The sequence below is a fragment of the Xenopus tropicalis genome, chromosome 6 (assembly GCF_000004195.4).
Source record: "Xenopus tropicalis strain Nigerian chromosome 6, UCB_Xtro_10.0, whole genome shotgun sequence".
NCBI lineage: Eukaryota > Metazoa > Chordata > Amphibia > Anura > Pipidae > Xenopus > Xenopus tropicalis.
Genome location: NC_030682.2, coordinates 44278948 through 44567305, shown reverse-complemented (window position 1 = coordinate 44567305; position 288358 = coordinate 44278948). Strand labels below are relative to the sequence as shown.

Sequence of the window (288358 nt, the reverse complement as noted above, 5' to 3'; positions counted from 1 at the left end):
CTATGGGACCAGTTATCTGGAAACCCATTATCTAGAAAGCTACGAATTACAGGCAGGCTATCTCCCATAAGCAAATAATTCACATTTTTGAAAACTACTTTTTCTCTGTAGTAATAAAACAGAACCTTGTATTTAATCCTTATTAGTAATCATTATTGGTGGTAAATAGTCCTATTGTGTTTATTTAATGTTCAAATTAGTTTTAGTAGACAAAGTATGAAGATTAAATTATGGAAAGATTGTGATTTAACAATTTTTATTTTTCAATCAAAAAATCCTTTAAAACTTAAATGAAAAGATTTGGCATCTAAAATCTAACAAGCATCTGTAGAAGTCAAATGGAGGTGTGTTTTCAGTATTCAAGCTGTTTTATCATTCCATTTTTTTGTTGAAATAAGTCTGGGTTTTTCCCAGACTGCAGAAAAAACTTGACTGAACGAGTTTAGGTGAAAAAAACATAAAATTAGCAAACTGGTCTCTAATTAGTACAGGTATTGGACCCCTTATCTGGAAACCCATTATCCAGAAAGTTCAGAATTACGGAAAGGCTATCTCCCATAGACTCCATTTTAGTCAAATAATTGACATTTTCATAAATGATTTTCTTTCCTTTGTAATAATAAAACAGTACCTTGTACTTGATCCCAGCTAAGATATAACTAATCCTTATTGGAGGCAAAACAATCCTATTGGGTTTAATTACTGTTTAAATACTTTTTTTTAGAAGACCTAAGGTAGGAGATCTGAACTATGGAAAGACCCATTATCCAGAAAACCCCAGGTCCAAAGCATTCTGGATAACGGGTCCCATACCTGTACTCACAAATCGCTGCCTTTCTCATTGCGCCACCATATGAGTTCCCATTAAATGATTTAATGCATTTTTAGGCTTCCCGATGGATGAGTGCCACTATCTTTCTTTATATTTCTACATAAATTAGTTATAGTAATGGAACTCGCAGGAATATTCCGATGGCTTTTACTTACCATCAATAGCTGGCACAGAAATATGTTTGGCCATTTTATTATAAAGGAGACAATCGTTTTTACATATATATATCATGCTAATTATCTGTTAATGTGCTCTTTTATTCACACACACACAGGTATTAGATATGTTTATAATGATAAAGGTATTCAGCATTTGCTTATTGTAACTTGCCAGATTTGTAATGCAGCTAACCAAATCCCCCTTTATTGCAGAAAAACCCAAGGCCAGTGAATTACCAGTTTCATCAAAACCTTGACTACTACAAAGCACGCGGGTTGGACTTGCTGAACAAATCACGGTACGTTTTTTCATTCCTTTCTTTTGTTTGACTTGGGCCCCGAACTGGCAATCTATGGGTTATAGTATATTCCAGGGGGGGCTGGTGTAAAATGCCACAGACAGTCACTATTTATTGGGCTGGTGGGGGGATGATTGGGCCTCTGTGTACTTAGAATGCCAGGGCCTTTTTTGATTCCCAGTCCAGACCTGGTTTGACGCTTATATTTGCAAGTGTAGTTGGTGGTAATGGTGCAGCTGCTTTTTTGCTTGACTGTATTTTATCCTTTCTGTCTGTCTCTGTTTATTAGAATGCTGCATTTTACATTGCATGCTTTCATTTCATCCCTTTATGCTTTCAAAAGCTCTTTTTTGTTAGCCATTATTTTAGCAAAGCTCAAATTCATCCTTTTTTAATCACCTACCACATAATTTATGTATAACATTGTCTCTGGAGATGTAATTTGTTTGCCTCTGGGAATTTTATTGATTATTAAATACAGAAAACTAATAGAGAGTGTCCTGCCAGACTCCATAAATAAGGTTAACCATTTTGCCATTCTGGGTCTATTGCATGTGGCCCGCGACCCCCTTCTGTGTGGCTGCTTTGATGGCTTACCTTTGTGTAAGATTTAAATGGTATCAGTACTGAGATTAACTGCCCCCCTGCATGGTTCACACCTTAGATTCAGGTTGTAATCCCCCTGTATTGTATAAACATGTAATCCCCTGTGCTGTTTACACCTTTTAATCTCTGCATTGTTCACACCTCAGGAGGTAAACACCCATGTTGTTCACCTCTTCGCACCTTATACTGGTGTATGAACAGTTACAGCATTGTGTCACTGTATGTACTGCCTGTGTGTATGATACACACAGGCAGCATAGGGCAGGCAGAGTATGGTACACACAGGCAGCATAGGACAGGCAGAGTATGGTACACACAGGCAGCATAGGACAGGCAGAGTATGGTACACACAGGCAGCATAGGACAGGCAGAGTATGGCACACACAGGCAGCTGAGGGCAGGCAGAGTATGGCACACACAGGCAGCTGAGGGCAGGCAGAGTATGGCACACACAGGCAGCATAGGGCAGGCAGAGTATGGTACACGCAGGCAGCATAGGGCAGGCAGAGTATGGTACACGCAGGCAGCATAGGGCAGGCAGAGTATGGTACACGCAGGCAGCATAGGGCAGACTGAGTACTGCCTAAGTGTGCCATACTTTGCCTGGCCTATGCTGCCTGTGTGTGGCAGGGGTTTGTTCTGGGAGTTTGTTAGCAGTTGGAAATAGCCATTAAATGGTCCCTAAGGTGTGTAATTTTGTGCTGGGCTTGGTGTGCTATCCAGGGGAGGAGGAGGCGTAGTGATTTAAGGGTGTGTCTTAATATGACATAATATAATTCTTTCACATATGAATGAAGGTTAATATCCCCGTAGTGAGCACCAACCATTTGGATTTTTGCTGCACTACCACCATTAAGTTGGGCATGGTCTTAAAAGCTTTTGTGATAACGTGTGTGGTTTGAAGTGGGTGGGGTTTAAAAAAGGGAGTGGTCAAAAATGGCTTCCATTAGTGGCCCTCCACTATGTATGCTAGATAGATTTCAGACCTCGGCACCACAGAAGTTGGACAGCACTGGTGTATACCACTTGCCTTAGCCACTGGCTGGGCTAGTACGATATACCTATGGCTATTAATTTTTGTGGCACAAGCAGGCACTTATACTTTGTTTCTATAAGAAACCACAGGGTTCATTTATAATTGAGCACAATGCTTGGAATTAAGCATTGTTATTCTATGGTAAGGTTATTCTATAGTAAGGTTCCCAATATTCCTTATTTCCCAGGGACAGGGAGTATTTCAGGACTTTGGTGCCTGGGGAAAACTGTACCCCTTTCCCCATGACTTTGTTATACAAATTGCCAAATGCAGTGTGTTCTGCTGGTGGTAAGGGGCTGTACCATTTCTCGAGTCAATTTTTGAAACATTTTCTGCCCAGGTACAGCATGAGGATTATATATTATCATATGAGGACCAGAAAATACATTGAAAGCAATTCACCCTCTCTAGGAAAATATGTCCAAAGCAATTTTGATTCTTAAGATAAAAAAATATCTCTCAATGACCTTAAGTGGGTGAGTTTAAGTGGGGAGGTTTTGTGTCCCACATGATGTGCTACACACCCACTCCTCTCCTTGTGTGCCTGGATTTCAGTTTGAAATGATCAGCAACCTTGTTCCATTGGAATAGCATGTTTTAGGATAAAAACATTAAACAAGGCCAGATTGACAAGACTCTAAATGTCAAAATATCTGTTTGTAACCAGGTTGGCTGCCTCTGGACTCCCACCATGTGTTCTACACTGAATTCTGTGGCACAATAAAGTTCCATATTCCTAAAATAGCTAAAATCACATAAGCATTCCTCTGTTTACATTTCATTTTGGAAACCCAATAGATAATGTTTATTTTCCAGCTTTTATGTTTATGTTTTTATATTTATTTTGTAATGAAATGTAACATTCTTATTGTGCTGTCTTGTCTTCCTTTGTCATTAATTTGGCTTGAATAAAAGTTATATATTTCCTTACAACAGTTGTTGCTTTTTCAGCATCAGCAGTTCTCTGCTCTGAAGTTCTGTTTGTTACATGTAGTAGTTATGGTTACCCACCTACTCCCTAGTGAGCAAGCCAGGTAACTTACCACAGGAAAAAGACTGATACATATCCATATTAAATATTCTCTGCAATAGACCACTTTTTCCTTCTAACGTATAAAATACACAGAAAGGGTATTTTATGTATCTTTTTATTTCCAAGCTACTGTAAGCAATAAAGGGACGCACATAATGCAAACATATATAACCAGCAGTCCCTTAAAATAGAAGAAAGTGGTGGCATGCTGTGCCACACCATAGTCAAACGTGACAAATCACTATAAAACCATAGTCACTGGGGCTCATTATTTATAAACACTGGGCAAATTTGCACATGGGTAGTAACCCATAGCAACCAATCAGTGTCTGACTTTTTTCAGCCAGCTGTCAGTTGAGCAGTGAGAACAAACATTTTATTGGTTACCATAGGTTACTGGCCAGTAGCAAATTTGCCCAGAGGTTATAATTGAGTCCCAGCATCTCTAGCTGTTTCCTTGTGTGATTTATTGGCACAGGGTTCCTTTATTATATCTTTATAAGGTTAATAAATGTCAATCCTTCATGCTAACCCACTCACTGCTATTTCACTAACACATCTGAGAAATATACCTTTTATTTTTTACTGTGACTCGAGTTTCCTCTGCAAAGATTTAGAATCCAGGTTTCAGAATCTCAAATTATCCAGATTGTTTAAGCGTAAGAAAGCTGATGAAAAGTTTTCAGTGTCTGAAAACGAGTTCACGTAGAAGTCAGTGGGAGCTGTAGTTTAAATATTCAGGCTATTTTTTAATTTGAGCTTTTGAAATGAATTTTAAATTAGTTTTTGATTTTTGAGATTTTTTATACTTTTAAGATTTTCAAGTTTTTTCACATCCATGAAATATTACCCAAACTGTATATTTTTTGTATCCATTTCCTTTACTTGTATTTTCTGAAGAAAAAAGCAAAAATCTGTGGGTAAAATACACAATATAAGGCAGTTTCACACATCCGTTGGATTATGGTCTGTGTTGATGATGAAAGACACTTCTTTACAAAGTGTGTGCCATAGGCACATATAAACATATATCTATGTCTATTGATACATTCAAAAATGAAAGTTTAATAAAATAAGGAAATTAAAAATTATACCACTTCACTCATATATTTGGGCATACACAAAGGACACTGATAATGCTCACAACAGAAGGATAAATAAGAGGAGTTAAATGAAACAGCCAGGGCACTGAAAAGATAGTTCTACCAGTAGAGTCTTCTAGAGTCCACTAATCCTCTGGTTGGAAAAGCGTTTCTCATTTTGCAATAGATGTATTATAAGGGCCCCAAATGGCAACAACTCATCATCTTCTGTAATTCCCTAAGAGGTTTTGTCAGGCTTGAAACATTTGCTCCATCAACGGAAGCCGGAAACTGACTTGTTGCATAGCTCTTACCGTTCTACTTAATTTGAATTAAGAATTACGACTTTAAAAGAATGTCAAATCCTGATAAAAGGGTGAGAAAGTTCTTGCAGCATTTATATATATATATATATATATATATAGACAAGCAGAGTACCGCACACACAGGGACTTTATGAAAACAAAAAAGGTTTATTGAAAAAATCCGACGTTTCGAGCACCAAACTGTGCTCTTCCTCCTCCCTGAGGAAGAGCACAGTTTGGTGCTCGAAACGTCGGATTTTTTCAATAAACCTTTTTTGTTTTCATAAAGTCCCTGTGTGTGCGGTACTCTGCTTGTCTATTGAATTGTTTGACCAGCACCGAGGGCAGTTGTTTTTTGCTCGAAGGGTGTGCTCCTTTCTGTTTTTGTATATATATATATATATATATATATAATACAAGAAACAAACAGAGCACACCCTATAAAGGATGAAATGGCTCTTAAAGTGATGTATGTTTTAACTAGCTTTACTCTAGCCTGGTTGTTGTTGTTAATCATGTAGATAAATCAATAATTTTGCTACTGCTAAAGGCTTTCTAGTTTTTTAGATACGTAAATAAATATAATAAGAAAGAACTCTCATTTGTGCTGGTAATCTTACTTATCAGAAATATTTAACAAAAATATAACATTGCCCTTGACTGGTGTTTTATTTGAATAATCAATCCATCTTATTTGCTTTTTCTCTGTAATGGGAAGACTGCCAGCTAGTACATAAAACTTTGTCCAGAATTAAAAATTGTTATTGTTGGAAAGTTTTTAAAAGTCTTAAGACATGGTGCTTCACATTGCAGAATGGCCCTTGTCTGGCAACCTCCATGCCCCAAGTATTCCCATGCTAGTAAATATCTGCAACCATACAATACTGGCTTATAATTCTTTAACTGCAACATAAATAGCTTTCCTGGATATCTAGATATTTAGTTAACTTCAATCTCTGGTTCATTTTTTTTTTTTTTGCTAATATTACAGTAATTGACTTCACAAAACATACAGGTACATTTTTATTAATATGTTTGATTGTTATCTTTAGTGTCAACTCCAAGCCTGGTTCATCAGCCATGGTCAAAGTGTCTAGCAGTTTGATGAATTTTGGTCGGAAACTGATTGGCCCAACGGTCCCTACTGGAGGTGCAATGAGTCCCATGATGTCTCCCCAGAACAACAATGGAAGCGGCTTCAGCAGCAGCAACAACAGCAGGAGTATCAGCTCAGGTCTCACAAAACCTCTGCCAAACCAGTTTGTGGATGAGTCTAATCCACACCCCTTCCCATCCATGCAGCAAATGCAACAAACGCAGCGCATGATGAAATCAGAGAGTATGCCAGTGCAACTCAGTAAAGGTGAGTGGGGAAAAACAAGTTGTGGCCAAAAAAAGTTCAATTATCAACTGAAGCTGCCAACGGAAGTAAAAACACCATTGCATTCTTGCAAGAGAAGGGATAGAGTTTTACGTTTCTATCTTCTAACCTCTCCAACCACCTATCGGATGGAGGATCAGTGCAGATGGACTACCCTTACCTTTGCATAATAGAGCCCATCCTAGCCATAAAGTCACACCTCATCCTTTGGAGAAAATGTTATATGATCCACTGCACCATGGAGGAAATGCAAGTACTAGTTCAAGGTAGACTGGCAGTATCAGTATAGCAAAAAAGAAGCACCACAAACATGTAGATATTTTCCAAAGAGCTATACCATAGCGCATCAGGGCTAACCCTTGTGTATCCTTTGTTCAGCTAGTGGACCACATTTGCCTATATTTTATTGCATAGAATGTTCCACTCCTCACACAACCAGCACAGCATTCAGACCTTATGTATTTCACCTCAATGAAATGCCTCTCTGCCTTTTTATAAGGCCATGCTGGAATGCTGTCCTCAATGCTTTGCCTTCCCTCTTAAATGCAGTGTTTATAGTTCCTCACTTTGACTTTACCTCTATATAAATCACATCTGCTTTTACCTATAAATTACAGCAGCCAGAATTATAAGTCAAGCTCATCTGCCCTTATTTAATGTGGTTTACCCCATTTATCTGAGTACGGTAAGAATAATGCATGATTTTGGACTAGGCTATAGCCTTCTATGATCCTGTATCTGGCATAGTGTGATTCTTTTGACCCTTGGACCTACGCTGAAAGCTCAGTGTTTGCTAAGGTATCTGCTATGCTTCAAATTTCCACAATAGTAGTTCTAAAAGCATTTTAATTAAGTATTCATATTTGAATACCAGGAAATCAATTAAAAACAAAACAAAAATAGCTGTATCTAACTATGCTATACGGCATTATCTTATTACCAAACCCCATGCATTACCGCTTTTTGCTGTGCCTTCAGTTTATAAATATGTGACCCAAAATATTGTTTGTATATACATTGTAGTACCTTCATAATATCTGAATAAGTGCCTGCATTGCCTGCAGAACGTAAGTACATTATGACTTGTGATTAGTCCTGCCAGAGGGAATACAGTTTGCTTTAGTAGACTCACTATCTTAGATTCCCTACTCAATAGCGACACCTGCTGTTAGTTATGTGTATATGCTTTATATCCAGATAGACATTCAATATAGAATTTGTGTATTTATTAGTAATACGCGTCTAGCCCGAGCTGAGACCTCTAACTTTTTTATGTTTTAGCTTTTGGCTTTTATCGAAAACTATCCTAAAATGTAACACATTTTTTAAACAAATGTTGCAATACCCTTTTCTGGTGACCCAAATACCTGCCTTACAGTATTTTTTGATGTTTGTAGACATTGAATTCCATTTTTGATATATTTCATATTTTGACATTGACAAATTGCAATTGGTTTTCTTTTATTTATTTATTTCATGGGGTTTTTTTTTTAGTTATGCAGCTTTTTGTTCCACATATCCCAAGTTTCAGCAACTAACTGGTTGCTAGGGCCTTGTTTACCTTAGCGACCAAACAGTGGTTTGAATATGAATAGGAGAGGGACTAAATAGAAAGATAAGTAATAAAAAGTAACAATAATAATAAATTGTAAGCGCACAAAGCAATAGTTTTTGCCTGTGGGGGGGATTAGTGACCCCCATTTAAAAGCAAAGTTGCTAACATTCTATAACATACTAGAACTTAATGTAAAGCTAAACCATCCCTTTAAGAAGGTATATTTTTTGCTTCATTGGACCCGCCAGACAGCAGTTTTAGCCCCAATTGTTTCTTCTGTCCAACCAAAGCCTTCCCAAAACACTCCAGCAGTGACATGCTCTACAGCAGGGAGGGTGGGGGAATTAACGGGCACCCACACAGAGAAGGGAATGAAATTATATTTCAGATTTGTTTTTTTTATAGACATACTGTAGTTGCAGTAGTATAACCCCTCACACACTTTTGTTTATTTCTAAATATAACTGATTGTAGGATAGCAGCCTGTGTGTAGAGTATTCAGTCAGAGTCATTCTTTATTGACTGCCATAAATATTGGCTGCAGCTGAATTTGCTGTCTTAACTGAGGCAAGCAATGTGGCAGCTCTCTCTAACTTGAATATATTTATTCACATGTTTATATATAGTGGCCACTCTAAACTGTGTCCTCATAATTTAATGAGTAAGGGAAAATTAGGTTAGAGTAGGCTTACATACAGGGTTTATTTTGTCGTTAGGTGTAGCCAATAAAAGAGTACAGCAGCATCTAGCAATTTGTATTCTATTTGTAACTGGTTATGTATCTCTATGTACGTATTAAAAATATATGATTGCATTGTCTCAGTAATGGCAGCCTCTCCTTAATAAGGGCTTTCAGTTAGGCAGCATGTTCATTTGCTAAAGGCTCCGTTTGCATACCTTTCTTAAAGTTCATTGTAATTATATACGCTCGCTCTTGGGAAGCAGCTGGTAGAAATAAGTTTAATACGGCGGTAGTCGTTTCATTCCAGGCAATATTTTTAAGCACCGGCATTTAAAGTCGATCATCCCACGGCGCAGGCTGCCCAAGGAAGCACTTTTATATCAAACAGGAACAACATTATGGTTTCTTGCTTTGCTGTCCAAAATGATATTGAAATTTAATTTGATAGGCCAATAAACAACCCGATTCTGTTAAAGAACCGTACAGGAACTGGAATGCGTGCTCATAATCAGCACATCTTAGCCTGGAGACACTTTTATGGAAATGAATATGTGACGGGTTTGTTTATCCTCTCCAGACACAATTTTTTTTTTATTGACAAATGAAGAGAAGAAAGGAAAAAGCTTACACTGTGCAAATGAAATCTGGTGAATTGTTTAATATGCAGATTTAAGCAAATGATTAAGACTCGCTTCCTGTACATGTGGCTAACGGAGCCCTTCTAGGCAGGAACTCACACCGATTATATAGTCTTTGGGGAATAGTGCTTGGCTAACCAGGCGCAGCCACTCTTCTGTGCTGTGAGGGCACGCTTATTAGCTGTCTCCCAGATCTGCCTCATTGTCGTCTCTTCATCATGCGCCATTATAGTCTGGCTGCACCCTCCCTTCCTTTAACTTTTCCACTCAGGAAAAAGTCATTTTTTTATATTTTTACTTTTTTTTACTTTTGTCTCTGAACAAATGCCAGATTCAGTAATAGCAACACCATTTCTTAATTTTATGTCCAAATCTGTTTAAATATATGCAGCATTTTTTGGGTTTATGTATGGTAGTTGTACTGCATAATTATTTTTCCTATTTGTATCAACCAAAAATAAGCCCTAACTGAACATGTGCAAGCGATAGAATTCCTTCTTTCTCCTTTTAAATGCAGAATCCCCCCCCCCCTATTTTTTTTAATCAGAATTCAGTTTTTCTTTCATGTTGTGTTGCTCATTGTGGCTCCTGTTAGGAGTCAGACTGGATGTTCCTAGGGCCCCCCATAGAAACAGACAACATGGACCCAACTCTGTTAGATATAGATACAGATATGGGACCCGTTATACAGAATGCTCGGGACCTGGAGTTTTCCAGATAAGGGAATTATTTGATTAAAATGGAGTCTATGGGAGATGACCTTTCCATAATTTGGAACTTTCTGGATAATGGGTTTCCAGATAAGGGGTCCAATACCTGTAATGACAAATGGTATGGGCATTGATATAGGACCATGGTGGACAAAAAGGATGGGAATCGTTCTTGGCTGGGACCCACTAGGGCCATTCTTTGGTACTCGGGTAGGCAGGGCCGGAACTAGGGGTAGGCAGAAGAGGCAGCTGCCTAGGGCGCAACGATTGGGGGGCACCAGGCAGGAGCCTCTCCTGCCTACCACGAGTGCTACTTTGTCATTGCCTCTGCCGCTTGTCATTAGCATTGGAGGCAATGACCTATCTAATCGCACCGCCCCCCCCCCTGCACTTCCTCCTGTGCTTTGGCGCGCATGTGCTGTTCGGGGAGGTGGGCAGAGTTGGCCGACCAGGTTGCCTAGGGCGCCCAGACGGCTTGGCCTGCCCCTGCGGGTAGGCCAGTCCACCCTTGCTTGGACGGAAGATACAGTAAATGGGTTTGTGATGGAAAAGGCTGCTGCTAATATTAAGTAAACCTACATGCAGTCTGTCATATTTGTGGCCATTATGCCTTGCTAGCCCATAGCCAGTAATGCAGCCTGATCAGTCTGCATTCCCCAGCAGCAAGCTAGTGCCACTGTGGCAGTCCCTCTGCCAGACTTAAGGGAATACCCACTGGGGTTTTTTAACAGATTTTCTTACAGGTAAAAACATTTAGACATTCAGTCATTTGGATTTGTTTTTAGACCCTTTCATATCCATGATTGAACCCCGCTTGTATTGGATATATCAAGGTATGTGTGTGTAGCAGTAAGCACACCACTGAGTTTGTGCATTTTAGTGCAGGTATGAGGATCTGTGAGTGGCACCAAAGTATGTGTACATATATACATATAATAAATTCAATTCCAATATTTTTAGCACACGAATGCCCTTAATCACCTCTACTTAACAACAACCCAACATCACCTCAACAACAATCTGATTGTAATGATCTCAATCATTTGACTAATTCTCCCCTTACTGAGCCGACGGTAGTATGTGGTAAGCAGCTTAGAGCAAGGGTGCAGCATTCAATGAGAAACAAATAAGATGACAGAACGTAAAGCTGAGGGAAGACATGAAAGGCCATTGGCGAAATGCAGAATTTCACTGCGAATCCATGCCTGGCATAAGAATTCGCTCATGATTAAGTATGACATATCACTATGAAAAGTAATCAATATGAAAGTAAAAACTATTTCATAAATCAAATTCTCTTTGCTAAAACATCTATGTCTTTGTCCAAATGGTTGTATTTAGCATTGGGCACACCACAGTGTTTTAGTATGTTGATCTTTAAGTGGCACATATGAATGCTATGCTGATAGATAGATAGATAGATAGATAGATAGATATAGTCTCACATCTGTTTATGGTTTGCTGTATAGATAAGCATGTTTTGGATCAATTATCCAGAAACCCGCTATGCAGAAAGCTCCAAATTACTCATTTCCATGGATTCCATTTTAATTAAATATTTAACATTTTTTAAATTTTTTACTTTTCCCTGTAATAATAAAATAGTACCTTGTACTTGTTTTACCATCAGTAAGGATTCATTTTATCTTAGTTGGGAAACTAAGATAAAATGAATCCTTACTGATGGTAAAACAATCTTGTTGGGTTTAATGTTTAAATGATGTTTTAGTAGACTTAAGGTATAAAGATCCAAATTACAGAAAGATCCCTTATCCGAAAAAACCCCAAGTCCTGATTATTCTTGATGATAATTCCCATACCTGTAGATATGTTGCACACTGACACTGGAAATGCTCTTTCTACTCTTTGCAGTGATATTTTCCAAAACAAAATAAAAATGCAGGCCCAATAACTAGCTTTCCATTGCATTTATAATAATTACATTTTTATAATTTTTAATTATAATTTATCATTTTTTAACCATAGCTGCATGTGGTTTTTCATTTTTATACTGTACCTTGACATTTAGTAAATTCCCATGCCAGATTATATGCATAATATCAGACGTGTACTGTTGTGGTATTTTGAAAAACTGGCATTTGTTCACTAGAATATCAGGAGATATGGTAAACAATTCTGTAGTGATAACTGTAAAAGGCAAGGTAATTACAAGAGGTAATTAATTACTGTTTAATGCAGTGTGATTAAACAGAATTATTGATCACTTGTAATTGTTCTAAGAGCCCATTGTACTTGACATTATCTGCTGGGTTTTGAGTTTGTGCCATGTAGCTGTATTATTATACTATGCACATGAGTGTATCCCAGGTATGAAGTCTATCATCTGGAAACCTATTACCCAGAAAGCTTTGAATTACAGGAAGGCCATCTCCCATAGAGTCCATTTTAAGCAAATAATGCTAATTTAAAAAAAAGTATTTCCTGATGATATTAGAAATCATTAAGGAGTTCCACAACCATATAAGGGTTAAGACACACGAATGTAGACTACTAGTTCCTTCTTTGTCCTGTTGCTGGGCAGACACCCATGTATCTAGTGTTCCATTAGCATATGTTCCTTATTGGTTTATAGGTAGACCGCTCCCTTTGCACTCTAATATAGTGTTGGGAAAAGGGGTGGGTCTTTCTCTTTGGCTGCCTCTGTTGACCCAGGGAGGGAAGTCCACTGAGCCTGGGATCAATAGGGCCCCAGTAAAGCCTTCTACCCTAGAGGCTACGTCTAGCTCTAGTGAAGTTGGGGAACAGAGACCCCGTGAATGAGGAGTAGTAAGTATCAGGATAATATATATAAGAGCACTTTATTGGAAAGTGAGATTAGTTAGAAAGAGCAGTTTCTGGCTCCAACCAGGAGAGATTAGCTAGAAGTACTCTTCCCTTCAGGTACTGTTGCCTTAGAGCAGGACATGATTAAGACACAGGTATCAGGTCAGTTTCTATCCATGATCCATAGTTGGCTGTGAGGGATCCTTGGCTGCTAAGGGACACCCTGAGGATTGCTGGTTGGTGGTCCTTACCTTTTCCACCCTTGGCTGAAGTGGGCTAGACCAGTGGACACCATATTTTTCTACTTGTTGTGCAATTGCCTGATTTCTCCTCTGAGTAAGTATTACTATAACCCTGTGGATCATTGTCTTGGACAATAAACAAGTTACGTTTTGGTTTACCACAAAAGAACGTTCTGGTGCCCATTCTTTCATTTGCTTGCACACAGCCACTTAGCGAAAGCTCATCTGGTGTGTAGAGTCCTATGTACCCCATGTTCTAAAGCCAATCTAGCTGGTGTTGCCTGTTTTCACAGCCAAATAGGGGTTACACTGAGCTACTAGTAACAGCTACTTGTCGAGGCAATTCTCAGTATTGTCTATGGCAGGGTATTATCTGGTGTTTAGTAGCCCTGACAAGTAGCTGCTACTAAGCAGCTCCATGTGTCTTCACCCTAAAAGGGAGAAGGAAGAATGTTTTTATTAAGGTCATCATATATAATTATATATACATATACACTCAATAAATCTTTTTAGTTAACCCAGTGATCCCCAACCAGTGGCTCAGGGGCAACATGTTGCTCACCAACCCCTTGGATGTTGCTCTCAGTGCCCCCATACCAGGTAGTTATTTTTGAATTCCTGACTTGGGGGCAAGTTTTGGTTGAGTAAAAAGAAGTTTCACTACCAAATAAACCCTCCTGTAAGCTGATAGTGTGCATAGAGGCTGCCTAATAGCCAATCTTAGCCCTTATTTGGCACCTTCATTAACTTTTATGATGCTTGGCTCATGAGTAAGAAAGGTTGGGGACCCCTGAGTTAACCTATAGGGTTTCCACCACACATCTAGTAGGTGTGCATCTGACAGGAGGCTGGCAATGATGTAGCGATTGGCTGATCACTGTGTCATTCAGTGCAGAGTCCTGTCTAGATTTGCTAAAGACCAGGAAGGGCAGTTTTGACCCAAACTGTGCAGTTTAATCAGAACCAGACAGGAGGCAACGCTATTATGTTAGCAAGTGTACTGAACCATTCAGGGGACCACAAACAAAATAAAAAACTAACAATGGGGCAGATGGAATTACTGTACAGATCCAGCCCTTTTTGCAAAAACAGGCCCACCATGGTAGCTGTATTGTTTCCCTTGTGTGTAAATGTAAATAGAGATACAGTCTGCTTTGCTGCATGACACTTGATCTATAATATGTAGTAATAACATTTATTATATGTGTTATATTTATTTATATCTACTGAGTGCCTGCAAGCTTTACCTTAATATATGTGATAATTACATTCACTCACTGTTAGCTTCTATTCATACTGACCCATTATCAGTTTTGTAAACAACGTCTTCATTATGCCATTGTACTTACTGCAACTTTAGTGCATTGGATCCAATATTATATTGGAATCTTTTGCCTGAATAACACTGCACTAAAGATTCAAGGGCTTGTGTATGTCTGCAAATGCAGTTGCATTCCCTGCGATAATTGCAGTAGATGCAGCACAATTTTGTCAAGAGCATTACCCTCTTGTGACTATGATGACACTGGAATCCTGGGGAAAAAACAAAGAAATTGGACTTTGCTCACTGCATTTGCAGATGAACACGTGCCCTATAGAATAAGACCTTTATTTACATTAAAAGAAAGACACAGCAACATGGTCTATTTTCTAATTCTGTAGTCCAGAAGAACACATTTCCTTAATACCTCTGGGCAGTGACAATGAAATAAAGTCAACAAATGAATTAAATGGTGTTTGGTTCTGGGTATCTAATGTGCCTAGTTTATATTAAAAGCACAGAGCCTGAGAATAGATTGAGATGTATGTAATTAAGTCATGGATGTCACATTTAGAAATATTTCCCATGGTTGGTTTGTAAGAAGCTAGGTAGCTTTTCATTTATCACGATTAAGTCAATTCTTTGTTTAGATCCTGGAAATAGAAATAGTTACTTTTATCTTAGTAATACTTGCACTGGATAATATTGATATGGAATATAGAAGATATAACATTGTACACTCTAATCCAGTATGTAGAAACTGCAGGGCAGTCCAGCTAATATGGTACATAAAGCCTATTTGTGCACAGTCCTGTTAGGTCTTGGCCTTTGGAACGTATATGGCAATTCTCTCCGAAGTTATATATTCCCACTGCATTCCTCCTTTCTTTAGAGAGATATGGGAACATTTACAGATAGAAAGGTATCAACGCCATCTTTTTAAAGGGCCACACAGTGAATCAAACTTATTAGAGAGGCATTCACATGCATACACACATGCCCTGGGTAAGTGTACATTCAAGAAAATATCAACATTATATACGGTATATATACTTTATTATCTTATCTCAAAAGATCCTTGCACTTATTATCATTTCTACGGCCAGAGTTCTACAGAATAGTGATGCTTATCAGTTAACTCTACCACATCCATCATTTGAGTCACATTTGCATGCAATGAATAGAAAGCATGAGGGGGAAAGAGCAAGTTGTAGGCTTACAGGACCCTTTGGAACAGCGGTGCCTTATGAGGCAACTTGGGGCTTCTACATGATGTATATGTTCTCTTTTGTTAATCCTTATGCAGGTATAGGATCCATTATCCAGAGACCTGTTATTTAGAAAGCAACGAGTAACAGAAAGATTACCTCCCATAGAGTACATTTTAATCAAATAATTCACATTTTTAAAAATTGTTTTATTTATTCCTGTATTAATAAAACAGTACCTGTACTTGATCCCAGCTAAGATATAATGCACTTATTGGAGGCAAACAGTCCTATTGGGATTATTTAATATTTAAATACATTTTTAGCAGTCTTAATCAATAGTGATCCAAATTACAGAAAGATCACTTATGCAGAAAAACCCCATGTCCCCAAAATTCAAGATAATAGAACCTGGCATGGTGTAGTTTTAATAATGTCATCCAATCATACAATAATTATATCATCTTGTTTGTATGTATGTATATCAGTATTTATAAAGTGCAACTTATGTACGCAGCGCTGTACAGCAGAATTAATACAACAGGGGATTTTTAAAATAATAGATAAATACAAAGTATAACAATAAATACAAGGTACAGTTGCAATAAGTTAAAGGAGAAGGAAAGTCATTGTTGGCATTTTACTGCCAATAGATTTACCACATTAGTGCCACCTAGAATGCTATATTTATTCTGCAGAAAGCTTTACTATACCTGAGTAAAGAGCCCTAAGCTCTCTCCATTTGTTTAAGATAGCAGCTGCCATTTTAGCTCTGTCACCCAGCTTCCCCTTGCCGCTCTTTTCTTTTCCTTTTTTCGGTTGTTTTAATTCTGTGCTTTTCAAAAAGTTCTCAGAATATACTGTAGGTGGCATGGACTCACGGTCCAGGCCCAGACTGGCAATGTGTGGATTCTGGCTAATGCCAGAGGGGCTGCTGTAAGATGCCATAGACAGTCACTATTTATTGGACTGGTGGGGGGCTGTTTGGGCCTGTGTACTTGAAATGCCAGGGCCTGTTTTGAATCCCAGTAAAAACCTGCTCAGGGTAAACAATGAACACAAGTGCAAAGTGGAAGCTGCAAAACAAAAAAATAAATCAAATCTTACCCACAATGCAGCATGACCTCCTCCATATTAGCATCACCCACCCAAATAATAATGTAGTGCATTATGTGTGCTGTGTGGTATCATGGCTGATAAATATAATCAATTGGTGCAAAGGAGCTGTGTGTGTAAGGAGATCCTTGGATCATTGTGTCCTGCACTTTGCTTCTTGTGAGCAATTCAGCAAAGCAGGCTAAACCATGTACACAATTGCAAGGAGCATGTATATATGCATGTACCTTTGTAAACTCTGTATATATCCCTACAGTTTTCCATGTAATTTTGCATTTGCATATTTAAATGAGCCCTGCTAATTATGTGTATATTGCTTTTTCTGATACTTGCTTTTATCATACTAGGATACTTATAGAACATTTGACATTTTATACCCCATCTATACAGTTCAGACTCTAACCAGGCAGTAACCCTAAAGAAAAAGTAAACCTTTTTCTTTCTCTAAAATTTGTTTTTTTTTTTTGCACAAGCAACTCCCTTAGTTACTTCCTAGTCTAACATGAAGCTCCACCCCCTTTTCTTTACTGAGCTCTTCTTTCTCTCTGACTGTGGAGATGGCCGAAGAGGTGTCTACTGTGCATGCCTGACTGATTTTCATTGAAGTAACGGCACCTCTTCAACCACAGAAAAGGGGGAGGAGCTTCATGCTAGACTAGGAAGTGACTGAGAGAGCTAAAGCTGAGCTGCTTGTGGTGCAGGAAGAAACCTGATGCCACATGAAAAACCACAGGCCAAGATTAAGCCCCTACATTGGCATATCAGCCTCCTTCTGTGCATGTGATTATTATTGAACTTGTGCATGTGATTATTCTTATAACTTTTCATTGAAAGCTATTATAGGTTTTTAAGTTTGCTAAACATAAATGAAAAATACATTATATAAAAATGTAATTTTTTATTTTTTTTTTAAAGAACCTGATGAATGACTTTACTGTGACACAAACCTGTAATTCATCACTTTAGTACAGTAAGACTTAAAATACATGACATATTCTATAGATTGCCATTAAACAGTATGACACTGGTATTATGGTGTATTTTTTATATGTGGGCACCGGATTGTGAGAATGTCCTTATTCTGATCCTCAGACTAAATCACTAGTTAGGCACAGTACTGTGATACCTGGGGAAGCATTATGTGCTTATTCTGTACATACAGCGCAATGCTGAGGGGATCACTGTTTTCTATAAAACTCTATACATTTGAGTAAACAATACATTTGAACTATGATATGGACATGGGATGGTTTGCATGTTTTGTATTCTCAGTATAGTGTTAACACCACCCAAAGGAAACAAACTTTTGTTCTGCTTTGAGAAAAACCACCTGTTAATTTCCTGCCATTTGTGGTGTCACTGCTTCACATAAAACTTCATATGAATACATTGTTTTCCACCAGATTGCTGAAAAGGTATAATATCCTGAATCTGCATTCATGCTTGGTGCAGTGGCTGCTGGGGGTTGCTGAAAGATGCAGTTGTGCAGCAGCAGCTACCATCGAGCGTACAAGTCTAATCTAGAACAATACCCTGTGCCCTATAAAAATTATTTCTCTTGCTATACATTGTAAGCTGACTTGCATTACAATTTTTTGAGTCACTTTGGGAAGTAGCCACAAGGGGGCAATATTGCTTAGTAAATAATCAAATATCTATTTTTTTTTTTTCCTTTGGATTAGTGGAAGCTGTAGCAGAATTTGATTTTTAAATTACATTTTGTGTCATATGACACAAAAGAAAAGCTATAGAAAATATAACTGACTGGAACCTTAACTGCTTATCTTATTTATTTTGAAAGAAATGTTTGATTTTAGCCTATTTTTCATCCCCTTGTTGATTGGTCTTAGTTCAGTTTTGTTTTTAATATATATAGCATATTTATGTAGCCATGCCACACATAATGCCATTAATGGCTTCTTGACAATTGTCTGACCATTCAGCCCTAATAAGAGAAATAAGCATCTGAAACTATTCATTGTTTCCTAGGTTTCTGTTTACTAAGTGAAATATGGCTTCTCTGGCATTCCTCAGCTTGAATGTTAATGAAGAGAAGCACCAACACTAGAATGTCTTACAATAATCTGACCACTAGGGGCACAGCGTCTTTCCTGTCTATGGATTATATTTATTTTACCAAAGAAAGCAACATGTCAGCTCTTCATATTTTTTAACTCACCCTGGAAATAAGTGATTTCTTAGTCTTTTTACAACTAAGTTGTTGCTTTATTTTCTTCCTAAATGATTTATATTGTTTTGATATTCTGGTAGCATTACCCATAAATAAAAATGTCTTTCTAAATGAAGTGATTCAATTTCTGTTCAAGTGCAGAATGAAGCTGTTAGTATCCTTAATCCCTGTTTGCAGGTTGCAGAGAGGATTTACAATTCTGAGGGTTGTTAGGGAAATATTTCTGATAGTCAGGAAAGTATTGATTAATAAGAGAAAGTATTGAGTCCTTAATGATTCCGCATTTTGATATTTGGTTAGTGTGCCCTTGCAATACTGACCAGGCCTTCAGTGAAATTTCTACCCCCGAAGGAGTGCTATTCCCACACCCAATCTCCCAACAATGGCACTTAGTTTTTTCAAAATCTTTGTATTTGATACAGGCCTGACTACACATGGAGCACCTTAGGCAGTTTGGTCACTGCTTAAAGAACATGTCAACCCCACAGATAAGTTTTTGCTTAATAAAAGAAAACATAATTCTAAGCAACTTTCCAATGTGAATTTATTAAAAATTGTTAATGCTGTAAACGTTGTTTGTAAATGTACTGTATATAGTTGAGTATAAGCCAAGTTTTTCAGCACTAAAAATGTGCTGAAAAAGTAACCCTCGGCTTATACTCGAGTATATGGATGTGCTGACTCTGGCTCGATGTGCAGATGTAACGTGTTCCTGTGGTGGGACTTGTACACTGGGGTCCACTGAGGACACCCCCTCACGTGAACTGATACTGGTACTTGATAATTAGTATGGCAGCTTCCTTAGCCTTCCCAAACTTGCTTTTGTCTGCTGCTGTAGCATTTTTCTTTCCCTAAAGTTATCTATTATTTATTTATCTGTTATTTATTTGATTATTGAAACTTAGCAGAAACGGCTGGATTTCCCACCCTAGGCTTATACTCGAGTCAATGAGTTTTTTCCAGTTTTCTTAGGTAAAATTAGGTACCTCGGCTTATATTCGGATCGGCTTATACTCGAGTATATATGACTATAGAAAGCAGCATTTGCTGTACTCCTGGTTGTTACTTTTTAAACAATGTTGCAAAGGTCAGTCTCCTCCAGCATGTCAGGTCTGTCAGTCTGCTGCCTTGTGTTACATTGTTTCTAATGCAGAGCCACCAGGGCAGGGAATAGAAAAGGACAGGTAGACACTGCTTTTAATAGCAATTAAATATACAAATAAGTCAAAAACCATTGCAAATTTGTAATCAGTGCATATTGCAAAGTTGCTTACAATTCTGTATTCTTTTATTAAGCAAAAAATTATATTTTGGGTTAACTTTTCCTTTAATCCTATAAAACTGCCAATTATGACCATTTGGGTATGTAGCTTCCAAAATTCAATGCCACCCCTAGGATATTGTGTTGAGAGGATAGCACATCTGCCGCGAGTAATGCTCCATACTGCTTTGTCTGTACAGTTATAGGATCTGCTTCTTTAGAATGCTCAGGAAGAAATACATAATACATTGAATACATTTATAACAGGTTTTGATGTTTTTTTTATAAAAAAAAGCCTTTGAGTAGTGCTGGGCGGTATGACCAAAAATTTATATCACGGTATTTTTCAAAATTATATCGGTATCACGGTATTTGACGGTATTTTTTTTTCCCCATGCATGATTAGGTGACCACCCCAAACACCCGCCACCCGCACCCCCCCGCCACCCCAAACACCCCCCCATCCGCACGCAGCCCCCCCACCCCCCCATCCGCACGCACCCCCCCACCCCAAACACCCCACCCCAAACACCCCCCCATCCGCACGCACCCCCCCCACCCCCCCATCCGCACGCACCCCACCCCAAACACCCCCCCATCCGCACACCCCCACCCCAAACACCCCCCCATCCGCACGCACCCCCCCACCCCACCCCACCCCAAACACCCCCCCATCCGCACGCACCCCCCCCCACCCCCCCATCCGCACGCACCCCCCCCACCCCAAACACCCCCCCATCCGCACACACCCCCCCACCCCACCCCAAACACCCCCCCATCCGCACACACCCCACCCCACCCCAAACACCCCCCCATCCGCACACACCCCAATAATACATTGAATACATTTATAACAGGTTTTGATGTTTTTTTTATAAAAAAAAGCCTTTGAGTAGTGCTGGGCGGTATGACCAAAAATTTATATCACGGTATTTTTCAAAATTATATCGGTATCACGGTATTTGACGGTATTTTTTTTTCCCCATGCATGATTAGGTGACCACCCCAAACACCCGCCACCCGCACCCCCCGCCACCCCAAACACCCCCCCATCCGCACGCAGCCCCCCCACCCCCCCATCCGCACGCACCCCCCCACCCCACCCCAAACACCCCCCCATCCGCACGCACCCCCCCCACCCCCCCATCCGCACGCACCCCACCCCAAACACCCCCCCATCCGCACACACCCCCCCCACCCCACCCCAAACACCCCCCCATCCGCACGCACCCCCCCACCCCACCCCACCCCAAACACCCCCCATCCGCACGCACCCCCCCCCACCCCCCCATCCGCACGCACCCCCCCACCCCAAACACCCCCCCATCCGCACACACCCCCCCCCACCCCACCCCAAACACCCCCCCATCCGCACACACCCCCCCCACCCCACCCCAAATACCCCCCCATCCTTTTCACATAAATATAAAGGACTTTATTATACTGCTTTTTATGTTTGGGTGACAGGTCCCCTTTAAGGTAAAGGGCCAAATGTCCGGGAACAAGAAACAAGAGCAATGTGTGAATTTTGGCTAGTTCTTGGATATCTGTACCATTTGGTAACTCATTTATAGCTCAGCTCCTGTAGTTAAAAACATTAAGGTGAGGGCTGCAATATCTGTATCATTTTCAGCCTCAGTAGATTTCACTCCTTGCTAATATTTTCCTTTTAATTTAGCAAGAGGATTCCAGTTTATTATTTGAAATGGTTAGGAGGCATAACTATAGAGGAAAGAGCTAGTTATGTTACTGTCATGGAGGCACCCAAATGTAACAAGCACATATAACACACGCAAACAAAGAGCAGGGGCTATCCAGCAGGCATTAAATACAGGGGCTGCCGTGTGCCTTGTTAATATGCGTTAGGGTTAGGGTTTTCAACTTCCGTGTTTATGTGACAAAAAGTCACATGATTTTAAGAATTTGGATTCGGTTCGGCCAGGACAATCGATTAAGCTGAGTCTGAATCCTGCTGAAAAAGGCAGAATCTTGGCTGAATCCTGAACCAAATCCTGAATTCAGTGCATCCTTAGATTAAATGGATTTTGACAAATGCTTGGAGGATTTTATATCCCCTGTGCAATGTTCTTTTCCACTGTGGGTGCAATTTAAAAAAAATATTCCAGAGTAACCAATTAAATCCGATCTGCTTAATGCAGTAAAACATTTGAAAACAATATTCTGATTGGTTGATGTGGCCATAAAATGTACATGTTTTCTGAACTCCTGTGTGTCTTTAATGTATCTCATTTTCTCATGGTAGAGAAAATATGGCTGTGTATATTTTTCTTACCCTGCCTAAAGAGGGAACTTTTCAGAATTTTTCACTTTTATTCATTTATTTATTTTTAATTAAAGAAACGTTTTCTGTTACTAAATATATCTGGTTTTATAAAAGTTGTAGACTTTTTTTTTTAATCTTAGAGCAAAAGACCAAAACCTTTTGCTAAGTGACAATGTGGACAGGGTCACCCTGACTGATGACACTTCCTTATGCTAACATAAAAGTAACCACTACCATGGCACACTGGTTTGAGCAACAAATACAGATCCATTAAATCAAGTAGAATTTATTTTATTTTGTTATTGGGGATTTCTGAAAGGGTGCTTGGTTTCACTACTCTGCCTGGCATGGCAGCACCCCACAATGATTTTATTAAACCCTCGTGCATTATATAGATGGCATTTTATTTATGGCACAGCCTGGAATATGGGAAATTTAAATGGGTCATTTTGTCACACAATATAAAATGCATTCCTCATTTGGTGCTATTTTCCCATTCAGTCCATTCTAGGGCTTTGCATTATAAAAGTCAGTGAGACCTGATTTAAGAGACACTTGGAGCCGTTTATATTGGCATTAGAAATAATGCAGCTGCATCAGGCAGACTGAGGAAATATTATATGGATGAAACAATGGGGGTGGTTTGAATTCAGCAATTTCCAGTGAGCTCATAAAGATTTTGATTCATGTTGCCTGAATATATGTTAGTGAACCAGCGCAAGGTAACACATGGCCTCATTTAGTACAATACAAATAAAGGGCATCAGACCTCCCTCATCCAAAGATATTTAATATTTTTTGAAAAAGTTTTTCATAACAAATATCAAAGTTGCTTTTTAAATATAGAAGTTGGCATGCAATGTTAACGGAATAATGATTACACTTTAGCGTTTGTGATTACACAGCGTTTGTGAGTATCCAACATTTTTACCTGATTATGCACATAAAGTTCCCTCGTCCAAAGATATATTACTTAATGTAGTATCTTTTTAGTTCAGTTTGACATCTTTGTAGCCCCAGTAATGCCAGTGCTGAAACTGCACATATTACATGCAGGTACGGAACCCATTATTCAGAAAGCTTTGATTTATGGGAAAGCTGTCAGCCATAGACTCCATTTTAATAAAATAATTGACATATTTTAAAAATGATTTCCTTGTTATCTGTAATAATTAAACAGTATCTTGTACTTTAATAATTAAGGCGCATATCGGAGGCAAAACAATCCTATTGGGTTTTGTTTATAGTTTAAATTATTTTTTAGTAGGGTTTAGTTATGGAGATCCAAGCTAAGGAAAGACCCCTATTCCAGGGTTCTTTTTGTGGTCCTGCTCATCAATACTGCCAAATGACACTTTCTTGATTTTTAGTTTCAGATTATGAAGCAGAAAAGTGTATTTTTAACCATTTGATCATATTTAGGAATGATCTAAAAATAAAGGAAGCACAAAAGGGCTTTAAAAGAAAAAAGCAAAAATCCCTTTCCCCCAAAGATGATACAGTAGTCCAGGTGCCCTTAGTTGGGAAAAGGGGAATGGGCTGCACCTCATAGCCACGTACCCAACATATTTCTGCACATAAAATAAATGTGTCTGGCTAGATCAGGTTTAGCTGTGCCAGTTCCACTTACCTTTAATATTGGCAGTAAGCCCTGCTGCCAGCTGCAATACAATGGCAATTGTGTTCCATATACACTGGCAGTTTTCTGTGCTTGAAATGTATGGGGTTGAGAGGTAAATAAATTGCTTTATACCCCAGCCATCCAGCTTAGTTCGTGTAGCAGGCTGATTACGTAATATATCACAAGATATCAAGCAGGAATATATTAAAATACATTCGTACTAAGAAGTTTATGGTGGCCTTGGGCAGACTGGGTTCTGTATGCTGATAAAGATGTAATGCTATTATTCAGTCGTTTTATTAATTCAGAATATTATGCCATGGCTGTGAATTACATTGTAATCATTTAATTGCCTTGCTGAAAATTATATATTTGCCCATAGCAACACAGAAGCAGAAACTTATGTCTTGTTTTAAATACATATTTTTGAAGATTATTTTATTTTTTATTTTAGGCCAAAGCTCAAAAAACATCAGTTCGTCTCCCAGCATTGAGAGTTTGCCCGGGGGCCGTGACCACACAGATTCTCCTCCTCCATCAGCTGGGAAGAAGGAGTCCTTTTTCAGCAACATCTCCCGCTCTCGTTCCCACAGCAAATCCCAAGGCAAAAAAGAAAATGTGAGTTTGTCTCTAATAAATGATTCTTTCCTTTTACATTACAGTGAAACAAGGCAAATAGATGCAACTTATCTTCTCCCTCACATATACATAAATAATGCAGAATGCTGTGTAATGCTCCATGCCTTTAGATTGAGGCAGCTTATTACAAAAAAAATAAAAAAAGGCTATGCAAAAGAAATTCTAAATATTTAAGTTTAAAGGAAACTATCCTCAAAATACTCATCACAATCATAGAGAACAACGTGCTGATTTATAAAGAAGTAAATGATGATGCTAATTATAATAACACTAAATCTACAAGATGTTGCCTATTCTGACATATGCAGTCAACTCAGAACATGGCACAATGCAGCACAGGAGGCCAAAACAGGTATGAGATCTGCTATCTGGAAATCTGTTATTCAGAAAGCTCTGAATTATGGAAAGCCCGTCTTCCATAGACTCCATTTTAATCAAATAATTAAAATTTTTAAAAATGATTTCCTTTTTCTTTGTAATAATAAAACATTACATTATAATTGATCCCAACTAAGATATAATTAATTTTTATTTGAGGCAAATTAATACTATTGAGTTTAATTATATAATTTTTTTAGCAGATTTATCAAAATATGAGTTTAAAGCTTAATAAACATAAAGTCACCTGCGTTCTATTCAGTCCTATGGGATTTTTAGAAGTGTGTTTATCAAATGGTGAGTTCTAACCTTTACCCATTGATAAAAACGCTCCTTAAAATCCAATAAGAATGAATAGAACACAATGAGTTTTTATTTATTAAGCTCTAAACTCTCATTTTGATAAATCTGCCCCTAAAGGTATAAAGATTTCATTTACAAAAAGACCCATTATCTGGAAGACCCCACGTCTCAATTCTGGATAACAGGTTCCATATTTGTATATTGAGCCCATATTGCCCATTGCCACACGACTCAAAAAGCTTTCACCCTTTTTGCACCTGGGATATAAAAGAACATTCCCTAAATAATGCAGTGATATTTACTCCCTGCTTGTGACACATTGGTGTCCGGACAGAAAGGTAGCTTCTTGACTTTAATTGGATTGTTATTGTATTATCACCTACTCTGTCTATAGATGAAAATATAAAAATAGCCCCTAACTAATCACAGTGAGCCTAAGAGAAAATTCCGGAAAGCTTTACATGCACATCATAATCATTTAGGAATCTCAGGAGAGCTTTGCATCTGTTAGTGTTTAGAAAGCTGCAAAAAAGACATTTTGCTTCCTTCAACATAATCCAGAATTCCCCTAACAGTGCTGATGGGAATGTAACCCCCCAGTTCCCAATGTAAAATCTAATTAATCAAACTACCTAAAAACTGCAGGTTTCTGCATATTAATAAACACTGCCATTAAGCAGCAACCTCTGCAACCCGGTTATGTAAGCCCCACAAACCCAAATCAAGAGATGAACATTTTTAAAGCAATATTGTCTAGGAGATATCTTCTCTGTGGCTTAGGGCCACCGCGAGGTGCATTATGGAATAAATAAATATCACGCCTTGTGCTCATGGCTCATTTCTTGCTATTTTTTTTAAGTTGCTGCTATAAAAATGTTTATGCATACATGGCACGCCTTTGATGGCAGCTTTATGTTTACTCTTTAGATTTACCACCAGTAAAAACATGTCAATGTCTTACTCGTTGTGCAGGGTACAATCATCGTTTTGGCCTACATCTCTCTTTTGTACTTGAAATGAGTGTGTCCAGGTATTTCTAATAAATATATATAGTGAATAAAGTCACTGTGCAGTTCCATGACCGTATATAATGGTGATGGAACTCCGAGGTAACGGCTAATATTCTCATATTTTACAATATGGGATACATTATTTGTTATAATACACAAGTTTCCGTGAGCCATGTGACGTAAATAACATTGCTAAGCACCACTTGTACCGTATATACTCGAGTATAAGCCGAGGTACTTAATTTTACCTAAGAAAACTGGAAAAACTTATTGACTCGAGTATAAGCCTAGGCATCCATTTCTTTTAACACACCTGCACACTAGCTTGTGTCTGAGTAGTAAGGGCAAAGTAGTGCTGTGCTATATTTTGCCAATCACTTAGATTATTAGTATATTAATTGCATTATGCTGGCTTTATTAAAAATTATTTTAAAAAATCATTTAGTGGTACCTGTTGTATTATCCGTTGTGCACAACCACCCCCCCCCCCCCGTGCAAAGGCAGCCCGTATTACCTCTCTACAGCCATGGGGCGCGTACCGGGCATTCGTCCCACACGCACTTCCGTCATGTCCCGCGTGGGGGGGGGGCAGCAGCGTGACACGCGTGCATGCGCGACGAATGCCTGGTACGCGCCCGATGGCTGTAGAGAGGTAATATGGGCTGCCTTTCCTACTTGCCTCGAGTATAAGCCGAGGGTTCCTTTTTAAGCACATTTTGTGTGCTGGAAAACCCGGCTTATACTCGCGTATATACGTTAACTGATGAAGTATACAATTATGGGGTCCATTATCTGGAAAAACATTATCCAGAAAACTCTGAATTACGGAAAGGCCATATCCCATAGACTCCATTTTAAGTAAATAATTAAAAAATTTTTAAATTATTCCCCTTTTCTCTGTAATATAAAAACAGTTTCTTGTACAGGTATAGGACCTGTTATCCAGAATGCTTGGGACCTGGGGCTTTCCAGATAAAGGATCTTTCTGTAATTTGGATCTCCATACCATAAGTCTACTAAAAAATCATTGAAACATCATTTAAACTCAACAGGATTGTTTTGCATCCATCTTAGTTGGGATCAAGTACAAGGTATAGTTTTTGTATTACAGAGAAAAGGGAAACCTTACAGAAAACAACTGCATAGATTACAGCGGTAAAGAATTGTATTTTTAGTATGAGGTTAATTCATCATCTTTGAAACTGCAGTGAGCAAATAGACTGTAGTTACATTTGTGTTAAACAATTACATTCAGCATGGGTGCCCTGCACCCTATTGTGCATTTCTGAAAGAGTGAAACATCCAGGTGTATAAATACAAGTCATAAATATCCATATTGTGAGACATCTATCCCTATTGCTTCTCTGCTCTAACCTTATAGATCCCATATGGTCCAATGATAAAATGCAATGCTGCAAGTCCCAAATACATTATTCACTTTTGTTTCGGAGAAAAAGTTGCACTGCTTAATTTCCTATTCAGTACCTCATCTATTCATGTTCCTGAATTCATTAAAACCACTGCCTGACTGCTAGGGTAAATAAGACCCTAGCAACCAGTTAGCTGCTGGAAAGCTGCTTAAAGGAAAGCTAAATAACCTAAATAAACTGTCTCAGAATATTAGAACAGGTCTACATCATGCTAAAAGTTTATTTAAAGGTGAACAACTCCTTTAAACCCCCCAAAACCTGCATATAAGTGCCAGCAACAGTGTGGTCCCAGCAAAAAAGGTGTATGCAGTTAAAGCAAAAATAGGTTGTAGCAGAAAGTGGGAGATTCAAAGAAAATGTTGTGTCAGAGAAGGAAAGAACAGATGAAAATAGAGCTGATGAAAAGAGAAGTGTATAGGGTAATGCATAGGAAATGGGAATAAAAACTGAAGGAGAAAGAAAGACAGGGAAATAGAGCAGCTGGCAACGAAACAGAACAATCTAAAAGAACAAAAAAGTTATCTATGCATGTGAGGCAGCATTGTGGGCTGGGGGCCTGATTAAATGCTGAGCTTCACGGGGAACTTAACAAATGAATGTTCAGAAACCTCTGTCTTGGGTTTAGTAAAATACACAGGATCATTTAACCTCCTTCCCTTTATAAATGATTGGAATTTTCTGACTGGACAACAGAGCTGTTTGTAATTCAATAAAGAATGTTTGTTCATTAAGTAAGTGTCAGTTGATTGCAAGCAATGATAGAAAGTCTGAGTCTGTATAATAGGATTGCCCTATCATTCATTAGTCATGTACAAACTGCTAGAGAATTCATCAAGTAGCATGCATCCGTTTGAACCTAAATGTCTTTATTGACCACTTCCTGCCAAAAAGTGCATCTGGGTAATATATTTTCATTGTGCTAAATAGACACATGGGACACAGCTGACTGTGTTTGTATATACAGGTATAATCAACTTTTGGTACTAGGTAGTCCCGAATCATTACAAATAAGAAAGAAAGTTCCTGTTAATAACTGAGGAAGGTTGCAGATCTGGGGGCTGGCATACAAACGTAGAGGAATTCCTGTATCAGCACCTTCTTTTATTGGCAGTGTATCTTGTAGCGCTGGTTTCTGTGCATAAGTCAGTCATCACAATGAATGCAGTGTAACAATAAACATATGTAGGACTTTATGCCTTAAACAACTCTATTGTGAAAAATCTGGGAAGCTGCAACCATCTATTAGTCTCCAAACTGCACATTTAGAAGTTGCCATTATCACTGTAAGCATCCTCACTGATATCCTGGGGCTCTCCTAGTGGTACTTTCTATAATCATAGATCAAGAATTAGAAATGGGAAAAGTTCCTCTTGAGATCCTTAATTGCATTAACTGTCCCATGTACTATGTTAAAGGGATACTGTTATGATTTTTATGGTATACTTATTAGTTCTACATTACACTGTTTACATAGCAAATAATTCACTCAGCATTTTTTAGTTGTAATATTGGTGTGTAGGCGCCATCTCGGTGCATTGTGCCTGAGTCTGATCTTTCAGAACTGCTTTCAGGTAACCTATTGTTTCGCCTACTCCCATGTAACTGGAGGAGTCCTAAGCTGGACTTGGATTTCTTACTATTGAGTGCTATTCTGATATCTACTGGGAGCTGCTATCTTGCTCCCTTCCCATTGTTCTGCTGATCGGCTGCTGGGAGGGGGGTAATATCACTTTAACTTGCAGCTCAGCAGTAAAGTGTGACTGAAGTTTATCATGGCACAGGTCACATGGCTGTACCACCCTGGGAAATGAAGAATATGGCTAGCCCAATGTGAAATTTAAATTTTTTTTCTTTTAACTCATATTGTTTATTCGGTATTTGGACAAAATTGCATCATACAACGGAAAGAAAAGTTATTACATAAGTAACAGAAAAGAATGGAGAGCATATATTTATACATATATACTAATATATATAATATTTGGGGGAAAAATTAATTGTTACTCTAGATATTCTTATAATATGACTGAATGGCTAACACAGTGGTATTTACATATTTTTTTTTATAAGCTAAAGGGGGCCCGGCCAAAAGTTGGGTCTCAGAGGCAGGGTTTGACCCTAAAAAGGCTGGAAACCATGGGCCTTATATCTTGACGGATGGAAGGTGTGTTTGTACTAGTGTGCCGGCTCCGTTGGTTTCTATTTGCTTGCATAGAGCAGGTCTAAATTGCTTATAATAATTAGACAATGCCTTGTATTTGATTGTAGCCAGACAAGCATAAGTCCATGGTAATATATATTATAATCCTATACCAACTTTATGGAAAGACCCTTTATTACCCCAGGTCCCAGGGCTACTAGACAACAGACCCTAGTAGTATAGATACTGTTCAACTGCAAGCTTCTTGCATCTGCCTTCCATTTATTCTTTATTCTGAATGATTTCTCTACTACTGTAGGTGTTAGTATTTATTCATGACTTAGGCACAATAGTGATTTTGAAAGAGTGATTTGGCATTTCCAGAAATGCAGAATAATGTGCATTATTATTAACATGTGTTGAATTGTACCACACTTTCCAATAGCAAAGGTCAGCAATGAATCAGTCTTTTAGGTAGAACATGAAATCAACAACTAGATTGCTTTCTGTATAACTGTACAGCTTTGCTCCTTTGATAGTAACTCAGCCCCTCTGTATACAATTATGGAAACCAGTTATCCAGAAAGCTCTGAATTACTATCTCCCTTGGAGTTTCATTTTTAAGAAACTGATTCTAATATTCATTTAGATGGTAACTAAGCTGCATAAACCAAAACAATCCTACTGGGTTTAATGTATATTTAAATATTTTTGTGCAGACTTAAATTTACTTTTAGTATGATGTAGACATTGATATTCTGAGACAATTTGGAATTGGCCTTCATTTTTCATTTTTGATGTGTTTTCAGTTATTTAGCTTTTTGTTCAGCAACTCTCCATTTGGTATTTTATCAGCTATCTGGTTGCTAGGGTCTTATGTACCCCAGCAACCAGGCAGTGGTTTAAACAAGACATGGGAATATGAACAGTAGAGGGCCTGCATAGTAATAAATAATAAAAAGTAACAATACAATTGTAGCCTCACAGAGCAATAGTTTTGGCTGCCAGTGACTCTTATTTGAGAGTTGGAAAGAGGCAGAAGAGAAAGGCAAAAATAAATAATGAAAACCAATTGCAAAGTTGCTATGAATAGGGCATTCTATAACATGCAAAGTTAAATAAAAGGTGGAACTACCCCTTTAAGGTATAGTGACCCAAGTCCCTTACCCTAAAATCCCTAGGTCCAAGCACTTTGGGATCCTATACCTGTGCAGTGATGGGTTTTCCTTTGTAGTTCCTTTAATACAGAGAGAAAGGCTCCTCTTGATATCTACTAATGCAGAGCCTGCTTTCCACGTATCCAAAATCCATCTGTTTTATTGGTTTGGCATGTTAACCCAATAATGGCCATATATGGTAGAAAGCTTGGATCTGAAGCAGTGTAGTGTTCAATGTGAGCAGCCAAAAGGCTTTTTGTACTTAAATTGTCTTTGTTAACTTATTCCAGAATGTCCCATATTACCCTCTTACTATGCACTCTATAACCGTCTCTTTGTTCTGTATTCCTTATTGTAAGTGCATTATATCATAACTTGCCAAAACTATCGGAAATGCCCCAAGGGCTTTATTCTCCCTTTCAATTTTATAGCACATAAATCTTTTTGCATAAGGATGAAAACAAAACATTTTTTGATTCCAATGGTAATTTGCATTTTTGGCATCTAGATCACAAAAGCTTGATTTAACACAATCATGATTTGGAAGATGCAAACTTTGCTATGGGCTTTTGCTATTTTCAGGGTTTGAAAGAACAAGTATTGGAAGGCTACTTTGCAAATGCATGCCTGCCGGTTATTTACCAGGAGGAATTCTGGGAAGGAAGCCCAGGATTGCTCCTAAAATTTACATGAAGCACCCTTGAGACTAAGGAGCAGGTTTATCAACATTTTGATTTTAGTGGTTTTAGAGTTTTTTGAAACCACAAATAAACCATTTAAACCACAGAAAACAAGAATGTTTAGTCATTTATTTAAAGCTCTGAATTGAAAAAGCACAAACAAATTAAAATCTGGAAATGACATTTTTCTGCATATCTATGTGGACTTACAAACAAAAAACACCCTGAAAACCACAAATTAAATAAAAGATTGTTACAGTTTGCCTAGGACAGCTCCCATTGACAAAAAGGCGAAGATTCGCACAACACATTGAAGTCAGTAGGTTACGTTTTACTTGCAGCAACTTTTTCCAAGCAAAATACATTGGGGTCTGGGGCGTTTCCTCATGACGGCTTTTTCCTTTTTGCTCATTACTATATGTGACCACTCTCACCCTCCTCAATGTCCACAAATCAGGACTGAGCTACCTACATTGGGGCAATCAGGAAGCAGTACATGGTTAGTGGCAATAAGGACATGGGATTTGCACAAGCTTACTGCACACAGGCATACACGTACTGTATATATATGATATGAACACTGATCCTCTATTGAATGATTGGAGCATTACCCATATTCTGCTCATTAGAAAGAGTGGATTAGCGTGCCTTTGAAGGTGTTTAAGTGCTCACTATGACAACTAGCCATGTGCTAAATACACATCCGTAATATATTTGGTATTTTTTTTAATAAATGCAATATGGTGATTTTCTTTTTTTAAAAAAATTATATTGGACGTTCACACAATGTTTTCTGGCATTTCTCTATGTACTTAGCATTCTTCCCAGGAATATTGTTACGTTTATGATGTGTGATAACATTATACAAAGAGCAATTCATTTTTATGTTATCATTGTTTGTAAGGAGACACCATAAAAGTCAGGTTTGTATCAGTAACACATTGAATTGTTAGGCAATATTAGGGAATGCAAGCCATTGCTTATTGCTTGCAATAACAGACGTTCACCCCTGGACACCAGCATTATCATTTCCAGTCACAGCTTTGTGACTTTTATATTAGGCCAAATTTTTGGCACTGTAATTGTTACATTAAATTGAATTTTCTGCATTATTCCCTATTGGTTAACTACAAGCCAGACACGGTGTTGTAAAAGGATTAAAAATACAATCTGATCAGCTTGCCTTATTTATATTGTAGGGCAACTTCTCATTAGATTCATAAAAAGTCAGGGGCTATGTGAAAGCATGGGGGGGAACATTTACTGTAGGCGAAACTGCTCATCTTGGATAAACTCTCTGAAGACAATCTTACTGGGTTTAATTAATGTTTAGATTATATTTTAGAATATGGTAATACAAATTATTTAAAGACCCCCTTATCCGTAAAACCCCAGCATTTATGATAACAGGTCCCATAATGGTGCCACATATTCCATATATTAATTTGTAAAATTCTCTTTCTGTTAGTTATGGTTTTGTTTGGCCCTAAAGTAGATCTGTTCAGTTTGCCCCTACCCTCCCTTGCATGCTATCCGCGATTATCACACCCAGTCAATAATACGCAGCATTGTTCTTCTTTTTCTTTGTTTACTTTTTACTTTTCTTTATTTAAAGCAGTGCCTAACATTCCTTTGGCAGTAAGAAGCAATTGCTATTCCATATAGGTGAACCCTCTTGGGTTTGTGCCTATGTGTGGTCATGGAGCCCCAATATTTTACCCTATTAACCAGCAGAATCTAATGACATCAGTGCTGTACTAATATTTCATACAATACAATATCCAAGCCCATTTCTTTTCTCTTCTTGCTACAAAGTGATGCAGATGGTATAAGGAGCATAATATATGTGCACTGATTTTTGTAAATAAAGCAACATGGTATTATGGCTCACCCATCCTTCCCTGACAGCTGCCTTGTTCCTTATTGAATCCTGCTATATTAATGCAGGGCTGGCCACGGTAGCACAGCAGATGCCCAATAAGCACAAAATCATAATGGACCGGCAGGCACCGTTCAGTAATTTGCACAAACATATGTACCCTATAACAATAATTTACAGCTACATTTCTTTTTGGCTGTCAGTGCAATAGATATTCAGTGCTGGCAGGAAGGAATGATTTTTATCACAGTTCATATAAATTCCAACTGCTAAACAAAAAATTCCACCTGCAGCCTTGTACAGAACCCCATACAACACCACACATGTGCTCTCACCCCACAAAGGATTCTATAGGCTAGTGGTTTTTATACTTTTTGTTCACCTTTGTAATGTAGCATATTCTGTGGTCCCCTATTACCTTGTGATAACATTTCTGAACATTATCAGTCACCTTATCGATGTCATTTTTATAATATACTTTTTGCACTTTAACAGTGTGTGCTGTCCATTTCTGCAAAACTTCTATATTTGATAATGGGAGTCGGAACCCATTGAGGACGTGCACCACACACTAAGTTGTTGGCAGGGTGCTGTACTTACAAAAGACTTTTGTATATATACTGTATATATCACTCTAGCTTGTCTTCATGCCAGTGGCTTAATTAGAAGCCAATCAGCACCAATACAGAATAAATAACAGTCCTAGAGCCCACAAAACTATAAGGATGCCTTACTTTGCAAACGGGCCCTTCTATGTTCCTGTGCCCCACCAGAAGCCATAGGGTCTGCTTCCTCTATTCTGTAAAGCAATGCTTTGAGCTCCAGTAAAGAACCTTCCTCCATAGTTTGGAAACCTCTGCTTTAGTGCATCTATGGGATTCCTAGGCTTGGAATGTCTGTTCACTGAATTCTCTTACTGAATATGTAAACACCCAGCTACGCCTGACTGCATTGGTGCTTTAGGTATTTCTGCCTATTATATCATTGTTTCTTGGATTTTGGGTATTTGTGGTATATTTGCATCAGGCAAAGGGAAGTCAGTATACCTTCATCCAACAGCAACCCATTAAGTAGGTAGAAGAAATGCTACCCTGTGCTATACAGTAGATACTTGCTTCTAGGCAGTTTATTCCCATTCTACTTTTTCTTTTTATTCTACCCTTTGTATATTTTACATTAGGCTTTGTAAGCTGTACTTATTTTGGTGTCTATCATTAAATGACAATATACACCAATATGTTAACATCTAACCAATTAACTGAGAATATACAGAAACCCATGTTTGTATGGCAAGGCCTTTCACGAGAGTTGTTTTTGGTATGAATAGCATGTGTGCTTGTTCAACTTCTTTACTTTTTTATATATTTCATTTTTCTTTTTGCCATTTAGGAAGAAGATATGGAAGCTCAGATTTCATTCCTGCAAGGGCAGTTAAATGATCTGGATGCAATGTGCAAATATTGTGCAAAAATAATGAATACACATCTTGGTAAGAAGAAATTTTTTCCTTACTGGGGAAAATATTTATGTAGTTGTGGTTCCTTTATGATTAGAACTACAAATGTATTCTATTCCCAGAACATTTGGCGCTAGCTCCAGGCTTGGTCAGGTGTTTACATCTGGCATTCCTTAGCTACTTAGCCCAGTTTTAGCTGTCCCATTCAAAATGTCCTTCTGCCCAAAAATCATGGGCCCACCAATAGAAAGTCTGTTTAAATGGGTCAGTATAACTGACTAGATAAAAGAAGCAATCTTGAGATTGGCTGCTCATATAAACTACTTGCTATTCTGTGTTGGTTTTTTTTGATCCCTTTGGCAGTCACTACTTTCTTGATTTCAGCTGCCATCTGGTTAAACAGAAAACTAGTCACCCGTGGCCAAAACAGACTGAAATACCAGGGCCTGGAACTAGGGGTAGGCAGAAGAGGCACCTGCCTAGGGTGCAATGGTGGAGGGGGGTGCTAGCCTCTACTGCCTTCCCCCTACTCCGTGCTCCCTTGCCCCCCACCAATGCATGGCAGTGCAGGGGTGAGGTGGCCGACCGGGTTGCCTAGGGCGCCTGCCCTTGTGAAATACCGTAACAATTACATCACAAATGTTCTTTTAATGGGCACATGTTGATAACTTAAAGTTGGCACTGCTGAAATAGATTTTTCACATAAGCTATTTTACAAGTTGAGATTTGTACAGCTGAAGGCAGCTCAGGCTATGTTTTATATGCTTGGGGAAGTCATTTAAAGGTAGAATTTCAGGCTAATTGCCAAAAGTTAATGCTAACACAAAAAAGGAGTAGTTTGTTCTGTGTATTATGTAGGGGTTAGATTCTATATGTATTAAACTAATACCATTTTGTAAGTAATTAAAAGAAGGACTTTCTCATAGGTTGCCTTGTTTGTTTTATAGTTAAGCTACAAAAAAATAGAAGAAAAAAGAAAAAAAAATCATTTAGCAATGTAGCCATGTGTGCCACTCGCCTGCCTTACTTGTTCTCATTTTCATTTCTGTTTGGAAAAATCCTAATTGTCACCATGGGAGTAAGTTGTATAAAATACTGTAACTAAGCTGCAAATAAATACAACAAGTGGGAACTGCCTGAGTAAACATCCCCTGAGAATAATGTATTTAAGCAATGCCACCTTACTAATGAGGGAGAGATGGTTCTGGTATATGTGTAAATGGACACAGCTTTTCAACATCCAAAGGGGTAACAACTGCTTTTTTATGTGTATTTTAGGGGTAGATATATTCATTTGGTGGGGACCAAAATAGTATGGGGTGTACATTGCAGTTGCTTCATGTGTGAAGGGGAGACCTGAGCAGCCCCACAGTTTTAGCATCCAGTAAGTTAGCCAATAAAAATGTATCCTTTAATCTTTATTTTACTGCTTTGCATATTGTTGGCAATAATTTCCCCACCAGGCCCAGACTGGCAATCTGTCGGTTTTGGCAAATACCAAAGGGGCTGCTGTAAGATGCCATCAATAGTCACTGTCATTGGGCTGGTGGGAATGTTTACCTGAAATAACAAGGACCTGTTTTAAATATCACCCCAGACCTGTTCCCTACATGTGCTCAAAACAATATTTATTAATTGGTAGTTAATTCTGGACAAAAAAAAGAAATCTAATTTAAAAAACCTTTTATAATAATCATATAAAAATTGCTTCTCCCTTTATTTTTAACCCAAATGCTTGAGTTAGCCCGTCAGCTCTCACTTGATGATGGACATGAAACAAATAGGCAATGCACTGCTGGGAATACCTAGGGGTCCATCTAACAACATATTGTGTCACATATGCTGAACAATATCCAGGGGGAGTGTAAAATGCATTAAATTAAATATAAGGTTTAAGCAACAGTCAAACACTCATTACAGCTGAAAGCTAATGGCTCTATCAAGGACTCAGCGCTTGCTCCAAGGTAGGGAGGCAGCTCCGCTTGGCTGATCAAGGTCGTTCAACGAACATATTTATTTCCCTTTGTGAGTGCATGTGTTTATGCCTCTCTGAAGGTCACTAAATAAGAAATATTACTCAATGGGAAGATTCTTATTATTTTATAGATCCTTTGAGAAAGAGTGCTTCTAACCTTTCTATTAGGGCATCACTCATTTTTTTTGTATTAATCAGTGTTCGCAAAATATGTACATCTATATATTCACATACCAATGCACTGGCACCGGATACACACAAACATGGGCACTAGATACACACAAGCACTGCCACCAGATACACACAAACATGGGCACTAGATACACACAGGCACAGGCACCAGATACACACAAACATGGGCACTAGATACACACAGGCACAGGCACCAGATACACACAAACATGGGCACTAGATACACACAAGCACTGCCACCAGATACACACAAACATGGGCACTAGATACACACAGGCACAGGAACCGGATACGCACGGGCACCAGATACATGCAAGTATGGGCACCGGATACACACAAGCACTGGCACCAGATACACACAAACATGGGCACTAGATACACACAAGCACTGGCACTAGATACACACAAGCACTGGCACCAGATACACACAAACATGGGCACTAGATACACACAAGCACTGGCACCAGATACACACAAACATGGGCACTAGATACACACAGGCACGGGCACCAGATACACACAAACACGGGCACCAGATACACACAAACAGGGCACCAGATACACACAGGCACGGGCACTGTATACACACAACCACGGGCACCGGATACAAACAGGAATGGGTACTGGATACACACAAGCACCGGCACCAGATACACACAAACCCGGGCAATAGTAGTGGAGAATAGAAAGTGTCTACAAAAGTATTGGGCTCCTTGAAATTCAGTATAACAAATGATGTTGCCAATTCATACACTTGCTGGGACACTGCTACACAAGGCTTCACAGTGTAGGTAATGCACACACAAAGAATATGGAGTTTGTGGTACAAGACCAAGGAGGAATGACTCAAGAAAATACTGCTCTTGACTTATCTTGATGATCTGTACTTCAACCCATATTTGAAATGTTCATTCATTAGTGTCTAGCTTAGTTTTCTACAGGGTGTAACAGCAGGAAAGATCTTTCCTTGTACTGTTCAGCTTTGTAGAGACTGATTTTTCCAGGACAGCCCGATCTTGTATTGTATTCTTCAAGATGGGCCAGCCAGGGAAGGATTCTTCTGGTAGAGGGATTGTAGATTCCAGTTGGTAGGGAAATTATTTGTGTGGATGTTGATATGAATACAGCATTTACTAGCACTGAGCAAAATTGAAAGGAATTATCTACAGTACATGACTGAAAAGACCCCAGTCTGCAGAATGTTTCATAGGAGCAAACATTACCATCAAGTGCTTTAGCTAAGAATGAATTAATATAATCTATGTACTAGCACCATAGTGGCCCTGAGATATACAGGCCTGCTGGTTGTGGGGATCTGTGCTTTCATAGAAGTCACCATTTAGGTGTTACACGGTTTGTAGGAGCCCAAAGGTATATTATTGTCTAATTTTGATCCATTTTCTAACACACATTTGGGGTCATGTACTGAGTCCCAGGGCAGAAGTTCAGTAGCTCCAAAAGGGTCAAGAATGTGCCCTTAATGCCCATGCTAAGAGCACTTCTGCCCTGGGTCTAGCTGTGATCTCCACTTTTAAAAACCAACTTTGTCTTTCGCATGGGGGAGACCTCTGAAACGAAGCTCAGAGACCTACAACAATTTATTTATCCAGGAAACAGCATTTCATTTATTCAAAAAGCAGGGTGTAAAGTATTGGATTGCACCAATGGTTTGCACTTTGCACACAGCTTTCCAAGTGGTAAATGGCCCCTATTGTAATTTGGTTGTAATCTTAGGTTTAGGCTGTTCCTTAGAGTTCTGACCCTAACAATGCAGAAACCAAATAGGATTTACTAATCTTGTACCAGGTGACAAAAAATTGGTGCCATGTTCCTTATGCATCCAGCATCATTGGGAAGACCTCAAAATTTGCACCCACTGCTACATAATACCCACTGCACACCTGATATGCCCTGGCTCAATAAGAATCACTGATTTTGTATAAGTTGCTGATTTCATTTGTGTCAATATCAGAGTTCTTGGGCTTCTCCCCATCACAACACTGCACAATCAAATGGTGCAACACAAAAAGATTACTTTTTGCCAGTTCAAGGCACACGTGCTACATGTTGCCCCTATATGTTTCAAAGCTAGTACAATGGGCAAATAGATACAAAGCCCAAGTACTAAGAAGCACAGACAGGCACAAACAGGATTTGAATCACCCCTGAGCAGTAGGACAGGGAGATAACTAAACTACTTTAGGAAGCCAATCTGTAGCAAAATGGTTACTCAGTAAAAGGCAGCAGTTCAGGAGCTGAAATGGCAACAAATGCCTTACTCAGCAGTTTGCCAACCACTGCACAGAGGTTCAGCCTGCAAGAAGGTATTATAACTGGAAAACCAGAAGCCCAAATAACTCACAGAGTGTGCAACAAAGCATATTAGCGTAAAACAGTTTTACACATTAGCTTTGAGTAGCTGTCAAAAGAAGCTATCAAGTAATGAAATATAACCAGGAGAGGGGAGATCAATGAGCTTGGGTTCAGCCTGTCCCTGTTATTCATGAAGTAAAGGTTGTTGGTATCTAGTATTTGTAGTTTTATTTGGTGCATACAAATTCCCACTTAAGCAACATGGAGTCATAGTATAGGTCTTGTGTTGTCCCAAACATCCATAGAATATTTGATTATGGCAGTATTAAAGCAGGTCTGTATTTATGGTACATCCACAGTATATTGGGGCCTGAGTTGCATAGGGTTCTAGCATGTGTGGGTGTACCTTGATATAGGCTTGGACAGACTTGCAGAATTTGTTACAGAATTTTTGAAGTTTAAGATGTATTTATTTTGCATTAAGTTGAAATTAAAAGGGATCATAAAGCATAATGCTAAGACCGTAAGGAATGGCTGCGGATAACCCACTGTTCAATTTCAGTACCTCCATCACACCGGCCAGTAATATGACCAATGGCAAACCTCATGCAATTACTAACGCCTATCCACTTACTGCATGTATATCATAAGGAAAGAGACTATAAGATTGCCTCCCAGGGGGTCTAAGGGGCCACCAATTTTCCTGCACTTTCTAGCATTTCAATTTCATGCATGCATGCCCATACAAAGCATTACAGTTTTCTTTGCTGCACCTGCTTACACTGAGCGGAATCACAGAGTATGGGGCCATAATGGGTTGGCAGGGCACCCGCTGTGACGGAAATTCTGCAAAACCCTTTGTGTTTTTAATTAAAGCACATGATTTGCTTATACAGGTTCTTGAATATGTGTTTGGGGTCTTTGGGTGCCCAGAAGCTGCACTGCAAATGAACCTCATTGTGTAGACTGAAGTCATCTGGAAAGCTTTGCAATTCATGTTCTTTTTTTAATTTTTGTTATATACCTTTTTATCTTTCTTTCCTTGTACCTGAAATTTGAAATGGTAGTTGGTTGCCTTAAAATTGATTAACTAGCAGGATCTGTGTATTGTGTACATTTCTATAACATTCTGCCAATAGCCGGAATCCTGCTTAGAGAAACACTCTTTAAACAATCCCCAAGCAAATGAAACCTTCATATAGTTCAAGTCCATGGTGAGTTGGGGAACAGCTGACTGTGATGAGGACTTTTAGTAAATATTTATTCATATTGTGAAGTAACTGCAAACGGTTGAGTAAATGACGCCAGCCTTTGATCTTCTCTATTACACCTTCGTTTTAATCAATTTGCTTTTGTAGCGCAAACAAATAAACCCTGCTTTGGCCGCCTGAGATCTAGAGATCAGCTTGTATTTATTTGCCTCTTTATTTCGTTTCCTTATGCTTCCCTTTGTAAATCAACTCCAAATATTACTCATTTGTTCTGTTCGGTTTCTATTTCATTTGCACGCAGGACACATTCAAGATGTTATATTAGAAGAAAAGCTGGAAAAAGAAGATAAAATCCAAGTGTCCCTTGCAGTACTGAAACAGGTATAAGTACAGTATTCAAACGAATGCTAACTTCAAATTTATCCAACATTTACTATGTGCCAAAATGAAACAGTCATTATATTGAATGGCAGGTTCTATTGCGCAAATGAGAGAATGGAGACTCTATATTAAAGATGACTACCATGTAGATTTCAATTTGCATCATTTACTAAAACATTTTATTCTCATTGAATAGATTGTTGGAATAAATACAATATTTATACCCTAACAACAGATAAAAGACATTTTAAAAGGAACACTGCGATTCAACCAGAGTCTCCTTGAAGCTGAAGAGAATGAGGAGATCTCCATCACTGATGATCATTACTGCTCCACCATGCTCAGAAAGAGTGAGGAGATGAGAGGGGCACAGGAGGAGCCTAGGCACCAACAGGTACAGGGGCATCATGGCTACGAAGAGAATAGGAAAACATAAATGCATGTGTGCCTTTGTGTAGCCTGCCAATGCCATTATGACACCCAAGGAATTTAGAATATTTTTACAAGCCCATTCTAAAGTAAATATTTAAGAAAAATTCTTGTACATATTAAATCAACAATGTAGTACGTAATTATATAAAGCTAAAGCTCCTTGGAAAGTTATGTGTTTCTAGGCTCAACCTATATTATTGATAGCTCTGTTTATCTGGGTTGGTGCTGGAATTGGATATATTTAAAAAGCACAAATGGCAGGGCGAGGGTGGGAACCTGGTACACAAACAGATCCAGGCACCAAGTCAGAGAGACAGCTTGCTTCTCTAGTTAGTTTTATTACATGACAATCCTTAACAAATATATGTGAATGCATTCAGTTTTTTGGTGGCCTCCATTTTTATTAATGTGATTTTTTTATATTGTGGGAAAGCCATGTCCTGTCAGAATGTCATATCATCACCAGAGCTTGGTGGTACCATCACTTGCCTGCACACTGTAGTCACATGGATGTAACTTGCCACTATTACTGTCCTTATTGGTTATTATATCAGTTAACTGAACAGCTGGCATCAATGTAGCTATTACCCTGTACTCATAGAAACAGAGCTAACATGGCTAGAGCAATATTTAGAAAAACATAATATATAACCCCATTTTAGGCAATACTGACTGCTGATACTGTATACAGTATATGTGAAGACATTAAGCAAAGCCTTGTACAACAGACAGACAGTGAATAGTATGCACCTGCAACACCGACTTATTAAACAATTTTCATTTCAACATTTAAGTTTGGTATTTAATTTATTTAAAAGCTTGAATATAAAAAATTTGATCAATTAAACCATGAACAAAAACTCATATGCATCAATTTCCTATTCTTCATCATTTTTGCTGGGTCCACAAGCTCTTGAAAACCTTGAGAAAAAAAGGCATAAATGTTGCTCAGGCAACTCCCATCAACTACATGAACTCGCAAAGTTTTAGATGCTGAAATTTTACATTCGAGTATTTCAATTTTTTTTTGCACTTAATAAATGATGAAAATTCAAGTTTTGGATACCATTATTAGAAAGGATAAAATTTGAATTTGAACATTATATGGGAACCTAGCCTGATGGATATACCAATAGATGATTGAGCTGTTGGAATTATTTAGATTTATAATTAGAATGTATGCAGTCACTGTAGTTTAAATGCTCAGTTCTGTGTCCAGCACAGTAATTTGCATTTGTAAATGAGCACTTTAGCATTAGATGGGATTTCTTGGTGCCGTGGATGCTAGATAAGCCGCAAACCATATGAACACAAACTTTATTGAGTTTGAATTTCTTTGGCTTTTACATATTCAAGTCAGTAAGCCAATGGATAAGCATGCTCTGCATCCAATGGTGTTACATGCATTCAATGCTGATATTCTCTCTCTTAGGCTATAGCTGAAAGCTCTGAGAATGCCGCTAGCAGCAAGTCTGATGATTACATCCTGATCCCTCGAGAAGACAATGGGAATGCTGTGGCCGCTGGCTTAGAACTAAAACAGGATGATGCCTTAAAAGAAGACAAAGTTCCAGCAGTGACCAATCAGATTCCATCTCGTTCTTCATTGGCCTTCTCCGATCCTCTTATGGCTGGAACATCATCTTGCAGTTCTAGTCCTGATGATGACAGCAGCAACAATAGCAAAGATTCCGACTTTACCATTGTCAGTCCACTAGACATTTAACTGTAGCGCTTAACTGTAGGATCTTTAGTTCCCCTTGTTTCTTTTTGTATGATGTTTTATAACATCATCCCTTAACCTGACAATGTAATAATAATATATATATACAGAATAACTGTTTTCTTTGACTGACAGAAGGGGTTAATAATTTGTGTATTTCAGAGCACAAATGTCAGTACATGAAAAATAGCCATTATTGTAATTTGCCTTACATGTATATTACTGATAGCATGTGTCTTCTGAGGTCTTTATGCAACTGGGGGAATAGACAGAGGAAGAACATTGCCCGAATGAATGTGTACATTACACAAGAACAGAGGCTCCTTGTGCCCACATTGTAAGTTTATTTGCCAAGTTCTCCATACAGGAATCCCATTTAGAACTTGATCAGATACCAGTAGGTTGGTTATACACACATCCCTCATGTATTTTTGAAGCATCAAAAAATAATATTTTTACTTTTTTTTTTTTGTTTCCTAGTTCTGAAAAATCAGGATGGAAAAAAAACGATGTTGCCAAGTGTTGGGGTTTTGTAACAGGGACTACTGTATAGCTAAAGGTAAATACAGATATTAGCTTTTGTACAATATGGATTCCATTAAATACTTAGCTTTGGTGTTGGTTTTTCTTCAGCAGCCTCTATAGGAACATAGAGAATTAGCCTTGCAGTCTAACACCTTGGTTCCGTACAATGCTGGGAATTGTTCTTTAGTTTTTATTGGAAAAGTTCTGATTTATTTTCTTATCTGTTCCCAGAAACTGTAGGATGTTGGTAGTTATGCAGAGTTTAAATTACAGTCAAGTGAATAATCGTGTAATCCTATAAACTGCTAACTCCACTGGCACTATAAGTTCCTGTAGCAGCCAGTGTATATTCCCTATGTCTGTACTATCGGGGGCAGATATATTGGCAGTGTAAAACACTTTTTTGTTACAGCGACTTCCGCCAGAAATAACGGCCCCCAAGCTTGGCATTTGGATAGCATAAAATAAAACACACCTTGATAGATTCACCATTTATTTTACACAGCTTTTTACACCATTTTTTTTTTCAGCAAATTTTATTTTACACAGCATAATAAATATGCCCCTTGGTTGATAGGACATAAAGTACAATTCTTTTCCAACACAACTGAGCAGCATTCTAGCCACACATATATTAATAGTTATCTTATTACTGTGCAGTTATCTGTCATTGAAAATAAAATATGAACTTGTGTGTTAAACCTCTTAATGCTAGAAATATGCATTGGTGTGTAAAGGAGGCAGGATATGTAGGGGAATTGTCTGTCCTAATAGTAATGAAATGGGCATCTACATAGATTAGTGTTGCAGGATACCCTACAGGAGAACTGCTGAGTGGCTACAATAAGCACAAGACACTCAATGTAGGAAGAGACAACTAAACAAGGTGCTGCTTTCCAAGTACATTCGTCCCCACCTAACCATATAGAGCCCTTCCCTTAAAAATCTGCTGAGGTTTAGTTGTTAATTAATAAAATTGGCACTGCCGGGTTTCCTCCTACTGATGGTTTCTCCAAGGATTGTGTTTCATATATTTATATCATGGCATGAGAAGTAGAAAAGCACATATTGACATTCTGGTATTTTTCATGGGGCCTGATATAAACTTATGTTTCCAATTGTATTATGAGATATAATTCTACTTTTGCACTAGTAATAAAATAGCGTAACGGGCAGTGAAATATAGGAAAGGAAGATTCTTGGATATAAGTGTAAAACACTTGGATAAAGATGTGCTCTTGCATATTTAGTAGGTGCTGTCATTTCACCCATACAGGGATTAGGCAGGTATATATGGCCAAATACTGAGTGGCCTCTCTGAAGAACTGCTGCAGAGTTTAGGGTAGGTAAACATTCTGATCACCAAATGATAGGATGGTGTGCCCACCCGAAACACAGAGACAAAATAACCTCTAGTCAATAATCTTCTCTGGCTTTCCATGGTCTCCTTTCATGGGTTTGTTGTTTATTCAATAACCACTAGTTATCTTTTACCTCAGGTGAGGGACCCAGGGTTGGTGAGTTGCCTGGAGCCCCTTCTCCATCTTACACTCAGCCTACACTTCCCTTCTAGATATGCCTTCTCTTCTTCATGGTGCTGTCCCTTTTACTATGTGCCATGCTTGTAAATGGAAGCCACAGATGGCCCTAGAGGGAAGCACAGCCTTGTATAAGTCAGTATTTGCCTGACTCTCAAATTCGTCTTCAAATATTTGGTCAGGTTTCCCTTAGCTCATAACAAGGCTACATTAGAAGGCTGTATTAGATACTGAGCTATAGTTTTGTAAACATCCAAACTAGTGCGTTCCCCAAGTCTTACTCTAATTGTCCTTTAGGCTGAGCTCCCTAAATATATAGAAGAGCAAATGGGTTTTCTTCTGAAATCACTCCCCAGCTGGCCATCCTGCTGGGCTCCCAAACCAGTGCTTACAGCTGTTTTGTGAAGTTAACCAAATAAATTGGGAACCCCTTCCTTAAGTGTTTATTGTGTGTTATATCCAAAAAAAAAAGTACAAACACGTTGACTATATCATACCATAAACACCTACATGTGTGCATTGCCTCCTCTCTCATTCTGCTCCTCATTGTCATTGTCCAAACACCCTTTGCACACTGTAAAGCCTATTATAGATTAAGATACAACGAGGGACAAATCAATATACCTCATTTAAACTCTGAGAAGCCATGCAAGCTCCTTGAAAATGTGCATAATGTTTTCCCAGACTAGATGACTGTGTAATCGTACGACATGTAATGTAAACTTTAGCATAATTATGCATGAGCAAGAGTGATCAAAGGACACAAGTAGGGGAGTCCATCCCTAGTAGCTGCAGAGAGTAGCAGCAAGGAACCCACCAGGCTCTCAGAGGAGATGGCTGCCAATGCTGAAATCCCAAACTTTGCTTCTCACTTAAGCTCATTGTGTATCCTAATGTGAAGCATAGTATGCCAAAGCACAAGTCCCACTTCATTGCCATTCCCAAAGGCAGCAACCTAACTTCAGTTGCTCCATAAAAACTGTATTTTCAGCCCCCCACATTATCTAGGGATGGCACATGTATGTCAGTATGAATTCCAAATGGGGCAGGTTAGTATTGCTTTCATCAATGACCTAAAAGTGACAATCAACCATCATGGGATTGCTTTAGGTTACTGCTCCATTGTTGGTAAGTGAGGGCTATTAAAGGGAACCTCTGGGTCAATCCATAGCAAACTTGCCAGAAATTTAAGTGGCCCCCGTGAACTCAACTTGTCTCCAACAAGAAACACAATAGCAATTGGAGTTGTTCCACCATTACAGTGTCTCTCAGATTAGTGCTCCTATAACAGCTCTTGTACGCTGCACCCCATGCTGTACCCCACACTGATTATATATACACACCATAAAGTAAAATTGCACTGCCCCATCCATTTTTTATATATAACTGTTATACAATGACTGCCTATACATTTACAAGGTTCCACAATGTCTGCTGGAAAGCTTCAAAAATAATTTGGCTTGGGGAATTGTTATGTGCCAAGGAGCTGTACATATAATGGCGCTTGTCTCTTTCCTGTGACTGCCGACTGTAGCCTTAAGCTGATGTACAATAAGATATGAATGAACATGGCATTCTCTCTCCAGCACATGTATGTGTGTACGTATGGCTGTGCCACTCATTCCGCTGCCTCTGTTCATACAGTGTCTGTATTCTGCTGCATGTCACAATGGATATGTCTGCTGCTGCTTCTGAAAGAAAGACTTTCATATATTATTCTATCCTAAAATGTGCCTGCTGAAGAAATCATCTTCTAGGCAACTCAATAAATACTGTACATTTCAATTAACCCACTGGCTTGTGTTTCTTTACATCGAGTTATACTGTATATTGCGCAGCAGCTCTGTTGGCTTGTTCTGTGGAATAAAATGTATTTCTTCTTTTCATCGATAGGCTGTTCATAAAAACAATATGTTTACAGAAGTGATAATAGGTAAAAATTAAAAGGGTAAGTCGAATAACACCAGTATTGTGGCTCATATATTAGCAGCTTCTATCTAGGCACGGACGTTGCATTAAACATTGTACATTGTAATAGTGCAGGCAACAGAGTAAAAAGGCAATTTGTATGAACTTTAATGCTTTTCTGTAAATACTACATTACTGTGTGAGTGGGAGCTCATCTGAGGCAGGGGTACAAACCACAGCACCAAGATATTCAGGGCAGTGCTGTACTTAAAGTGGCGGTTCCTAAACTAACTTTTAGCAAAACTGAGACAATTTGTAATTGGTCTTTATTTTTTGTGTGTGTGTTTTTTTTAAGTATTTAGCATTTTTGTAACAAAAAAATTGCAGCTCTGTAAAAATTAAATAATGAAAACCAATTGAAACATTGCTAGGAATAGGCCATTCTGTAACATAATAAAGGTGAACCACCCATTTAATGGTTGCTAATAGCAGTTGATACTTATAGAGCTCTCTGGTGCCTTGGCACACCTGACACATTCTGAATGCTGCACAAGCTAAGTCAGGGGTAGGGAACCTATGGCTCGGGAGCCAGATGTGGCTCTTTTGATGGCTGCATCTGGCTCGCTGCTAAATCTTTAATAAAAAAAATAACGGGGGCGTGGCCTGCGCTTTTCGGATAGAAGACGTGTTCTAAAGCTGGCCATACACGGGCAGATCCGCTCGCTTGGCGATGTCGCCAAGTGAGCGGATCTTCACCCGATATCCCCACCTACGGGTGGGCAATATCGGGCAGCAAGTACCTTAAAAAAATTTGCGGCCATGGGGCAGTCGGTTCGGGGACCGCATCAACGAGCCGATGTGGTCCTCGATCCGACTGGATTTTCTAACCTGGCCAATCGACATCTGGCCAATTTCAGGCCAGATATCGGTCAGCCAGGCCGCTCGGTTCTGCCCATACACGGGCCGATTAGCTGCCGATCGGTCCAAGGTCGCATCTGACATACTTGGGACCCACCCTACCTTGCCCCGCAGCATCCGCGGCCAAACATATTGTATGGCTCTCACGGAATTACATATTAAAATATGTGGTGTTTATGGCTCTCTCAGCCAAAAAGGTTCCCAACCCCTGAGCTAGGGGGTGCCATGTCTCACCCATCTTGTATGCAGCACTACTGAGTGTAACTTACAGAAATAGGTGCAGATCTCAATCCATAAAAGGACCTCAGGCCACAATGTGCAAATCCACAGTCACTTATTGCATTCATAGAAAAACCAAACCAATTTGCTCATTTGGTAAATGGGACCTATTGTGTCGCCGTTAATATACTCGTTATGCCTGGCTGGGATGAAAAGGCTGAGCAAATATATTAAATAAAGAAGTGAGAACACAGTATTTATGCAAGGAATGCACTGTGTGCTCAATAAGCTAAGCTTGTGCTCCAAACTGTATAAATTTCATATAAACCTTTCCTACAAAAATGCAATATATACATATACATAATACAAGGAATGTGCGCCAGTGATGCACAAGCAGTGGAGATGCGTGCAGGCAGCTCCCAAAGATTCTAAACCAGTAATCTGGATAAATAAATAAATATGCACCAAATACACAAAAGAGCAAACTGTACTGGCGCTCTGTACAAAGCCTTTATTCATGGCCATACAATAAAGTGGGAAGGAAATCCAAACAATACTAAATAAACTAGTAATCACACTGCCTGTGTTTGCCTCTAAAGAAACATTTATCTGACTGATGGGGAATTGTAAACATAGTTAAAGTTCTGTATTGCTTTTTTAGCTGCCAGTGGTTGTTCTGCATGTGAAATATGTTGTGCCCGGCATCCATTGCATCATAAGGCGGAGCAACCATTGTGCCACTGCCATCACTTGGCTACTGGGGAACTGGTTGGCTACTGTGTTTTACCTTGGCGCAGGAACCAGCAGGGCAATTCATTTATGTTACAAGATGGAAAGGAAACCTCTTGACCGTGGGTGCCATCTCCACCTATGGGCTTATTTAGCAATTTTCAAGTTTGTGAATTTGAGTTTGTCTTTCTAAATCAAATAACTTGCATATCGAATGCTCCATTATTTATTAATAAGGAAAACTTGTCCCAATACCTCAAATTTTTTCGAGTTTAGAAAATTCAAGTTCGAAAATATGGCTTGCCTTTGCCTGGGACAACTCCCATTGACTTCTATGGAAACTCGCAAGCTTTTAGATGGCAATTTTTTACATTTGTTTTGGGGGTTTTGCACTTTTTTGTAAACTTTTGTTTTTATTGATTTTTCACATGTTATATTGTTGCAATTGTTTCAAATTTTACACGCATATCATTTTGTATATCAAGCACTTTATCATACTCAATGATCTTGTGCTGCTTCAAGGGTAAGTATAGAACAGAAAAAGGGAAAAGAAAAAATGAGAAAAAAAATATAAAACAGTGGAAAAAGTAAAAAAACCAAAACATTATAACAGTGTGCACCCTAGGTCTCTATATTGATATATATCATTCCTTGCTAACATTTTCAGTTTCTCCCTCACTGTTTTTGCACTTTTTAGTGAAAAAAAAATCGAATTGTGTCAAAAAATAAAACTCGAATCACCCCCCTACAGTGCAACCACTGCCACAGGGCATTATTATTGGCTGCTGCACAATCTGTAGAGGGGAATGGGCCACCCGCAGCAGGTAAAGGGATTCACACATTACAGGGATCTATAATAATTTTGCCGGATAATATCAGCTGCCTATATACATAGTGTACAGTTAGCCCAAGGCATTAGATGGGACTGGGCAGCTTTGTTTTATGTTCAGTTCCCTCGCAGCTACTTTATTATTCTTGTTCTACTGTGGAAGAAAATAACTGGTTCTGTGCAGAATAGCCTATGCTGTTATATATAAGTTCATTTGCAGACACTTTACCACAGGCATTTGTATCATACAAGAATAGTCCTAAATTGGAGCATAATGTGCATGGAGTCTATGAGGGATGGCCTTTCATTAATTCTGAGCTGTCTGGATAATGGGTTTCCAGGTAAGGGATCCAATACCATTTATACCCTTCCAGGTATCTCCTGATCTTGCACCTATTCTGGATGCTAAGTTTTGTCTGGTATAATATTTAACCTACTCAGATACATGGCATCTCCCACTCACTCTAATAAAGCACAGATCAGTCCCTTGTGTGTTTAGCCTTCCCTTTCCTGCTGTGTGTAACCTAATAATTAGCTTCAGCAAATTCCCTTCAATATACCGCTACAGTTCTATCTTCTGGGGAAATAATGGCATGATGCCTGCAGATGTTAGGCAGAACCTTCTAGAGTTAAACATTTAAAGGCATACAATAGTAATTTCATTAGAAACACTGAACACAGATCTACTCAACTGCTGAAACGAAAAAAAGAAAATCTAAAATAATAAAGTAATAATGTAACAATGCGCCCCGTTCACTGTGGGCTGTTTGTGTGCCCTGCTTGGCAGTGAGAAGGAAGAGGCGGCAGTTATACTGTTTAGCTCCCAGCAGTGACTTGGGAAAAAATAGGCAACTTAGAAGCATCCATCGTGCGTCACTAGAGCTTCACCAGATCATGTTTAAGAGCAGGACTTTATCATTTTGACTTTATCATTTTTTTTAATTCTTTCTTCTTTTCTGGAGTTATTAGCACTATACTTCATATATTGCAGAAATATCACCTACCATGGTCGTGATCATGGGGAACCACTAAATTAATATCAGTATCTTTTTATTGGCATTAGTTGTTGTTTGGCCCTAAACTCCGCCGTAAACTGTATACTTGAGTTTTTTAATTCTTCAAATTTCAACCAACCTGGTTCTACTGGCTGTCCCAAAGCCCCCCCCTCCCCTTTATTCTCAGATTCATGTCATTGTAGCATGGCCCCCTTTATCACCTTTATTTTCTCTCTCTATTTGGGTATCATTGTATTGTGCAGGGGGAAACCAACTGCATATGTACATTTATGTTGTATTCTCCCACCAGTCTGTAGCCCTTTAGAGAGAACATTATACTGAAGGTGATAGTTGCTAAGGATGGCATTGCTCACACGAAAAAATTATATATCCACAGCACACAGTTTAAGGGTTGTTTAAACATGGAAATTAGTTTCAAAATAAAACACAGATGCCCATCTGGAAAAAGCAATACAGGTTCCCCACACAAGGATGGCATTGCTGGCTACAGGATTGCACAAAGGATATCAGCGATAGAAAGTGCAGGAGTGAAACATACACATTAAAACAAAAAAAAAAAAGCTCCTCAGTCAAATGAAGGTTAGTCCATCGCAGCATAAAGATGGAGGCACAGACACAGGGGGGAAAATGCACATAGAGCAAGATGTAAGAGCACAAGATTTGCCAAGGCGCAGTAACCCATAGCAACCAACATCCATCTCCCTGCAAGGTGATCACTGATGCAATTTCTATTTATTTCCTTAGAGATTGTTGGGTTATTTGATTGAAACACCTTATTTACTTTTGTGTTAGACAAGGAATGTCACTTCTCTAGTGCAGGCTGGGTCACCTACAACTGTCTGATCCCACTATTACCCTTAGGCTGATGCCACACGAAGCGTATGGTGCATATTTTCGGCAAGCCGAAAAACGCTATTTGAAAGTACGCTCCATACACTTAAAACTCCCCCTACCCGTGCCTGCACCTGAATGAATTGAATACACTCGGATGCAGGCACATACGTGTATAGGCGATATCCGCACAAAAAAGCGAGCCTTTGCATTTTCAGCGGATATCAGCTACCTGTGCCTGCACCCCAGCGTATTCAATTCATTCAGGTGCAGGCACAGGTTGGGGGAGTTTTAAGCGTTTGGAGCTTATTTTCGACAAGCGGTTTTCGGCTTGCCGAAAATATGTGCCATATGCTTTGTGTGACATCTGCCTAAGGAATAAGGGGGATATACATTTTATATTACACAGGGGAGAAGGAAATGGTTACCTTTATCTGCTCACATGCTATCACTATTAGCGATGAACCCATTAGATAATATAACAGATTTGGAGCTGCCCGTATATTGGCTTAGAGTATATAAAGATGTCTGGCTCCATATTGCTGTTGCTGAGTATAATATTGACTGGGACTTCTAGAATCTTCTCCATTAACTGTTCCCATTCCTTAGTTCCATTTAAGCCTGCAGATGTTTAAACCCCAAATGCATTTTCTCACGTTAATCTACACAGAATCTAATCTGCTACTAACAGATGGAGCAAACTTTATCTAGACATGTGGCTCAGTTGCCTCACAATTTCCCAGCATGCCACTCCACTTAAATAGAGCATTATCATGCATGTTCTCCATTGAAATAAATGCATTTTGCACTGTTTGCAGACTGTGATAGGAAAACAAAGGTCCTGCTCCATCTGTAGACACTACGGGGCTATTCTTTATCCCAATGTCGTATTGAGTCCCACTGATTTCATTTTATTCTCATTTTCTCTTCGAGCATGGTAGGCACACGGTTTATTGTCTTTCCTTCTCTTCCGAGGGATTCTAACCCAGTCGAAATCCTTTAAAGCTTCAATGAGCAGATTCATGTTCAAAATCCTTTGTTTAGCGAGATCTCTTTCAGATGGTTAAAACATGTTATGTAAATGTAAAAGTTAAACCTATTTAAACTATGACTTGCATGAACATATTTACTCTTTAATGGATGGCTTCCCATGGATACTCAGTGCCGCCATATTTGGGTGCCTATATATATAAATAACAGCTGTTATTGTGTCAGGGATGGATAAATTTGCAATATGTGCAGCGGTTTCATGGGTTCCTGAGGATACGTGTCATTCCTGGGGATTGGAAGACTTTCACTAAAGGAAAAGCTCTAAGCAGGAGAATACTATTTCTTTTTCTGCCTAAATGGATATGAGAACAATAACAAAGACAAGTGCTAATAGCTGTTGGTATTAAATGCTCCCAATGGCAAAACAACATTATCCCTTTGTCACAGAGAGCTCTCTGCTACTGGGAGCACAATCCACACTAAAAGAAATCAGAGCCTTTTAGAGAAGAGTCCCTACAATGCACTCATTGTTTGTTCCCGTGCCGCGACTCTCTATTCCGCTATGGCTGCTGTATGGTAGAGAAAAATAGATGTTAAAGGGGATGTTCGCCTTTAAAACAACGTTTAGTATGACGTAGAGAATGACATTTTTACACAATATGCAATTGTTTTTTACATTTGTAGCTTTACACGGCTGGAAAGAGTCGGAAGAAGAAGGCAAATAATTCAAAAACTATAAAAAGGAAAAACTGAAGGCCAATTGAAAAGTTGATTAGAATTAGCCATTATATTACATACTAAATGGTAATTCAAAGGTAAACTACTCCTTTAAAGGAATACCACTGTGTGTAAGCTTTTGTTATATGATTGCATAGCGCTGGGTACATTTGTTGAGTTTTTTGTTTTTGCTGTTTTTATTAATCTTTCCTTTAGCATATTGGTCCTTAATTTTATATTAAAGGACAACTAAAGCCAAAGAAAGAACATGGCTAGAAATCCTATATTTTATATAATGATCCTAGTGTATCAGGCCAGAAGTTTAGCAGCCCTATAACAGCAATGATCCAGGCCTTCAAAGTTGTCTTACATGTTGGATTTTGTTAGGCCATCTTTCTAATGTCGGTGGCACTGCACATGCTCAGTGTGCTCTGAACTGCTACTGAGAAGCTAAACGTGGGGGTTGTTAGGAAATCATCATTCTGATTCAGAATGCACTTCTTTCTTTGTCACCAAGTAATGCCAGTTAAATAAATGAATAGGCTTGTATTGTGAATGTTATGGTGTATATATACTGCATATTGTGAGTTGGCCCCTAAACTGACAGCAGCACAGAGCAGTGAATCAGCAGAAAAGAAGATGGGGGCTACTGGGAGCATTTGCCCAGGGTGGCCCAGGAGTAGGAAGCTGAGGCAGGGCTTGTGGTTACAGAGTCTTTGCTCTGCCTGAGAGCCGAGTGCTGACTGGAGAGGAAGGAGCATAAGATGAGAAACAACCTCATATCCCAATATGTACTTTAGGTTACTAATTATTCCAGATTATTTATTCTGGCTGGCTTCATAAGACTCTTCAAATATTTTCTCTGTAAAAATAGAATGTGCACATTAATTAAGTTCAACTAAATTTAGTCTCCTGCGCTGATGGAGGAATGCTCAGTTCTGATGTGCCAATTATGTGCAATTTGCTTTCTTGTCAGTCACTCTGCAAACAAAATAATTCCTTCCAGAGCTTGTGTCTCCCTCACATTGTGTTCATTTACCATGCAGAGTACCTTGTGCATTCAGCCATTCAGTTTGTGGCATTAAATCACCAGAGGAGTAAGGGACTGGCTACAAGAGCAAGTGACCCGTATTCTTCCACTTGTCATTTTGTTTCCCAGCACCCTATCAGCCCCAAGCAGCCATTCTATAGGTCACCATACACAGGCAGATTTAAGATGCCAATTGAACAGCATATCTACCCACGTGTGGGGCAGATGTTTTTTAGTCTTTTGCACTTAATCAGTACCAGACATTTGAGTTTTTGAAACAAAAAACTCAAATCATGAAAAAAGAATCAAACTTGAATGTTACTTAATCACCTCCTTAAGTCAGGCTTTCAGTTCTACCCATCTGGCCTATTTTCGGCCAGATGTCAATAAGGCAAGTTTGATTTTCTTAACAGATCAAGACCAAACAGCTTGTTGATTTGACCCTTTTTCTAACAGCTCCTATCCCTGTCGTTGTGATCCAATCAGCCCAACATCATGACCTTAGATGGGCATATTGGGGGAAAGAGCCACATGTTTGGTGGAGGTGGCCAGCTTTAGAGGGAGGTTCAACCAATCAGCATCTATCATGGAAGCCAAGCTGTGTCTATAAATGTTTCACTCATTGCCACTCAGTATTTAAAACTGTAGTTTCCTAACTGAGTATTGAACCCCCAAGAGAAAACCAGCCTGAAGCTCAGTTTCAGTAAAATTTAGAAAAAAAAGGCTATTTTTTCACCTACTTTTTTTCACCTAAGCCCAACTTAAAGGAACAGTAACACTAAAAAATAAAAATGTTTTAAAATAATTAAAATATAATGTACTGTTGCCCTGCACTGGTAAAAGTTGTGTGTTTGCTTCAGAAAGACTACTATAGTTAATAGAAATAGCTGTTGTGTAGCCATTGGGGCAGCCATTTAAATTGAAAAAAGGAGAAAAGGCACAGGTTACATAAGAAGATAACAGATAAACTGTGTAGAATACAATGGGAATCTGCTACTTATCTTTTATCTGCTTAGTAACCTGTGCCTTTTCTCCTTTTTTCAATTTAAATGGCTGCCCCCATGGCTACACAGCAGGGTATTTATATAAACTTCAGTAGTGTTTATGAAGAAAACACACACCTTTTACCAGTGCAGAGCAATAGTATATAATATATTAATTATTTTTATACACTTTCATTTTTTGGTGTTACTGTTCCTTTAAGGGGGCATTTTATCAATATTCAGGTTTTTTTTACGAATCAAGTTTTTTTGCACTAAAATTCAAATTATGGTTCAAAAACTCAAATGTCTGGTATTGATTAAGTGCAAAAAATTCACCATCGAAAAGCTTGTGAGTTAGAAGTCAATGGGAGTTGTCATAGGCTAAGCCAAGCCATATTTGAAAACTCAAGTTTTTTGAGTTTGTAAACTACAGTTCGACTATTTATTTGAATGAGTCCTTCTTATTAATAAATAAACGACCATTAAATATGTAAGTTTATTAGATTTAGAAAAGCAAACTCAAATTCACAAACTCTCTTAAAATGTCCGCCTATAAATGTCAGTTAGAATGAGAGGCGGGGGTGAGCTTTTATTTTTGTAGTGGAATTATGACCAAACGGCAGTTACAACCAGGTGTTCATATATCTGCAATGGGCACTGAAGGGGGCACTGAAAAAAGGTTGCAACTCGAGGGAGGGAGGGTGGATTGAAAAAGTCTGAAAAGCACCGGTTTATGGGGAGATAACAGGCACTGGAACATGATACATCCATTTCAGAAGACTTCTCCTGCCCTTATTGTAAGGAATTAATATCCTTAAATGGACCTTATCCTGAATCCTCCTTTCCTTGCCGATATTAAAAGGAAATTATATCAGCAGGATGAAAATAGTTATGTTATTTGTTAACTGGCACAACCAACTGTACCAAAGTGAATCATGCGAAAATGAAAATAGTATCCAGGCCAGACTGTTGGCATATGGTCTGCTGCTTCTATAAGAAACTTGGTTCCTGGAACTGACCTTTTTGTGGTTTGTTGGTTCTTAGAAGTTCTTGACTGATGTATATAAATAGAAACTGTAATATGCTGCATTTAGTTCTCCCTGTTAAACACTAAGGAAATAGGTGTAATGTAAGCCCTTGCTTCTTTCTGTTTGGGTTTAATTGCAGGCTGTCACAACTTGCCTTGCCAATGAAACAAGTCCTTCAGTCAAAGTGAGCAAGGAAATGTGAAATTAAAGGCCTATGTTTCCAGGGGTATGCTTGTGGTTACTATGTGGTTACTATGGAGCATAGCAAGGCAGAATATGACAGCCTAGTGGTTAATAATTATGATTCTTCTGTTGAAAAGCTGGGATTATAGGAAGGAAAATAAAAATGCCACAATTTTTATTCCAGTTTTGCTTTGTTCAGTTTTTGGAGCTTAATACATGTAAGAAATGCAGTGGAAGTGTAACATGGGGTGCCACGGGTGATAGAATGTTTTGTAGTAATGGCTGAATTAACCCTTTAGGCAACACGCCAGCTTTTCAGGAAAAGAGAATGTGTAGTTGATATTACCTTGCAGCCGAACACAGTAACAGTGTTATTCCCAGTCACTAGCACAGCTTCTCCCCTTCTCAGTTAGCTCTCCCATGCTGCCTTGTTTCCAGATACTCTTCATCGGATCAGGTGGCTCTAATGGCTCCCAGGTTTCTGGCAGCAGTAAGGCTTGTGTTGGGGTGGGCTTTCTGCAGAAAGAGGACTGTCCTAGCTCCCTGTACATCAAGTCAGGTACTGGCCCCTATACATCTCAGGCCAGCTACTGACCACTTTGCTCCTCCTCATTGGAGTCTCAGTTGCTTAACTATCTGGCCTACTTATTTTCCTACATCAGACAAAGAGGTTTTCTGCTTCCCCCCCACCCCCATATACTACATAGGGAAATTACCCTTCTGTCCTGAGTGACACTAAGGAGACACTCCTCAAGGGGATTCTCTGCTTCACATCTACTTACTGGAAGTCATGGAGCTGGGAGGTGAGCCTGGTGGGGGTTTGTTAGTGCTTGGAAATAGTTGTTAGGGGGTCCCTAAGGTGTTTAACCCTTTTAGTGCCATGGGACGTAGATTCTACGTCCTGGGTAGCAAAGGACCAAAGTGCCACAGGACGTAGAATCTACATCCTACAGCACTATCAGGTTTACAAGCGCTGCGCTCGCTTTTAAAGCAGCGCAGCGCTTGTAAACCCTTCACAACCCCCTAGGCAACGAGCAGAGACAGTCATACTCACCGATCCGGTCCCACGATCGCGTCGCCAGCCAATGACAGCAGTGGACACGCGATGATGACGTGTCCACTGCTGTCCCTTTAAATAGCGCCGCCTACTGTCGGCTCCTCATTCCTGCTGCGCACTTCGGACCTGATGGAGCTCCCCTGCTGCCTTCCTGCTGCCTTCCTGCCAGATTGGTCGCCCCTGATCGCCTGCCTGCCTTGGGTAAGCTGAACTACAACTCTCTACCACTGTTTATTTTGCTTATTTCGATCTCAACTGTCTAAAAATTTTTTTTTTTTTTTTTTTCAATTTTTTCTTCTATCTTTGTCATTATTACACTTTTGTACACATACACACTTATTTACAACTTTCCCAAGCACACACAGACACTCACACACACACTTACACTTACACTTTTTTTTTTTTTTTTTTTTTCTATCTTTCTTTTCTTTTCTTTCTTTCTTTGCTTTCTTTGGCAGTCTTTTTTTTTACTAAAACTTTATTTCTGATCTTGCTCTATAATTATCTGATTTATTTGGTTGCATTTTAGTGTTTTTTTGGCATTTTCATAATTGATTTCTGTTTTTTATTATTCTATTGCACTGTAACTTTTTTTATTGCTATTGGGTGCTGAATTTGCAGTGACGTTGGTGGATCCAGGGCTCTGACCACCAATTTCATTGCAATTATTGTTCTTCTGTTGGTTTAGGTGGTTTTATTGGATTTTACTGATTTTATGGTGTTTTATCTTTGCATTGTTCTTTATTGTGTGTTTAGTGCCCCCAAAAAGGTTGCTTTTGCAGTGACATTGGTGGATCCAGGGCTCTGACCACCGATTTCATTGCAATTATTGTTCTTTGATTGCTTTTAGTGGTTTTATTCCATTTTAACTTCATTTGATTTCAGTTGTTCTAGAAAGGCTAAGATTGTTCTGGTAGTTTCTATTGCCAAGGGTTAGGCTGATGCCACACATGGCGTAGGGCTGATTTTTTTCAGCAAGTGGAAAAACGCTTGCCGAAAATTCAGCCCTACGCCTGCTACTTGTGCCTGCACCCGAATGAATGGAATACGCTCGGGTGCAGGCACATGTAGCCGATATACGCATGAAAACGCGAGACTTTGCATTCTCACGCGTTTTCATGCGTATATCGGCTACATGTGCCTGCACCCGAGCGTATTCCATTCATTCGGGTGCAGGCAAAAAAAAAAGGGGTGCATAGAGTGCAGCCCCAATATTATGCATTTTCAGGTTTGGCGGCCATGTACTTATGTGCAACCAGACATAGGTATCGTTTTATTCAGGGGAACTTGCAGATTGATGTTTAGTAAGTTTTTGGTAGTTGCCATGGAAATTTTGGAGAGAAATCTAGGTTTGTATCTGGTTTTTCCTTGATTTCTGACCAAAGCGCTGACTTCTGCAAGGGACTGCGGCCACAATTTTCCATGTAGAAAGAGAAGAGTGGTGTCTCTGAATAGCTGAAGGTGTGCACTTTTCGTAAATATATAGTTTGCGGGGGTTATTTCACAGGTATGGGGGTGTTTAGACTAAATAACTGCAGGTAGAGCACATAGAGCACATACCCCCCTTATGCATTGCCCCTGTTTGGGGGCATTTGGTGGCCACGTCTTTATGTGCACCCATACATATGGGGTATCGTTTTATTCAGGGGAACTTGCAAATTGAGGTTTAGTAAGTTTTTGGTAGTTGCCATGGAGATTTTGGGGAGAAATCTAGGTTTTTATCTGGTTCTTCCTTGATTTCTGACCAAAATCTAGGTTTGTATCTGGTTTTTCCTTGATTTCTGACCAAAGCGCTGACTTCTGCGATGGACTGCAGCCACAATTTTCCATGTAGAAAGAGAAGAGTGGCGTCTCTGAATAGCAGAAGGTGTGCACTTTTCGTAAATATATTGATTGTGGGGGTTATCTCACAGGTAGGGGGGGTTAACACTGAAAAGCTGCAGGTAGTGCACATAGAGCGCAGCCCCCAAAATTTCAACTGAAATTGCCCTTATACATTGCCCCTGTTTTGGGGCATTTGGTGGCCACGTCTTTATGTGCACCCCTACATATGGGGTATTGTTTTATTCAGGGGAACTTGCAGATTGATGGTTAGTAAGTTTTTGGTAGTTGCCATGGAGATTTTGGGGAGAAATCTAGGTTTGTATCTGGTTTTTCCTTGATTTCTGACCAAAGCGCTGACTTCTGCAAGGGACTGCGGCCACAATTTGTCATGTAGAAAGAGAAGAGTGGTGTCTCTGAATAGCTGAAGGTGTGCACTTTTTGTAAATATATAGTTTGCGGGGGTTATTTCACAGGTATGGGGGTGTTTAGACTATATAACTGCAGGTAGAGCACATAGAGCACAGCCCCCCCTTATGCATTGCCCCTGTTTGGTGGCCACGTCTTTATGTGCACCCATACATATGGGGTATCGTTTTATTCAGGGGAACTTGCAGATTGATGTTTAGTAAGTTTTTGGTAGTTGCCATGGAGATTTTGGGGAGAAATCTAGGTTTGTATCTGGTTTTTCCTTGATTTCTGACCAAAGCGCTGACTTCTGCAAGGGACTGGGGCCACAATTTTTCATGTAGAAAGAGAAGAGTGGTGTCTCTGAATAGCTGAAGGTGTGCACTTTTTGGAAATATATAGTTTGCGGGGGTTATTTCACAGGTATGGGGGTGTTTAGACTATATAACTGCAGGTAGAGCACATAGAGCACAGCCCCCCCTTATGCATTGCCCCTGTTTGGGGGCATTTGGTGGCCACGTCTTTATGTGCACCCATACATATGGGGTATCGTTTTATTCAGGGGAACTTGCAAATTGAGGTTTAGTAAGTTTTTGGTAGTTGCCATGGAGATTTTGGGGAGAAATCTAGGTTTTTTATCTGGTTTTTCCTTGATTTCTGACCAAAATCTAGGTTTGTATCTGGTTTTTCCTTGATTTCTGACCAAAGCGCTGACTTCTGCAAGGGACTGCAGCCACAATTTTCCATGTAGAAAGAGAAGAGTGGTGTCTCTGAATAGCTGAAGGTGTGCACTTTTCGTAAATATATAGATTTTGGGGGTTATTTCACAGGTAGGGGGGGTTAACACTGAAAAACTGCAGGTAGTGCACATAGAGCGCAGCCCCCAAAATTTCAACTGAAATTGCCCTTATGCATTGCCCCTGTTTTGGGGCATTTGGTGGCCACGTCTTTATGTGCACCCATACATATGGGGTATCGTTTTATTCAGGGGAACTTGCAGATTGATGGTTAGTAAGATTTCGGTAGTTGCCATGGGGATTTTGGGGAGAAATCTAGGTTTGTATCTGGTTTTTCCTTGATTTCTGACCAAAGCGCTGACTTCTGCAAGGGACTGCGGCCACAATTTTCCATGTAGAAAGAGAAGAGTGGTGTCTCTGAATAGCTGAAGGTGTGCACTTTTCGTAAATATATAGATTGTGGGGGTTATCTCACAGGTAGGGGGGGTTAACACTGAAAAACTGCAGGTAGTGCACATAGAGCGCAGCCCCCAAAATTTCAACTGAAATTGCCCTTATGCATTGCCCCTGTTTGGGGGCATTTGGTGGCCACGTCTTTATGTGCACCCATACATATGGGGTATCGTTTTATTCAGGGGAACTTGCAGATTGATGTTTAGTAAGTTTTTGGTAGTTGCCATGGAGATTTTGGGGAGAAATCTAGGTTTGTATCTGTTTTTTTCCTTGATTTCTGACCAAAGCGCTGACTTCTGCAAGGGACTGCATCCACAATTTTCCATGTAGAAAGAGAAGAGTGGTGTCTCTGAATAGCTGAAGGTGTGCACTTTTCAGAAATATATAGTTTGTGGGGGTTATTTCACAGGTAGGGGGGGTTAACACTGAAAAACTGCAGGTAGTGCACATAGAGCGCAGCCCCCAAATTTTTAGCTGTAATTGCCTTTATGCATTGCCCCTGCTTTGGAGTGTTTGGTGCCCATGTCTTTATGTGCACCCATACATATGGGGCATCATTTTATTCAGGAGAAGTTTGTCTTTCAAATTTGCCTTTGTTAGAAAATTTTTATGAGATTTTTTTTTGTCAAATCCACATTTGATCATGCGTCCAAGTTTACGTTTTAGAAAAAAAAAAAAATGTCAAAAAAAGCTCCAAATTGCACAATGCACTGACAAAAAGTATTTGGCTTTTGAGAGAAAACTACATTGCACCTAGAAACCTGAAGGTCTGTAGTTTCTAAAGATACCGAACATGAGGGGATATTTTAGATTTACATATAAGTTATGCTGCATCAACTGTTACAAGCGCTTTTCCGCTTTGTTCTGGTGTGATATTGTACTAAGTATTGCTTTAGTTTGGGGGTTACTTCTGGACAGGAACTGTGGGGTACCACCACATATTTGGTATCGTTGGACTTGGGAGTATCAGGGCTTTTACAAACGACAAAAAAAAGTGTGTAAAATTAACTTTTCTATGGAAAAAAACCTCAAAATATACAGAAATTTTTCATAATTTTTTTTTTTTTTTACATATTTCACCCAAAATACACATCATATCTCCAGAAAAGTTATAAAATTTGATATGTATGTCGAAGCCCAATTAGTGACGAAAAAAACGATATATAATTTCCCTAGTTTCATGGAGGTTTTCCTACCAAAAAACATTGTTAAAGTGAATGAGTACAAAATGCTTAAAAAACGTCTGGCACTGGGGGGAACCGAAATGACGAATTCGGCTGGCACTTAAAGGGTTAATGATGTGCTGGGGGTTGCTGTCACCAACAGGGAAGGAGAAGCCATATGGATTTGAAAGTATGGCTTAATATGACTTAATAAACTATTTTCACATATGAGTGATGGGTGATATCCCTGCAGTGAGCAGCAGCCATTTGGTTTTTGGTGTGCTACCACCATTAATATAGGTACGGTCTTACAATTTCTTGTGTTAACATAGATGTGGATTAAAGTGGATGGCAATGGGCTGCATAGTTGTACAGTTTGGGAGTTGCTTTCAGGGAAGTAAATTGAGAATTGCTGGGGGGGAGGGGAAATGTTTCTTTAATCCCCCAATATAAATAATCCCTATATTTGAGTTGTATAGACTTTGGTAAGAAGAAAGAAGTAGTTAATTGTACATTCCCTAAACAGCTGTGAGCTCTGACCTGTATAAAAGGGGACCTTGGTATTATTTCTCTGTGGGCTTTCCCTTGCTCACTGTCTCGGCCATTAGAGCTTGATGCCACCCCCTATCCACTTTCCCAATCACCTGATCTTCTCTCATAAAGGCGCTGTGATCTCTTCTTGACCCGACCTCTTGTTCCTTTGCATTGCTCTCCTCTTTACTGTTGTTAGGTATCTTCCAGACAACCACAAGACATTTGCCATTACTCCAGGTGGTTGCTAGGCAACAGCTCACAGCACCTTGCCATTTATTAACACAGGAAGGGAAACCGGGACAGTTTTACATCTAATCACATTTAACTGCTTTTTTTTTCTTTTTTGTAATGAAGATACTAATAAGGTAGTGAAAAGTAAACGCCTACCTGCAGGGTTAGATGTACATTGTCTGGAAGTAATAAAAGGAAGTTAATAAAATATGTACTATGAAGTAAATGGCAATTTCCTGTTCTGTCATGGGGTTTCTAGTTAATGACGAAAGCTTATTGTAGCTTAAGCGTCACGGCTTACAGAATACAGGATACTTAATACCCTGGTCTCTCCTCAAGCAGCAGGTGCCTTAGGTTGAATATTTTCTTTACTAAGGAGCATTTTCTAATCCTACTGAACTACAGCTTCCATAGTGCATCCCACCTGCTCAGTTTGGCTTGCCAGGCTGTCTATAGATGAGGGTTTGTACCATGTCTGTTACTGAGCCTGTAACTCCTTCCTGCACATAATGACGTCCCTAATAACTAGGTTTTCCTTACTATGTATCACCTGCTCAAAATTCCATATGATGTTACATGTTTTGGTTAATGTTACATGGGGCACTTTCTAGCTCATCATATTTCAGTCAATTTACTTCCTCCAATCCCATTTACACATAGACTTGTCATGTACTTACATTACACATATCGTGTATTATCCTTCACATGGCCGGCATTTGGGGTGTTTTATCTGTAAGATCACACAGAGCACTATAAGTAAATGGGTTCCAAGACTGGCTATTACTATTCAATTATTATAACTTTTTAAATACAGGTATGGGATCCCATATCTGGAAACCCAATATCCAGAAAGCTCCGAATTACAGAAAGCCTGTCTCTCATAGACTCCATTTTAATCAAATAATTCAGAATTTTATAACTGATTTCCCTTTTCTCTGTGAAAATAAAACAGTGCTTTGTATTTGATCCCAACTAAGATATAATTAATCCTTACTGAATGTAAAATAATCCTGTTGGGTTTAATTAATGTTTTATTGATTTCTTAGTAGACTTAAGGTATGAAGATCTCAATTATGGAAAGATCCCTTATCCGGAATACCTTTGGTCCCGAGCATTCTGGATAACAGGTCCTATACCTGTACTTAAAATATAAAAATACCATGAAATTGTATTAATATGAACCTCCAAGTATGCGCTACAAGCTGGGATATTAGTAAATAAAGTGGCCACTTTGTGCACTCTTTTTCAAATAGTCAGACAGCCACTGCATTATTTTCCAAGCAAGGAATGGGTGGGATCAACTCCACTTGGAATGGGCTTTTCTCTAACTGCATTCTTATGTATGGCCCTGATCCTTTATATCAGGGATCCCTACCTATTTTACTTGTGAGCCACACAAGTATGAAAAAAATGACTTGGGATACCAAATAAGGACTGTGATTGGCTGTTTAATAGACCCCATGTGGACAGATAGCCTGAAGGAGGCTCTACTTGGGGTAAAACTGTGTCCCAGTGCTTCCAAAACTTGCCTACAAGCCAGAAATGTAAAAATAGGCACCTACTTTAATGCCACTGGGAGCAACATTAAAGGGGGAGGTGAGCAACATGTTGTTCACAAGCCACTGGTTGGGGATCACTGGTTTATACACTAGTTAAATAAACATTCCCACTGCATGTTTATTTCCTTGCTGGTCTACTCACACTGTATGTAGAACCCAAGAAGTTTGGTATTTTTGTTAGTGTAGCAGAAGAAAGTCCAGGGCCAAAAAAAGCTCATCTATAAACACGTTTCAATTCTTCCAGTTTGCTTTCCAGAATACGATAAGCCCCAGTCATACATTCAGAAAAGGTGTTGACTCCAGACTCCAGGTTATTATATATACAAATAAGGCTCTGGACTGTACTATGGCCAGTCAGACCTGTTACTGCTGGGCCCATAGGACACTATTTAGTGGGCCTGCCCAGTTCAGGTCTCTATGTAAGATTTGCCCCAGAGCAAACTTATGGCTACATATGTATATATAGGGCAGGCTAACAGAGGGTACAAAGTATATTTATACCCACATAGCAGGCATCTATTGTTTGTGGAAGTAGGATGAATGCAGGTTGGTTACAACCTACATTAATCTATGCATCCAAATGTTAGAATTCTTATAATATTTGCTGCAGCAGTTAAGTTAGCGCAAGGGCAGAAGATTCAAGTAAAGGTATATTCTGAATAGACACCGGAGTAAAGGCTGCATGTCTGCTAGTTGGCAGTAAGGAGTAATAATAGGAGTAATATAATCTATAACCTCCTTTATAAAAAGGCTTTTATGCATATATTGCAAAAGGGAATGGTTTCTTATTAAATAAATTCTAAATGATTTATATTCTTGTCTGTCATATAAAAACCAGCCTGCAAAAAGGCTACAGTGACAATGGTTAGCAGAATAACAGTGACTTCTCAGAAATGCAAGTGTTGTATAGACGCATGCACCACAATAAGAGAAACCACTAGAAAAGCTGCAGTAACATGAGTGCTCTCAACTGTTCCACTTACACTGGCGCTTTATGCTATTTCAGGCAGCTTAGTGGTTAGCCAGACTAAATACTATACATGTGATATTCTCAGTACTCAGCCTCTGTAACCAGTTTTCTTCTATTTCATACCAACCTTAGCCAGATCTATTTTTAAGACAAGTAGTGAGTTGTATATAGAATGTGGGCAGACAAGTTTGCTCACGTAGTTCAGCTCATTCCTTAGAACTAGTGCCATCTCTAACCCAAAGCAAAATGAGCACTAAAGCAAAATAGAGGAAATTCTGGGGTATATACCGGGTCGGACTGGGCCGCCGGGACACCGGGAAAAATCCCGGTGGGCCCCGGCGGCCCAGACCCGACCCTTGCTACGCTCCCTCTGCCCAACCGCTCCTCCCAGCGTGTTAAATTCGGGGGAGGACGTCGGGTGGGGGACACTGCGGGGGGGGTTAGGGGGGCGCCTGCGGGGGGGAGAGACTTAGGGGATGCACCCGGCAGGGGCACCTGCAGGGCCCCTGGGGCGGGAGCCCCGGTGGGTCCTTCACCCTCCAGTCCTAGTCATGACAAATAATGAGTCCCTGGTATATAGTATCTTAGTTCCTGCTGACACCATACAGACTGATAGGTTGAAGGTTATGGCTTTCACTACTTCCCCAATCAATCAAACCTGTGGGCCTCTCCAAACCAATCTGCAGTTGCGTCAAAAAATAAAATCAAATGGTCAAATAAGTTGCAGTCATGTAAAAAATAAAATGTTGCGTACATCAGAAAAGTCGTGCTCTCGTGTCCACTGGAAGGATCTACTGATAAATAAAGCGTTAGAGAGATTATTATATGATCCCCTTATATATTTAAACATAGAAGCATGTCAACCCCAAAAATAAGTTTTTGCCCAATAAAACATGATTCTAAGCAACTTTCCAATATGAATTTGTTCAAAATGTGTAGTGCTTTAAAAGTTATTTGTAAATGTAATTGCTATAGAAAGCAGCATTTTCTGAACTCCTGGTTGTTACTTTTTAAACAATGTTGTAAAGGTCAGTCTCCTCCAGCAAGGCAGGTCTGTCCGTCTGCTGCCCTGTGTTACATTGTTTTTGATGCAGAATCTGCAGGGCAGGGTATAGAAAAGGGAAAACTGCTTTTAATGGCAGTTATATATACAAATAACTCAAAAACCATTATAAATTTATAATGAATGTATATTGCAAAGTTGCTTAGAAGTTTGTTTTCTTTTATTAGTGTAACCCTTTCTTGGCTGTAACCAAGCTAACAGCATGGGTTACACTTGACTCAATCAATCAGGATGGGCCTTCACTATGTGTAAGTGACCAATGAAAAGCTATAGTGTAGCGCAACTACAACTCACTGTAGCTATGTGTGGTGCAAAGTAACAAATAGGCTCCAGAAGGTTCTTGCAGTTGAACAATAGAAATCTGTTGATCCCAGGCTCAGTGGAACTTCCACCTGGGTCAGCAGAGGCAGCCAAAGCGAAAGCCACACCCCCCTGCTAAGCACTATATCAGAGTGCCAAGGGAGTGGTCTCCCTGTGAGCCAATAAGACACAAATGCAAAGCTATAAACTGATACATGGGTCTTTGACCAGTAACAGCACAAACCAAAAAAGTTGCCATAGAGACATGTTAACCCTTTGGGTCCCTACATTAGCAAAAAAAAAAAATGACTTGGGTTGACTTGTCCTTTAAGCACCTCTTTACCACAACCTGGCCAGTCTTTCTTCATAGCTGAGACTTTCCATACCCTTTATCAGCAGCCAGTCTAGTAGCAGGGAATGACTTAAGGCCAACAACTCAATACCAGTAAAGCCCAGATACCTATAAAGTTTTGAAAGTAGTTTTTTTAAGGCCGCCAATTGATCGAAACAAATTCAAGATGGATTACATACCCTACTGACAAGCCTAATGACACGTTTCTACAGGAATATGAAGGTTCTAACACCTACAGCCATAAATGATAAGCAAGTCTCAACTGAGCGGCAGCAGACTTTAGTGGTAGCATTGTGGAATTAAACGGCTGTTCTGCCTTATGTTTCAGCCTTTATATTGGTCTGGGTTAATGCCTCGCACAGCGGATTCTCAGCCTGCGGATAAATGTGTGAATTTTGTGCCGAAATCCGCTTTGTGTGGCTGCGCCCCGGGCTGATGCGGCATCTCTGGCTGAGAATGAACCACATGTGGCAAAAGAGCAATGCGTTTTACTCTTTCCCCCTTGCTTCTTCTGTTACTGGATCAATGGGCAGTTTTAGCTTTGATGAAGCAGATTTCTTTACCAGCTACATTTAGCGTTATAATCTGCCAATATGAATCTGGCATGGAGAGCCCAGGGGTATTGTCTGATCTCTACAGTATGACTTCTTAGTTTGAGCAAAGAGATACCATTAAACGGCATAGGGATTGCCCAATACAACTGTTCATAACAATCTAAAGGCGTAGCTGCCCTATGTATAAAATGTATAAAATCCATTTCATTCCACACTATGTTTATCTCCTACACAATCACGTATTCAGTGAATTGACTTGCTCACATTAAGTATACAACCAAAACATCACCTCAGACTGACATTATACAGCTGTGGCCTCTGGGACATTGGAAGCAGGTTGTGTAATAAAATTACAGGTGTATATTTAAAAGTTCAAAATATCGAAAGTGCTAAGGAACTTTCTCTTTTACCAAAGCAGACAGATGTGCCAGGTTGTGGGAATGTGTTTTAATGCCTTAAGTAGTCAAACACATTTACTCCCAGTGGGTGCTATTGCTCACTGCTGCTTGGCTCCTGCACTGAGCACTAACACCAATCTGAATCCTTAATCCCTTAAGCATTGCATGCACAGAATAAGAATTATTTTCCACTCTGGAATGAAAAACAAGTTGTTGGAAAATAATTATAAATAATAAATCAAACACTCAATTATTCATACGGTTTCGACAGTAAATGCAGAGATTATGAACTATGGCAATATTTTGCATTTAAATAAATGTGCAGCAGTTTATTTGCAAATTATGGGAAATATGTTTATATTCCTGAAGTGAAGGAAAAAAACAGGCAGAATTTTAGTTACGGCCAATTTTAGAGAATGCAAGAGCCAAAATAAATGTGGAAAAGATTTATTGATAGTGATACTTGGTGTTAATTAAAAGGCAAACGGCATAGAATTTAAGGCAGATTACTGTGACTTTTATGTACTGGCAAAGATTAACAGAAATCCTATTGATCCGTAGGTGTCAGCCGCATTTATCTTGAACATGTTTTTCTGAGTGAAACTATAATTACTGCTAGGGATTTCTGTCATCAATAGAGAATTTCTGGGGAAAGATTCAAAGACACTTCTTGCCCTTTGTGGCCTAAATATACATCTCTTACAATTGTTAGCAATAAAAAACAAATTATTTATGGGTAGAGAACACTCTGTGACTGAGGAAGGCATCTTTCCATAAGATACTAAAACAATTCAACCCCCCAAAAGGATCTATACTGTTCAACTGGAAGAATTGTTTGTTTAAAAAAAGAACACTGTCGGTTCATAGCATTGTGTCCCAACTGCTTTCCAGTTTCTGCTATTCAGGTCTGTGCACTTTTTTTATCTGCAATTCAAACCATGATATTGTATGTAGATGGTACATACTGTATAATAAGCTTGTCAGGGCTGTGATGGGACTGAGAAGTGGCATGAAATGAGATGTCACCCCTTTCATTCTCCACACGTATTTTCTTATAAAGCAGAGGAGTTCTTCATTGTGTTCTAAACTGCCATCAGTGTCACATCTCAATGTGATGTCTACAAAAAATATCACACCGTGACGTCATGTCATTGTTAATTCTAGGTTCATATCATTATTATTCTCAATATTCACCGATCCTCAAATGAAGAAAGTCATTATGTGTTAGCAAAAAATCTATACAAATAACTGAAAAAATGTTTTCAGTTAGTGGAATAAGGTAAACAAGTCAAATAATGTATTGTATGGATTCATAACTTCCACAATGCAGTCATTATTTACAATAGTATGCCCATGGGCCACTAAAAGAACCTTATTTTGTATTTTTGCAGGTTTGTTATTGTGCCATTTCATTTGTGTCACATACAACATGCAGATTAAAGATTAAGGAAATGTCTTACATTCTTCACTTTACTTTAGGAGAGGAGTAATGGCAACACAATGAGAGAGATCCAGCAGATTCTCTGCATATTGTATGGGACACAAACAAAATGGCACAGTTACAAATGTGTCTCAGCCTTAGAAATATGTTTCTTTTAGGGGCCCATGGACATACTATGGTTCTTTTAGTGGCCCATGGACATACTATGGTTCTTTTAGTGGCCCATGGACATACTATGGTTCTTTTAGTGGCCAATGGACATACTATGGTTCTTTTAGTGGCCCATGGACATACTATGGTTCTTTCAGTGGCCCATGGACATACAATGGTTCTTTTAGTGGCCCATGGACATACTATGGTTCTTTCAGTGGTCCATGGACATACTATGGTTCTTTTAGAGGCCCATGGACATACTATGGTTCTTTTAGTGGCCCATGGACATACTATGGTTCTTTCAGTGGTCCATGGACATACTATGGTTCTTTTAGAGGCCCATGGACATACTATGGTTCTTTTAGGGGCCCATGGACATACTATGGTTCTTTCAGTGGCCCATGGACATACTATGGTTCTTTTAGTGGCCCATGGACATACTATGGTTCTTTTAGTGGCCCATGGACATACAATGGTTCTTTTAGTGGCCCATGGACATACTATGGTTCTTTCAGTGGCCCATGGACATACTATTGTTCTTTTAGTGGCCCATGGACATACTATGGTTCTTTCAGTGGCCCATGGACATACTATGGTTCTTTCAGTGGCCCATGGACATACTATGGTTCTTTTAGTGGCCCATGGACATACTATGGTTCTTTTAGTGGCCCATGGACATACAATGGTTCTTTTAGGGGCCCATGGACATACTATGGTTCTTTCAGTGGCCCATGGACATACTATGGTTCTTTTAGTGGCCCATGGACATACTATGGTTCTTTTAGTGGCCCATGGACATACAATGGTTCTTTTAGTGGCCCATGGACATACTATGGTTCTTTCAGTGGCCCATGGACATACTATTGTTCTTTTAGTGGCCCATGGACATACTATGGTTCTTTCAGTGGCCCATGGACATACTATGGTTCTTTCAGTGGCCCATGGACATACTATGGTTCTTTTAGTGGCCCATGGACATACTATGGTTCTTTTAGTGGCCCATGGACATACAATGGTTCTTTTAGTGGCCCATGGACATACTATGGTTCTTTCAGTGGCCCATGGACATACAATGGTTCTTTTAGTGGTCCATGGACATACAATGGTTCTTTTAGTGGACCATGGACATACTATGGTTCTTTCAGTGGCCCATGGACATACTATGGTTCTTTCAGTGGCCCATGGACATGCTATGGTTCTTTCAGTGTCCCATGGACATGCTATGGTTCTTTCAGTGGCCCATGGACATACTATGGTTCTTTCAGTGGCCCATGGACATACAATGGTTCTTTTAGTGGCCCATGGAAATACAATGGTTCTTTTAGTGGACCATGGACATACTATGGTTCTTTCAGTGGCCCATGGACATGCTATGGTTCTTTCAGTGTCCCATGGACATGCTATGGTTCTTTCAGTGGCCCATGGACATAGTATCTAGTAGAATTAAGTCTAAAACAACTGGACTTTTTCTGAGTTTTTCTTGAAAACGTTTCACCACTCATCCGAGTGGCTTCTTCAGTTCAAATGACTGGTAGGGAATTCCCCGGTATTTAAACTCTTGATGGTAGTAGAGTCACAGACATCCAATCACAATGGTTCCATTGAACTTGTTCAGTTAGGTGTTAGCTGAAACTGACAGGTGTAAGAAGGTATGATCCAATCACAATGGTACCAAGATTCTCATTGATGAAGGTGTTAATCCTTCAAAGTACATGACTGGAAGTGTGAACTGTTGTGAAACTGCCGGGGTAAGGATGTCAACGCGCCATTGTATGTTGGTGACAAGCGGTGTCTCAGGCCCCCTCCTCTGTTCAGGGATGGTTTTTCCAGGTTGGCATAAATGGCCTCTTTCACACCTCTTTCAAACCATCTGTCCTCTCGGTCCAAAATATGCACGTTACTGTCCTCAAAAGAGTGACCTTTTTCTTTGAGGTGTAGATAGACCGCTGAGTCTTGTCCTGAGGAGTTTGCCCGCCTATGTTGGGCCATTCTCTTACAGAGAGGTTGTTTTGTCTCCCCAATGTATAAGTCTGAGCACTCTTCACTACACTGGACAGCATAGACCACATTACTTTTCATGTGCTTGGGTGTTGGGTCTTTCGGGTGCACCAGCTTCTGTCTCAGGGTGTTGCTGGGTTTGAAAAACACAGGAATGCGATGTTTGTTGAAAATTCTCCTAAGTTTTTCTGATGTTCCAGCAACATATGGAATGACTATGTTGTTTCGCCTGCTGTGTTCCTCCCTTCTGTTTGTAGGTCTGGTCTTTCTGTTGGTCTTTGATTTGGTTTTGATGAAGGCCCAGTCTGGGTACCCACAAGTTTTCAGAGCTCCTTTTAGATGTTTATATTCTTTCTCCTTGGCCTCTGCATTGGATGCCACAGTTTCAGCCCGATGATGTAGAGTCCTAATTACACCCAGTTTATGTTCCAAAGGGTGGTGGGAATCAAACAGCAAGTACTGGTCTGTGTGGGTGGGTTTCCTGTATACTTCAATATCCAGGTCCCTCCCCTCTTTGATAACTATAGCACAGTCCAAAAAAGCCAGTTTGCTGTCTTTCACATCTTCCCTTGTGAACGTGATGTTTTTGTCCACCGAGTTTATGTGTTTGGTGAAGGCTGGAACCTCGCGTTCTTTAATTTTGACCCAGGTGTCATCCACATATCTGAACCAATGACTTGGTGTTGTTCCCTTGAAGGTGTCCAGGGCTTTCTTTTCCACTTCTTCCATGTAAAGGTTCGCTACAATTGGAGACACAGGCGAACCCATGGCACAGCCATCTTTTTGTCTATAGAAAACGTCCTTGTGCTTGAAGTAAGTGGTATTGAGACATAGGTCCAGTAAGGAACAAACTTGTTCTGGGGTCAGCTTTGTTCTGCTGCTGAGGGTGGTGTCTTGTTTCAGCCGTTTCCTCACTGATATCTTCCAGTCATGTACTTTGAAGGATTAACACCTTCATCAATGAGAATCTTGGTACCATTGTGATTGGATCATACCTTCTTACACCTGTCAGTTTCAGCTAACACCTAACTGAACAAGTTCAATGGAACCATTGTGATTGGATGTCTGTGACTCTACTACCATCAAGAGTTTAAATACCGGGGAATTCCCTACCAGTCATTTGAACTGAAGAAGCCACTCGGATGAGTGGTGAAACGTTTTCAAGAAAAACTCAGAAAAAGTCCAGTTGTTTTAGACTTAATTCTACTAGATACTGTATATCATGACCTGGATGAATGAGAATCTTCATAGACCCATGGACATACTATGGTTCTTTCAGTGGCCCATGGACATACAATGGTTCTTTTAGTGGCCCATGGAAATACAATGGTTCTTTTAGTGGACCATGGACATACTATGGTTCTTTCAGTGGCCCATGGACATACTATGGTTCTTTCAGTGGCCCATGGACATGCTATGGTTCTTTCAGTGTCCCATGGACATGCTATGGTTCTTTCAGTGGCCCATGGACATACTATGGTTCTTTCAGTGGCCCATGGACATACTATGGTTCTTTTAGTGGCCCATGGAAATACAATGGTTCTTTTAGTGGCCCATGGACATACTATGGTTCTTTTAGTGGCCCATGGAAATACAATGGTTCTTTTAGCGGCCCATGGACATGCTATGGTTCTTTTAGTGGCCCATGGACATACAATGGTTCTTTCAGTGGCCCATGGACATGCTATGGTTCTTTTAGTGGCCCATGGAAATACAATGGTTCTTTTAGTGGCCCATGGACATGCTATGGTTCTTTTAGTGGCCCATGGAAATACAATGGTTCTTTTAGTGGCCCATGGACATGCTATGGTTCTTTTAGTGGCCCATGGACATACAATGGTTCTTTCAGTGGCCCATGGACATACGCCCCACTTGACACTAGTCAAAAGGCAGAAATACTATATGCTGCAATGGAAATGCTGTTGAACTAAACCCCAATGATATACAATACAGACACAATGCTAGGCTGGATTATACAGAATAACATTATAGCTGAAAAGTAAGTTTAAAAAGATGCCACATTGTATTTTGTAAAATGACAAAAAAATACATAACCCTGACAAGAAAATAGCCTCATTCATAGGGAAAAGTAATTTACGCACTGCACTTCCTTTAGCCTTGCTTGTGTACATAATAATATCTATATATTCAGTACGACTGCAAGGAACACAAAGCAGCCTCAGAAGATTTCAAGGCTTCATCCATTTGTGCTAATGATTAATAGTACAGTGCAGTAAGTGCAGTACATAATAGGGTCATTTAAAAAGGAACCTGTAACTTCAAAAGAGGAATTACTCATTGGCTTTACCCAGTACTCATTTTCCAGAGATGCAGAATATTTGTAAAAGTTAGTAAAAATCCACTTTTAGACTGTGAAAAGCTTAGCTTCATTTGCCCTGTCAGACTTTCACAAATGTATAAATGCCAGTGTAAGGTAAATGTGTAATTGGGCATTATGGCTCTGTTCTGATGATGTATAATAATACAAGCTAAAATCTCCCTATGCTAGATATAAGTGAGATGTCTGGGGAGCTGTGGCAGGGATGGTTCTTAATGGGCAGTTTCCATGCAATTCTAATTAAGTTTGCAATTCCTCTTTGGATTGGTTGGGGTGCAAATGGGAATACTGTATGTTAGGGAATGTCTCCTCTTATACTGCAGGTATACAGCCAATGAAAAGAAAATCATGTTTTATTGATTCAGTTCTATTGCTCAGTAAGGGGCTATGGAAAAGGCCAGAATAATGCAAAATGAGAGAGATAATCATTTTGCTGGATTAATTATTACCTCCATCTAATTGAAACCACGAAAAACAACTCAGTACAGAGAAAAGATTATTATGGAAATGTAGTTTCTAAGGGATATTAAGAGTCACCTTTGAGTATATTAAGGCACAAATCCACTGGCTAAGTACTCTCTACAGGTCATGGATCTGCAAGGTCACTTGGGATATCTTTACACATAATGTTACAGAAAGGTAACTGCATTACACATTTATATTACAGGGAATTTACAATTTGGAGTAAGAAGGAAGGGTGCATTGTATGTGATGTGTAATCACAGAGGCACGGTTTTCAGTTTTTTTGTATAAATTATATAGAAATATATGTTTTCATTACTATGTTTGTGGTATCTGTGAATTTGCTGAAAGTGATGATTCTCTGCAATACGCACAGCTCAGATAGTGTTTGATGGGAGCTGTGCAGGGTTTTGATCTCAGGCTTCTCAGGTTTATGAATTGTGGCTGGATACACACGGTGAGCCATTTTTACTAAAACTTCACTAATTTTCTGACACACAAATATGATTTTTATTTTGCTGCATCAACACTATCAGCTGCAATAGTAATGCCTAGTGGCAAAATGATATCTTCACTGCCAGTCCTTATCTTCTCCTCTCAACTGAAATACTGACTAGTGGATGAGATATGATGATCGTAACCAGCTAGTAAAGATACATATAATTGTATTAGTACATGTATTATTATTCATAATGGCTATTAATTAGAAGTCAGTTGCTTTAGTAATATTGTGATCATTCATAATAATGTATTTATTAGCATCATCTTTTGCAACAGTTATATCTGACACAAACAATCCATGAATTCTATCGCACAAAATGAAGTTGGCAGTTTCAAACCATATATAGGGCTCTTACATATAAATGTTTTGCCCTGTGTTCTCCTGTGGTGGATTTCATCTTCCTCCAACAAACTGTGAATAGAGAGAACATTGCACATGAGAGTGCTAAAGCACTTTCACGTGGGCCACCGGCACTCACAGCATTTTCTGGCATAGTTACACCAGCAGAGACAAGTTGTTTAGCCTCAAACAAGTACTTAAGGCTAAAGAATAATGAGTTTTATACATTTATAACTCTATGGGGGAATTAAAAAAAAGTGTTGGTAAGTACACAGTTCTTAAAGTGTCGGTCGCCAAATTGTAAAAATGTTGTAAGCATGACAAATTCACAAAAGGTATCGTATAGTGGATTTGTTGTAATGCCACCAAATTTTAAAAAGTGTTATATACACGGTAATCAACTGTTGTTTTTGCTGTGTGAATGCAATTTATGCACCAAAAATGTTATACTGACTTAAGCCATTTTCCCCTGACATTTTCATTGATTGGTAGAGAATATTTGGCTTAAAATGTCTGTTAAAATGTCATGGTTACGTCTAATTATTTGAAAATTGATGGGTAATGGTCCTGTGCATAAAGCGGTGCAAATACGATACTGTTACAACATTTTCCCTAATCAGCATTTTTGTGAATTCCCCCAAGATGTATAAAATAGCTTGTATGAGCCTTATAGTCATCATAGAATAGCATCCAATAAATACGATAGAGACTACATAAATACAATAAAAACGTAATTTATTGTATTTTTATAGACCTAAACAAAGTTTTTTTACACACTGCGACAACACAAGTAACGGTTCTGCCCCATTGGCACCTTGTCTATGAGCCGTGGGACAGGCAAATTTTATAATCACATTTTATAATTACAGAGATCTTCTTTCAATCTATAGATCTTGTGATCTGTCAGCTCTGAATACACAACAGCAGCATCTGCTCCCTCTTTATACCCACAACCCAACCACCATCCCTCTATTGCCCTTCCTCTCCAACTTATTCATTATTTTGGCAAATGCCCTATAAATAACATCAGCCTCTATAACAGTAGCTGTTAATAAGGAGGTATAAAGAGGGAGCGCTGTATAAGTATTCAGGGCAGAATAAGATCACTTAAGGTGTCTATGGCATTTAACATGCGCTGATATACATACACGTAACAGAATGACCTTGGGGTACAGCAATAGAGGAACGGAGTATCTGTTGCACTCAGGCATCTGTTTGTGTTGCCACTTCTCTAGTGTCTGGCTTGCTCTTCTCAATATCCATGGAGATCTTTGCTTCTTCCAGTACTGTTGGCTTCTTCTGTGCACAAGCCTCTTCTTCTCTGATGCTTTCTCTTATTAATAAACTGAAACATCAGTGAGGCATCTTCTAAGGGGTCTAATCCTTATTTCTCACAGCTCCCCATAAAGCTCAAATATAGTAAGCCTGGAAAGATTTGGTTTATTCATTTATTGGCCCTTCTCACCTGACTGTGAACATTTCTCCTGTGACAATTGCATGTTCAGGACCACTACTAGTATTTCCAGGCCATACCCAAGGAATAAAATGGGAAGGGGACGGGGTGATTTTGGATGTTTAGAAGCTGTATTTTAGGTACTAAAAATATGAGAAATGCTTGAGAATTATTCCCTGTGCCTCAGATTTCAATTCCCAATGTTAATTAAAGCACACTTACCATATGTAAGTCATTACTGATGCAATAATCACCAAGGAGATAACAGTAGCACATATCACTGTGATTTGGGTCAACTGTTTATCTTTAAATTTATCTTGCACATCTCCAGGAGGAGGTGGAACTGTTGAGTCCAGAGATTGGGGTTTTGGTGGGCTCACAACTACACATGAGAAACAAAGATGAATATTTGTTATACTGGGTATTAGATCATGCTTCATGAATAACAATGTGAAAAAATTATATATTGTATAAAAGACTATTGTTAGTGGGAAGTGTAATAAGGACTCCTCACTATGTCTGTAATTCTAAGGAGAATATGAGATGGGACCAAAATGTTGGGTCAGTGTTTAATACCCTGAATGCTGTAATTATTCCATTTTATCTGTCCAAAGACTAATACACATGGTATCAGTGCTATTTAATAATAAATACTTACCTTTTACTGTAAAATCCACTCTGCTTATTGGAAACATTGACTCTTTGGACTTTGCCGTACAGGTGTAACGACCGAAAACTCCTCGTCAGCTTTGTTTATAAGGAAGTGTGGCTTGTTGGCAGTCTTCAAGGGTGAGACGCCCAATTCATCTTTCTAGAAAATAAAAAATGGTAAAACCATGTTAAATAATAGTGACAAATATCAGTATTCCTAAACAAATTGGCAATCTAAAAACATTTGCTCAACCAAGTCATTGAGCGGCCAATAGAAAAGAGAAAAGACTAAATTACATTGAACACTGTGTGTGGCTTCTTGTATAAAAGCTTACAGGTACCATTAAATACACTTTATTATACCCCCCTTCTCATTCTTCATCACTCTCCAAAGTAAGAAATTAATTGTTTAATCAGTATTTAGAGAATTGTGGTAATATACCTTTTCTAAAACAAATTCAAGCTTTTCACCAATGCTGTTGAGAAACTTCACATTGCAGTCAAATTTTAGATCTTCACCTTCAGCAACTTGGAGATCCTGGTCTAAAAGATCCAAATATTGAACTAAAAATGAATGAGTTCCTCTCAAGCTGTGACTGATTATAGGCCAGAACCCTACCAAGACCCAAAAGAAAACACAACTCCCCTTTACAATGCAGCACCTCACTGAGGCACTTGTGGCAGTCTGTGCAAGGATGGCATGGTTTCCTAGTTGTTCTGTCTGCAGATATAGAATTGAATACATTCAGATTTTCATTTCTGGCAGAGGCACAGCCACAATGCTTATGCTTGGTGAAAGATTATGTAATTCTAAGTAACTTTCCAATTGACATTTATATTTTGAATATTCTTTGTAAATTTAATTGCAATTGAAAGCCATTTGCCTGTCTCTTTTGGCACTGCTGGTTCTGTCTCCTGAAACCATGTAGGACTCCCTCAATACCCTACATGCTTCTTCATAGATCTGTTAATGAACTGCCTTCTGCTACATTGATTCAATAGCAGAAAATAGCAAGTGGTACTAAGACACTGCTTTCAATTGCAATTACATTTAGGAATAACTTTAAAGCCAATGGAATTTGTTATGAAAGTGTATTGGAAAGTTGCCAGAAATCTTCTTTCCTTAATAAAGGTGCATCTGGCACACACCAAGTTCTTTTCATTGGCTGAATGCTGATTTATTCCCAAAGCCTTATTGGTTAACTCAACATAAAAGCCTGCCACTTGCTCATCATGCAGGACTGAGTTAAAAAAGGTTTGGGCTCCCAACACTGGGACAACACTTAAATTCAGGAATAAAAAATGTTGTTCCCTCCTGTTGTTATGGAGTTACAACTCCTAGAGCCCCCACTGTCAGTGGGATTTTGGGAGAAGACTTCAACTTGGCATACAGTAAGTGCATGGGGCATAGATCATATTTTAGACCAATTCAGCAACTTATCTGCCCATGTATGGGGCCCCCAGATGGGTGTCCTCGATTGATATCTGGCCAGAAATCAGACAGGTGTCACTCAGGCAGGTTTGATTTCCCCATCAGATCGAAGACCATATCAGCATATCGATGCGGCCCTTAGTCCGACAGCTACTATGCCCGTCGTTCAAATTTGATCTTTTGGCCCTAGGGCCAAACAATCAAATTAGCCCAATATCACCCACCCAAGGTTGCCTTATTGGGGAAAGATTCGGTCAAGCAAATCTTAGGGGGAGATTTATCAATCCACGAACGCTCTGAGCGATTGTTCGATCGGAGCGTTCATATTTTACCTGACTTTTTCGTACCTTGCGTATTTTCACCGATTTTTTCGTTATTTTACGTGACTGTTTCGTATGAGTCATTAAGTCCTATGGGAGGCTTCCAAAATCATGCAATGAAGGATCAAAGTCAGAAAGGTTTTCCTGCATTTTACGATCGTTCGGTATGAAAATTTTGTGGCTTTTGGATCGCCAATACGATATTATCGTGACTAATGCGATTTTTTTCGTAAGCATATTTGTGATATTTGTGATCTTAAGAAATTATCATATCCAATACGAATTTTTCCCATTCGGGATTCAAACTCGTGTTTTAATGAATCGGGCCCTTAGTGTGTATGGCCAGCTTTAGTTTATACTTGTATCATTTGATTCCCTATATAAGGAAAATGTGTCTCTTGTTCTGTCCATCTCAATCCATTATCAAACACATATTTATTATGTAAATTGTATAATATTAACTCAATATGGAGCTGGCTCACTGAGATCAGATAAAATGCTGGAATTCTCCCGTTGCTTACATTGCCTCATTGTTCTGCTGGAAGCAAAGATCATGTCCCTGGAAAGCACAAAGCACCTCGTCGTTTGTGTTCTGTTCAGTTTAATGATGTTAATCACAAGGCGCTCGTTTGAGTTTATGGAGTTATATCATTCTGCTAATTAAATCTAATAACATTGCCACGAGGGCTCTCTTCTTGTTGCCCCAAATAATTAAACTGCAGGAAAGCTGTAACCAATTTCTAGATTAAAAAAAACAACCAAATAAACAAAGTTTTATGAGTGAGGAACCCTCCAGCCGTAACAGAACTACATCTCCCATAATTCCTGGTGGCACAGAAGGTAATACAGTGGTGTGAAAAACTATTTGCCCCCTTCCTGATTTCTTATTCTTTTGCATGTTTGTCACACTTAAATGTTTCTGCTCATCAAAAACCGTTAACTATTAGTCAAAGATAACATAATTGAACACAAAATGCAGTTTTTAAATGAAGGTTTACGTTATTAAGGGAGAAAAAAAACTCCAAATCTACATGGCCCTGTGTGAAAAAGTGATTGCCCCCCTTGTTAAAAAATAACTTAACTGTGGTTTATCAATTTCAATTTTCAATTTCAATATCAATTTCTGTAGTCACCCCCAGGCCTGATTACTGCCACACCTGTTTCAATCAAGAAATCACTTAAATAGGAGCTACCTGACACAGAGAAGTAGACCAAAAGCACCTCAAAAGCTAGACATCATGCCAAGATCCAAAGAAATTCAGGAACAAATGAGAACAAAAGTAATTGAGATCTATCAGTCTGGTAAAGGTTATAAAGCCATTTCTAAAGCTTTGGGACTCCAGCGAACCACAGTGAGAGCCATTATCCACAAATGGCAAAAACATGGAACAGTGGTGAACCTTCCCAGGAGTGGCCGGCCGACCAAAATTACCCCAAGAGCGCAGAGACAACTCATCCGAGAGGCCACAAAAGACCCCAGGACAACATCTAAAGAACTTCAGGCCTCACTTGCCTCAATTAAGGTCAGTGTTCACGACTCCACCATAAGAAAGAGACTGGGCAAAAATGGCCTGCATGGCAGATTTCCAAGGCGCAAACCACTTTTAAGCAAAAAGAACATTATGGCTCGTCTCAATTTTGCTAAAAAACATCTCAATGATTGCCAAGACTTTTGAGAAAATACCTTGTGGACTGACGAGACAAAAGTTGAACTTTTTGGAAGGTGCGTGTCCTGTTACATCTGGCGTAAAAGTAACACAGCATTTCAGAAAAAGAACATCATACCAACAGTAAAATATGGTGGTGGTAGTGTGATGGTCTGGGGTTGTTTTGCTGCTTCAGGACCTGGAAGGCTTGCTGTGATAGATGGAACCATGAATTCTACTGTCTACCAAAAAATCCTGAAGGAGAATGTCCGGCCATCTGTTCGTCAACTCAAGCTGAAGCGATCTTGGGTGCTGCAGCAGGACAATGACCCAAAACACACCAGCAAATCCACCTCTGAATGGCTGAAGAAAAACAAAATGAAGACTTTGGAGTGGCCTAGTCAAAGTCCTGACCTGAATCCTATTGAGATGTTGTGGCATGACCTTAAAAAGGCGGTTCATGCTAGAAAACCCTCAAATAAAGCTGAATTACAACAATTCTGCAAAGATGAGTGGGCCAAAATTCCTCCAGAGCGCTGTAAAAGACTCATTGCAAGTTATCGCAAACGCTTGATTGCAGTTATTGCTGCTAAGGGTGGCCCAACCAGTTATTAGGTTCAGGGGGCAATTACTTTTTCACACAGGGCCATGTAGGTTTGGATTTTTTTTCTCCCTAAATAATAAAAACCCTCATTTAAAAACTGCATTTTGTGTTTACTTGTGTTATCTTTGACTAATAGTTAAATGTGTTTGATGATCAGAAACATTTAAGTGTGACAAACATGCAAAAGAATAAGAAATCAGGAAGGGGGCAAATAGTTTTTCACACCACTGTATTTCATTCTGTTTTCTGGTAATTATTATAAATTATATGGGCAGAAGGCTGAACTTGATGATTGCGTGAGCTAGGAGCTACACAAACAATGGTGTTTTAAACCAGACCTGACAGGGCACACCAATACACACAGCATTAATAGTGCCATTGGCTTCCTACTGGTAATTGGGTTCCTCATTGTCCATGCATGAAATGTAATTTACAGAGGTGGCTATGTAAAACAGATAAATGACTACACAAAACCATTATCCTGTCACATACACTGGTGTGAATGGGATGAGGAAACTTGCTAAGCCTACTTTTACCCCCAGTGACCTATTTAATATGTGGCATATGTCCCGCTCAATGAGGTGTCATTAATAGAATGGATGTAATTGGATGCTTATGGCTTAGGGGCACTTGTAATTGACAAGTGGCCTCTGTATATTCAGAGAAGGATTCATTCTGGAGAGCCATTATAGTTCACTGGAGGCTGCCAGATACCCTGGTAGTTATTTCATTGCTCTCATGTTTCTTTCTGCTCCAGCAAGAGGTTTCCTGCCATCTTATTATTAAACACTCATGTGGCTATTAAGTATCATGCTAAACCTAAATAGAATGAGAATAAGGCATTTTCCTGTGGGATTGTACTTGATTTTTTACCAAAAGCAGCATATATTTAGTTGGCATTTGTACTGCTGAACCAGGATGCCCAAATATTCCAAAATTTCCTCTGACCTTTTCATTTCATCCATAGCTCTGTGCCAATTGGATAACAGTGGGGCATCTAACATTTGCCATTTTGTTTGGATTTCAATGCTCTAGCTGCTTGAATCATAACTTCTTGTGTAGCTGTATTTATAGGGGAGAGCTAGCAAGGGGGAATGAGATCCGGGTGCAATGGAGTCACTATTTCAATCTGTATTTTTTCATTCCTGTGCAGTGAGCCATGTGTGTTTGCAATGCCAACGTATAGTTTCCACCTCAGGGAAGTGCAGTTCCATCTCACTTGGTGGTTCGGGAGGCAATACAACCCTTGTGCAATGACATATATATTTTCTGCAGTGCTGCTGTACTCTCTAGCATTATATTTCGCTAGAGTGTTTTTCATTACATTTCTGTAAAACATTAAAAAGGAGTTTCAGGATTTGTGTTCCTACCTCTGTTCATATTTCCAGTACCTAGGTTATCCAACATTTGTAGGAATTGTAGCACCATATATCTCAAAGGTGACTCCTCCCACAGGCATTTTGTATGGTAACTAAGGATACCAGACCTCAGGGCTCATTTACAAAGCCAGACAAAGTGTACAAAGTGCAGAAAAGACCAAAATCAGCCATTTGTGTGCACCCAAATATCAGAGAGACCTGTGGCTCCCTTCACTTATACAGCACTGACAGCGTTAGTGGGTGGGGGAGGCACATGAGTCCACTCACCTGCCCCCCTGTACCCTGTGCATCATTCAGGCATTCAGGCACAAAGGCTCTTGCACAGGGCTGCATACATAAGTAGCGCTTTATAAATAAAGATATACATACATACTTGCAGTCCTCAGGACCATAAGATTCCCCAAATCTTACTATTATAGATAAAAGGGATCATTCATGACCCCCTAACATCTTACTATTAATGACCCCAAAGGGACACTTGAGCCCCCCCTGTATGCTGCGCTCTGTACTGAGCACTGGATGAAAAAGAAAAGGGCAGTAAGGACTGGGCCCCCATGTGGGCTGTCAATTATGATTTTTTTTTGCACTTTGCCCACTACATGAGGTCTAAAGTCTGATATTGCTCTGGATTTACCTTTTTTGTTCAGCCATTGATAGAATGCTCTTCATTCAGTGCTTGGAGGAAGAATGTGTTTCATTGCTTTCCGTCATATTGTTACTGTAGGAGTCTGTAACGCCAGGCATGGCAACATGGAACTTTATCAGTTCATATATCTGATCATAAGTTAATGAAAAGTGCTAACTATAAGGTGCTGGGTACAAATGAGAGAATCTGAATGATTAAGTGACTAATTAAAGGAGAAGGAAAGGCTAGTAAAGAGTTAATCTCAAGCTGCAGGCATACCTTCAGTTGTCTCAATAGTGCCCTTAAGTCTCCCCATATTTCTCCCATTCAGATGATCAGAAGAAGCTGAGCTCTGTAAAGAAAGTTCCCATAATGCCTCACTCCTGCACCAAGAGCAAGACCCCTGTATATGCACAGGTTGACTATGAGGAAGCTTCCTGCTGATTGGCTCAGATCCACATTCCTAAGGGGGGGAGGGAATCAGTTAACATGTGCTTACACAGTGAAAATAGCTTCTTGCAGCCCCAGGTGCACGCTGTACCCACTGCCGGGCAGATAAATTCAAAAATGAAGAAAACTTAATACTTAAGAAAATACTTAAGTGCCAAAGGCAACGTTTCGGGGCTTCACTCCAGCCCTTTATCAAGCCTCTTAAGGGGAGGGATGGAGCTCTTTGCAGGAGAGACAACAAATCTTTTGACAGAGGACTCAGTGCAGCGTTTCTGTGAGTGCTTATGGCTGTATTTACATAGACCTTTCTGATAAAGCTTTCTTAGTTTTTATCTTTCCTTCTCCTTTAAGTGCCTTCCAGTGTGTGCAACATGGATACAACATCTCTCTCTTGTATGCACTTGGCATAGGCTTATTTATACAGTATGCCTCAAATTAATGCTTTGGGTGACAGACATATCATTTTTATTCCCATTACCCCCCACTTGGCCAGATAACATTTCAATTCAAGGGATACCAAACATATGTATTTCATTTATTTTTCCTTAATGCAGCCAGTATAGGTCGGACGCACAGGATCATTGCGCCAGGACACGGGTGATGTACACACACCAAGTTTAAAGAATGTTATTTTAGTCATCTTAATATTTATTCATTTAATATAAAGTAAGGATTGTTGAAATCTGCTTGGAAACACCAAGATGTTAATTCGGCATTGGCATGAGAGGAGGCACTTATTTTTAAAATGAAGCAGCAGCCGTATTTAGCTCCCAATATATTATACATAATTGCATTGCTTTGCCTTTTTCAAGCTGTGCTTTCACTTTAGAGCAAATTACCCAGTGGGTTTATGTATTTTAAGCAGCTTCTTTCATTTCTAGAGGGACGTCGACCGCTTGGTGATGTTTTGTCAAAAAATACAGCTACTAACGGATTCTGAGACTAACTTGTTTATATCTAACTGGAATAATTACCTTTTTCCCCATTTCCCAATAATCAAATATATTTTAAAAACAGTAATATATTATAAAGTGGTTTGATATAGCCATCTATAGCTGCTGAGTAGTCACCCCACTTAGAATATAGAAGAAATCTACTGTATATAGCCACCAGCATCGCTGTCTTCTATATGTAGAAGGAGCCAATTAGGAGCAAGGATACATGGTGCTTAGGAGTGACACCCTGCATAGGCACAATGTATACCGACCCGATTGGCTCACCCTGCACAGAGAAGAGAGCATGGGAGGAGTGGGCCCAATATAAATATCTGCTTGGTGGTAATTTGGACTCAGATCCAATTTCTTTGCTGTAAAAGTGCAGCAAGTTAGAAGAAATAATGTGAAACATTTTCGCAGCTCTCCAGGGCCAGCGGCTGCATTATAATGCAACATAATCCTCCAATAAGAATTCCAGCTGATTTTTGTATATCTGCCACAACTAAACAGCAGCATTTTCTCCCCTTTGATGTTTTAGCAATATAGAAATGTTAAAAAAAAAAACCAAAACAAAACCCCAAAAAACAGTTTTTGGATGAAGAATCCCTTTAACTGTTTATATTAAGGAACAGAAAAGTTTCCAAAACTAATTAGGTGAGAATACAAATGATAGAAAAGGAGAGACGTTGTAGAATTTGGAATCCCTAAATTAGCTGTTAAGTCTTTAGGTAACTGTGGAACTGCAGACAGACAGAAGGATAATCACGTTGTGCCATCATCCAACATCACCAGAGCACAAGGAGGATTAGTGTGTAAATCTGTATCATCTAATTAGCTCCTTTGTAAGATCATTGCAATACAGACCTGTCAGTGGGCCCAAGAGAAAACTTTGGAAGCAATGAAAGCTGAAGGCTGTGGTGCCATTGAAAAAGTTGCAGAGCAGCATTTAGAATTCTCAGCCAGACTTATAATCTCTTAACAATGTGTAATATAAAGCAAAGTGGTGAAATTATAGGGGCACTTCTGTCAGCTAAGGCAGCAAACCTGACACCATCACATTTACCTCAACTGTACTTGGACTGGAGAAAGGGGGCACATTACAAAGTACTGTGCTGATGCCGGCATTGTAGCCTCGATATGCTAAATGGCAATGAGATGCCCTCCATCTAGTGGTATGCTAGTAGCAGCAAAGCTCATTGCAAATCTGCATGTACTGCATTAGAGGTGGGTAGTGGGCTGGCCCTCGCTAGATTTGCTCTGCTTTTCTCAGAACAGGTCACCCGGTCATCACATAATGTCCCTTCCATATGTCAGGAAGTCTGTCCTTTATCCCCATGTCTGATTCCAGCATAAAATAATGAAGCCAAAATGACATAATTATCTCTATATGTAAGACAACAGCAAGTTGCCTGACATAGTGCTGGGAATCAGCATTTATTGGTGGATTATCTTGCTGCTATATAAGTTTTTGGTCAGCAGAATTAATTTCCATCTGTAATTATATGTTTCGTCAGCTGCTACAGAGAAGTACGGGGTACAGTAGGACAGTTTTCTGGTTGGGTTTTGAGTTTGAATGCGCTTTGATTCTGTACCATTCTTTCCTCTGGCTTCAAGTGGGTGGGATGTGTATAAGGCTGAATTAAATCATACTCATATTAAATCATATTCTCGATGCAACTTTTCCATTTTGCCATCAAATCTGCCAGGAACTTGTAAGACTGTAGCACACTGCAGGGTTGTATTTACTCTAATTTAACCAATCAGATGTCTAAAGTTATAGGGTCCATGGTGGTAATAGTATTTTCGTTATACTCAGTCAGACCCAGAATGGCACAGCCATGGGGGGAGGGATCTGTATTGTTTTTTAAGTTCAAGGAACAGAAAAATATCCCAACAATTTATAACATATTGTAATGATTAACAGAGTTACAGTAATATAATCGCCCTTGATTGTCATTGCCACTTGTGCTATATAGTTTTATTTCATAATCAACAGACTCATTCAGCAGGTTTGGTGGGTTTGGTGTCTATGACATCTCGTAACCCTACTGTTTCACTTGAATAAGTGGTCACAAATCTTTTGTTTTTGGAATCAACACACCTTGCCTTCTTGGTGCTGAATGTTCAATGGCAGAGAGTAGACGTTTGCCAACAAGAGCAGATGCCCAGAGACCCTAGAATGAAAGCATAACCCTATAACCCTTCCAAAGGTTCAGGGAGTCCAAGGCATAGAACATGCTCAGTGTGCTCTTGGGTGCTTGGGGGTTACCACAAAACATTGAACCATTAGAAAAAAGTGACATTTCACCTGTCAAAAAGTCATACTAATACTAAATACTGTACTGTAGTGAGTAAAGGGAGAACACCTGGTTACTTACTAATCTGTTAGGGCAACAGGATCCTGCATCTCATGTATTGCAACAGACATTCCTGGGATGACTGCTAATTGGATTTGAAACATAATAATTAGTAATAAACCCTGCAAACTCTTTTTGATTATCTTTACTTATGTCATTTGTCACATGACTAAATAAAACATAGTATATTGGCCACTTTAAGAATATTATTATTATTGTAGAAAAAGTAAAGTACTAAGCTTTATACATAACACACACACACCTTGAATAATATAGATACCCTGGTATCTGTAATTGCTCATACCAGCTTCACACACCATTCTAGGCTTATTTTGAACTATTTTTCCAGACATATTTGCTCCTGGTTGTTCAGGCTAGTGTTAGTAAGGTGATACTTGAACTTAATTGTTAAATAAGGCCCCAGATTCTCAGCTGGACTGAGATCAGAGCTGCAAACAGGCTGTTGTTACTGAGCCACCCCAGTGTGACCCCAGTGTATTAGGATCATTGTCCTGATGATCAACTTTCTGCCAAGATTTAATAAACTAAAACAGGCTATTCTGCAGTACTGACCTTCATTTTATACCATGCATTCTTCCTTCGCCTTGAGACACCCAGACCCTGCTGATAAAAAGCAGCCCTACAGCATGGTCCTTCTGTCTCCGTAATTCACTGTGTGGTGGTTTTGAGGTGTGAGCACACAGATTGCTTACTTTGCCCAGCAAGCTCTGTCCTGGTCTCATCTGACCACAAACATTTTTTCTACATTACAACTTGATTGCTGTTGTGCTCTTATGATTTTTGGCAAATTGCAAATTTGGCTTGGTTCTTTTGCTTCTTATATGCCACTCAACTCTACAGTCCATTGTTATCTTAAGCTCTTCTGATGCCTACAGAGAAAAATGGTGATGGTAGCGTCCTGCTGGGCGGCTTTCCATCAACAGGATCTGGACATTATATTAAATGAAAAGGAAGGATGGATGATATAAAGCACAGGTGTTTGTCACCTGACCAACATGGAAAAAAATTATGATGTTGTGTAAATTAAATGGCAAAAATCCAAATAGATCTATTTAATGCCACATTGTAACGCTACAAAATGCGAAAAAGTCCAATACAAGGCACTGTACATATGCCCAAACTCCTCTGACCAATCCTTGCTCTGAGTGAAGCTCCTATAAACTGATTAATCCATATTTTTATCCAATAAAATGATACAAGGCCAATGGATGGTTTATCCTTCCCTGATCAAACAGTTTGGGATTCATTTTATATATACATCGACCAATCCCCACACACATCTCTAATGAAGGCAGTACATGTACCAGCAAATTTGACACCTTGGTAAATAACAACTCCAGTTCTGTGTTTCACATTTATTGTGTTATGGGATGTGAATTTATTTAAAAAAAATATAGGCATAAAAGGATGTTGTGCTGATTGTATACATACAATTCAAGAGAATCTTTCCCATTGCAAAATAGAAGTCAAGATTCAAATGACACTGAAACGGTAGAATTTGGAACAAACATTGCACGGTCGCTTTTTCCTTTTATTGCCCCTTCATTAAATTAAAACTGAAATATTTGTTTAAATGCACGGCAATAAAATATGATTTCTTATGGACACATCACAAAATAAAAATGAGTAATATATTTACAATATTTCTTCATCGGATTTGGTCACTTTGACGTTAGCTATGAACATTGCTAAGGTTTGAGTGGCAGGATAATGTATTTCGGCTGGAGTTCACATTTGACTGATTATCCTATATGGCACCAGAATCCCACACTCGCTGGCTTATTGCATCCTCTTGCGTTTATTATATACATTATGGCTCAATGAAAGCACACAGGTACTCGCCATGACAAGGGCACCATTTCTTAGTGCTGTGCATCCGTTGTTGTGTCGTCACTCACTAGCTTACAATAATCACGCACTTTAATTTATCAGAAATATGAGAATTTCTTGGTTTTATTTAAATATACTGAATAAAATCTAATTAAAAAACAACTGCTTTAAGTCTCTAAACAGCAAGTGCCTGACTATGTATTCTGCTCTAAAATGTGTTTTTCTGCACACACTCCAGTGGTTGGTTTTGGCCAGCAACCCCATTCGCCTTCTGCACATTAATTCCTTCATGTAGAAACATCCTGAACCATCACAGATTAACAGCCGACTGATAGCTTCTCCAGTTGTGCTTTAAAGAAAAGGTTCTGTAAGTGCAAAGCAAACATCTTGTGCGGCTACACTGGTCCTAGAGCTATGAACTCCATCACAAATAGCACACGGACTTGGGCTTGAGATACAATCAATCTCCGGTTTCATCTCCTGCTTTTTCCGGGATGGCCTCCAAACTGCGTCGGGGCTTGGATGCTTCTGCATTTCCAGTATTTGGCCTGTGTAGTCCGCATGATACAGCAGCGTAATGAATTTGCTTCAGGTTCTCCAAGGCCTCGGTTTTAGCGTATTTCAGAAGATCAGCTTGACCCTGGAAAAAGGCAAAGTAACAATTTCAGTAAGGCCTTACTCTTATATAATCACTAGTTATACTGCAGGCGTCTGGAGACAAAGGTTCCACTATACTAAATGGAATGCTTATCCTCATCCTGTGCCTGACGCGCTCTGTAACACTTGGAAGCATCGGGTGCAGGTACAATATCTTTTGTTAGTTTACAATAGGACTCATTTACATCCACAAGAGCAAGTGCAGTTCATATTGTCTTCCCCACTGCAGTCGCAAATGGGTGATTATCTTGACGCAATTGCAATGCACCTACTGCAATTGGTTTTGATTTGCCAAGATTACTGCAAACTGCAATTGCGATTCGCAGCAAATCAGATACAACTGAGCAGGAGTCCACCTGGCATCATTTCCGGTGTTCAACATGTGAATGATATCTGCACCCATTAACATAGGGAAAGTCTGGAGCTGCCGCCTGGTCAGGAGGTGGCAGTAGCTCTAGGGTTCCCCTGTGTCAATGGGCGTAGCAGTACCTGTATTTGGAGTGGCAGGCAGAAAGGACAAGCAGTGCCAAGCACAATGATATGGAAGTGGAAGGAGTGTATATTGATGAAATTTTCTTTAATGAAAGTAATTTTATTCTCAACTGACTGCAGAGAAATTGTGAGGACCAGACTGCCATTGTGGATGTAAATAAGCCCTAATATGTCTAAAGTCAACAAAAGTACAACTTCTGTACTCCTGTTAAACTCCTGTTTAACCATACTTTCCTGACTGTTAGGAAAGTGTTGAGAAATTGACACATCTAACACATTCAGTGTCAGTGACACTGAACGCGCTCAATGTGCTCTGGGCTGCTGAGAAGCGAAATCATAAAGCAGACAATAAGGGACCATTTGTCACTGATGCTGATTCTCACATTTTGGTATATAAGGCACTGTTGTGCCATGTAATGTAAATCTGAATTAATTGCCAAATATTCTTGTATTAACCGTTACATATATACAGTGTTTATTATGAACTGGTAACTAACTTCTGTATGTGACAGCAGCACAGAGCATGTGTAGGGAATCAGCAGAAAAGAAGATGGGGGGCTACTGGGGCATCTTTGGGGGCACAGATCTTCCCTGCTAAAGGGCTGTGGTTGCCTTGGGCTGCTACAGAAGCACAAAACAGCATTTCTAGCCTACTTCTTTAAACTTTACATTTTACTCAGAATAACTGGAGATCACTATCACTGCTACTTGAAGGGCATTTAAGTGAATTATGTGGCTTTGCCCATGCCAGTAACATTTCTGCTGCACGGTGGATTCTCAGTTCGCTCGCGCCCCTGTGAATTTCTGACCTTTTCCGTAACCCAGTTACAAGGGCATGCATTCCTACATATGAGTTCTTGTTAAACGCTATGTGTAGTTTTGATATTCCAATTTTCTTTAGGATTTGAGAACAAGGTGGAATCTAACATTTAACACAGCAATTACATATTAATCAAAAACTCAATTTCAGCTAGAACATTTGGAAACATATCAAAGTATTCTCATTTATTGAGGGAAGGAATATAAATATTAATATTCTCTTGCATCTTCCAGCAGCAAAGGAAAAGGAAGAGGATTTTAGAGAAAAACCTGATCCAGGATGGCTTTGTACTCACTGCAGATTAAGGCCACATACCGGGGAAGGATTTAACACTTGGGTATTGATTAAGCTTTGCATTGCTATGGTGCTTCGGTGGTCACAAAGCCAGACAGACAGCTGCATAATCCCACAAGCAGAAGATTTAGTCCAATACATTGCAACTGACTGTACTGTTCTTTGCACATTTGAAGAGAAATCCAACTTATACAATTTTGTTTTACAAAAACATTGTAATAAATATTTTTTGGCATAACAGGTGCTGGATTATTATGTACAGTATATAGGATTGGACTACTGAGTTACAGAAAGCTATGACTTTACTTGCTATGGACCTTGACAAACGACCTGAAGTCTCTTTTGCAAGTGCAGTAAGCAAATTGCGACAACCCCTTTAATGACATTGGGTTAGGTGCAAATCACTGTGGGGAAAAGAGCAAGTTGCTCACTGTGCTTGTAGATGCAAATGAGACCTCCTGATTCTGCCCAGACATGAGGAAGGCAAAACCCCAGTGTAACCCCAAGACACACTATTCCTTACAGTGGGAAAGGGGAAGCCAGATGCTTTAAAGGAGAAGGAAAGGTAAAGACTAAGTAAGCTTTATCAGAAAGGTCTATGTAAAGAAACACACAATTTCTTGTCTCTTTTTTTGTAAACATAATGTTCCAGTGTCTGATTTCTTCTCTCAGAAACAGCCTTAATTCCCAGGGCCAGAGTCTGCGCAGTTCCCTCCTCTCTCCTGCTCCCCATTCCCAAAAGAATGCTAAGAATTCCCTCCTCCATCCCTTAGGAATGTGTGATCTCCACTATAAAGGCTAGAAACTGCAGGAAGGAAGCTTCTTAAAATGGCAGCTGCTATCTTAAGCAAATGGAGAAAGCTTCTAAAGCTGTTCACTCAGGTATGGTAAAGCTTTCTGCAGAATAAATTTATTGTTCTAGGTGGTGCTAATGTGGCAAATCTATTGGCAGTAAAATGCCAAAATGACTTTCCTTCTCCTTTAATAAGGTTGCTTCCATTAGTACATAAATGATGTACATTAACTTTGTTAGTTAATACTGAAAAGACTTAAAACCCAATAGATTAATAATAAATGAAACTATATATTTTAAGTGCTAGTTGTGCTTGTAAAGTTGTTACCTTTGGAGCAAATGTGTTGATAGTAATTAGAAGTAATTATACTCCCTGTGACTGTGTGTGCAAACCTCTTCACCTCACAAAAAAAGCTTCACTTAACAGATTCCCCATATTTATATAAGTGAGCAGTACCTTTATAACAAAGCATCTCCCTGACACGATTGTTCCACTGTTTCAATGGGCAAGGGAAGTTAGATATTGCAATGTTCTAAGCCCATCTCTCATCATTCTCTCGCTAGATGTGCTGTAATAATACAGTTACAGCCTGGTAAGCCTACAAAGTATATTTTGGAGAGGAACATGTAAACAGAAATGGTTCTCTCATTTCAACTCCCCAAGGCATTCCTTGGCAGCAATCAGTTCACTGGCTTTGCTTCTTTGTACTTAGGCTGCCATTGAAAATTAACAGGCCCATTTAGATTTCTGATACAGAATTAAATATATCAGGTAGGCTATGTACTTAAATTGTCCAACTGTTGCTCCACGTGCCCCTGTTCTTTTGTTTAGAGGGACATGGGGCAGTCCAATCAAATTCAGTCATTCTGTACTGTCACTTGTCAGGAGTTGTTACTTCTGTGTCTTTCCCATGGGCCAACCAATCAGCTCTCTGCAATCTGATCTCCCACTTGTGTGGCCAATTACACTGAATCAGTTTTCTCTGCTCAGCTCTATGTAGCCTTTCTGCTAAAAAAACATTTATCGCCATCAACTCTTTGCCTTCCAACTCATATCTCCCAGCTCTGCTTTTTCCCTTTTTGTGTGCCAGAGAGAACAGCACTTTAAAATAGGTCTTTCCCTATCACATCCAGTTCTGACAGTTCATCACACCCTTTTATTTGGCTCCGTATCATGCAGCTGAGAAAACACACAGATAGAGAAAAATAGCCAAATCTGATATAAAAAAAGGAATAACGATTTTACAGATCACAATAGTTTTAAAAAAAAGATATGAAAAAGCAGGTAACATGTTATTCATTTTGGAATAAAGGGCTAACATGGACTAAACCCAACATGGGACTCATATAGGGATTGAACTACAAAATAAGCAGACCCTGTGACTGCAGGGGCCCCCGGGTGTGTAGAGAGCCCAGAGAGGCCCTAATTAATTATATTAATGATCAATGTCAGTATATATTGGTAGAATTGGTCACCTTACCTACTTACTTGTGTTTTGGGGCCCAGTAGCATGTAGTTATATTACTGGCCAGACAAAGATAGAAGGTAGCCTTGCACAGAATAAAATAGCAGTGCCCCTTGCCCAGTTTCAGCCAAACTGCCAGACCAGCTATATGTAAAGACACAATTGTACTGCTATACCATCACAGAGGGCGAAATCACATTGGCCCAGGATTTAGAGAGAAGAACACAGGAAAACCTGAAAGTGATTGGATCTGAATTTCATCTCACCTCTGGTCTGCTCTCAATGCCCCTTTACAGTCAAATGTGTCATGGCTTTTAGCTTGTGTATTAACTGGTTAAATAATTAAATCAGTGGGTTATTACTGTGTCACTCATAATAAGGTAAAAGAGAGATAAGTCAGTTCGGAATAACACCAAGCAATACAATGTAATTTACTTAATATGGATTTGGTTGGCATACAGTAGGCCAAGAAAGTGCTTGCACATTATAAAACACTCCACTTTTCTCCCCTCAGTAGGAAATGGTTACTGTGACATATTTATATAATTATTGCCGAGAATGAGAGTGTGTTTATATGATGAGGAATGGCAAACTAAGCTTACACTGCAGATGATTCAGGAGCATGTTATCCTTGGAATTCCGCATACTTGGTATGGTATGAGGGACAGCGCAAGAACACAGTAGGGTTTACCCTATTATACTGATATACGCACGCACAAAGTGACTGTATCTAAATACATGCCAGAGAATCTCATCAGCAGAATTAGACAGTTTTTCTTTTTTATTTCTTCCTCCTGTATGAATAGTGGATGTGAACTGAATGGTGGAAGTGAAGATCGGCTAGTACTGTGGTAGCTTTTCTGGCTGAGTAGGAATGATGAGTAGAAACAATATATATTACCAAACCCCCTTTAAAGTTTTATACGGATATTACTTATGTGGGTTCAAGTAGTGCAGATCCGATTGTTGGCCCATAAGTCCAACAATAAGATCATTCTGTAGGCCTCTGGGACCACACCAACATGCCCTGCAGGCGCAAGTCGGCAGCTTTTATAACCCAAATCTTGTACCTGATGGGCCACAGGTAGCCATATACCTTAACGCTTTATTTACTGATCAAAGAACTTATTGTTGCCAATGAATGTTGCCTTGTATGCAGGAGATACCTGTCTATGCAGTATATGGCCATTACAGCTGCTGCACATCAATAACAACAGGTCATTTGGCCTCAGCAACTTGTTTATATGTGATATTCTAAGACAATCTACAACTGATCTTCAGTTGTGTATTGACTCTTGCCCATCTAACTTATTTTTCTCTATATCTGTTTTTAATACTATTTACATGATTATACGCTCTTCTTTGGAACATTACAAACTACACTAGAGACAAAGGGCATGTATGTAACTCCAAAGAACCATAATAATATTAATAATTGTTGCTCATAAGCATTGCAGTGAAACACTTTTTGGCCCCAGACAGCAAGGGGCTAAATACAGCTGCTATATGATGTGGGGGTTTGTGTTTCAGATATGATTTTGTTTATACATTTCTTTTTACTTAAAGGAGGACTAAGGTTTAACTAAAGAAATAGGCTAGAAATGCTGTACATTATGTTTAGGCTTCTGTACCAGCCCAAGGCAACCACAGCCCTTTAGCAGGGAAGATCTGTGCCCCCAAAGATGCCCCAGTAGCCCCCATCTTCTTTTCTGCTGATTCACTGCACATGCTCTGTGCTGCTGTCACTTACTGAGCTTAGGGACCCACTCACAATATACTGTATATATAGAATAGAAATGTCACAGTATAAGGCTGAAGTAATTTATTCAGGTTCACATTATATGGCAGGTCTGAAACCAGTGCAGTTAGCATTAGAATTGAATAATCAGCCCTGTAGCATCAGTTAGCTCGCTGAGCATGTGCACTGTTCCTGGACAGTTCTAACAAGAAGCTCTTATGACAATTGTAAAGAACTATATCATTACTACTTTCAAGATGCTAAAACCTTAAACTAGTGCAGTGAGTTTAGTATATAAAATATGGCATTTCTAGCTATATTGGTCTTTAGGGTTTAGTTCTCCTTTAAGGGAGAGTATTACGATGAGTAAAATTTCTGGTCTCTTTATACACACACATAAATCCTATTCACAGACTAAATCATAAGATCAGAAAATCTTTCAGAATAAACGCTGAGGCTGGTGGAATGCACAGAACAAAGATAAGTAAAGAGCATTGCATGAGAGTTGATAGTATCAGTGCCTGGATCAGTATGCTATAAATTTTCCTTTCTGTTTTTTCTATGCATGGCATATGTTTGTTTCCAGTATTTATTATGGACAAAGGTATGATTGGTGGAGAGCAAATATTTACTGTACTAAGATTACGCTATGAGCTGCAAACAAATGGACACTTTATTAGGGGGATATACAACTCAAACGGCAAGCAAGTTTGCTGAGATACAAGCAGTTGCTGGAGTATGTCCAGTAGCAAAAGCTGCTTAGCCACAAGCCGAGAGTTCCTGATTTCAATGTTTAACCGAAGCAAATAATGAAATAAACCTCCGAAGGCAGCCGCCACATGGGCAGATTCTCGGCCTGCGGATAAACGGACGCTTAAGGCACATGCCCCTGTTACCTGCCCTGAGTTCTGGCCCTGTTGGCTTGGTTTGGTGATCCCAGCACTCTAGCAAAGGTTTGAAAGGGCATAAAATGAATACAAGAGGTCCTAAACCTTATGACCTAAAGGATAAGTAATTGAAAAAAACGCCATATATTCTCACATTATGTTTTTAGTTTGCGAGGATTCATGAACAAACAAGCAGAAAAATGTTAGCTAATGAATACATAATGATACAAAACATAAAATGTAAATAATAAAGAACATCTGTAAAGCTGATGTTATTACTGCCATCTACAAGATAATGATATTTCCCCTATAATAATACAATAATCTGTCATTCCCAATATAGTCAATTTAAATGCCAATGTAGTGAGAATACACAAGGGTACACAAATAGAAGTCACTCAAATAGTTGCAAGCTGCTTATCATATGAGAGTGAATAGCCCTTCTCTCCTACGTGTGTGAGTGACTGCTATTTGCAGAACTAGGTTTTCCCCTAGGACTGATGCCCTCCAGGGAGCCATAGCACCACACATCACTGGCTTTATAAAGGTGGCCATACAGGGCAGATTTCAGTAGCTGATTTGGGTTCTTCAGACCAATATCTGCCCGTGCATGGGCAAGCCACATCGGCTTGTTGATGCAGTCCTTAGTGCGACAGCGCCTATGCTCAATGCTGAAATTCGATTGGATTAGCCCTATATAGCTCCACAAGATCACTCCTCAGTTTTCTTACATGCAGTTGACAGATGTTTACAGAGCTCCACCATGGATGGATGGGGCAAGGCCTACTGGATGGGGCAGCCAAGCCGACTGGGTGCCGTAGGCAACCCGGTTGGCCACCGCGCCCCTATACCTTCCCTCCCCCAGTGTGTGTGTAGGGGAAATCATTGCCGCTGCCGTATAATGACCAATGGCGGGGGCAATGACAAAGGAGTGCGGATAGAGGGGTAGGCAGAAGAGGCACATGCTTAGAAAGTATAAATTGTGCTAAAGCTATGGTGCCTGTTATCCAAAATGCTTGGATCCTGGTGTTTTCCGGGTAAGGGGCCTTTAAAAGAACATTATTAGGTGACTGACTCCCCTGGGGTAAACTGGAGCAGTGGGGGGGGGGGGGGGGGGGGGGCAGCATGAAAGTCAGTTAGGAAGAGGTTTGAGGTGAATGTGCATTTACTACCCTAAATATTCTTGAAACTATGCACTGTGTAATATGTTGGTGCTATATTAATAATAATTAATATTACTGATTTACATATATCTGTACTTATTTCATGAGCTGAGAGGGGCCCTAGCCAAAGGTTAGCTCTTCATGCAGGTCCCTGGAAAAGTCTGGACCTTTAGAACAGAGATTGTGTATTCTTTGTGCTCTCTAGACCTGCATGATAATGAGACGTTTGTACATTTTTGGTGAGGCACCTCAAATAATTTGGACCCTGTGATCAGCTTCACCTTTAATTTCTCAAGTTCGATGGCAGAAATCTAGGATGTATCACCATTTGTGCCAAGCTGGTTCACTCAAATTCAATATACAGTTTTGGAGTCATGTTGATAGGAGAGAGACATATGTATCAAAGAAGTGGATAATTACTGTTACCAGTCATAAAATAAACAAATAGCTAAATAATTGTGGCTGATTGCAGCAACCCCAGGTTCAGAATAATCAGCAGGCTGCTTGTATACTGGGAACCCCAGGAGAAAAACAAAGAAGCCTAGAGGCCAGCAAGGAGCCCTATAAACTAGCTGATATTGCAGCAGCTTTTCAGTTTTACTGAAGCTTTAGGTCACATTTTTCAAACATAGTTTATCTAATTTTACCAGGCTGAGTTTTTTCATTACAGAATTCAAAAGATCACCGGCAGCCTTTGTGAGGATAACTGTTAAACAATCCTAAAGTGAGCACTGAACATGGTTCAGAAACACATATAAAAAAATGAACTTGAATCCTAGGTAAAGTATACCTTTAATATTGTAATGTTCCATGTGAAACTCTCCACAGCCTTAAGCATCTTCCTCTCCTTTAATCCTTCTTTAGCCCCAATGGAACTCAGGTTCTCATGGAATTCCATGGCTGGAAGAAAGACAGCAAACGTTAGGCAGTTCATATTTTCTGCATTTCTTAATGAGACACAGCTCCCATGATTTTTCATTTTACAGAGAATGGCTTTGACCTACTCTGAATAGTATTAGGCAATAGATAAGATTCAAAGAATTTAAGCAATGGCAATTCTAAAAGAACATTCAGGATTAAAGGGTTTTGAAAAATACTGTATATGCTAAAGTAGCCATATTACCTTTGGATCAACTCTTTTTAGAAAAAAGATTCATATATGTATTTTTTGTAAATTCCAAGTGTGAATAATGGTTAATTAAACCACTTTACTGCATGAAGTGATTTTCTAGCATTTCCTGATACAGTTATACTGTTATTTATTCATATATTCAACATTTCTGAGTGTCTTTTTTCAGCATATGAATCCTTGCCTTGGCAAACCAACACATATTATATATATATACAGTATATCGTTTGTGGTACATTCCCTATTTTCTTACTTTGGATTCTGCTAAATGCCAGTGGGGCTGCTGTAAGATGCCACAGACAGTCACTATTTATTGGGCCTGGGGGGCTGTTGGGCCTCTGTGTGCTTAGAATGCCAGGGCCAGAGTAGAGTTACTCTGTAGAGTTAATTAAATAACTAGGACATTTCTTTACTTTCTGAATCGCAGACACTGCAATCATATTCAGATAAATATTTAAACATTTTACTAGCAGTGAATATTTGTTTTTAAAGGAAAATATACCCCTAGAATGAACCTATTATAGAATCTCACCAGACTGGAATATACATATATATATATATATATATATATATATATCAGTAAATATTGCCCCTTTAAGTATTTTCCCTTGATCCACCATTTAGTGATGGGCTGTGTGTTCCCTCAGAGATCACAGGACCAGAAATAATGCAGCTTTAACTGTGACAGGAAATAGTGTGGGAGCAAAAGGCAGAACTCTGCCCATTCATTGGCTGATGGGGCCTAGCAGTATGTGTTCCTTTTCTATTTAGAAGTACCAAATAGCACATACATGTATGGGATCCCTTATCTGGAAACCTTTTAACCAGAAAGCTCCAAATTACGGAAAGCCCATCTCCCATAGATTCCATTTAAATCAAATAATTCAGAATTTTAAAACTGATTTCCTTTTTCTCTGTAGCAATAAAACAGTACGTTGCAACTGATCCCAATTAACATATAAATAATCAGTATTTGATGCAAAACAATCCTATTTGGGTTTAATTAATGTTTTACTGATTTTTAGTAGACTTAAGGTATGGAGATCCAAATTATGAAAAGATTATCCGGAATACCCTTGGTCCCGAGCATTCTGGATAACGGGTGCCATACCTGTACTACTAAAAAAGTATATTTTTATGAAAATGGTTTATTTAGATGAAGCAGGGTTTTACATATGAGCTTGCTTATGCAATATATTTTTATAGAGACCTACATTGTATAGGGGTATAGTTTTCCTTGTTCAGTCTCTCCTGTTCCATGTAATTCAGTTAAGGCACAGCTATGCTTCTGGAGATGCATTTTGCTAAATGTATTTGTGCTTATCTTGTGCATAGAATATTCCTTCTGCATATATGTTTTTATACATCTGTCAGTGGGAACTGGCACAACACCACAGATTAATAGAAGAGCACCATTTACCAATGACAGACAGAAGTAGCTGTACAGGGTTACAGAGAATGCCTCTGCCCAAACAGCAGTACCACAACCCCATGCTTTTGTATAAATGCAATTACGCAAAGAAGGAACGTCCTCTCACAGATTAAGCCATGGCCTCACACATTACAGTCTAAAGAACATGCAGGGAAGATAAACTCCAATTATCTTTTCAGTTTAATGTGTAACATACATAAACTCAGATCTGGAAAATATCACCCATAAACATCAGAAATGTAACTTTACATAAATAAATTGTCTCCATATTTTCATTGAAAATGGATGTGGATCCCCATGGAAACTTCATTTTCCAACCATTCTCTTTTTCTTCAATACTTTATTTATTTTTATTTTTTAATTTCTGTAAATTGAGGAGCAGAAAAACGAGCTTGGACAAAATCCCTGTTTCGGCTGCACGATTCAACATTTACGGCTGCAGATCAACTTTACAGCAAGCTCTGTCAAATCTTTTAAAGGAAAAATAAACAAACATACATACAAAGTCACTCTTGTAATAAGGTTAGTTTGTTTTTGTGGGTTTGGTCAATGTTTTGCAGTTATAACTCCAAAGCTATCAGAATTTAGCCTCTAGGCCCCCAAAAAGGAGTCTCAATAGTATCTTTCCCAGCAACCCTTAAAAGAGGAGCCAGACTTTCCCACAATTTTGGATATGTGCCAGATATACACAAATGGGCAGGGCGCCAACAAACTCAATGAGAAGTGAGCCCAGCATCTAAAATGTTAGCTTGAATTATGTCATATCATTTCAACTTTAAGGATTCTAATTACTGCTCTACCTATGATTAAAGCATTCAGTAGTTTAATTTGAAGCCAACATTAAACATGCTAAGAATGTTTCAGTATCATTGCTTAAAACAGATGAACACTGTAGAATGGGACTTTCTTGTATATTAAAAAGACCCACTTGCCCAAAGGATAGTGTAGTTTGCATGTAGAATGGACACCATATGGAAGTAGTAGATAGGTTAGGGTGAGGAGGACTAAAAGATGAATGGTCTGAACTTTATTTATCAAGGGCTCATAAGAGGAGGCATGCAAAATTCCCCTTACGTCCTTGTGGCCAACTATACATCTACCACTGCTGGTTTACTAGCCGATTAAGAAGGATAGATACAATACTTGTAGACATTCTGTTTATATCCTGGAAGATGTCATCATATATTGGGACATGACTTGTGAGGGGTATGGTTTGGTTTTGGAAGAACTAGAGAGGTTAGGTTGAGGAGCCAAGAAGCTGTTCCACTGAGCAATAAATACGGTAAAAGCAGGGGAGAATCAGAGGAGAAGAGGAAAGAAAGAATAAAAACTGCTGAAATCACTGAGGGAAAGAGAAGAAAAAGGAGGTAGGACCTAATTCAAGATACTGAGCTTTGCTTAGTAGGTATGCAAGGCTTAAAGGTCAATGCTGGGCAAGGCATTTACAGATCTAGCACCACTGCAGTAAAAAGGCAGTTTCTTGAAGAAATCATACATTGACTATATACTGTTTACAGGAATGTCTTGATGATGCCACAGTAGCCTTTATAGTACCATTTATCTCTGTAATTCCTGTCACCCTTCGGCAGTCAGCTATTTCTACTCCAGACATTCTCAACGCAAAAGACAATATAATATTATGGTTCCCAGAGGCAAATTTATCTCAGCTCTAATCACTTCCATCACTTGCCAGTTTACATTTAAAGAATAAACCACTACTTCCAGTTAAGTTTTAGCTACACAGGGGAACATAGTACAAACTAAATGGAACATTTCTCCAAATGCATGTTGCCTCCAACAAATAACCTGACATAGCATACATAAAGGGTTACTTTACAAAAACAAGCAAAAATCCTAAAAAGGAAGCCAAACTGGTCATGCCTGTTGGAATAATAATTCCAATACTTCCAGGGTACGCTTTAGAGGATGCACCAGTAGCTGCAATTGACTTGCACCAAGTGAATCAAACACTAATGCTGTTATTAACATACTGCGCAGGGAGTTGCACCATTTAAACAAAAAAGCATCATTCACTAAGCGTGGTGGAATTCTGGCAAAAAAAACGCTGTGTTTAGGGTAAAAACCTGACATGGCCATCATGTAGGCAAACTATCAATCTTGTTTGAGTTGTCATGAGTTAGCACTTATTCTGTATGTAAGTCAGTAACTCATAATGGCATTTTAGATGAATGGTGCCCAACATATAGATATGAACAACTCGAAAAAAGTAAGACTGACTTTCATAAACATCCTTTACACTATGTGAATTTATCCTAAAGAAGCACCTCTGAGCATAGGTAACCCAACTATATAAACTGCCATAACTACTGCCATTCATTTTGACTAATAGGAGGCTATTCATTTGCTGGGGTATTATATACCCATCTGACACAATAATGTGCCACTGGTGTAAGACAGGCAGATGTCAGGTTTGGAGAGCCTTCTTACAAATGATATATGAGACAGTTATCAGGATAATGAGTTTACTGCCAATCAATGTACATATCCATGGATTTCCCATTAGTAAGGGTGATGGTCACAGTTACACAATACAAAAACAAACAAGGCAAGTAAAATGCCTTCAGTTTCCCCATATGCAGAATGCAGATGTGATCTATTAAATGCCAATCTGTTGGCCACACAGTTTCTGGCTGCCCATTGGCACGGCAATATTCCCAGTGAGAATGTGCATGGTGTACCTCTGCTTCTGAGAGGACAGGAACCTGCCTGTTTATACATGCATAACAGCTGTTCATATTTATTTTTTGTACTTTGGAGTCTAACTCCCCAGAACTCACTGCTCTACATCCCTATTTTATATTTTGATTTGTTGTCATGTTTACAGTATTTATCCAAACTATCAGTGCCAGAGATCCCTGAAGCAGTTGTACGGAGAACTGAACATAATTATTTCAATCAAGATAAATCGCAAGACCAGAACAGAACAAAACCTTACTCACTCTGAATTACAATCTAGCGGCCTATACCGTATGCTGGAATTTAACATTCTTTCGATTAACCATGTCAGAATGACAGCATTCCAGCTATTATGATCCTAAGCTCCCACAAGCCTCAGTAATATAAAGAGGCATGCCATGCTCTCAGAGCCATGAGATATATATTTCTGATACTGATATTATAAGGACCACACATTGGGAATTCCCATAACAATACAAACCACACTGAATTACAATCGATGATTAATGAATCTGTTTAACAGTTGATAAGGGGTCATTTACAACTGCAAGTACAGCGTGCCAATGCAATTTGTGATTCTTTTTACCACAAAGTGTAGTTTGGGGCACAATTCATCATGCTTTTGACTCACAACTGTGTTTGTACTTCCTTACTGATATTTAGGGGCTGCTATACTAAGATGGCCAAACTATCGGATCACTAAAACAGTAAATGCAGGCCTTTGGGGTGAGGGTTGCAACAACAATCCAATACGGTCCTCATCCCAATGGGGTTTTTAAATCTGCCTGATCATGTGGATTTTGACCAGTTATCGGTTGGCAAGGACTACCACAGGACCCCATACACGGGGAGATAAGCTGCAGACTCAGTCTAAAGGGGCCGAATCAGCAGCTTAAATCTGCCTGAGTATGGCCGCCTTCAGTACAGCCTATTATCCAGAATTCTTGGGACCTGGGATTTTGAGGATAAGGAATCATTCTTGAATTTGGGTCTCCATACCTTACATCTGCTAAAAAATCTTTTAAACATTAAATAAACCTAATAGAATTGTTTTGAATTATTTCAGAGAAAAAGGAAATCATTTGTAAAATGTTTTAAATATTCGGTTATAAAAGAGTCTATGGGTGATGGCCTTTCCATAATTCAGAGCTTTCCAGATAATGGGTTTATGGATAACGGATCCCACACCTGTAAAACATCCCTATTGAGTTTATCAGCCTAGCATATTTGCTGCTGCAAACAGCTCACTATCGCAGCTTGAATCAGCAACTTGGAATGGGCAGTTGCCAAACAGCATAGGTATTAGGTTAATAGTACACAAACAATTTATATGTCACAAATGTAATGTGTATCTCAGTGCATGCTTGCAGCTATGACAGTACTCCTGCAGACTACTAAACATCAATCACAATGCATAATTTCACTTACCAGTCTTTTGGCACTGTACTATCTTCTCATACACGCCATCAGCATTCTCAATTAGAGTCTTGCTGTTCTGGATTATCTGTGGGATTAAGGGAAACATAAGTAAAAACAAAGCTTTCACATCGTTTGCACAGAAGGTATGAACAGAGGCTTATTTAAGACTGTGAAGAAAGTAGTTTTCAATTACATATTATCGGGTCTTTAATGTGGTGTTATATTATTTATAATATTTCAGACACCTTGCTAGCAAAATATTGAAGAAATAAAGTCATCTTCCGCTTGCTGTGTGAACTGTAGGCCATGAAAAGATATTTGTCATACTATCCCATCTCAAGATCTAGGAAATCACTATCAGGATTTGATCATAAAAAAAAAATATTCCAGGACATGTTCTGGAGCACCATTAAATCCATTATTAAACCATGGATAGAATATGGCACAGTCAAAGGAACGGCCAGAGAAAGCCACCCACCAAACATCAGTGGCCATGCCAGGTAAGTTAGCCAGAGAAGCAACCAAAGGTAACCCTGGAGTAGCAGGAACCATATATAGCTAAGATGGGGGACACCATCCATAGTACAACTATAACCCAGATACTATACAAAGTTGGGCATTATGCATTCATTCATATAGCTGTTTTTTTCTATTATCAGAGGGATTTATATGTAGTGGTTGGCATTAGAAAGTCTGCGGCTGAGACAAATGGCTGCTCCCTGTATTTGTGTTTATAACTGCAAGTATAAAAGTTTACAATATCCAGGAAAAACAGGTATGAGCTGAGAGTTCAAGTTTTGTTATAAATTGTTAAACTCAAATGTTTTATACTTGAACACTCCATTACTTACAAGATACAAACATAAGACAAAATGCTACTAAAAATGTTGTAATAAATATGTTTGACAACTTGAAAATAAAAACAAAGTTTTAAAAAAAAAAAAAAAGTTTACAATATCTTTATTTTAATTTATGTTGGGTCTGGGTTGAAAAGACCTTTGTAGCCAAAGGTTGAGAAGCTATTTTATTTCTTTTTGCAGCTTCTTTGACTGTTTTCCTTGACACTAAAGTTTCATGTTCAAGCCCTTCCATACTAAATACTATAAATTAGATTTTTCATTTTTTCACCAGGGATTTCAATTATTTAAAGTTTTATAATACTGTACTCCCAAAGCAAAGTACTTGGGAACTTAGCAAATACAAAGTGAACATGATGTGGCTAGTGAACATGATGTGACTAGTGAACATGATGTGACTAGTACTAGTGACTAAAGTCTATGTACAAAAACTTCACATGAACAGTAGCAGATTCCATGGAGATTGCTTGCTCCCAGAAAATAACTGCTATTCAGTAACACTACAGGAAAAATTAAAAAAAAATGCCATGCCCAAAGACGTCCCCCACCTATTATTATCTAGAATGCTTGTGACCTGGGTTTTATTCTGTGAACAAGTACAAGGTAATGTTTTATTATAACAGAGAAAAAAAGAAATCATTTTTAAAATTTTAATTATTTGATTAAAATGGAGTCTAGGGGTGATGGCCTTTCTGTAATTTGGAGCCTTCTCGATAACAGGCTTCCAAATAATGGATCCCATATCTGTATTACAACTATTACTTATACTTTGGGCTCACAGTAAACAAAAATCTGCATTTTTCTCTGTTGCCTTACGTTATATGGCCCCACAGCAGAACCAATTTGGGGCCACAAAAGTTTTTGGAAAATGGCCTGCTACACAAACGTTAAATAAAACTGCTCACTAACTCACTGGGCGAGGATGCTACACTTAGGCCCCCAGCACTCTATTAATGGAAGTGTACACACAGGTATAAGTGGCTGTGGCTGAAAACAGTGTGTTGCACTGGTACATGCACTGGGCATGACTGCAGGATAGTTGCTTTACTTATGGCATTATGGTTTCTTAAAGTCTGCCTGGCACACATGCTTGGCACGTTGCTTCATCTATTTGCACAGTGCCTCACCGCAGCTCAAGGGCATGCATTAATGTCTAGGGATGCACCAAATCCACTATTTTGGGAAAATTTGTATAAATACCAAACCGAATCCCAATCCTAATTTACATATGCAAATTTGGCCACAGAGCTTTGCATTCAGTGAAAAATTTTCAACTTTTATGTTTTTGTGTCAAATGGTCATGTAATTTTAAGGATTTGGATTTGGTTCAGCCAGGTTACATGGATTTGGTTCAGCCAGGTTACATGGATTTGGCCAGGGTCTGGCTGAAAAAGGCTAAATCTTGGCCAAACCACACCTTTTTTGTGTAATAAAAGATGCAAGGTTTGCAGCTTGTTCAGCAACCAGCATTGGTTGCTATGGGTTACTAGTCCTGGGCAAACTCTGCACCTGGCTCTATTTTAAACTGGGCATAGAAGTGAGCAAATGAATCCTTTGCCAGCCCTTGTTCCCTAACATCTCAGGTACATAGCTAAACCCTGTTCAATAAGCTACAATGCTGTTTCAGTCAGATCCGTGAATCTTTAATTTTCATAAATCATCCACACAACATAGTAAGACATTAGGAGTATACAGGAGAACCTTTTCTCATCACATGGTAAATGTATTGTATAACCCACTATCATTAATCTCTTCCATATGTTGCTCCTCTCTAGTACAGTACCTGCATTATGTATTGAAATCAGAGAAGGCCTGGGCTTATCTCTATAAGCAGCACTTTGACATATTTTTATTATGGAAACACATGTGGGTTATTTACAAAGATGTTGGGAATCAGAGCCAGAAGCTCATTTTTATAAAATGTCCCCAACAATGTTTTCAGTCCCAGAGGAAATATCAGCTAGTTTGTTTGGCAGCGACTAGAATATGGCAGTAATACTGTTAGTGACACAAGCTCTTATATCTACTAAGTAATAATTAGCATTTTTCAAGATGATTTTGGCAAAGGCAAACTTGTTTTATAGAGTAATTAATCAAGGCTTTTGGACGGAAACCATGCAACAAATGTAGAAAACAGCAAGCGTGGATCAGATTTAGAACATACTTTTCTTTATATTGTGTTTGTAATGGACTGTTTTGGAAGACAGCTGGTGTTGGTTAACTTGACCATATCCGTGCCTTGTTTATGCTCATCAGTTTAGTTGCTCAGTGTAAGGCATACACATAGCTGTGACATAGCTGTGCTTACTTATGTACTCATTCCACTCCTGCCTCACAGCAGATTAAAAGGCAGTCCTGCCCTTACCGCCTCCATGTGCCACTGGTGTTCCCTAAATGTTGCATCTGAATGCCAGCAATGCAGTATTCATGGGAACAGCAGGGCTCATAGTGCAAAGTGTGGGGCAGGATGCATAAAACATAACAGGTTAGCAATCATTTTCCTGTACCCTTATTTACAAAATAGCTGAAAATCATTAACAGTAACTTCTGCTTTGATACTTTCTTTAACTGTTGATTGTTACAACTTTTTTAGAGTTTGCGCTTAATTAACACTCTTCCTGGCTCACAGAGTCTTATCTGCCCAGGCACATTTCCATTGCACCTGCTGTTTCATGCTAGACAGCTAATCTATTTCCCCAGAAATATACCTCTGTGGCTGATTATAGCTGCCTAACATCAATGGAACGGCCCAGAGAAAGCACTTAGCAGCAGGAAGAAGCAATGTTTTGTACCACAGTGACATTTCAATGGAGCATTCCTGACTTTTTAATTGATAATGTTTAGGTGAGCTTGAGAATAGCAGCAAGTTTAGTCTAAATTAAAGTCCTGCGCAGAACCAGTTTTAAAAATCTGGCCCTGACCCAGACCTGCAATGCCGAACTCACAGCCTGCATTTTAACCTGCTTGTACATGGTAACCAACCCAACCTGTAGCTGCCTTATGTGCAGCCCGCTTACCACCATGCTGTTGCTGCAGACCGGAAGTGCCATCATCAGAAGTGGGCAGGGGTAGAAAAAAACATTTAAAAAAGTGTTTAAAAGAGTAAAATATAGATAATATAAGAAATACAGATTATACCTGCATCCAGAGCCACAACCTACAGACCCACCTCTATACCCACATCCAAAAATCCAAACCACTGGGTACCTGCTATTTTAGCGGGTAACTCTTGGTTACCCTGCCCATTGCAGGACTCTAGCTTGAATACCAACAATACATAGGAGTGTAGAAAATGATGTCTTTTTGCAACAACTAGCCACAAACCTCTGTGCACTATGGCATACACACTGCATCGCCTTGCTACATAAGAGTGCTACAATGGCAGTTTTTAAAGAGAGAATGCCATATGGTTAATAATCTGCCACCAACAACACACTCATCTTTTATGTACATGTACCTTCATGCCACCACATTCTTATTACTTTGGATAATTCCCAAATTACTTCTTTGATAAAGAGAGTTTTTATTAAAACACCACCTTCCCTTTTATAATCTACTTCCAACCTGACTGCATCTATTTTAGCGTCCAGCTGTAGAGCTATTACCCTTTTTTGAAAACCCATTATTTTCTTAACTCCTCCAGATGAGGAAGCTCTCAGGAGCAGTGCCCTTTCGCCGCCTTTAATGACAAATTACTGGCTGGAGCATTGGACATTTTTTAGTCTATTTTGGTCTGTGTTGTTACATTTAGAATGACATTCCATCTGCAGCCTTGGCCTTGCTAACTGTTCTCCTAGTTTCAAGACTTATATACGTTTCAAGACTTACCTAATGTTTTCATTATAATGCCCTTGTTATTTGGTAACTGACCTGCTGCTTAATTTTGCTTTCCCACAAGCACATTGGCCTGAGGTTGACACAAATTTCTTGACAGTTAAACACTTAAATAATGGTAAATTGCTATTCATGAGGCTTGTTCCGCAGTTGCTACAAAAGCCCTGTTTCTAACACAATATCTGGTTTATGACCTAGCAAAATTGTATGAAGTGTCATCAGAATACTGAACTATTAAATGTAACTGATACCTTGCATCAATATATTAGAATGGTGGCAATTATATTGCTTCATCATTAAAGGTTATGGGGTATGCTGTGAGCCACACATATCTAACCAAGTGACAGGTCTAGCAGTATTGTATGGTGCTTCATTTACAATTTAGGGGTAGTGTGGTTTATAAAAGGTTTAACTAGATCTTTCTCACAACAAGCAAATAACACCGGAAAAGTGTCTGGTTGCTATTTAAAAGAAATAGTGCTAAGAAGCCTGATATTTGCATTTGATAAAGGCAACACTCAGCACCACAGTTTTTCTTGCAAATTATGCAACATGTTTAAAGTAAAACGTAACAAAGTCAACAGTAAGTGATTATTCTGCAAAATGTAAACATGCACAAAATGTGTCTATGTTATAGTGAACAATTCCCTGGTAACTGCAGGAAATAAAAAAGCTTAAACTGGCAGGATTTTTAGTGCAGATTGGCTCAATGTGATATGATGGGGCTCCACTCCAAAAAAAATATTAAAATTAATTAAAGGGGATCTTTGTATTTCGTGGGTTTTGTCGTTTTAGAGTAATTATCTAAATAGACCATTTTGGCAATTGGAATATGGAAAAAAAAACAAATACAAAGTTAATAAATCTGGCCCATGGCGAGGTTTGTTTGGGCAAGCAGGCGACTGTTTGGATTATTCTGTTACACTTTGAAAGGAATTGTTATTAAATCTACAACACATGCAGGAGTAAGAAAAAAATAAACTGCCTACAAAATAGCTTTTTTGATTTGTATATCTATCCTTTATGCAGATCTACTGTAACCTTAACACAATTTCCCCCATTAAATACAAGCCACCAGCACTAAGCACTTGTACAAACTCAAGTTCCGCCCAACAGTTTTTGTTCAGTGGTGCCTTTTCCTAAACAGCAGAAAGGTCAATTACACTTCATTACAAATTGACTGTGTCTGTCTAGGCCAAACCTCAGTCAATATATAATGAGGTTATTATTGATCTCTGCCTTGTTAGAAGATTCTATTATCAGTGCGCCGCTAGATTTGACATTAAAAGCACCTTTTTTTTAATCAAGAGTTGAAAATGCTGCCAAACATTAGCTTTTGTAATAAATACATTTGAAATGAATAGTGTTTCGTCTGACCTCCTACTGACTGCATGACTAGAATCCAAGGAAAATAAATACATGAAAAGTATTTTATCAGCATTTCATCAGTAAGCAATGAAACCAGTGTGCCTTTTATTGGAGTTCCACGCCCGCTGGTTATAGTTTTCATCATTTAATTTATCACAGTGCACAATCAGAAGTCAGAGAAGGTGCCACAAATTCCTTTAAATAGAGCCAACAGGCTTTCCTTGCATTTGTTTTTGATTAGGCTACAGTTCCTCTGTGTTTGTTGGGAAGCAATACAAGATATCTGATTCAAGCTTGACCCTGCAGCCTACAGCTGCTTTCCTTTCTATTTTATTAGCTATGTAAGGATGTCAGCTGCCCCCAAAATGTCACACTGGATGTAGAAACAGCAGCAGCATCTGTCTTTGTAGACACCACTAGAAGCTTGCAAGCTTTCACATATTTTGAATATATAAGTTTATTTATAATGGGCTTCTCAGTGTCATACATACAAACCGTAACTAAACAGACAATATAGACAATACATTCTACTTTGAAAGGAAAGTCTGCACAGATAGATAAACTTAAACACACATAAATGTGTATTTTATACTGTGTATATACAGGTATGGGACCTGTTATCCAGAATGCTCAAGACCCAGAGTTTTCCGCATAAGAGATGTTTCTGTAATTTAGATCTCCATAACTTAAGTCTGCTAAAAATCATATAAATATTGAATAAACCTGATAGGCTTGTTTTGCCTACAATAAGGACTGCCTATATATTAGTTAGGATCAAACATAAGGTTTTGTTTTATAATTACGCAGAAAAAGGAAATCAATTTTAAAAATTAGAATGATTTGCTTATAATGGAGTCTATGGGAGATGGCCTTTCCATAATTCGAAGCTTTCTGGATAACGGGTTTACGGATAAGGGATCCCATACCTGTATGTATGTATATATATATATATATATATATATATATAGTATGCTATATGCATATTATATAGCAGAAATTGAAACGCAATTAGCCGATCGAGAGGTATATGAGACATTGACATGTGACCCTGTTGTATCTATTCAGAGAAATATTGGTAGTCTTTTAGACAGAATGGTTAGTCAGGGTGTAATTACAGAAGCACTTAAAAAGTTTTTAATAGTACAAGATCCCAGAACTCCAAACCTATATACTTCCCAAAATTCACAAACACCCGGTGTGCCTCCCGGGTCGGCCAATTGTTTTATCAGTTGGTTCTATTATTAAACCTATGGCTATCATGCTAGATAAGATCTTAGGCCCATTAATACAGGAGGTTCCCTCCTATGTTAGGGATACAGGTCATTTTCTGGAGAGATTGAGGTCTTTGGGTAAGGTGATTGAAGGGGATGTACTACTGGCTACTTCTGATGTGGCCAGTTTGTACACCTCAATACAAGGAGGGCATCCAGGCTTGTACCTGCAATAGGGCTAATTATACTGAACAGCAACTTTCTTTTTTTGTACAGATGTTGGAGATAATTTTACGATGTAATTACTTTACCTTTAGAGACCAATTCTGTCTACAGTTATGTGGAACTGTGATGGGTTTAAATGTCGCCCCGTTATATGCCAATGCCTTTATGGTAATGTTGGAAGAACTACACATTTATCGCGATGTGAACTTCACAGGCCACTGTGTGGCCTGGTGGACATATATTGACGATATCTTTGTGGTATGGCGGGGTGACGTGGATTCCTTAACGCGGTTCCGCGGTAACTTGCAAAAGATACATCCGTCGATATCTTTTACATTAACTTTTGCTCGCCAGCAGATACAGTTTCTGGATGTCCTGATCTATAGGAATCAGGGAGGTGGTATTGACACATCAATATATACCAAACCCACAGATCGCAATCAAATTTTACATTATCAGAGTAATCACCCAATACATACTAAAAGATCAATACCCATTAGTCAATTATCTAGAGTAGACAGGATTGTAAGTGATGAACAGGAGAAAGTAAAACAACGAGTGATGTGTTATAAATTCAGAGAAAGGGGTTATCCACAACATGTTTTGCAACAGGCTATAAAGAAAGTGGGTAGAACTAATAAAAGACAACAAAAAGATGTCCGTATTCCATGTGTCACGCAGTTTAGTTCCTGCAGCAAAAATTTGGGGACCATTTTGCGACGCCATTGGCACATTTTGCAAAGGGATTATCCCCAAATTATGGATTTTAAATCACCACCACTCTTATCTTATTGTAAAGGTAAAACAATAGGTAATATGGTTACATCCTTGAGGGTCCCAAAGATTGGAGAGACGCACTGATACACACCTGGGTCTGAGAACCCCAGGGATGTATCGATGTTCAGGCTGCACACAATGCCATAGTGTGATCAGAGGCAAGGAATTTATACACCCAGGCACGGGTCATAAAGTCCAATTACGGGGCCACCATACTTGTATCTCTAAATATGTAATCTATGCGTTGACTTGTCCTTGTGGACTCATCTATATTGGCGAGACCACTCAAATGGTTAAGTCGTGCATTTCTCAACATAAATCCTCCATTAATCTGGGAAACACCAAATTGCCCGTTTCCAAACATTTTTTGGATATGGGCCATAAAGCAGACCAATTGAAATTTATGGTCCTGGAAGGGATTCCGCCCCTAAAATATGGAGGGAACCGGGAACTCAAATTGAAACAGAGAGAAGTTTAGTGGATACATAAACTACAGTCTTTGGCGCCAAAAGGGTTAAACAAAGACTATGATTTATATCTTTTTTTATGAATGTATAAATTATGTTTCAATTGTTTGCACAAAGGGTTACACATGCAGGGAGTGTAGGTGGATATAATGGATTGTTCATAACCGTTGCCAAGGTATCACCTATCGTGTCACTTCCTGTATTTGACTCTTTAATTGGAGAATTGCACCTGCACTACTGTTTCTTTGTTTGAGCTTGATAAAGGGCACATGGCTTGCCCAAAACGTCGCTGAATTACTACAGAAATGCAGGCTACATGTAAGATGTTTTTATTATTATTAACTGAATATACCTTTTTGCACTTTTTGGAAAAAACTTTTGAGTGCCGCCTTTTCTTGTTGTTTTTTGTATGTGAAGGAGTAAATGGAATTCTTTTTCTGAGGCAGTGTACCAGTACACTTTATATATTATTTTTGGAGGCGAGTGCTGCCGTAACTTGTGTATATACAGTGGTGTGAAAAACTATTTGCCTCCTTCCTGATTTCTTATTCTTTTGCATGTTTGTCACACTTAAATGTTTCTGCTCATTAAAAACCGTTAACTATTAGTTAAAGATAACATAATTGAACACAAAATGCAGTTTTTAAATGAAGGTTTACGTTATTAAGGGAGAAAAAAAACTCCAAATCTACATGGCCCTGTGTGAAAAAGTGATTGCCCCCCTTGTTAAAAAATAACTTTACTGTGGTTTATCACACCTGAGTTCAATTTCTGTAGTCACCCCCAGACCTGATTACTGCCACACCTGTTTCAATCAAGAAATCACTTAAATAGGAGCTACCTGACACAGAGAAGTAGACCAAAAGCACCTCAAAAGCTAGAGATCATGCCAAGATCCAAAGAAATTCAAGAACAAATGAGAACAAAAGTAATTGAGATCTATCAGTCTGGTAAAGGTTATAAAGCCATTTCTAAAGCTTTGGGACTCCAGCGAACCACAGTGAGAGCCATTATCCACAAATGGCAAAAACATGGAACAGTGGTGAACCTTCCCAGGAGTGGCCGGCCGACCAAAATTACCCCAAGAGCGCAGAGACAACTCATCCGAGAGGCCACAAAAGACCCCAGGACAACATCTAAAGAACTGCAGGCCTCACTTGCCTCAATTAAGGTCAGTGTTCACGACTCCACCATAAGAAAGAGACTGGGCAAAAACGGCCTGCATGGCAGATTTCCAAGGCACAAACCACTTTTAAGCAAAAAGAACATTAAGGCTCGTCTCAATTTTGCTAAAAAACATCTCAATGATTGCCAAGACTTTTGGGAAAATACCTTGTGGACCGACGAGACAAAAGTTGAACTTTTTGGAAGGTGCGTGTCCCGTTATATCTGGCGTAAAAGTAACACAGCATTTCAGAAAAAGAACATCATACCAACAGTAAAATATGGTGGTGGTAGTGTGATGTTCTGGGGTTGTTTTGCTGCTTCAGGACCTGGAAGGCTTGCTGTGATAGATGGAACCATGAATTCTACTGTCTACCAAAAAATCCTGAAGGAGAATGTCCGGCCATCTGTTCGTCAACTCAAGCTGAAGCGATCTTGGGTGCTGCAGCAGGACAATGACCCAAAACACACCAGCAAATCCACCTCTGAATGGCTGAAGAAAAACAAAATGAAGACTTTGGAGTGGCCTAGTCAAAGTCCTGACCTGAATCCTATTGAGATGTTGTGGCATGATCTTAAAAAGGCGGTTCATGCTAGAAAACCCTCAAATAAAGCTGAATTACAACAATTCTGCAAAGATGAGTGGGCCACAATTCCTCCAGAGCGCTGTAAAAGACTTGTTGCAAGTTATCGCAAATGCTTGATTGCAGTTATTGCTGCTAAGGGTGGCCCAACCAGTTATTAGGTTCAGGGGGCAATTACTTATTACATATAACAATTATTTTTTTTCTCCCTAAATAATAAAAACCCTCATTTAAAAACTGCATTTTGTGTTTACTTGTGTTATCTTTGACTAATAGTTAAATGTGTTTGATGATCAGAAACATTTTGTGTGACAAACATGCAAAAGAATAAGAAATCAGGAAGGGGCAAATAGTTTTTCACACCACTGTATATATATATAGACAAAGGCTGGTGATAGAGCCAAAACGTCAGTTGTCATGCCTCTTTAAATAAAGTTCTTTGATGGATCACTAAGTCCTGCGTGAGCGGTTCCTTCCTGCAAGATATTATATATACATATATATATATACATACATACAGGTATGGGATCCCTTATCCGGAAATCCATTATCCAGAAAGCTCCAAATTACAGAAAGCCTGTCTCCCATAGACTCTATTTTAATCAAATATTTCAGAATTTTAAAACTGATTTCCTTTTTTTCTGTAATAATAAAGCAGAACCTTGTAATTGGTCCCAACTAAGATATAATTAATTTTTATTGGAGGCAAAACAATCCTATTGGGTATAATTAATGTTTTATTGGTTTTTTAGTAGACTTAAAATATGGAGATCCAAATTACGGAAAGACCCCTTATCCGGAATACCCTTGGTCCCGAGCATTCCGTATAACGGGTCCTATACCTATATATATATATATATATATATACATATACACACAAATTATATAAACCAGCTTAGGGGAAAAAGTGTACACTTGGTGCATAAAACTCAACCATAACATTATTGCCCTCAAATCCCTGCAGTCAGCCATGAATTGGTGTAAAGGGGCATCATTTCAAAAATAATGAAAAAACTTTGTATTTCATTGCATTTATTATTTCTTGACCCCTATTTGTTCTCTAATAATGTACTGCACTGCTGTACAGTGCTACATGCACTAGTAGTGCTGCACAGGTGTGTAATCTCTTATCCAAAAACCTTTTATTTAGAAAGGTCCAAATAACAGGAAGGCCAATCTCCCATAAACTCCATTTCAAGCATACAATTCAAAATGTACATGATGCATCCATACTAGCAACAAAAAAATCTTAATGGGTTCATTTAACGTACAAATGGTTTTAAGTAGATTTAAGGTATGAAGATCCAAATTACAGAAAGATCCCTTATCCAGAAAACCCCAGGTACCAAGAATCCTGGATAACAGGTCCCAAACCTGTATAAATAAAGATATACATACCTAATACTACAACTACAGGTCACTGAGCCCTTCAGTCAACCTGTTCGCGGTGGTTGAAACGAGTACTATACTCCATGTTAGCTAGCATGCCAGCCAGTGGCTCAGCTGCCTACTACTCCACATCTACACATATATTAGGGAAATTCTGGTTAACTTTTCTGGAGGTGGGTATAGGAAGTACTGTTTCTATTTTTGCTGACTACACTAAATTGTGCAAAACTATAAGTTCCATGCAGGCTAGTGCCACTTTGCAGAGTGATTTGACAAAATTGGAAAACTGGGCAGCAAACTGGAAAATGAGGTTCAATGTTGATAAGTGCAAAGTTATGCACTTTAGTAGAAATAATATAAACGTGAGCTATCTACAAAATGGTAGTGTGTTCGGGGTATCCTTAATTGAGAAGGATCTGGGGGTTTTTGTTGATAACAAGTTGTCTAATCCCAGGCAGTGTCAGTCTGTGGCTACTAAAGCAAATAAAGTGCTGTCTTGTATAAAAAAGGGCATTGACTCAAGGGATGAGAACATAATTTTGCCCCTTTATAGGTCCCTGGTAAGGCCTCACCTTGAGTATGCAGTGCAGTTTTGGGCTCCAGTCCTTAAGAAGGATATTAATGAGCTGGAGAGAGTGCAGAGACTGCAACTAAACTGGTAAAGGGGATGGAAGATTTAAACTATGAGGTTAGACTGTCGAGGTTGGGGTTGTTTTCTCTGGAAAAGAGGCGCTTGTGAGGGGACATGATTACTCTGTACAAGTACATTATAGGGGGTTATAGGCAGATAGGGGGTGTCCTTTTTTCCATTAAAACGACCAGCGCACCAGAGGCCACCCCTTTAGATTAGAGGAACGGAGCTTCCACTTGAAGCAGCGTAAGTGGTTTTTCACGGTGAGGGCAGTGAGGTTGTGGAATGCCCTTCCTAGTGATGTTGTAATGGCAGATTCTGTTGATGCCTTTAAGAGGGGGCTGGATGAGTTCTTGAACAAGCATAGTATCCAAGGCTATTGTGATACTAAAATTATTATTGATGTTGGTATATATAGTTTATGTATGTGAGTGTATAGATAGGTCAGTAATAGGTTTGTGTGTGCTGGGTTTACTTGGAAGGGTTGAACTTGATGGACTCTGGTCTTTTTTCAACCCTAAGTAACTTCCATCACCTGCCTGTCTCCTTCTGGCTGTGGATTTGGCCAACGCCCATATGATATTTTAACTGACCCAGTCGGACAAAATGTTAATGGTTTGCCTGAAAATGAATTTCTTTCAATTCATCCATAAAGGTTTCCTTACTGATTTGCCCAATGATGCTTGTGCTGAATTGCTGAAGATGTTTGTGCTGCTGTAAATAACGGCACTTGGATGATTTGCCTTAAGTGCTCTCTTCTGAAACAGCCTATGCCTGGTTGATTAGTTCATTTATTTTATATGTTAAACACTTTATTCTATGTCACTTAGGTAACGATGGTTACCACTTGCTATAAAAAATCAGCTGTTTAAGATATAACAATTTATTTTCCACTCTGGAATGATTTGTTCCATTGTAATAGTCTGCACCCTTTTCCCTGCAGCCAATTTGTTTCAGGGAATGGGGCTTTTAGATGGTGTCAGCGTTGCTGCTCAAAGCCAAGAAATGCATCTTCTTCTTTTAATAACCTTACTTTGATAACCCCAACCTCAGTGCCCTCACTGTGAAAAACAACATAAGTTGCTTTCAATGAAAGTTCTGTACCTCTATTTTAAAGGGGTGGCCTCTGGCACGCTTATCGGTTCATGGGAAAAAAGATCCCCCTCATCTGTATATATTCCCCTCTAATGTACCTGTACAGATGTCCCCTCACAAGCACCTTTTTTCCCAGAGAAAACAACCCCAACCGTGACAGTCTAACCTCATAGTTTAACTCTTCCATCCCCATTACCAGTTTAGTTGCAGTCTCGGCACTCTCTCCAGCTCATTAATATCCTTCTTAAGGACTGGAGCCCAAAACTGCACCGCATACTCAAGGTGAGGCCTTACCACCTAAACCTATACCTGTTTCTTCCCTTGAGTCAATGCCCTTTTTATAGAAGGCAGCACTATTTGCTTTAGTAGCCACTGAATGACTCTGCCTGGTATTATACAACTTATTTTCTACTAAAATTCCTATATCCCTGTCAGTTAAGGATTCTCCCAACACACAACGATTCCCTAGTTATATTTAGTAACTCTCCCCCATGTCATTTATGAAAAAAACATCCTTGTCTAGGTCCAGAGGGGTAACCCTTACTCAAAGGAGGGTCCCAGAATGTGTGTCTTACCAAAAGGCAAAGGCTTTGAAACTGTATGACTAGCCCTCCTGGAGGAATTTGGTGCAGTGGCATGGGGTTCAGCTTGAAGGCCATTTGCTCTAAACATGAAAGGGGTGAATATGTATTTGCTGCCCTAGATATTTTTGGAAACTACAGCTGAATGATTGATACACCAATATTTACTATATTTGGACCCATTTTATGAACTCACAAGGACCATGGCTTAAGGCTGGGTCTTGAAGTGAAAAAGTTTGACAACTGCTGCCCTAAGGGTACACGATAGAATTGCATGAAAGGCTGTTATTTCCTTCTGAAAAAACTAGGTTATTGCTCGGAATGGCAATAATACATGTTGTGAGGTGAACTAATTACAGGAATTTGACCTGCCTGTGAGTGTTATGTGAACTGGTGGCAGGGATTTTGTTTTTTTAATGTTGTTCTAGGAGAACCTAGTATGGTTGGGAACCTTTTTTTCCTGGCAAGGGCTTTTAGTAAATCTAAATAAAATTAGTGAAGGCCTGGTAAGAATTGTGCTTCACTACTTGGCAGCACACTTTTGTAAGTTGATTGTGTGAAAGCCAATGGGGCAGTGTGTCTGTTTAGCTGTAGGCATCTGCAACCTTTATCAGTCATTCCCACAGACAATTTTAAGCAAATGTTTTTAACTTTTAAAAATGACTCCCTTTTTCTCTGTAAAAATAAAACCTTGTACTTGATCCCAATTAATTAATATAATTTATCCTTATTTGAGGCAAAACAGTCCTATTGACTTTATTGGGATTGTGATCCTTATCAGGAAACAAGCAGTGCCAAGCATTCTGGGTAACAGGTCCCATATCATCGTTTTGATAATATTGTTTAACTTGTGCACTAAAATGGTGAAATATGTATGAACCAAAAAATGTACAAGGAAGTGGTTGGTGTGACTGTGTTTAGTGCTGCTGCCAGCTCAGTACCAATCATACTCAGTGAAAATTGTACTTGGAAATATTTATTCCCATTTTCTCTTTTTTTATCGATGCTAATATACAAATTCACTTGCTCTGTTCTCTTGTACTCACTGGAGGACATGGAACAGAGTATCTTGCAATTGTATTGAGTCCCCAGATCAACATGTATGCAGCCTTTCTCTTGGAATGACATGACATAGAAATCTGTTTCTAATGATCATGAAATGAACAAGCTGACTGCTGTCTCTACCACATTTTGCTATGGAGCTGTTATTTTATATTACATTATAGCATTTTTATCAGTATTTATACATGTGTAACTATCCTCAATTCTCTGGATAGACAAGGTAAAAGGGATGGGGACATTAACAGAGGATTCAAACTATAGTAAGCATTAAAAGTGCACTAAAATAAAATGGCAAAATAATGTTTCACAGACTTAAAAAAAGCAGATTGGAATGGGTTGTTTCCTCAAGAAATACAAAGATAAAGTAGAAGCAACAATAATCCCCCTTCTCCCATCTTTCCGGGGATGGTCTCTCTGCATAAACTGACACAGGAGTCTTGCAGAATAACAACTTATAATTACCTATTAAATTCTACCTGGTTGGAATCTTGGCTCAACCAATATATGTCACTAAATCTGATCTCATTTCTTATCTACTGACTTTCCACCCTTACCCTGCACAGCTTTTGCTGCCACCACCCACCCCCATGTACCCAGAAGAGTAAGGCTGTTTCAACAAAAATATGGGTCCTACGGTGAAAGTGAAGTTTGCTTTCACGTTGCCAACATTAAGCCCTTTGCCACAAACTTTTGTCAAAATTAGCTAGGCACTGCAGAAATAAGCATACTGTTAGAACTGGCAATGAGCACATAAACCCCAGACATGCCAGTAAGAGATGGACAATTATCATATTAACCCCAGATATGTTAGTAAGAGATTGGCATAGGCATATTAAACCCAGACGTGTCAGAAATGGACAATGAATTTATTAACCCTAGACATAGGGTTAAGAAAATGGACAATGAGCATATTAACCCCAGAAATGGACAACGAGCATATGAACCTCAGACAACATTCCTTTAAAAAATGCACAATTAGCATATTAACCCCAGACATAGTAGTTACATAGTTACATAGGGTTGGAACAAGACCAGAGTCCATCAAGTTCAACCCATCCAAGTAAACCCAGCAAACACAACCTATACTTACCTATCTTTACACTCACATACATAAACTATATAGACAACCACTAATACTAACTGTAGATATTAGTATCACAATAGCCTTGGATACTATGCTTGTTCAAGAACTCATCCAGGCCCCTCTTAAAGGCATTAACAGAATCTGCCATTACCACATCTCTAGGAAGGGCATTCCCCAACCTCACTGCCCTCACCTTGAAAAACCACCTACGCTGCTTCAAATGGAAGCTCCTCTAATCTAAAGGGGTGGCCTCTGGTGCGTTAATCGTTTTTATGGGAAAAAAGAACATCCCTTATCTGCCTATAATCCCCTATAATGTACTTGTACAGAGTAATCATGTCCCCTCGCAAGCGCCTCTTTTCCAGAGAAAACAACCCCAACCTCGACAGTCTAACCTCATAGCTTAAATCTTACATCCCCTTTACCAGTTTAGTTGTGAGTCTCTGCACTCTCTCCAGCTCATTAATATCCTTCTTAAGGACTGGAGCCCAAAACTGCACTGTGGGGGGTAAGGTGAGGCCTTACCAGGGACCTATAAAGAGGCAGAATTATGTTCTCATCCCTTGAGTCAATGTCCTTTTTTTATACAAGACAGCACTTTATTTGCTTTAGTAGCCACAGAATGTTATCTACAAAAACCCCTAGATCCTTCTCCATTAAGGATACCATTTCTTTTTTCTTCCCTTTTCTTCTTTTTTTTTCTGTATCCTTATTTTCTTTGGAAAAATGATAAATAAAGACTGTTAAAAAAAAGAAAAAAAAAAAAAAAAAGGATACCATTAATGTCAACATTGAACCTCATTTTCCAGTTTGTTGCCCAGTTTTCCAATTTTGTCAAATCGCTCTGCAAAGCAGCAGCATCCTGCATGGAACTTATAGTTTTGCACAATTTAGTGTCATCAGCAAAAATAGAAACAGTACTCTCTATGCCCACCTCCAGGTCATTAATAAACAAGTTAAAAAGCAAAGGACCAAGGACTGACCCCTGCGGTACTCCACTAACCACACTGGCCCAATTAGAAAAGGTTCCATTTACCACCACTCTTTGTAATCTATCCTTCAGCCAGTTCTCTATCCAATTACAAATATTATGTTCTAGGCCAATATTCCTCAATTTGATCATTAACCTTCTGTGAGGTACTGTATCAAACGCTTTAGCAAAGTCCAAGTAGATGACATCAACTGCCATTCCAACATAAAGGTTCCTGCTCACCTCCTCATAAAGGGCGACTAAATTAGTCTGGCAAGATCTGTTACGCATAAAACCATGCTGGCACAAACTTATAGTATTGTGAACTGCAATGTATTCAAGTACCCTATCCCTTATTACCCCTTCCAAAAGCTTTCCTACTACTGATGTCAGACTATAGTTTTCAGGCTGAGAACGGGATCCCTTTTTAAATAACGGCTCCACATTAGCAATTCGCCAGTCTCTCGGCCCCATGTAAGACCTCAATGAATCCTGAAAAATTATGTGAAGAGGCTTGGCATTCACAGTGCTCAGCTCATTTAATACCCTGGGATGAATCCCATCCGGTCCTGGACCTTTGTTTACCTTTACATGTTCAAGTCTCTTTGAATTTCCTCCCGAGTGACCCATGCGTCAGTAGCTAAATTACTAGAACTGGGCATATTAAAAGGGAAGCCTTCATTATCTGGCTCCTCAGATGTATAGACAGATGAAAAATAAGAGTTCAAAATTTCTGCTTTTTCCCCGTTCTCATCAACCAACTTACCCCCCCGTGATAATGAGGGTCCCACCCCTTCTTGCTTCATTTTTTTATCTATTCACATAATTAAAAAATAATTTTGGATTCTTTTTACTTGCCTGATAGCTCTTTTGCATGCTTTATTTGCTTCCTTGTACCCGATGAAAGTTTCTGCTGTCCCAGCTAACTTGAATGCTTTAAAAGCACGTTTTTTCTTACCAACCTCGACACTAACACTTTTATTCAGCCATAAAGGTTTTGCTTTGCGATGCCTCTCCTTGCTTACAAGGGGAATATAGTGTTGTGTATACCTGCAAAGCAATGTTTTAAAGATGTTCCATTTTCCTTCTGTGTCTAACCCTATGAAAAGCCTTTCCCAGTTGACACATTGCAGAGATGCCCTTATACTGACAAAGTCTGCACGTCTAAAATCAAGCGTTTTAGTTACTCCCTTATAGAGCTGTCTCTGTAGCATTATCTCAAAGGAGACCATGTTGTGATCACTGTTCCCCAAATGCTCACCCACACAAATGTTAGAAATGAGTTCAATATTATTAGATAATACCAGTTCCAAAATAGAGTCATTCCTAGTAGGTTCTTGAAATAAAAAGTTGTCATTTAGCATATTTACAAACCTACTAGCTTTTTCTGACTTAGCCACCCCATTACTCCAGTCAACGTCCGGATAATTAAAGTCCCCCATAATAACAACTTGACCCAGTTGCGAAGCCTCCTCCATTTGTAACAGTAGATGGGTCTCATCCCCCTCATCTATACGGGGTGGTTTATAGCATACACCAATGATCATTTTCTTTGTAACCTTCAGCCCTACTGAAATAAAGACAAACCCCTCCACCCTTTTTAATCTCTCTGTCCCTCCTAAAAAGTGTATAAACAATTAAATTCACAGCCCAGTCACATTTTTCATCCCACCCGGTCTCAGTGATACCAATAAAATCATAATTTTCAATACATACAATAGCCTGCAGCTCCTCTAATTGCCATGCCAGTAAGATTAAAAGCATTACCTCACCAACTCTTGCACAAGCAGCATTCAACCAACTTTTCTTCTCAGCCCTCCCATACTGCCTCCTGAAGTGGAATGCATTGCCATGTTTAATCTTTTTTTCATCTTCTCCAAATGACAGAAAGATTTTTGGTCCTGCAGTGTGCAGTCGGCAGGGGGGCCAGTAGGATGACAGGTGGCAGGGTCAGAATGGAGAAAGCAGGGCCGGATTGGGGGGCCTCTACTGCCTACTGCTAGTCTGCGATCCGTTTTGCGTTGCGCCGCTTCGCAGATCGCGCGATGGAGGTGCAGGGGCGAGGTGGCCGACCGGGTTGCCTAGGGCGCCTGGTTGGCTCAGCCCGCCCCTGGGAGAAAGATGTGTGTTGCTTAGTTGGTAAGGCTGAGCAGGGTGATAGGAGGGTGGGTAGCAGGCAGCTGGGCCCAGCAGATAGGGAAGCAGTTGTGGACAGTAAGCATACCGCCCAACTGTCCCGCTTTCCGCGGGAGGAGACGCTGAAGAAGAAGCTGCAGCATCAGCAGCATGTATGGAGGCACTGTGTGGGGGGGGGCTACTCTGTATGGGGGGCTACTGTGTATGGGGGGGCTAATGTGTATGGGGGACACTGTGTGGGGGGGGCTACTCTGTATGGGGGGGCACCTGTGTATGGGGGGGGCTAATGTGTGGGGGGGCACCTGTGTATGGGGGGGGCTAATGTGTGGGGGGCACCTGTGTATGGGGGGGCTACTCTGTATGGGGGGCACCTGTGTATGGGGGGGCACCTGTGTATGGGGGGGGCTAATGTGTGGGGGGGGCAAAACTGGTACATAGTTATAACTCACTTATAACTCACTGCCCTTCTCTCTATATTTGTATTTTATATGTAGGAGTTGCTATATTGTTTTCCTTAGGTAGTACAGTATGAGGGTATAACACATTTGCGTCTGATCCCGCCATTTCATCTATATAAAAGGAGTATTTTTTAAAAAAATGGGGGGTGGTAATTGGGGCGTGGTCAAAAATGACCGCGCTGCGCGCGCCAAATCTTTTTGTCCCTCTTTTTATTTTTCAAATGTTGGGAGGTATGAGTAAGGAAGCCAGTCTGACCCTGCTTTAATTTTGGCTGACTAAAATTTCCTCCTGACTAGTCGGCCATTGCCTAGCCTATAGGAGTAAAGTTACATCATTATTGATTGCAAATCAAGCCTTTTACTTTGCGAACCTCAAAAACAAATATACTCCTGTCAACTTAACATGATCTCGCTGCATGACACTGCAAGCTCATTACTTTGTGCTGCAGGCAGTGTGGAGTGAAGGCTTCTGTTATTTTAAGTTGTTTGCAGCACAGTTGTGGTGCGTTAAGTGTTCAACATCATAATAATAGTATTACATAAGAAAATTACTATTACAATTACGTTCATTTAATAATTAACACTGAATATGATGCAGATGATGTCACTCCACGATGAACAGAGTATTTTTTTATGGTACGTTTGGCTTCACATGGCTCAGCATGACATACCCACTCTTCCATCTTAATAAATAGTAATCGTGAACAGGCGGCACTGTACTATGCCATAATGAGCCACTCAAACACTGTAATCTGTATCTATGTTTTTGCTCTTCAGCTCTTTTAGTTTAGCCATTAAAAAACTATAGGCACATAGGTGTTATAGCTGGCAATGGCAACCACTCAACAATTAGTTTTGATCAGTCTACTGCAAGTTAATCATGAAACAATAGAATTGATTGGTCATTATTGTCAAGAGCATGTTCAGTAATCTGAAGCACCATTTCTTAATGTTACCAAAAAAGACATTCAAAGAACCCAGTAGCATTTTGCCACCAACATGCATTTATGTCATTCAGCCCCTATGTTTGTAAATCAGACTGCTTAGGTTATGGACTCTATAGATGATGCTGTGGCTTGGTTATTAGCACAGAAGAAAATAGTTTCAGATACAACTTAAACATCACAAGAAGTCGGAATTCTGATTGCCAGGTTGAGTGATAATGGAAATCTGTTAGCAATTTAAAGTAACGGAGAAAGGAGGAATTTAAAATCAAATAAAAAGAAATACCAATGATAAGCAGCATTATAGCTACACTTCACCATATACTGTATGTAATAGTAATTTTAATGGAAAAGAAGATACATTTGCAGAACAATGAACATCAGTGAAGTTTTGGCAACAAAACACATTCCACATTATGTAAGAACTATTACAAAATTGGTGCAGGAAATAAAAGAACCTCTATATTATAAGAAAGGCGCTTCCTCTTTCAGTGAGCAAACAGACAAAACCTTTAAATATTTGCTCTGCAAACAAATGGCAACATATTTCTTGTTTGCTAGTGGCCTGTTAACAAGAAGACATAAGTTCTATTAATTCTGATTACATTTTTTTTGAATGAATCAATTACATTTCAATGCAATCATTGGTTGATTTGATCAAATTTACTACAAGTTGTAATTTCTAGAGTATTAACATTTCTCATTCTGTGTTTGATAAATCTGCCCCATTTTCCCTTTACTGGGGTGCTGTTAAACTTCTGTTTTTTTATTTGTCCTACTGTGTGTTAGTCATTGATAATTATTCCAGTGAAATAGCCACATCACTACAGAAAACACTCCTTATCACACACACACAAAGCTACGCATACAAAAATATGGAGATTAGCAGATAAAGATTCCTAATGGTGGACTGGCTTCTGTTAGTATTCCCCAGAGACATCCATCATCGCTTGCAGTATAGTATATACCCTGTCTGCCCAGTAAACTAGAATGCAAATCATTAGCATGTTATGCAGGATGGTACCACACTCTTACATGTGCCCAGAAGGGTTACATTTTGGAAGGAGCGTCAGAAAAAAAGCTAATAAAACTTTAGAGTGATACAGTAGCTTGCTAGCAACACATGTTTAGATGGTACAGTTGATTGGTAAACACTGAAGAGGCCCTGGATAAGAAAATAATCCACATGGAACCCAGATGGATAGCAATGTCCTCCTCTGAATTGGGTGGGTCTTTATTGCTCTATCTTAACACGGTTCTTTTGTGAAAAATATATGAAATCTATCAATATATATTTTAGTGTTTTTCATACACAAGCAAAAATAACTGCGGTAGCCTTTACTTGACTAGCCATTCACCGATCACAACCCACTAAGAGACCAGCTCAGTAACAATAACTCAAGCACTACCTTAAACTAAAAAAGGACTAACACAATAGGAGTCAAGTATGTCTGCAAGCACAGTGGGCAACGTGCGCTTTTCCCTGTATTGAGTTTCACTTTCATGAAAAGTACTTGCATCAAAATGCACTCAGCACGGTCCTTTCTGCCTTCTGTTCCGAATTGGGTCACTGCTACGCCTATTGACGCAGGGGAGCCCTGTAGCTACCACCACCGCCTGACTAGGCAGTAATTCATGGTTCCCTCAGTGCCCTGCATCAATAGGGCCACTCTTTTACCTAAAGAATCGGGCACAGGCGTCATTTGCACAAAAAACACTAGAAATGGCGGTAGGCAGACTAAAGGTGGCCATACACGTGGCGATCTGACGATATTTCGTACGACCATCGGTCGCACGAAACATCGCAAGATCCGCCACACACCATTCAGGGCTGAATCGGCAGGTAAGGAGGTAGAAACAATAGGATTTCTACCTCCTTCTGCCGATTCAGATCTGAAGGGAGAATTTTGGTCAGGCGCCTTCTATGGCGCCCGATCAAAATTTTCCAACTGGTCCGATCGGCGAGTCGGCCGATATCAGCAGCTTCCTGCGATATCGGTCGACTCGCCGACATACCATACACGCACCGATTATCGTACGAAACAAGGTTTCGTACGATAATATCGGTGCGTGTATGGCCACCTTTAGATAATATTCGGCACAACTGTGCCAGAATTGTGATTAAGCAAACACACAGTTGCATCTATTTTGGCGAGTTGGATGCAACTGATGTGCAATTGCCTCAAGAGAATTGCTCATTTGTGTCCACAATGAAGCTGGAATTCGAAAAAAACCCAGTGCATTGTTGAAGAAAACATGGCAATTGCACCCTAATAGGTTTATTTGACCCAGTCTGTCAGAAAAATGCCAAAATCGATATATATATATTTTTTTAAAGATGCTATTTTTCTTTGCCAAAATGAACAATTATCTCAAAAATAAATGAAAAGCGCTTTGCACAGTGTTGTGGCTCTTGAGCGTTCTTAACGGAATTAAACACATTAGCAAGTCCCATAACAGTGCTTATTATTGCTGCACAAACAAAGCCAAAGCATAGCTTTAGCTCTTATATAATCAAAAACTAAATGGCTCAATGCATGTGTATAATGTATATAATTATAATAATTATGATGCTGAAGAACTTATTCTTTACTTTCTACTACAAGCTCATTAGTTGTTATGCCTGCGGTCCTGTGCACGATACTTACGCCAAGGAAGGGGAGGTTGGGTGTCAAATAATGTTGAAATGGTTAAAACAGATCCTGTGGCAGTGTGCTGCATATGTATAATATGCCAGCGCCAGCCCTCCCACAAGGCACGCAGCGTAAGTGTGGCACGCACAGTTCCACACAACAACTACCATTGTGTACTGGTGGGAGTTAGTCTGCAAATCAGTGTTTTATTTGGAATGAATTCAAGCTGGAAATGCAGCAGAAACTGTACCACACAAGCTCTCACATAACCAGACATTTTTGTAGCAACTTCTAGCAGTGTGAGGTACTTCCCTGGCATGCTTTCTGCTTTGTATCATTAGAATGCATGCCCTAAGCTGGATACATGCATGCTACATGAAATGGCATTCCAAGCATATGAATAAAGCAATAAAGATTAACCATCAGGAGAGATTGACCTCAACAGTATTATTTATTGGCGAGCAGCTAATCCCCCACTGCTTTACTGTGTTAGATCTAGTAAGATGAAAGGCTCCAGAAAGCATAAGCTGGAACGGTGCTTTATTTACTGCAGCCAGAAACCAACACAATTTTGTACCCCACTGCATGAAAATCCTGGCAACCTGACTATAACCTAATAATGTTTATAACATTTAATAACCTAAAAAGCCAAATGTTTAGATTACCCAGATTCACACACATAAATAATGAGGATGTCAGCAATGTTAACCTTTACACTAGTTATGGTGCCTGAAAAAAGTGCTGCAACAGCAAAAAGTAAGGAATGGAGGATTAAAAGGAATAGCGCTGTGTGCCATCTTACTGTGTCCCATTGTCTTAAAATGGTGGTTCACCTTTAAGGTAACTTTTAGCATGTTATAGAAAAGGCAGTACTTAGCAACTTTTCAGTTGGTCTTGATTTATTAATTTTTACAGTTTTTGAATTATTTTCCTTTTTCTTCTGCCTCTTTCCAACTTTGAAATGGGGGTCACTGATCGCCTGCAGCTCCACATGCATTTTAATGCAAATCAGAGGCTGTGAAAATTTCAAAAGTCAAGCAAAAGTCATTTTTCTTATTCACAGTGAGTGGCGTGTGCGCCAGGTTCTTTTGGTGCATCTGTACTGCGCCTATTAAATCTGGGTGCTCTGGGAACCCTTGAGCAACGGCTTGGTTTGGAGATGGCGGTAGCTTCACAGTTTTCCTCTGTCAATAAGCGCTCGGCACTCATTTTGGAACAGAAGACAGGAGGAAGGCAATGGTATTAAGCAAAACTACATGGTACTGGAAGAAGCAAATACTGGCACAAGTACCCTTAATGAATGGGATTTTTCAATCAACTGACTGCTGGGCCTTAAAATCCAGGGCAGTAAGTAAATGACTCCTTATGCCATTATGTATAAGTAGCTGAAGCCTGTATAATAGTTAATAAGGTTGTCATGAATGGTTATTGGTTGTCAGCAATTGTCAGGCCCAGATTTGTGGAGAGGCCACAAAGGGCCGGGCCTAGGTCGGACATCTCCCCACTGCTCTGTATGGGACTTTAAATGTATGCGCATGAGCACTCGTGGCTGCGCGTGGGGGGTTGGGTGCTCGCAAATTCACGCATGCGCGTTCAGGGGGTGTGCAATGGGGCGATTGACAGGGGCGGCCTTGGGCCGCCGGGAAGATAAATCTGGCGCTGACAATTGTCATATGGCATAAATGGCATTTTCACTTTGTACTATTTAAAAAAAAGGTCCCAAGAAAGGCTGGCAAAATTTGACATTGTTTTTTCCTTTAATTGTCAAAATTGTGACATTAAAGGAAAAAAAAAAAACAACTAAAGAAACTGGGATAGTGGTGTGCAAACCACCCTTACTGCATATTTGTATTTGTGTATAGTCTCAGTGGAACCTATTATGGAAGGTAGGACCATTATTGCCTTGGTATAGAGGGTAATTTGTTTTTATGTTTAGGAATCACAGAATTAAAACTGTGGCATTGTGTTAGCCGGTGGCAAAAATAATAAATAAAAACTAAAATACAAAAGTATTGTAGAAATGATACCTATGTTGGCTAACAAAAATACATTGCAAGCTTTTGGAGCTCTAAGGCCCCTTCATTAGGCAAATGCAAATTAAAGCTGGAATGGCACAACATATATAGTGTTAGATCCTTCATAAGCAATAAATTAGGAAGTTACAGATGGTCTTCAATACCAAAGCGTGTGATACACTAGTGGGACACCACTTCTGCAATCAAAACCACAGGCTTCAGGACAAGAAGATCTAAATTCTAAAAGGGAACTTTAAAACTGAACGACAAAGAAAGATATATGAATTCAAATGTACATGTACAGTACATGTTACATAGCAGATGACAGATAACTTCTGTAAAATACAATGGTATTTTTTTATGTGCCTGTGCCTTTTCTCCTGAATGGCTGTGTAGCCTCTATATTCCAATAATAATAATAATAATGTTGCAGAAGGACTAGTTGGCTATACCATCCAACAATTTGTCCCAGCAGGAGCACCCCTGTGCCAACCTCAAAATCCACAGGCTCTTCCCTTCTATGTATATGATATATATGGACGGCTTTATCCTGTGGTTATACAAAGATACCCTGTACCAGTTGTGTCGAACCACTATATGGCAACAACTGCTCATAGTTCAGCTTTGCATGTAGGAAACTAGTTCCGGCAAACTTCTGAGTAGGGTGAAAATTATATGCAGCTATCTAATGCAAATATTAATATGCAACAACATTGGATTGCAGAGAACTCTGCTTTACAGAACCCATTAGAACAGAGAGTGGACAACAACAGCAAGCATGTGGAAAATAAAAGTCCACCAAAGCCTGATATTTCTGCTACCTCAGTTGTTCAGCAGTCTGGCAACAGTATGATTGAGTCCTCTAAACAGAACAAGGCATTTAGTGATGAACCTTTTTATGTCCATATCTACAGAGGAGCATAATAAACTGAGCCCTAAACTGTCTGATGATTCAAAGGTTAATGCAGTAAGTGAGAAAAAAACCCAAAAAAGGCAACAAAAATAAAACATTAACTGGTCAGCAGTGTTTCTGATGAACCAAAAAAGAGAAAGCGAAAAAAACCACTGATCCTGCTGATCAAGGACTTGCCAAAAAACATTGCAGCAAACTTCAGCAAAAATTGTTTGAATCAATGAATACATTTCATGCTCTTGGTAAAAAACCTTCTTTGACAAGTCAAATCAGAGAACCTAAAGAACAGGCACAAAATCAGTGTTCAAAGCCAGCTTCACCAAAATGTGGTCAGGTTCAGACCAATAGCAGGAATCAACAAACATTAACATTGAAGAAAAGACCAGCTCCAAGCTTGAGCACAACACCAAAAAACATCCAGTCTGAGACAAAAATAAAAAAATCACCTCCTCAGCGTGAAGAAAAGTGGGAAGATCTCCTCAAACAGTAGTAGTTTTCTATTCAATTTCCACCAGAGGAAAGAGAAGCGCTAAAAAGAAAAGCCCAACGGGAGAGAGAAGAGGCCTGCCAATTTACCGCAAGGGGAAGGGTGCGGTTCTTTAAACAGCGGCAGCGCGACATGGACCTGCCATAACTAGTGCATAAATGATTACGTACTTTTATAGTATTATTGTTGAGCAATACAGCTATATTAGTAAAAACGTACTTTAATATTTGTACAGTTTACAGCTGTGTGATTCAGCTTTATATGGAAATGTTTTTTTTTAATTTATAAATCTATTTTTATACATAGCTTGCTAAAGATATTTTTACAATAAAACTGTTTTTATATATTGCTTTATAGAAATAAATACATTTTGTAAATAGTTTTCTTTCTTCCTTGTAATATGTAAATTTGCAAATAGTTTTCTTCAATAAAACTGTTTAATTCGATCTGCTTGTGTTATCTGAAACAGGGGTGGCAAAATTAGCGCTCAAATTAGTATGTTATTCCATTTATATTATGGGACCGCAACACTACACCAAAATGATTTCAAGGTCAACCAAAACTTCACAAAGATGACCTGTTTTACAAACAAATATATATCAATACTAATTGCTCATGGTTCCACTGGGCCCATGTCTGGTCCAATAATGGTGACATCCCTGGTGGCTCAACATTTGTGTGGTCAATTTCTTGCCTCTTCTTGCCAACAGATCCAACCATGTGTATCATTACAAAGAAAATGGAAATAATTTTTAAAAGATACATTATTGGATTAAAATAGTCTATGAGAGATGCTCTTCCCATAGTTATTAGCTTTCTAGATAATGGGTTTCCGGATAACGGATCCCATACCTGTATTTTGAGTGTTGTGCCAAGGGCTTTCCCTGCATTTTTATTTTAGCTTTGCATGCTGGAGCAGGGAACAGACACATCTATCAGGGATGTGAAAAGTATAGTAAAATGGATAGTAACACATTCTGGGTCTCAACAGGAACATATAATTATGTTTAGTAAAAAAAAAAGTGTTTCTGTGCCTTTCCCACCCTTTCCTGTTTGCCTATGCCATTGCAAGGAAGAAATTAACTAATGACCTTTCAATTTAAGCAACTGGTTAGAGTGAACAAGCAACCAATGAATTGGTCCAATAGGAGAAAAGTAAAGGCAAAGCCTGGACGTGATGATGTAAACTGATCAGAGAGACCGAAGAAGGACTGATTAAATAGGTATAAAAAGCATCTTTTATAGTGAAAGCGCTGTTGGGGGTTTAAAATGATTTGGGCTTTAAAGGTGAACAACCCCTTTAAGGAAAAATACACTGAATGAATGCAGATACAGATGATGTGCACTGTCAGCCTCATCATTTTGGCTGCACACAGAGTTAGTGTAGGAAACCAGGGACTAGGGATGCACCGAACCCTGACGGATTCTGTCGAATCCCAAAAATTGCTGCACGTGCAGCACGTGGGGAAAATTTTTCCCCTCAACATTTAACCCTTTCCAAATTCTAATTTGCATATGCTTATTTATGCTAATTAGGATTCAGATTCGCGTTCAGCCAGGACCATGGATTCGTCCAAAACCGAATCCTTCAAAAAAAGCCTGGATTCAGCCCGATACTAATACATCTTAGTATTATACTATTACATAATCATGTTCCCTGTAGTAAATGCCAAACATTGGCTCTGGGTACAGTATTTGTCTGTAAAGGAGACATATAGCAAAGCGAATCCTACTATAATTTAGTAGGCAATAATGAATAATACATGGTGCAGGTTTCACTCTGGGCTAAAATAATCATTAATTTTAAAAATGGCAACTTTATTGGAGCTCCCTATAGATCTAATACTGACCCTGTCAAATAAGTAGTAGGTGCATACTAACGTTCCCTGCCAAAGGCACAGTAGGAGGGGAATAGCCAATGATATTGTACAGATGTTAATAATTTTTGTTATATTGTTAATTATTTTGTTATTTTTTTTGTAGCTTACAGCTGTGTGATTCAGCCATATATGGAAATGGATTTTTTAAATGATAAATAATTCTATTTTTATACATATCTTTATAAAGATCATTTTATTAAAAAAATGCTTATTTTTATATATATATATTGCTTTGGGAAATAAATACATTTTATACAACAGTTTTCTAAAGACATTTTTATAAAGCTGTGGAATATGTTGGCGCTTTATAAATAAATGTTAATAATAATAATGTATTTTATAATTTCATATCTGTGCAATTCAGCTATATCTGTATATAGTTTTCTTTATTTCTTATAAATAGGGGTGCTGCCTGGCGCCCCCCCCCCCCTCCATGTTCATGTTATAAATTTTTTTAATTTTTTATTTAAAAACAAAACCCTAAAAACTTACTGAACTAAATTAAAAACTAAAAAAACGTAATTCTTACAAACGTGCTCAATTAAATATTTGAAAAAGTTGTAACGTAGATTCTACTCATCACATTTTAATTTTTTTTTTCTACTCATCGTAATTAAAAAAAAAATTCAAATGAAAAAAAAATCACTTAAATGTTTAGTAGGAGTGCTAACTCTAGTGTTGTAAAGATATTGCCTTAAACCGTTGCGTTCTAATTCTTTGTTAGTTGGCAAACTATATGTTTCTAGAAGCAGGTGTGTGGCTTGAAGCATTTAAGCCAGGGTTCATGTACCCTTTCTTACATATATGCCATATTGTCAGTCAAGCAAAATAACATTGTTGGTAAAAAAAACATAATTAAAGGATGATAGTGTGTGGCTCCTCCCTTGAATCCTGAAAACATTATCAGTGTTGCTCCTGAGTTTCACATTCCACTATCATTACATACACTGGTACAAGGACACAGTGGTTTAGCTAAGCTTCATAAGAAAACCCAATAGCTATAGGAAAATGTATGGTTTCTCTGAATTCTTTTTCACTTCTGCGTAGCTAGGGTTGCTACCTTTTCTGGGAAAAATTATAGGCTTTCCTATACACAAAAATAAGACATCCCAGATCTGAATGAATAAAATATTCTTATTAAATACTTCGTTCTTTACATAGTTAAATGTGCTGGCAACAAAATCACACAAAAATTATCAATGGAAATCAAATTTATCAACCCATGGAGGTCTGGATTTAGAGTTACACTCAAAATTAAAATGGAAAAAAACACTACAGGCTGATCCAACTTTGATGTAATGTCCTTAAAACAAGTCAAAATGAGGCTCACTAGTGTGTGTGTGGCCCCCACGTGCCTGTATGACTTCCCTACAACACCTAGGCATGCTCCTGATGGGTTGGCGGATGGTCTCCTGAGGGATCTCCTCCCAGACCTGGACTAAAGCATCCACCAAATCCTGGACAGTCTGTGGTGCAACGTGGCGTTGGTGGATGGAGCAAGTCATGATGTCCCAGATGTGCTCAATTGGATTTAGGTATGGGGAACGGGCAGGCCAGTCCATAGCATCAATGCCCTCGTCTTGCAGGAACTGCTGACACACTCCAGCTACATGAGGTTTATTATTGTCTTGTATTAGGTGGATCCCAGGGCCGACCGCACCAGCATATGGTCTCACAAGGGATGTGAGGATCTCATCGCGGTACCTAATGGCAGTAAGGCTACCTCTGGCGTGCACTTGGAGCACTGTGCGGCCCCCCAAAGAAATACCACCCCACACCATTACTTGACCCACTGCCAAACCAGTCATGCTGGAGGATGTTGCAGGCAGCAGAACGTTCTCCACTGCATCTCTAGACTCTGTCACATCTGTCACATGTGCTCAGTGTGAACTTGCTTTCATCTGTATATGTGCCATGGTGTAGATGGAAGCGCATAAAGTTGAAAAAACAAAGTAAAAATATAGCGCAGATCAATGGGATAAAAGGATCAAAACAAATAAGAAACGTGTATGTTAAATCAAACACCAATGCTAGGTAAAGTGACCCCAAATTAGATGTTGTAACTGCTCACCAGATCATCTTAGTAAGAAGCATATAGGTAAATCCCAGCCGGGCATTGATTGAAGAGGGACCCAGTATCACAATATATATAGGATAGAAGATGAGGCAAATATAGTGTAAAAACGTTTAATGTAATAAAATCCTGCACATTACAGGCTACTTACAATGTAGTAGTAGTATAAAACAAAATCAATAGTAGCTCAACGCGTTTCACGTGCTCTCTGCACGCTTCCTCAGGAGAAAAATAAAGTATACAAACAACGGCCTAAACATCCATATTAATAACGATCCTAATTAAGACTTAAGTGAAGGAACCGCAGGTGGAGATACGTGTATGGTGCACCAGGAGCAAAATCGCGTAACCGTGGCGACGAATAGAGACCGCTAAATGGATAGGCTGCCGCTCGCCACGGGACCCATCACCATGGAGACGCGTAAGCTCCGGAAACCAGGAACGATGGCGTGCATCAATGGATGACGTGTGCCGCACGCAGAAGCAATGCGTGCAACCATGGTGACGAGCACGGATCATAGGAGATCACAGAATGTGCTTTCATCTGTGAAGAGCACAGGGCGCCAGTGGCGAATTTGCCAATCTTGGTGTTCTCTGGTAAATGCCAAACATCTTGCACGGTGTTGGGCTGTAAGCACAATCCCCACCTGTGGATGTCGGGCCCTCATACCACCCTCATGGAGTCTGTTTCTGACCATTTGAACAGACACATGCACATTTGTGGCCCGCTGGGGGTCATTTTGCAGGGCACTGGCAGTGCTCCTCCTGATCCTCCTTGCACAAAGGCAGGGGTAGCGGTCCTGCTGCTGGGTTGTTGCCCTCCTATGGCCTCCTCCATGTCTCCTGATGTAATGGCCTGTCTCCTGGTAGCGCCTCCATGCTCTGGACACTACGCTGACAGACACAGCAAACCTTCTTGCCACAGCTTGCATTCATGTGCATCCTGGATGAGCTGCACTACCTGAGCCATTTGTGTGGGTTGTAGACTCTGTCTCATGCTACCACTAGAGTGAAAGCACCGCCAGCATTCAAAAGTGACCAAAACATCAGCCAGAAAGCATAGGAACAGAGAAGTGGTCTGTGGTCACCACCTGCAGAACCACTCCTTTATTGGGGATGTCTTGCTAATTGCCTATAATTTCCACCTGTTGTCTATTCCATTTGCACAACAGCATGTGAAATTGATTGTCAATCAGTGTTGCTACCTAAGGCTGATGCCACACCAGGCGTAGGGCTGATTTTTTCGGCAAGCGGAAAAACGCTTGCCGAAAATTCAGCCCTACGCCTGCTACTTGTGCCTGCACCCGAATGAATGGGATACGCTCGGGTGCAGGCACATGTAGCCGATATACGCACGAAAACGCGAGAGAATGCAAAGTCTCGCGTTTTCATGCATATATCGGCTACATGTGCCTGCACGCGAGCGTATCCCATTCATTCGGGTGCAGGCACAAGTAGCAGGCGTAGGGCTGAATTTTCGGCAAGCGTTTTTCCGCTTGCCGAAAAAATCAGCCCTACGCCTGGTGTGGCATCAGCCTAAGCGGACAGTTTGATTTCACAGAAGTGTGATTGACTTGGAGTTACATTGTGTTGTTTAAGTGTTCCCTTTATTTTTTTGAGCAGTGTATATCAGTAAATAATTCCCTTTTACATTTGTTCCCTTGAGCCACATTTAGGGCTCTGGCACACGGGGAGATTAGTCGCCCGCGACAAAACTCCCTGTTCGTGGGCGACTAATCTCCCCAGATTGCCATCCCACCGGCGAAAATGTAATGGGATGGCATACGCGGCGGCGCGATTTCAGCAATTTACATTTTCGCCGGTGGGATGGCAATCTGGGGAGATTAGTCGCCTGAGACACGGGAGATTTGTCGCGGGCAGGCCGTGTGCCAGTGCCCTTAGTGATGGGCTGTGTGCTCCCTCAGAGATCACCTGACAAGAAACAATGCAGCTCTAACTGTATCAGGAAAAAAATGTGTGGGAGTTAAAGACAGAACTTTTCCTATTAAAGGAAAACTATGCCACTCAACAGTGTCTCCATAATAATATTTTGCATTAAACAGCTCATATGTAAAACCCTGCTTCATCTAAATAAACCGCTTTCATAAAAATATACTTTTTTAGTAGTATGTGCTATTGGGTAATCGTAAATAGAAAATTGCCATTTTAAATATCAAGGGCCGCACCATGGGACCATATGATTTACTGTGCACGCAAACACACCAAGGGCACACATACATGTTAGGTCAGATCAGCCAAAAAATGGACAAGATTATGTCTTTTCTTCCTGTTCCAGTTAAGCAATCATTAGTTAATGGTGGTTAAGTAATCATTCTGGGGGTACATGTATGTGTGCCCTTGGTTGTTTTTACTTGCACTGTCAATGGTATGATCCCATTCTACTTAGGATTACCCCATGGCGCATAATAATAAAAAACAATATTTTTATGAAAATGGTTTATTTAGATAAAAGCAGGTCTTTACATACGAGTTTGCAATATAATTGAATAGAGACCTACATTTTTCAGGGAGTGTAGTTTTCATTTAAGCGGTGGCATAAAATTATCTGCAGATTTAAAGCACCGAGTTATGTGTTGTGTTGCAAATCTCCAGGTACAGACGCCCCAAAGAGTAATGTGGCTAGCGCACTTAGAGGGGAGGCAGAGATCGCCATATTATACATATGCCGCAGGGCATTACAAGGTGCACAAAGGGTCAGCTTTGACCATTTCTGTGTCTGCCCTGTTACTGCACATACTCATAGAATGATAAGTACTGTGCCTTTTAATGCAAACAAAGTAAAATGATATTTTGCCTAGAGACAACAGTGCCTTTATATGGTCCTAAACAAAGCAAAAGCTGAAATATCCAGTAAGCATTGTACAGTGTACAGTGCAATAATTACATCTTGTGTGGAATTAAAACCTTACAGCAAAACCCATGGTATGTCAGAGGAAATCGATTTCAAACACACTTAATGTAGCATTAAACAGTATGGTTCACTGGAAGGACTCAAATAAAATGCTAATAATCTGGAATACATAAAGGAGACACTTACAGAGTCATATGCTGCTAAAATCCTCTTCATGACCTCTGGAACTGTTCCTTGCAGCTCCATTGTTGGATACTGTTCGTTGAGGTTCATTACCACCACTGGTGTGTTGTCAGGCCCAGCCAAGCGGGTAGATAGTGCCATGATGCACTGCCTGAGATTAGCTACGGGAGACAGACCGCACAGCTCTTTGAATGACACCACTGTATTCTGTGGAATAGGAATAGAAGCAAACATTTATTTATTTAAAGCCCATTTATCCGTAATGAATTTATTCAGATTTCTGTCTGGAATGAACAGCGTCCTTGAAATGATCGATTAAGAGATGTTACAATTGTCATATATATATATAAGTGGATCTGAATTATTAACATTACTAGAAACCCTGTATTTTATATACTAAACTTTCAGTACAAGACCCAAATTTCACTAAAACAGTAATTATGTATATCTTTAAATCTGTCCACAATAGCTGCTCGTCTTGGATTCTTGTTAAGTCATCTTCTGAGTCTAAATCAGGCCATACACATTAAGAGTTTTGAAAGATCTTTTTGTTATCATAGGACCAAGCTTATCCTGAAATTGTTTAAAATGACAATATGTCCATCAATAAAAACGACCATTTCAAGCCATATTGTCTAGCTGAAGCTAGGAAATCTACTTGCTTTGTCCTCCAAACAACTGGACAATGGACAAATTTACATTTTCAAACCTGCCCAATTGATTTTCTGACCGATATTGGATGAAAGATCGGTGCACACTAACCTTATCATAATTTGATGGTTTTGTCAGATCACACTAAAATTGATCTTTAAGGAAGCAAAAATCATTATGTGTATGACCAGCTTAAGGGCAAGGGCACACACAGCATAGATACCCTTCTCCCAGCCATGTGTTTTTCAGTCAGGCTGAGAGAAGCTGATCCACTTACCTACACTGCAGCTCACAGTGCGGGCACACAGAGTGGAGCGGATAAGAGGTCAGACTGAAAAACACAAAAGCAGACATTTTTCAGGCTGCCCTTCGATCCCCTCGGCCCTGTGTGCCCGCACTTGGTGCAGCGTAGGCAAGGCACTGCTTGGAACCATTGCATGAATACACAATACGTGTTGTGATCCCTGGTAATTAATTTTTTTTTGCTTTTTTGGGTGATTACCCAGGACCACCGCATGTAATATGTTTTAAATACAGGAATTCCAAATATTGTGAATGGACAGATATTTTTGGGCACTTCGTCACCCGTAGAAGAGGGGGTTTTCCACCGGTCAATAAAGCACTCTGTGGGCGCTAAGGAAAACTGCACCAACTGATCAACAAATGCCTCAAGGATAAACTCAAAAGCAAATAAACCTACAATTATGCTCTAAAATCCATACAGTCGGACATCAAACAGCCACCCTACACTATGGGGCTGATTTATTAAGCAGTCTAAAAAACGGCAACAAAATTCGAAATACATTGCCAGGCTTTGTGTAAAAAACAGTTTAAAATCGGCGAAATATTTTTACACGTTTTTTTTTCCATTTAGACTGTGGACTTCTCCATTTATTTTACAAAGCTTTTTACACTGTTTATTCAGCAAATTTAATTTTACACAGCATGATAAATAGGCCCCTAAATGTCTCTGTAGGACCACTAAACAGCTCACGTGTGGGGCTTAAAATGAGAAAAATACAGAACAAATGCTTGACTGGAGATTAAGGGTCCTGGCAATTTAGCAATATGAGCGCAACATCCAGCAGTGCAGTAACCAATAGTAGCCAATCAGAGGTTTGCTTTAATTTTTCAATTTGTACTGATCAAAGCATTAACTGGTTGCTAAGGATTTCTGCAGTAGTACAAATATGCAGCTAGGCTATTAAATGACGGCCAAGCATTCTGTGGATTTATAAACATTTCTGTGTCAAAAGCTGCCTCCCAATGTAGATAGCCCTTGGGAAATCAACCTTTGAGGTTAAATAAACATGTAAAAGCAAAGGAGGCATAGCAAAACCAACCATTAGAGCAATCATAAGCCTGAATAAAGAGAAGCAGATGTTGAACCCAGCAAAGCAAAGGGCCTGTTATGTTCCAAACACAGACTTACTGGTAAGCATAATGCACAGCAAAAACAATTTGCTATAAGTACGTTTCTGTGCTATCTGCTGTCATTCAGATGCCTAGACACTATTTACTATTTATTGGGATGGTGGGGGGCTGTCTGGGTCACTATGTACTAGGGACTATTTTGAATTTCGGTCAGGGCCTGCCTTGGCATCCTCTTAATTAGGTTTTTTTTTATTTTTAGTACTGGATTTTGGACTGCATCTTCAGTGAGTTCTATGGAACTCTAACTCTATTGTGTCATCTTGCTAAACACAGCCATGTTGCCTTTACACCTTCCTTATCAGTGGTGCCATTTTTTGTTTCTGCTAATTTCAAAGTGATTAATCAAAACAGTGAACTTGGACCCATAGCTATAAGAAGCACCTGTACTACATACGAGGAGGTTTAAAAGAGTATGTGTCAGGGCACATGCAAATTGTTTCTTGTATTAGCATGTCCAAAGGGTTAGCCTCCTTTACTACTTAGAACATATGTAATGTTTTGTGTGAAGGAGGTATTTTCAAGATGGCCTAGAGCAGGGGTGGGCAAACTAGGATGCTGGGTGGGAGCTGAGAGGCCTGTGATTTCTGATGGCGGCCCTTGGCGTAACGCTGGCCCGGCCTGGCCTGTCTGTAAGTCAATAAGGCCCCTGAGCCAAAAAGTTTGCCCACACCTGGCCTAGAGTTAGTGTGGCTAGTTCCTGTCCATTGTTACTATAATAGGATGGAGAACAAGGCTCTTTTTTTTTTATCTCCCCCTAGTACCACGGATGCATATACTAGAGTATAAGGGCACAGTATCAAGCTTTAAAAAAGAAGTAAACCTTGTTTTTTTCTATCTCTTCTATTTTTTTTTCTATCTTTCTGGAACAGCGTGAAGCCCCACCCCCTTTTCCTGTTCAACTCTCTGTAGTCAAAGAGCAGAGCCTTCTGTGCATGCCTGACAGGGAAGGCATTTCTGGGAATGCACAGAGAAGCAGGAGCCAGTGTGCAGCAGCAGCAGATTTTTTTCTGTGCCCATACATAACTACCTGGCATGCACACAAGGCTCTGCTCTTCCACTATGGAGAGCTGGACAGGAAGAGGGGGCAGGGCTTCACGCTGTACCAGGAATAAGAGGAAAGGCGCTGGAAATTTCAACTTATAAATCAGAAACCAGATTGGACTGAATGCAGGGGTTGTTTAGCGTAATTTTAAAAACGGGGGGGAAAAGGTTTACTTCTTCTTTAAGCCCTAAGGTGACCAACCACCTTGGTAAAGTGTTGCACAGTGAATAAGGTAAAGGCAGCAGATGGCAGCCCCTGCACACTCATAGGAGTTCTGGTTTAGATAAACCAGCTTAGCAACAACAGAATCTGCTCCACCAAACAGAAGAATTTTGGAGTTACAATTCCCCTGGAGACTGGCAGCAGCCGCCTATGTGTAGGAACCAAAGTTTGAAAAAGGCCTATTTCTCCTCCCTTGAGAGTGATCCATTTCAGGTGGAAAAATCATTACATTACTCCTACATAATTTACACAGTAAACTTTTAAGGGCTCATTTATGAATGGAGCACAGAGCATACATAATTATTGGAGTGAAAACTTGGTGGAACCATATCACTGGAGGTGTGTCAAAGACATCCCAAGCCATCTAAGAAGATCCCACAGCAAAAAGCAACCAGATCCCGGATATTACCACTTATAAACTATCTTAAATATAATAAGTAACTTACAAAGTTTTAATGCCAAAATCTTGATTGAAATTTGGTTGCATTTGGTGGTAGACATGACACAACAGGACAGAACCTATCCCCAAATTGCCAAATTGAGATCTATGCTTAAAAAGACCTAATGCTAAAGTTGATGTTTAGTGACCCACCTTTGTTACTATTATTACTCTAAAGTTTTTTAAAGTGATTACTTTAAAATAATGCCTCTGCTATTTTTTTGTTAAGGGTTAATAACACAACAGGAACTCATAAGGAAGGTTGATGCCATCATAAGAACAATGGGGGCTTAGGCAAGACTGAAACTAAAAAACAAATTGCAATAAGTAAATGGACTGGCTAATAAAAAATATTCTGATTTTGTAGAGATCAAGTTAAAAATCAATACATAATAATTGGATAGCATGAAACATCAACTTTTGTGCATAAGGCAACATTTATTTGTTATAATTCACTTTAAATAACTGGGTAGAAATGTAGTTGTCATGGTAGAGCACTACAGCAAGCCTAAATCTGGGGCACTCTGCCCTACAGCTGGAACAGTGCAAACCTATGGCTCCACGACACAAAGTTTCTAAATTATTTTTTTAATATAAGCAATTTGATAGATATAATGACATTATTACAAATGAGAGAAGAAATTGATAGAAAGACCTCTACTGCAAAATCAATTTCTCCTGCTTCATATTCCGCATTTAAATCCCAGACCTTCAATTATTTTATAGGGTACTGTAGCAACAGAAATGCAATCGGCAAGTTAGTGGGAGAAGTGAAGTCATTTGCATGATTATTTATTGCATGGCAAATATTAGAAAAGAACCGTCTCTTAAAAGGAGTCAAGGGAAGTTCAAGATCATATTAAAAGTCAAATGCGGGAGAACACTCAAGAGACTGCTGCTCAATTGCTGTGGCAAAAGCATTGTCCAACACAGTTATCGTCACTACTGTGAAACCCTGAAAGGAACAGTAACACCAAAAAAATGAAAGTGTATAAAAATAATTAATATATTATATACTATTGCTCTGCACTGGTAAAAGTTGTGTGTTTTCTTCATAAACACTACTGCAGTTATATAAATACCCTGCTGTCTAGCTATGGGGGCAGCCATTTAAATTGAAAAAAGGAGAAAAGGCACAGGTTACTAAGCAGATAACAGATAAGTAGCATAGATTCCCATTGTATTCTACACAGTTTATCTGGTATCTTCTTATGGAACCTGTGCCTTTTCTCCTTCTTTCAATTTAAATGGCTGCCCCCATGGCTACACAGCAGCTATTTCTATTAACTATAGTAGGGTTTCTGAAGCAAACATGCAACTTTTACCAGTGCAGGGCAACAGTACATTATATTTTAATTATTTTAAAACATTTTTATTTTTTAGCGTTACTGTTCCTTTAATTTTACATCCGTGATTTCCTGCATTTTACACCATTTTTTTTGTGGTCCCACTAATATATAACACCTAATAAACTTTCCTGATTTTACATTTTTCCGGATTTTGCACCATTTTTTTCTGGTCCCCAGAATAACATAAAATGGGGGTTTTACTGTATTTATTTTCCTGTAACTTTGGTTAGCTGCCACCATACATATATTAGAGGCAACATTTACAACCCCTTCACTGCACATATATTAGGGGGCAAATTTGTCAATAATAAAATTGGCGTTTTCGAGAAAATCGAGAAAAGTATACTTTAGTATTTTCTGAAACCTCAAATAGTCAGGATTTATTGAAAAATTGGCTGCAAAAGTTGCCAGAAAAAAAAAAAACAGCATGTAAAAGCTTGCAAGATTCTATAGAAGCCAGTGGGATTTGTATCTGACAATTTCCCTGGTTTATTCAAACATTCAAGATGTTCAGCCTCACTCAAAATGAATGACACATGGTGATTTTGAGCTTTTTCTTAAATAATCTAGCGCTTCTTGGTTTTAATACGATTGCAGGTTTATTCTCAACACAAATATTAGAACGTTGGCCTCCCATTTTCATTTATCTAAAAAAACCCTCTATTTCATTTAAGTCACCATGAACCTTAGAGGGGTGATTTGGCTTTTCTCCCATTCCTTGCTCTTGGTTTAGCCCCGGATACTGGGCAGTAGCAAAGTTTAGGGTGAGCTTTACAATACACAGAGAGAATTATCCTTCCTGGCACTGGGACAGTAAGGCAAAATGACTCCAATCTCCCCCTTCTATGACACTTCAGCAGCATGGAGGAAAGAGCTATTGTACAAAGAGTTCGTTTTTCATAATATAACTAAAGCTACATTTTGTTTACATGATGCAATTGGCAGAACACATTAGTGGGTTTGTGTTTATACTGTAACATATTAATATTGCCCTTTAAACTAATGTGATCCTAAAATAATAAACAAATGGGCGACTAAAGCAAGCAGCACAGGAATACATAATCTATTATCCTTTACACAAGCTATTGCATATTTTCAAGATGAAGGTTTATAGTTTTTCAAACCACACATGCACTTTTCCCAAGAATTTGGGATGCAGATGTTTCCATGTAGATGTAATCCGTTTCATGACTATTCTAAGTTTTATACTCTCCATTATTCCCTTTGGCCTTCTGTGGCATAGGAGCTATAGAATGGGACGGTACAATATGAACAGCAGCTGCATATCCACTGTACAAAATTACATTTATTTATTAGAAAATCTTTTGCACTAATGCTGCTATGTTCATTGCTGCATATGTGTTTCAGTTCCCTAATGTAGCTTGAATCATCATCACGAGAAATTTACTTGAATCCAACCAGCAATGGAAGAGAACTCATCGTATCATATTTACAACATGGGGGTACTGATGTCTGAGAGCCCAAGAGAAGTAAAGGCAGCCATACACACACAGGTATTATTGTACAAAACAAAGTGTATGGTGGGAAACAAGGTGACCAATATTGGTAAAAGCCTTGGATATCAGTTGCTTTGTCAGACAAGACGGAATTTTTTGATTGGACATCTTTGAAGGTGCCTCAACACAGTTGAAAAGTCAGGTAAAGAATTCCTTTGTTTTTAATTGCATATCTGGCAATTCAGCTCTTAATGTTTGTGGGAGAGTAGGCAAGATTTTGGTGACTTCTGAAAAGAGTTTTGGCATAATGAGGCGTGGCTGGGGGTGTGGACATGTGTATGCAGGACATTTTTGTGTTCATTGTGGCTCCGGGTGTGGGTTAATAATTAGGGCAGTGGCAGACTGGCCCACAGGGTTACCAGGAAAATTCCCGGTGTGCCCAGGCAGCAGTAGGTCCTCCTGTTTCTAGCCATTTGGCCTAATTCATGGTCATTACTTATTTTTCTATGGGAGTAAAGCAACGAAATATATAGAAAAATAGAATATAGCATGTAAAGATAAAAAAACTAGGAAAATATAGAGACTGAGTAAGAACTGGATGAAAAATAGGTTGGAGAGTGGGCCCATTGTCTAAGGTTTTCTAGTGGACCCCTGGCATCCCATTCAAACACTGAATTAGGGCCCTCTGCAGTCTTGAATAACTGAATCATAGAACTAGGGACAGAGAGAAAACCATTAGCAGTTTTTTGGGCAATCATTTTCACTCAGTAGATTTTTAGGTACAGTTATTGGATCTGTTATGAATTGTGCACTGTGCCTGAGTCTGAGCTTTCAGAAGGATCCAGTGCTACACAGTAGAACTGCTTTCAGGTAACGTATTGTTTCTCCTACTCCCATGTAACTGGAGGAGTCCCAAGCCGGACTTGGATTTCTTACTATTGAGTGCTATTCTGATATCTACTGGAAGCTGCTATCTTGCTCCCTTCCCATTGTTTTGCTTATCAGCTGCTGGGAGGGGGGTGATATCACTCCAACTTGCAGCTCAGCAGTAAAGTGTGACTGAAGTTTATCAGAGCATGAGTCACATGGCTGTCGCACCCTGGGAAATGAAGAATATGGCTAGCCCCATGTGAAATTTTAAAATGAAATATAAAAAGATCTGTTTGCACTTTTGAAAAAAACAGATTTCAATTCAGGATTCTGCTGGAGAAGCTGATAACTGATGTGCTTTGAAAAAACATGCTTTCCTATGACAGTATTCATAGTTTCAGGATACGGAATCCCATACCTGTATATTTAGAATGTAAAGTTAAAGGAACAGTAACACTAAAAAATGAAAGAGCTTTAAAGTAATAAAAATATAATGCACTGTTGCCCTGCACTGGTAAAACTGGTGTGTTTGCTACAGTAACACTACTATAATTTATATAATAAGCTGCTGTGTAGCCACGGGGGCAGCCATTCAAGCTGGAAAAAAGGAGAAAAGGCACAGGTTACATAGCAGATAACAGATAAGTTCTGTAGAATACAATAGTGTTTTATCTGTTATCTGCTATGTGCCTGTGCCTTTTCTCCTTTGAATGGCTGCCTCCATGGCTACAAAGCAGCTTATTTATATAAATTATAGTAGACTTTCTGAAGTAAACACACAACTTTTACCAGTGCAGGGCAGCAGTACATTATATTTTAGTTACTTTTATACACTTTCATTTTTTGGTGTTACTGTTCCTTTAATAAGACACATATAACAGAACACCTACCTGCATGTTTTCCCTTAGGTCTGTGGCATCCCGTATCGGTTGAATAGCGTTTTTGAATACTTCATCAACGGATTTTATTAATAATGTTCTTAGGGATGCATAGTCCCTTGATTTCTTTGCTTTTCTCACAGAGAGACCACGTTTGTGTGGCTTTCCACCACCTCTGCGGTTTGTAATAGCCACATGCACAAATAAGGATGCATGTGGTAAAATATCTCCTGTCAAAGACTGCAGGGGAACATGTCTATACCCAGGCTGTAGACACTCAAACGGAATAGTGTACTGCCCAATAAATTCATCTCCAATGTAATCATCATCAAGTACCACAAAGCGCACCATAGTTAGTTCAGGAAGGTTAATCTGAAATTCAAAACTTTCATCAAAAATTGGATTGTCGCCATTTTGATGTACTGTTTTTGTTCTCTGCTCTGCACAATCTGCAGGGATCCCGTGAATCTCAACGTAGACGTATGGATCCACAACATCACCTTTGGCACCTGACCCTTTTGGCTTGGGAAAATTTTGTCCACTGATTATTTTAATGTGAAGAAGCTGAGGAGATACTCCAGGCACAGAGTCTTTTGTGTTTGCACTGAAGAAAGATACTTCTTCCCGCATTATAGATGGTCGAAGAACATACCCACAATTCCCATTTTGACGGAACCAGCCAATGTTAAGATCCATCATTAATCCAGGAGTCTGATAATTCATTGCTACAATTTGGCAACCACACTTCCAATAATCCTGAGGATTCATATTGCTTGAGTCTATTCTCATAGGGCTGGGAAATATTCTAGAAAGATATCTTTTGTTGTAATTAACAAAATCTCCAGGATTTTCATTGGCATATTTCCCAGCAGCCACTTCATTAAAGGAGCACACTTCCCAATATTTCTGGTTCTGAAAGGATATTTGAAAATCAGTGAACTGAACCGATTTACAAATGCTTACCAGGTCTGAAAGCTCCTTGCAAAGCTGTACTCGCTTCACTGGAGCAGTGTTTTGTTGCTCCTCTCCATCTTTCCCAACTCTCTGTGACATCTCCAGGCCCTCATCCTCATCTGTTACATCCCCCTCAATCCCAGAACAATCTGAGTTTAGTTTTTTACCCTTTATTAGCAGCTTTCCTTTTAGAGATTCGGGGGATGGCAGGTAAGACTCTTCTGAGTTGGGAGATGTTGTATATAGTTTATCTCCTAAAATTTTTTTCATGTGCTGAACCATGACTTTTTGTTGTTTAACGGAACAGTGGTTTTCCAAACATAAAATGAGAGGGTATTCTGAGGCATAGACGGCATACTTGTTTATTATTTCAATCACACTACGGAAGACTATCTGTGAGGTCATTGTGTGTCCTGTGTAAATCACAGGTTCATTGTCTGGCCCATCCCATACATCTAATTCAACACTTCTGCACCCCATTTTGAGTGCACGTATATAGCCTGTAATATCAGAAGGGCCCCTAAACTGGTCTTCAATTAAGTATGTATTATGTGATGCATTTATGTAATAGTGGGACAAAGGTTGTGCCATATCTTGACATATTTTTTTGTGCTCTGGGTCAAAAATACTGCAATCAGGTGACATAAGATAACTTGTAAGTCCATCCAGTGAAAGGGATCCGGTCTCTTGACCTTTAGACGGTTCATATTTCTTGATAATATCCAAGCTAATCTCCTCTGTCACGTGTGCCATACCCTGTTCAGCTTCCAAGAACATCATAAGGTCCTTGGTATCCAAATATTCTTTATTGCTTGAAAACTGGACTAACAAGAAGTATATTTCTGGTCTGGTGCAAAGCTCATGAAAAACTTCAATGAACTCATCTTTTGTCACTTCAGTACTAACTTTCTCCTTGGACTTCTGTAACTCCTTGAACTTCAACTCAATTTTACTGTTTTTAAGACCAGGGTTTAAATTTTTTATAAACTGTACAGCTTTACAGAGAGGTATGTCTCCTGTATTTTCTTCATCTAGTTCCCTAAACATTTGGGAAAGCCAAGAAATCCGCATATTATCTTGGAAACTTTCAATCATGTCCAGTGTATGCTTCCCATATGAAATTAAGTAGCGTAAACCTGTTACCCAGACATTAGCAACATCAGCAGAGTTTGCTACAAGATCTAAAGATTCATAATTCTCTCCATATATTATAGAAAAAGCACAATCTTCGGATATCTGGTCATAAATTCCATTGCTTCGGAAAATATCGGTATTTTTTCCAGTTCTTACTTCCTTGACTGATTTGATATCAATTTTTGCTTTTTCAGAGTCTTTTTTAGAAGGCTCCCAGCGTAAAGACTGCATATCTGCATCCAAAAGAAAGTATCGGTGGTAAATTCTAGAATTGGACCTAACTTTTTTCAATTCAGACCCTTCAACCATGGAATTAATACAGTCACTTGCACTACTGATCTTCTTCTCTGTTGGCATGCTGCTGAATGATACAGTCTTCTTGCGTTCTCTCTTCTGCTTTGTACCATCCTGAAAAACACAAACCAAAAACATTATAAGCCAACATACTTTCTGTACTTACTAATACAGTCAAGATCACTAAAGGCAAAACCTCAGCTCTCTGGCAGCTTTAGAACTACAGTTTTCTCAGTCAACCAGCAGCTGGTGACTGGATGAGAGCTGCTCAAGAGAATCAAGATGAGGGAGTTAAAAGGGGTTGATCACATTTGAGTTAACTTTTAGTATGAAATAGAAAGTAATATTCTGAGACAATTTGCAAATTGGTCTTAACTTTTTTTATTTCTGTGATTTTCAAATGTTTTTCTCTTTATGTTAAGAATTTCAGCAGCTAGGTGGTTAATAGGGACCAAAGGGGGTCCTTTAGGGACAAACAGGCAGTAGTATGAATGAAAGACTGGAATGTATGAATTGGCCATTCTATAATATACTAAAAGTAAACTCTTAAGTCAGCTACCCCTTTAATATATTCAGGGGGTATTTTGCATTGTAGAAAAGTGCTCCTGTGTTATATGTGCATTTTCTTTTTATCAAGTTGAGGAAGCCATTTGCTGCATTTATATAAAAATATATATTGTGTTAAGTATAATAATTCTGTTACAAAGAAAATACTTTCAAATACAGGTATGGGATCCCTTATCCGGAAACCCGTTATCCAGAAAGCTCCGAATTACGGAAAGCCCATCTCCCAATTTTAATCAAATAATTCAGAATTTTAAAACTGATTTCCTTTTTCTCTGTAATAATAAAATAGTACCTTGTACTTTATCCTAACTAACATATAAATAATCCTTACTGGATGCAAAACAATCCTATTGGGTTTAATTAATGTTTTATTGATTTTTTAGTAGACTTAAGGTATGGAGATCCAAATTATGGAAAGACCCCTTATCCGGAATACCCTTGGTCCCGTGCATTCTGGATAAGGGGTCCTATACCTGTACTACAGTAGGTTTAAGTTCATTGGTCAGAATAAGATAAGAGTTTGTCTCCCATTAGGTAAGAAAATCTGTTTTGTAGCCCAAAACATTTTTAAAACTAATTAAGCAGTGTTTTAATACAGTTATGGGATCTATAATCTGAAAGCCGTTATCCAGAAAGCTCTAAATTACAAGAGGGCTATCTCCCATTGAGTCCATTTTACGAAAATTTTAAATTTTAAAAATGATTTTATTATCTTCTCTGTAATATCAAAACAGTAGCTTGTACTTGATCTCAGCTAATTTATAAATAATCTTTACTGGAGGCAAAACACTCCTATTGGGATTAATAACTGTTTATGTAATTTTTTAGTAGACAAGGCACAAATATTCAAATAATAGAAAGAACCCTTTTTAAAAAAACCCAAGTCCCGAGCATTCTGAATAACAGGTCCCATACCTGTACTTATTTTTACACTAGAAATACATTTCACATTGTTAGAAGGGATCATAGAGACCCAGCTGGTTTAGAATTGCTGCATAAAGGAATACTGATACTCACTTCTACGCTATTAAAGTGGAAACAACCTGAAAATGCATTGCTATATGTAAACCCAATTAGCAACCTGTTTATATTCCCTTGCTTCTGTGCTTTGCTGCCTCAGAAATCATTATTCTAATTACTTGGAATTGTGATAATTTGCTAGGTACATGTAAAAGTCAATCAAATCAAAGCAGTGTAAATTCTGTACACTTTTTGGGGGGGGGCAGAGTACAGAGACTATACTATATACTATAACTATCTATGACATTACCATGCCTGAACAGAATTGTAGCTCCCTGACTTTTTTTCTGATTTAATATCTCAGTTCAATTGTCCAACTAAAAACACTTAAAGCAGACTTCATTAACAGGGGCTACAACCCAAGGATTGTGGATCAAAACATCTATACAGCCACCAGAATTCCCAGAAGTCAACTTCTGCAATATAAACAAAAAACAGAAACAAATAGAGTTCCTCTAGTAGTCACATACAATCCCCAACTAAAAACCCTCAGAAAAATAGCTAAAGATCTACAGTGCACACTCCATAAGGATGAGAGGCTCCAAAACATATTTCCAGACCCACCACTTCTGGCATTCAGGCAGCCCCCAAACCTAAAAAAACTAATAACAAGAAGTTATTAATACAAACCAACAAAAATGGAACCTATCCCTGTGGCAAAAAACAATGCAAAACCTTCCCACACGTCTGTAATTCAGACAAAATACAGATTCCGGACACATTAGAGGAATACAGCATCCATGGCCAGTACAACTGTACTTCCTCCAACGTGGTGTACTTAATACAGTGCACTAGATGCCCAACAGGAGGACTGTATATAGGAGAGACTGGACAAAGCCTGAGAAAGAGGAATACACACCACTGCTTTACCATAACAAATAAAAAACTGGACACACCAGTAGGGAACCATTTTAACAGCCCTCACCACTCCATAAATGTTTAAGAATCTTGGTCCTTAAGGGAAACTTTAAAACAGAGAATGAAAGGAAGGTTTGGGAGTATAAATTAATGAAAACTTTCAACTCTCTGGAGAAGGGACTGAACCTGGGCCTTGGATTTATGGCAAATTATATAGATTATTCACTCTCTCGCCTGGACTACTGTAACTCCCTATTAATTGGCCTTCCCCTCCAAAGACTGTCCCCTCTCCAGTCCATAATGAATACTGCTGCCAGGCTCATACACCTCTCCAACTGCTCCTCCTCTGCCGTGCCACTCTGCCAATCCCTGCACTGGCTTCCCCTACCATCCAGGATAAAATTCAAACTATTGACCCTCACATTTAAAGCAGTCCATAACTCTGCCCCACCCTACATCTCTGAACTCATCTCTAGGTACCATCCAACCCGCTTGTTACGCTCCTCTACTGACCTGCTCCTCAACTCCTCTCTCATTCCCTCCTCACACGCTCGCATTCAAGACTTTGCAAGGGCTGCCCCCCTTCTCTGGAATTCGCTCCCACAAACTGTCAGACTTTCTCCCAATCTCTCTGCCTTCAAGAGATCTCTAAAAACACATTTATTTAGAGAAGCTTACCCTAATCTAGTTTAGCAATAACCTGTGCCACACCTCTCACAACTCTGGTCATGCCCATTCCCACACCTTGTGTCTCAACCCTTTCTCCTTGTAGATTGTAAGCTCTTTTGGGCAGGGCCCTCTTCACCTCTTGTATCGGTTACTGATTGCTTTATATGTTACTCTGTATGTCCAATGTATGTAACCCACTTATTGTACAGTGCTGCGGAATATGTTGGCGCTTTATAAATAAATGTTAATGTAATGTAATGTAACTGCCTGCACCCAGCCAGAAATACCAAAATGTGTAGGGACACTGGGCCAGTTAATCACATGGAATTCCATTCACTTTACACTTCAGTAACTTACCCTAATTTATATCAAGTCACTTTGATCCACATTATCCTGTACCTTATCTGTTTGTATCTGTTTGTCCCCCCCTATTTTTCTGGTTATTTGATCTATGAGCTGAATGTTGTATATATATCAGAGAGCACCACAGCTTCATTGTAATCAGCTTGAAAAAGGAACTAAAATGTTCTGAAAGCTTGCTATCGGTATTTTAGTTAGCCAATAAAGGTATCACCTTTATACCACTTTTGTTATTTTTTATTTCAAAAGGGTTACCCTGTAAACATTTTTTGACTGGCTAACACGGTACATCACCTTTTCCTTCATTTGTCCAGTAATTATAATTAAAGAGATGTTCCAGAACATGGCTATTTCTAAGTCTCTAAATTTGCTCATTGACATTAAAGAAGCCACTATAAACGCCTGTCCTACTGTCAACTTACAGGCATGTCATATTTACGGGTGCATTAAAATAGTACTTAGAGGGTGCAGCTGTTGGCCTAGGCAGGAGCCAGCAGACTTAGTACAAACAAACCGTACTATACCCAGGCAGTACATACTACACTTGTGCCAACAAGAAAGCCAGTATGCTGCCAAGCTTTAAATAGCACAAGGAAATGTTATAATAGACAACTGCGAGGGGCCGAAATATAACTAACCATAGTTAATACTTGGTTTAAAAAAAAAAAAAAGCTCATACTATTTAAACATTTTTTTTTATGCTTGAATAATTAATTTCAGTGGGGAAAATAATTATGCAAACCTTTTCTCACCAAATACATCAAGGTTTAAGGATCTGGGTGGGTGCAGGAAGCAGTCACATGAGCTGCGGTAATATTCTTGCTAGACAGAAAGACAAACTTATGGGATTTAGGGAGTCCTGACTATAATTCATTTATACTATTACATAATGTTATTGTGGCAACTCATTACTAACTACCAATTGGCAGAGGATACAAAGCTCCCAATGCTGACAGTTATGGAGATTAGACCCAAAAGCTAAAGCTTAATAAAGAAGTAGGCTAAAAATTCACCTACTGCTTCAGAATCTAATAATCATCCCTGTTTCATCAGCTTCTACTCAAGATGACCCTCATTTTCACCTGATGATTTTCCATCCTTCCAGGACCACAGAGTATACTAAGTGGGTATGTGCAGTGCCACTCAAACAACAGCCTAATCTCATGTTTATATCATGTTTCCTTATGGGTCAGTACTCAAAGGTATGGATAGCAAATCTACATGAAAAAGAAAAACACCTTGGACAATTTTTACTGTGTTTTACCGTCTTTTTTCTCATTTCTGCCGATTCAGGTTATTAAGCCCAACTCGGCATCTTATGTTATGGGGCCCTCCGACAGGCCTCCCTGACCGATATCTGGCCCGATGTCGGACAGGTTTGATTTTGCCTTGGATTGGGGACCGCATCGGCTCATTTATGTTGTCATTGCTCCGACTTTTCCTATCCCTGTCACTGAAATATGATCTAGGGCCCTAGGGCCAAACCATGACATTAGCACTATATCAGGGGAAAGATTAGCTTGTTTAGCGACCTCGACAAATGATCAAATGTTACCATGTATGGCCACATTTACTTGAACATGCTGGAAGTCAGGCTGCTGTACACAAGCAAGTAAACAGCAAACCTGACTTATCCTAAGACCACAGAATTTTGGGTGGATGTAGCAATGAAATTCATTATTCTAAACAAAAAGAAAGTTTAATCCCCAGGTAATTAGAAGCACATAAATACTTTATCCCTTTAACAAGTTTAGTTTGAGCCTAAAGCTCAAGCAGGAAGCTATATCACTGCCATTATGTCACCTACAATAAGAAGGATAAAGGTGGCCATACACGCACCGATATTATCGTACGAAACCTCGTTTCGTACGATAATCGGTGCGTGTATGGCATGTCAGCGAGCCGACCGATATCGCAGGAAGCTGCTGAAATCGGTCGGCTCGCCGATCGGCCAAGTTAGAAAATTTTGATCGGGCGCCATAGAAGGCGCCTGACCAAAATTCTCCCTTCAGAGCTGAATCGGCAGAAGGAGGTAGAAATCCTATTGTTTCTACCTCCTTACCTGCCGATTCAGCCCTGAATGGTGTGTGGCGGATCTGACGATGTTTCGTGCGACCGACGGTCGTACGAAACATCGTGAGATCGCCACGTGTATGGCCAGCTTTAGAGTCAAGAACAACAAAAATGTTTGTATTTGCACCCTACATTTCCCAGATCCGTCAGTTCCCTGCTGCTGGTGAAGATCAGCATTCTGGTTGGATTTGATTCAATGAAAATAATTTTTCCTACAACTCTGTAATACTATGTGAAATAATATACATTTTTAGTGTAGTCAGTTTTAAAAAAAAACTTTTCTACACCAGAAAAATAATCAGTCAAATTGCAAATTAGGGTAATGGTAGGGGGATACCTATGTCCTTTCTACTTTAAGAGCACTTTTGCATTTGGCACTTAAGAAACTTAAATAAGATTACCAGATGATGTGAAAAATGGGATGCTCTTACATAAATTGCAGCTTCGAGGCCTGCATTTTCATTTAAAATGCAATCAATATGCAATCAGTGCATTTATTGGATGTGTCCATGATTTTGCAAATGACCTGGTAACCTTGAACAAGAAGCACCTTGAAGCTATCACTTCTTTAAATGGCCATGCCAACCAGAGACATTAATAAAATAGTACAACTTCATCCAAGTTATTTCATAATGAGAGGCTGCCAGATCAGATAGGGAACTACTGCCAAAGTCTGTCAAACAGAAGTACTGTGTACAAAGTCAAAACGAACAAACCATATAGAGAGAAGTAAACCTAGAGACGCAGAGTAAAACTCTCAATATATGCAACAAATTGGATTTTTTTGGAAGACCTCTGGAGACATCCCTCTGAGTAATCTGGCACAAATTACAACAATATTTAATGCCAGGTTTCCCAACAAGCCTCCTCCTTGGCCCCTACACTAGACATTCAGACCAGTGGCCCCTGAGACCCTGCTGTAGTCCCCTGGTGGACATTTACATTAAGCTTCAGCCACTAGTCATGACACCAAGAGAGTAACGAGAGAAGCTTCAGGTCTAGTGCCTGCTCTGTTGCCCAGAATTCTAGGGGGTCACTGGGGGTCCTGAATGATGAGGAACTGTAATATATGTTTATTACAATCAATAATGTCATGTTTGAGCACTGGAGACCACAACTGCACAACATATTTTAGATGGGGCCTTACCAGTGATCTGTAAAGTGGAAGAATAACCCCATTCACCTGCAAATCTATGCCCCTCTTAATACAGCTCAGAACCTTGTTTGCCCTTGCAGCTGCTGCCTGGCATTGCTTGTTACAGCCAAGTTTATTATCTACAAGGACTCCAAGGTCCTTCTCCATTATGGATTTGCCTAGTGCAGTTCCATTTACAGTATAAGTGTCTTTTGCCACTTAGCCACCCAGATTACCAGTTTGCCAAGATCCTGCTGCAAAGATGCCACATCCTGGATAGAAATGATTGGGCTGCAGAGTTTTTTGTCATCTTTAAACACTGATGCATTACTTATAATACCTCCCCTAAGTCATTCATGAACAAGTTAAATAAATATGGACCCAATAACAGAACCCTGAGAGACCCCACCGAGAACCTTACTCCAAGCAGAGAATGTACCATTAACAACCACCCTCTGTACCCAATCCTGGGGTCTTGTATATTTTTACATCCCAGGTGCATGACCTCACATTTATCTACATTAAATCTCATTTGCCACTTAGCCACCCAGATTGCCAGTCTGTCAAGATCCTGCTGCAAAGATGCCACATCCTGGATAGAATTGATTGGGCTGCAGAGTTTTTTGTCATCTTTAAACACTGATGCATTACTTATAATTCCTCCCCTAAGTCATTTATATTTATGAACAAGTTAAATAAATATGGACCCAGTACAGAACCCTGAGGGACCCCACTGAGAACCTTACTCCAAGCAGAGAATGTACCATTAACAACCACCCTCTCTACCCAATCCTGGAGTCTTGTTTATTTTTACATCCCAGGTGCATGACCTCACTACATTAAATCTCATTTACCGCTTAGCCGCCCAGATTGTCCGTTTGTCAAGATCCTGCTGCCATATGCTGGGTAGAATTGATTGGGCTGCAGAGTTTTGCGTTAGGTTCTGCAATAAGAGCCTTTTTTCCAAATTAAGCTAGATACATTTTTTGGAACTTGATTGGTGTGTCTTCTTTCATCCTTAAAACTCTTCTTTGCTAAGTTATTTTGCAGTACAAATCACTAGCTACCTTACCTTATGTAAACTGGGAAAACACAGTTTATACCTTAAATCCTCTACACTTCTCTCATTTTTACTTTCCACACAGCTGAACATCTGCCATTCAATGCTTTTGTTTCAAGCTTATGTTTGATGAAGTTAAATTTATTTCAGTAATTTAACATCCTTTTAGTGGATTGGATCTTTGATAGTTTGCCAACATTTTTCAGAGCTTTTGAAGGAGGAGACAGAGTGAAGAATTGTCCAGCTATTACAGAGAGATAAATCTACAAGGAAGGAATAAGTAGCCAGTTCGTTCCACTTAACAAAAGGGAAAATACTAAGCTAGAGATCAAAAGGGAACCTAAAAAAAAGTCAAGTGCTTGAAAAAGTACGTTAGAGTTCCCCATTTTATAAACCCAAAAAACAGTGTCCACATTTAAAACTTCTATGGTACTCTCCTTGTGTGAAAAAAGAATGTTACTGTTTGCATCTCTGTTCTACAGCTGGATTTAAGGGTAGGCACAATGGGTTCTTCAATTAACTTTTAGCTGTAACACATCAGTGGTATAATTGGTGTTCATGTTTTTATTTGAGCTTACTTTTGTGCCTTTGCATTATTTATAGAAATGTTGATTAGTAGCACTAGATAGCAACCAAATATAAATATTCTGAATAATGCATCTGCTGCAGAGTTTAGAACTCTCACTCATTTTGGCTGATTGCTTAAAATTACATTGCTATTTTCTATTTTGTTTGTTGGGTCTTTAAAAAGTCATTAAAGTCTATCCTGCCCATTAAACTGACATTCTAAAGAGTTTACCTCTGAAGCAACATAAAAACAGGATGTTTCAAAGTCATTAGCGGTAAAACAAAAACAAAACAGGTGTTGGGTAGAAATGTCTGCATACGTGGATTTACTTCAACTGCCAGCAGATGAATCGATTCTAATGAGAACTACACACACCACACTACAAGTTAGTAAGTTACCATCTATGGTTACCATAAAGCAACAAGCATTTTTCTATAACAATAATAAATAGCATTAAAAATAGCCAATGGGCTGTTCTTTTCTTTTATATTAGGTTTCTTCCTTAAAAATGCCTTTAGCCTAAATACAATGTTGGCAGGGGTACTGTCTCTCTGGAAGATCAAGAGCAGGCAAATATGTTACTAGACATCTAACTAAATTAACAGTGCATCAGTTACAATAATTGTCTGTATTAAAGCTAACAAACCAAACACCAACAAAACAATTCCCCCAAGTAGTAGCAGTAGCCAGGAAAATAGCTAATCAGATTCCCAACTACAGACCAGTTTCACCCTTCTTGCCTCATACAGATGCAAATTAACAAAAGGAATTCTGGGTACTAATCCCAAAGTGCTTCAAAAAAATCTCATTTTCATGGGTTTATCCCAGAATTCCTGTTGTTTATTTGCATCTGTATGAGACAGTCTCATCAACCCTAATGATTTGTTTTTGTAACCAAGTACAGGTATGGGACCTCTTATCCAGAATGCTTGGGACTTGGGGTTTTTCAGATAAGGGATCTTTCTCTAATTTGGATCTCCACAATTTAAGTCTGCGAAAAATCATTTAAATATTGAATAAACCCAATAGGTTTGTCTTGCCTCCAATAAGGATTAATTATACCTTAGTTGGGATCAAGTACAAGGTACTGTTTTATTATTACAGAGAAAAAGGAAAATCATTTTTAAAAGTTAGAATTATTTGCTTATAATGGAGTCTATGGGAGACGGCCTTTCCATAATTCAGAACTTTCTGGATAACGGATCCAATACCTGTAGTAGCAAACTAAAGAATTTAACTTGGGCTACTGTAGTACCTACAAAAAACGGTATTTTATGTGTGCTTGTATGTACTACTACTATTACAACTAATATACTGCTGCTTTTATAACATTTGAACTGAAAAAAGCAATAAGCAGTGAGTTTTATTTGTAATTGTTTTGATTTGTTGGCTGACAGTTGCATAGTATATTTATATATGCTCCCCTTCACATCTGTTCTTGGTCAGATTCACTTTAATCTGGTCTTTTGTGGACCTGTCCCTATATAGAAGGGAAATTCTATTGGTGCTGACTTGTTTAAAATGGCTATTAAAAATTTTAAAACTTTGGCAGAGAAAGTTGTGCCATAGCATCCTATATACTAAGGAACGCTGGCAACACTAAGGTATATCTTTACTGAAAAAAACAACACAAAACCCTTTGAGACATATACATGGTCGTTAACAAACCAAGTGCAGTGTGCAAAGTGCAATGTGGCACACAAATCTCCATGTTTTATATAGACAATGTAGAGTTTTTGCCCCATATCTACAGTATTCCCATTACTTCTGGAAACAACCAGACATCAATTATCAATCATGACTTTCTACAAGATAAAAAATCTTTCACATCTAAGCAGGGCTGTGTTTACCATATAGGTACCCATGAGCCTGTACCTAGAGGCAGCCCATGGGTGCCTATATATGAGAAAAAATTAAGGAAAAAAAGACTTCCTGTTTGGATGCTTGCTGAGGGGGCCCCTGCTTATTTTGCAACTTGTAATATACATACTAAAGCTCCTGAAAACTGAACTGATGCAGTTTAGTAACTATGTTAGTGCTTTAGCCCCACATTTTGAAATAAGAGTAAGCTTTGTCTTCATAAAAAGTCATGTACATTGCTGTATGTGTTATACTGTTCAAACAGACAATTATCCCAGAAATGAAATGGTTTAGTAAGCAGTTAAATTTAAAGCACTGTTACAATACCCTGGTGAAAACTGTTTATTTCTAGAAATATGTTATATAAATGTTATTTAGCCATGGAGGCTCCCATTTAAGATCCAACAGGGCTATAGGGCCCACATTTACATAACAGATAAGCAATGTAGAATACAAAGGTCCTAGCACTAAAGCTGGCCATACAAGTTCAGATTTTAGTCTACCTCCGATAAAAATAAGGATATCAATCATACGTTTAAATGCAACTATCTGAAACTAACAATCAGATTGAAATTGTATTATAAAGCCCTAAAAATAACAAATAAGAGGCAAACACCAATCGTAATAAAGTAACTTCCATTGAAGGTCCCCCAAGGATATCGTCAGCTACACAATACATGCACAGATTTTATTGTTATTTGACCAAAATTTTCAAACCTGTCCAATCAACTATGACTATGGTGCCAAAATTATCTGGACGATAATTCGGAGCCAACACCATACAAAATCGTACAAAAGTTAAGCGTGTGTATAGCCATGTGAATAGAAGGTGCTATTTTATTCCAGATATAAGTCAAATCCTCTGTGCCATAGCCCCAAGTGGAAATAAACAGTGCAATGTCATTCATAACTGTGTACCCACCTATAGGATGGACACATTTTTAATTTCAAGAAATATTGTATGTTAGGAGGCTGCACAAACAAAAGAATACTTTCAATGTAGATGTAACCTTTTTGCATTAAAACAGCACACATGTTAAACATAAAATGACATCTGCATTTTAACAAAATCTTGATTCTACCACCTAAACAACTAATGGGATGGGTAGATTACCTTTCAGTAAATCAAAAGGCTGCCTAGGACTATTAAATATTCATTTATACAGCTTGTTAGGAACACATAACAGAGCCAAGCATTAAAGCCTAACAGCAACTTAATAAAGAGAATGTAGCATTTTTTTTCTATAAAATGATTGTGCATGCGTTTAATTAAATGTTTTCAAAATGTCACTACTCTGAAGTGCTACATATAATTGTCTGAAATATTTCCCTACAATAGGTACATGACTGATTTTCATGACATTTATGGAGATCATGTTCCAATAAACAGTCCGAGTGTCTGTTATTGCTAAAAGGATTGTGTCACACAACTTCCTCCTTTCATAACTAAACAAAACCAAAGCTATTTATGTATAGAGGGTAAAATTTCCTTTGGATTCCCTTTAAAGGAGACATATTGGATAAATGGGAAACCCCTAACCCTGTAGGCAATTATGAATAATATCCGGTGCTGGTTTCCCTTTGGGCTAAACATTAACCCTATCTGTAACAATGGCCCCTTTATTGGAGCTCCCTATAGATCCTCTCACTTCTCTGTCCGAGTTTGAAATGAAGAGTGGGCGTGTCCTAACGGTCCCTGCCAGAAGCACAGTAGGAGGTGGAGAGCCAATCACAGCCCTGCACTCACACAAGCAAAGACAGGCTTTAGTTCCCTATCAGGTCAGCCTAGCTGCTGATTGGTTCCTATCCTACAGTGCAGGGTACGGAGGGCCGCCGGCTCCCCAGCTCATCCAGAGAATTCAGCCAGCAGGAAGTGGCACAGATGGGCGGGGCTAGTGGGGTTTTTGTGGAATTTCTCAATAAATCAGTCAGAAACACAACTTTTTTAAGCACAATCCTTCTATATCTAGAGGAGTATAATTCCCTGGTACATTCATAATTTTTATAGGATATGTCTCCTTTAAAGCATCTCCCTATTAAACACAAGTAAATAGAAACTATTTAGAAACTATTTAGAAACTAAGGGGCTGATTTACTAACCCACGAATCCGACCCGAATTGGAAAAGTTCCGACTTGAAAACGAATATTTTGCGACTTTTTCGTATGTTTTGCGATTTTTTCGGATTCTGTACGAATTTTTCGGATCCAATACGATTTTTGCGTAAAAACGCGAGTTTTTCGTATCCATTACGAAAGTTGCGTAAAAAGTTGCGCATTTTGCGTAGCGTTAAAACTTACGCGAAAAGTTGCGCATTTTTCGTAGCGTTAAAACTTAACGCTACGAAAAATGCGCAACTTTTCGCGTAAGTTTTAACGCTACGCAAAATGCGCAACTTTTGACGCAACTTTCGTATTGGATAGGAAAACTCGCGTTTTTACGCAAAAATCGTATTGGATCCGAAAAATTCGTAAAGAATCCGAAAAAATCGCAAAGTACCGATCATTACGAAAAAAACGCAATCGGACTCCATTCGACCCGTTCGTGGGTAAGTAAATCAGCCCCTAAGACTTGATTGCCTGAAAGATCACTACTCATCTTTTGACACAAAGGTTCCTCTATAAGCTATGGGATCCGATATCCAGAAACCAGTTATGTAGAAAGGTCCAAAATTACGGGAAGGCCTTTTCCACCTGACTTAAATGTAAGGAAATCATTCTGATTTTTAAAAATGACTTCCCTTTTCTCTGTAATAATAAAACAGCATCTGGTTCTTGATCACAACTCAGGACCAAGGGTTTTTGGGATAAGGGCTCTTTCCTTAATTTGGATCATCATATCTTAATTCTATTAAAAATCATTTTAAAGGTTTAAAAAATCCAAAAGACTTATTATATCTGAGTTGGGATCAAGTACAAGGTACAATTAAAAAAAAAAAAAAAAGTAAATTATTAGATTAAAATGGACTCGGTGGGAAATGGCCCTCTCGTAATTTGGATTTCTAGGTACAGGTATGGGACCAGTTATCCAGAATGCTCGGGGACCTAGGGTTTTCCGTATAAGGGATCTTTTCGTAATTTGGATCTCCATAACTTAAGTCTGCTAAAAATCAATTCAATATTGAATAAACCCAATAGGATTGTTTTGCCTCCAATAAGGATTAACTATATCTTAGTTGGCATCAAGTACAAGGTACTGTTTTATTATTACGGAGAAAAAGGGAATCATTTTTTAAAAATTAGAATTATTTGCTTACAATGGAGTCTATGGGAGATGGCCTTTCCGTAATTTGGAACTTTCTGGATAACAGATTTCCGGATAAGGGTCCCATACCTGTAACAGGTTTCCGGATAACAGATCCCATACCTGTACTGCATTGTACACACAGGATATTGAAAGAAAAACACACTATCACCAAACACCACCTTTCTTTATGAAATAACTTCCATTAATGCGAAAACCTATGTATTAATGGAAGGCATTTAAACCCTGAATAGTTTGTTCTCTGCCTACATTTTATACAATTATAGAATACGATTGTACAATTATAGAAAAATATTGATGCCAGTATATTACTATTCTCTACAAGTGACTATTTAAAGGTTTATGGAAGAGGTTCACACTTTTTTTTCATACCAAAGCTGCACATCATTATTATTTGATCAGTTTAAAACATCGCTGGTGACACTACAGACACTATAGGGTCCATGATCGTTATATATATTTTTTTTACACTGCCCTACAAAACAATTTGTATAAACTGATTCAGTGCTGTTGTGCAGTACTGACTGACATGTAAAACTGTACAGCATAGTGAAGCATTGATACATAAGTAGAGCCTCTAAAGCAAATACACAGTTTGTAACTGTGCTATGCATTTTATTTAAGAGCAAACAAAACCCTTTCATATTTGGTGTTACTGGTTTTTGTTTATTCCTGGGTAGATGGGTAAAAATACAATATATTAGTAAAGCCTGCTGTGTTTAAATGAAATGGCTGGCTTTGAATGCTAAGGCTTTCACAACACAGTCCATTTAATGCAGAAGGCTGTGTGTGAAATCCCTGCATTTACAAACAATTGTACCAAAGAAAGGTCAAGTTATCTTCTGAATTAACCATTCCTGTAGAAATTAGTGGCACAATACTTTGAGCATTAGCTTTAAAATCATGTTTGAATTATTATTATTTTTTTTTTTATGCAAGTGGCCTCCAATCTAGAGATGCGGTTACCCTTTCATGGATAATGAAATCTGTAGATTGCGAAGGACATAATAGACAAAAGCAGGCATCCGATAAATGCCACATAAAAGCAGCAGAGTTACATTCATGAAGCCTTTTAGCACTAATTTGTCAGCGCATATAATTGATTTACCCACTATTCTCTATATTGCCTTTCCAGGAAGCTTCAAGGTAATGTCACTCTCTCTGGCTGGCTTTCATCCAAACACCTTCACACAGTCAAATCAAAAGTCAGCCATGTTGTATTACTATTGTGTATTTTCAGGTTTACAGGATGGTGTCCTGTAACACATAATCTTATACTATTTTATAACCAGTAAATACAAGCACTGCTAAATTATATAGCAAAATGGAATTAAGGGTGTGTTTCTCCAGGTCTAGTTACCCATAGCAACAAATCGGATATTTGTTTCAAACAGCTGACCAGTAAATGCTCCCTGATCATTGCTTTCTATGGCTTACATCACTAGCATCAAACTTTGCAATGTGATGTACCAGCAAAACTCCACCACCTTAGAAGTGGCAGGGAATTTTATGAATGTATGCATGTATTAATGCACTATGTTGAATGCAGTGCAAAGTGCAGGTTTTGGATGCAAATCTCCATGTATTAATGTATGTATATATTTTACAAAATGGCACTTATAGTACATTCATATACAGTATATGTGAATATGGTTATTATAATGAGCTTTTAGCAGCAGGTCAAATAAACCTGTCATTCATCTTGAATAGAAAAAATGTACTGGTATAGGACCTATTATCCAGAATGCTTAGGACCTGGAGTTTTCTGGATAAGGAATTTTTCTGTAATTTGGATCTCCATACCTTAAGTCTGCTAAAAGATTATTTAAAACATTAAATAAACATAACATTAAACATAAAAAGTTAATAGGATAGGATTGTTTTGCCTACAATAAGGAATAATTCTTTCTTAGTTGGGATCAAGTACAAGGTACTGTTTTATTATTACAGAGAGAAAGGGAGTCGTTTTTAAGAATTTGAATTATTTGCTTATAATGAAATCTATGGGAGATGGCCTTCCTGTAATTCGGAACTATCTGTATAATGGGTTTCCAGATAAGGGATCCCATACCTGTACTATGCAACCTAATAATGATAATCTTGTAGGCTGCTAAAGAGGAACAGTGTGTTGATAATCCCATTCTCCAATGTACAACTAAAAGCCATGCCCATGAGTCTTGCATTCAGCAACACAGTGAGATGTGTGCAATTTCATCTACAGGAGCCCACAGCTGATTATGCCTTTCCATGTCAGCATCACATTAGCAACTGTTGCTGGTGACATATCAGCAAGCTGAGCAGTCTTTGTCTCTGCACCTCTTGCCAAAACTCTTCTCTCTCTTCTTAACTCTTTCAAAGTGATTAAGGTAAATTCCACTAGCCATAGAAGCCAGAGAAATGGGACTGTCTCAGAATCTACTCTGCGTTGATGTCAGTGCCTCTTCAGCAAAACATGACAGGCTAGATCCCTTTACACAATACAGAAGTTACAAAAATGTCCAATTCAGTAATCAGTGGGTGCTACAAATAGGTCCAAAACCTAAATGGGTGGTTCACCTATAAGTTAACATTAAGTATGTTACAGAATGCTTTATCCCAAGCAACTATGCAATTGGTTTTCATTATTTATGGTGTTTTAATTATTTGCCTTCCTCTTCTGTCTCTTTCTAGCTTTCAAATAGGGGTCACTGACCCCAGCAGCCAAAATCTATTGCTCTGTGAGGCTACAATTTTATTATTATTGTTATTTATTTACATATCTTTCTATGCAGGCCCTCTCTTATTCATATACCAGTTTCTCGTTCGAACCACTACCTGGTTGCTAGTGTAAATAAGAGCCAAGCAACCAGATAGCCCCTGAAATACCAAACTTAAGAGTTACTGAACAAAAAGCTAAATAACTGAAAAACCACAAATAATACAAAATGAAGACCAACTGCAAATAGCCTCGGAATGCCAATACATCTTACTAAAGCAGTGATCCCCAACCAGTGGCTCGAGAGCAACATGTTGCTCCCCAACCCCTTGGGTGTTGCTCTCCATGGCCTAAAATCAGGTGCCTATTTTTGAATTCCTGGTAAGAAGGGAAAGTTTTGGTTGCATAAAAACCAAGTAAAATGCCAAACAGCCTTTTCTAGGCTGCCAGTCCACATAGGGGCTATTAAGTAGCCAACTATAGCTCTTATTGGCACCCCCAGGAACCTTTTTCATGCTTGTGTTGCTCCCCAACACTTTTTCCATTTAAATGTGGCTCACGGGTATAAAAGGTTGGGGATCCCTGTGCTACAGCTTAATTTAAAGGTGTACAGCCCCTTTAAGAAAAAGAGTAGCAACAGGTTACAATTGTACATATCCTTATTGCATTTAACTGATCACATCCTGTTTATCATGATCTATTTAATGAAGTTGGGCAGAATTCCGTTTTGTAAAACATTGTACTGAAACTGTGTTACAAATGTGCCACAAAGTAAACCGCAAAATACTCTGCAGCACTGTCAGACAGAAGGGTGCATACGTTAAACATGCATACATATAGTGACAGTATAGGAGGTAAGGAGCTTGTTATAGTTTATAATCTAAACAGAGGAAAGGGTGGGTATGAGACACAAGGCATGGTTGGGAGACAGAAAAACAACTGAAATTGCCTTAATATTGTACTAAGTAAGTGGCAGCAGCAGTTAATAGTATTTCATGAATGAATGTTGAGACTGTAGTAAAAGTTCAGATATTACTCTAATGTGCATGTGAACCGTCCCAGACAGCTGCAAGGGGTCCCTAAGAAATGACTGAAGATGGCGGTGTGGCGCTAACAAACTGCCCCCCCAGTGAATAGCAGTTTCCATGTCCTTTAATATTCAAAATGGCCATGAATTTGAAACCATCCACCTCCTGAGATTGCTTTAGGTGACATGCTAGCTTGCCTTGAGCGCCAGAAAGGTAAGTGTAAATCAGAAATTATCACAGAATTTATCTTGAAAAAAAAAAAGCATGACTGTCGGCACGGATGTTGAAAATATATATACACATTAAACAAATCTATACAGTTAATATTTAACTTTCTATAGACAGAAGAAAACTCATAATTTAAGTGAACATTTTTATTAGGGACAATGAAATGGGAGTTAAGCAGATGGTCCTGTACTGCAGTGTCATAGGACATGAGAATAAACCAACTAAATAAACATATGTATGTGAAATGAGAAGTAACTTAACTGGCACAGGGGACTTCTCTAAATGAAAAGCTCTTTTTATCAATATAACAGTACAGAAAAGACGTGTGAATTTAACCTCTTTTATATTGCTCAAATACCCATTCATTATTCCGTGAGGCAGGGTGTACAGTGCAAAACAGATGTATAGCTCCATGTTTTTCAGACTTTATACCCTGTTAAATGGTGATCATCCAAAATGGCAAAGTGCCAGAAGCGTAAGCCAGGGTGTGCCAGCGGGCACTTGTGTGCAAAGGACACCAATAACAGGTGCTAAGAAAACGGCTGCTTTGACCCAACAGTGTTTCACTGTGCACGGTGGTGCCCAACACAGCAACACACTGGACACAAGTGCTTCTTAAATGAGCACTAAGAGGAGAAAGTTTGAGCCCCTTTGTGGTCTAGCAGCACTTGCATCTAGGGCCACTGTAAATTACCCATTTGTTTTTTTTCTTTTTTTAAATACTGCAATGACCCACAGGGTTCATTTACCAAAGCAAAAGCGGTCTAGACCAGTGGTGGGCAAACTTATTAGTCAATTGAGCCAAATTTCAACAAAACCGTGATTGAAATTTCTTTTGAGAGCCAAATTTTTTGCAGACTGTCATTGGCTCACTCGTGCATGAGTGAGCCTCCCCTGCACTGCGTATCCCGCCCCCCTGCCTGTGCTGTGTCTCCCGTAGCCCAAAGACCAACCCCTCCTGCTGATTTTTGCTACGAGCAACGAAAATGTCATTGCACTGTATGTGCAATACCGCACCTGGAAGAGACAAATTCAAGGGGCTAAAAAGCCGCTTGTGGCTCCCAAGCCGTGGTTTGCCCACCACTGGTCTAGACACACAACTACCTGCCTTGTACCTAATAAAAAAAATATTTAGCAGGAATTGTCACTTCTGAGATGCACCTACAAATTAATTGTAAGCAAAGAATGAAGGAATCCTTCAGTTTTGGCTCTTATGGGATATTAGCAGTAGGGTGCAATAGTACCTGTATGGCATAATCCTTGTATTATTGGGGTTATGTAATAAAAGACACTAAGTTTGCCTAGGAGCAGTACTCCATAGCCAGTGTGGGACTGAGCCGCTTATCCGATCATCCTCAGGGTGCTCCCGCGATTTGCCGTCTTCCTCCCCCAGCGCGCCGCAGGCAAGTTTCTTTTAGGAGCACTCAGGGGAGGGGGTCAGAGGGTGTTGGGGGCCTCTGCAGGGGGGGGGTGAAGGCGGTGGGGGCCATTTGGGGGTGCAGGGGCCCCTGAGGCAGAAGCCCCTGTCTGACCCTGTCCATAGCTACCAATCAACAGGTAGCATTTACTGGCCATCTGTTAAAAAGCAAACGTAGTGCCTTTTATTATATATTTGAGGGAATATTTTATGGAATACAGAAAGGTTACAGTTCTCCTACATACTAAATATTCATCTAATAATATAGCAATTGTCAAGACAGTGGCAGAGTACACAACTAAAAGGATTCAGTTTCAAATATACACCTACAAGGTCAGTTTAATCAAGCATTTGCAATACAATTGTTAATACAGTGGTTGCTGTTTTCTCCAAGACACTTCAGTCTTACTAAAGAAAATAGTGATGTCTCACCCATTACTTACAATCTTAATTATTGGTGCTTCCAAGCATTATGGTTACTGCAAAGCTATAATAAAAAAGAATGTTTAGTCTCAGAGTTGAGGAGCATGATCTTAAAAGGATCTTGTCATTCTTTATTGACAAAGCTTTACTTGTTTCTGCAGTGTGCATCGCAAAAACCTCCTCTGATCTCTAAATTTTCCGTCTTGGAAATTTGATTAATAATTCCTCACTTATAAAAACCTAAAACAATTCCAAACATTTTTTTTAACAACTAAATCCCAAGTGTTCCTCTATTGCAGGCCTTCTGTGCCCTCTTTTTTTTATAGCAAATGCACAGCACAAACTAAACGCTAATTTTCAGTTTGATATAAGTAATAGATTTTTTTTTCTTCTCCTCACTGAAAAATCCATTGTGAAAGTTCTGTTTCAAGTTGGCAGAAACCCTTTGGCAATGGCTTGTACATATGCATAAAGCTATAATCAGCCTTGCTGAACTGCTTACAGGCATATGCTGATAACCAAGCTAAATGAGCAAATGCCTCAAGAGGAAAATGAATGCAAGATGGAGCATAACCAGGTTCTTGCTAAGCTTGTATTGCAGAAGAAGTATAATGTAGACTCAGTATGTGTTATATTATTAGGCATTTGAATAATTGATAAGAGTAGATATGAATGATTCTGATTCACAGAACATAATGGAACACTAAAGCCTGACAAAGACTTAAGCTGCCGATGATACTAATTATGCACAGGGCTTATAGTATGAGCCAAGAGGTACATTAGCCCTACAACAGTAAAACATTTTGGAGCTTACTTCCTTCTTTATTTTTTTTTTTTATGACAAAAATTATTATCTGCACTTTTAAAATATAAACTTTGCTAATCACATTTTTTTAAAAATAAACATACCTTTATTACAGTGTGAGTCCTATCAAATAAGGTAAATAATATAAAGGCCATGCAAACAATGCCTATTGCCATGTAATTATTCATCTATAAAATAACTGATACGCAAAGCAGGGCCTGCTATCACTGCCATTTTTATTCACTGATACAAGTCTCAGGAAAATACATAAAATATCATTGAATCATGGTTAGTTTTTTGATTTTCAATTTGTTGATAACTGTACATTTGAAGGACATATAAAGCCACATTTGCCTACAGTGTATATCAGTTGTGCATGTCTCTCTCACCCAAATGGCATCATTTGTACTGCATGTATCCCTCCATTTGCTAGCACTATCATTTGTTCCTAAAGCAGCTTTCACCCGGTGGCCATTTTTCCTCTGATACATAATCAGATACATTTAAATCTGCAAACAGCATACACACACAGACCCTTATTCAGCCTACATTTCATCAAGAATACAGGCTCACACAGGCAGAACTGTCTCTGAAAGTTCTGCTTTGTTTGAGATGAGCGCAGGAGGAAAAAAATTGAAGCATACAGCTAGAGCTGAGTTTCTATGGGAACCAGCAATGCCATCTCTTCACTGGCTGCTAGACTGAAGGGCAAGTTTAGTAATCTGAGCTTAGAACAACTGAGCATGCCCACAAGCCAGAAGTCAAAGCTAATTCCTGAGGGAGAGGGCCGAGTGGGTTAAAGGAGGAGAAGGAAATCTAAGTGATTAAGGAGATGCTGCAGCCTTACTATTATACAATTCAATTTTTGTGTGTGGGCTTTACATGCCCTTTAATGGTGACTCTCATGACACTTGACTTTTGTTTGGAGCTGTGCTGCTTTACTGCACAAAAATCCTTGTAGTCTGTAGTACACATCACAACTGATTAGTAATCAAGATTTTTCAAAATAAAAAATCTCAGCATGCAGAGGTTTAACCTGTTTGATCTACAACAGAGAAGTAAATGCTCACTCATTAAACTCCATGCCTTGATTTAATTACAAGGAAAAAAAGTAAGACTGAAGACATGAATCTCAACCAGATATTTTCCGTATAAACCTTTCATCAACAGGGCCTTCTTTACATTCTGTATCGGTCAGTATGTGCAAGTTTGATCCATAAACCCTTCTATTATGAAGTGCTATGGAAAATACTTGTTCTTTATAAATACATAATAGTAACAAGGTACAGATATGCAGAAGTTCTGAATTAAAGAATGGCCCAAGAATCTCCAAATGAGTCAGTTTTAGTCAAATAATTCACATTTTTAAAAATTATTCAATTTTTCTCTGTGTAATAATAAAAAACTAACTTGATCCCAACTAAGATATAATTTATCGTATTGGGTTTATTTAATGTTTAAATTATTTTTAGTAGACTTAAGTTATGGAGATCCAAATTACGGAAAGATCCCGTATCCAGAAGGTCCTGGATAAAAAGTCCCATACCCAATACATAATTTCCTCACTGGAAAAAGGATACCTATCTCATAATGCATTTTGCACTACAATTTGCAGGAAATGTTTTGCTGTTTTTATTTCCTCGAAATCATCATGTAATCTTTGTTACATAAATCATTGTTACTAAAAGTCATGGGAAGATATACTGCTGTGAAATAAAATATTAAAATCAACAATGCTTGAGGTATAGTTTGCATCATTAAGTGAACTGATATTTAGTCAGTCACAAGGAGTTTTGGGACTTTTACCAAGATCATATGGTTTAAATGTAGAGCCCTTCCTGCTCATTCCCACAGAAATTACTGTTTGCTCATTGTGGATTTGTTGAAATGAAACACCCTTTGTTAAACAGAAGGAATAAATCATGTTAACTGTAAAGACAAAAATGCTTTCTGCTTCAAAATGTATTAAGGTTTCAAGATAAAGTTAAAACTGTAAGAAAAAAAATTGTTTTCCTTTGCAACCATATTCTTAAACAAGCTTCTTCACTGGGCATTATAACCACTAATTACTATGCCACATTGTATAAACTATGCTGCCTATATAGCAGTGAGAAGGCCACCCTGTTACAGAGGAGACTTACTCACTGCCATGTTCAGCACCACTGCTACTCCATGTAAATGAATACCATGCATGACATAGTAGCACACAAGTGCCTTTGTACCAATAGTAATTGTATCTGCCAGTAGGGCTGATTCAGGGAGAAGATTCCACAATTTCACAGCTCTTACTGTAAAAAGAACTTGTAATATTATGATGGGACCCTCCATTTTTTCAAATCTTAATGGATGCCCTTGTGTCTGCTAGAAGGACCTACCTATGAATAAAGCATTAGAGAGTATGAGTATAGTATTGTATGGTCAACTTTTATATAATATACTGTAGTTATTATAGAGCCGTGGCCAGCATTGCTTCATACATGAAACTTTCTATAACCTTAACCAGCTCAGTTGCCCTTCTTTGCCCTAGGGGCATTTCCAGTGCTTAGTAAAGGGTCAGAAGTATCTTCTCCTCCAAAATGTATTTGCTACCCTATGTTAACCATTGACTTGATTGAGCTGAGCCATCTGTGTCACTAAAAAGCAGGTCTTGAGACTCCTCTATTGTATACACTGAAGAAAAAACTGATTAAGCACATTTACTTTTTTTCAGTCCTTTATAACCAAACAATCATAAAGACATACCCCCCTCCTTTTCGATATCCTCTGTCCCTCCAAAACAAGGTATAGGCTACTATATGTTCTACCCAGCCATTTGACTCATCAGTCATGCTTTCACAAAGCCAATAACATCATATTTTTCATTTGGTGCCAGTACTCTCCTTTTTTAACAACCAGGCTTCCTGCATTCATAGTTCATGGTATCAGCTCTGTATATATACCATCTGGTCCTCCCTGTTATTAATGATGCCCCCTCAAATGTTCAACCACCATCTTTCCCATATTATGCCCAAATCCTCATCTAACATACCTTACACAGAATAACCCACTGCACCCTCCCCAAAGCCTATATTCCAGTCTCCTCCAACCCTCAAGCCATTCTCTCCCCCAAAACAGGTGCACCATCGTCACTGAGGTGCAGCCCAAACTTGGCAATGAGCCTGTGTTTTCTAGAAACCTGAATCACTCCTCCCTACACCAGTCTCATAACCATACATTAATTCCCTAGCTCCCACTGCCTTTCAAGCATAGCATGTTGCACAGGTAATATGTCTGATACAATAATCCTAATCATGGCATACATAATATTTAGGACAGGGATTAAATACAATAAGTCAAGATGCTGTATTAAAGGGAAAATATACCCCTTTATGACATAAGCTTGTTCAGTTGGGTTTATGTAAAATAGATGCATATTGCTATCTATACATACACAGTGTATATATATGTTTTTCTTTACCCATGCATACAGGATTCCACAAACTAAATAAAACCATGATAGTCCCTGGTTTTATTGTGAAGTGATGGATTCTGGGGATTCAGAGTATCTGTGTACCACCTACTATGGAGGCCCTTAAAGTCCCAGAGTCATCACTTTATAATAAAACAAGGAGAAGGAGGGGTTACATGAGTTGGGAAATGGTTCCTACAACAGAAAGAGTACATAGATGGTAACTATTCTCTCCCTAGTTCCCAGTCTCCTCATTCTTTTCATTTTCCACGCATTGGAACTTATGTCTATTCATTTTTATCTTCCTCAGTAATCCACTTTTTTCTCCATCCTGGAGCAAATAAATCACATAATTAATGTATGTAGCTTACTTGCTGCCTCCCACTGGTTACGATTAATCTATAATCCAGATTTAGTGCACATAAAAGCTGCTCTGATGTTAAATAAAGCACCTGCTGCTGTGAGGAAAAGACGGCACAGACATGTTACAGGGCAAAGCAGACTTCATGTCTCCAGGTACAATGAGAAAATTAAGTAAAACCAAACAAGGACATTTTTGTAACCCAGTTTGGTGCATGCATAGGATCAATCATTTGGACTGAATCATCATGTAAAATGAATACATTTACAAGGAAAACCGTTGGAACTGTGCTATTTGAACAACCGCACAGACCTGATGTGCGATGCTGATGTGCAAATGTCTCTGTATGCCATCATGTGGAGTACAGTAGCATGCAATGCACAAAATGAACACACCAAGTTATGCACAGGACAGTCAGTTTTTAAACTGCACACCATGCTTTATATGGGACGCCCCCCTCACCATTAATTATTATATGTCAATTTATATTGGCTCTTTTATGGAACTTTATAAATTCTATGAACTCTTTATAAATACTATTTCTACTCTTCATATGAAACTCTATCCTCACCATTAATTACTCCATATTGATTCCACCTCTGCACTTCATAAACTATATCAACTGAGAGCTAAATTGTTAATTTTTAATTACAAGAAGATTTTGGGTTTCCTTTAGCTCTGTGCTATACTGTTGTAACTCCTTTGGTCTTTTAATGAATTGTCTTTAATATTAGTATCTGTTTTTTTTTTAATGAATTGTGATTAGTAGACTGGCCAGCGCCAGCCACTTTATTAATACAATTTCACACAACTGAAATATTAATTTAATATTGAGAACTCACCACAGTTTTATACTGTTTTAAACTAAATTAGGAAAGCAAACCATGCTTTCAAATGGTGCAAATGTACTAAAATAGAAACTGAACTCTGTTCTGTTGGCTGTACATCTGCTATTTACATCAGTTTCTTTACTGTATTTAGAAAAAAACCACACACTACTCATTTAAAGACTTTGGGGATTTTTTTTAGTGTTGTTTCTTAGAGTGGTTATTGTTGTCCAGCCCCTAGAGGCACACTGGTCTGATCACTTAACTTAAGATAAAGTTTAAAGATATCCTAAAGATTATTATTGGGCAAAAAGTAATGCTTAACTTTTTTTCTACTATTTTTTCTATAAAAGTAAAATTGCAAACACCCACATCCTGTTGGAGCGGGTCCTTATCATCAAAGCACTTCACAAAGTTGCTAGGGTGCCATTTGTTCCTGTTTGCAGTTACAGGATCATGGTTATTCATCTCTACAGAACTGTTTTTTTACTATTTCTTTTACTATTTCCTTCCTGACCCTAAAAAGAATCTAAACATCATTCAAATTTTTTGCACAAAAAAAATCCCCAAAACTCGAATGAAAAAATTTGACAACTAAAAGCTTGTGAAATCATGTAGAAGTCAAAGGGAGTTGTCCTGGGCAAAATTGATGTGGTTTTTCAATTCAAGTCTTTTGATTATTTTCTGAAAGTTTGGAGAACCATTGAAAATGATTAGTAGAATATGAATTTGATGCATTCAATTTCTTTTCATGGTTTAAGTTTGTTTATGTTTAAATTTTGTAAGAAAACATTTGAGTTTGGTAATACTTTATCTGAACTAAAAAAATCTCTAAAACAAATTCAACAATTGATGAATAAGCCTCTAAGGGACCTATTTATTAAAGTACGACAGGTACAAAATACAAAAAATTCGTATTTGTTCAGACTGTGCGTATTTTTTGCAACTTTTTCGTATACTTTGCGACAAAATTTGTGCGACAAAATCATACTGTCACGCCGAGAAATAAAGTTTCAGATTCATTCAAGCTTCGTTATCGTGACTTTCCTTGGGTCAGGTTGGAGCTGCAGAGTGCCATTGAGCCCTATGGGAGACTTTCCTTGGGCCAGGTTGGAGCTGCAGAGTGCCATTGAGCCCTATGGGAGACTTTCCTTGGGCCAGGTTGGAGCTGCAGAGTGCCATTGAGCCCTATGGGAGACTTTCCTTGGGCCGGGTTGGAGCTGCAGAGTGCCATTGAGCCCTATGGGAGACTTTCCTTGGGCCGGGTTGGAGCTGCAGAGTGCCATTGAGCCCTATGGGAGACTTTCCTTGGGCCGGGTTGGAGCTGCAGAGTGCCATTGAGCCCTATGGGAGACTTTCCTTGGGCCGGGTTGGAGCTGCAGAGTGCCATTGAGTCCTACGGGAGGCTTCCAAAATCATGCACAAAAGGATCAAAGTCAGAAAGGTTTTCCCGCGTTTTATGATTGTTCTGAAACAAAAATGTTGTGACTTTCGGATCGCCAATACGACATTATCGTGACTAATATGATTTTTTCATTAGCATTTTCGTGATATTTGCGATCATCAGAAACTATCGTATCCAATCTGAATTTTACCTATTTTGGGATTCAAACTCGTACTTTGATGAATCAGCCCCTAAATGTGAGCATTAGAAAGATATGTAGAGTTCATTAATTTTCCATTTATTTTTCCTTTCTTTCATTTGAGCATTATTACGATATCTGATTAAAAACACACAAGGTTGTGACTTTACAGCTTCAACAAATTTAAAGATCTGACACAGAAATTACCAAATTGACATTAACTGAAACGAAAAAAAAAATCCTGACTTCCTTATTCTTTTACTTTAATTTACTTTACTTTTACTTATTCTTTAACCTTAATAACATTGGCCTCAAGGGTCATTTTAACCACTCAAGTGGCAGGCCAATGCATTTGCTGGTTGTGAGGCAGTATTGGTGGGTTTCTGCTGTCGGCTGGCTAGTCTTATACTGATAGTGTATTGGCAACGAATCCACCTCATTAATTAACTTGTAAAGTTGACAATGTGGGTTCACTATCGAATCTTCTCATCCATTATATTGTAAGCAGCTTCAACTGATTCCTGAGCGAAGTAAGCTACAGGCAGCACTTTGCATGCTAGAGGCTGAACAGAGGAAATCAAGAGCAAACTACAGAAAAGGCTGTCACTCCTTATATCCCAAATGGGCTACACAAAGCGGCTTGAGAATGCAGCCCCGCCAGGGACTTGTCTGACAATTGTGCTTGTGAACTTCTATCACAGTCTCCATAAAGACTGACAGCCAGAAAGTTATTAATGAACTGACATATTGATCATTGTTATTAATAAAGAAGAAAGATGGTGGCAACCTTAGCTCATTTTCAGATGACAGGGGAGGATGCAAAGTGCAAAACAGATGCACTTCATCAAGTTTTTCTTTTTAAACTTTGCACCCTGTCTTTACTGTGTGCGCTCAAAGACAAAGGTCCTCACTCAGGAATAGAGCACAAGGACCTGGCCTTCCTGATAAACACAGCAATGCCTACATTCTACAAGTGCCTACAAGTGCTGTATTTATGAGGGACTAGCTGGGGCAGGCACATAGGAACCCCCCATTTCGGCACTCCTAACACAGAGAAGGCATAATTAAATACTATATTCAACTGCAATTATACTTATACATAGTTTTAACACAACTAAACATTTGTACTTAATGTACATTGTAAAGATACTTAGAATTACACAATTAGGCAACAATGTCACTTTTTGGTACTACAGTCACCCTTTTCTCACTCATATGCAAAATTGTAAAATTAGTCCCAGCTCAAAATATGATTGGTTCCTTTTATCTAATACTTGCCAATTTCAAGGTACTGCAAAAGCACAATATGAAAGTGATCTAGATAAGTGAATAATACTGTCAACTTTCTATTAATCCTGTTGAAAAAAAAGACAAGAAAGAATGTAGATTTACTTCTGGAGGAGTCAAATGAAATTAAAGCATGTGTGTGAGTATGGGATAGAGCAGCATAGAGTGCGACAAGGAAATCATTTCCTATTATGCATGTAACAGAAACACTTTCATTAGTTTCTTTGCTTAAAGGTTATCTGCAACCAGCATCATCTGTTTAATTGGGTGTGAAATTTATTACAAGGGAAAAGGTATCATTTTAATGATCATTTTGACATTGTCTGTTTATCTTCCCTAAATAAACACTGATAAAGTATGAAGACATGGTATATTGTCCTTCATTCAATCTATGAACAAACTCTCAGCTGAGGAAAGCTATACAGTACAGGTGAGGCTAATAATTAGAAAAAAATTTAAAAGCTGCATGAAATTAGGTATGGAACACATGCATTATTTTTCAAATAGGCCAAAACTGCACAAAAAAATTGGTGAAATGCCAAAACAATTCTGAACCCTAATTTACACATTCAGATTGGGGCACAACATCACCAGTGATATTTATCTACAATCTTAGTAAACAAAGCCCTTAATTTTTTTTAAAAAATGACAAAACCCATCTGCAAAGGTTTATAATATTGAAAGGCCTGGTAAATTATATTAATGATATTCTTCTCCAGTATCTTATATGAAACCATAACAAAATTTCACTCAAATGTTTCTTGTACAATGCACAAAAAAATGAAAATGGCAGCCGAACAAGGAATTTGTTGGCTTATGTATGCAATAAGAACATTTTTATAAATAGGGCCCTTAGTATTTAAAATGCAATAGAGTAATATACTCATGACCAACAGACAAAGCCATGATGTGGAACATGATCAATTCAAAAGCAACTGAACTGTTATGTCCCATATGCCCCACCCCCTCAAGTCACTGATTGGTTACTGACTGATGACAGCGGTAAAAGAGGAAGTAGTGTTCTGGCTATTATATTAGACATCTGCCCACTCCAGTCATTATAGATTTCAATATAGTTAGTTAGGCAAAACTGTAAACATTTTTTACTTTGCGCAGTCTATCTATTTTACCCAGTTTTAAACTGATCTATTCCTTTAAGCTGATCATATATATGGAGATCCTCTCATCTAGTGGTAAGGTTGCCAGACAAGCTGATCTGCAAAATTAATGACCTGTGTGGATGATACTGTGGGAATACAGGACACACCAGGCAAGGACTGCATCGCTGTGTTGAATTTTAAAACCTGCCAGGTATATTGGTCAGACAAGTAGTCCTAAACATTCCATACACAGGCCGATAAATTGCCAACTCATTGTGGAGGGGCTAAGTCTGTGATTTTTATCGACTGGTGTATGGGCAGCTTTAGACACAGTGAGATGAAATTATATAGAATGCAAGTAAAACATACTTGTTACAGTAGCAGAAAGTAATGAAAAAGTTCTTGGTAAGGTAAATATAATTCATGATAAAGCCTTTTAAATAAGTGCCTAAACATCTGTCAGTGAAACAACGCCATCCAATAAATCATTTCTCTAGTTATAGCAATGCATACAAACATTGTGACAAGGTCAGTAAGGGCACACATCAAAACTCAAGGGAAAATCCAGGTCTTCAGAGAACAAAAACCCCACAGGTCTGCCGTACAACAAGCAGCCCAGCTGTTAATAATTGTACCAATAACAGGAAAACAATAGTCATAACCAGGGTTTGTGTTTCTCTCCAAATGTTCCCATTCTCAGACATGTAGGAAAAGAGAAACTGACATCAGAATCGGCATATATTATATAACTTCCCCTTTCAGGCCAGCAATCCTATAAAGGCATGGAAATAAATGTCCACAAGGAGTAAAGCTGCCAAGTTGAAAATGATTTGCAGAAGCTGTTTTGCCTTGCACCATAATGTGCAATCTCTATGATATATGGAATGTTAAATAGGCATGTTGGGTGTTAATCACCATTTTTCAATAACTCTAAGAAATCATGAGCAGGCACTAAAAACTGATTTCTCTACATCAGATTGTTAAAATAAAAGCTGCTCTGTGACAGGAAGGAAGGAGACAGTCATCGCCCATACCTGTGCTAGCACAAAGTGATTTTTAAGAAAATATTTGTTTTTAGTGTTACCGTGCTTTAGCAAACATTCTGCATTGGTGTTGAGGCACACGTACAAACTTTAGCCAGCAGCGAGAGCTTTGTGAGTGGATTTCCTTGAACATTTTCTGCAATGAAAATCTGAGCAGTTACAGCCTTGAAAAGAAGCCATCACTGCTGACAACAACTGGGCTGAAAAGATGGGCTACATCCCTAAATTTACAAACTTTAAAGGCACAAATTTTGGCCAGGTGCAGTAACCCATAGCAACTGATATGTGTATCAGTAAAGGCTACTCGGAAGCTGCTATTGGCGACTAGATCATTGCCAGACTTTGGACCTTTTATTACACAACCCACACCCTACTAAATGTTATTCTGCATTTGAACAAAGGGTTTGATAGCTCCTATGCTTCTGTACATGTTAGCAAATAAATACAGAGAGACACATAGGGGCACATTTACTAATCCACGAATCCGAATGGGAAAAAATATACGATAAAGTCGGAACAGCGACGAAAAAAATCGCGGGACATACGAAAAAGTTGCGACGGCGATGAAAAAGTCGCAAAAATACCAATCATTACGAAAAAATGCGTTCGGACGCTTTTGGTCCTTTCGTGGATTAGTAAATCTGCCCCATAGATTACTTAAACTGCAAGAGTTTATTGTATACAAAATAAAATTTCCTGTGAAAATACATGTCATATACAAATATACGAGCACTCAAAGCAGGATATTTGTGCAAGACAAAATGGCCTTCCCGTAATTTGAAGCTTTCTGGTAATCATGTTTCCAGATAATTATATCCAGGACAACTCCAGTATATCCAATGAAAAAATAAATGCAACTCATATCTAAATGAGATCTATTAACTGCATGAAAGTTTTGTCATATACGCAAAACGAAAGGGATTTTGCACCCAGGCTGATGCAATGGTGCAGGCAAGGGAGAAGGCTGATGCCAGCATAGGGGCTGATTCTCGGCTTGCATTTTTGCAGAGAATTAGCCCCATGAGGCATTAGCCAAAAGGCACATGACACGCGGCAGATCCCACCAGCGGCAAATTGTCTTCAACCCTGCTGTCAACTGTCTAAAGCACGATCATTTAAGTAATTTAAGAAAGCTCAGTGTTACCTTCTTTGTTGGTGCTATGATTTTTATTTTATCTGGCTGAAACCCATATGATGGTTTCTCATTCCTAGCCACTGCCAGACACATCACAGGCCCCTACAAGCAAACCCCTATCATTCTTTCTAACAAATAAGGAAAGATGGATAGCAATTGGCAGAAGTGGTTATTGCCAATTTAGGGAGAGTGCTCCAATCTCATTTTTATAAAAGAATCTTTTTCCAGAAAAATCCACATAACATCTCAAAAAGGATAATGGTATAGTCAATTGTATATTATTGTAGGGTGTGTGTACCCATGCTTTAATGTTGAAGGGGCATAAAAGGGCACATTTCACGCTAAAATTGCTCCCCCACCACAGTTGCAGGATAATAGCAAACACACAAATCAGTGTTTGTAAACAAATCCAATCCAAGCCATATTCCAAACTTCCCAGTTGATAGTTACTGGCACCAACCTTTATTTCCCTGTAGCCCCCATATTACTTACCATGGCTGCTGCAGCTGTGACATCAGACATGGAGGCAAGAGAAAAGGCCAAAAATGCAGAGACACACTTTAGACTAATGCTTCAGACTAATAAATCTTTTTCCCAACCCAAGCTTGCTGTAAAGCCGAGACTAGAGTCCCACACTGTGCCCATGAAAATCAAGGCTTTGATGCCCTTTGGTACCCAGCATGATGAAGGACTCTGCCCCATGCTTTTCTAAAGTCTAAAAGAGAGTAATTGTTCCAATTGATAAATTATTTACTAGCATTTCTCTGATGCAAACTTACAAGTATATTTTACGACAGACAAACTCTGTGGATTTTTGATGAGAAAAAATATGAATAGGGGTACCTGTCAGGCGTTCAGGGTACTTGCAAATACCATATACCTAGACTGGATGCCATACAACAGGAACCATTAGTTAAAATTAGTTATTTCTTTTTTTCTATCTTTTGCATTCTTCAGTTCATCTAAGAAAGCTAATATTAGCATTATACAACTAGTTTGGAATGTATAAATGTTTGGGACCATAAAAACACCAGACCCTATACACTGCAATCTAAAACCTTTTTTTCTCCTTAAAGGACAAGGAAAGTCAAAATCTATTAAGCACACTATTAAATAGTACTACTATTGCTGTGTAAAAATGCTATATTCCTGGCTTGCCTAATGAAAGATTTACAGAGATACACATACTAGAAACTAAACACTTGTTTCAGTGAACGGCACCGCCATCTTGTCCAGCATGTCTCTATGGGCTATTGCTGAAAAGCACAAGCCAGTCCCAACCCACCCCCCCGCTCAGATCCCTGCACCTGCCAGCTCACAACCAACACCCCCCCCCCCCGCTCGGATCCCCGCACCTGCCGGCTCACAACCAACACCCCCCCCCGCTCGGATCCCCGCACCTGCCGGCTCACAAACCCATAACCCCTCTTCGCTCTGATCCCCGCACCTGCCGGCTCGCAATCCACGCGCCCCGTGCTCCGAAAATACTTTAATAATGTAACATGTCTGATCTCCTCCTCCTACTTGTGTCTGCCATGCCCCCCCTTCTGTCACAACCCCCCCCCCGCTGCACGCTCCCCGCACCTGCCGCCTCACTTCTTGCTTCTCCTATCCTCATCTGCGTCGCCATAGCTACCAGACGCTCCTGCTGTGTGCGCATGTGCAAGCTAAGGATCTGGTCATAGTGTCTGTGCAGGAGCGTTGTATTATGGGAATCTTCTCTACCCAGCTCAGCGTTTTTTTCCTGTTTCTTAACAGGAGAAATATGGGGAGACTTAAGGGCACTATTGAGACAACTGAAGGTATGCCTGCAGCTTGAGATTAACTCTTTATTAGCCTTTCCTTCTCCTTTAATTAAGAATTCATACATTTCACAAATTGTCTGCATTATAATATACCTTTGTTCGCAAAAAACCCCAAAAGACAAATGAGACGCATTTGGGATTGTTTTTAATTGTATCTTGAATTCTATATTACATACTTATGTACACTGGTACATTATGTACGTTATGTACATTGATTTTCAATAAATAAATAAAAAAAAAAGAATTATAATTTGCTGGTACTTTAAAAGTACTCTGGTACTCCTATGGCCTTTCCATAATTTCTGGATGACGGGTCTCCACATAAGAGGTCTCATACCTTGTTCACAACTGAACCTTAAGTGAAGGATTAATACATCTACAAACTAGTGCAGACAAGTGTGCCTTTGCCATAAAGCATGCTGGCTAATATTTGGTGCTTAAGGCATAGTGAAACTAAGGAGCAGCATACATAGCTAAACCTGCTTTTCCAGCTTCTAAATCCAGCATCAGATTATAGCTGCCTTTTACTCACTCATACCTACTATGCTTTCCTTTAAACAACAGTGCTGGCAATATGATCTTTGTATAATATTAATATCAAGTTCCCAGTCCTAATTTATCAAGCGGATAAATCATTTCACTTAGACCCATAAAGAAGCTGCATTTATAGGTAAGGTAACAAATCTGAGCAATTGTTTATATTTACCCTACACTGCTACCAAAGGTTCGTTTAAGTTTTTTGCCTTATCACTTTGCAATTGCAATACCCATTTATTTTGTGTACACAAATTACCTTTAGGTTCTATTTATTTCATAATAAGTGCTGAACGTTCTCTTGAATAAATGAGTATATAGTATTTAATAAAATAGAGGGCATACCTGTGAGTAAAATATTAATATTTACAGCACACCGAGTACATTCTTTTGTATTCTGAGTTTAGGTTATACAGTAACTCTCATACAGACTGTTTTCTTATTGGTGCAATCAGTTATATGGCCTCTGCATGATCCCATTTGCTTTTTACGTAACCAATGTTTGATATGTACCAGACACTAATAAAACAGCGTACAGTATATACATTTAGTCTCCGAGCAGCCCAGAGATTAAAACAGATTGTTATGCACATGCTTGGTATACTCCCTTTAAGCGCCAAAACTGAGGTACAACATTTTTGTCAGGACCCTTTTGGCTTATAACAAGCTTACAGATATATGGAAATATACAACACAAGATTAGTGTCCTTAACAGGATGCTATTTGAAGCCTGGAATCCAAATATCTTTTGTGTCATCATCACCCAGTCTTTTAGCTTTGATAAACTGCAAAATTGACACTGATTTTGCACCAGCTTGCTAGGAACATCGGAATGATTTGTTTACATTCATTATTAAATAAAGTCTCAATCTTGCATATTATCTTGTATAATATATAATATAATCTAGTATATTATATTACTATGTGTATATTATTAGAACAGGCTTGGAAGTGAGCATGGCACCGAGTGGGTTAAGGGCTCTGGCACACTGGGAGATTAGTCTCCTGCGACAAATCTCCCGTGTCTCGGGCGACTAATCTCCCCTGATTGCCAACCCACCGGCGAAAATGTAAATCGCCGGTGGGATGGCATACGCGGCAACTTGTGCGATTTCACTGAAATTGCACCGCCGCGTATGCCATCCCATCGGCGATTTACATTTTCGCAGGTGGAATGGCAATCCAGGGAGATTAGTCGCCCGCGAACAGGAAGTTTTGTCGCGGGCGACTAATCTCCCCGTGTGCCAGAGCCCTAAAGAGGAGATGGAACCATAAGTGATTAAGGGGATGCTGTAGTCTTACTATTAACCTTTTAACAATCAAAGTGGCACATGTTTAAAAATTTGAAAGAGGCTGTTTACATTTTTTGTTGGAGTTTACATATCTTTAAAATGTATACCAGTGTGGCAACTACAGTACAATAGACCCCTGTGATGCCTGCTGTGTGGGGTCTGCTGTTTAGTATTGTTCCCTCCAAAGCCCCTTTCCTACCATAAATGTTGCTGCGTGATGGAGACTAGTTGCAGTTGTGAGCGGGGGGGAGGGGTTCTTTGCAGGCAATGTACACGCCACCCTCTGGAGATCTTTTTGCGGGGAGAGGCTGGATGTTTTAAACTACCTTGGTAAACGGGAAGTTTACTTTTAAATAAACTTTTTTTATGTTATAGCTGGAACTACTCTAATCAACTTTTCAGTTGGTCTTCATTATTTGTTCACAGGAACTTTACAGTCAGGTTCAGGTATGCTTGTTTACATTTGAAGAAACCTAATATTATGGAAAGATATTAAACTTAAGGATTACATTACTTTGGAATAAACATGTTTCCATGGTAAAGAAGGAAAAGAGAAGTTCAGTCAAGCAACTGGCATCCCTGGGTAAAGAAAAAAAGAGAACACCTGCTTGTACTGAAAATAAATGTGGATTTTGATTTCAATCTTTATAGCATACACTAGCAAAACCACCTTCATTTTTTCTCAGGATGAACATACAGACATATTTTGTTGAACTTGGATGTACAAATTGTTGACTTAGCAAATAAAGAGATTGTGAGAACAAACCTTTTCCAAACTTCTGTGCCTCTGCTAGTTATCCGATCCTTTGCACCTTCCCTACTCAACTTGGACAGCTCCAAAGTCATGTTTGCCTAGTAAGGCCGAATGTAGGCTTAAAGCACAAAGGCTTCAAACATAAAGTACAATAATTAATATTTCTAACTCCTTCAACAATTTGCCTGAAGCATAGCTTCCACATCCTATACTTCCTATATAGCCTAACATATGATTCACAAAAAGGGCAGACAACTCAATTCACTACATTCCAAATTTCATAACTAACATATATCCACTGTTTTGACCCATAATTCAGTTTTTTCTCCCAAAAATTCCATCTGCATGCAATTTTCCAGTGCTTTCAAACTTATAAATGCTATGCAAGTTGTTTTCACATGTTCCTTTTTTATGGTAAATCAATGGAAGGTGCCGTTTGCTTTTAATAAGGTATGTACCCCATAAGCTACACAGTTACTATATTCTATTACCGAGCCCTAATGCTGACCTTGCTAAGGTAACATTTGCAATGCTTCTTTCTGCACCAATTAATATAGTTAAAAAATATAATTGATTTACAGTTAGTACATGAATTTTCTAAAGTAATCATATACACACACATTATATCTTACCCCTTCCCCCATTTACCCCTTGTGACAAAAGCAAAATCAGAAGTGTGTATAGTTTTATGTTTATATCATCGTCTTTCCTTGAGCTCACATATCTTAAAGCACTTTTAGTTCTCAGAGAAGAAAGCCTGGAGAAAAAAAATTCACAGAAAGGTATTTTGAAAACTATGTATATATGTCTTTCTGACAGCAAAGATTAATATGTGTGATACAATGAGATGCAGCCATCCTTCCATGGCTAAATGAAAAGACATAAAGTCTCTTGTGTGCTGCAGCCTATATAAATTTAAAGGGGAAATCCACCCCCCAAAAAAACGTAAGTTTTCTGAAAAGTAAATATAATTATGCGTAGGGCTCTTTAACAAATTTTGGTTTGGAAGCCAGGGTTCCCAATTAAGCCACACAATTTTTTTTGCAAGTTTTGGGCTTTTTGGTGGGGAATTCTATACAAATTCAAAAATATTTCACTGTCAGGTGTATACGGACAATCAGTTTGTTAACCCTGGTAATTAATCATTTGTTCATTTGATGTAATTTTAATAACCATTTTTTGATCTGTTTAAAGGATTTAACCTACGACAAAAGTGCAGAGCTTGTAATATCAGTTCCATAAAGGGAGACACTGCTGACTGACAGGGAATAATGACTGTTAGAATTACTATGCACTAACATGTTAGCAGAGCTGACTTTAAGAAATGTACTAAACTAAAACTAAATCAACATTAAAATATTTCAGAAATTATACAAAGAAATTAAAAAAATACAGGTTATCTTTATGGCAAAGATAACATCAAATTGCTTTCTTAATAAATGTGTACCCCAGCAGATCCCAGACATATGGATGTGAATCACAATTATCCTGAAACATATTTTTTAAAATTATAATTTAGGATTGGTTAGAAAAACCTCCCTTTAACTGCCAGAATAAATAAGAACCCACATAGTCATCGTCAGAATAATCAAAACAACAAATAAGCAGCTGCTCAAGCCTAAGGATGGTATTAGCAGCCAAGTGACTGAATTGACATAGCAACTCAGAATCACCAAAAAAAATCACAGCAAAGAGCAAGGTTTAGATCAGCATGGGTTTAAAGGGAAAAGCCATATTCTTAAAAAGGCACCAACTACATGAGTCACATATATAGTTACTATATAGCAGTAGAATTCTTAATGAGTGAAAGTGAGTATAGGACTGGCCAAACCGGGGATGACTTTTATATAGTTGGCCAGCTTGAAGTATGCTATATCGACAAGCAATCCCTGTTTTTCTTAAAAGGGAGAGAATATCTTGGTAGCTTAATGCACAGAATGTCTTAATGTCCTATATATATATTGATAATGGGTGAGTGCAGAGGGTCTCTTGTTGGTGGATCTTTTATATATGTATGCACACACTTAAAAATCACTTCTGTTGCTGCTCCATGGCTGCTTGTGACTTCATGGTCTGTGCTAACAGTTGGTAGGCAGCACCTTGAAGTACATAGATCAAATTGTTTTATTTGTAAATTATGTGCCACAATTGTATTGTTAGATGGAACATTTCGAAATGAGCAGGTTATTCCTGTGGAGATAACAGGAATCTGTTAAAATTAAATAATAGTAATAACATAATTCTGAATGGATCAGATTGAACACCTGGTGCCAAGGTAATGTAAAATAGATACATTATATTAAGCTGCTCATGAGTAGAAACAAACTGTTATGTGCCCCCAACCAAGACCCATAAATTGATTATTACAACAATGGAATGTATCTTCTGGTCATATACTGAATTTGTATTACGCATAAAAACAGTTTGTGGGAATTCATTACAATTCTCGTAAAACTTTCACAAGAAACCACATCACTAATCTGCCCTATAGGCAATGCTGCCAAGTAAAACTGTCTTCCCAAGATTTTAAATAGAGAATATTGTTATTGTAGATGTTTTAATGTATTTCTGCTCCCGCTGTAGTTCTAATTGAATAATAGGACTGAATATATGAACTTGTATGTCCAAACTGAAAACAATCACAGATTATTCTCCCATATCAAATAAATATAATGGGTAATGTAATAAATAGCATGAAACATGCTAGAAACCCAAAGCAACCAATCAGTATGTAGCATTTATAACTACCCGGGCCTGGTGCAAATGTGTAAGTTTTGTTATAATACATGTATTTGACCTACTCTCCAGAATGAAGACATGATGGTTTCCAGATAAGGGGTCTCTACAAAAAATAATTTAAACATTACATAAACCCAATAGGATTGTTTTGCCTCCATTAAGGATTAATTCATTAGATGGGATCAAGTACAAGCTACTATTTTTTATTGCAGAGAAAAAGCAATTGAAGGCAAAAGATAATATATAAATATATATGTGCAAATTAATATAAGTGCAAGCTGTAAAATACCTAATAACCTTTAAAATTGTTATTAAATATATTACTGTTAAAATACCATTAAAACTGTTACCACTTCTACCACAACTGACCAATTATAAATTTAGAAAGTGACAACATTTTTTATGGCTTTGTGTCTTAAACTGCCGCACAAATAAGGGCACATCCTTGACTATGAAATAGCTAATTATTGCTTAGTGATGCTAAGCAAGCTTTCTGCCAGTTGCCATGGTGCTTATGGCACCTGCTTCATTTGAGTCTACTGATTAGGTTTCATATTGTTAGCCCAGAATTTTCATTAGAATGGTCACTCCAATTCATATCCAATATAGACAATATATAATAAACAAACATGATGATAACATCTGCACCCAAGTTTTACTGCACTCTTACAGGAACAGAAATTATATTCTGTTATTATATTATATAATCTGCAGGCTATATTTTTCCTCTCATAAATAAGCGGGCACATATATAAATATACAGTATATATATGCATGAATCTCAGAAGCTCCTTCTCTATGTTCAGTTTCTGCTGTACAAAGATCCAGTTGGATAGTATCCTGCCTTCTCCCCCTGCCAGCTACATTGTGCTTTTTTTCCTACTGGTAAGATGTACAGAGTAAGAGGTCACTCATGGGCTTTATTGTGAATTGTGACTCATATTCAGCTAGAGATTCCATGTCACTGAGGTCCTTACTGAAAGTGCAAGTTCATTAGCCGCAACCTTTTGCTGCCTGATGACTTCATAGATCAACACTGCATCTGTTCTGAAACCACACAGTCAATGTACAAAATTGCCATTTCCTTTGTGAAATTTCAGTACCATACCCCACAACAAGCTCATGGTTTCCAGGAAGGGAACTTTTACACTTTAGACAGAAAAAGGAGCAAAAACACTGAAATTGTAATACTGAGGTTGATTTACTAATATAAGTGCTAAATTGCACCAGTGCGGTCCGGACGTCCTGCATTCACAGTGCCTCATTTTGCCCACCTCAAGGTATAATGCAGCAAGATCCGTTTTTTTGTCAAACTTCCCAAATGAGGGGATCTTCACGCATTTTGCTAGCTTTAGTGTATTGCAGTTTAGCGCCACAGTAAGTAATTCAATCCCAAAGGTTGATCTGTCGATAGGCATACTGGGGAGAAAGAAGCCTAATACTAATCAATTGTATGCTGCTCTGGAAGGAGAAATGGTGGCAGAAGAGAGAAATCCAACCCATGGCTAATGATTTCTGTCTGTTTTTTGGTGCCATTATAATAACCCTATGATCTTCTGATCCAGTTGCTTAATAGGGTAATTACTTGCCCATTTTGTTAAATTGTAAGAGATCCAAAAAGGTCCAAAATGAAAGATTAAAATTAAATACTTAAACCATAAAGCAAAGAAAATCATTTTTTAATAATGGCAGTTAACAAGAAAATGGTAAAGCAGACTGGCACTAAGGCTGATGCCACACCAGGCGTAGGGCTGATTTTTTCGGCAAGCGTTTTTCCGCTTGCCGAAAAAATCAGCCCTACGCCTGGTGTGGCATCAGCCTAAGGGTATACTTGCTATCCTCCCTGCCTCTTAGTGATTTGGATGGGTGACTATAAGTTTACATTTTCCCTGACTGCAGAAGCATGTATATATTTTTGTTAATTTCACAGCAAACTAATGTAGCTACTAACACCTAATAAACTGTAAATAAAGCCAATCCCTTACTTTACACCTTCACACTAGAATAACAAAGGTTAGAGATTCTAGAAACACTTGTAGGAAAAATGGGTAGGGTTTTCTTATAACATAGGAGGCTACAGAGATTAGCATGTACCATTCAGTCTATCTTTAGTCCAGCGCTTCTCAACTTGTGGGTCGGGACCCTTTGAGGTCGAACAACCCCTTCACAGGGGTCGCCTAAGACCATCGGAAAACACATATTTCCGATGGTCTTAGGAATAATTTTATGGTTGGGGGTCACCACAACATGAGGAACTGTATTAAAGGGTCATGGCATTAGGAAGGTTAAGAACCACTGCTTTAGGCTAATAAGCTTTTTCGCATGGCTATAATACTGTATACAGAGACAGTTCCCAAGGCCAGCCTGAGAGTATGCTCCTGCAGTAACCAGTGGTGAATTGTATCCGCTATGAATTCATAAACCATTTAGAAGACATACTAAAATTTGATTTGCTGCGTTCTTGGTCAATTTCCTACTCAGCTTGTCTCATTTTGTCCCCATGTACATGAATTGATCTGTGAAAGATCACGGAAAGATCTGAGAAGCTTTATTAAACATTTAAAGGTTTAGGCCTGTGAGGCACAAGGCAAGGTCTCTGAACAAACCCACCTTTAACCCTGTACTGCTGCTGCTTGTAATAAATAATAGCCCAAGGTGCTCTCCCAGGTGGCAAACAAAACTTTGCTGACTTGCTACATTTCACAGATGTTAATTTGGATAAAACTTTATATCAAATTGCGTTTTTAGTGTTTTTTTTTGTGCACTCATACAGCAATTGCTCAATGGGAAATGTACACATACCCTGCTATTAGTCCAACAGTTCCTTGATATTGTCCAGCATATGCAGAAAAAAAATCTCATTGCTTGCACCTCTAGGATATTAAGGATTTTTGTAATTCCACTTAAAGGGGAACTCTGGCTTCCAAACCATAATTTCTTAAAGTGATACTGACATGAAAAAACTACTTTTCAAAATATAAATATACATAAAAAGCTACCTACGGTTTTTCGCTGACAGGTTTGCTTTTGTAAGTAATTGTTATAAACCTGACTGTTTTGCCAACGTGACGGACAAATATGGCAGATCAGACAGGTAATGTAAAAGCATCAGGCAAATACTTTTATGGCAAAATTATAAACTTCTTGCAAAGACAATATTATGACAGATGTAAAAAAAGATTTAATTTGTGGTGTCAGTATCTCTTTAAGGAGCCCCACACAGCACAGAAACCCCTTATCGCTGTAATCTGTTCCTTCAAAATACCATTTTTATATGCTGAAATCCAGGTGTAAAACAGCTCTTCTCTTTCTGCATCATTTGAAATCCTGGCAGGGGAGGAGGGACAAAACATTGATGTTACAAATTTAAACAACACAGACAGCATGTAGAAACTACATAACCCACAATGCATTGCATGACGATGTTCCTGCCCTTATTGACATCACATGTCCAGGGAATTGTGGGATTTGGAGGATGCAGACTGAAGGCAGGCTGAGGAAAGTCGACTACTGTTACTTTTTTAATTTAAAAAAAAAAAAATCAGCCAGATCAGCAGAACAGGGGGTCAGGCTTAGGTAACTGTTCCAAACCATATTATTATATTAAACATAATAAAAAGGTTACATATTTTTTAACTAATGTATATAGCAAAGCTGCTTGAAATTAGGTTTTCGTTACACTTTAACAAAACCTTTCACTGTCCAGCCTAGTTTGGCTAAGTTTCTCTTTAGTTCACTTTTTTTAAATTCAGATGAAATGGGGCAAAAATACTTCTCCCTTTCTTTCCTAGAAAGCTGCTATTTCAGCTTATGGTGGAGGCAGCTGACGAATGGTCAACTACATTTCTTCAGCCGCAAAGTCAAGGGCTAATCAATCAGCAGACACATAACAAATGTCACCAAGCTGTTTTCTCCAAAAGCCTTTACCATTAGGCAGTGCTTGTGTGAAAACAGAAACTTTTTCACTTTTACATTTAAGCAAAAAGAATTGCAGCACCTAGAGCTGCGTAATGAAATCTATGGCAATCAGGAAGGCTGTGCTTTCTGGAGCTGCCTTGATTTATCAATTAGGAAAAGGCAGGCATTCTCAGCAGCAGTGTACAAACACAGTATGGCTGCAACAGATTTGTTTTAAAGCAGGACTACAATTTGATTACTGAGATTCAAATGTGGTACATGAATGGGCCAAGTATCAAGTAAAAACATTCCCCTGCTGTGATAGATTGCAAGATCCAAGAAACAAACTGGTTCAGCTATGGTCGAATCTAATACTGTATCTGGTATGCAAGGAGTGGCGCTTGTGATTTTTACAGCCACAGACTTTAAACTGCATTAGACTCTTATATACCGGTGTTTTATGTGTGTGTATAAGTGCATAAGCTAAATGATTCTCTTATATTCTGCCTGGTTGTACCCTCTAGTATTCAGATGTGCAGTTGCACTGTTGTGTTCCACTGCTGCATTTTTGTATGCTCAATGCATTCACAATACCTTAAAATAGAGAGCTGGATCTTGAACTCAAAAAATTTACTTGTGTTTTCCAAATAAAGAATGATACGTCTGCATGCATACATGCATATATAGACACACTCTCAGATGAATATGTGTAAGTGCCATGTAGCAAATGGCCTCATTGGGATTCCAGTTCATTGTTATAGCAATATATGACAAACTGTGTACTTCACATTTTGGATTTATAAACCAGAGGTTCCAATATTATGGAGCTGGTTCCCTAAAGCTGACGACAGGAGGATCTATAACAGAACAGTTTTTACGTATCTTTAACCTTTATCTGTAAACTTTTGTTATCATCCAAAGAAGGGCCTGACCAAAGTTGAATTTGATTCCAAAAAGTCTGATAACCACTGCATCAAGGAGTATTTCACACCATATGGATAAAGTTAAAAAAAAGTATCAAAGTGAGTGTGACAATATAAAATAACCAGTGATATATTGTGATAGGTTGTATTTTTAAAGACCCTATTCATACGCCAGAAACAAAGTCATGAAGGAGTTAACAAAAGATATCTCAAAGGAACATAGTACTCCTGAGACATTTGGGATATCCACAAAAGGCAATATAGATAGTGAAAGAACTATAATTCATTCTGAAGAGTCAAAGCATTTATAAAGGGCAAATAAAGCCCTGAGCTAAATAATGTCTAAGACATTATGACATTAAGAAAATCTATTCTCATGGACTCACCATAACTGACCAGCCCCATGTAGTTGTGCACAATTGTTCAAAATTTGATCTTGTTGGCATTCATACTGGCCAGGAGAAATAATGGGCAAAGTAAAAAAACTAATGGTGATTAGGGCCCATTAAATAGTAGCCACAAGGCTTGCAAAAGGACAGAGAACTAGCTGGCATTCACAAATGTGACACAAGGAGCAATATGACACATTAATGTGAAGACTAAAGAGATTACGTGGCTAAAAATAGAAATAAATGGCTCCAGGGTCTGGGGAACTATTTGCCTAGTTAAGTAGCAAAGATATACAGTAGTTGGATCACCAAGCAAAGTAGTGCCTTGAGTAACATAAGGCTGTACAAAAATCTTTTTTTTTTTTTTTTCAAAGACCTTAAATGTTTATCCCCATTCAACACACATAAGGTGTCATTTATGAGAAAAAGTGCAGTTGTGGTCCCACAAATTCTGTCACAGTTGCTGTATTATTTTTATTCCATTCATTTAAGACACCAAAAGCACGCCTTACACTTCCGCTGTGCTTTCCTGTTCCGAATTTGAAGTGCAACCAAAATTACACTTGAATTATGGAAAATCTTCTAATTTTCTACAAGGATAATATAGAGTAGTGCTGTCCAACTTGCAGCCCGAGGCCCCTCACCTGTCTGGGTGCTGTGACTGCTTATCAAAGTAAATTTGTGATGGGTATATAGGTCTAAGCAGGTAAAGTAGAAGAATCTTACCCGTGGTACAAGGTGGTCCAGGTGCTCATGCCCCAGACCCTCAGCATGGGGGAGACCAATTAGAACAATCAAATTGAAGTAGGCAGGCACTCCAGAACTCCAGAAAGAGTAGATATAAAGCTCAGGTGTATAAATGGTTTTATTAACATATACACATAAATAGTATAAAGCCTTACGCGTTTCGTACCTTACTGGGTACTTAATCATTGGCTACCCCTATGCTGCCTGTGTGTGCCATACTATGCCTGCCCTATGCTGACTGTGTGTGTCATACTATGCCTGCCCTACCCTGCCTGTGTGTGCCATACTATGCCTGCCATATGCTACCTGAGTGTGCCATACCCTGCCCGCCCTATGCTGCCTGTGTGTGCCATACTCTGCCTGCCGTATGCTGCCTGTGTCTGCCACACTATGCTTGCCCTATGCTGCCTGTGTGTGCCATACTCTGCCTGCCCTATTCTACCTGTGTGTGCCATACTCTGCCTGCCCTATGCTGCCTGTGGGAGGTGAACCTGGCAGGGGTTTGTTCTGAAAGTTAGTTAGCATTTGTGAACACATGGGTGTGGTTTGGGTGTGGCTAAAAAAGGGGAGCTGTCAAAACTGGCTTCCATGGTCAGCCCTCTACCAGGTAGGCCAGAAAAATTCCAGCCCTCAATACCACAAAAGTTGGACAGCACTGATTTAGAGTTAAGGGACTGCTAACCAGGACTAACTGCACTAACCAGGGAAAACACTGTGTGCTTCTGGGTCAGGGTGAATGTCATTTTTGTCTGTGAATGCTTCTCACTTTGCTAAGTTAAATATATTAAATCATAATAGGTAGCATTTCATGTGAAGACAGAGAAGGTATTTAAACTAGTAACCAGTAAAAGTCATGAACCGCCACCAATAGCTATAAATAATAACCAGGCAAGTAACATTTTATTGCCAAAGACTGCAGGCCCTTTTAAAGATATCTTTGCTTGTGCACAGTATGTGGCAAGAATGTAAACATCTTTTTATGGCTGTGTGCAACAGAAAATAGAGCAGATCAAGAATGAAACAGCAGCAATCATGAACATGCAGTGGTTCACTAAAAATAGAACATTTCCCTTTGATTTGCGGATTGTACTGAGTAATCAATGCACACTGTATGGAGGCAAGGCTGGACTGGGCACAGAAGCACAGGCAGTCATCAAATGAGAATGGTTCTGTGTGCAACTGAAATTAGAATGGCAGAAAACCGAAGCATTCTAATGGTTAAACCTTAATTTTTTGTAATTTATTCCAGGCTAACTTAACATGACTGTAATTGGTATACTTGGGGCAGGAAACCTTTAAAGAACTAATAAGCGTGCAGAATAATTGATAGGGTTGAGGATTTCTGGCTTGTTTCCAAACAGCGTTGGTAAGATCAATCCTTTTGAAGATTTATAGTCCGGCAAAAAGAAAGAGAAGCTCACGGTGTAATACTAGTGCATTAGCTTTTCATTTGGCATAGGAGCCAAGGGGTGCGCTAAATATAGACAAATACATATCATGAGCACAGCACCATGGCCTTACTCCAACCACCTTCATCCCAGGGAGCTAGAAAGACCAGATGGAGATTTATCTTTTTTTTTTAACTTGATGGGAGCTGATGTTTGGTGCCCCTTTAGCATTCATATAAAATAGAACATACAGGGGCTGCAACTTGCATAAAGGATTTTAGCTTTCCTGTGCTGTAAAACTGGAGCCTTATTCTTGAAAAGAAGCACAGACCTCGAAAATTCCATAAAAAATAACAATGTTCACAGTTTGGTACTTTGTTATTTTAAGTGAAACTCGTAACACTGAAACAAGGAATGTCACCAATGTGTTAGTTTGAGCCCTTGGTGTTTTAACCTTTACAGTGCCACATGAGGCTAGCACCACACTGTGTTTTAATGGTTTCAGGTTGGCACACTGATATTGTGCAAATGCCACATATTCTTCTATATGTGACACATTAAGGGGAATCTTGAAGTTTCAGCTATATTGTTGTAATATCCTGTTTTTCAAACAATTAGACAAAATGTATTGATACTTTCTCATTGTACACAGAATGCAGACTATAGTATACTTTTAAGCTATACTGTTTTTGGTTTGTTTGTTGTTGGGGACCAGTGTGCTCCCACTCATTGTGTTTATTGGCCCCAGCCTCCCAGAGGTTTATAAACTACATCTTCTTTTATATAGGATTCATTACATGAACATATGGGCATGAAAAATAACTGGCCCACTGAAGCTGGAAAGTTCTGGCTAAAGCTGGGTAGACATGTTCAGGTAAAGCTGATTTCCAGCTGTGGGAAATGTATTATGTTGGTAAATCCATGTACAATGCCAATGGTAGCACTGGCTGTAATGTTATAAGTTTAGGACCAATTAAATTGGAAAAACCATCACTTCTCACATTTATGCAAATCTATGAAAATTATACTTTTTTTTAATTTAATTTTTGAATTAACCTGCATGCATGACAACAAAATGATTACTGGGCAACTGCCATTATACATTATACAATTGCTAAGTTAAATAAGGCAAGAAGCTTATTTCACAAGTGTAGCCACTGGAAGTTGCTGTTTAGTTTAAAAATATAGAAGAAATTTCATTTTTTCTCATGAGAGAAGTCAGTGTGGCATCTCGTATAAACAAATACAACTATTCAGATAAAGGCTTATTGCACATAATAACCTGTTTTGCTGAACATTTAGATTAGAATTAGTGTAAACTCTGCACAGTTCAAAATAACAAAACAGCACTATGAGACAATAACATCAAGGAATTGTGGAATTGTTCTGTAAGCAGTAATAAAAGTAAAGAAACAACAGAATTAACCAAAATGTGGCCACATGATTTTTTAATGCATCAGTCATAAAGCCTCACATACACCCCTATAATCATTTTCCTTCTAGTATTGTGAGTTTAACATAAATTCAAAGTTTATTATGTGTAGTGTATATATATATATATATATACACATACACACACACTACACATAATAAACTTTAAACTGAGCCTTCCAGGCATTCAGTACCTCATAACACTTGTCTGAGGTTTCAAATTTCCCAGAAGGTTGTGTGTTAATTTTTTAATATTTTTCAAGTGAATTTAAGTATTGGTACACTGCACCCCTTTAGAGAACTCCTCAGCACTACCCACCAAAACAACAACAGCTACTGTGTAAGAATAAATACAATAGAATATTATCCCACCAACATATTCTACAGCATTTAATCTAAAGTCACAAAAATAGACAGCACTCTTCCATATGGAGTAATAAATAATGAAGAAAAACAACTCACTTAGTGGCATTGGTCATGACATGGCCCAACACAATTATCCCACTTTCTGGGTTAAATAATAGAAGGCAATTTTATTTGTGTCAGTCACAAATGAAGAAAGATTACAATGTGCATTTCTTCGGTGGGACTCAATAATGATTCATCAAGCCCTATAACAGTAAACAGTCAATTTTTTTCCCACAATCCCAACTCGGAGTCAATGGAGCATACAATTACAAATGCTACACTACATTGGAACGATGCATAGTGACTGGAGATCTGTGGATCCAAACAATGCTCTGTGTCTCTCCGGTGAATTGAAGCCTCCGCCATGACAATGACTAATGTGAGCAGAATTTCAGTAGATGTTTTTGTGCTGCCTGGTGCTTATTTATAAATTGGCTATAAGGCTGTATTTTCTATTAAGCGGTGAAGATAATGCTCCCTGCAGCTGCAGAAACAAACAGGTTTAGCAGTGTCTGCAGTGTGTTAATTACCCAAGGGCACAAGTGAATTGCTGACAAAAGAATAATTTCAATACTGGGTGATCATAATGTGATAAGCTTTGTTAAAAAAAAAAACAAGCAAAAGTAACATTTAAAAGTAAGGCATTTATTATTTATACAAATTAATTGCCAAGGCACAATTAGATTTACAGAATGAAAGACTTGGAAAATGATTTCACCATAGCAAAATCTGTTTCGCTATTTGTCTGCTGCTAAAAATTTAAAAAAAAACTTATATTAATTTTTAATTCAATAATTCTCAAGAGTATATTCTAGGCAGAGTTAAATTGAAGAGCTAATGGAGCAAATAAAGGCTGCCTGCTGCAAAAGCTAACTAGTGTATGTTTCTGCTCCTACACCAGACCCATGTAGTTTAAATACAAGCTGATTAAAGCTTCCTGCTGAACTATTCTGCAAACATATATAGGTATAGGATCCATTATCTGGAAACCCCAATGGATGGTCATCTCCCTCAGACTCCATTATAATCAAATAACGTTATTGTATGAATTCCCTTTTCTCTGTAATAAACTGCATGAATCCACAACAATCTTATTGGGTTTAATTTTTAGTAAGCTCAAAGTATCCAGCAAAACCCTTGTCCCAAGCATTATTAATAACATGCCCCATACCTGTACTGAAATTAGTCTTAACTAATTAGTTAAAACTCCCCACACACGGGATTCCCTATGACCTGCATTCCCCATTACCTAAAGATCACTGGGTCTACCATTTTCATTCCAGGTACAGTGAAACCTCAATTTTAAGTACCCTGATTTTAAGTGTTCCTGCATTTAACAGTGTTTTTTTTGTGGTCCCACAATGAATTCATTATAATGAATTTTAATGGGTACAATTCCTGATTTTACATTATGTTTTCCCAAGTTTGACAGCAAAATTTTGTCCCGATGTTTCCAAAAATGGCTGTTTGTCCTCTGTGAATGTTATTAGTGAAATTAAAAGGTTTAAAGTACTGTTCTGTCTGTAAATAGTCAATTCCAATTAGTCTGCACCTCATACTCTCATGCAGCAATTATTTATTGCTATAGGTTGTACATCTGACCTCAGAGTGGTCTTGCCCATGCCCCTCCATAGTGTAACATTAATACTGCACTGCTTAACCCTTGTTGTTAACACAGTAACTATTGTATTTCAAAGTAAAACTCACTCCTGTGCTTATATCCTTTGAGTACTTGAAGATTAAGTTGCTTTAACACATTTCCCTGGTCCCCTGAAAAACCTAAAATGGGGTTCTCAGCAATGTATCTCAACAATGAACAAATAACTGTGCTACAGTATCTCTAGCTGGTTACTATATTTTTTAGAAATGATTATTGCAAGGTATTCAAACTATTTTTAGTTGCTCATCCTTCTTTTTGAACTTCTGTTATTTTATCTCCGGAAAGAACCTTTGGGAATACTCTGAACTGAGAATCCTCTGCCACAGCTCTAGACCAAGCATATGCAAAATATTGCAGCAGTTTCTTTTCCATATATTAGACTGTTAAAGTCGAACATGAGGAGTACAGTGTACTGTTAATCACATACAAAACAAATACTTCATGAAAAGACATGGCAAGCTGGTAATTATTGTTCTTTATTTATGTGTAAATATATTATAATGCATGTTCTTTATTTTTGTGTGAATATATAATAATGCTACATAAGCTAATATTTGGGTGAGTATAAACCAATTTGCTACTGACAAGCAATAGCATTATTCCAATAATCCTAAAGAGGCAACAGCTGAACATCCCTGATAAAAACCTTTCTTTTCAAAAGCAAAATAAGATTGTCAATATCCTTAGTGTAATGTGCCTAAAGCTACACTGTTCTTCAACAGCAGCTGGGGGATATTGTCTCACATCTATACAGAGAAGGTTGCAACAGCTATATAAATATGATTAAAACTAGCAAAATATTGTTGTGGTGGTGAGCATATGGTAGTCGGCTTATAAGTAGGAGCAGCAATGTCAGAGGCCAGCCCATCAGTAGGAGCAGCGGGACCAGGGCTGGTTCATAGAAGCAGAAGTGCCAGAGGCCGGCTTGTCAGGAGGAACAGTAGTATCAGAGGCTGCATTACTAGCAGCATTAAGAGAACATCTAGGTCTGCTGCTGCCTAAGGCTGGCTCCATCTTGTCAGCAGGAAAAACAGCGTCACAAGCCAGCTTGTTAGTCAGAGCAGCACAATCAGAGGCTGGATTTTCAGTAGAAGCTGCAGTATCAAAAGTTGGCTTGTGGGTAGGGGGCACAGAATTAGAGGCTGGATTGTGAGTTGCAGCAGCAGTAGCAGAGGCTGGTTTGTAGTTGGAGGGGAACATCTAGGTCACTAACAACCAGAGTGAGCAGATGCAATGCCGACCCCTTCAAACCTCGCCCTCTAACCCCCAGGCTTACCTACAAAGGTAATACCAGGGCAGGGGTGGCAGAAATCTGGCTCTTACAGCTGATATGGCACTGAGTAAGAGCAGCAGTAAGAGCACAAGTAGAAATTTCAGAGACTGACTTGTCAGGAACAAGAGCACAGTGCCTAAGCCAATAACGGTACCCCAAATTGTGCCCAGAAAAAACTAATAGATATTTTTATTTTGTTTTTAAAACCTCCCAGCCCTAAATTTGGCAGCAGAGCTGATGAATAGAGGGATGGTGTTATTAACTTTTTTATACATTCAACAAACAGGTAGGAAAGGCCAGTGCTATACAAAATGTTGCTTTTGCTACGTTGTTTCAGAAGTCAGAACCATACATTCAGATAATATAAACAGCAAGACAAAAAACTGCTTTCAATAGCAGTTACACATACAAATAACTTTAAAAGCACAGGCACATTTTAATGAATGTATATAAGCATGCTGCTTAGTATTACATTTTCTTCTATTATACAAAAACAGTTTTTAGTTAAAGATTGTCTTTAAAGAAAAAGCCGAACATACATTTAATAGTTTAGTACTACAGGTATGGGACCTGTTATCAAGAATGCTTGGGACCAAGGGTATTCCGGATAAGGGGTCTTTCTGTAATTTGGAACTTAAGTATACTTAAGTATACTAAAAAAATCAATAAACCATTAATTAAATCCAATAGGATTGTTTTGTCTCCAATAATGATTAATTATATCTTAGTTGGGATCAATTACAATGTACTTTAATTATTACAAAGAAAAAATAAATCAATTTTAAAAATCTGAATTATTTGATTAAAATGGAGTCTATGGGAGACAGGCTTTCCGTAATTTGGAGCTTTCTGAATAACGGATCCCATACCTATCCTACAATACTAGGTTTTTCTCAACAGAATTTACAGCAAAGCCATCTTTACTAAGTCTGAGCGTATTTACCTCTATTCTAGGCTGCACAACTTTATGTATATTCATTCAAACTCATGGGGCACAAAACATTCAGCAAACACCACATACATTACATGGGGATTCTCAAAGAGCATTACAAGTAATGAGGCATTGTGACGGAATAGCGAATACCAATTAGGACCGCATTTTCCAGGCTTTGTCTAGGGGCCTTAAGAGCTTAGCAAATCTTAATCCTTAGAGATGTATATTTCTTGGGTGATTTGCTTCCCAGTCACTAGAGAAAACAAGTAATATTAGATTGAGGCAATATTCCTCATTGTAAAAATATCTGACAAACTGGGAAAACACATAAATAAAATAGTTTTAATAATCCCTGCTGCCCTAAAATACAGTGTAATAGAGACCGAGGGGCATATTTATTATGCTGTGTAAAAAATGGCAAGAAAATATGCCACACATTGCCAGGCTTCGCCGTATAAAAATGGCGTAAAAACGGCGTAAAATCGGCGTAATTGTTTTAAGCGTTTTTTCTTCCACCGGAACTTATGGAAAATAACGTAATATGCGGCGTTCAGATGGCGATCTTTTCCATTTATTTTACACAGCTTTTTACTCCGTTTTTTAGGCGAATTAGTTTTACACAGCATAATAAATATGCCCCTAACTGTACAAAAACAAGGGCTCAATCAATGTTGTCTATGCAGTCCTGTAGCAATTTATCAGCTATTCCCCTGCTGCTGTGCATTCTAACAGATGCCTCGTGTTTCATTTCATAGTCCTCCAAAATTAGCAGTTCATAACTTTAATAGTATAAGATTTATAACTAATGTCATAGGCCCTCAATAACATTTCTGGTGGAGCTGCTATTATTCTGGCTGAAATACACTGGGTGCTGCTGGGTTTAAAGCTTACAAAGTCCTTTACTAAAAAACATTGACATTTTTTGACTTTTGATTTTACTATATAAACCTGATTGGCCAGCTAAGTCTCATCAGGCCCACCCGGTCAGTCTGTAGCATTTACTCTGCTAGTTCATGTATGTTTAAGAAATTGCTATATATTCTACTATCGATTAGCTTTAATACATATAAAGAGTAGCTACAATGTTATTGCACAAACAGTAGCACAAGTTACTGTTCCTACGTCATGTATTTAAAGTTATACAAAAGGTAAATTCTAGTTTTATGAGAATGTGTCAGTGGATGCCCTAAAGTTATTGTTCAACTACAACTCCCACATCACCTGCCAGCTCACTTGGCATGTATGTTTCAAATTGCTAGGCCTTTGTGCTAAATAACTTGATTGTTGCTGCTCAAAAAAGCAAGTGACATGTGGCTTATTTCATGTTTCGCTCATAAATTACCAAGAAATAAAGTTCTATGTATTGTTAGTTATTCAAGTGAGTGAAATGGAAAGTGCCAAACAATGTAAGGGTGAATTTTTAGACCTTCTTCAAAGTCTTTTTCAGGTTTTCTATTAGATAGCAAACATGGGCAGGTGGGGGTTAAACTTTAGATGTCAGTCAAGAATGGTTGTGCCACTCCCACAAATCTCTGTTCAGAACACAAGCTGCCTGTCAGTACTGAGCCAAGGTAAGCAGATTTCCCATTTAAAGGTGAACAACCCCTTTAATCCCATCCTCAACATTTATTATTATTTTTTAAGGGAAATGAACATGTAGCTGTAAGGTTTAATTTACTGTACATATTGTAGTTTGACAGTTCTTTTGATACTGAGTAATTTGTAATGTCCTGCCTTGAAAGTAGACAAGAAAGGGAGCATCATATTTTCTCTTTGTAATAACCATGTATTGGTTGTAACGTACTTTCCAAGCATACCAATGGCAGTATAAGCACAGTTTGGACTGGTCAGATGGACTACCTCTCCCTCTTGAGAGCAGTATAAACATACACACGGTCACACTGGCTAATCATAATACTATAAGTGAACAGTAGTCAGGCTATTCACCTGACCAGAGAAATAAGATTAATTTGTTACACAGCCTGCAGATGAAAGAATAAGGCAGCTTTCCTACACAAATAAAGCATCTGACTGTTGGCACACACCACATGTCAGTACTGCACTGCTGCTACTGAAGTGCCAGATCATTATAACACGGCCTTGCCAACCAATTGCAGTATGTCACCTGAAAAACAGCTGCTACTACTGACTGGACAAACAGACATAACCTTTTAATTTAAATTTAAATTGAATTAAATTGAAATTGTTTCTCTTTTAATAAACCCTTATTATGGGCCACATATTTTAACTGGCCCATAATAAGAGATGAACATCCAGAAGTCTTGCCAGTCAGTGGTGCTGGAACATGGGGTAGATGCCAGCGGATTGCCTTTTTCTTTGCTGGTGCAAACTTAACACGTAACATTAGCGTTACTAAACATTCTACTGGGCGTATTTTTTGGACAATCCGGGAAGTATTTTAAGAATGAACACATTCTTCATTTCAGATACCTCTTAATTTATCATGTGTTTGACAGTTTTGACAGGTTGAACACTGTTCTTTTCTGTAGGGTATTAAACAGGGCATACTCCAGACTTCAGGAATTTATTGGTCCTCGTTTGATGGGTCTCTGTAGGTCTGCTGTGTGATCCAAATGTTGGTCACCAGGCCAACAAGCAGATCAGCTCAATTTGACCTATAATGTGGGTGGCCATCAGGCAGAGATCTGCTCATTTAGTGGTCTTGTCAAATGAGCAGATATCAAAAATTTCAGAGTTTATCAGTGCTGAGTTCTAACACCTCTCTGAATCCTCAAAGCAAACTACAGGTGTGGATTAAGATTTAGTGTGTTTTTTTTCAGGCCAATGCACTCCCATACGCTCCTTTGTGTAGCTGCACTGACAGACATGGTTTTAGCCCCTGCCCAGAGAGATGGAGCAGATTTCAGAGTGAAACACATACTTTTGCATACCCTTAGCCTAATGACATGGACATATCTTTTCTTAGGCAGAACAAACGATTGGTAAATGTGTACCAAGCAGCAAAAAATACCCTCTGTCTCACTTCTACAATTAGTTTAAGCAATTTGCCACAAAAACAAGCAAGTATATAAAAAGCATGTTATAATTTATGCAATTACATTTTGTCATAAAAAAAAATCATCTAGCATCCCTGCATGATATACCTCTTGGTAATTTGAAAAAAATCACTTCAGTACAGATATTAATGCCAGATTCACCACTGGAAGGGACTACATAAGAGTCATGTCATAATCTAGAGCTAGAGTAATCAAGCAAAACAGTGATGAAGTGTGTTAATTAAACAGCAAAAGCACCATATTGGCTTCCTATTATGTTTCGTGAAAATGACACCTTCATTTCCAATTGCATAATTGTTATAAACAAACAAATGTGGCTTGTATGAAAAGAAGAGAAAGCCCTCGCACTCTAGATAATAACAATGCAGTTGTATTGTAGTAATAAACCCATTAGGGTTCTCTAACCAGCAGCCTTTCAGATGTTGCTGAGAACTCCTAGCCTTCCTATAAAGGAGGATGGTTGGCATTATCCAAGTAAGGGAGGGCTGCAGGATGGGCATCTTTCATTTTATTAGGCATTATAAGTCTTGCAAACCAAACGGTATTTATTAAATCTCAATTTACTGTGCAGCTGCGGTCCCATAACGGTTGCCGCAGTGCAACATTGAGGGTAAAAAAGATGGCAATTAGATACAAAATTTCACTTTGCACAATGCAATTTAATTACCATAATATGCCTTAAATTAATGTTTGCCTATGTTCTAACATAAGGCATATTTATAGGCCTTATTTGCATATTTTAATATTCCTGCCAAATAAACTGAAGCTATATATATATATATCTTGGCTTTATAAAATACAGTCTAGTGCAACATGCCTTCTTGAGTGCTTGCTGGTTGATTTCTGAAAATGGGCCTGAACTCAGAATTGACATTTTTACTGATTACTCAGCAAAAACAAAGGTTTGTGCATAGCTTCCCTCTGCTAGTTCCTTTATTAAATCTGGGCCAAGGGGAAAGGAGGCATTGAAGTGGTTTAGAGTAATTAGTGCACTTTGTAAATAGCTTAACAAGAATGTCATATTTGTTCTTTTCTCTGGACATTTTAAGACAATTATAAGGAGAACTGTTCTTTGTATTAAACTAAAATTCTCTTATTCTTTATAATCTGTGCTAGCCATCCACTCATTTTGGTTGGGTCACTGATTGAGATTATTTGCAACTAACTAAACCATCACCTAGTTGTGCCAAATCTGCCTGATATATCCCTTTGGCTCTAAATGGGATCCGTGAAGGGCTGTATATTGTGGAATATACATAACCCAGTGCAGTCCTCTGCTAATTGTTTGCCTGGTGAAAATTGATATTGAGAGGCGAAGTTTATCATTATGACCCCACATGGAAAGTCAGTTTGTTCAAGAAAGGCAGACTTGCCAGTAGAAGCCTGTACATGTGTGATCACATGTGCGATTGCAATCACAGAAGCCTGGAAATGTTTCTTTACAACATATATTAGAAAAATCCAATATTTCTTTTATTTACAGTTTGTTCTAAAAGAATGTAAAAGAACATAAACTTATAATTTGGAAAGCGTCTGGCACAAATGCTGCATTTCAGAGAAAAGCCATTAAATGCAATTAACAAATAAATCAAATTAGAACTGGAAGTTACACCTGTAAATGTTGGGTAGCACTGTCCTGCAGTGCTTTACAGACATTATAAATCATTCATATTGGGTCCTACCCCCAGTTGAATGTACAATTTGTTGTGCGTCCCTATTATATTTGAGACAAAAAAAGTGTGGGAGAAGCAGAGTACTTGAAGGAAACCCATGGAAGCAGAGGAAGAACATACAGATTCCTTGCAACTAGTGCCCTGGCTACAATAAATCCCCTAACTGCAAGCTGCAATCCTTACCACCGTGCCACCATTCTGCCCTGATCAACATTACTGGCATCAGATCATCTGGTACAGGTATGGGACATCCAGAATGTTTGGGACCTTGGGGTTTTCCAGATAAGGATTTTCTCTGTAATTTGGATCTCTATACCTTAAGCTTACAGAAAAACCATTTACAAGTTAAATAAACCCAATTGGATTGTTTTGCCTCCAATAAAGATTAAAATAATATCTTAGATGGGAACAAGTACAAGGTAAAAAAGGAAACAGTCTTTAAAATTTTGAATTGTGGGTTTTAAATGATTTTTTAGTAGACTTAAATTATGATGATCCAAATTACAGGAATCAATTACAAGGCACTGCTTTATTAATACTACAGAGAGAAAAATCACTTTTACACTTAAATTATTTAATAAAATGAGAGTCTATACCTTTATATTATATTTTCCTTTTCCAAAGTACTCTCTCTGTCTTGGCTCTGTTTTTTCAGGCAGAAAAACTAACAATGCTAAAAGAGGAATATGTATGCTTCAAGGTGAAAATATTGGCAGGCTAACAAAAATGAAATAAGAGGCACTCTTTCAAAGTCTTCGAACACCAGATAGCCCATTTCATTGATAAGCAAAGAAACTAAGAGTTGATTAAAGGGGTAGTTCACCTTTAAGTTAACTTTTGATAATGTCATAGAATGACTAATTCTAAGCAACTATTTAATTGGTCTTCATTTTTTATCTTTTATAGTTTTTTATTTATTTGCCTTCTTTTTCTGCTTCTTTTAAGCTTTCAAATGGGGGTCCCTGACCTCAGCAACCAAACTATTTCTCTGTGAGGCTAGAATTTTATTGTTAAAGTTACTTTTTATTATTTATCTTCTGCACAAACACATCTGCTATATAAAATGGCAGCAGGAAGCCTCATGCAGTCTTTGCTTCAGCAGTACTAAATGATGTTCTGTTATGCCAATAAGAAAACATTGTACCGGATACTACAGGCAGTCATGTTGGCCACAGTAGCTTTTATTTGCAAAAGACCCAAATTGGTACCAAAAAAAGGCATCTGCTTTTCACAGCCAAGTACTAAATACTGTATATAAATGCTTTTTTCAGTTTTCTAAGGTTTTCATGAGAAGGTTCTCCTGTTTGGTTCTTATTTTAATCTTCTTTAGAGATGGTTTATTGTAAATCTCATGTAACTGTGACTCTCAGATCAGATTCTTTATTTAAACAAACATAAAGATTTTACACCTCAAATCCAAAATAAAAGCAAAAACTCAGTTTGTAATACATTCCTGTGGTGTATCGTTAGAACGTTCTGTGAGTGTTTTTCTACAAATCTAGCTTGTTCCCACTGTTACATTGTGTGTGTGTGTCTGTTAATTACAGAAATCTTTGCACAAGGTCATGAGAATTGGCTCTTACAATTCTAAGAAAGTCATTTGAGGATAGTTTCTGATCATATAGTAATAACTTTATACAGTTCGGTGGTTAATTTTTCTTAAGAAAAAGTTTATATATGTTTATAAATATAAATTACATAAACGTTACTATACAGATCTATGCAGTGTACATAGATATATTAGCATCTACAGAAGGGGCAAGTTACATGGTCATAGAGAAAGGAGGGATATGTCATTACAAGGTCCCCCTGTCGCCAGCTGAATTGCATTGGTGCCCATCTGGAAGAACCCCTCTGGCCCCCTTTTGCATTTGTAAATGCAAAAGTAACTGCCACCATCTTCTCCCTCATCATATTTGGTTTCTGGCTCATGGACAGCAATTGCCAACTTGGAGCAAAGCAGGAATTATGTTTCTATATACTTTTTAAACTCACCGATAAAAATGCCTAGAACAACATTTAAATCTATAGGTAGCATCCGGTCCTCTTTTATCTGGGCTGCAAATATTTGGAAACTCAAACGCTAAAATAAATTCAGTTTCAGAATAACTGACAGTCCCACAAACATCTAGTTATTTCCACACCACTCAAAGCCCAACTCCTTCTGTCCCCAGGACTTTCTTTATTGGGAATTTTCTATCTCCCCCATTTTTGTAATGCCTATATAAGATAGCCTTGTGTATCAGAACTTTTGGGTTTCAGAAAACATATATTTTTATAACAAGGGAACAGCTATTAGGGTGTTATCATGAACATAACATCACATTATTTTTATTACATTCAGCTTATTGTACGGTTCTCCACACAGGATGAGTGTATCTTAAAAGAAATCTATCTGAAAAACCTTTTGCCAGGCTATTTGCTAATCTATTTGCTAATCTATCCTATTGTTACTAGCAACTCGGGAAACACTGACCAAATTTAAGACCTTAAATCAATTATATATCACCCCACAAAGCCTCAGCCATATGAGAAATATAAACAACCCTAACTGTCTAAAATGTGGAGAACCAAGTGCCAATTTCATTAACATGCTCTAGTATAAAGTCACGGAACATGTACAGGAGAAGGTGGGCTTCCCAAAAATTATATTGCCAAAATTCTGTCTTTTGGGGGTAGTAGATGAAGTAGTAATAAGTCATCCACAACAAGATCATTGATGGACTCCCCTGTTTATGGCCAGAAAAGCTATAATAATGAAGGGGATGTCACTTAATGTCCCATCCCCAGAAGAATGGCTTGGATAAATACCATTAATTAAACCCAATAGGATTGTTTTGTCTCTAATAAAGATTAATTATATCTTAGCTGGAATCAAGTACAAAGTACTGTTTTATTATTACAGAGAAAAAGAGAACAATTAAAAAATAATTATTTGATTAAAATGGAGTATATGGGAGACATCCTTCCACCATCTTTCTGGATAATGGGCGTACAGACTACCATATTTGTAGTGAATACATAATGAATTAACAGGGCTCACTTGCAATAATGGTATTTTTGTATAGACCTCTGTAACCTAATCTCCTAAACACATATTAATCGATACTGACTGATATGACAAGAGTACCCATTTTTTGTTGTTTCTTTTCCTCTCTCTTTCGTCTTATTTTCCTTAAAATAAATAAGTAAAAATATCCTGTGCCTTATCCAGCCTCAGTATGAAATACTTCAATTGCATGGTACAATCACAATAACCTAAGCCAAATATGAAGCACAAAATATTACGATAATTAGGCACATTACTTGGAATTGCAGATATGCATTAATAAACCTGTTATATATTTAACAAACTTGAGATTGTTTTCCTAATCCCAGCATGCGGGTAACATGTAATCATAGACCTTGGCTGTTTGAATCTTTTGAAAAGTTTGCAGAGTTCTGCAAATTCCACATATACTTGATTATGTTTTTAGGAAAGTCAGTGCTGGCAATGGAACAACCAACAGACCAAAGAAATGAATTAAAGAGGTAGTTCACCTTGCAATTAATGCTGCTAGCAATTTTTCAGTTTGAAAACTACAGAAAATATCTGTCAATGAAAAACATATTTTATCAGGACAGTTTTTGATGCACAGAAATAAAATATAATACTTATGCATTACAGATTTTTAACCTGCATCTCTCTCAGGTCTGGACTTGGATTCAAAGTAAAAGAGCCTTTTGACATAGGGGTGTTTATTCGTTAACAATGGAGACAAACATCACCGGTGATGTTGCCCATAGAAAAACAACAGCAAAGATCTGATTGGTTGCTAACTTGTAGGTGACCATTCAACCAAGATGGCAGATAATTAAGGTTGCTCTGCACTTACCCAGAAAAAACTCAATGGGATACCTGACTGCAAAACAATCAAATATAACTTAGAAAAGTCAAACATTATGGAACAGCAGCATTGGCTCACTCCCATTTTATTCCATTTAAGAAAAAGATCCTGTGGTTAATATTAATAATTAGGCCTTATCTCCCCCCCTCTCCCCCCTCCCCTTTTTTTCTTTTTCTTCCCCTTTTTCTTTCTCCTTCCCCCTTTTTTTCCCTTTTCCACTTGCTCTCACTGCCGCCTACACATTGACCCTCCAGTTGACTCGGTATGTTATTCCTCCTCCAATTGCCATTCCTGGTGGGGCAAATAGCCCTACAAAATCTAAAGGTGTGACCATTTTATTTCAGGTAGGTTTACCCATTATAGTACAAGATTCTTTTATTGACCCTGAAAGACGATACCAAAAACCTTGTTGAATGACCGTAGAGTAACCTTGGTAACTTACTATACTCCTAATCAAAACTGCAAACAGCATACTGCTGTTTCTGTGAAATTTGCTACAATTATGAAAAAATGAGAGGGAAGAAGGAATGATGATATGCGGAGACTTGAACTTGACCATTGATTGGGTTTGGTCAGACAGGCTGTTTCACATCCCACTGCTGTGATATCAAATATATACTCCACCAGTCTACGATTCTAAATTTCATATGGAATAATAAACCTCCCAGGATTAACAAAGAAAACCCTCTCTACCTTCAACTTGATGAGTTTGGCCTAGTGTCCCTATTTCTGCAGAAGCATTATTCTTGACCTCTCCAAGCAGCCCGTGTTTGCACACCACCCTTAAATTGTGGAATATAACTAAAGTTAGATCTATCAATACCATTTTACCTGAGGCATTAAGTGATGTTTTGGTTGTATCGGACTCCTGATCCGCAAATCGTAATTGCTTTAGAGGGTGTCCACAGATTGGTACAATGTGACACATTTGGTGGACATGCCCTATAGTAGTTCGTTTGTGGGCATGAGTATACAACAATGTTTTCTCTATTTTCCATATTAACATAAAACGTGACCCACTATCAGCTTTATTAAATGGTAAATGCACAGGTATTACAAACCTTCAACACAAATTTCTTACTGTGATCTTCTTCACAGCAAAACAAACAATTGCTAAAGTGTGGAAAACAAGATCCTTTTCCATTACTGCTTTTAAACAAAAGATAAATTGGATTATGATGAATGAAAAATGAACTAGCTTATTATGTAATACTCATGCTAAATGCCAAAACTTGGCAGCCATGGCTGAATTACAGACAACCAGACTCATCATCTCAAATGTTGCTTCAATATAGTATTATATACAGTTTCACTTTCTATGTACAATTTGCATCTAAATTACATCAATCATGCTCAACCAGCAAAACAGCTTGAACTAGACAGCAAGGTATACACTTAAAAGTACTGCAACTCTCAAATTCCAGATATGTAACTGTATTAAAATATGGTGCTGCAATTTTTTCCTACTGTTTTCTGTTTAAAGGAGAAGGAAAGGCTAATAAAGAGTTCATCTCAAGCTGCAGGCATACCTTCAGTTGTCTCAATAGTGCCCTTAAGTCTCCCCATATTTCACCTGTTCAAATGATCAGAAGCCAAACAGGAAGAAAAAACGCTGAGCTGTGTAAAGAAAGTTCCCATAATGCCTCACTCCTGCACAGACACCCAGACCAAGTGAACATGCTCAGTTAGTTAGACTATGGGGCACATTTACTAACCCACGAATCCGAATTGGAAAAATTCCGATTGGAAAACGAACATTTTGCGACTTTTTCGTATTTTTTGCGATTTTTTCGGCGCCTTTACGACTTTTCGGAAATTGTCGCGACTTTTTCGTTACCAATACGATTTTTTCGTAGCCATTACGATTCGCTCGTATCTTGTCGCGACTTTTTCGTATTGAGCGCTCGTAAGCGGCGGGCGAAACTTTCAGACTTAGCATGATTTTGGAAGCCTCCCATAGGACTCAATGGCACCCTGCAGCTCCAACCTGGCCCAAGAAAAGTCACCATACTGAAGCTTGAATGAATCCGAATCTTTCGTACTCGGCGCGAAGGCTACGCGACTTTTTGCGCAAGTAGTAACGCTACGAAAAAATCGCCAGATTTTGCGCAACATTCGAAATGGCAACGAAAAAGTCGCGACAATTTTCCAAAAAATCACCAAATACCGATCATTACGAAAAAAACGCAATCGGACGCATTCGGCTCGTTCGTGAGTAAGTAAATGTGCCCCTATGAGTCAGCTTCCTGCTGATTGGCTCAGATCCACATTCCTAAGGGGGGGAGTTAGCAATCTTGAGGGAGGGGGGAGCAGGAGACAGCAGAGAGCCGCGTGTCTCTGGCACAGGAATTACAGACACAAGAAATCTTTTGACAGAGAAGTCAGTGCAGCATTTCTGTGAGTGCTTATGGCTGTATTTATATAGACCTTTCTGATAAAGCTTACTTAGTTTTTACCTTTCTTTCAACTTTAAACAGAAATTTTTTACATTCCTATTCTATAAAGTATGCCTATCAGGCGAGAAATTTGCATTGCTTTGCAAATTTTGCCAATGGTAATAACAAAATATTGATAAGATGATGTAAAAAGCCTTACGTTTGACCACATCTAGTAACCCTTAGCAACCAGTCAGATTTTTGACTATTTATTACGTTGCCCTGTATAATTGTTTAACTAAAGGAAACACGCATGCAGTGCTTACAGCGTATTTTACTAAAAGCAATTATGATCTCTGTTTCGGTGGGGTGATTGGTTAACTCCATGAACCAGATTTTTAAAGTGTCAAGTGTATTTGAGGCTTGAAATCAGAAGCACAAATAAAAACACTGACCGGTGGCACAGAAACAGCAAATCAAGTGGCTAATGTGGGCACAGAAGCATAGGAGGGTACTGACTGGTGTACAATTTCACTAACCAATTTCATTCAAATGAATTTAATTCATAAGATTTTGCTGCAGGGCCCATAATGTCAGATTACACCACTGCATGATACAGTGTTTTTGCAGTTGTCACTAACAGTATCTAGGTGGCTGACAGATGAGCTGCGTAAAAGTGAAACCACTGTGTTGTGCTGGATGCAATTTGCAAGGCAACAACAACTAAAAGCTTTCCCTCAACAAACCACTGTGTTTCTATGTAATATGTTCCTGGCAACACATCTATTCTACAATCTGCATGGTACATTCATAGCACAATACAGCCAGTGTACAATATAGCAAAAACACATGTGCACAGATGTGTTCGCATTGCTGGAATCTATTTGCACGTGTGTAAAACCCAAGCCCAATGGCCTTCTGTGTTGTTCTGTGGAAGGAAATGAACTAATATCCTGCCACCACAGGCCGCTAACTAAATGTGTGTGCAAAACAATTATTGTGAGAATGTATTTAGAAAAGCCACAGTGGTTATTTGCACCCAGTGGTTCTCACCACCTGTTGCTGCAGTACAACTCCTAGTTAGGAATAGTAAACCTGTAGTTTAGCAACAACAGGAGGATCACAGGTTAAACAGTTCCGCAGGATACAGATTTCCAAGAATAAGAGTCAGGAGTCTGGATCTGAATTGTAAGTTAGGTTATATTGTATCAAACACCACCAGACATGGCTAGGACTCTCTGCCTCTGCCCCAACTGTAGCTGTTAATTGGTGAACATGCACTATGTAAAAAATGTGCTAATCATCAAGGAAACTGGGTCAACAATGTCATTCTGTAGGCCTTAAACTGTCCCTGCTCTCATAATTTGCTTGAAGCAGCAGAAGGACCCCATGAAGAACTGCTAATGAAATATTATGCTTCACAGATACGAGAGATCCCTGCACAGCGATACAGCAGAAGCAGCCCTGGTTTTCAGCAAGGAGCTGCTGAGCATTACAGTATTGTAATTCTCAAATGGATTTTACACATAAAAATAGCCCGCACATTACTGAGAAGTGCAGTCACCTTCACAGCCAGGCACGAAATCCCAGCATTACTAACAGTGCCAGAGATGCCAGGAGAAGGAGACCGGGGCCCTGAAATGCTCTCACTAACATTTCATTGGACAGTCCTGACAAAGATAAAGACCATCAGTTTCAACACTATTTGATATCAAGTTCCAACATAATCCATCTATGGCATCCTGATTTATAGATTTACCAAACTGAGTAACCTTAATTAAATGAAATTACTCAGACCATGATACAGAAACCATTTTGAACTACATTTCCCATCATTCTTACTTATCCAATACATCGAATACAGGTACAAAAATTTGTTTGATTGATAGACAGACCTCAATGGTGACTGTTCTGTATCCTACACCCAAACAGAAATGAGAGAGAAATAGACTCCATTTCTAAGACAGATACCTTACCCTAAAATGTTGACAAGTTTGCAGCATTAGTATTAGCAAGGCACACAACAAGTCAGTAAAATAAGGATGAAATAATTACATTCAGGAAGGGACAACACCCTTCCCCTCACAATAACTATGGGCTGAATGTGGTTTCAATCTTAAGTGAAGGCATATGTCTCGGGACTGAGATGTAATTAGCATTTTAGAAGGGGAATACATGCTTACTACAGTTATTGAGAGGGATCAAGAGAAAATCACAACATTTCTATGAGCAACAAGCAAGGTGCACAAATAAATAAAGCACATTAAGAAGTTAAGTTGGGTGCAATAACTGTTACATATAGAGAATGCTTCAAGATATATTATATAGTGATTTATGTACCCTCTATTGTAAAATATATGGATACTATCCATCCATAGCAAAGTCAAAAGGCTGAAGCCTGAATGCTTTTATACAGGTCATGGAAATCCTTGGTGACTTCTAATATACTCATTTTGTAAAACAGGGAGTACACTATTTACTATAGAATACACATCACTGTCGGAGAGAGAACTGCTCAGAAAGCAAAAGGGGGCTGAGCTTAACTGTAGACAAGGAAGTCAGCTGAAGTGCTGTAGTTGAACTGGCTGTAATAAGGAAACAAAATAAATGTGGATGCAGGGAGAAAGGTATGTTATTCTGGGGGCTGCACAGACTAATTTTAAAGATTTTTTTTAAAAAAGGTTTACTTATTCTTCAAGGATTCCATGTCCATATAAGGGTCATGAAAGTTTCTGTAAATCATGTGTAAAGAATTACATGACTGAGCACCAATTATAACTGATGACCTCACTAACTGCAGTTTATAAGAATATAATTTACAGGATATTCACAGCTCTTGTGTATTATAAGGATATATTTTACAGAATAGTAATGGTTCTTGCTTTTTGTGTAGGCCTTCCCTATCAATATTATTGAATAGTATTATAAAGGTATAAAAGACGTAAAACTTTCTGCTCGGTGCAATTAAATAAGATAATTAAATAATTAATTTTTAAATCTTTAAAAAAAGACTTGCTATAAATACAGGTGGACAGCACTGGTTAAAACTAACTAACCTGCCACTTTACCTAAGAATGACAGGTAAACACATAAAGAAAGCAGACAGGTAGATTTAGCGCTTAGCTGACATTATCGGTTTGATTCTAATCTTTATTTGGGCAGACTTGGGATGTTTTGTCCATATTTGCATGGATTTCTTTTGTGCCCTTGTTTTCTACTACAGTCCAAGCTCATTTAATAGAACCCTAATAAAATCCCACTTAATAAAAATGCGTTACATTGGCAAAGACTGCAGGCTTTAGTATAATGTGCTGTGGAATATTACTTTGCTATATAAAGGTTCTTAAATAAATAGGTCTAACCCAGTTAAATATACACACGCACACAAATCCTGTCTCACAGAGCACCAGACTCTAGTCTCAGATTGCTTTTGGGACAGGCTGTTCATCCCCTTAGACTAAATATATCAGAGACCGAGATCCTCATAATCTCAAGTAAACCTGCTCCTATTAACACCTATCCTGCTAATGCAGATATCACATCTCGCAAACATGTTACATGGCCTTGACTTGTGAAAACTCCCTTTCTTTATCCTCTCACATTCACACTATTGATCACCCTTCTTGTTCATTCCTTCCACATATTGGACAGATGTGTTGTTTTCTATTACAGACCAATCAGACTTCAAAGCTATATAATTTATGCTCATATTATCATACATTTAATTACCGCAAGTGCTTAGGCCCAGGCTCCAGTAGCAAAGTATAAGCCTTCGTGATCTGCAGGTAATCAAGCTCTACTTAACAGGGATCTAGCCCAAATATAAAATTAATGTAAACGTATTAAAAGTGCTCTTTTTGCAGTTTACATTAATCTTTTATTACAGTTTGTAGAATGTCTTTCTCAGCTGCCTCAGCTACCTGAGCATTAACCTATAGAACTTTTTCAGTCAGCTGTAGGTAAAACAATAAAAGTAAACATTTGACTGGTTGCCATGGGTTACTGCCCAGGTGCAAATTTGCCCAGGGTGTATAAATAATCAGCCCTAGGGTTAACTGACAGATGCTGCAAAGGTACTCTGTGAAGCACTCTGAGTAAGTTTCCATTAAAGAACACCACCCTAGAAGAGTTGTTTGCATAGTAAAAGAAAATATAATTGAAGATTTTTTTTCAATATAAATTAATTAAAGAAGATATATAATTAAACCCCCTTTAATCATGTAGGCAATAAGGAATAATATATATATATATATAGTGTTGATTTTTCTCTGGCTAAAAAAGATCCAGGTCCCTGTCCGTATTTCAAATGACAGGTGGGCATGTTCCAACTGTCCCTTCCAGGAGCACAGTAGAAGGGGGATAGCCAATCACAGCCCTGCAGTCACACAAACAAAAGCAAGCTTCAGTCCCCTATCAGGTTCACCTAGCTGCTGATTGGTTCCTATCCTACACTGAAGTGTGCTAATTTCTGCTGCCTCTCTGAAGAGCCTGAAAAGGGAGGCAGATTTGAACAAATGGGCAAGACTTGTAGGGTTTTAGACACATCTATTTTAAGTACATGCCTTCTATGTTTAGAGAAATTTAATGCACTGGAACATTATTGTTTATTACACAATATGCCACCTTTAAATATCTTTCAATGGTATCAGATTATTAGAAAGTAGTACTTACAGTGGCTTGCAAAAGTATTCGGCCCCCTTGAACTTTTCCACATTTTGTCACATTACAGCCACAAACATGAATCAATTTTATTGGAATTCCACATGAAAGACCAATACAAAGTGGTGTACACGTGAGAAGTGGAAGGAAAATCATACATGATTCCAAACATTTTTTACAAATAAATAACTGCAAAGTGGGGTGTGCATAATTATTCAGCCCCCTGAGTCAATACTTTGTAGAAGCACCTTTTGCTGCAATTCCAGCTGCCAGTCTTTTAGGGTATGTCTCTACCAGCTTTGCACATCTAGAGACTGAAATCCTTGCCCATTCTTCTTTGCAAAACAGCTCCAGCTCAGTCAGATTAGATGGACAGCGTTTGTGAACAGCAGTTTTCAGATCTTGCCACAGATTCTTAATTGGATTTAGATCTGGACTGTGACTGGGCCATTCTAACACATGGATATGTTTTGTTTTAAACCATTCCATTGTTGCCCTGGCTTTATGTTTAGGGTCGTTGTCCTGCTGGAAGGTGAACCTCCGCCCCAGTCTCAAGTCTTTTGCAGACTCCAAGAGGTTTCTTCCAAGATTGCCCTGTATTTGGCTCCATCCATCTTCCCATCAACTCTGACCAGCTTCCCTGTCCCTGCTGAAGAGAAGCACCCCAAGAGCATGATGCTGCCACCACCATATGTGACAGTGGGGATGGTGTGTTCAGAGTGATGTGCAGTGTTAGTTTTCCGCCACACATAGCATTTTGCATTTTGGCCAAAAAGTTCCATTTTGGTCTCATCTGACCAGAGCACCTTCTTCCACATGTTTGCTGTGTCCCCCACATGGCTTGTGGCAAACTGCAAACAGGACTTCTTATGGTTTTCTGTTAACAATGGCTTTCTTCTTGCCACTCTTCCATAAAGGCCAACTTTGTGCAGTGCACGACTAATAGTTGTCCTATGGACAGATTCCCCCACCTTAGCTGTAGATCTCTGCAGCTCCCCCAGAGTCACCATGGGCCTCTTGGCTGCATTTCTGATCAGCGCTCTCCTTGTTCGGCCTGTGAGTTTAGGCGGACGGCCTTGTCTTGGTAGGTTTACAGTTGTGCCATACTCCTTCCATTTCTGAATGATCGCTTGAACAGTGCTCCGTGGGATGTTCAAGGCTTTGGAAATCTTTTTGTAGCCTAAGCCTGCTTTAAATTTCTCAATTACTTTATCCCTGACCTGTCTGGTGTGTTCTTTTGACTTCATGGTGTAGTTGCTCCCAATATTCTCTTAGACAACCTCTGAGGCCGTCACAGAGCAGCTGTATTTGTACTGACATTAGATTACACACAGGTGCACTCTATTTAGTCATTAGCACTCATCAGGCAATGTCTATGGGCAACTGACTGCACTCAGACCAAAGGGGGCTGAATAATTACGCACACCCCACTTTGCAGTTATTTATTTGTAAAAAATGTTTGGAATCATGTATGATTTTTGTTCCACTTCTCACGTGTACACCACTTTGTATTGGTCTTTCACGTGCAATTCCTATAAAACTGATTCATGTTTGTGGCTGTAATGTGACAAAATGTGGAAAAGTTCAAGGGGGCCGAATACTTTTGCAAGCCACTGTATTTAACCCCTTTATGTTTTCTGAAAAACTGGGCAGGTAGTTTTGACCCGGACGGCTCTACCAAAAATCAGGTTGTCCGGGTCAAAACCGGACAGGTGGCAATTCTAACTGTATTCAATAACAATTGCATTTACAAATAATTATATTCTATTTTATTATGCTAGTCATAAATTTTGGGACACGTTCCCCTTTAATTTTCTATGTGGTTTAAATTCCATTTACAGTAATATTTATGCTTTTAGATTTCAATTTATATTAGAATGTGACACTGTTGGAAATGTAGCTTGCTCCTTAAAACACTTAGGGGCTGATTTACTAAGACACGATTTCGAATCCGAATTGGAAAAATTCCGATTGGAAACGAACATTTTGCGACTTTTTCGGTAATTTTGCGATTTTTTTTGTATTTTTTGCGATTTTTTCGGCGTCTTTACGATTTTTGCGTAAAAACGCGAGTTTTTCGTAGCCATTACGAAAGTTGCGCAAAGTCGCGATTTTTTCGTAGCATTAACACTTGCGCGCAAAGTCGCGCCTTTTTCGTAGCGTTAAAACTTAAAAGGCGCGACGTTTCGCGCAAGTTTTAACGCTACGAAAAAATCGCGACTTTGTGCAACTTTCGTAATGGCTACGAAAAACTCGCGTTTTTACGCAAAAATCGTAAAGACGCCGAAAAAATCGCAAAAAATACAAAAAAATCGCAAAATTACCGATCATTACGAAAAAAACGCAATCGGACGCATTCGGCCCGTTCGTGGGTTAGTAAATGTGCCCCTTATTCTACACTTATTTTTATTCAACTCATGGTTGAATAAATATATACATAAATCAAACTGTGTGTCCGCACTCTAAACCAGTTTAACAGATGGGTGATGAAGTCAAAATATGTAAATACCTATAAACAGGACCAGCACACCATTTCACAGCAATTCTTCTATTTATTCTGCATATTATATATATATTTATATATATATGTAGGGACCTACATTCCGTACTTCTTTCTCATTTTACTGTTACTGGGCAAAGTCCAATGTATCTAGTTTATACTATATTTTGCACCTTATTGGTCAGTCTGGTTGTTCACACCCCTTGCAGCCTCATATAGTGTCTAGCAAGGAGGTATGGCTTCCTCTTTGGCTGCCTCTGTTTCTCAGGTGAAGGTCCACTGAGCCTGGGAGCAGAACTAGGCCCCAGAAAAGCCTTATTGCCCCAGAGTGTTACCATCCACTCTGGTGAAGTTGGGGACAGGGCCCCGTGAACAAGAAATAGAAAGAATAGCAGAAATTGTAAGAGCACTCTTTAGGAGAGTGAGATAGTGAGTCTTAGCAAGCAAGGGCAGTTTAAATCCCCACCAAAGAAAATAGTTCTGGAAGTACCCTTCCATCTGGCAATGTTGCCTCAGCGTAGGGCCACGGAGTAGACATAGGAGACAAGCCAGAACAAACCCTGATCCCTAGTACCTAGAGGACTCTTCAGCTAGGAGTTGACACTTGATAAAGGGTATTGACCCGAAACCTGTGGTGTTACCACTACCCACAATAAATGTTTTGCAGTAAACCTGCTGAAGCTTTTTTCCTATTTTTTGGATTTCTACAATTGTATTTAGTTGCAGCACAGAACTAGGAACTAAAGCTTTTTTTCGCAAGTATTTTATACAAAGTTAACCAATCATTTTTTATTTTTCTTCAGCTAGGAGTTATCAACATGAGGACTGAGGTATCTAATTAGACTGTTTCCAAAGAGGTACCAAGCTGACAGGTGCATTAACCCTGCCCAGACTCCCAAAGAGGTGGGATAAACCGGTGTGCATCCTCCCTTGTTTTGTCCTCAGAGTGTACTATCATTAAACATCTATATCTGCATTGTGAGTATAACCCTGCATCATCATTTGTCTCCGACAATAAACTTGTATTATAGTTGACTGCAAGAACCTTCTGGCATCCATCTTTGCTAATCTGCACTGCACACAGCTACAGTGAGTTGTAGTTCCACGCTACACCCTTGCTCCGCATGGTCTCTTCCACCTAGCGAAGGCCCATCCTGTCTAAGAGCATCACATGTATCCCATGCTCTAACCCTAACACTAGCCTGGGTTTTGTCTAAATATAGCCAAATAGGGGTTACATATATATATATATATATATATATATATATATATATATATATACATACACGTACCATACATTTATGCAACATTACATAAAGCAGTATTATAAACAGACTGAAGAACCCTTGCACAGGAAACTGTGGGTATGTCAGGGGTCATGAGAAGTTGGGAATGGATTATACACCCACATGTAATATAAACCACTACGTTTGCCCAGGTGTAGTAACCCATAGCAACCAATCAGAAGTTTGCTTTTAAATAGGTGACCAGTAAATGCTACCTGCTGATTGGTTGGGTATTGATTGGTATGGGATACTGCTTCTAAGAAAACTTAGTGCCTTTTATTACATAAACCCGTATGAGCAGTGCACTACATGTAGATAATGTTTAGGTGGCTCTGTTGTTACTGAACTTACTGCCTCACAGCCTGTTGTCAAGGGAACACACTCATTTCACATTATGGATTAATACTTACATATAAACCTGTTATTCAACAATCATTTCCATATTATCATTCAATTACATCTCTGGGGAAAGTGAAACTAGCAACGAAAGGTACAAGTTATAGCAGCTAAAATTGTGCTATCATTATTCCAGCCCTTCTATTATATGAAACTCAGCACTAAATAGATTGTAATTAAAGATAGAAAAATATTAAAAGAACCATCCAGGATCTAGCAGCTAAGATCTGACAAAGTTTCCTATCCCACTGTATGTATCTTCTGGGCCATTAGTATAATCTTAAATTCTGAATCCTTCTGTAAATGAAGACAGCACTTTAATAGTGTCTATCTATAGGACATTAGATCAAATCTCCAAAATTCCCCTCCAAAACATGGATAGCAAAAACTGTGATCTCTTATTAAATTTATAAATAAATATCTTACTAAATCCAACTGCTCCCACCACACACCAAGGACCTTGGATATATGAGCAACCCTCAAGCCAGTTAAGGACAATTTACCATCAAGCCAGTTAAGAAGAAATTCAAGGATGTTTTAAGGCTATTTACAAAACAGGTTCTTCCCATTATGCTTTTAAAGTGACACTGAGAGATGGAAGCATTCAACTATTATTTTATTAGCCTCTGAATATTCATCAGATAACTAAAACACAAAACATAAAAACACCAACATTGTTTACCGCTCCTTATGTATCATTTTAACTTGTGATAACAGTGCATTTGGGCACAGTATAGAGGTTGCCGTTTATATTGACTAAAAAGAATGCAAATACATAATATTGTATTCATTTTATTCAAATCTAGGGAAAGAATAGACTGTTTATTGTCTATTTCATGTACAAAGGTGGCCTGATTATGAGAAGAGATGCAGAAGATTATAGTAAACCATCTGACACACATGGTGACCCCTTATTCAGTGTAAATGGTGGGCTGTGTAAAATATATACTAGGAACAGACTGTCAATCTATGGATTCTGGCAAATGCCAGAGGGGCTGCTGTGTGCCATAGATGGTCACTATTTATTGGGCTGGTGGGGGGCTGTCTGGGTCTCTGTGTACTTGAAATGCAAGGGCCTTTTTTGAAATCCAGTAACCCGATGTATACATAAAACCAGTTTACTTCATCAAATAGTAGATCAAGTTTTACCCCAGAAATCAGCAGGAAATAAACACTGATCCAAACATATTAAAATATACAGAAATCAGGAACTGAGCATGTTACTTACATCCCCATTTGAGGCTGACAGCATTTTTATAAGCAAATACTCCCTGTACATGATCACAGCTTTCTGATTCTATATCTCTTCTTGAATCCCGAAAGCACTAAATACTAATTGGGTTATACTATGACTTTTTCTTAATTCCACATAATTTCCCTTTCGCAGGAAGAGAATCAGTATTTACTACCTCAGTCTAGGAATTCTAAAAATAAAATCTCCCTTGTACAGTAGGAATTACAAGTTATGTACATAGCAGCAGCTTCCTAATTAAAAGGTGTAGTCACTGACACTGCTAATTGGTGGCAAGAGATTTCCACAGGCTATCACAGACGTGCTGCTGTGTGCATTCCTTCCTGCTGCATGCATTCTCTGGATCCTGCCTGGTTTCAAGGATCTTTAATGGAAATATTAAGGTTACAAACAACATACATGCATTCTTGCTATCACGACTTACTGGAATGGCATCATGCTCTTTGACGAATGAAACTCCTTCTCCGTTCAATAAAAAGTTCTAGACTGCAAAGTGTTAACCAGGCTGCTGAGGTTTTCTCCTAAGAGGGGCACCAACCTGGGGTATAAGACAAGCGATTACATTCACTGGGGGCACCTAACATTTTGGCACCCCAGTGATTTTACCTTTCCTTCTCCTTTACTGAGCTGGAGAGAGTGCAGAGACGAGCAACTACTGGTAAGGGGGGTGGAAGATTTAAACTATGAGAATAGACTGTCATGGGTGGGATTTTATGTTCTGGGAAAAGGTACCCCCCAGTGATTTCCTTCTCCTTTAAGGTTTTGTTTCAGTTCAGTAAATAGAATGCTATGTTTATTTTTTCTAAACTAACTGCACTTAGCCTTTTTCCCCCTGGATAAAGGTGGCCCCATACACGTTACAATTACGATCTTTCCTAAAGATCGTTCATACCCTCTACTAACATTCAGGGCTGAATCATCAGATATGGAGGTAGAAACTGAATCTGATGATTCAGCCCTTTTGAGATATCGGTCACCTCATCAATCCATCATACACGCACCAAATATCGTATGATATTGGTGCATGCATGGCCAACTTAAGTAAAGAACAAAGTGATTGGTTGGAAAATTCTAAGGTTTTGCATTATAGCAAAGGCTGCTCTTTTGGGATTATAGAGAACTTTTTGGGCAAACACCATATCTTCAGTATAAGCCATGTACTAGATTTAACTTTTATTTTGGGTTATTATTTAACACTCGGTACTGTTTGCTACACTATGCGCACTATTTTGTCAGAAGGACACACCTTCTAATTAATGGGATTCCCTAATAATTTCACCATTTCTGAAACAAGTATATAATTAAGCACAGAGACCTGTAGTCCACAGTAAAGTGTGTTGTCCACAGTAACTGCTAAGTTCCAAAAAAATGGTAGCACAAGAACTATCTGTCAGCTTACAAAGATGAGATTGTATGGGCTCTTAGCTGTCCGACAGCCTAACATCACCATGTACAATACCAAGCACTGGCTGGAGTGGTGTAATAATTGTCACCACTGTAATCTGCAATGGAAATGCTTTCTATGGAGTGATGCACAATGCCTCAATGCATAGTGCTGACTAAAAGAGAAATGTAACAAGTAGCACTTATTTGGCCACTAAGAGACAATTTCCTATGGATTTTCCCACAATTGAACTGGATGGTTGCATGCAAAGTGTTTTACATGCTTAAATTCCCCATATTACTAAAATTACTAAATTCTGATGAATTAAAGGGCATTTTTCGATGCTTTGTTGCCCATGGGAGAGGCAATCTGTTCTCTAAAGCACTATGTGTGACATCGAGTGCTGCGAAATATGTTGGTGCTTTATAAATACACGTTAATAATAATAATTGCCCTAAGGCAGGGGTCCCCAACCATTTTTACTCATGAGCCACACTCACACTCAGTATTGGTGAGCCACGCAAGTATGAAAAAAGACCTTTGGGGATTGGCTGTTTAATAGCCCCATGTGGAAAGATAGCCTGCAGGAGTCTCTGCTTGGAGTAAAACTGTGTCTCTCTGCTTCTAACTTGCCTACAAGCCAGAAATGTAAAAATGGGCACCTACTTTGAGGCCACTGGGAGCAACATTAAAGAGCGTGGTCAGCAACATGTTGTTCACGAGCCACTGGTTGGGGATCACTGCCCTAAGGTGTAGTGAAGAAGGGATACATAAAGAAGGAAGTAATGTTAGGTAAAGAAGGAATTAATGGTCAGGACTGTTTTATATGGTTTGGTCAAAGGTCCCTGTTTCAAGTGAAAGCAGTTCTGTGTTTTCTGCTTTGCAGCAACATCGCCTTGTTCAGTGTGATAATGATCCATACACAAAGAAAGGTTGTAGTGAATGGTTTTGCTGAGATGTGAGCTGAATAGCTTGGATGGCCTGCACAAATTCATTACCTCAACTCAAATTAACACCTATGGGTTTAACTGAAACTCTAACTGCAAGCCAGGCCTCATCACCCAAGAACAGTCACCCAGTGTGACTAGTTCTCTTGTGGCTGCATATGAAATGCCACCAACATCAAGCAGAGAGTATTTTCAAAAGAGCAGATCAATTTCACCTTGGTTTCAGAATAAGATGTCGGACAGCCAAGTCTGCATTATACTTTCAGTTTTCAGCATTTTTCTGCTTTGTAAAAGGAGTCACATATCAGTAGTTTTATATTTTCTGTGATATTGTTATATGTTATCTCATTCTGCCTAGATTTACAATTCTCAGTGTAAACCTCTCCAGAGAGAAAAGCTCCTCAAATCTCTTCAAATCTTATGTCATTCTTCAGAATGGATTGATCTACCACGGAATTTTATAAGGTACTTTGATAAATAATCTCTAGAGACTAACTCAGTATTAGGCAAGCTGTTCATTCTCTGAGAAAAATAACTCACCCCTGGTAAAACTTGATATTTTTTATAGAGAATGCTTCCATTTGTGTATTACTGACCAAACAACAAAGCAAATGCACGCGAAAAAACCATGCTCCATAAATCAAAAATTTTTATGTGAAAATATCAAATACTACTAATGAGCAAGATGAGAGATGGGCAACAACCTATCTAGCTCATTTTCTAGCACATCAGCAGGTATATACCTATTTCAGAGACATGTCCCATTAACAAAAAACAGATAATTTTACATGTTAATCATATTCCATGATAAAAGACCATTATTCATCAATGCATAATGCCAGACCTTCCATCCATTTTCAATTACTGAACTTATTTCACTAATAAATTAATTAGAAAGCATTACTCATCTAAACTGGAAACAAATGTGGAATTCCTGGTTTTAGGTCAATATTAAAACTTCATACTCCATGGCTACTGGGTTACCTACAAGGCATTTTTAAAGCTCAGTATCTCAATGTTAAATGCTGTAGAATAGAATCTATTATCCTGATATGGGATCTTTCTGAAATTTTATCAAAATACTTTAAGTCTGCTAAAAACATTAAACATTAAATAAAGTCTATAGGATTGCTTCGACTCTAATATGGATTCATGCACCTTAAATTTAAGTTTACTTTCTTGAGGGTAGTTCTGCCACAGCATGTAACGGCAGCATTGGCCCACCAACCAAATAGTTCTTTTAGGCCCATCAGTATGTTAAAGCCATCTTTCATTTAACACTGCTGATGTTTATATACATTATAGTGTGTTGATCCAGTCGCAAGCAGGTTGCCATTTTGGAGTAATGACTTTGTTTTAACCCATTGGGGCAATATTTTGACTTTGCCATCTAGTATGAATTAAATTTGATTGCATTACATGCAAAGGTCACTGACACTGATTTACATGAATTAAAAAATAAAATAAAAAATTGCTATTGACCCAGTGAACAACTCTTCACTCATCTTCAGTGCAACAGACATCCAGTATTTAAAAAATGAGAACATTATTTTCTGAAAGCCAACATATACTTGAGCTTAACAGTGAGAATGCTGTGGAGCTGAGTCATTCTCAGAAACTGAAGATCACAATAAATATTCTGCTCAGCAATAACCCTTAGGTCCCTTGCCATGAATATAGCGAATAATGTCAGTGACCCTTAATCATAGAGCAAAGCACGTCTCTGCACAGTTGCTATAATATCTGGACCATATCCAGTCATCTTTTCAGTACTTATGTCACACATGATTTGTGTTTGGATTTCCCAGATTAGTTTTCCTTTTTTTAAACAGGGGATCTGAATTTACTTTATTCAAGATCAAAGTCACCCTGCACTATAGAAGTAAGATAATATTATTTTAGTATAACAACTGTACATTAAGGTAAATCCAGCACTCATGTGCCTTTCAGCCAAACTTCTGCACTATGCATGCCAATTACTCCTGGGAATGGTAATGTGCAAGTCCTTTCCAATGACCTCTACAAGTTGAAGAAAATAACAATTGTAGCATATGCTAAGACTGGGCAGCACATTGCTTCTGCCACACATGCAGCATTCCAGGACAAAACACAGCAGCATATGAAGCTAGGTCACATTTGTAAATGAGCCCTAGGATCTAATATACTGACTTTCACAGACAATTTTGATTGGTTGCCGACAGCAAAGGGTCGAGGCCCTTATTTTGGGAAGAATAATTCTGAAAATCAACAAAGCAGACCCTAATTGTTGTAATAACACCTAACAACCTATAATAGTCTCTGGTTCAGCAGGGGAAATAAGAGCATATTAACATAGCTAAAAACTGCAAGGTTATTCAAATGAGGGACAAGGACATTCCAAATTTCCAGTTTGTTTTTCTTTAATACTGCAATTGGATCCATTATGCAGAAAATCATTATCCAGAAAGCTCTATATTACAAGATGCCAACTCCCACAGAGTCCATTTTAAATGATTCTAATCAAATAATTCAAATTTTTACAAAACATTTTGTAATAATAAATCAGTAACTTGTACTTGCTCCTAACTAATTAATCCTTATTGGAAGCAAACCAATTCTTTGGGGTTTAATTAATTTTTATCAGACTTTATGTATGGAGAACTAAAATTACAGAAAGATCCCTTATCCTTTAACCCCAGGTCCCAAGAATTCTGGATAACAGGTCTCATACCTGTACTTGTCTTGTACTTGCACAGAACTGTACCAATTAATCAGTGCATTATAGTATACATATAGCACTCTCCAAAACAGGGGCCTCTACTCATTGCCTGACTTTAAATCTACTAGATCCTTCTTTATACTCCTGTTAGGGAAATGTAATTTGTTCTTCAAATCTTTGCACAGTTTGTTTGTTCTTTTATGCCCTGACAGTTTGTTGGCATATTTCCCCATAACCCAGACTGCAAGCCTCAGCTGATGCTGCTTTTATTATTTTTAGTTTGCTGTGCCAGTGGATCAGTTGAACACTGTAATAATCTATCTTTAAGTGTTCTCCAAAGTAAAACAACAAGCAAGGAGGGAAGTGGAACAAAGGCTCCAGTGAGAGGTCATTCTATATTAAAACTACCTTTTACATGGGTACGATGGATGCACATAAATACCAAAGCTGCAAATAAGCTTTATTGACTGAACAGTAATACTAAATACTTATGATAAATGCTTGCCAGTCTACTGTATAGTAATAGGAACTGTATTTCAACATAAAAAGTAGTTTTAAAATTTGATGTCAAAAAACCATTTTGAAATGTTCGAAGCTGTTTATTTCTAACCTGTGGGCCACCAGCAACAGACTGCTAAGGAGCAAGCTGGCAGAAATGTGACCAAGGCATTACTACTGATGTGCCAGTTGGCTCACTGTGGCCAGTGATGTGCAATTTGCCTCACTTGCAATCAAACACTTGTCTGACAATCTGATATCAGATCTGAAGACAGGGAGAGGCTGTACTCGTAGCAAATAGATAGCAATACAATGCTCAGGGAAAGTAACCCCTCTGATCCTAACATATGTAATAAAACAGCAGGCACATTTCTGTACTCAGTTGCTCCCTTCAGGAGGCAGCAGCTGATAATGACAGTACCAGGCATACTACAAAGCAATGCTATTAAAATTCTTGTTACTTAAATAATTTATAGGAGAATTTAAGGTAAAAAAAACCCTTTAGATAAGCTCAACAAATAGGGCTTGTGCTGAACATGCAGGGCAAACAGGGAGACTGAAGCTCCTCCATGATTGGGCCTTGTGAGGTAGATATTTAAAACAATAGGCAAAAAGTGAACAAGCCCTATTTACTGCACTCCTGTCGAGCATGGGGGTATATTGCCCCTTTGAAAGCATTTTTCTCCCTCCTGGTACGAAACCCAGTTTTGCTCACTGTTTCAATTTTTAAAGATGGGCAGGGCAATTTGGTTTGGATTTCACCGTTTCATATAAATTACAACTAATAATACTAATATTCAATGTCCCTCAAAATTAACCCTCCCCTCCTATAACTCTGATTTACTCCATACACTCTGCTTTTGATCTCCCCTCGTAGCTTCATTCTTTTCTGCTTCTACTTGTCTCTGGGATTCCGCACAATAATCAAATGTTAAAAAAAAAATCAAACTTTCCAAATGTTCAAAAGCTCCCTAAAGACCCAGCTATATAGAGAAGGCTTATCTAATGCACCCTGAACAAGTAGTACTCAATATCCCATACCATAAAGCAGTGGTCCCTAACCAGTGGCTTGTGAGAAACATGTTGCTCACCAACCCCTTCAATGTTGCTCCTAGAGGCCTCAAAGCAGGTGCTTATTTTTGAATTCCTGGCTTGGAGCAAGTTTTGCTTGCATAAAAGACAGGTGTACCACCAAACAAAACCTCTTGTAAGCTGCCAGTCTACATAGGGGCTACCATTTTTTGTCACGGCCATTAGTTTTTTTTGTTATGCTTGTGTTGCAGCCTAACTCGTTTTAATTTGATTTTAACTCACAGGTAAAAAAGTTTGGGGACCCCCATCATAAAGGATCATCAACACCTAGGAATGCATCAAATGCAGGGTTCGACAGATTCAATGGAATCTGAGCCTTTTCAGAAGGATTCAGAAGTCCAAGTTCCAAATTAAAAGATATTGCAGTTTTTTTTCTGATACTGGACATGTGAATTTTTTTTAGTTCCAGCTTTGGTTCAGGATTAGTTAGAATTCTGCATTAAGATTCTTCCCAAATACCAAGAATAAGGATTTGGTGTATTCCTATCAACATCGCTTTTAAACATCAATAGCTAACCACCTTTTTAAATTGCAAGCACCTATTTTTATTCTGTAACCCTTGTTTGTTAGATCATTATAAGAGACCTGTTTACTATATTGTAAAGTGATGCGTAACTTGGTCATTTACCTTTACCTAATGGCAAACCAAAAAACAAACAGTTTGACTTACATTCAAGCCAATTCAGAATCTATAGTAGATCTCACCAATAATTATCACAACCAATGGCAAGCTGTTGAAAATGCAGCAGTATGACAAATGTGTCTACAATATCATAACCCACTTTTTTAAACACTTGCTGTGGTTATCTAGACATACCCGTTTCTGCTTTTACATTTTTGCAGACTTTATGCTTCTGGTTTATGTACAATAATCCAACTAGCAGAAGGAAAAGTAAAACAGAAAAGTGATAACAAGTCAGTCACCTCAGATCTTTATTATATGTGTTTATTTTTATTTAAACAGATTACTCATTTTAATTTCAAACTAATCTTCTGTCTAGATGTTCTTGAAATTCCTTGTTATTACTTTAATTTGAAGATGGTTGAGGCAGTAAAGTGCCTGAGTAAATGGAGCATGAATAGTCAGTTCAACATGCTTTTAAAAGGGGGGGGGGGCATAATTGCAACGTTCTCCTGTGTATGCTAATAATCTGTCTAAATTCAGAAAGCGCACGTAAAACCAAGATTATAAGAAGTGACTTTCATATTAATTATTAAGGCAATGGGTGGGCAAATACCTGTAAATTCATAAAGATGCACATTGTAGCCCATGGTATTGGGCAGGTCTGAACCTGAGGGCAGGCTACTGAGGCACCTGACTAGGAGAAAGTTTGGGGGAGAGGGCACAATTGAAATCATTATTTCTTTCTTTTAACCCCTAAATCAAAGATTTTCTGAATCAGATTTTTTTTTCTCATTAAAAAAAATGACTTGAGATCCAATACAGTAAGCAAATATCTCTTTAGTCTTAAAGGGCTTAACTGACCAAATAAAATATGTTTGTATACTACATTATTTGCCAAGCAACTGTCCTTCCTGTTTTCTGGATTAAAATGAGCTCGCATTTTGTAGCTTGGTTATAACGGACAGACACCACGGGTCTTGCTTTCAGCATGGATAGTGTACAGCACATCAGCTAAACCAAAGGGATCAAGGTGCAAAATGCATAAATAGAAACAAAGTGTTATGTTTGTTTGCCCACTATGCACCTCACACCTTAGGAGTTGCCCCTGAAAATTAAAGAGTTCCTGACAACAAACTGTTCTGGCAGGCAAAAACTGTGAAAATCATAGAAGAGGCACCATCTGGGCGGCCTAGGAACACTTGTCACACACGGCTCTACGCATTACCCTCAGTAATACACCGTTAATAAAATGCTAGTACAGGTATCAGACCCCTTATCCGGAAACCCGTTATCCAGAAAGCTCCGAATTAAGGAATACCCGACTAATTCAGAATTTTAAAACTGATTTCCTTTTTCTATGTAGAAATAAAACAAAACCCTGTAATTGATTCCAACTAAGATATAATTAATCCTTATTGGATGCAAAACAATCCTATTGGGTTTAATTACCTTTAACTTAAGGTATTGAGATCCAAATTACGGAAAGACCCCTTATCCGGAATACCCTTGGTCCCGAGCATTCTGGATAATGGGTCCTATACCTGTACTAGTGACTCTTATTACTCTAGCACTTGTACCTAGTCCTTTGTAAATAAGCCCTAAATCCTACTATAGCATGCAGGTAAAACATTTTCATTTAAATTTTTTGCGTTTATAAGTCTTTAGCTATGTTCATGAGTACAAGTTGTTACAGAAAAAAATGGAAACTTGACAAGTCATCAGCCATTTGGATACATAGAATGCAAAACTTGGGCTTCATGTGATCTCTATTATAAATATTGACGAGATAGATACGATAGACAGACAGACAGATAGACAGATGATAGATAGATAGATATAGATAGATAGATAAATAGATCAGACAGACACAAATGGCTCTCATTCTGGCAGAGGAAGTAAATTTGAATGAGAATACATTCTAAGATTTGGGTGGTATGTTTTTAATCATATGGGTGGTAAGAATGTAAAGTATTTATCCATGGGTTTGCATATACAGTAGAATGGCCACTAGAATCTACAGCTATTGTCTTGCTAGGGGTGGTCATACTGTAACACAGCTGAGATTCCTGTAGAATTCTGCTGTTTCTTGCACAGACTGCTTTGTGTTTATGGCTGGATGTTTCATAACCTTCCTTAGTCCAGGTTTCTGCTTTATATCCACACCAGTTATTCTCATCTCAGATTCTAATCTTCCCAAACAAGAGGTGACATTGTTTTAGAAAACTGTCTGAGCAGAAAATACAGAGAATGCAAAGCAGCAACAAAATACATGGCCACTCCTTTCCTTTTACTGTGTAATTTATTTTATTTGTGTTACCTGCTATGGAAAGTTAAAGGGAAGGTAGTTTTTTATTTTATTTATGCTACACAAGTTCCCTTGAGCCCTATAACAACTTTTTACAAGATGAAGGTTACAGCAGTATACACGCTGGGGTAGCAATAAGCTACTCAGTTCCTCTGGCAAGATCCGGTGCAAAGTGAAGGTTCACACCCATCCTATGTACTAATGACAAACAGCACATTCACACTGAGCAACTCTCACAAGCAGCAGAGCGGGGGGGAAGGAAAGTATTAGCCAACATCTGTATTGCTGCTCAGGGACAGTATAGATAATTAGTGAAACATGCATCCTGCTTATACCTGAATGCACAAACTGTAGATCATGCAGCCCTACTATTACTCACTAGCAGGTTTTATGAATTACCATACATTTCTCAGAGATGTGAAATTATTATTTTTTTCTCAAGTAAAATAGCAAGTGCCCATGCACTCATGAAAGGCAAGAACTGCAGTCCCTCAGTATCTTACGAATGGCTAAAGACAGGTAATATGCCCTCTGTTCAGCCTACTGTAGAATACTGTAACACCTAAAGGGATGCTATTAATCACTATGGTGAAACTAAGTTTGCCATTGCATGAACCTGGATAGCATCAGCTGACACAAACAGGCCTATCTTTTATGTTAAATACATGTTCAGTGAATGAAAAATGTAACTTAATACACAGGAGGCTAAACATCTGTCTTTACATCATAACATAACCTACAATGGGCAAGCTCCAAAGCAGCTGTGTGCTTACCCTTCCAACTGGAAAGGAAAACATTATGTGAGTTGTAGTTCTGCAAGAGCTGTAGTCACAAAGTATGAAAATGATGGGTAGGTGTAGAAAATCAGCTTTCAAGATATATGTCAGGAATGTCTTATCTGTTCCCTTTATCGGTTGTTAAACTACAACTCCCAGCCTTCAGCTGTTGATATGCTGCTGGGTTTGCAGTTTGGTATTGGCTGAGGGAATTGAGGTTGACACTCTCTGACATATGGCATACCCTTTGCCACAATACAATACAAATGCATCTTTGTGTAAAAAAAAATGAAACCTTCCTAGATACCCAGCAAAATAACAATAAGAGTCACTCCCAATGATGAGAATAAGTGCATAAGTGCATTGCCCCTTACCTTGATAATACTGCTCCTGCGGGGGAGGCCATGCTTGCTTACTATTCCAGGGCTCTCAGGCAGGGCTGGCCCACTCTCTTCTTTGGCTTCCACAATGACACAATCTCCATTGGACACAGCACTATTGATGGTACAGTCATTACTGCACTTTCCATTACTCTCCCCTTTTCCTTGATCCAAATCATTTCCCTTGTCTGGCACTCTGCCATGGGCAGAACCCAATGGAGAGGGCACACTGCCACCATTTTCACCAGATCTTTCTCCCCCTCCATCTCCTGGCTCTGCCATGAAGATTTCAGTAGCAGAGCCTTCAAGGTAAAAAGTTATAGCCCTTTATTCCTCCGGTGCACTGTCTTCACTCCAAGGTGATCTCTGCCAGCAAAGACTATTATTTCTGGAAAGGAACAGCAGCAGCACGAACCGTACAAATCCACCTTAAACCAGAAATATTATAGAACCCAAATAATTCCTCAACAGTGAAAGCCTGGAACAGACAAGAGAACATAATAAATCATTTTAGTTCCATTAACGTCAAGGTGCTCTAACATTTTCCTTTACCTTTCATATTAATGTTAAAGGAATAATCATTCTTAGCAACTGTAAGAAAATCAATACATTTACCACACAAAGACTAAAGGCATAGTGCACAAGCAATTTACTTCTGTATTTCTATGTGCACAGTACTGCTTATTCATACAAAGTGTATTTATATCTATATATGGATATGTAACCTGGGTAGGCAGGCAGGCAAGCATTAAGGGCACAGCTAGAGGACTCATGGACTTATTCACCACATACAGGACAAGACGGGCTAGAGGAAGCCTGGCAGGCAAGTGTATGTGGTGCAGCTACATGGTGTACACACTCTTGCAGGGCCCAAATGTGAGGTGTAGAGGGCTCTTATGTATTTGTTTCTAACAGACTGGACAAGGTGGGTACAATCCCAGGGTTCAGGATAACAGGCAAGGTGATGGATGCAGCTACCAAACCAAGGGCGCAAAATGTCATAGCGAGATCTCTGCCCCTGTAATACCTTCTGCATTTAAATATAGAACTTGCAGACTCTTTATTGTACCCACAGAGCGTAAATGCTAGAACAGTACAATCTGTATTGTGACTCCATGCTTTCCAAACACAGAGCCAATGTAACCCAGTGTGATATGCCCAGCTGTTGTGCGGTGTGCCTTCTCTTATCGCCCCATTCTTTTCCCTTGTGTCTGCCTCCAGCTGTCTCACATACACACACAGTGACATACACAGTGACACACACACACACAGAGTGAGAGCACACATGCAGATGTCAGAAGGAGGAAGCAGCAGCCAGGAAGCAGACAAGCTTTGTTGGCTGTGCCTCTAATAGTGACTAGAGACATAAATACTGCAGCTGCTGAAGAACATCTTGAACAAAAGAGAGCCCATAGTCACCGTTCTGTCTCCACCAAGGGATTCTGTCATTGAAATGCTTTGACGAGTTGCAACAGAGTTGTCTAAATTGCTGGCTGTTGAACTGCAGCTCTCAGAAGTTTCTCCTAGTTAATTACAGTGACATTTCAGTTCAAAGGGACTGCCGGATATTGTAAAGCAGCTGTAAGTCACTGAAGTTTGTCCATTCCTAGCACGGGACTATAAGTAAAGGTGGCCTAACAGGTGAGTGCATGGGCTGAGCCTAGTAAGGAGCTTTAATCATATTCTGATCTGGAGTAGATATATATATATATATATATATATGCCTAGAGGCCTCATTTGCTGTATGATGGCATCGCTCCCACATTATTATGCTGACATACGGGCAGCCATGACAAGCTGGAAAGGATAACAATAGACGCTGCCACCTGAGGTGAGGTGTGCCTAAATCTGCCCATAACAGAAGCCTCAGGACTACTGTACAGGAACATGGAATGTAAAGTTATAGTTAAACACCAGCAAGAGAGTCACAGCTTAAAGCTACTTGTATTAGCCAACACAAAGGATCCCATCAATTGATAGGGGTGCACCTACTGAGGCACCTCCCCTCTGCTGTCACTCACAACCCTCTCCCTTTATTAGAAAAGTCTATGTGAGAGATATCGAACAGTTGGCCCTCCAGATGCTGCTGAGCCACATATCCCTGCACCCTATGAAAGCACTTAGTTGCAGTTTGGATGTGAGAGCTGTAGTTGAACAAGGCACCGGAGGCCACCTTTGCTTTGTGAGAGCTGTGGCTTTGTGTGCATGCTGGTATAATGACAGGAAGGCACCATATGCTGCTGCTGCTGCTGGCACTGCGGGGAGAGCTGTCACTTTGCTTTCTCCTATACAGTCCATTTCCCTCCCATGCATGCGGCCCCCCTCCTGACACTGAGAGACAGAAGGATCAGTCCCTATCATACTGCATGGGGGCTCATGCACAAAGACACAGGCAGCTTCTTACTAATAATGGAGGAAACAATCAGCAGCTCTGCAAATCTCTCTACATGTGCACTGCATGCGGGCATACTGGGACAGTCCTGCTCTTCTTGCACTACAACCCACGACACCCCTGCCTGTGGATTCTGGGAGTTGTAGTTCAAGAGCAGCTGAAGAACCATGTGATATATCAACAAATCAGTGTTCTAAGCATGCACGCACAAACAAGCCCATTATGTACAAGCTCCATAGATGCGTCCCACCCTGCGGAACTCACTTACCCGCTCTTGCCGTCCTCCCTGCCGGAGCAGCAGCCGCTACCACCCGGCACCCTAAGCAACCTCCGCACTGCCAGGCAGGGGGGAAAACCACAACACCCGTGGGGGGCGGGCCTCCCGCTGCCAGTCAAACACAGCAGCCGCCATTCATTGGTGTCTCCGCCTTCCAGGGAACCGTATTGTCCACTCCCACCTGTCAGCGCGAAGCCACGCCCACCTGCGGTCTAGAGGGAATCGGGGCAGTGTTGTACAAGCGCGCCTTCCTGGAAGAAGGCGCGGGAGGCGGGGCAGTGATATGACTGTTGCGGTCCCTGTGTGAGTGCGCTTGGCAACCTTCCTCAGCACCAGGCCGCCCACAGCAACCCTCTGTAGTAATGTATGCTGCAAGTTATCAGTGCTGCCCTGGTGGCACACTCACAACACGCACAACTAGCCCGTATTATCGGTAGAACGTGTAGGTGAGCGCAGCAATGTCTCTTCCCAATAGCGGGGGAACCTCTCCCCTCAGGGTCACTGCACTTTACCCTGTGACGGGACAATGGCTGGAGCTGTTAATAGAGCCTGCGCGATATTTCTTATCCTTATTATATATCACAACCAATATACATCTGCGGCACAGCTGTGTCCAGTCTGCAGCCCTTTAGCGCTCTCTCCCTTCCTGCACCAGGGTTTAGCGCTTTAGCAATAACTATTGGGGCCCAGGGACCTTAAAGGAACCCCAATTGCAGACACAGATACTAACTAGATAACAACACAGATATTGGAATGAATTGTCCGACTCCCAGTGGATGAGATAGGTGGCTGGAGGGGACGGGGTTAGAAAATGGAGGGAGCTGTGTGCAGCAAGTGTTGCAGTAGGGCCCATGGGGTTTAGCTGTTTCCCTGTTACTTACTGACAGCTGCAGCTCGTTTAATTTAAGGATTCTGGGAACTGTAGTTCAAGAACAGTTGGAAATTGGAGAGTCTGTAGGCTGCCAAGTAACTTGTACATTAGGTGCCCTGCCTTCCTCTCCAATGATCTGTCCCATGTTTGCTCATTGTGGGAAGGATAAGATTCTTGATGTGTTTGGCCATCTTAAAGCATTGTCTGCAGTTGTAACCCTTATTGGCCAGGGAATGCCAGAAAAAAAATTCCCCCTGCTGTTAAGAGTTGCAGTAATGCACTATAAATGGAAATTACCAATTGATGCAGTGATATAGTGGTTTAAGTGGAAGACAGCCAGGGTAGGAATATATATGGAATAAAGTACTCCCTATTGTAAAGTATAAGGATTTTACAAGTCTCAGAGGAGTATAAAGGTACAAGGGAGAAGGCAGAGTGCTTTTCTACTTGTCATCAGCCTCCAAGTGGCTGAATAGCCTGATATTTTACAACAGGGGGAACATTATTATAATACACAAGTTTCGGTGAGTCTGATGGGTTACTAGTGCAGGTTCAGCCTCAGCAGGCAAACATGCCGCTTGGCTATATTGGTTAAAATATATTTGGGAGAAGTGTATAGTATTGGGTAGTTCCCTAGGATGCACCCACCAGATTGTGTGGCTCCAGTAAAGACCTGGGTAGTGCATGGAATCCCTTGGGGGCAGAGTGATTGATTAGGAAACTGCTGTGATGTGATGTTGAAAGGATCTGCTTATCAATATATTTCTGTTCTGTTATAAAATTGTTTTAAAAAGCACTGATGCTCAAAATATCTTTTGAAAGTATGTGTGTGAATTATTCAAATTTGAATTGGCGACCCTTTTTCTTTCTTGTGAAGGCCCAGCTGAGAGACGCTGGCTCTACCAACCCCATAACATAATGTTAAAATAAAAAGCAGTAGACATCACATTAGCCTTGACAACACAGCATAATACATCAAGAAACAGGAGCCTTTAAAGGAGGAGGAAAGAACTAAGGAAAAACTAAGTTAGCTTTATCAGAAAGTATAAAGTGGCAGTTGAGATGTAAAGTGAAAACTCAGAGTTAATTTTAAGATGTAAATACAGCCATAAGCACTTTATCAAAAAGTCCTTTATCAAAAGAAATACATTATTTCTTGTCTTCTTTTGTAAACATGTTCTTCGGTATCACACTTCCTCTCTCAGAAAAATCCTTTACTCCCAGGCTGCAGTCTGCTCAGCTCACTCCCTCTGCCCCTCCCTTCTCCTGCTCCCCGTCCCAGAAGAATTCACTCCTCCTCCCAACAGAATATGTGATCTGAGCGACCAGCATCTAGAGCTGCAGCAGGGAAGCTACTGGAGACCAAACTAAAATGGCAGCTGCTATGTTAAACAGAGGGAGCTTCTAGGGCTCTTTACTCAGGTGTGATAAAGCTTTCGGCAGAATAAATATAGTGTTCTAGGTGGCACTTATGTGGCAGTAAAATGCCAAAATAATTTTTGTTCTCCTTTAAGAAATATTTTTCACTAAACACAAGAGAGAACAATATATCTGTATATTTTCTGTATTTTTCTGTATATTTGTCTAGAGTTCCCCAATGGATAGGAATTATCCAGCTGGGTCTGGTTTGGAGGTCTTTGACCCAACTAAATTATTTATTGCCATAAAGCACACTAAATAATATATTTTATATATTCTTTTAATTGTTTATTCTTCCTCAGCCAGAGTATATGTTACAAATGGTAACCAACAGTAACCAGTAGCTATTTACAATGTAAATGTTATATAAAGGGAATAACCTATGACTTCCATAAAAACAAAAGCTTCTCTCAGGGGAATGATGATTATTATTATGGAAAGTGCTTTATAGAGATAAATGTGAAATGGTGACAAAAAGTGCAAATTCTATTAGGATAAAAAAAAAAATTAAGAAAGTATAATTCACTAGGGGGAATAGAAGTTGATGGGCAATGTCTTAACTTTATTTATTTTTTTTATCCAGTTAAATAAACATTTGAAATTTTCAGCTCTCTTGTGATTTTTACTTATGTGCAAATTTTCTTTGCACACAACTTAGCTATTCAGTGGGGGATGCCTAACCTTTTGGCACCTTCCCATGAATGGTCACATGGTGGGTTTTCTCCTCGACCTGCAGCCCTGCTGTACCAGATACCTGGTTAAGTGTTCTTTCATTAATCAGGAGAAAGCCATTACTTATGACCATAAAAAAATCATTTTGGGGTCTCTAAATACTACTTAATTTTGTAATGCTACAAATGATGGGTGCCAAACTGTTCACCAGACCCCTGTTTTATCTTTGTATCTTTGCGTGGCAGTTGAGATGTAAAGTGAAAACTCACAATTAATTTTAAGAAATGAAAATAAACAATGTAATTAAACATTACATTCAACAGTTTTGTAGTTTGGAATAGACAGAAATCTCTACCCATTTTGTATTAGACAGAATAGGCCATACTCAGTTCAGTGAGAAATCATTTCCAGTTTTTCAATAGACTTCAATGGAATTATTTTTAATAAATGTATAAAAGAAACAGGTTTCTCTTAATGGAGAACCTGGGACCTATAGGGCTCCTGGCCACCAATGTGTGTTTTTGGTTTTAACAAATAGGTTTGTGGGGGGGCTGATAACTTTGTTGTATGGGGCCCATGGTTTTTGACGGCAGCCTTGGCCGCCAGCACCAGAAGGGTGCTCCTGGTATGGGTGGTCATGTTGTGACACAAGCCATAGAGTTCCAAGCTGGCAGACTCAGTCAGAGTGTACATATGTGTTTGCAAACAAGGCTGTAGAACCCCAATTTTACATACACGGTTTTAATGTTCTCTGGATTTGATGCTGTCCCTAGGAACACACAAAATCAGGGTTCTACTGTAGTACTTTTTACTCCAACCGCAGTGTCGGCTTTATGCCTCTGGTGGCAAAAAAATGTTCACTATGATAGGTGCTCTTTCAGGCATGGGACTTGTACGCTGGATGTAATATTGTTTACTTAAAATAATAAAGAACCACTCGGAGACCAGAGCTGGGTGGAATATAATGGCCGCAGCTTATTTATTAAATCTCACCAAAATAAACACAAAATGAACCAAGCATGCCAGAATAATAACTCTTCCAGCTGCCTTATTTAAATCTTTTGACTCCGCCTTAATGCCAGGCCAGGAGCATATCAAATTTGTTTTAACTCTCCCATTAATTTTAGACCAACATAAACACCTCCACGCCAAAGCATCGCCCTAGCGATTTGCTTTGGCACCCTTCCATTTTAATATGGCTAACTCAATTGCATTCTGTAACCCCAAATTGAAAATATCTAAACCTATGTCAGATAAATGAACACCGTCATTTAGGTAAAGGCCATTACCACCCAGCTCCAGGTCTGTGTGTCTATATGTGAGTAGTTTTAACTTTGCAGTAAATTTAGAAACAGCATTATTAATTTTCTTACGACACTTTTCTAAAGGTTTTGTGGTGGGAGACTGTAGCCAAACAATCCGTGCCACAATCTCAGACCATAGAAAAACAACCCCAGGAAAAAAGAAATGCATTTGTGCTAAATCCCGCCTTATATAACGAATAAGTTCAATAGATTTCTCCTTACCAATATCATTACCCCCTAGGTGGAGAATTACAACGTCTGGTGTACCCCATTTAGAAATCATTTGAGATAACAAAGGGAACCAGTCATGCCAACTGGCCCCCCCTTTACCTAACCAATTTATTCTAACCTCCTTCTCCTTGAAGTTAAGATTAGCTCCATAAGAACGATGTACTGCTCTTCTCTGTGCCCTGTGTATGTAGGAATGTCCTATTATGAAGACTGACACCATATTCGATTCTGAAAAAGAAATTAACAATTATCCACTAACTCTGGACGTATGTAGAGTTTGAATCAGATTTCCATCTACCTAACTTCTTAATCACCTCTTCATTGGAACCATATAAAGACAATTGTGTAGCAGCACCAATTCTAAAGGAGTGAGTGCCATAGCACTCCTGATCCAAGCCAATTTTGGCAATAGTATTCCTCAGCACTTTAGAAAATTGAAATTTAGATACGAATTCCCCATTTTGGTGCATGAAGAGTGGACCAGGCTTTGGGCCTCTAATATTGGCAAACTCCACATATGCCTTCACTGGGCAAGCTTGGTGGGAAAAACAACCTAACCATATCAGTTCCCCTTTTCCTTCTATATCAGTTTTTGACTGTTTTATCTTAATTTGCAATTTATTTGTGATAACAGCAGTGTCAGCTAAATTCAAACCCCCTGGCCTATTTTTACTAGGAGATACTATTTCACCAACTCTCAAAGCACCAAAGAATGCAACAATGTATAACAATTTAAACAGGACATACTCGTAAACTGAAAGACATATTTGTTTCAATTCTTTCAGTATCAATAGTAACAAATTCAAAGTAATAGGTTTTCGCTTGTCACATAGTGCTTTTCCTTTTTGATAGCCTTTAAGAAGTTGTTTTACAATCGTCTTTTTTGTAAGATCTGGCCTTTCAAAAAGCTTGAAAAAGAAAGAAGTTCCAGCCATGTGTTTTTTAATGGTATTAGGAGATTTTTCCTGCTGTTGTAACTGCAGTATGAACTTAATCAAATTGTCCAAATCAGAGTTTTTAGTGTTTTGCTTTAACTGCTGATTCCACAAGCTCCAACTGCTTACATATGCTGACCATGAATTAACTGATATGGAATTAGCAATTATAACTCCTAATCTGTTCAGATCAAGCCCCAGAGATGAGTTGGGCAGCCAATCCCGGTCTCCTCTGCATGAGGTACCAAACGTTTGAAGATATCTAGCTGAAAACGTGAAAGAGAATCAGCCACTTTGTTTTTACAACCCGGAATATGTTTAGCTTTGAGCCAAACGTTTAATTCTAAAGTTTTAAGTACTATTTGCCTGAGTATGGCAATTACTGGTGGAGATTTTGCTGATAATTTATTGATCACTTCCACCACACCCATATTATCACAATGTAGCAGGATTCTCTTATTGGCCAATTGTTGGCCCCAAATATATAAAGTTACAAGCACTGGGAAAATCTCCAAAAGAACCATGTTTTTAGTAAACCCAACTTGTAACCAGGATGATGGCCAAGGCTCAGCACACCACTGACCATTAAAGAAAATACCAAACCCTGTGGATGCAGCAGCATCGGTAAAGAGGTTAATAGCAGAATTATCCCTAAATTCCTCTTGCCAACAGGACCTACCATTAAAAGTTTCTAGAAATGCCTGCCATATTAATAAATCCTCCTTTACTGGAGTTGGTACCCGTATATGCCAGTTTGGGTTTTTTATGCCTGCCGTTAAGGCTGTCAACCTCTTATTAAAAATTCTGCCCATTGGGATAATCTTTGTAGCAAAATTTAAGTGACCAATTAATGACTGAAGGTGTTTAAGTTTTAACTTTTTAACTTTTAACGTTGATGCCACTAAACTACGTAATTTAATCAATTTATCTTCTGGCAGGCGAAACTGCATAAGATTTGTGTCTATTTCTATACCTAAAAATTGAATAACCTGGGTTGGATAAATAGTCTTATCTTGAGCTAAAGGGATACCAAATTCGTTGGCTAAATTAATGAAAGTATTTAACAGTACTTGACATGTTGTAGTACGAGACGGGCCAACAAACAAGAAATCGTCTAAGTAATGAGTAATGTAATCAGATTTCGTTATAAATGATACTGACCATTGTAGAAAAGTGGCAAATGCCTCAAAATAGAAGCATGATAACGAACAGCCCATGGGTAAACATTTATCAAAATAAAACCGCTCCAAAAAATGAAAACCTAACAAGTGATAACACTCTGGATTTATAGGTAATAGCCTGAAAGCTGCCTCAATGTCAGTCTTGGCCAGCCATGCTCCACAGCCACATTCCCTTATAATCTGGATCGCTTTGTCAAATGAAGCATATGACACCGTACACAATTCGGGGTCTATGCCATCATTTATAGATAAACCCTGTGGGTATGACAAATGCTGTATTAAGCGAAACGATCCCAGCACTTTTTTGGGGACTAAACCCAGCGGGGAGACCCTAAAATTTAAAAATGGTGGTTCCATGAAAGGTCCCTCCACTCTATTTAGGTTGATTTCTTTTTGAATTTTAGCTTGCACTATGTCTGGCCTCTCATTTGCAGATTTTAAATTATTAAATATAACTGGCGAAAACTTATCATCATCTGAAGGAATCCAAAACCCATTAGAAAAACCTTCAAATAGCAGCTGCGCTCTCTGCTGGTTTGGGTATAATCTTAGGAAAGGCAGCATTTTTGCCACCTTCACTGGAGTTGTCACTTTTTGTGGGCTGCTCTCTTGCTTTTCCTGTATTGGAAAGAAATCTTTTAATACAACGAAAAGCAGGATGCTGTCCCGTGCAAACTGCACACTCATGTTTGAATCTGCAATTATTTTGGAACTTACAAACACTTTCATTATATGCCCAGCAGCAATTGTATTTTTGCTGACCAGTTGGAGTCTTATGACCTACTGAAGGGGTTTGAGGCCTGGGAACTAACATGCCCATCCATAAATCAATATCTTTTACACCCCATTTCAATGTTCTATGGATAGACATTTTCTGACGAAATTTATCGTCGTAAATAAACCACGCCACCCCGCCGTAGCTTTTGTAAGCCTCCAATATTGTGTCAACATGCTTAAATAACCCAGGTGCTAAACCAGGCTGCTTCTCTGTCAAAATGTTAGCATAAATACAGAAAGCCTGTAGCCAGTTAGAAAAAGTTCTAGCCACAGGCCTTCTGCAATCTTCCTCATTATCTCCCTTCTTCTCATTTTTTAAAAACTCCTTAGAAGATGGAAGTAATGACAAAAGATCGATATAATCACCTTTTACTATCTTATCCCTAACCGTGCTAGACAGATGCAGACCTAACGGAGTAACTTCACATATAAAAGCATCTTTAAAGCTCAGCTCTGATACCCCTGCGCTTGAATTACTTGCCGCTGCGCCAGGAGAGCTGTTGGATAGGAAAGATAGTAAGCAGGATTTGAAACCAGGCAAAAAACTGTCTAACTTACCAATATCCTGCAGGATAGCTGAATCAGATGGGTGGCTTGAGGGCGATGCTTGAGGTACTCCGTCTTGAGGCAGTTGGGTAGGACCGGAGTGAAGGCAGCTGCTTGTACTGGGTGTTGGTTGAACAGTGCTGCTGCTTCCTGGCAGTGGAGATGCTGCTTCCAAGCTGTTTGAACCTGCTGCTGGTCTGCCGGACGCCAGATGTTGGAAGACCCCAGTGCTGCCGGCAGGTGTGAAGCTGACTTGCGCAACTCCAGCGCTGAAGGGGTTAACAGCCTGGGGGTCCACGCTGTGAAGCCTGTGCTGCTGCTGTTCTGCTGAGCTGCTGGTGGGCGGAGCCATCGGCGGTGACATGGAAGGCCAGGGCGGGCAATGGGCGGGGCTAGCTGCTGCTGTGCTGGCTGGCTGCTTGTCGTCGCTAAAGCCCGCCTCTTCGCGTCACTCCTGGCTGGGCGTGCTCCTGTCGTGCGCGCCCCTGCTGTGCGCGCCCCTGCTGTGCGTGCTCTCGTAGCCGGCTTCCGCTTCCTCCCTGCTCCAGTGCTGCGAGAAGGCACAGATGCTGCTGCAACCGGCGGCGGTGGTTCTGGAGCTCCCGAATCCGCCGATTCCTCCGCTTCTTCGGATGGGCAGGCTTCCATCTCCCCGACTTCCAGGTGCTTTTGCTGCTGAAAGGCTTTCCAAATAGCGTCTCGGCCGGTATCACTGCTTATCCAGCGGAGTAGCTCTTCAGACGACAGCTCCCTAGCAGAAGCGGCGGAGACCAGCTGGGACATCATGGTGGGAACGTCTTAAGACCGCTCCTGATGGAAGGTGAGCCTGTGCCCAAGAGCTTGCCCTTTTATACCCCCCGTACCCTGTACATGTGACTCCTTGTAGCCAATGTCCTGTCAGCCCTTAAACTTGCCATGACCCCTTGCCCAGCTGCTGCTTAATTTTCATCAGGAACCCCATTACCCACCAGGTGTGTTATCATTAACCCTGCCACTGCTGCTCCCCCCAGCTACAGTCCCATGCTTCCTACAGCCCTAGATTAGGCCCTCCGTCTACATTATATTAGCCTATTAAAGGACATGTAAAGCCTACATTTTCCTACCATATATATGTATATAAGTTGAGCACATATACCCCACCCAAACCACACTATTTGTATTGCATATATCCCCTCCGTTTGCCAGCACCATCACATTTTTATAAAACAAATTGCAGCTTTTACCCGCCGGCCATTTTCCCTGAAATTTATATCTGCAAACAGCACATGTGCGCTGTAAAGGTTCATGCAGTAAATAATGCAGGCTTACACAGGCAGAATCTACTTTGATAAACAGTTCAGCTTGGATTGAGCATTGTAATTGTTAAATTGAGCTCAGGATTGGCTGCAAGACTGGGGTGTGTGTTTAGTAATCTGACCTGAGAAGAACTGAGCATGCCCAGTAGCCACCAGTTAAAGTAAACTCCTGAGGGAGGGGGCCGAGCAGGTTAGAGGAGGAGAAGGAAATCTAAGTGATTAAGGGGATGCTGCAGCCTTAAGGTGGCCATACACGCACCGATATTATCGTACGAAACCTCGTTTCGTACGATAATCGGTGCGTGTATGGTATGTCGGCGAGTCGACCGATATCGCTGGAAGCTGCTGATATCGGCCGACTCGCCGATCGGACCAGTTGGAAAATTTTGATCGTGCGCCTGACCAAAATTCTCCCTTCAGATCTGAATCGGCAGAAGGAGGTAGAAATCCTATTGTTTCTACCTCCTTACCTGCCGATTCAGCCCTGAATGGTGTGTGGCAGATCTTACGATGTTTCGTGCGACCGATGGTCGTACGAAACATCGTCAGATCGCCACGTGTATGGCCACCTTTACTATTAACCTTTGAACAACCAGAGAGGCAGGTATTGAAAGATTGCAAAGTTGTTCACTGATCACATTTTTGCGTGTGGGGCGTTTACATGTCCATTTAGCATAATAAAGACAAACATCGTCAGGGCAATATTTCAAATGTTTCTTTATACCCACTAACTTTCTTGAACTTTCTTAAAATTCAGTCTTAAATCTGTCTTAATTTTGATATCATCTAACACAGCCCATTTATAAGAAATTCTCAAACATTCTGTGCTTCATTTTGGACTTATTTTTATTAATGTTCAAATTAAAAACAAAGACAAGTAACAGATATCATGCTACATGATGGGGGGAGGGGGGTGATTAAAAGGACACAGTGCAGTGATCTTGTACAATGTAATTATGTAAATTACCATAGACACCAATATACAGAGGTAATTAAAACTGTATACAAAAAAAAATGTAAACACAAATAATGAAAATAAATTGCTGCTGGCCCAAGAAAAGAAATACAAGAAGAAGAAGGCAGAATCGAATAAGGAATTGTTTATAAAGAAAAATGCAGCTTTTTTTTTTTTTACAATGTAATAAAATCAGACCTATTTTTTGAATTGCTAATTTTGAATGGAAAGGCTTCTTTTTCATGCAGGTATTTCATGTGTCTACTGAAGCAGGCTTGCAATGAATCTGTTTAAAGAGAATTGTTTTTCTAGTTGCAGCCAAAATGATTTAACTCAAATTAGAATGGAGAAAAGTATATTTGTATTTTGGTGATTTCAATACATAGATTTTGTACATGCCAGCATTTAAAACAGAACTGGAGGATAACAGTTTGGGGGTGACCATAACCCCCACTGGCTTAGCACATATGTTTTAGTATAAAAAGTATGTACTGTATATACTCGAGTATAAGCCTAGTTTTTCAGCACCCAAAATGTGCTGAAAAAGTCACCCTCGGCTTATACTCGAGTCGGGTGCCAAGGGTCCCTCCAATGGACCCTCTGTCCTTTGTGTGCAAATTAGGCCACCCACAACCAGACCCTCCAGTGCCTGTTGTTTTTGTTGACCCTCTTCTCCACTTACAGAGCTAGTTTCCTGTTTTTCTTTGAAATAAATATTTAAAAATATATACCCCTCTGATGCCTTAATTAATGTAATTTTATTGGTATTTATTTTGATTATTGAAACTTAGCAGTAGCGACTGCATTTCCCACCCTAGGCTTATACTCGAGTCAATACGTTTTTCCATTTTTCTTAGGTAAAATTAGGTACCTCGGCTTATATTCGGATCGGCTTATACTCGAGTATATACGGTATTTATCTTTATCTTGAATTCATTATTTTACAGTGCTGACAATACCCTTTTTCATAGTCCATAGACCATATTTGTGCAGCCTTCATTTTATTTTGGATTTATTTGGAGTGATCTTCCCAATGCACCTTTGGAAGATAAGTACAGGGGACCAGAAAATGTAAAATCAGGGAAGTTTATTATGTGTTATATATTAGTGGGACCACAAAACAATGGTGTAAAATGCAGGAAAACTTAAAATCAGGGGATGTAAAATTGAGGTTTCACTGTATTAATAAGTCAATGACTTCCAATTGTTTGGTCAAAATCCCTATAATAGGCTTCTATTTTATCAAAAGTGACTTTACTTCCTTAAGATGATATTTATTTTAAGCAGTTTCCCTATCCTGAATAACACCTTACTCCCTGTATATTCCAATCAGAGGCAAAGGGTAGGGGTATATAACATAGATATATTACTATCACCCTATAATGGGATGAATGGAGTTACCAATTCTGCTAATGTGTAACTAGATTAATAGTTCTGTAAATCAGATGCACATACAGTATTTTGGTCAGGTTGTCTACTACTGGGGATCAGACTGGATTACATTTTTACCCAAGGAATCAGGCATGGGAGCTGCTTACCTACAGGTATGCCAGTATAGAACTATAGAAGCTGGTGGCATGTTACATGGTCATGAGGTAGCTTGATCCGGCATGCTAGGTGGTATGCACTCTGCTGCAGTAATTGGGCAACTAGTTTGGGCTCCAAGAATGTTTCTAAGTGGCCCCCTGGCATGTCACTGCCATCCCAGCAACACAACCACCACTTTGCAAGAGAAGAAAAGCCAGATTTTTTTTTTTTAAAAATCACAAATATTTAAAGACCAGCAAAAGCCTGATTTGCATCTGGATTGTCACAAGTTACTTGAATCAGTTGATATATTTTCATATTTCTGAAGTGTTTTATACCTATTCCAATTATGCTTTAAGATGACAGTCTGCATATAAACTCTTTCATTTGTGTACACAATTCAAGCATGCTTGAAAAAGGGCAAAATCTTTCCTGTATGCTTTCGGGCTAAATAAGTTTGCTTATAATTTAGCATGCTACTGGAATTTATTTCTTTATTGTATGTAAGTTCAGTTAATTAGATACATCCCAGGTTATTTCCACTGAACTATAGGAAATATGCTGAATATCTTTCCAGCATGTTTGAGTCCTCAGCCGCAGAAAGGCATGCAGAATAGACATGGGGTTTTGTTTAGGGGAGCACAACATGCAAATACTGCTTCAGTCTTGCTGAGATTGCTTATGTGTGGCCAACTTAAAAGGAATTTAACTCCCCCCCCCAAAAAAAATTAGTGTGTTATAGACTAAACCTTTCTTTGCAGATTTTCAGGTCTTCATTTTCAGGTCTTCATTGCCTTTTTATTCTGCCTCTTTCCAACTTTTAGTTGGCGTCCCTTGACCCCCAACAACCAAAAACTATTCTTTTGTGAGGTTATAATATTATTGTTACTTCTGTATTATATATGTTTCTATTCAGGCCCTCTTCTATTTATCTTGCAGTCTGTCACTCAAACCACATAATTTTGAAACCACAAAAAAAATTTGATGTATATGTACAATTTTCTTTAAACAAAAGTGTATTTATGGACATCCTCTTTGAAAGTTTGTGTCAACATGGTTACATGTGTTTGCCCTGATGTTTCACACTCATTGGACAGGGTCTTCTTCATTAGCCTAATATTATTTTCCCCACCACTGGTTCCCTTCCCAGACTTAATTTGCACTAAATGTAGGTTATGGAAGATGCCTATAACCACATGTACAGCTTTGCTCTTATGTTCAAATCTCTGAATCTACTTTTGTATATATATATATATATAATTCACAAAAAGACCAGCAACGCCAGGATTTTTTAGTGTTTAGCCTATGATAAAGACAGACACTGAATTGCCCGCAATTAATAGGAGGAGGATCAGGTTTGGATATAAGAGGAATAAAAATTTGAAGGAACTATTATCTCCCTCAGATCCGGTAAGCAAGTATACTAACAAACAACAAGCCGTACAGAAACTAGGGTATTTTAAATGCAAAAACTGTCATGTGCAGCACTTTAATCACGGGAGATAAGTTTTTCCATCTGCATAATGGCAAAGCTTATTACATTAAACACAAGCTCACCTGTACCTCCCGAAATGTTGTGTATATCATCAAGTGCCCATGTGGGTTTATTTATTGTGGGAAAACGAATAGACAGCTCAGGGAGAGGGTGTTGTTTGTTACCCACAGGTTGAAGTAAATGGAGTCTGGAGGGGTTACTGAATGAAATTATTTTTTAAACTTTTTATGTACATGTATGTATCCAACCATATATAATGTCAAATATATGATATATATGTATATATTATTCAGGGTTGTTGATATATACATTGTGCAGGATTGATGATATATACACTGTGCAGGGTTGTTCTTTATATACTGGCAAAGTTATGCTATATACATTGTGCAGGGTTGTTCTTTATAGGTTTCTAAAAATGTGCATTGCGTGTAAACTAGAGGAGCGGGCCCCCCTAGATACTAAATGCAGTCAGGATTGCACTGTTATTAATGGATGTTGCTTTTAATCGTATGTATTATGTGCACTTGAGTATTATATGTAATTAATGCATTACTGCTTTTAGAATTGGGTATGTCACCTTTGGTGCATATTCACTTTGTCATAATATAGATCATTTGATGCAGGTATGTTATATTGCACTTTGTGTTTTTTAGAAAAATGTCTAATCACTATGATGCTGCTATTAGCAATGTTTTTTAACTTAATATTGATTGCCTAATGTAGGTATGTTGATGCACTGCACTATATGCTATAATTATGTTCACTGATATGATGTCACTTCTTTTATTAATTTGGGATGGGCTATTTATGTATAGTTGTAATTAGGGTGGATTTGCCTTGAGAAAGGTCCCAACAGGGACCGAAACATAACGTTGGCTGTATGTTCCTACTTAATACACATTTGGTTTTTCATTAAAAAATCCTGGTGTTGCTGGTCTTTTTGTGGATTGTGGATTTTGTGGACCTGGGTAGAGATGGTTTGAAGCAGAGTGCTACCCTATTGACACACACACATATTATATATATATATATCAATCCAAATGGTGTCCGCACTCCAAGGCTCAATATTCTGCGGGGTGCATAGCCAAAATTATGTATATACAGAAAATAATAATCATCCGTGGCCAGCACACCCTTCAATACTTTATCAAAAATTTATTGAAAATATATTGTTTAAAACCGACGTTTCGGTCCTCATTAGGACCTTTCTCTTGTAGTCATTTACTACAAGAAAGGCAGTGTGCAAAATAAAATAAAGTCATAATGTGCTATTTTATGCACTTTGCACAATGCTATTCTTAAACATAACATTGTCGCAGGTCAACCTATGAAAATGTTGTTAGAATGTATATCCTATTATCTTGATTTGTATACTGTTGCAATATTTTTTTATAGGTGTGAAACTGCATTGTACACCTTTGTTCACTTTATTATGACAGCTGTATGATATGTATTTCCCATAGAGATCAGCAAAGGATGCAGGGCACAATGAGGCGTTGTAATTACCTCCTACTGTATGGCAGGCAGTAAGGACAGGACTGGCCTGTTCCCCCTGACACTGTGGAAGAAGTGCTGGCCGAATGAAGGGGCACAAATATTTTTCCTATCCTATAAATAGATTGTGGTCATGGAAGTCACTTTCTTTGCATATTTGCACTTATAATTATGTGGGAGTGCACCAAGGTACTTAGAGGAGATGCTGACATGGGAACCCAATGATTGTTGCCTGTCAGTGACATTTATATCTGACTACAGTAGGATAAAGAGAACACAACCCTCAAACAACAGTGAAATAAAACTACTGCTTAAAAAATCTATAACAGTTAAACTTTGGGGCAAAACCATTTTAAAACCTATAAATGGGGATGGTGGCCTATTAATGTCTCCAGCCAAAAAAAATCTATCACCCACCTGCTAGCAAATGATTTTGAAAGCATAGAACAGAATTGTCTGTCAGTCATGCAGAAATATTGACAAATCAGAGTTCATCAGCGTAGTCTTTCTGCTCTGACATTGATGAAAATAAAATAGAAAGGAAACAGATACCCATGTGATAGGTTTTTATTACTAGCACTGTTATTATCTCCTGTCCTGTTCTTTATATGTCACCCCATGACTGATATAGCCTACATAGGTACAATTTCCAACTACTTTACATGGGTTACAACTGTGAGAGAACATAGATTAGCCAAGAATATCTGTAGGTGTGGGACCTTCAGAATTTTGAATTCTAATGGTATTAACCTTTATTCATGTACTATGAGTTGGTAAGTATTCATTCTTTTCTTAAATATTTTTAATGTTTTTGCAATGGAATCTTTGATTCCATGTGTACCTGGGTACAAGATATTTTGGGTCCTCGCTTAATTATAATTGTGTGGGATTTTTATGTGTATTTTGTATTTTAATATTGGTTGACAAATAAAGGGTGTCTTTTTATACCAGTTTGCCTTGTGTGGACCCTTCTTATGGGTATCTCTCTGTCTCTTTTACAGATTCGTTTGTGTAAATTAGAACATAGTGTCCAACATTAGTACATGAATGGTGTTGCAGATATATAGCGAAATACTTGGGTAAATATGGAACACACAATATATCTCATTTATAGGAAATCCATCAGACCTTAGCTACTGACATACCTCTTATTTATACAGTATTTCACTGGGAGAAGAATAGTTAGGGAAATATCTGACACAGGGGGCTGGACAAATAACTTCAATCTAACCCATTAATAAAGCATAGTTACAAAAAAGCAAGAGAATGATTAAAAATTCTTTCTAGATGATATTGATGCCTCATTGTTTTATACTTGTTTATATAGGAAGCAAATGCTGGAAATGTAATATGGCAGAGGGGTCACTGCTCTACATCTGGTAGAGTTGTGAACAAAGTAATCCCTTTTGAAAAAGAGGTGTTAAGACACCACTCAGCAAATTGCAGGCAACATATAATCCTAAAGTTGCCCTATTGTTAGTCCTAGCCAAATCCAAAGCAAAAAAGGGCCTGGCATGATTGTATTTGCTGGAGGTACAACAAAAGAGGAATTATTTACTATAGACTGGGGTAAGAAGTGCAGAGCACTAAGGGGTGCAATGCTCATTCAGCAAACACTTCTTTACCTGGTCTTGCTGCAGTCTGCAACTTGTGCTGGATAATCTAGTGCAAACTGCAGACCACAGCATCAGGATTGTTAAAGCCTGACTGTACTGTATGCAGAATTGTAAGGCAGCTTCTACATGTGATGCACCATAATAAGCTTTTAATTAAATGTTTTTTCTTCAAGATGCAAAAAAAATTACAATTGTGGAGCAGGATATGCTGGTGTAGGCCCCATGCAGACTTTCTACTGGGAATGATTTCACTTGTAGTGTCCAGGCAGATCTAATAGATGCAAATTCCAGTGGTCAAATTGTATAGTTGGGCTCACATCCCATGGTTACAATATTTTAAACTGTAATCTAATGAGCAGGGCTGCCTTGCAGTACATGTAATCTGTATGCTTATATGTACTTATATATACTTATATATATGGTACATCATTGTTAATAAAAATAATAGATACATAATAATAGACTTGCACTGTATTAGGACTGCTGCTGAGACTGTGTGTTTAATGTCAGGACCAAGCTGCAGTATGCTGACATTCTTAATCTTAGGGGGGCATTTAATAAGATTTGTATCTCCTTTTTTTTCACCATTCATGTTTTTTTTGCACTAAAACCCACAAATGTTTCATGATTTATTAAACCTAAAAACCATGAAAAACACTAATACAAAACTTTGCCATCTAAAAGCTGGGAGGTTATGCAGAAGTCCTTGGGAGCTGCCCTAGGCAAACTGTAACAATCTTTATTTAATTTGTGGTTTTGGGGGGGGTTCATTTGTAAGTCTATGAAGATTCCTGGAAAAATGTAAAAACCATGAAAGATTTGTGGCTTTTTTTGTTTTCTTTCCACATTTTAATTAAAGTGGGTTTTTTTAATTTGAACCTTTAATAAATGACTAGACATTCTTGGTTTTAGTGGAAATGAGTTTATATGTGGTTTCAAAAACCTCTAAAACCAGGAAAATTAGAATGTTTATAAATCTACCCCTTAGGGCTCTGGCACACGGGGAGACCAACTTTTAACAGGTATTTTGTACTAAAGCAAAATAATAAATGGTTTGCAGGATAGGGCAATTATTGGGGCAAGGTAGAATAGATTTTTTACTAAAAAAATTTTTGTGTTACTTTTCCTTTAAATCTTCCATCCCCTTTACCATTTTAGTTGCATGTCTCTGCACTCTCTCCAGCTTATTAATATCCTCACACACAGAACCCCCTAATACACCTATGACTGTAATTTGTTCCTTCAAAAAGTATGAAAAAATAAAATTTTTATATGTTGAAATCCATCTGCAAAACGTTTTTTCTCTTTCTGCTTACAGACAGCATGCAGGTGCTACATGCCCCACAATGATTACACTGATGTTTCTTTCCTTGATGGCATCATATGTGCAGGAAATTTGTGGGATTTGGAGGATGCAGACTGAAGGCAGACTCAGGACAGTTGACTACGGTTACATTTTTTGAGTAGTTGTCAAGATCAGCAGGCGAACGGGGCTAGGCTTAGGTAACTTCCATAAAATGCTGCATATTTTCTAACTAAAGTATATTGCAAAGGTGTTTGAAAATATGTTTTCTTTTCAAAAAGCTTAAGTTAAGATTGGGTGAAGTTCCTCTTTAAAGAATGCATGCCGCTTTAGAGATGCTTTTATTGTGAATATATTCATCTAATAATTCATCCAGCAAGGCTCACTTAAAGCAAGCAATGTTACAAATATAGTTATGAGTGTACAAATTAATGATGGAAAGCTTCTTTTAGCTGAATATCCTTGTTAAATGCATTCAAGGGTAAAATTGCTAGGAGAATGCTAAAATCTTTTACATAAGCTGAAGGAAATGTTACCACAACATTAGCTATTTGCTCTGGAGGGAAATTCTCATTAGTAGCTGTCTTCAGTTATATTAGCCTGAATATGCAGACACTCAAGGGGAAAGGAAGATACCATGTAAATGTAGTGAAAAACAGTTCTAACCACATTGTGTTGAATTAAATGCAAAAAGTGTAGGCTCTTTATGTATTATCTACATATATACAGCTATATATATATATATAGAGAGAGAGAGAGAGAGGGGCCAATGCAGAAACCTCATAGGTAATACAAATAATGCTATTCTAAACATGGGTAATACACTATTTTTACATTAGGGGGAAAGAAGTATTGCAAGTATTTCTAATATGCAAAAACTTTGTGTAAAAGAACTTACATTGATATTTATGATGCACAGACCAAATCCTTATACATGAGGCAGAGTAGAGCTGTACAAATTGTACATAGCTGCAGCATATTTGAATGTAATAGAAAGATGAATATGAATATATCTGAGGAGGAATTTAAGAAAGGAACAGTGCATAAAAAATATTTGTTGGGGATATATAACTGAGCTGCACTGTACACAGATCAGAAAGCGCTGCTTCTGTTAGCACAAATCAGTTTAGTATGAAAATATTTATTCATGAATTAAAAAAGAAATGATACATACAGTTGATCTAATAAACCTGCAGGTTTTTCCAGCCTGGTCTATTGGGCACTGCGGATACAATTTAATTCTCAACCTCATGTAGGGTTTCTGCCACCTCACAAAACTAAGTAAATAGTGATATGTGGATCTAGTACTGGTTACTCTGATGGATAAGCAAAAGGAGATTTTTGAGAGAAACTTAGGGTGAAGACAGACTGAGCTACTAGTAGCAGCTACTTTTTCATGGCTAATAACTCCAGAAAATACCCTGCCATAGACAATACTGAGAATTGCCTCAGCTAAAACACAAGTAGAGACAATTATCAGTAAATTATCAGCATTGTCTATTTTAGTAGCCACGACAAGTAGCTGCTGCTAGTAGCTCTGTGTGTCTTCACCCTTAAAGAGCACCTGTTACCTGAATTAAGTATGCCGTGTATTTATGGGCTTCGGTGAGAGTCAGAGACGTGCAACTAAACTTGTAAGGGCTCTAGCACACGGGGAGATTAGTCGCCCGCGACAAAACTCCCTGTTCGCGGGCGGCTAATCTCCTCAGATTGCCATCCCACCGGCGAAATGTAAATCGCGGGTGGGATGGCATACACGGCGGGGGAGATTAGTCGCCCGAGACACAGGAGATTTCTCACGGGCGACTAATCTCCCCGTGTGCCAGAGCCCTAAGAGGAATGGAAGAATTAATGCATGAGGAAAGTTGGGGTTGATTTATTGGGAGAAAAGTAATTCTCACAAGAGAGAGAATACAAGTACAGTACATTACAGGACAATACTGACAGATAGTGGGGGATCTTTTTACCATAGAAAAGATCAGCAAACCAGAGGCCACCCTTTTCAACTTGAGGAACAGAACTTTCATTTTAAGCAGGGCAGTGTGGTAGTAGAATGTCCTGTCAGGTGATGTTGTGATGGCAAATTCCATTAATGCCTTTGAGAGGGGTTTGGATACTTTCTTGGGCAAGCATAACATCCAAGGCTACTGTGATCTTAAGATCTACAGTTGGTCAGTATATATATTTTTTATAGGTAGGTATCAGTATGTGTATATAAGTGCCCTGAGGTTCATTTGGAAGGGTTGAATCTGATGGATTTTTGTCTCTTTCAACCCAAATGTATGTAACTTTCATACTTTTGTATGAAACTTTCAAACTTTTGTCTCTTTCAACCCAAATCTATGTAACTATGTGTGCTAATGTAGTGCTTCTCACAAGCTGCAACAGTAAGAAAATAAGTTTTTGCCTTTCAATATCCACCACTGTCTCGTCTTGTCTGAAGCTCTTTCTGCTCCTACTTCTGGGTGAAACATATTTATATTTCAGCACTGAGGGATGCAAGGTAGTGATGTAAATTCATGTGATGGGCCTGTTTTAGTGGCTGATAAAAAATAGGCAAGCCCAGAATAACAATACATTTGTTATGAAATTTGGTGTATCAACCTTACAGACAAATGGGTGCAGAGCCATCTGAAGCCCAGTGGGGCCCATTTATTACACGGGCACAGGGATCATCGCAAACCAAATTATTGGGGGTCACTAAGAGTAGTGAAGTTGCAGCCAGCTTAATTACACAGCACTTGCTTCAGGGGTATCACTATGGCCTTAACCTTGTGACAGATAAAACATTTGTAGCAAGGTGCAGAGTGCAGTGCTGTCAGGTACAAATATTAATGCAGCAAAGAATGGGAAACACACTCTGCCCCCTAACCCCAGACATGTTAGTAACAGAGTATAGGGAGCTGACCCTTCTGTTTTTACTCCATAGAAAAGGCTGTAATGCAGGGGTCCCCAACCTTTTAAACCCACAAGCCACAGTCAAATGGAAAAAGTGTTGGGAAGCAACACAAGCATAAACAAATTTCCGGGGGGGGAATAGCTATGATTGGTTATTTGGTAGCCCCTATGTGCCTGGCAGCCTACTGAAGGCTCTTTTAGCTTTTAACTGGGTTTTTATGCAACTAAAACTTGCTTCCAAGCCACAAATGCAAAAATAAGCACCTACTTTGTGGCCATTGGGAGCAACATTCAAAGGGTTGGTGAGCAACATGGTTCTCCTGAGCCACTGGTTGGGGATCACTGCTGTAATGTATAAGGGCAAATTCTTATACCAGCATTCCCATGTAATATACCAGCAAGCCTTCCTTCTGCATGCAGCCCCCAGCTAGCTCAAGACAAATTTACCCTTTCTTTACCATATAACTAAGATTAGGAAAGGAAATGTGGGTAATCTACATCATTACTTTGTATTATACTGTTATACTTTCTTATGTAGTGCCAACATGTTTACTCAGAGCTTTGCAGTGATTGGTCACTATTCACACCAGCTGCTGCACCCTAGAAAAGCTTACTCTCTAAGTTCATTATCACATCCAGACTAGGGGCAATTTCACTAGTGTAATCTGAACTGCCTTTATGTTTTTTGTGTGTGGAAGGAAACAAGAGAACCCAGAGGACACCCACACAAATGCATGGAGAACATACAAGCTCCTTAAAGATAATGCCCAAAATCAGGACCCCCAGCACTGAAAGGCAGCAGTGCCATTTTAGCCATGAAGAAAGGTGAGAATTGTAGAGATGGCACAGAACCAAACCTGGAAACATGATGAAAATGTATCTCTTTAAGTGCAGAGCCCCCTCAGGCAGCAGCATCCCCAGGAGCACCCCCTGGAAGGCAAAAGTCCAAATTACTGAATCATTCTGGGAAGGAGCATCTGAAAGCAGAAAATAGTTTATAGAGCAGACTTTAAAGACTTTGGTCTACCAGGATACCTGAATTGTATCCTATCCTCTAAAGTGGTTAAGCCTCCCAGGGATACTGGGTTTACTTACAGACTGAGTAGCAAAAGCTACTCTGAAACCAAAAGGACTTTTACTATACAGTATCCTAAATATTTGATACATGGAAATGAGTTGAGACTAACTTAATTAAACATTTAAGGTTCTGGTCCAGCAAAAATGAACACCAACTACATGTGACCCCCTCCCATGCACCTTTGTTTGCCTCAGTATGTTCATATGATATATTGTGATATATATGATATATTGTGCTATTAATGGATGTGCTGACTTTCTAGCACTGTGTTACACCAGACAGAGGAAGGGTGAAGAGGAAATGTGTGCAGCATTAATGTTCTTCTCCTTACAATTTTATTTATAAAACAAAAGTTAGCTTAAGTTAGATATAGGAATAAATCAAAGGGCCAATTCAGTTTCTAAAAACAATTGCATCCTAATGTGGGCAAATTTGTAATATACATTTTTTTAGCTTAAAGAATATTTACCTGCAGATTTGCCATACATTTACTCTGCTGCTGCTGCACAGCTGTTTGTATTCAGGCCTTGTTACAAAAGCTCTCAGATAAAAGTGATTTCATCAACAATTATGTTTAATTTAATGTTAAAAGTGCACATCAACGTTGTTTGTAAGGGTCAATGAAAATCCTCATGCTTTGCAGATTATATACCTGTAGCTGAGCTCCATTATCTATGCAAGTTTGACATATTAAAACGCTGCAGAATATGTTGGTGCTTTATAAATAAATGTTAATAATAATAATAATCGCAGTCTTGTGCAGTTACATTGTTTATACTTTGTCCATTTTAACCCTTTAAGTTGCATCTCATGATTGGACACAGTGTTTAGAACATTTGGGCTGCTATGGTCCAGTTTACCCTAGCAACCAGGCAGTAGTTTGACTGAGAGACTGGAAGATGAGTAGACGTCCTAAGCAAAGTTAAGTAATAAATTGTAGCTTAACAGAGCAATATTTTTTTGCCTGCCATGGGCAAATAATTCATAAACTATAAAAAATGAATAACCATTGAATAATTGCTAATAGGACATTCTATAATATATTTAAAATTAACGCAAAGGTAAACTACTCCTTTGATCCCAGTTGGCATGACAAACACCTATAAAACAAACACCTTTTAATATAGTTTAAATATGTCTAAGAGCTAAATTACTGTACATGGAACCTTTCGTAGGATGGTGTCGGATTAACAGAATGCACAGGAAACCCACGCTACCATGGGGAAACATAGTATAAACCCCATGCAGGTGGTACTCTGGCTGGAATAGAAACCTAGGACCCTACATCTGTCATCACAATACATCATTAAAGGCTTACTGTAGAAAATGTTATGGAGGTGAGCTAAATAGCAGGTCAGGTACTGTATTTACATCTCACCCACACCAATTGTTGCTAATTTAAAAATATATGCTGTATCAAGCTGAAGGAACTGATGGATGTGGCCACTGTGCGAAGTGCACTGAATCCTAAGATTATACCAGAGACAACTTGGACAGATACGGCTTTGCTATAAGTAAAAGCGGGTAACTGTGCAATAACTGTAAGAGAATTTTCCTATAGGTACTAATCTGATGTAATGAATGGTTTCCACAAAAACAGAGGTTAATAAAAGTAAAAGATCTTGCAATGGTACATTTAAATGTACTTTATTTTAAAAAAGGTAAGTAGAATCAATCTTAAGGGTTACTTTGCTATTATCTTTATAGGTCTGTTTTGAGAGTTCCCACTGTATCTACATATTGCTACTGTAGGGGAACCCCCACAACCCCAACTTGCAAATACTAACCCTAAAACCCACCGGGAAAACTCAAAGCAATAATAATTAGAGCTTTTGGTTAAACGTACCCTAAAACCCTTTTTATGTAGATAATTTTTTTTCTCATTTGGATAGTTCTGCTGCTAAAGTCCCATATCAGGGGCAAATAATGTATTTCTGTGGATCCTGTCCTGGAGTAAAGGCTAATTAATATGAATAGCAGCAGAACAAATTAAACAAGGGATTTTAATTACCATTTGCACATTTCTTGTAAACTGTGAAGGTATATGTGTAATTATCAGTTATCTGTAGGCTAAATATTTGCATGCACAGACACATACTGTTCATCCTAGGGGGGTTGTGATGTGATTTTCAGGTGTGGGAGATGCTGCTGCTTTTTTATTGATCACTGTTGGTCCCAGTGGTTGCTAGGCAATGATGTACTCTATTACTCCCTATATATCATATTATAATGTGCTCTACACAAGGAAAAATCCATTAAGTCTGCATCACATATACATTTTTTCAGTACGTATGAGAGATTAAGTTGGAGCCTGGCTTTCCAGATGAACAACCACAACAAATGTTATTGTTTAACCAAAACTCTGCTGTTGTGATTGCTATACAGATTATTTTTCAAAACAAAGCTTAGATTCTATTGTCAGACAACAAAATGCAGCAGGAGAAATTTTTTTTACACTTATTTGATAAAATATGATGTGTGGCTAGGTTTGCCACTTCGCCCCTTTAATACCGGCTGCACTGACAAGGTTCAATCAAGAGCCCATTGGAATAGTATATAACAGTGGCTCTAAAGCTGTGGGGCTTAAAGGAATACTGTCATGGGAAAACATGGTTTTTTTTTGAAAACGCATCAGTTAATAGAGCTTCTCGAGTGCAATCCTGCATTGAAACCTGTTTTTGCAAACATTTTTTTTAATATTCAATTTTGAAATTTCACATGGGGCTAGCTACAGTATATTCTTCATTTCCCAGGGTGCCACAGCCATGTGACTGTGCTCTGATGAACTTCAGTCACACTTTCCTGCTAATCTGCAAGGTAGAGTGATATCACCCCCTCTCTTTCTGTTTCCAGCAGCCAATCAGCAGTACAATGGGAAGGGCGCAAGATAGCAGCTCCCAGTAGATATCAGAATAGCACTCAATAGTAAGAAATCCAAGTCTGGTTTGCGACTTCTTCAGTTACATGGGAATAGGAGAAACAATAGACTATCTAAGGGCTCATACTAATGGGTGTTTTGCCCAGCATTCCTCAGTGGTGGAGTTCTCCTGCGTTCCACTGCCGGGGAGCGTAGAAAGAAACGCATCCCATTCTTTCTTATGTGCCTGTACTGACACAGGGGCATGTTGCGTTCCACCTGCATTCGGTGCTTACATTCGCCTGTGTCAGAACGACAGTTTCAGACACTTTCAGACACTTTCACTTACTGTATGTGTTACGTGCAAGCAAGGCTGTCATAGTATAAAAAGTGCTACACAGCAAACTTCTTCACTAGCTGCAGTGTTGAGTGCAAGCTGGTAAAAGCAGAAAAAGTTAAAGAGATACTGACACCTGAAATTAAACTTTTTTAAAATATATCATTACACTGTCTTTGCATGAGCTTTATAATTTTGCCATAAAAGTATTTGCCCAATGCTTGAACATTACCTATCCTGATCCTCATTGTTCCTCTATGAGGGGGCTGCCATATTTGTGCAGCAGGAGTCCATTAGCATTAGAAGCTATAACTGACAGGCTGAGAAGGGACAGTCAGGTTTGCAAAACAGTCAGGTTTGGGAACTTCAAGTAACGATAACTTACAAAAGCAGCCATATCAGTAAAAAAAAAATCAACATGACCTATAGGTAACTTTTTATGTACATTCATATTTTGAAAAGTAGTTTTTTCGTGTCAGTATCACTTTAAAAAAATTGTGCTATTGTGCCACAAATAGGCCACATTTTGGGCTTACCACCAGCCCATTATCAAGCCTCCTGTAGCAGCTGACTGGATAAGGGTGAAGACACATGGAGCCACTAGTAGCAGCTACTTGTCATGGCTACAAAAATAGACAATGCTAATCACTTACTGATAATTGTCTCCACGTGTTTTTTAGTAGAGGCAATTCTCAGTATTGTCTATGGCAGGGTATTTCTGGTGTTTAGTAGCCATGACAAGTAGCTGCTACTAAGTACTGTGGCTCTGTGTGTCTTCACCCTAAGGCAAAAATACAGTAAATGCTTGCAAATCTGATTCGAATTGGTACCAGCAGATTTTCTCCCCCTGACCTTATGTATCTCCATACTAACATCTCCCCTCCCCAACTAAAAGAAGCATATAATAACCTGGCCTGAAAATACAATATATATTGTCAACATGTGTTAATGTTAGTTGTTATATGATTGTTATAACTTCATGAACAAAAAGAAAAAAAAACAATAAATAAAAGGGGATACTGAAAAAAATTGGGTCAAGAACCGTTTTGTTGTAAAAGAAGATGAAAGGCTCTCTGAAGAAATCCTGTAATAAAGTGTCCACTTAGACCTTAGCAGCAATACAGTGGAGCATCATACTTTGCAAAAGATCTGTGGCAGACTCATCAAGAAAGTACAGTCACGGCTTGATAGGATTTTTCCTATATCTGATGGAGTGAAGCTTAAATGTTAATTAGGGAAGGCTATGGTTTTGGCCTCTTACACAAGGCAATAATTTGCCATTTCAGTAATGAGAGACCATGCCAGCAGTCTAAACTTAACATATGAAAATATATTAATTGCTTGTGGCTTTTTCTGTGCTGTACTTTTGCGCCTGTTAAAAAGCAGTATAGAAAGGCAACATTTCGGAATCCATAAATGGCGGATGACACTCCTTCTATCCCCATGTCAGAAATTCCTGTGTATTTATTAGGATTATTTGATTATGCTTTTTGCTGAGCCTACAACAGATACAAAAAAAATATACGCAGAAAGCAATTTTACTGGGAGGATCAAACCAATAAATGTCGATTAAACTGAAAAAATATTAAATGGCGAAAAGCTGCACCCGACATCCATCTACACAATTTGTTTAAAGCCAACGCTGCTGGTAGAAGCAGAAAAGTAAAATGCCTCAATAAACAATCAATTGTTTAAAACCTTTGGGACGTTTTATATTAGGACGTGAAGAGAAATCAATACCAAAGCATGTAAAATGTATATAATGGGGGAGAGCACTGGACCAAGCAAGATTGTAGAAGCTTTTACAGTAAATAATGGAAATACTCTTCTCAGTAAACAAAATGTTGTAATGGAAATAAATAATATTGTAAAGGAGGACAGGGAAATTTAATTTAAGCATTGAAATCATTCAGCATTGATTTACACTTATGATTGCACTTTTTACAGGTAAATGAAATAGGGAAGGTTAAATTATACATTATACACCTAGGGGCAGATTTAGGGTAAAAGTTAGAACTCACCATTTGATAAATATGAATGAATTAAAAATGAAGTACAGGGCTGCCATACTCTCCGCTCTGTGTCTTGCACCAGATGTGCCATTGGGATAAGGGTGCAGAGTGCAGCTGCGGTTTGAATTGCACATTGATATATGCTTGCATATGGAATTAGTAAAAACTCTAATAATAGTATTAATGTATAATTGGGCATGGGCAAGAACACTTGTTGCAAAACTGCAACTTCCAGCATAAGTCTACAAGCTCAGGGGGGTTCCAGGAATGTTTATTCATGGGCATAACCCACATAACACATAAAAGGCCCACTTCCCTTAGGCTTGAAACCAGACAGCTCCATGCATATATATGCCTAAATTTCTCCAAATTAAATGGGCCCAGTGAGTGCAAATCTCACAGGTTTATATAAGCTGCTGAGCAATACTGGAACATATTTTGGTGTTTGCCAACTGCTAAGCATGTAGCCCACTGGAGTCAGGGCCCCATTCTCTTTTCCCCAAGCAAATGTCCCCTATATGAGCTTATCAACTCCACCTCCCTAATTAGCCTCCATTTAATAAGGGATCTGTAAGAAGATTGTGTCAAAACACATCAATTTAATATGTATTGTGGCTGAACATTACTGTTACCTAGAGACATCTGTATGGTATTTTACTGCACACTACCTTACTACCTCAATGTGCAAAGTAAAAAAATCTTTATTGATAATCATTTACAAGCGTTATCCCTCCAGACCCTTTCCCGCCTTCACTTTTAATCGCTAGCTCCAAGTGTGGGAGCGTATATGCCATTTGGGGGGGGGGGGATATTTTAAGGATAACAATAGCACAGTGCAGACGTTTGGACTAATGCTCAACCAAGCACACTTAATTCTTAATGTAAAGGGGTAAAGCTACTGGTTGCTACTAAAAAAGCCTAAGGAAAGATAACAATGAAAGCCCATGCCTCACCGCCTCACTCTCCGGATCAGTGACAAGTGCGCTGCTCCGCACAATAAAAAGTGCGCAAGTCTTTCTGGGGTGAGCGTACTTTTAACTAGCTTCATCCCACACAAAATGATGAAAATGTGTTGATTTTGCAGAAGCTGAAATGACAGAAATGATAGGTCATATGGGTATATGTTCACATTGGGGCTCCTACATGCCACATACTTAGGTAAACCTATACATATTGGGCATCAAACTGTTCAGTGGACCCCTGGCGTTCATATTTAGGGTGTTTTATTTGGTTACTTTATGACCTGTAGGAGATAAAATACTGTAGACTGGAAGCTTTGAAGCGATTTTTTAAAAATTTCACAAATTTTGTTAAAAACCAATAACTTTAGGAAAGCATTGCAACTTGGTAGTTTGGCGGAGACAGACAGTTCTACCTGTTCTGGATTCCCCAGAATCTGTTCAAGTCTTTGCCGCCAGGGAGAAGTCATGTCTGGTGATTTGTTGGCGGCATTGTTGGGGAAATGGTTAGTAAATTTGCCATTTTACTTACTTAGACGGAAATTACAATATGTAATTTTTTGCGATGTGGCACACACCTAATTTTTAGTATGAACTAGCGGGGTAGATAGTGGGAATTGAAAACTGCGAATAATGAGGAGTGCTGTGACGATCATAAATGGAGATAAATTCTTCTTTTCTTTGAAAGCTGGACAACCGAAAACAAAATCAGTAATTTGGACTGATCCTGATTGTAGAAAGTGATGCCATTGCAGTCGGGCAGCTGACAGAATAACTGGTTTGGGGCCTATATGCCTAGTAACTGTTGCTAGGCCTTCCTAACATCACACATTTGTGAATACTGTATGGCGGTGTCTGTGATCGCTACTAATTGCATCTATGTGTCTAATAGGGATGTTGCTAACATCATTTATAACAACTTGTATAAGAGAGGCGAATAAATAATGAAAGTCTTTATTTTAGCTAATTGTTTTCAGTTTAAAATTCAAACATTTTGAGGGTTAATGTTCTTACATTCGATGGTTTCATTTGATAAAGAAATTCTCTTAGTATTATGGGCTTCTTGTCTGGCAATCCCCTGATTTGCTGCTTCAGAATTCTCTATAAATACCTTTATTTAGAAAATCTAATATTTAATCAAGATGAGTCTGCCCTCTGGTGGTAGCAAATAGAAATGCAGTCATTTTACACTTAGTTTTGCTCTAAACTGTCTACAAAAGGTACTTGTGCCATAATTTTCTGTAATTAATGTCTGCCTTGAGGAGGTTTACATCCAGGGCTCCCTTTGCATGTTAAACCTACACATGCATGGGCAGATTTACTAAAATGCTAACATTTCTCATATTTTTATTTTTAAAAATTCAACAACTCATTTCCACAAATGTCTGACGTACTAAAAAATCTTTACTGAAAAGGTCTGTGTGTTCAAATTGTCGCCTGGAAAGATGAAGGATCTTTCAGGAAAGGGAAGGGACATCTGCCATTGACTTCTACGTGATCTTGGAAAGTTTTAGCTGGTGAATACTCAGATTGGGATTTTTAGCCTTTAGCAACTGCATAGGAAATCTCAAAAAAGCGGCAACTTTTTTTCCTGCAACTTTTAGCGCTAAAAATCTGAATCTGGAAAAAAGAATCTGACGGTTAGTAAATTGCCCCAGTAATGTACTGTATTTACACCTAATAAATTAAAATTAAGACCCACATCAGCCCAAACCAAATGTGGTTGCAACTTTGTGGTGATTTACCAATGTACCTGCAATTTGCATCCAAGCAGTTAAATCATATGCCAGTTGCAACATATGCTATTTTCTTGGAGTTTAGGAAAATAATACTGCTTTAAGTTTAGCCAGTTTTAGGCAAAATTTGCCCTTTAAACATTAAACTATTTTTGAAAATTAGCCCTCATTTGTAAAGCAGAAATAAGCACATAGTAACTATATTTTGATAATGGTAGGATTCACTTCTTTGCTAGAAAATAATCCTTGATTTTGCAAAACACTTTTACGTAGCATGTTGGTCTGGCAATTTTATAGTCCTAATCTTATAATTAAAACCACCCTATTTTTGAAAATGTATGTACTTGTATAGATACAGGTATGGGATCCCTTATCCGGAAACCCGTTATCCAGAAAGCTCCAAATTACGGAAAGCCCGTCTCCCATAGACTCTTAATTTAATCAAATAATTCAGAATTTTAAAACTGATTTCCTTTTTCTCTGTAGTAATAAAACAGTACCTTGTCATTGATCCCAACTAAGAAATAAATAATCCTTATTGGATGCAAAACAATCTTATTGGGTTTAAATAATACTTTATTGTTTTTTTTTTTTTTTTAGTAGACTTAGGGGCACATTTACTAATTCACGAATCCGAATGGGAAAAATTCAGATTGGAAACGAACATTTTGCGACTTTTTCGTATTTTTTGCGATTTTTCTGTCGCCGTTACGACTTTTTCAGTAAATTGTTGCAACTTTTTCGTAGCCGTTACGATTTGCTTGTATATTGTTGCGACTTTTTCGCATTGAGCTCGGGCGGGCAAACCTTTCAGACTTTGCATGCTTTTGGAAGCCTCCTATAGGACTAAATGGCACTCTGCAGCTCCAACCTGGCCCAAGGAAAGTCTCCCATAGGGCTCAATGGCACTCTGCAGCTCCAACCTGGCCCAAGGAAAGTCTCCCATAGGGCTCAATGGCACTCTGCAGCTCCAACCTGGCCCAAGGAAAGTCTCCCATAGGGCTCAATGGCACTCTGCAGCTCCAACCTGGCCCAAGGAAAGCCTCCCATAGGGCTCAATGGCACTCTGCAGCTCCAACCTGGCCCAAGGAAAGTCTCCCATAGGGCTCAATGGCACTCTGCAGCTCCAACCTGGCCCAAGGAAAGTCTCCCATAGGACACAATGGCACTCTGCAGCTCCAACCTGCCCCAAGGAAAGTCTCCCATAGGACACAATGGCACTCTGCAGCTCCAACCCGGCCCAAGGAAAGTCTCCCATAGGGCTCAATGGCACTCTGCAGCTCCAACCCGGCCCAAGGAAAGTCTCCCATAGGACACAATGGCACTCTGCAGCTCCAACCTGGCCCAAGGAAAGTCTCCCATAGGGCTCAATGGCACTCTGCAGCTCCAACCCGGCCCAAGGAAAGTCTCCCATAGGGCTCAATGGCACTCTGCAGCTCCAACCCGGCCCAAGGAAAGTCTCCCATAGGGCTCAATGGCACTCTGCAGCTCCAACCCGGCCCAAGGAAAGTCTCCCATAGGACTCAATGGCACTCTGCAGCTCCAACCTGGCCCAAGGAAAGTCTCCCATAGGACTCAATGGCACTCTGCAGCTCCAACCTGGCCCAAGGAAAGTCTCCCATAGGACACAATGGCACTCTGCAGCTCCAACCTGGCCCAAGGAAAGTCTCCCATAGGACTCAATGGCACTCTGCAGCTCCAACCTGGCCCAAGGAAAGTCTCCCATAGGACACAATGGCACTCTGCAGCTCCAACCCGGCCCAAGGAAAGCCTCCCATAGGACTAAATGGCACTCAGTCGCTACAATTTACGAAAAAATCGCAAAATACCGATCATTACGAAAAAAACGCATTCGGACGCTTTTCGGATGTTCGTGGACTAGTAAATGTGCCCCTTAAGGTATGGAGATCCAAATTACGGAAACGCTGTACAATAAGTGGGTTTCATACATTGGACATACAGAGTAACATATAAAGCAATCAATAACCGATACAAGAGGTGAAGAGAGCCCTGCCCAAAAGAGCTTACAATCTACAAGGAGAAAGGGTTGAGACACAAGGTGTGGGTATGGGCGTGACAGAGTTGTGAGAGGTGTGGCACAGGGTATTGATTTTAGCGGCACACTGAGGGTATGTTAAACTAGATTAGGGTAAGCTTCTCTAAATAAATGCGTTTTTAGAGATCTCTTGAAGGCAGAGAGATTGGGAAAAAAGTCTGACAGTTTGTGGGAGCGAATTCCAGAGAAAGATACATTGATTTAATTTCCTCTTTATATATTTCTAGTAAAACTGGCAAGATCAGTTGCACTTCCCTTGTACAGGTAGGGGACCTATTATCCATAATGCCTGGGACCTGGGGTTTTCTGGATAAGGGATTTTTCCGTAACTTGGATCTCCATAACTTTAGCGTGCTAAAAATCATTTAAATACTGAATAAACCCAATAGGATTGTTTTGCCTCAAATAAGGATTAATTACATCTTAGTTGGGAGCAAATACAAGGTACTGTTTTATTACAGGGGAATAGGAAATCATTTTTAAAAATTAGAATTATTTGCTTCTAATGGAGTCTATGGGAGATGGCCTTTCCGTAATTCAGAACTTTCTGGATATTGGGTTTCCGGATAAGGGATCCCATACCTGTATTACAGTGTATTTTTCCGCAAGACCAAAAGGCCAGATATTCAACCTTTAAAGTGCTGCTGTCTCCAATGGACTTGGTCCATTCATTATGGTCAAGCTTACTATTGGTACGCCCTTATGGTGTGAGTTCTTGCTTTGTTCCTGTCCCTAGGCTGCCTGCCCTGAACTGTTGCCTTAACACTGGACTTTGTTTTGTGTTAACCCCTTCTGTGGTGACCCTTGGAAACCCCATTGCCTTGCAATGCGTAGTTCATTACTCCAAACACTACGATCAGAGACACTCTGCTGTGATCCTCGGTCATGACAGACAGTTCTACTTTACTCAGCTTTGTGAATAAACCTCCATTGTGTTCAGAAAAAAATGACATCAAATTAACCATACTGGCAATCTGTGGATTCTGCTAAAGGCCAGAGAGGCTGCTGTAAGATGCCATAGACTGTCACTATTTAGTGAGTGGGTGGGGGGTTGTTTGAGTCTCTGTACTAGAAATGCCAGGGCTCATTTTAAATCTCAGTCTGAGCCTGGAGTCAGGGCCCCATTCTCTTTTCCCCAAGCAAATGTCCCCTATATGAGCTTATCAACTCCACCTCCCTAATTTGCCTCCATTTAATAACGGATCTGTAAGAAGATTGTGTCAAAACACATCAATTTAATATGTATTGTGGCTGAACATTACTGTTACCTAGAGACATCTGTATGGTATTTTACTGCACACTACCTTACTACCTCAATATGCAAAGTAAAAATCTTTATTGATAATCATTTACAAACGTTACCATGCCTCACCCTCCGGACCAGTGACAAGTGCGCTGCTCTGCACAATAAAAAGTGCGCAAGCATTTGCCGCCAGGGAGGAGTCATATCTGGTGGTTGAGTTGTTGTTGGGCTTTATTCACTGGTTTTATTTTCTTTGTTTTAATTGTATCATTGTTGAGAAAATAGTAAGTAAATTTGCCACTTAATATATTATGGAGGGTCTTCTTTATTGCTCTATGTGTTTTGCGGGGCTGGTGTGCCATTCTGCTTTCCCTGACTCAGCTCACCCAGCCGCTCTTAGTTATGTTACTTATTTCTTTACAAATAGCAGTAAACTTGTTGCCTCCCAGAATTATTGTACATATCTGATAAAGTAGTTAAAAGAACAGAATAAATGTAAATTGCAAAAGTGCACATTTTGCATCAATTCTTTTTTTTTTTTTCTTTGGATTATAACATCCCCTTTAATTGAAGACTCCACAGTATAAGGAAGAAATAGAATTTGCTTGCTTTGGAAGACTTTTTAGCTCATTAATTGCTAATTTGACATAAACTGAGACGGGTGAAATAGGTTGCCAGGGACCTGAAGGGCAGTGCTGTAGAATTTACATTTTAACACACTTAACCCTTTCCCTGCCATTGACGTAGCTGGCATAAAAAGTTGTTAGGTGCCAAGCACATATGAGCTACATTTTCTTTATCTTGCGCTCGTTCTCTGCACTTGCCGCTTAATCCGAGTGCAGAGAACGAGCACAAGGTAAAAAAAACCCCTAGAGAACGAGCACAGGCTGGGAACAGTTGGCCCCTGGGGCACGATCACTCACAACACGCATTTTGTCTAGTGTACACACTTATGCAATTTGTGGATTTTATTAATTTATTTATTTTTATCGCATTTTTTTTCTTGCCTGAAAAAGTGTTTTATTGTGGATAGCATATTCGCTAACCACACTGCACAATACCTTTTGTGTATTATTTTGGTGCATTTTTAGTAATTTTATTGCATTTTCAGTTATGCATAGTTGCTGTTCGCTTGAGTATTTTGACTTTGGCCAAAATTCTGACTGCAGATATCACTAGGAAAAAAAAACATTGATTTTAGTGTTTTTTTTTTTTTTAATTTTGGCAATTTTATTGCATTTCACATTGTTCTTTGTTACTTGTCTTTGCACAAATTTCAATTTGGCATCCTCTGTACCCCACATAGTTTGGTAAATCTATGCATATTGGGCATCGAACTGTTCAGTAGACCCCTGGCGTTCATATTTAAAGTGTTTTATGTTGTTATATTTTGAAATGTGGGGGTACATTATGGGGCTAAATGCAAGCTTTGTGACTATTTTCAGAAATGCTATAGAAACTGTTTTGTTTAGCATAGCTTTGTAGTTTGGGAGATTGCAGAAGAAAGACGTATTTGCCCATTTTTGTTTTGTCAGAATGTGTACTTTTGGAAAATGTATAGTTTTCTAGGGTCTCTGTACTGTTAGGGGGTCTTATGGCAGATAATACACATACCGGGTGCAAAAATTGCACGAGCCGGAGCGTCATAAGTGAAAATTCATATGCACTATTTTTATTTGGGTGCCCCTGTACTCCGCATAGTTTGGATCTATGCATATAGGGCATCAAACTGTTCAGTAGACCCCTGGTGTTCCTATTTGGGGTGACTTGCCTTTGGACGCAAGAAATTGTGTGAGATAAATGCGGCAAATTGCAACATTTTTAGGCGATTTTCTGAAAAGTCATAGAAACCACTAGCTTTAGGAAAGCTTTGCAGATTGGTACTTTGGTGTAGAAAGGACTCTTTACCCTTGTTGGATTTGTCAGAATGTGTACTTTCAGGGGTCACCCTACATTTCTGCAGCTTCTATCCCACATAAAACTGCCATGTGTTTATGAATTATGAAATTAGTGCGCACAAGGTATGTTTTAGGGTCTCTAAGTGCCATGGGTAGCATACTGTTTTGTTTTATAGCAATACAGTATATACTGTAAATGGTTAAGCTTCAGAATGAAATGCATGTGTTCAAAGTCAGTTTCTGTTTATAGTCTGGCAACTGCAACCCTGTGCAACCTTCTGCTGCAGAGGGCAATATAGTTGCCCGAACAGTGTATGTGAAAGGAATTAATATAAAGGTACATTTTTATTTTTTTTTTCCCCCCTCCCATTTAGTTTAAATAAACTTAAAGTATATAATTTTTTTTTTAAAGGAGAAGGAAAAGCTAAGTCACTTGGGGGTGCCAAAATGTTAGGCACCCCCAAGTGACTTGAATCGCTTACCTTCTACCCCGGGCTGGTGTTCCTGTTAGGAGAAAACAGCACCAGCCCGGGGTAGCAGCGAGCGCTTCCTCCTTCCTACTCACGCTGCGTGAGCATGCGCAGTAGAGCGAAAAGCGGAACTTTAACAGAGAAGTCGGCTTTTTCACTCTACTGCGCATGCGCCGGACTCGGAGTCGCAGCGAAACGAAGATGGAAGGAGGAAGCGCATCGCCCCAGGTGCCCCGGGCTAGTGTGGTTTTCTCCTAACAGGGGCACCAGCCCGGGGTACGAGGTAAGCGATTCAAGTCACTTGGGGGTGCTTAACATTTTAGCCTTTCCTTCCCCTTTAAAATGGATAAAAACGAAATCACAAACCTTTTCAAAATTTATGGAAAAGTTAGAATAATCACAACCACATCAGGAGTGTATAAAGGGTAAGTTGGTATCTTATTTTACTTTTCTGGGGCAGTAAGTAAACATTTAGGCTGATGCCACACGTGGCGTAGGGCTGATATTTTCGGCAAGCGGAAAAACGCTTGGCGAAAATTCAGCCCTACGCCTGCTACTTGTGCCTGCACCCGAATGAATGGGATATGCTCGGGTGCAGACACATGTAGCCGATATACGCATGAAAACACAAGACTTTGCATTCTCACGCGTTTTCATGCGTATATCGGCTACATCAATTAAGATGTTTGTAAATATCTTAAAGTGGATGATCTGGAGAACCGCCTCTAGCGGAATAACAGGCATATTAGGAATGCCTTAAAGAGTTGAAGGCAACTCTACAGAATCATTTGTTGAAAACTGGCTCCAATCCAAGTTTGGGTAACATACTTTCTCTGCTGCTTTTCCAGTTGTGGGGGCCCATAGTATACTGGATCGTCCCCCACCCACAGGTGCACCACCCAGGCCACTGATTGCCAGACTCAGTTGTGGATAATGGAAAAACACAATTGGTTCTTAATCTGGTGAGGAAGTGAGCACATGGATAGAGGGTCGACCCAGAGCCCCTTCGCCTCATCACTAGACATGCCAGGAACTTGAATGCCTACCAGGATTGATCTCCATAAACTCTGGGGACTTGTCATGAAACACATCTCAGTACTGTTGGTAATACCAGTTGGCTCCTCAGTGACGGGGCTCACCTTTGAGTAAGCATACAGACCAATTTGCCCCTACCCTTGCCAAATTATTTAAAGGAGAGGCTAGTAAAGAGTTAATCTCAAGCTGCAGGCATACCTTCAGTTATCTCAATATTGCCCTTAAGTCTCCCCATATTTCAATCGTTCAGATGATCAGAAGCCAAACAGGAAGAAGAAACGCTGAGCTGGGTAAAGAGGATTCCCATAATGCATCGCTCCTGCACAGACCCTAAGACCAGAACTTTAGGTGGCACATGCGCAGGTACCTCTTCTGTGAGCGCGCACAAACAGGAGCGCTCCCGTCCCATGGACTATTTCTAATAGTCTGTACAGATAGAACTATTCCAGGCTGGCAGGCTGATTAGTAATAACATTCTTGGGTAGTTCTAGGAAGAGGTAAAACACCACATTATAACATGATAATTTATGGATATCTTACATTTGCTCTTTTTATTTTTTTTTTAAGGACAATAGGGAGCACCAATGCAGAAGGAGCAAGTCGTCTGTTAAGAGAGTTTCCAACCGCAGAACACACGTAGTATTGTTGTGTAGTGTGACTAGTTACAAAGATTTTTCAAGTGTGTACACAAATTATCAATTGTTTTTTTTCTTCACCGCAGCCACACTCACTTTATTTGTATTCCTGATTGAAACACATTTTGCTTGTTTTTCAAAACACTAGCTTGTTGGGATTATTATGCAAGTTCACTGGTATACATACACAAAGCATTTACCTTATTGTATTTACTTCAATAATTTGAGGTAAATGAAGTTATCTTTAATAGCCTATTAATTGCCCTCGGCTTCCGTTACAAAAAGTGTTATTATTGGAAATGTCTAGAAACATGTAAGTGGCGTTTATGTAAGTTAAGTGACCATTTAAGAGAAATGTAAATCCTTTATGAAACATTTTAATGCTATTTATGCAATGGTTTTACTTTTGACATGACCCTATTTTAATTTTCTCTTTAAGAAAATGAGCCTAAACAATGCTTTTAAAAATTGAAGACTAAGTTGCCAAAATAATCTATTCAAATTTCTAGCACTGGGCAATCTGTGGTATGTTGTTGTTCCAGACTTGTTTACCATTACCATAACATTTAATGAATAAATAAGTGCAAAACAAAGACACTTTGTGTGGTTTATTCTCATGGACATTTTAAGTATTAACCCTTTTGTTGCCCCAGTCTTCTATTAAGCATTAAAACTATTAAGCATTAAAAAAAACTTGGAAAGAGAAGATGAGAAGTAGAGGGAATCAACTAGAGTACATAAAGGAAGAAAGGGTCCAAAATGGGACTGGGATAGGAAAACATGGTCAGCACAGGGGAGAAAAAGGGGTAAACGAAAAATGAGAAAGTATTGGACCAGGGATACAGAAGAGATAAAAGGAAGAGGGGAAAAGAGAAGGAATTGGAGAAAGAAGAGAGATTGGTGAAAGGGATGGTATATGAGGACCTGGGAGCTCTGGGAAGAGGAAAGCCCAAATGTCTGTGAAAGTAGAGAAAGAAAAGGGTTGGGAGAAAAAAAATGGGGAGAAAAGCATGCAAGTACACTGCACTTACGGGTCTCTGGAGACCAAAACGTTGGTTTAATAATACAAATATCTCTCTTTTATAGACCTGTGAGTTAAGTTGTAGGTTCTGTATTGCTATGTATACACTGTAACAGCTTAGGACACGTGCAGGTCCTTCATTTATGTTTGGCTGCTAGTTTCTACTACATTTAGTGAGTGTGCCAACCAGTGAAACGGCACAAATAGTGACTTGTGCCATTGGCTGCTGGCTTGTGTGCAGACTGCTGTGCATGGCTGCTAGGTTGCTTTAGAACTGGTTTGCATGGCTGCTGGCTAGTGCCGGGGTTGCTGTGGAAGCATACTACTGGCTACATCGGTGTCGAGCCTGTGGTTAATGGCGCCCAAGGCAAGTACCCCTCTGCACATGCCCACTCTTTCCTTGGCATGAGTCCTGGCATGTGCACCATATCCAGGACTGTCAGGCTGAAACTTGGGGTAGGCAGACAGAAGTGGTATGTACCCACTGCCAGCCTCCACCACCGTTGTGCCCCTAGACCAGGGGTCAGGAACCTTTTTGGCTGAGAGAGCCATAAACGCCACATATTTTAACATATAATTCCATGAGAGCCATACAATATGTTTGGCCGCGGATGCTACGGGGCAAGGTCGGGTGGGTCCCAAGGATGCCGGATGCGATGCAGAGGAGGGCATGGCCTGCACTCGGCGGATAGAAGACGTGTTCTAAGGGTTAGAACACGTCTTCTATCCGCCGAGCGCAGGGGCAAGGTAGGGTGCCATGGATGCCGGATGCGATGCAGAGGAGGGTGTGGCCTGCGCTCGGTGGATGACAGACGAGTTAGGGCTTAGAACTTGTCTTCTATGCACCGAGCGCAGGCCACGCCCCCAGTTATTTTTTTTTATTAAAGATTTGGCAGCGAGCCAGATGCTGCCATCAAAAGAGCCACATCTGGCTCCCGAGCCATAGGTTCCCTACCCCTGCCCTAGACACATACCTCTTCCCCTAGTTTTGGCCCTGGTCTACATTATACTAAACCTTGATTTCTAGGGGAAAGGAATTCCTGAGAACCTGACTGTAGAAATGCCTAGAAGGAGTTCATATGAAGTGGTGAGTTATAAATCATGTGCCGAAAATAAGGTAAATTTAATGTGTATTTTAGTAATATTTAATAGATGAAAGTGTTAGAAGTTATAACCGGTTTGCTGACTAATTGTACCAGTACTTATATTGGCTACCACTGCCGTGGCAAAATTGAATCCTATCTTTCAAAGATGTCACAATACCTTTTTGATTGCTTTTCATAGATCTATTAATTACAAGAACAAGCGATCCTCTGCACACTCCCATAACAATATATTTAGGGCATAATGGGCCAGATTTAATTTGATGAGGAAAACTTAGCTCTTAATTCAGTTTCAGGTACCCATACACTAAAATGGGGTTTTTAGTTGAAAAACCTTAAAATAAATATTCTCTATCAAATTAAACGTGTATAAAGCTGCTAATTAATTACTAGCTAATTACAGAGCATGCTGGGCATTGTGGGAATTGGAGTCTTGGCTGTAGGCTACAGCAACATTGTTTTAATCATACCATGCAGTCAGGACCAGCAGTGCAGAATAGCAAAGAACAGGCACTGTTTCAGTAGTAATTATAGCAAATTAATCAGTTTAACTTTATTAATAAATAAAATAATTGGAAATGGATAACTCAAAAACAAAGAAAAAACGCAATATAGTGATAAAAGGTGGAAAGCTTAATTTTGATCGCTGTGGGTCCGAGTGCTCAAGCCCCAGACCTTCATCTTTGGGAGTCAACTGGGAATACAAACTGGACAAGCAGGCTGGCAAAGTAAGAATGCTTTTATATATAATAATATATATATAATATACATAATTTGAGCTGCTTTGAACCTCTATACTTTCAGATGATCCAGAGTGCCAGCCTGCAATAGATTACTGATAACACTTATGATGTTACTTGTTCTTTTAAAGGAATGTTTTCTTAAAATATTTTATGTGGTTCACTGCTGGGGGTAACTGGCCACACGGGGGTTAAATTTGCACATGATGTCACTGACACTCCCTGATTCCATGGGAGGAGATTATTTAAACTGAGTTTATGTATATGTACCTTGAAATAGGTTCCAAAGAAGACCGGAACATCGATTGTGCATGCAATTTTAACAAAAATGCACAAATATTTTGAACAACATGACCCTTGGTGGTGTGTATAAATATAGATACACACACACAACATAGAATATAGAATAGAAGGAGTACACCCCACAAACAACCAGGTGCTGGCCAAAGTTATTAATAATAGGACAGAATGCCGCACACACAGGGACTTCAAGAAAAAACAAAAAAGTTTATAAATCCAATGTTTCGAACACTAGGGGGCTGATTTACTAATCCACGAACGGTCCGAAGGCGTCCGAATGCGTTTTTTTCGTAATGATCGGTATTTTGCGATTTTTTCGTAAATTGTCGCAACTTTTTCGTAGCCGTTACGACTGTTTCGCAACATGTCGCAACTTTTTCATAGCGTTACAACTTGCGCGAATTGTCGCTACTTTTTTGTAGCCTTCGCGCCGAGTACGAAAGTTTTGGATTCATTCAAGCTTCAGTATCGTGACTTTCCTTGGGCCGGGTTGGAGCTGCAGAGTGCCATTGAGCCCTATGGGAGACTTTCCTTGGGCCAGGTTGGAGCTGCAGAGTGCCATTGAGCCCTATGGGAGACTTTCCTTGGGCCGGGTTGGAGCTGCAGAGTGCCATTGAGCCCTATGGGAGACTTTCCTTGGGCCAGGTTGGAGCTGCAGAGTGCCATTGAGCCCTATGGGAGACTTTCCTTGGGCCAGGTTGGAGCTGCAGAGTGCCATTGAGCCCTATGGGAGACTTTCCTTGGGCCAGGTTGGAGCTGCAGAGTGCCATTGAGCCCTATGGGAGACTTTCCTTGGGCCAGGTTGGAGCTGCAGAGTGCCATTGAGCCCTATGGGAGGCTTTCCTTGGGCCGGGTTGGAGCTGCAGAGTGCCATTGAGCCCTATGGGAGACTTTCCTTGGGCCGGGTTGGAGCTGCAGAGTGCCATTGAGCCCTATGGGAGACTTTCCTTGGGCCGGGTTGGAGCTGCAGAGTGCCATTGAGCCCTATGGGAGACTTTCCTTGGGCCAGGTTGGAGCTGCAGAGTGCCATTGAGCCCTATGGGAGACTTTCCTTGGGCCAGGTTGGAGCTGCAGAGTGCCATTGAGCCCTATGGGAGACTTTCCTTGGGCCAGGTTGGAGCTGCAGAGTGCCATTGAGCCCTATGGGAGACTTTCCTTGGGCCAGGTTGGAGCTGCAGAGTGCCATTGAGCCCTATGGGAGACTTTCCTTGGGCCAGGTTGGAGCTGCAGAGTGCCATTGAGTCCTATGGGAGACTTTCCTTGGGCCAGGTTGGAGCTGCAGAGTGCCATTGAGCCCTATGGGAGACTTTCCTTGGGCCAGGTTGGAGCTGCAGAGTGCCATTGAGCCCTATGGGAGACTTTCCTTGGGCCAGGTTGGAGCTGCAGAGTGCCATTGAGCCCTATGGGAGACTTTCCTTGGGCCAGGTTGGAGCTGCAGAGTGCCATTGAGTTCTATGGGAGGCTTCCAAAATCATGCTAAGTCTGAAAGTTTTGCCCGCAGTTTACGAGCGCTCAATACGAAAAAGTCGCGACCAGATACGAGCAAATCGTAACGGCTACGAAAAAGTTGCGACAATTCGCGCAAGACGTAATGGATACAAAAAAGTCGCAAAATGTTCATTTTCCAATCGGAATTTTTCCCATTCGGATTCGTGGGTTAGTAAATCAGCCCCTAAATGTGCTCTTCAGGTTTGTCCCTGAAGAAGAACACATTTAGTGTTCGAAACGTTGGATTCATAAAGTTTTTAATATAAATCAGAAAGCTGTTGTAACAGCTCTTGCCTATAGTACAGCAGATCTAAGAGCACTATTACACCACCTTTATCAGCAGGGCGCACTACAAGTTGTTTATCTTCACGTAACGAGTTAATGGCATCCCTCTCCAATTTCGTTAAGTTGAAAAAAAGATTTTTTTAGTGTACGTTTTAATGGAAGCAGCAGTATTGGGGGGGTCAAAAGTACTCACCGGGCAAAATTTCTCTCTCTGTGTCTCAATTTAATCTTTAAAATGATCTTTCAATTTTAATTTACATTAAAATTTAAATAGATCAACCTCCAGATTAAAGGGATCATTTTTAATTACTGGCACAAATGACAATCGACGCGTGAGGAGAGAAACTTCACCCGGTGTTAGTACATGTTGACTCAAGTTAAATATCACAGTGTCGTTTTTGGGGGGGTCTGCCTCTTCGACTTACCACCCCCCTCCGAGTATGTTTCTTTTCCTTTGCTTATTCCTAAAAAATGGTTTTGGTTGTGGGCCACAAGCCCAGACCCCTCCTGTGTAGCACATGGTGTAACTATACGGGTAATCTCTGAGTCAGATGAAGGGGAGTCCCCAGAGCTATCTATCGTGGAAAGATCCCTATCCCTGTGTTCCTTGTTGCAGTTGGTCTTGACTTGTAATTATTTCAGATTTGAGCAAACCTTCTACCTACAGAGGACTGGCACGGCGATGGGCTCCAATGTGGCCCCCTCATACGCCAATTTGTATATGGATTCGTTTGAGTGTAAATATATTTATCCCAACTATGCAGATTATCTGCTATTGTATCATAGATATATTGACGATCTTAATTATTTGGCATGGGGACCACATGAAGTCCAATCGTTTGTTGCCAGTCTAAATGATTTACCTACTACGGTAAAATTTACACTAAATTATGCTAAAGATGTGATGTTAGAATTTTTCGTACTGCTTCCGGGGTTGGGACCACATTGTTTCGAAAAAACACAGACCGAAATATGGTCCTTCATGCCCATAGCTTTCATCCACCCTCACTGATTAAATCTATTCCATATACTCAGTTTTTGAGAGTGTTTAGGATTAATACTGACTTTGCAACTGCATTACAGCAAGCCAATGAGATGCGTGATCGTTTTATTGAAAGGGGTTATTCCCCTGAGTTTCTTAACACTGAACTGGAGAAAGCTAAAAAGAACTCACAGGATGTTAATTCGAAGGCTACAAGAATGGGAACCCAACCAGACCAGATGGTATTTGTGAGCGATTTTACTCCGGTGAGTCAGGAGGTCAATATGGCAATCAAGAAACATTGGCGAATTTTACAATTAGACTCTGGTCTACCTTTTACCCAGATGTCACCTCCAATATGTGCATATCGGCGTGGATGGTCACTTAAGGATATGTTGATGTTGACTGGTCTGGAACCCGAGTTATCAGGAACTTGGTTGAGGACCAGTAAACCTGAATGTAATGAATTGTAAGACCTGTGGATGTTGGATTACAGGGGCGACCTTTGCCCACCCACATACTGTAAAAAAGTTTTTGATCCAACACAGGCTTGCACGTCGGAATATGTCATTTATTGCATTATGTGCCCTTGTGGCCTATACTACATAGGAAAATGCATTACAGCTTTTCGTACACGAATGAACAATCATAGATCTGTGATCCATTTGGCCCTGGCATCTGGGAAAACAGATATTCCACTGGCTAGACATTTTGTATAACATAAACATTCTTTACCCACATTGAGAGCAATACTGATTGATCATATTCCCCCTTGTAACGGGGTGCAGATAGATCTAAATTATTGCTACAGAGGGAGGCTCAATGGATTCGGAGATTAGACCCCATTGCCCCACGCAGGCTAAACCAGATGTTTTCACTTTCTTGCTTCATATGAGCCTACAGTATCTAGATTTCCATGGACTCAGCGGGTAATTGCGTGGCATTTTTAGTATTTTTTGAATAACAGCCAGATTAATCATTGTGTCATTTTGTATGAACTTATACGAACTTTGTTTTTTACCTAAGATGCCAGTGGGCTGTGAATCATTTTGACTTGAACACTCTATTCGACATGATAAATTATGGTCTCTTACGTATCGATTTCCTCATTGAAATGTTTTTGACAATTAAGTTTTTTAATGTTTTTACTTTTGTGATCCACATATTTCACATACTTTTAACTTTTACTCATTCATATTTATTCTGATGTATGTGTGCCTTTTCCAATTATAGATGGATATTCACAGTATTATTGGATATGGTGGGTTTACTTTAATGTCCCTATAGGTATTGAGTGTTTTAACATGGGAATACTTTAGATAATATTTTTGATTATTTTTATGGGATGTATTTATATTTATTATATTAATGTTATTTTTAACTCATATATATGGTTGTACTTTGGGTTCTCTATGTTTATCTAGGGGATATTTAAGTGTTCACTAATATGATAGTGATATATGATTGTGTCTTTACACTGCACATATTGGGTTAAAATATGCTAATTGATGTAGCACACCTATTGGATAACATTCGTATTTAACTATGCACCTCACTTCCTCTCACTATCCTGATGACAATCCTATGTGGATCGAAACGCATAGATATTATGCCTGAACAAAAGATTTTTTCTATGGATATTTATGCAGTGAGTGCTCTCTGTGGACTGAATGTGAATTATTGGTCAGCACCCGGCTTATATTTCTTGGACTGGTGTGCCGATATTGGGAAAGTATATATATATATATATACACGCATAAATACAGATGTTTTTTAGAATTTACAGTACTGGCCCTTGTGTAACTGTGTGTGGTTCAAATAATAATTTTCAGACCATTCCGTTAGAAACCACTGGGTGGCATTAAAGGCTCATCTTTCTATCATCTGTGTGCCTAGTGTATTTTTCAAGTACGGTATGTCAGTATATAAGAAACGCAACACATGTAAAGATTCAGCCTGGCTGGCAGATAACACAATAACATGCTGCTGTGCACACCACAATAGACTTATTTTTCTGTAATTGCACCATTTTTTTGCCAAAAATTGTTGTTCCCTACACAGGTGCCTGCTAAAATGAAGAAAAATGTCAGTTGACAAAGGCAGGATAAGGATCTGTATATATAGACTAGTGTGGTCTGCAGAGCTGTCAACCCCCCCCCCCAATTTTTTTTGGGAGTTACCCACTTTTGGCTTTTTTCCCCCGGTCTCCCGTAGCCCTATAGCATTCTCCTAGTTTTTCTGAAACTGAACTACACATTATTTGAAGCATTTGCACATGTGTGGGTTGCGATTGTTCGGCTTCAAAGGGGCATTTGCACATGTGTGTGACATCCCTTCGGGAAGCGTGCATCAGCATGTGACGTCACTTCTGGGTACCGGCACAAAATTTCAGCAGCACTGACAGGTTCCCCCGGCTGTCAGTTCACAAAAGTTGACAGCTCTGGTTTAGTGACTATTTAAGTTGGTTTTAGTGCCCAAGGCAATCTGCCTGCTTGTACATCTCCTGGGTGGATCCCCCAAACAAGCAAGAACAGGGCAGGGTGCAGTACAGACCAAAAAGACTGTCCAATTTGTACTTAATCATTTGTCCTTTATTTAAAAAAAAAAGGGTGGTAACAACCTGATTTTTTATAATTATTCCACATTATATTAATTTATTTAGCACTACCTGTATAGTATCTATTATCTAAAACAGGACTGTCCAACTGGAGGCCAGCCTCCTGCTCAAAGGCTCCATAGACTTTATTGTATAAAATGATCATTTTAATTTTATCTGGACCTCGAACATTATGTCTGAGAAATAATCAGCCGGCTACATGTAATAAGCTGGAGAGCTTTGGTCTAGTCACAAGCATTCTGGTCAGGAGCGTATTTAGGTCTGGTGCTGCCCTAGGCGACCCCCCAGCTCCCTCACCAGATTTCCTAGGGAGATCTGCAGAGGAGACTGGGGTTTTTTTTTTTTTCATCTAAAAACCAAAAACATGCTGCCCTAGCACTGACCCTCGGGTGCCTTATTATAATATGCCCCTGATTCTGGACAATAGATACTCTACCTGTATTAAGCAAGAACCAAATTGATCATTTTTGGATTCAAAAAAGTAGTGAATCCTCCACTGAATACTGACCCCCTTTTAAATATTCACATCTGTGAACAACAAATTATTGCATCAATAATTTTTTTTTTCCAGATTCAAATTTTTAGCACTAAAAGTCGCGACTTTTCAAAGATTTACTATGAGTCAAAATTGCCCAAAAAATCCAAATGCAAGAGTGCAAGATATAATGAATACTTAGAGGCCTATTTTTCAACAATTTTCCTCTCAAGGCAACTTCGGCAAATCGTAGCGACACGTATGCCATCCCACCCAGCGCCGGATTTCAAATCCACCCGCCCCGAGGCCACCCCCCATTCGCGCCCCCCTCTCTCCCCGGCGCGCATGGGCGAACAAACCTCCCTGCCGTGCCATGCTGTGCCGATGCAAGTGCGCATGCACACCCATTTAAACTCCTATACGGAGCAGTGGGGAGAAGTCCCCATTGCTCCGTATGGCCATTAAATGTCAAAATTTCATTGCGGCGGGGCGCCCCTAAAATTGTGCCGCCCTAGGCCCGGGCCTTTGTGGCCTCGCCACAAATCCGGGCCTGATCCCACCGGTGATTTACATTCTTGCCGGTGGGATGGTATTGCGGAAAGATTAGTCGCCAGTGGCAACAAAGATTTGTCACGGGGCAACTAATCTCCCCGTCTGCCACTGGCCTTAGAGATTTTTGAAACCTAAGCTAAACACATTTCCACTAAAACCACGAATGCCAAGTGATTTACTAAAACAGTCTTTTATAAAAAGCACAAACAAAAAAAAGCAGAAAAAAATGGTAAAATACTATTTTTTGTGTGTTTTTCTACAAATGGACTGTCCAAGAAATCTGAATGCATCTAATACCAGGATGCAAAAGTTTTTTTTTTTTTTAAAATGTGGATTTTTTTCATGAAAAATTCAAGTTTTAGCACAAAAAAACAAGAATCTGGACCCCAAGCCAGATGTTTATACTTACAGGGCAGTATAAAAGCTAGCCTAGTTATTTAGCTTTCAGTATATGGATTTCACACTGGGCATTCGCTGTGTGATGGTGTTTTATCTATTTAATATAAAATGCATTTCCCACTTCAACTCTTTATTGGCACCCATGTTTATTTGGAGTGACAGCTGCACAGTTTCAATGCTTTTTATCTGGGCTATGCAATTGGCTTTAGGTATATAAGCCCTCAGAGATCAGCACTATAGTGATAAAAGCTTTAATGCATATTGCACCAGAAAGGGCAGTAATACAGCACAATGGGTTTTATGCTTATTGCCCCACATGGGCCAACAATACATTGCAATTTACTTATTGTACTGATTTAAAACAGACAGGCACCAATACAGTTGGGGCAGATTTATAGACTGGAATGTGTAGCGCTGGCTCCTTCTGAAAGCTCAGACTCGGGCACAATGCACTGAGATGGCGCCTACACACCAATATTACAGCTAAAAAATACATTTGTTGGTTTAAGAATAAAAATGTAAATGTTACAGTGTATTGTTTGCTATGTAAACAGTGTCATTTAGAAATAAAAAGTACCCCATAAAAATCGTGACAGAATCTCTTTAATGTTTGTACTTGCCTGCCTGTAATCAATGTTCTCGCTAAACTGTGCACTTGTGCGCGCACACAAGTTTTGAGGCCAATGTACACAACAAATTGTGGTGCATACAAAGAATTTTGTGTAAATTTTGCATTTATTCTGACCTGAGCACATAGTTTATAGAAATGTGCACACAACTTTAAAATGTGCACACCACACACAAAATTTCCACACATAGCCAAGAATTAATAAGAGTGAACATTGCTGTAATTCACAAAACATTATATTATCTTCTGTACATTGGATCTGTGGAGACCAGTGCTTCCAGCCCTACAGGAAACCATATTACAATGTGGACCTATTCTACAGGGCAGGAACGGCTGAGCTTTACAAATATAGGGCCTGATTCACTAAAGGGCGATAAAACGTGCGCTATTTTTATTGTGCACTAAAATTTTTGCGCGGCTTAATTTTGTCGATTTTTCGCACGATTCACTATAAGCATACTCCCGCTTTTTTTACGCTCGATATTGCATGCGTTATTTAACTCGCGAAAGGCTATTTCAATGCGGTATTTGCCGGTACATGCGCTAATACGCGAATAATCGCCACATATGAATGGTAGCATATAAATAGTAGTTGCTTATAAATAGTAGCCACTAGTGATGAGCAAATGTGTTCTGGTTATCTTTAGTGAAAAATTAGCAAATCTTTCGAAAGATCCACGAAACGGCAAAAATGTTGTGCGGGCAAAAAAATTGTTGCTGTGACTATTATTTTTTGACACTTGTATCAATTTTTGGATGTGCGGTGAATTTCATGCGTTTTGCCATTGGCAGATTGTTTTGAGAAACGCATGAAGAAAAACCGCCGCGAAAAAAATTCAACGCACGTCCAAAAATTCGCTTCAAATCCATGCCTGGCGAAACATTTCATCACTTGTAGCCAAATATAAATAGTCGCGCAAATGAACGCACGCCATGTTAGCCATACACGCCAATACTTGCAGAAAATTACTGTATTAAAAATGAACATTTCGCTGCAAACTGGCGGCTGCGTCACTCTAGGGGAAACACATACTTGAATAAATAACACTGTAAGTCCATATTTTATTGCAAAAAATAATTTACTGTACTTTTGTATAATTTTTCGCCTGCCTGTAGTAGGTGTTAATTTTCGCATAGCCGAATGCGATATTTAGTGCGCAAAAGTTATAGTGAATCATGCGATCATATTCTTTTCAGCGCGGAAATTAACGCCAAACGGTAAAACTAGTGCGAGAAATACCGCATGCGAAAATGGCGATTTTTCACACGCGATAATACTATGGTGAATCGCGCGCAAATTATTTTGCGTTTTTTAACGCGAAAAAGCGTGCGATCATTTTTATCGCCCTTTAGTGAATCAGGCCCATAATGTGAGATGCGTTACTACTGTAATGTATTGTGAAGCACAGGCTATGATAGATGTCTGGAAACCTTTCAAAATCTGGTTAGTATTGCCGGTTATACCAGTGCTAAGTTGGGAAAATACTGGGACAATGTATCCATTTGATGGAATGGTGCTGCTTCAATGCCAGGCAAAACGTATGGACAGTGTTTTGCAAGGAAGTGAGACTAAATGGGCGCCCTTGTGTAGGAATACAGTGAAATTACAACGAAGGTGCCCCTAGAAATAGTACCTAGTGGTAGAGGAAAATGGAAGTGCACATGGCCGACCCACTGCTTGATGTAGATCCTTATTGTATGGGAAAGTCTAATGGGCTTATTTATAAATACTCAAGTTTGTCTTTCTAAATCGAATAAACTTGCATATCAAAGGTTCGCTTATTTAGTAAATAAGTAAAACTCGTTCAAATTGAAAAAAAAACTTGAATTCCTTGAATTTTGCGAGTTTACCAACTCAAAAATAACTTGAAAACTTGAATATCTCGAATCAAATATATGGCTTGACTTTGCCTAGGACAACTCTCATTGACTTCTATAGAAATTCGCAAGCTTTAAGATGGCAATTTTTTACATTTGAGTTTGTTTTTTTGCACTTAATAAATATCAGACATTCCAGTTTGAATCATAATTTCAATTTGAGTTTTTTAGCACAAAAAAAACTTGAATTGCGTAAAAAAATCAAACTTGAAATTTGATAAACCTCCTCTTAATGTCCATTGTGCCTGGCAGGGGATGGGGACAAGATTCCTTTCTTGGGATCTGTGGAAAGACAAAATGTGATAGGAAAGATGGGGAATGGAGAAGTAGTTAGAGGGCTAGATTCCTAAGCAAGTTCTATTCTTCACTCGGTGGTGATTTAAAAGCAACCCCAAATGCCAGTAATGTTGGTAGGTGCCTTACCCCAAATGCCAGTAATGTTGGTAGGTGCCTTACCCCAAATGCCAGTAATGTTGGTAGGTGCCTTACCCCAAATGCCAGTAATGTTGGTAGGTGCCTTACCCCAAATGCCAGTAATGTTGGTAGGTGCCTTACCCCAAATGCCAGTAATGTTGGTAGGTGCCTTACCCCAAATGCCAGTAATGTTTGTAGGTGCCTTACCCCAAATGCCAGTAATGTTGGTAGGTGCCTTACCCCAAATGACAGTAATGTTGGTAGGTGCCTTACCCCAAATGACAGTAATGTTGGTAGGTTCCTTACCCCAAATGACAGTAATGTTGGTAGGTTCCTTACCCCAAATGACAGTAATGTTGGTAGGTGCCTTACCCCAAATGACAGTAATGTTGGTAGGTGCCTTACCCCAAATGACAGTACTGTTGGTAGGTTCCTTACCCCAAATGACAGTAATGTTGGTAGGTTCCTTACCCCAAATGCCAGTAATGTTGGTAGGTGCCTTACCCCAAATGCCAGTAATGTTGGTAGGTGCCTTACCTCAAATGCCAGTAATGTTGGTAGGTGCCTTACCCCAAATGCCAGTAATATTGATAGGTCCCTTAATAGCATGAAATGCACTATACCTGCTGCTGTTTTTATTGTGCTACTACTATTTTGCATGCATTTATCCTTTACTGTCTGGCTGTTCAGTTAATATTTGTAGGCCAGTTAATATGTTGTACAGATTCTAGGCACCATTCTAGGCACTATTATAGCTAATACAAATTAGCTGCTGTGTAGCCCTAGGGGCAGCCACTCATGTGGCAAAAAGGCTCATGTTTACACAGCTCTGTAGAATACTAAGGGTTTATTTCTTACACAGGAAGATAAACAGGGGTCAACATTTGTGGCTCACTACAGAACTATAGAATGAAACCTTTCTCATATGAAATATGTTTGCAGCCAATTGTTTATTTGTAAGTTCAAGATCAACAAATAGAAACTTTACATTTTAAAAAATATTTTCATGCTACAAGTGGTACCTTTCCCTGCCACCACTGAGTTGATTTAAATACTGATTGTGCATATTTTTACATGGGCCTTTTGAACCAATCCTCTACTGCCCCAGGTACTAATTAAATTCCACAGTAAACCAAAATCTTGTTGTGTCCAAGGCAACATTGCTATCTGGTTACAATTATAAAATTGTATTAAGGTATAGCGATCCAGGGACTAATGTATTTTGCATTCAGAAAGGGTTTTTATATATCCTTTTATATTTTATATATACAGGTATGGGATCCCTTATCCGGAAACCTGTTATCCAGAAGGTTCCGAATTACGGAATGGCTGTCTCCCATAGACCCCATTATAAGCAAATAATTCTAATTTTTTCTCTGTAATAATAAAACAGTACCTTGTACTTGATCCCAACTAAGATAGAATCAATCCTTATTGGAGGTAAAACAATCCTATTGGGTTTATTCATTATTTAAATGATTTTTAGCAGACTTAAGGTATAGAGATCCAAATTATGGAAAGATCCCTTATCCGAAAAACCCCAGGTCCCGAGCATTCTAGATAATAAGTCCCATACCTGTATTTATTGTTGATAAATCATAATTACCTTCCACTTGTTGTTTGGATGTTAACATTTACATATGCAATTTGGAGCTGAGTGTGGCACAGGCTTAGACAGCTGGAATAAGGCAATATACAGCGTTTAAGCTGGCCTAACAGAGTATCAGGAGATGTCCTGGTGGCCCAAGACCCTAGTGGGCTCCAGTCACGAAGAATTCCCAGAACCTATCTTTATTTCCATTACATTTTAATGCAGCCGCGGGATAGAGTCCTATAGAGTCTGTACCTGATAGTTCACAACCCTGACCTGGACTCACTAACCCACTTATCAAGGGCCCTGTCCTCTGCTACCTCACCCTACCCACACTACCAAACCTTTAACCCGACCTCTGGACCCATGCAAACCAGATGTGGGGGAAAAATGACATTTAACTTCAGGATGTGGGGGGGAATGCAACCCTACAATCGGCTTGGGTAATCAGGCAGGGTACCCACGGACCACCTGCATGTTTAGGGAATCTGACTTATTCTGCCCAAAAGGCGACCACTTTGCAGATATTCTGACCCACTGCAGGACTTTACTGCGGGCCCTGGAGAGCTGGAGGAAGTTTTATTGTGTAATATTGCTTTAAGAATGCAATACTTATCCTGATATTGCTGAACTACAGTTCTCAGCATGTCTTGGCCCTGAGTAATGTGTGGCTGAGCAGCGCAGTACAGTAGGGTTTAGTGCCCCATTAAAAGAGCAGTTCAGTGTAAAAATTAAAATGGGCAAAATAGACAGACTACGCAAAATAAAAGTTTTCAATATAGTTAGGCAAAAATGTCATCTATAAAGGCTGAAGTAGGCAGATTGTCTAATGCAATGGCCATAACATTACTTAGATTTCAGCCTTTATAGATTACATTTCTGCCTAACTAACTATATTACAAATATTTTTTTTATTTTGCACAGTCTATTCATTTTACTCAGTTTCATTTTTACTCTGAACTGGTCCTTTCAAAGGCACAATTCCTGTTTAACTTAAACTTAATCATATAAAACATGAACATTTCCTGTATAATGTAAATGTAATAATCCAGCTCATTGTACTAGAAAAAATACTGACTGTCATATTTGAAAATCCCCCAATTTACAGAAGTATTGTATATATATATAATGTTATTTTAATTATGAATCCATTATACAAATTAAGGAACTACATTGAACTTTTTTTTTAATCCTCAGAATTGCAACATACAGAACAAAGGGATGTTTTACAAACTGTATATTGAATAAGACCACAAGTTATTTTGCCTAATCCTGTAGAACACAAGGTGTATTATTGCTGTGGTGCTCTAGCAGAAAACAAAATTGCTTGTCACCACTGATTAGAGATTCTCTGTGCAGTGTCTGTCTGTCCTTAAAGAGGTTAAACCCAACCCTAACACTGTCCCACTGCTCCCTCTATTTTTGCTATAAAAGTTGCTGAAAAATGTAATAAATGTAAATAAATGTAAGAAAAATCACCAATGAGAATTCTACTAAACAAAAATGTCATTTTAAAAGAGAAGTGACCAGTGAGAATGCTGATTCCCAGCACTATGTCAGGCATCTTGCTGTTTTCTTACATATACAGTGGTGTGAAAAACTATTTGCCCCCTTCCTGATTTCTTATTCTTTTGCATGTTTGTCACACTTAAATGTTTCTGCTCATCAAAAACCGTTAACTATTAGTCAAAGATAACATAATTGAACACAAAATGCAGTTTTTAAATGAAGGTTTACGTTATTAAGGGAGAAAAAAAACTCCAAATCTACATGGCCCTGTGTGAAAAAGTGATTGTTAAAAAATAACTTAACTGTGGTTTATCACACCTGAGTTCAATTTCTGTAGTCACCCCCAGGCCTGATTACTGCCACACCTGTTTCAATCAAGAAATCACTTAAATAGGAGCTACCTGACACAGAGAAGTAGACCAAAAGCACCTCAAAAGCTAGACATCATGCCAAGATCCAAAGAAATTCAGGAACAAATGAGAACAAAAGTAATTGAGATCTATCAGTCTGGTAAAGGTTATAAAGCCATTTCTAAAGCTTTGGGACTCCAGCGAACCACAGTGAGAGCCATTATCCACAAATGGCAAAAACATGGAACAGTGGTGAACCTTCCCAGGAGTGGCCGGCCGACCAAAATTACCCCAAGAGCGCAGAGACAACTCATCCGAGAGACCACAAAAGACCCCAGGACAACATCTAAAGAACTGCAGGCCTCACTTGCCTCAATTAAGGTCAGTGTTCATGACTCCACCATAAGAAAGAGACTGGGCAAAAACGGCCTGCATGGCAGATTTCCAAGGCGCAAACCACTTTTAAGCAAAAAGAACATTAAGGCTCGTCTCAATTTTGCTAAAAAACATCTCAATGATTGCCAAGACTTTTGGGAAAATACCTTGTGGACTGACGAGACAAAAGTTGAACTTTTTGGAAGGTGCGTGTCCCGTT

The 288358-nt window shown here is 39.0% G+C and overlaps 2 protein-coding genes across 4 annotated transcripts in view; one reads left to right on the top strand and one right to left on the bottom strand.

Annotated features, from left to right (window-relative positions):
* Window positions 1-47436, top strand: part of tbc1d5 (TBC1 domain family member 5) — a 286560-nt gene extending 239124 nt beyond the window's left edge. Inside the window, exons 16-22 of one of the 2 annotated variants that reach the window (XM_031903544.1) lie at window positions 1204-1289; window positions 6404-6714; window positions 24740-24903; window positions 35291-35390; window positions 41350-41429; window positions 41665-41823; window positions 43294-47436. In XM_031903544.1, coding sequence (XP_031759404.1) covers window positions 1204-1289; window positions 6404-6714; window positions 24740-24903; window positions 35291-35390; window positions 41350-41429; window positions 41665-41823; window positions 43294-43587 — 1194 coding nt within the window. In that variant the 3' untranslated portion in view covers window positions 43588-47436. The remainder of the gene's footprint in view (window positions 1-1203; window positions 1290-6403; window positions 6715-24739; window positions 24904-35290; window positions 35391-41349; window positions 41430-41664; window positions 41824-43293) is intronic. The other variant, XM_031903545.1, reaches the window with a different exon arrangement.
* A 41638-nt stretch (window positions 47437-89074) lies between these two features.
* Window positions 89075-234816, bottom strand: plcl2 (phospholipase C like 2). 2 transcript variants are annotated; one of them, XM_002932407.5, is made up of 7 exons: window positions 234588-234808; window positions 231922-232405; window positions 146800-149283; window positions 138449-138652; window positions 104561-104636; window positions 98665-98774; window positions 89075-90204 (listed from the first exon to the last, which is right to left on the bottom strand). In XM_002932407.5, exons 2-7 carry the CDS (start codon window positions 232207-232209, stop codon window positions 90025-90027), a joined length of 3342 nt encoding a protein of 1113 aa, XP_002932453.1. In that variant the 5' UTR covers window positions 232210-232405; window positions 234588-234808; the 3' UTR covers window positions 89075-90024. The 2 variants fall into 2 exon arrangements, with proteins under 2 accessions (XP_002932453.1, XP_031759651.1); XM_031903791.1 differs by lacking the exon at window positions 138449-138652 and having other exon boundaries at window positions 234588-234816.
* Window positions 234817-288358: the final 53542 nt, after the last annotated feature.

Bases quoted from the DNA above. Each gene is read 5' to 3' on its own strand.
- plcl2 (XM_002932407.5), bottom strand. From the start codon at position 232,209: ATGGCAGAGCCAGGAGATGGAGGGGGAGAAAGATCTGGTGAAAATGGT. The intron at 98,775-104,560 runs GTAAGTGAAATT...TCTTTCTTCCAG, and splicing joins AGTACAGTGCCAAAAGACTG to CCATGGAATTCCATGAGAAC. The intron at 90,205-98,664 runs GTATACTTTACC...GCCTTTTTCCAG, and splicing joins GGAACATTACAATATTAAAG to GGTCAAGCTGATCTTCTGAA.